Consider the following 283952-nt stretch of genomic DNA (forward strand, 5'->3'; position numbering starts at 1 on the left):
CACCCCACCCCAGATGGCTCCTGCCTTGCCCCCCACCAGGTGGAGCCCCTCCCAGGTGGATCTCACCCACCCAGGTGGCTCCTGCCTCCCCCCACCGGTGGGGCCCCTCCCAGGTGGATCTCACCCACCCAGGTGGCTCCTGCCTCCCCCTCCACCAGGTGGAGCCCCCTCCCAGGTGGATCTCACCCCCCCAGGTGGATCCTGCCTCCCCCTCCACCAGGTGGAACCCCTCCCAGGCAGATCCTGCCTCCCCCTCCACTAGGTGGAGGCCCTCCCAGGTGGATCTCACCCCCCCAGGTGGCCCCTGCCTCGCCCCCCACCAGGTGGAGCCCCTCCCAGGTGGATCTCACCCACCAGGTGGCTCCTGCCTCCCCCCACCAGGTGGGGCCCCTCCCAGGTGGCTCTTGCCTCCCCCTCCACCAGGTGGAGCCCCTCCCAGGTGGATCTCACCCCCCCAGGTGGCCCCTGCCTCGCCCCCCCACCAGGTGGAGCCCCTCCCAGGTGGCTCCTGCCTCCTGCCCCCACCAGGTGGAGCCCCCCCACCCCAGGTGGATCTCACACCCCCTGGTCATCCTTGAAGTCTTGTGGCACAAACACATCTTTTAATAGTTAAAATTTTAGATGTTTATCATAAAAGAAAATGGCACACGAATGCTGAGTCCACAGATACTTTTTTTATAAGAAGAATCTAACCTCTTATTGTAAATTTACAGCCGTTTCAAACCTAATAGGATGGTCTCAAGGAGTGTGGGTTCTAGGACCGCCGTAATACTACAGACGTGTTGCCTTATGACCAAGAAACCCAGGTGTGGGCAGGGCCTCGCTCGTCCAGTCCCATAGGGGAGTCCTCTGGCCTCTGCAGCGTCCGGTGCTCCGGGGCTGGGAGGGACGCCACCTGACCCCACCCATGTCTGTCAGGGCCCCACCTGCACTCTCCCAGACCGGCTGTCCAGGGAGCCCATCTCTGGGCTTCTCCTTGCCGAGTCCCGCGTCTCTTCCCAGGTGGCACTGGTGTCTCCGTGGCATGCCTGGCTGACGGGCGCCCCACGCAGGAGGGAGGGCGGGGCAGCCAGAAGCCTCCACGTGGCCCACCCTCCCTGGAAGATTTCCTCTGGACAGAAAGAAGTGTCTGTGCTTCCAGGCTCCGTGTTTTGGGGTCACAGCTGTTTGGGCTGTACAGTGGTGGACTCGAGAGGGACAGCACCCCCGGTGAGTATCAGCTCGCAAGACTGCACCCCAGTCAGACAGACAAACCAGGAGCCCTGTGAATGAAACTTGAGAGTCAAGGAAATTTCCTCCCTGGACGCATCTTCTTCCAACTGAACAGCAAGAGAGCGGCCCCGAGACTCAGTGAATCTGCAGTGGCCCGACGCGAACCTGTTTCCGGTACTGGCTGGAGGCTGCTGTCCCGTTAAGCCCACTTTCCCCAATGGACGCTTGGCACCAACTGGCCTGGAGGTGACCCTCCCCCGGGTGTCACCCAACCACCAGGACGTGGCCCTCTGCTGTCCCCACCACTCCCACCGCATCCTGGCCAAAGTGCTGCCTTCAAAACCACGAGTCCCCAGGGTCTGGGACGCGCCGGCATCTGGCATTCACTTCAGGCAGCCAGTGCTCAGCCCACCATCGCCGCAGGCATCCCGGAAGCAGGTGTGAGCAGGGACCGCGGACACCGGAGTGACCATCACATGATCAGGGCAAGGGGACCGGCCAGAACCATGTGCATCACTGGGGTCTGCTGTCATTGTGTGAAGATTCACCCCGATGTTTGCTCCAAAGTAACATGGAGTGAAAATTCTCTCAGCTGGTGGAAAAATAGATGTATTTTTATTATTATAGGGACAATAACTAACGATCGTTAACTCTTCGCTGTATGCGCTCAAAAAGCATTGGGCACTTGCTCCACGCAGGCATGAAGACGTCATACTTAGCATGTACACGAAGAGACAGGGCGTTACTACGCATTTGTCGAAAAGTTACGCCTCTCCTGAACCAGTAACGGTTCTAGGAACTGCATCCCATGTTTAGTTATTTCATCCCATTTAGGCGTGGATCCCTTTCAGAAAAAGTCCTACATGTGAATTTTTTTTATCTCGCAAAGAGGAAATAAAGGTGGTTACCAGCTTTGCACCTTGAACGTGGCTGGAGAGGAAGGGAAGCCCACGTCCCAGAGACTCAGACTCGGCTGCTCAGAGTGGCCCCCGCCGCACTCACGAGGGGTCTGCAGTCCCTGGGCCCCTGAAGCAAGGGTGGGGGAGCAGGGCAACACCCCGTCCCTCATCGTGGCCGGCACCGCACGGCGCATCTGAGGAACCCCCTTGGCAAACGGCAGCGTGGGGAAGGGTCAGGACCCTTCAAACCCCACATACAGTCCCTACCGTTCACTCTGGCGTGGCTTCTTTGTTAATTCGTCATGAGATTAAAGACTAATGTGCAAACAAAGCCACTGCTGAAGCAGTTGCCGTGGAGATGGTTACACAACGGGGGGTCTACGGGATCCCATGTCAGGCGTAAGCTCAGACCCTGAAGCATGCACCAGATAAACGTTCACGTTCACTTCGAGTCTGTCAGACCTGACGCTCACGACGTCTCCAGCGAGGACCTGCCCGGCCATACCCACGGGTGCCAGGCTTGTTTCTACGGGAGGGCGTACCAGAGGGACGCCTGTCCAACCTCACCCGGTAGGACTCTCAGCACGAGGGGGCTCCATGCAGAGCTGCGGAACACAGGCCCCCTGGTCCAGGCTGACGCACGTCCCTGGGCTGCACACCTGTCAACCAGAAACTAGCTTCCGGGCCCTGGAACCTTACCAGGTCACCCCGAGGAAGAAACCCTTCACAACCAGGAAGTCTTCATTTTCCTGCAAGAGTTTAGACTCTTTTATTGAGTGGCAGAGTTTTGGAGGTGTTTACACCGTGCAGAAATGAGGGGAGACCCAGGGATTAAGGGGGACAGGCACCATGAGGCCCCCTCAAACGACAAGAGAGGAGAAAACCAGAAGAGCCATGACCATCAGAGAGCTCACTCATCAAGAAGCCACGAGCGCGGTCCCACCAGAGGCAGGCATGCGGGACCTGGGCGTCTCATGTCCCTCTGGCCGCCACGCATTTCCAAGGGTGGGGGACGGGCACAGCGTCACAAGGCCGGGGCCACGGGTGGGGGACGGGCACAGCGCCACAGCGAGGCTGGGGCCCACGGGCTACTTGAGGAGCTTCGCCACGTTCAGACTGGGGACCACGATCTCCTTGAAGATGGGCACGTAGTTCGGGTTTGCCTGCGTCGGGCCCTGCTCCAGCGTCTCGATGATGGTCTGCTTCATGTCCCGGCTGGTGTCCCCCCGCATGGCCAGCAGTGCACCGATGTGGTCATCCCTGTGGATGTGGGGACACCAGGGCTGCGTCAGGGGTGCACACACAGCCACTGGCCCCCAGGCCCGACTCAAACTCCCCCAGTGCTCTCCCCACGCCTGGCTCAGCCAACTCCAAGGCCCCAGAGGGGGCTGGACAGCTGCAGACCACTCGTAACAACAGCAGAGAAACCAGAGTTCTCCTCTCACTGTGGCCTTTTCTTCAAGCTACAAGCACAAAGCTTTCTAGACTCTGTTCTCCTAAATTTTTAATGGACTGCCTGCTTAGAGCAGGAGGACCCTGGGGAGAACAGGACCACCAGGCCCTCCTGCTTGAAGCCCAGAACACTGGCAGAAAGGGAAGACACTGGCTGAGTGTCTTGGTCGAGTGTGGCACGTGTCCCCTCTTCTCTGAACCCCGGAGCACAAGAGGAGCTTCCTGAAGCCATCTTGCTGTGCACCTTCCCCAGCAAACAGCGTGACCGACGCCCCACCTGTTCACTGGTGCTGACCCCAGGAGACGCGTCCCATGTTGGGGGCCTGTGGAGGGCCAGGGGAGGCACAGAGACATTGCTGTTCTCTGCAGTCCACTCTACTCCTGGCGGTCGCCCCCCCAGTCTGTCCCCACAGGAGCCCAGACTCCCCTCCCTGCCCCCCCAGTGGCGCTCACACCTGACAGCCAGGCTCTCCCATCTTCCCAGTGACCCTAGGAATGAGCCTGCTGCTCTGTGCCATGAATTCTAGCTGGAACAGGAAGGCACACTGGCCCTTACCTGATGTCTGGGTATTTGCTGACCAGCGTGGAGACTTCCAGATAGAGAAGAGACGGGTCTGTCAGCTTAATAACTTCTGCGACGGCAGTGATGGTGTCACAGTACCCATCTGCATCCTCCCCAAAACCCTGGAAGACAGGGCGCCAGCGGCTGAGGGCCACAAAGGGGGACCCCGACAGGTCTCTGTCAAGCCCTCACTTTGGCTGGCTCCCCACCTCCTACGTAGGTGGCTCTGGATCCAGCTCAGGATCCACAGTGGAGCCCTCACCAAGCACTCAATGGCGGTGCTACCGGCAGGAGGGCGGGGACAGTCGACAGGGAGTGAGCCCAGGACTGCCCATGAGGGTCAGACTAGCGTCTGGCTAGCGCTGCCCCCCAAGGGTCTAGAAGCCACGCCCCAGTGCACGAAGCCTCAGCCACAGGGTCCACCAGACCTTCCCGTTCACACAAGGGAGACCGACAGGTCACCCGGTCCCCGACCAACTGGCCTATGGCCCTGGGGGTGGGGACGATGAGAAAGCCTCGGGGCCCAGGCGGCACTCACGGAGGCCAGCTTCCGGAACAGGTGGCGGAGCTGCGCGGCCTCCCGGACCATCCTCTCTGCGCCCTCCTTGCGCTCCTCTGCGCTGCGGAAGGAGATGCGCTTCTGCATGACGGCCCGCAGGTACTCCAGCACCACGCGCCGCTGCGCCTCTGCCGTCATCCTCTGCGGGCAGACACAGGGTCAGCGAGGTCCCTGCGGAGGTCCACCCTCTGTGGAGACCCGGGCGGGCGAGCCCTCGCCAGTCGCCGGCAGAACCCTCCAGCAGGTGCACATCTGAGGTTTCCACTGCATCACCTCGCTGAACCACAACCCCATTCGCTATGGTGCTTTCCACTAAGTGGTGAAAGGAAACTGGAAACAAGGTTCTCTCCTGAGACGCGCCCGCGAGCCGCCCGAGAGAAGCCATCCAGACAAGACCCGTCTACCATCCGGAGGCCTGCACACAGCACTTGCCAGACACCGGCATTCGATCGACACAACAGATGTTTACGGAAGTAAACAGTGGAACCAAAAACTGTGCAAGCAATGGACGAGAGGGCTGCACGCCGACCTCTGACCGGCCAGAGGCTTCCTGGCAGGCGAGGGGACCGGTCAGTCGGGGGTTCCAACCACCGGGCCTCCCTACAGGTATCACTTTTAGTGGCTGAGTCACGAGAATTCCCTATAAAATTAGTCCTTAGACAAGGGCTATACTGGGTCCCAGCCAACGCAGCAGGACAGGAAGACACGAAAGGTGTGAGGACCAGAAACGAAAACAGTGTCTCTGTTAAAATGACACAACCACGTACGTACAGGTCTGAAAGGGTCCAGAGACAAATCCTAGAAACACTCACAAAGTTTTACAATATCTGAACGTGAGGTCAGTGTATTTAAACCACTTCCATAAGCCAGAAGCAAACTTCTTAAAATATATCACTTTTTACGGTACACAAGCACGGCCCAACGCCCTGGCAGGACACGCGAGGAGGGAGTGAGGAGAGATGCCCGGGCCCTGCAGGAGGACTTCATGCAGACGGCCGAGGGACACGGGGGCTCGGGCACACGGCTCCTTCCTTCGCCCATCTGCAGCAGGGTTCCCAGGTCCTCGCAGGGCCTGGCCGCACAGGGAAGAACCCTTGGGCCTCTGCCGGAGTGGAAACACAGCCAGGCTGCCTGTGCCCGGGATGGGGATCCGGAGAGGGAACGGCTGCTTCACCCTGGTCCACAGCCACTGCCTCCACCCTCCCTGCCAGGGGTCCCCATCACGAGCACTGCCTGCGTGTGTGGCCTTGTGCCAAAGACGGTTTGGTGGGGTGCCAGGAGGCAGTAAGGCTAAAGGAACAACAGAAACCCCTTTAGACGCTGATGTGTCCTCCCTGCCTCAGGTTACTGAAACCACCTGTGAACACCCAGTCACAGAAGAACTGGACACTGAGTTCCACACGAGATGCCATGTGGGCTCCAACATGCAGGTGAGCACATGCCAACACCAAGTGGCTGTGCCCGCGCCCTTACCTTTTTATACGGCTTTTTAATTTTGGCAAAGTCATTGAAATAGTCTTCCACGGTAACACAAATGGTGTCCACGGCGTTGGACCCCAACAGCCACTTCCTCGTCATCAGCTCACTGAGATGTTGCTGAAAAGTGAAGGACAGAGAAAAACGTCACTTGGACGCTGTCCCCAAGTCACGTGTATCGGGAGGAAGGTGCTGCAGAGCCTTGGTGCCGTTCTGTGACAGCAGACCCACTCACAGGAAACCCCACTGGCCCGCGATCCGCAAACGCGTACCTTAGCTGCAGGAGGTGGACGCCGCACGTGACCGTCGTGCTGGGCTGCGTCCTCTACGCACGCCTGCAGTACACGTGCTGCCTTTAACATTCACGAGCATTTATTGCTTGATACTCTGCAACTCATTTACCCCAGCCTGACGGACACTTACAGTTTTTCACACTTGGCAATTACAAAGAAGGCTGCGACGAATTTGTGTTTCTGCAGGTGAAACCCCAAGAGCGTAACTCAGTCCACAAGTGTGCAAAGTGAAGCGTCAGCAGCCCTCCAGAAATTGCTGTCTGCACGTCTGTCCCCAGGCCGGCGACAACACGGACAGGTACTGCCGTGTTTAACCCTTGCTGTCCCGCTAAGCAACAGATACCACTTGGCTTGAATTTGCATATCCTGAAGGTCAGGGAGATAGGCAATTTTGTTTTGTATTTAGGACACTTGTAAAAACCCTTTTCTGTGAAACTTGGTCACCCTTTACTTTTCTCTTAGAGTTGTTACTTTATTTTGAAATGATTTCAAATGTATACATTTCATCTGTTTTCTACGCCATTTTCAAGAAAGTTACAGACCTCACAATACGATCCCACCAATCACCCCAAAAGCTCCTTTCCAGCTACCAGCAGGACCTGAGATTGATCACAGCAGGACCTGAGATTGATCACAGTTTTAGTTTGTTCAATATATTCTGGTTTCTGCGAACATATCTAGATAATGCTAAGCCATCTAACCTGACTTGCTGTTCTCGGTGTATTATCCCTCAGGTGTGATGCGAAACGCACTTTGTTAATGGCTTGTTTTATGTTTTCACTCAAAGCTGAGACTGGTCTATGTGATGCGTGTGCAGTGTGCACATATTCTCAATTTGGTTCTGGTTTCGAGAACTCGCTAATGAACGTAATCCATCTGCACACTTGCCCCCACTGAGTCTCCTCACAGTTCACGGGGTCTCTGCTCAGCTGTACATTGGAAGGGCCCCAAACCTGGGCCTCTGTCGTACAGGCGTACGTCACAGAGACGGAAAAAGCCCTTTGACAGTGAGAGAGGTGAAGTCGAGTGTCAGCTGGGTGCGTGTCCCCAAAGGCACACAGGACGGTAGCCCCGTTTTCAGCCTAGAAACGAAACGGCAAAGAAGCGGCTCCCACCTCCAGGTCCAGGAAGACCTCCTCCAGCAGGCTGCCACAGCCTTCCTTCGCAATGGCGTCCAGAATCCCATCCATGCTTGGCTGGCTCAGAGACACGCCTGCTTCCGCGTCACTTTTCAAGTACTTCCTCTTTAAACTGACTATGGATTCTCTACGAGGCAACAGTTACGGCTCCGTGAAGTGGCCGAGCGCCCTTACCCGCTCCTCTGTTGTTTCTGGGCCGCCCTGTCCACGGTCACTTACTTAAAGGTCTGGCAGTTGTTGATGATGGCGATCACATACTGCACGTAGCAGTGCGGGTGCTGCCGGTCCCTCAGGTGTTGTTCTTTGTACGACTGGGTTTCGTCCTTGTATCTGGAACACACAGCCCCAGTAAACATCAGTCGAGGGGCAGGTGGGTGTGCCGGGCGCCACGCTGACATCACACCTCATAAATACATCTGGCACCGCTGACACCTGAGCAGGCGAGTCTTTACGAATAAGGTGAGTTTTGGGATGATCTGTAAGACCAGGGAAGCTGATCACTTTAAACGGACTCTTGAAGATAAATCTTCTATCGGGCTTTAAAATATGGTTCAGGATTCTCATTACACAAATATTTAGAAATATTTCTGAGTAGATGGGAAATTATTATTTCATTGGACATACAACTTGCCTAGAAATGCATACAATGGTGTTGAGAACATTATCAAATATTAGATAAAATTTCACTTTCTGAAGAAGAACCAATAAATTACTCAAAAATAAATAACTCATCTGAGGTCAAGAAAACAAGCAAGTGAGATCACTACACACTTTATTTTTGGATTTGTTAGATTCCCAAACGTGTACAGGAGTTCGTGTTCTACAGGAGTAGAACAGCACAACGTACCGTATGTATGTTTAAAAGACCTTAAGAAAGAAGCAAACTGAAAACTGCCAATTACAGAGAAATAATTAAGCATTTATTCTGCCTTTCTGTCCGACATGTGGTTCAGGTAGTCAAGCTTCTGAGGCTGATGAGGAAAGTCTCCTCTTTCTGCTAACAAAAGGACTAAACAAGGCCATGATGTGCAGGTGGGTGACTGACGGGGACTCCCAGTGAGGGGCCCAGCTGTCGGCACCTGAGCCAGCAGAGGACACAGGGACGTGCATCTCCTCGTGTACACACTACCTGTGCGGGCTTCTTGCCAAAGGGCAAGGTGATAAAGATGAAACCCACAGCCTTTAGAGCCAACACGTGGTTGGCAGGTGGATGGCAGTCAGGGTTAGGCACTGTGAGATAATCTGACACGTGTCCACAGGCCAGTGGCTGAAAGAGGGGCAAGGCTGCACTCGAGGACCCGAGACCTCGCAATGCAGACCCTGCCGCTACCCCGTCTGAATATGTAACTTGAAAGAGGTTTTCCTGGATCAACAGGGGGACGGGGGGACCCAAATACAAATTTGGTGTCAGATGATCCCAAGAAAGGATGCTCATGTGTACGTGGGTTGATGGCCCTACAGTGAGATAAGAACGCAGGAAATGAGGTGCCTGGATGTCTGGGATTTGCTTTAAAGTCCTCGGGGTGTACAGATGAGGTGAAGGGGGCTTTAAAGGGACAGCTTTTGAAGACGGATGACGGGTTGAGGTTTTTACACCTTTCTACTTCTGTAGAGGTTTGAAAATCTCCTTTGTGAACAATGCAGAGGGAGGGAGGGGTCCTGGAAACACACCCCGAGACGCCCTGGAGGGCCGACTCCCAGTGATGGAATGTGGAGCCACCACCGAAGAAGTCTCCCCCTCCTGGGCCAGGGGCAGTTCAGACAACAGGAAGGACGCGTCTGGAGGAGACTCTAATGATGGCGGCCCTGACCTCACTGCCCAGGAGACCTCACTGCCCAGCGGACCCGTCCAGACTCTCAGGAAAATGGCACGGTCCATTCCAAAGGAAGACAGTTAAGAAAAGGCTTGTTTCAAAATAACGAAGGTCACTATAGCAAATCCGGGCTTCAAGCATTTTTTAACACCAGGCGTATCGGGATCAAAATTTTGCTTTTAAGTTTTGAAAACATACACTTTCTAAATCAGCACGCTGGCAAAAATACATACCTGCTCAGGAAAGAATTCATTTGCTGAAGACACAGAACTAGTACCTTTGTTTTCAGGTCTTCACTTATCTGAGCAGCAACTTGGAGATTCTGTTCAAACATCTAAAAATCGGAGAACTTATCAATTGTCATATAAACTCACGAGAGTTTCCCATTACATAAAACCCCTATCTGCCAATTGGTAGTTACAGTCCACATTCAGGAAAAAAAAAAAATGAAACCGCTTGAAAAATAACAAAGTTAGTCAAACAACTTTCTCACTAGATAGAAAAAAACCAAGTGAATCACTTCCTAATTACCTGCAAACAGGCTGGTCTCCACAAAGAGGGAAATGTATATGCTCCCCAGACAGGGAGGCTGGGTGTGGCTGGGGTCACATGGGTGCCGGGGGTTGGGCTATGATTTGCCACGGGGATTCCTTACGAAGAGTTAGGAGGGCATACACTGGACTGAGGGGAGGCAGATGTACAGAGACAGAGAAAGGCCAGACGGCCAAGCCAACTCCAGGCCCGTGGCACATGAGGCCTGTCAGGACACCAGTTTCCAAAATGAGGGAAAGGGTGGGGCCCCATCGGATGCTGACGGTGTCACCCAGAGACAGACGCCCGCATCGCTTACTTGTGCCCAGCTGGTGCCCAAGCACATGCCGCTGATACGGTCCCACACAAGTATCAGAACATGGCTCAGCCCCCCTCCTGCCAGAAAGCTTCCTCCAGGAAGAAAAGCCGACAGGAAAGAAGCTGGAGGGCGCCAGCAAGTGCCAGGCGTCAAAAAGTAATCATAAGAAGGCATGATTATGGCCAAAACATAAAGGACCCCTTCCCAAATCCATCAGGCGATGTTCAATCAGGTGGCATTTATGAAGACAAATCTTGGACATTTCCAACATGAGGAAACGTCAAAAAGCAAACTCCTATCTGAGCACCATACGCAAATAACACGTAATTAGGTTCTAGTTCAAATCCGAACACCTCACGGAAACTAAAGCAACGGTGGGCACAACTGCTTCAGACGGAGAAGGGCCTGAAGTACGAGGTGGGGCTCCCTCTGTCTTTACTACAGGGGCGGCTTCCTGCTGATCTGCAGCACCCACAGAGCCCACGGACAGCCGAGGAATGACCCTCGATGGTGCGACAGTACCTGGAAGACGATGGCAGGGAGTGTCGTCTGGTAGTACCCGTCTTGGTCGGCTTCGGGCTCCGTCTCTTTCAGCCAGTCTTTCTTGTCTGTTTCTAGTGCTTTCCGCAGCCAGGCAATTATGTTTGACTAAAAGAAGTCCAGCATCGCAGAGAAGGAAGAGAAGAACAGGTCCCTCTGAAGCAAGGCAATGTCCTCTCTTCAGGGGTGCAGCAGCAGAAACCAAACTCAGGGTCCCGGGAGTCCCCGTTCCCACACGAGCCGTGCCACAAGCTGCCACCATGGCAGGTGGGGCCTCCACAGACAACCTTCCGGGGCGAGAACCTCATTGCAGGCCAGGCCAGGCCGGTCAGAAGTACACAGAAGCACCAAGGCTGCCATGCTCCCAGTAGACCCGTCCACGAAGACCGCACACCAGCACTGTCGCTTCAGGACACAGACCCCACCCTGCTCAGCACCTCAGTCAGAATGCTATCTGCTACTCGGGCTCACCTTGTCCAAGGAAGCAGACCCTGACCTCCTCCTGTCACCACAGGCCACCTGGGGGTCTTGGGCGGCATCTGGTCCCCAACTGCCACCACCCTCCCACTCCTGGGCTCAGCTCTAAGAGGCTGGCTGGCACCACTGCCCATCAGCAGGACATCCAGGGGCCTCCCAAAGCCTCCAGGGGTAGGACAGGCTCACTCCTCACTCCAGCCGGAGGAGGTTCAAACACGTACCTCAACCTCCAGACCCAGCGGCCAGAGGACAAGCCGCCCTCCTCATCTAACTGGCCACGTGCACTTCAAGCCAATTTCTCAGAAACAGAGCCTGCACATCCTGAGGAAACCAACATCAAAACAGGTCTCTCCCCTGCCTTCTCTTGCCCACTGGCTTCGGTGACGGCAGCTTGACCCAGAGAGCCCACATCGTGGTCTACGTGAGGGACACAGCCTGGCTCAGGACCACACAGCACCTACTCACAGTGAGAGTCGACATGTATGTGTCAAGCAGCTCAGAGACCACATCTGGAGAAAGCAAAGGCTCCAGGGTGCTGACATCCACTTCTGGGGCCAGCTCCGCGTTCCCCATCATCTCTGCACTATGGCAAAACCAGGTACGAGAAAGAATAATTACTAGGAAGACAGAAAACACTCAGGTAAGTGCTCCTGGGTCTTGTCATACACAAAGGCCCCCCCCACCCCCCACAATGCCACGCCGGGGAGGGGAGACAGGGCTTGGGGAGAGTGCTGGGCGAGAAGGGGCCACATGAGGCGGCTCATTCCCTGGCCTCAGCCGGCTGCACCCACATCACTCAGGAAAGAAACCCTGTGAGAGGAAGAACTGTTTTTTCTACCCATAGCACCTCCCCATGGGGAAGGCCAGGGCCTGGCAAATACAAGGTGCTCAGTAGACAGGTTCTATCAAACAAGGGAGTAACACCCAAGTACAATAATTTAGAAACCAGACCCTGAAGTTAGTGTTGCTAATCTATGCGGTTCATAACCTAACGTGAGTCAGCAAAAAGTGTCAATACGTTCAGGCGACTGTGCTTAAGAAGACACGGATGGGAACTGAGTTCCAGAAAAAAGTTTCCATAAAGAAGTTAGTATCTACGTGTGGCTAGTCCTCAAAAGTCCGAGGTTTAAATGTTCAGAAAACTCACACACCTTATGCCGTGTTCCCTAAATGTGTATTTACAATGAAAACGCTGAGTACTAACAGCTAGTCCACTATGTGTAAGAAATACAAGGTCTGGGGCGCCTGGGTGGCTCAGTCGGTTAAGCGGCCGACTTCGGCTCAGGTCATGATCTCACAGCCCGTGAGTTCGAGCCCCGTGTCGGGCTCTGTGTGGACAGCTCAGAGCCTGGAGCCTGTTTCGGATTCTGTGTCTCCCTCTCTCTGACCCTTCCCCGTTCATGCTCTGTCTCTGTCTCAAAAATAAATAAATGTTAAAAGAAAAAAAAAAAGAAATAAAAAAAAAAGAAATACAAGGTCTTCCTCAGTGAACTTCAGAAAATTCTGTGACTATTAAAAGACTTTTCATCCTAGATTTACACCCAGGGAATCTTTTTCAAAAAAAAATTTTTTTTAACGTTTAATTTATTTTTGAGACGGAGAGACAGAGCACAAGTGGGGGAGGGGCAGAGAAAGAGGGAGACAGAATCCAAAGCAGGCTCCAGGCTCTGAGCTGTGAGCACAGAGCCAGATGCGGGGATCGAACTCACAAACCGTGAGATCATGATCTGAGCCGAAGTCAGAGGCTTAACCGACTGAGCCCCCAAGGCACCCCTCACCCGAGATTCTTAGATCAACCTCAAACCAATCAAGCACAAAATCGCTCATTCCTTTTGTGAAGTGATAAAACCACAAGGCTGGAATGCAAAGAGAACAGACTTTTCTCGGCTACTGGTGAGAGTAAACCAGACTGGGGCACCGGAAGCCAGGAGGACGGAGTGGTGCCTCCTTCCCAGCCATGTGACTATGCAGGTCCCGGGACCTCCTGTGCCCACGCGTCCCCACCTGTCCAACGGGGTGAAATCACACACTCGGGGCGCCACCGCAAGGAGGGAATGGGTTAGTGCACAGCGGGCTCAGTATCATAGAAAAGCGCAACACAGAGCCGCTCAATAGGGCCTGGGCATCAAGGGCACCACCTAAACACAAGGGTATTCACACAACCAGAGTCTGGGCCCTGACCTCAGGGGAAGCCCACAAACAGGCCAGAGAGGAGACTTTCGTCGGCAAGAAAACAAAGTCTGAGGGTGCCGAGCACACACCAGAGCAAAACAACTCAACTCTACGTGAATGAAATGCAAGAGTGAACCTGGAGTTACCTTGTGTAGGTGTTCAAGACCCAAGTCAACAGGCTCACGATCTCATTGGCTTCCAGGTCTTCGGACGCGAGCTCCTGCATCCGCGTGCTCAGGGCCTGGTGGTACATGCTCAGGAGGTTTCTGAAGATTTCATAATGCGGGGGGAAACACTGAACCATCAGGTTTTTGGCAACAATGAGGTCATCTAGCACGTACTTCCGTATAATTTCCAGGTGGCGGACGAGCCACATCTTGTCCGACTCCCTGGTGTCTGCCTGTGTGCCCTCAATTCTCGTGGTCACAGTTCTGTCCAAGATGGCAAACATTTTCTCCTTCCAGTTCTTGGGCCTCCCGGGAGGAACAAAACCAGTTTGCTTTTTTCGGTCGAGTATGCGCCTGTCAATTTTTTCTTCCCTTTCGATGATTCTAACAACTGAGACCAGCAAGGTGGGGTCACGGCGAACAGTGACCAGTGACCTCTGCAGCACCATCCACAGCTGCTTGGCCAGCTCGTCCGAAAGCCCCTGTGTGCTCCCGAAGTAGCCGTGGATGAGGGTCATGTCACGAGTGTTCCCACTGTCCATGCGGTACTGCTCATACATCAGCCCGTCCCGGGAGCACTCCAGGTCCATCAGCTTCCGGTGGGCCTGCAGGAGTGCCCCCTGTTCTATGAGGTCCTGGGTCTCCCTCACGATCTCGGGCACTAGGGAAAAAGGCACAAGATGGCACTGTGAAAACCACACAAAAGGCTGTGCGGGACGCTGGGAAGGAGGCAGAGGATGGGGACCTGTCTGTGAGGGATGCTGGGAAGGAGGAGCACGGGCACCTGTCTGTGTGGGAGGCTGGGAAGGACACAGAGGACACAGCATGGGGACCTGTCTTGCCACCCAGACAACTGCACTGGCAGAAGCTGGGTAACTACTTGGACTGTGGAGTCTGCGGAAGGCCAGCAACTTCCCAAAGAAGGCTTGGTGGTAAACTAAGATTAATTTCGGTCCGTCGCAGCTCTGAGCACAGGAGCAGCTCCCCAGGCCCGGCCCAGCCCACCACATGCTCTTGAAGCAGCTCGCACACAGCCCGAGAGAACCTGGGTGAGCAGAAAGGACCACGTCCTCCAATACTAAGGATCTGTGTCCCCAATGCTAGCTGATCAGGGAGATGCGGACACGGAGGTGGAGCCCACTGTTACTACAGGCCCACCACCAATGTTGTAACCCTTCTCTCTTCCACCAGGTGACTTCTGGGGGATTTAAAGAGCCAGTGCCTCTTTCCCCCTCTGTTTTTATCCCCTTCTCCCTCCAGACATAGGTCCAGGCTCAGCAGACCTGAGAAGACCTTCAATACTTCTTGGTCTGATCTGCAGCACAGGGACAGCCTCCAATAACCAAAACACAAGTAATAAACAAAATCACCCCCTGGGGAAGAGGAGCACCTGATTTCAGAGTTCTCAGGTTACCAGATTCAAATGCCCAATGTCCAACGAAAAAAAAAAATCACAAGGCATCAAAAGATACAGGAAAGTATGGAGATTCAGGGGAAAAAATTACCCAACACAAACCATCTGTGAGAAACACTAGGTGGTTTGTCTACCAGACAAAGACTTTAAAGCAAGTCTTAAATGTGCTCCAGAGACTAAAGAAAGAGGTGCAGAAAGTCCAGAAAATGATACAGGAACAAAATGCAAACATCAACGAAGAGCCAGGAACCCTAAAAGGAAACCAAAAACCACCCTGAAAGTGAAAACATTTATCTCAAGTGTCCAAAGGCGGGTCTGATGGTCAGAAGGAAGACTGCGGACCAAAATGGGACAATGGACATTACCAGGTGAGAGGACCAGAAGGAAAAAGGACTAAAGGAGAGTGACCAGAGCCTCGGGGGTCTGTGGGCCACCATCAGGTGACCGGCACGCACACTGTGGGCATCCCAGAAGAGGGAAAGAGAGAAAAGGGGGCAGAGAAATGATCTGACTAGTGGTCAAACTTGCATTTAACTTGATCAAAGACAGGTCTATGAACATCTGAAAACTCACTAAACTCCAAGAAGAAAAAACTCAGAGGATCTAGAACAAGACATGTTACAAACACACTGCTGAAAACCAAAGACAAAGGGAGAACCTTGAAAGCCGTGAGGGGGAAGCAGCTGGCTGCCTATGAGGGAACCTCAGTAAGACAAGAAGGTTGTTCACCGTGGAGGCCTGACAGCAGGGGGCTGGGACAGTCGAAGACTGAAAGGAAGCCACTGTCACCTGAGTCCCATACCCAGCAAAACTATCCTTCAAAATGAAGGAGATATGAAGACACTGCCAGACACACACAAGCTGAGGGAGCTCGTGACCCCAAAACCTGCCCGGAGACCTCCTGGGAGCCCTGCAGGTGACAGGAAAGGATGCAGGACAGTAATGCAAAGCTGGGTCGAGAAGTACAGATTTCGGTAAGAGAAATATATGGGTAGCTGGAGAAGCCAGTGTTATTGTAACTTTGGTTTGTACCTTTACTTTTTGTTCTAAGTAATTTAAAAGACTAATACAGCTAGGAAAAAAATTACTTGTTCAAAGATAATATTACTATAACTGGTTTATAATTCCACATGATTTGAGACTAATACATAAAAAACAACAACCAGTGAGTCTGTTCTTGGACAACATATAAAGATGTAAGTTTGTGACATCGACAACTGAAAAGGGGTAAGGACGGCATCATGTAGGAGGAAGGTTTTCATCTGTTATTGAAGTTAAGCCAGGATAAATTCAGAGTATTTTAACTTTATTTTTTAAATGTGATCCCCATGGTAACCACAAAGAAAACAGCTATTGGATATATAAAAAAAGGAAAGGAGGAGTAATTTAAACATTTCACTACAAAAAAATCAACTAAACACAAAACAAGACAATAATGCAGAAACGGTAGACACAAAGGCTGTAAGGCACACAGAAATCAAATGGGGAAATGACGGAAGTAAGGCACCCACTATCAGGGATTACTCTACATGTAAGTGGATTAAACTCTCCAATCAGAAGACCAAGACCGCAAAATGGACAAAAACACAAGATGCAGCCACCTGGCATCTACAGGAGACTCACTTGAGATCCACAGATACAAAGCGTGTGAAATGAGAGGCCGGAGGGAACACTTCATGTGAACAGTGACCAGATTAGAGCAGGTGGCCCTACCAATATCAGGCAAAACAGACCCCAAATCAACAAGTTTACAAGACACAAAGAAGGCATTATATGTTAATAAGAAGCTCTTTACAGCCAGAAGATACAATTACAAACATTTACGCACTCAATGAGAGACCACCGAATTACACGAAGCAGAAATCCGCAAGACTGGGGAATAGACAGTCCTGTGATCATAGTTGGGAGACTTCGATGTCACTCACAGTAACGGACAGGACAAGCAGTCAAGAGAGAAGGACACAGAGGACCTGAACCACACAAGCACCGACCTCTAACAGACACCCAGGGGACACTCCACCCAGCAGTGGCACACCTGTTCCTCCAAGAGCACGTTTTCCAGGACAGACCATATCTTACACCACTAATTAAATCTCAGTAGATTTTAAAAGACAGATATTATACAAAATACCTTCTCCAACCATGATAGATGAAGTTAGAATATCTGTAACATTAGAAAAATGCACAAATCTGTGGACATTAAACATATTCAATCACTGGATCAAAGAAAAAAATCACAAAAGAAATTAGAAAATACCTATGAAAACACAGCACACCAAAACTCATGGGACCAAGGAAAGCAGTTTAAAGGAGAAGTGTATGAACTCTAAATGCTTACATCAAAGAAAAGGAAAAATGTCAAGTCAACAACTGAACTTTATAATTTAGGGAACCAGGAGGAGAGCAGGGTGACCCTAAGGTCAGCAGAAGGCAGGCAGTAAAGAGGAAAGCAGAGAGAAACAAAACAGACAACAGGAAAAGAACACAGAAAATCGACAAAACCAAAAGGTGGTTCTTTGAAAAGATCAACAGTTGACAAACGTTTGGCTAAATGGTCTTAAAAAGAGAGAGAAGACTCAAATACTAAAATCAGAAATGAAAGTGGGGACATGGCTGCCGATCCTGCAGAAATACGACCACAAGAGTCCTGGAAACTGTACAACGACCTAGACAAGGGGCACAAACCCACCCAGACTGACCCTGAAGAACAGGAAATCTTTTTTTTTTTTTTTTTAGTTTATTTATTTATCTTGAGAGCAAGTGTGAGCAGGCGAGGGCAGAGAGAGAGAGGGAGGGAGAGAATCCCAAGCACGCTCCCCGATGTCAGCGCAATCTCGTAATCGTGAGATCATGACCTGAGCCGAAACCAAGAGCGGGACCCTTAACCGACTCAGCCTCCCAGGCGCCCCTGAAGAAACGGAAAATCTAAACAGACCCATAACTAGTAAAGGGAGGGGAAGTGGGAGCTAACATTTAACGGGTGTAAAATTTGTTTTTTCTTTCAGTTTTACTAGCATGTGACGGGCACGCAACACTGTCCCATGCCTGTTTCACGAGAGGAGTCCGGGGGTGGGTGGTCATGACAGCTGCACAACAACGTGAAAGCACTTGACACCACAGAACTGTACACGCAAACAATCAGGCTGATAAACTTTCCACCCTGTGTATCTTACATTAAAATAAAGTGGGGGGTGGGGGGGAAGGCTGTGTGCACAGCACTCCTGAATTACAGGTAACGAGAAAAGCCTGAAGGCCGTCAAACCAGCACATCTTGGCTTCCCAGGGGACTTCTACCAGACATTTAAAGCAGAAATAATACCTATCCTTCTCAAGCTATTCCAAAAAATAGAAAAGGAAGGAAAACTTCCAGACTCATTCTATGAAGCCAGCATTACTTTGATTCCTAAACCAGACAGAGACCCAGTAAAAAAAGAGAACTACAGGCCAATAACCCTGATGAATATGGATGCAAAAATTCTCAGTAAGATACTAGCAAATTGAATTCAACAGCATATAAAAAGAATTATTCACCATGATCAAGTGGGATTCATTCCTGGGAGCAGGGCTGGTTCAACATCTGCAAATCAATCAACGTGATACATCGCATTAATAAAAAAAAGATAAGAACCATATGATCCTGTCCATCCATGCAGAAAAAGCATTTGACAAAATTCAGTATCCTTTCTTTTCTTTTTTTTTTTTTTTCAGTATCCTTTCTTAATAAAAACCCTCAAGAAAGTCAGGATAGAAGAAACATACTTAAACATAAAAGCCATTTATGAAAAGCCCACAGCTAATATCATCCTCAATGGGGAAAAACTGAGAGCTTTCTCCCTGAGATCAGGAACACGACAGGGATGTCCACTCTCACCGCTGTTGTTTAACATAGTGTTGGAAGTTCTAGCATCAGCAATCAGACAACAAAACGAAATCAAAGGCATCAAAATTGGCAAAGATGAAGTTAAGCTTTCACTTTTTGCAGATGACATATTATACACAGAAAATCCCATAGACTCCACCAAAAGCCTGTAGAACTGATACATGAATTCAGCCAAGTCACAGGATACAAAATCAATGTACAGAAATCAGCTGCATTCTTACACACTAATAACGAAGCAACAGAAAGACAAAGAAACAGATCCCATTCACAATTGCACCAAGAAGCATAAAATACCTAGGAATAAACCTAACCAAAGATGTAAAAGATCTGTATGCTGAAAACTATAGAAAGCTTATGAAGGAAATTGAAGAAGATATAAAGAAATGGAAAAACATTCTGTGCTCATGGATTGGAATAAATATTGTTAAAATGTCAATACTACCCAAAGCTATCTACACATTCAGTGCAATCCCAATCAAAACTGCACCAGCATTCTTCTCGAAGCTAGAACAAGCAATCCTAAAATTTGTATGGAACCACAAAAGACCCCGAATAGCCAAAGTAATATTGAAGAAGACCAGTGGGAGGCATCACAATCCCAGACTTTAGCCTCTACTACAAAGCTATAATCATCAAGACAGCATGGTATTGGCACAAAAACAGACACACAGACCAATGGAACAGAATAGAAACTCCAGAACTAGACCCACCAAAGTATGGCCAACTAATCTTTGACAAAGCAGGAAAGAATATCCAATGGAAAAAAGACAGTCTCTTTAACAAATGGTGCTGGGAGAACTGGACAGCAACATGCAGAAGGATGAAACTAGACCACTTTCTTACACCATTCACAAAAACAAACTCAAAATGGATAAAGGACCTGAATGTGAGACAGGAAACCATCAAAACCCTAAAGGAGAAAGCAGGAAAAAACCTCTCTGACCTCAGCCGCAGCAATTTCTTACTTGACACATCCCCAAGGGCAAGGTAATTAAAAGCAAAAATGAACTACTGAGACCTCATGAAGATAAAAAGCTTCTGCAGAGCAAAGGAAACAATCAACAAAACTAAAAGGCAACCAACAGAATGGGAAAAGATATTTGCAAATGACATATCGGACAAAGGGGTAGTATCCAAAATCTATGAAGAGCTCACCAAACTCCACACCCGAAAAACAAGTAATCCAGTGAAGAAATGGGCAGAAAACATGAATAGACACTTCTCTAAAGAAGACATCCAGATGGCCAACAGGCACATGAAAAGATGCTCAACGTCACTCCTCATCAGGGGAATACAAATCAAAACCACACTCAGATATCACCTCACGCCAGTCAGAGTGGCTAAAATGAACAAATCAGGAGGCTATAGATGCTGGAGAGGATGTGGAGAAACGGGAACCCTCTTGCAATGTTGGTGGGAATGCAAACTGGTGTAGCCTCTCTGGAAAACAGTGTGGAATTTCCTCAAAAAATTAAAAATAGATCTACCCTATGACCCAGCAATAGCACTGCTAGGAATTTACCCAAGGGATACAGGAGTGCTGATGCATAAGGGCACTTGTACCCCAATGTTTATAGCAGCACTCTCAACAATAGCCAAATTATGGAAAGAGCCTAAATGTCCATCAACTGACGAATGGATAAAGAAATTGTGGTTTATATACACAATGGGAATACTATGTGGCAATGAGAAAGAATGAAATATGGCCCTTTGTAGCAACACGGATGGAACTGGAGAGTGTTATGTTAAGTGAAATAAGTCATACAGAGAAAGACAGATACCATATGTTTTCACTCTTATGTGGATCCTGAGATACTTAACAGAAGTCCATGGGGAGGGGAAGAAAAAAAAAAAAAGAGGTTAGAGAGAGAGAGAGCCAAAGCATAAGAAACTCTTAAAAACTGAGAACTAAGGGTTGATGGGGGGGGGGTGGGAGGGAGAGGGGGGTGGGTGATGGGTATTGAGGAGGGCACCTTTTGGGATGAGCACTGGATGTTGTATGGAAACCAACTGGACAATAAATTTCATATTAAAAAAATTATAAAAAGAAAAACAAAAACAAAAACAAAACACCAGCACATCTTCCCAGTAAGATCTACTCCTAACAAAAATACATATGTATCACAGCCTCGTTCATTCCTCAAGGGAAGGAAATTATTTTCAACCCCTGTGGATGGACTGCTTCCAGTAAAGTCACGTTCTGGTCATCTGGCGTTAGTTTTACAAGACTGGAAGGAAATCATAAGGAGAGAGATTAACTAGCAAGGTGCCAGCTGGGTGTCACAAAGGAGAGTCGGGCGTGGGGACTCCATGCTAGTCCTGGGGACAGCCACCAAGAGGAGCTGCCTCCTTAGCACCCGCTGCAGGGCCGGCAACAGCTGTGCCGTTCGCGTAGCTATGTGGGAAGCAACTTGGAAGGTGGCCCAAGGTATCAGACCTTGGGAGGCTGAGTGCAGAGCGAGGGGTCAGACCAGGCGCGAGAGGGCCGAGGAGTCAGAGCCTGAGGACGCAAGCTGCCAAGGTGCTTTGCAGTTCCACAGTGGTGGGAGACACGCGGCCTCGTGACGTTCAGGGGTCAAGGAGAGTTTAGGGAAGGACACAAAGAATCCACGGACACCAGACATGGGATAAAGGAAGGTTCGGCATCAGACTATCCCAAGGCCTCTGGCTGGGATGCTGGTGACCCTGATAAAGGGGAGGGGATGAGGGTGGCGGGAGACAGACTCTGGACTGTGCAGAGTGGACAGAGAGCCCCGCCCAGGTGACTGACTGTTCCACAAGGCTGTGGAGTGTACTTCTTCTCAGTAATGAGGTGTCGGGACACGGCTCCGAAAGGGCCACTCCATACTCCCTTTCCCTGCGCCACTCCGCCAGCCCCCAGACCCCCACCAGGTCCCAAGGTCCCCAGTGCTGAGCTGCCTGATACCGCAGAGCAGTCCCTCCTCTGCCCTCCCCACCCTTGGCCTGTGAGCACTCTCTTCCACCTAGAAAACGCTACTCTCCTGCATCACCTCTCTCTGGGAACTGGACCCTCTGTCTTGTTCACCAGGATGCATCTTCTCCTTGGCCTGTCAGGGCCCCCTGGTCTAACAGCCATACTGTGGCCAGGGGAGCGAAGCTCCCATAGCGCTTATTTGACTAACCCGTTTCTGTGCCTCTGTCCTGGCAAACAGAACGACAAGCATTCTCCTGGTCTTTGCAACTGGTCCCTTCGTCCTTAGTCCAAACAAGTAGTCAACTGCTTAGGCGGGAATCAAACCCACTATCCGTGCAGAGGCAGGTCTACAAAACACCCTGCACGAAAGCTGGGTCCACCCCCGCATCACCCACAGAGCTGTGGGGAAGAGCACCGACAGCACGCTGCCCCTGACGCCCAAGGCACCCGCCCTCCTCAGCTGTCCCCCCAGCCACCTGAGAAGATGTTCTTGAGGTTTTCCACGGCGGCAGCAAGCTGGCTGTGCCGCACAACAGCGTCCTTCACATCCTTGAGACTCTCAACGGTGTTGATGCTCTGCCTCCAGTCTCTGCTGACATCGGCCAGGGACCGCTGGATGTCTGTGACGTCGTTCAGCGCGCTGTGGAGCTGGCTCAGGCCTGTACGCACACCATCCAACTGGGACTGGATCGCAGCCTAGGGGAGACACCCAGGGGAGATGCGTCGGGCTCTGCACCGGGCCTGGAGCCTAAGATATTCTCTCTCTCTCTCTCTCTCTCTCTCTCTCCCCCCTCCCACCCCCCGGCCCTCTCTCTGGCTCATGTCTCATGATGGACAGTGCCACTGTGCAGAACTGGTACATCTGAGATTCAGACTCCCTCCACCAGTGATGCCGAATGGCCACGAGCAAGCTGTACAGCCAGAAGGCAGGGGGCATGAAGGAATGGCAGCAGGTGGAGGGGACAGGGAAGGGAAAGACCAGGTGGCACAATCAAAGCCAGGAACACACCTGACCCAGGAGTCATAAACTGCAGGTAGAAATCATTACGACGATGGTACCAGACTGCACAAGGTTCCTAAGTCACCAGTGATAATCATCTGTTAATCCCACAAGTTTCTGGAACAGATAAAAATTCTGACTACAAATGTAGCGGGTCCAAACTATTTTTTAAAGGAAAGGAAAACTACCATTTTAAATAAGTCTAACCGGCCTTCAGATGCTTCATTTTGGGACAAATGAATGACCCTCACCTGTCTCATCAAGCCTGCCATTGCCCGGATGCTAAAAGCGTTTTCGGCTGAAGAGGTGACCTTGCAGCCTCATTCTCTTAAGGGTGTTCCTTTGGGACTTCCAATATCCCCACAATCTCCTTTGTAAATCTACTGCTTGGTAATACAGGGTTGGAAGGAATGTGTTAAGGAAAGGTGATGTTCCATTCTGCCTCTTTCCAGATCGTCACAAAATCCAATTTAATTTAGCAACACTACAATGAAGATGTTGTGCAGAAACCCAGAACTCAAAAGAAAGAGATCTGTCCTGATTGGGAGTAAAGCCGACGCCCATGGCCTCTCTGGTCTCGTACCTTCAATCTGGCCTCCACAGAGGCCTTTTTCCGGGCCTCTCTTCTGCGATACTGCTCGACTTTATCCAGCTGGTCCGGGCGCTGAAGCATCCCAGCAACCCTCTGGACCGCTGTCGCAACAGCCTCCCGGTCTGTTTCCTTCATGATTACAAAGCAGGTGGGATGTCGACACCTGTCATGCTAGAGGTGTCCTGTGAGGGTGGGGGGAGAGCGCGGGAGGAGGTCAGGGAAGGAAGAAATATCAGGTACAGAACTCATTCCCCTAACAGTCAGCTGTTCACAATGGAGCTGGAAAGACAGCATTTGAGATCATTAACCCATTAAACCCGAAAGCTGAACCGGGATTACGAGCTCCTTAATACGAAATGCAAACCTTCAGAACTCTGATACGAAGACAGTTCTACCCCTAAGTGGAGCAAAGGCACTCACAGGTATGAACTCTGATCTCTGAACAGAGAACGTGTCCGTGGGGACTTCAGAACCCTCATCCTATCAGATGTCGGTCTCCAAGGGACTTCTCCTCCCTAGACAAGGCCAATTTCTGGAGCCTTCACAGAACCCTTCGGCCACATCGGTGGGGCGGCTGTGCCCAGAGGCCTCGGTGAGGACGCGGAGGCACAGGGACAGCACACACCTCAACATGCCTCGCCCCTCCCCTGCTCAAGTCCCGGCCCACGCCCTAGGGTTCCCCTCAAAACTCACTGCCGTCTGTAATACCCAGCATTCTGCTGCCTGCACTGAACAGCCCAATAACCAAAGATGAGGGGGCAGAAGGCACCTGTGCTCAGGTACAACGTGCAGAGCACCGACGCTTGCCTGCCGGGCAAACCTACCTTCCAGCCCAGCTCCAGAGCTCTATTCCTGGCACCAACAGGGGCATCTGGTGAGGCCTGCCAAGTGAGAGGGTTTCATACACACGGGATCCCCTGACCTCAGCTATTAAACTCCTACTTCTGCGCATGTTTTCTGTATACAGCTTCTTAAAGCGGAAGGGCCATGCTCTCCCTTAATACTCTTAATACTTTACTCCTCATTCCCACAGCTTTCAGAAAAACCCAGAACTGCACGACTATCTCCGCCATGGGCTCTGTATCAGGTAATCACTGGGTGCAGGATGCGCCTTTCTGCTCCTCTTTCGAAAGGCACTACGCTGCAACCAGTCCTTCCCACCAATGCCGAGAATCTAACGGGACAGAAAAATGCGCAGGTGCCAAAGGCAACCAGCCTTAAATTCCACCATCCGAAGGCAGGCGTTTCCTCCTCAGCCGACACTCACTGCAGAGGTAACCCGCGCTTCCACCGGCCGCACACCTGCACGGTTTTCCGCACGGGGCGGGACGGTAACCGCAGAAGCGGGCCTCCAGCCGGTCGCAGGTGCGCACAGCAGGCCTCGGACGGCCCCCTGCGGCTGGCTCGGTGCCCCCCGAAAGCTCCCCAGCGAGCGGCGCTCTCGGAGTCGACAGGCCCCTACCCACCGGGGTGAGGGGCGACATCGCGGCCTCAACCAAGCCTTCCCGGCCACAGAGCGACCGGGCCGCGACAGTCGAGAGCCCGGCTGTGCTGCCCGTTTCCCCGCCCGACCCCTCCCATTCCCCCCTCCGTCCCCTCCGTCCTCGCACCGCGCCGACCACCGCCCAGGAGCTCGCGCTCCTCCGCCGCCGTCTACAACTCACCGCCTCCACCGCCGCCGCCCGGCTCTGGGCCCGGAAGTAAGCCGCCCAAGACACTTCCGCTTCCGGTCGCGCGCCGGAAAGGCGGGGCCTGAGCTGTCAGACCTGAGGGGTGGCTGTCTCCTCCCACCGGTCGAGGTAGCCTTCAGGACCGGGTCCCGGCCCGGGTCGCTCCCACGGGGGTGGAGTGAGGAGGGTCCCTTCCTCACTCAGCCCCTCTTATTCCAGCCCTTCCTGTCCTCTCCCCTCCGCGGCCCCAGGCCGGCTGTTCTGTGCACCTGCCAGTGCCTCTCCTTGGGCACCGTTCTCAGTACTCATCTTCACTATGGTCTCTTTCCCCGTGTGTCCTTTCTGTAACCCTCTGTGACCTCCTTCAGTGAGGGAGCCACTGTGCCCCTCCATCGCTCCGCCTCATCTTGAGTATTTTCCGCCCTGGTTTCCATTACTGGGGCTCTGTGTATTTATTTGTCCACATCTGTCTTTCCTGTTACAATGTGGCAGGGGTTTTGTGGCCTTCGCCATGCCCCAGCTCCTCCCCAGACCCGTGACTGGCATAGGGCAGACATTCAGTAAATTAATGAACAAGGTGGGTAACGGTTGGTAATCAGTCACATCTGACTGTCTAGATCAACACCCAGCTTGTTACTTCGCAGCTTCTTAGCTGTTGTTACACCTTGGAATCAAAAATGAGCCCAGCCCCTCAGGATCAGCACATCTCAAGATCACCCCTTGTAATGAGTACAAACAAAACAGAAGCCCACCTGGGAACAACCCACAGTAGGACTGGTTGTCACAAAATGCTAAGAGGGTGGAGGCCAAGCTGGGGGTTGGGGGGTGGGTCTTGGGGATGAGGAGTGTCACTGGGCAGAGGAGCAGGGGTGGGAGGTGGGGGGGCTGCACTAGCTGGAAAGAAGAGGAGGAAGCAGGTCCCTGAGTTACTGTGTGAGGAGAGGCCCACTGGCCAGAACTAACTTCCAGAATGAGCGAGAACATGTGTTAAGCCACTCAGATTTCAGGGTTTGCCTGTTGTGGTAAGAAGCGCTACTTGCCTTATACTGACGGAAAACAAATCCTTTCGCTACATTACAGTTACTAGACCGTACAGATGGGCACCTCCTGAAATCCTGCCAAGATCAGTCAAACGGGAAGGAGACCGGAACATGGCAGGCGTGGGAGCCAGCAGGGAGGAGAGTGGGGGCAGCGATGCAGGGGTGGGGCGCACAAGCGTGTGCACACACCTGGACACAAGGAGGGTGGGGGAGGGGGATGCGGGTGTGTGAGCCCCCCCCCCCCATTGCTGTGGTCGTACAAACCGCAACTTGCCATCAGCTGAACGTCTGAGGAGGGGCAGTACTGTGGCACTATACTAACTCCGAGAGTTGACCCCTTTGTGGTTTCATCTGTACCTAGTAATTTATGAAAATATAGTACTAAGTTGAACAATGGATGTACACAAAAAGTTGAAATTATGTTTGAAATTGTGAATGCAAAGGTACTTTGAAAGTAATGAATAAAAAATTTGCCAAATTTATCAAAGCTTTTAGGACTTATTTCAAATTCGGCAACATTTAACATACCACCTGGAGCTTTGTGCTGTGGACATCTGTGTTTGGAGATAGGGCTCCCTGATAACTTCCTCAGCCAAGATGGGTAGAAATGAGATGGTTGTTAAAGGGCTTTAAGCTTTTTCCTCCTTAAAACTAAGAAACCAAAATCTTGATTAAAATTTTTTTTGACTTCTCTTTTTGGCGGACCGAACAGCCTCCTGTAAAATGTTGGATGGAAATAGTGAGCCCCTTTGAAATGCACAGGTGAGCCCAAGCAAGCTCAGGAAAGCATGATGGGCGACTGCCCTAAGGCAAGGACAGGTGGGGGTGGGAGGGACCTGATGCCCAGGGTGGGCTTTCACATCCACGTGGGACAGGTGGGGTCTGGACAAAGGGTGCAGCCTCAGTGTAAGAGTGGATGGGGCAAACAACAAAGCCCCAGAACAGTGTCTCCCAGGTACTGGGAACCCTGAGTCAGGGAAGCTCCCCACCCAGGAGCTCATAGCTGCGGGCCTGCATTTCACTTGGGAGTGACCCCTCCTCATCCTGGAAGCTCTCACTGAACCCTTTTGGCAGAAGCAGCCCCAAGGATGCTTGTAGGAAAGACCCCGGCCTTGGCAGGAGTGCAGAGTGGGGTGCAGCAGCTGGTCCTTGTCTGTTCTGGGAGAACAGGGACCTTGATTCGCTCTAACTTACACCTCGTTAAGAGCACATGTCAGCGATAGCCACCGAAGCAGAGTTGTAACTTCCAGACAAATCGGGGGAAGGGACACAGGAAACACAGGCAATCCCCTAGGGACATAGGAAAGGCCAGAAATACCAGAGGGCCTGTGTAACTAGAGACACAAGAAGTAGAAACACATGCAAATATACCAATTATCAGAGCACAAGTAAATGGACTGTAAAACAGCCAAACATGGAAGGAACGGGATGGTCAGTGTGCAGGGGTTTGACGTGTAGTCAGGGCCATAGAAAGTTGATGGGGCAAGATAATATCAGACTAAGTAGGCTTTATGTCAGAGGCACTCAGTTATTTCTTAAGATGCTAAATGCATAAGCCATAAAGAAAAAGACATTTAAAATTTTAACCTCTTGTATGCTATTTTAGAGAATCTCTAAACGAAAAGACAAGCCACAGAGAAAATCTGTAACTGAGGAGACGCTGCTATCCTGACATAACGAGAACGTGCAGAGACCAACCAGATGGGCACACGAGTGCAGGAGAGACTGGAAGGGGCCCGAGCAGCACTCCCGGCTGGAGGCCAGACCAGTGGTGCCTCCCTGTATCCTTAGGAAGGCCTTGGGGCCCCCTCATGCCCTGCAGCCCGCATGAGCCTCAGACTGCAGCCCAGGGTGCTTCCCACATGGGCCCTGCTGTGTCCCCTCTCACCCAGGCCTCTGTGACCTTGTCCCACCCACTCCTTGCCCTCTGGCTCCCAGACTAGCCCCAGCCCTGCAGGCTGCTGTTCTTGTGACTCTCAGTGTGGCCTTGGTCACCTGGGCTACCCTGCCCCAGTCTGTGCAGTGCCCGTGTCCTTCTGCCTTGCAGAACTTGGTTCTGTGGTCACGTGTCAGCACCCTGTCCCTGTGCACACTCAGGGATGTCAGCTCTAGCACAACACCGACCTCTTTCTTTCCTTGCTGTGTCCCCGGCACTGTCACAGGCCTGGCACTCAGCAGAACCTCAACAGCACCGCTGGTGGACATAAAACAACTACCAACCAGGGCGCCTGGGTGGCTCAGCCAGTTAAGCATCCGACTTCGGCTCAGGTCATGACCTCACCGTTGACGAGTTCAAGCCCCACGTCGGGCTCTGTGCTGACAGCTCAGAGCCTGGAGCCTGCTTGGGATTCTGGGTCTCCCTCTTTCTCTGCTCCTCCCCTGTTCATGCTCTCTCTCTGTCTCAAAAATAAATACAAACATTTAAAAAAAAAAACCCACAAAAAACAACTACCTACCATGCTGCCCCCAGGTGGACAAAACCAGTGTGCCCAGTGATGCCAAGTGTCGCAGCGACAAGAGGCCTGGTGGGGGCTGGTGGGGGCTTGTGGACTGATGTCCCTCAGACTTCATACTCGAGACCTGCTCTGCTGGGCCATGGGGACGGGACCAGTGCCCCGAACAAAGAGGCCGCACAGAGCTCCCCAGCCCCTTTCTCCACGTGAGTGCAGTGACTTTATGGCCCTTCACCGGGCCTGCAGCACCCTAATCACAAACCTGCACACGCACACACATGCACACACTCACGGGGGCCAGGTGTCTGCTCCCTCAGGACAGGTCAAGTCTGGGGTACCCTAAAGGCACCTGGGAGGGTCCCCCACCCCTCAACGATGGGTAAGAGGGGATGGTGGGTGGAGGGAGGGAGCTCTGCTGAGGCCACAGCACGCGGGGCCAAGCGCTCAGCCTCCTGCCTGCATCTTTGGGCCCCAGCATTTTATTTTTGCCTTTTATCCAGCGGTAAAGGACTGTCTCAGAATGAAATGAATCAACACACCGAAGGAAATAGTTACTTCATCTGGAAAATCAAGTAGACATTTCTGTTTGTGGTAAACATGAACTAACGTGATTTATTTTATATCAATATTGCATATTGAATACAAACCATACTATCAGGAATATATTTGAAAGCTGTTTCTAAAGGCACTGAGAAAACAGTATAAAAAGTTACATTATAATATTTCCATTTTAAAAAATTCAGCAAGTCAGTCTAGATATTAAAAACTTTTCTCCTCCAGTAGAAACTATAAAAATATACAATTTGTGTTCATCTCCTCCTGTCCATCCATTCTCATGTTACATTTGATTTTCATATGTTTTCAGCTACATAAGCAAAAGCTACAAGACACAGAAAACCCTAACCCTGTAATTGGTACTGGTAATGACATTTAAAGAGGAAGTGACCACATCTGCACCTCCTACGTGCCATCATCTTCCCACATGACGTTTCAGGAAGGGTGTGGCTGTGAAATAACGAAAGTGCTGACTCAGGGTCGTTCTGCTGGTGTTGACCCAGGAGAGGAGGGGACCTGGGCCCAGAGCGTTCAAGGGCCCCGGGTGTATGAGGGGCATCTCGGGAGGGGACCTGGGCCCGTTGAGTTCAAGGCCCCGGGTGTAGGATGGGCGTCTCCAGAACACAAGACCTGCAGAGCTAACTTCCAGGGGCCAGACTCTCTGTCAACAAAGCAGGACCTGTCCACCTGCGAACTGACCGCTTGTGGGGAGGGGGTGGCGTGGGTGCCACGGCCCTCGGGGACAGGCGTGACTTGCTTCAGGGCGGCGTCTCGCCTGAGGCTCTCACCTGCCGCTCCTCTTTGGTTATGCTGGGGCCTGGCTACAATGTGCAAGCATGCCATGATGTCTCTGAATTCCACCTTTTCAGTCCTGTGTTTTCTGAGGTACCTGCTACATGTGTGTCTACTGCATCCTGACACGGGGGAGCCCTAGTGCATCGCAGGACATGGCCCCCGGCAGCCAGCCTGGGCCTGGGGTGTGGCCTCTCCATTGATGAAGTGAGAGGGCCAGTGACCTCACAGATGGGGACCCCAGACAGGTGCACAGTCACATCTGACAGAGGGCCAGGACCTGGGCTCTGGGTTTGACTAGGAAAGAAGGAAGAAGATTCTGCAACTCCACCCCAGGTCTCAGGGAGTAAGTCTCCAGACGCCCAGAGAGCACAGGCGTTTGTGCCCTGCAGCAGAACCGGGTGAGGAGGGCCTGGGGCCAGCCAGAGGTCCCCAGGTGTCCCTGGGTGGTTGTGCCACCATCGTGATGGTCAGGGGAGACTCTGGCAGCAGAAGTGAAGACAGCACAGCACCAGTGTCACCCTCTGCAAGGCCTCAGTGGGTGAGGAGAGGCTGCTGGGCTGGCCTTGTGTGTCCCAGAGGGCCACGCATTGACCACGCCACACCCTGGGCTCCAGTGGGTGGCCTCCCGTGTCAGCCCCAGGAAGAAGCCCTCAGCTCCCAGCATCCCGCATGGGGGACCCTCCACAAAGCTGGCAACAGGCGCGCCGGTGCCCCAGGGTGTGTCTAAGGGTCCTGCCAGCTAAACCCCGAGTTCTAACAAGGCTTCAGCATTAGCCCAGCTGAACATTGATACCCCAAAGCCCTAGGTGATGGAGAAGAAGGCCCCACACTGAAGGGTAGAATGTACCGATGGCGGAGCAGCAAGTCCCTGCCTGGAGGCTCCCGCCACCTCCTGAGGCTCCCAGATGGGGGTGACTTGGGGGTGACTTTAGGAACAGATGCCCTTGTCCCTGAGGAGCAGGTGTGCGTCCACCACGGTACAAGCGGGCTCGGTGGAGACCTTCATACCCTGATGGCACACCCCTCGCCGATGGCACCGGCGGGGAGCGGAGGGGGCCCATCTCTGGTGGTGACCATGGGGGAGCTGAGGGGGCCCATCTCTGGTGGTGACCATGGGGGAGCTGAGGGGGCCCATCTCTGGTGGTGACCGTGGGGTGACTGGGACTCCACTTTCTGATTCACAACGTTGTGTCTGGGGATCCTACAGTTGGGATGTGTGGGTGTACAGTTCTAGAAAACAATTTCTGTCTTGTCTCTAATGATTCTTCCTGAGGTGGTGGTTGGAATCCCCATTTGAAAACCTGTATACAGCCAGCAACACAGCCTCCATGGACAACTTGACTTTTTTTTTTTATCTCTTTTCTCTACGTTCTGTCCTTCTCTCTGCTTCCAAACCCAGAGTAAACTCGAAATTACACAATGTACTGGGGACAGATTAGCATAAACCATCTTCAGAGGCCCATTAAAAATTCCAGAGACTTCCAGAAGGAACAGGATATCATCCTGTCAGTTTCCACTCTGGGTGTGGCCTCAACCTCCACCGTGAGGTCGAGGAGCACGTGCTACGTGTAGTAGTGAGGGCAGGACCTGGTGCAGACAGGCTCTTTTGCCTGGAACCTTCCAGATTCCTTCCGTGAATGGGGGCATGGTCACCTGTGGCTCAAAAGATTATATCCCTAATTTGTACCCAGGGTGTGGCTGCTCTCTTCAGTCCACTCTGTGGAGGCGTCGACCCGCCTCCACGGTGCAGGCGGAGCTGGGAGGTGAGCATGGGGATCGCGGGAGACCACACCGCATGACTGGCCAGGTGCCCACTGCGTCCTGGAGAGAGGGGTGTGCCCTGCCAGGCTGACACGTCTCACTCTGGCCACTTTCTGGAAAATTGTGAACAGACTTAACACCACTTGGCATTGAAGGACTTGCGTGACATTTTACAAAGTACGCAATATGCTATTGCACACGCTGCCCACACCTAAGGAGGCCTGGACTCGTGCAGCTTTGCAGAATGGCTCCGACCCCCCACCTGCCATCGCAGCTGAGGGTAAGTCTGGGCGTGCGGAAGAGGCTAGCTCTTAGAAACACCCGCCCTACGGCAGGAAAGCACACTCGGGGGCTTTGGGGGGCATCAGTGTCGGCAAGGCACTTCTGGGGAACATGCCGGGCACCCCACCCTGGCTGTGGCTTGCCCATGGGGGTGAGTCCAGGGGCTCGCGCTTGACAACGGGTGTGGTGCCGGGAGCTCTGCAGTCACGGCCCAGTGTAGGGGGCTGGTGACCGTGTGCACGGAGGTGGCGGGGAGGATCTGGCTCGGGAAGGCCACGCACATGCTGCAGGCAGGCACAGCGTGCGGGGCGGGAGGGCGCCGGCTCCTCGCCGGGTCTGAGTGGAGCCCTGCCGCTCAGGTGAGCCCCCAGCATGCTGTGCCCCAGGTGCGGAGCATACAGGTGGGGTCTGGAGTCTGACTCCGTCTTCAGGTGTATCCTGGTAGGGAAAGTGACCAGCTGTCTCTTGGCCACACCACCGGCTCCCGGCCACACCTGGCCTGGGGACACGAGGTAGCCGTCTGCCGCGTCCTCAGACCCAGAGTCGTTCTCCAGCTTGACGGGCACATCAAGTGACAGCACGGGGTTGCACGGGGCTCCCGCGGGCAGCGGCCCCCCTCGAAACTTGGCGTCCTCGGTGGAATAGCCCCCCGCTGCGAGACGCTGCCCTCCAGGCGGAGGGAGCCCATTGTCCAGGCTCCCCTGGGGAAAGGGGCAGCTGGGCAGAGGGGGCCCCTTGCAGCTGTCCTGCAAGGCTCTGCTCGTGGGGCTGGCATAGGCACTGGGAGAGGGGCTTCCTGGGTGACAGCCGGGTGAATTCCGGAAAGCAGTAACCCCACTGCTATGGACAGTGCCCTGAACACCGGGGCAGGACACGCAGGAGCCACGGGACACGGTGTGTGTGGAGAACGGGTCACTCTTACTGGGTCCCAGCTTCACGTTGGTGCCACCATCTGGACCATGTTTCCCTGTCATCCAGTTCAGGTGCCTCACGGGTCCAGGCGCCTCAAAGCAGCAACTATACGCAGGTCTTTCCCTCCGCCCCCGGGCTCCGGGAGTGCTGCCAGGCACCCCCCCGTGCTCCTCTCCTCCCCTGTCCCTGCAGAGAGGAGAGGACCCATCAGAGCAGGAATGAGGATCATCGCACCGACTTGGGTGGGGTCTCCAAGGGAAGGCACTGGATTGGCATGATCCTGGCTGAACCTGCGAGGGCTGCAGCGTGCGGGGGCCCAGCCACAGCCCTGCTTTCGGCCCACCCAGCAGCCCTATGACCCTGGCACCGGCATCCTCCCGTAATGAGCCTCCCCTGGCCTCTTGGATGACCTGGGGTGCCGGGCAGGAGCAGGGAGGGCGTGTGCCACTCACCCCGCCCTAGGGAGGCACCTCGATGAGGCGTATGCCTTGTGTCAAGGGTCAGACACACCCAGCCCAGACGCAGAGGGCCCCGTCGAACTGTAAGGCAGACAGATGCCCTCTCTCCAGCGGCTTCTGTGAGCCAGACCCTGCTGCTGGCACGCAGGCCTCCACCTCACCACGCCTTGCAGTGTCAGGGCCGGCACCTGCTGTGACAGGGCAGATGGTGCCCCAGAGGAGCAGGTGGAGCCCTGCAGCCACACAGCCAGGCCAGTCCTCCAAGAGGAGACCCCCTGGTCGGGGTGGGGGCTGGGGCGGGGGCCCATGGGAGGAGGGAGTGAAGAGGGTTTCTGAGTGAAGGTGAGGGCAGAGGACAGGGTGGTCACCCACGGTCCCGGCTTCAGGTTGAGGGTGAGTGCACAGGTCGTGACAGCCCCGGCTGAAGCACCTGCTGTCCCCTGCCACACCTCAGACATGTGAGGACAGCTCCCAGGTGTGCCCCTGTGCGCCGCACTCCCTCGCGGCGAGGCTCACCTGTCATGAACAAAGCCACCAGACCAGCAGACGGCGGCTCTTTGCTCCCTTCACGCACAGCTGGGCCACAGCACCACTTACCCGGCGGCCCCCTCGGGGTCAGAAACGAGGTCCGGGCTGCTCCTGAGGCAGGGACATGGGGCTCTGGCTGGAACCCGGGCCCAGCAGCCTGCATCCGCTTGTGCCTTGAGCGCTGAAATGTTTTCTCCAATGCCCCTCCCTGTCAGGGTTTAGACGGGGGAACGGCAGTCACCATGAGTGGCTCAGCACAGACACCCACACCCTCCGGGGCGTCTCCCGGGAATGCACCCCAGCATCAGGAGGCGGCAAGAGCCCCCGAGGGGCACAGACACATTTCACCCGTTTAAACCAGTGACACGGTGCGTTCGTGAAAGTACCTGCCAGGCAGTGGGGTTTTCCATGCGATGCTGGGTCACACAGACTCGAGGCGGCTTTTGCTCTGCGAAGAACAGATAATAGCAACATACGTGGAGATGGCGTTTTTGCTGCCGGAAGGAACTAACACCGTGCCCGGTGCTGCTGTCACACCTGGGAGGGGGCGCAGTCATAACTCACACTTTCCGGTTCTTTCTAGACTGTGAAGTCTCTCCGTGGCTACAGATTCCAATTCACATCACTCATCAAGCCAATAAAGGGCTAAAGAAATTGCTTCAGAAAATAGACTTACACATAAAATGCACTTTTGTTTTTCTCCGCAGGACAAGAATGAAAATACAGTCAATTTTTGTGATTTCCACTAATTGTGTTCCATTAACTCACCACGCATGCTCAGTGACTATGGAACCGTCTTTCCTAGGGCAGTGAGCACACACTCACTCACACAAATCACAGAGCTCCTCGTCTTAGATTCTAAGCAAACTCAGCCTCATAGACACTATTTCATTATTTTCAAAAGACCAAAACAAGCCTCAGAAGTGTAAAGTGACTTCCTTGAGGCCACCTCTCTAGCAGATGTCAGCCTTGGACTCAAGTCCAGGCCAATGGGCCTCAGAACCACAGATCCCTATCCTATATGCTGGTCCCTCTCCATCCTCTGGCCATAGCTGTAAGGACCAGAGACAGGGCAGCAGAGGGGGGAGCAGAGATGAGGGAACCAGAAATGGGGGAGCAGACACCGGGGAGCACAGAGGGGGGAGCAGAGATGAGGGAGCAGAGACAGGGGAAACAGAGACAGGGGAGCAGAGACAGGGGAACCAGAGACAGGGAGCAGAGACTGGGGAGCAGAGATGAGGGAACCAGAGACAGGGGAGCAGAGATGGGGGAACAGAGATGAGGGAGCAGAGATAGAGGAAACAAAGACAGGGGGGCAGAGACTGGGGAGCAGAGACAGGGGAGCAGAGACGGAGGGACAAGAGACGGGAGCAGAGATGAGGGAACCAGAGACAGGGGAGCAGAGACAGGGGAGCAGAGATGGGGGGCGGGGAACCAGGGACAGAGGAGCAGAGACAGGGGAGCAGAGACGGGGACTACACTGTCATCCTCATCTGCAAACAAGAGCATCTGGTGACATATTCTTTGGCACACTGCATGTTCACAAATGAGTGCTAAATCCCTTGAACAGGACTTTGGAGGACAAATACTTTAGTGGGTTCGTGAATTGATGCCAGCTGCGGGAGCGCTGGGTGACTTGTGAGCCACAGGCTCCTCCCCTCCCCGCCGCAGGGGCTCTGGCGTAATCAGCCTGCACTTTCCGGCGCAGGCGCCAGGGGGCAGTAGGAGTCCTCCTTGCATGCCCCCAGGAGCGAAAAGCCAAGGGAGGGTAAGATTTCCGTCTACTTGGTTTCAGGGCTGGAAAAATGGGAAAGAGGAAGCTCAGTGTGGGTTTCAATTATGACAAGCCAAAAAAACCCACAGAAAAACCAAAAAAAGGTCAAAAACAGAAAGCTCTGGGACAGTAAATGAAGGTGGGAGTATTTCAGAGTGAGGGGCTGGCAGGGGAGGGGAGGGACAGGGAGAAAGCAGGTGTGGAGACCGGTGGCCTCTGCTTGCGGGCCCGGGTCGTCTCAGGCGGCACCCTCTGGGGTTTGGCACCTTGGAGAGTCAGCTTGCTTCCTCCCTCGCCTGCTTTTAGTCTTCTCCCTCGGGTAGGGCATGTTTAGGACACGGTGCATCTTTCAGAGGGCATATATGTTTATTTTTAAACGTTCCAGTAATTTCCGTCTCAGCATGCTGGCATGGCCACTGCTCAGGGTGGCTCTGTTCCTGGAAGCCACCCCTGGCCCTGCACCTGAGACCAGCAGCAGGGAGGTGGGGGCTCGTGACCTGCAGGCCAAGGCAGACCATGCCACACAGGCAGAAGGGAGAGCCTTCTGAGCCCCCCTCCCCGGAATGGGGGCCCTCCTTCCACTGCAGCTGCTGTCAGATTTTCTCACCATCTAAAGGTCAACTGGAATTAGTCAAAGGTTATTTGTGGACATTGAAGAGGGACGGACCCTCACACCCACAAGAGGGACAGTCACAAAGAGAAGACCCCTGGGCACTACCTGCCATCCTGGTGCTGCGTGGGCAGGCAAGCAGGAATCCCCTAGACGGGCCACAGAGCCCTGGGACTCTTCTGGAGGGGACCCGGTTGTGGGGGAGACGCTTGGCCAAAGACTCTTCATCCGGACGTCAGCAGACGTGTAAGTAGGACCACAGGACTCAGGGCTAAGAAGGGGATCCTGGTGGAGGCAGTGTTCCCACCGGTGATGTGGCTTCCAGGACAGAGGCACACACACCGCACCCAAAGTGACCCACAGAGGGAGGCAAGCAAACGTGTCAGATGCTGCTGTCACAGAACTAAACCTCATCGGCCATCACAGACCTGAGAGCTGAGGGGTTTGGACCAGCCCCCTTCTGCACTCAGGCCCATCCCCATCAGGCAGTGGTTTAAGGGACCGATACCTTCCCTGGGGAGGCACCAGGACCTAGGAAGCCAGACACTCTTGGGCAAGGGAGGGGAGAAGACGTAGGCTGTGCACCTACCTCCTAAAAGGGCCTAACGGGGTTAAGGGGCAGGATCTGAGGCTGAGGCTCTCCCTGTTGGTGGGAGACAGGTGGGGGGACAGGGGCTTCCTGGAGGAGGAGATGAGGTCTGGCCAGTACGCACAGCGTCACAGGCAGGATGCAAAACACACAGTGACAGCATGCTGGCGAGGAGGGTGCTGAGCAAGCCCCCCTCCTGGGGTGAGTGCCCTGTGGCCCTGGCAGAGGGGTCTTTGCAGCTGGAAAGCTATACTACTTTGATGTAACTCAACCTGAGAGCCCAGCCCTCCTCCAAGCGATTGGGTCTAAGCCCTGGTGGGTCTTAGTCGATGCAGCCCTGCAGCGGGGAGCTGCTGGCTTGGCTGAGCCCCACTCTAGGGACAGCCACTGAGGGATAAAGAAGTGGGTTGGGGACTCAGAGGTCTGACATATTGCATCTGTAGCAGGTACAGTCAGATCTCAGACACCCTGCCTCCCCACCCCCCTCCCTTGGTCTTACTCATACTGTGTGGAAAACACAATTCACAGATGCACATTTTGAATCACTCTCAGGACACTGACCCACAAAACACAGGCCTAGTCTGTTCCACAAAGTTTAGGTGTGAATCGCCTAGAAAACTCGATGTGGAGTGTTTTCTAGCACTGAAAAGCCGAGAAAACTCGGCTGGGCAGAAGCGGCAGCCGTGTTCCCACTGCCTGGGCACCGGTGCCTCCTGCATCGGTCCCTGCACTAAGCCCTGTGCGTGGACGGAGGGACCGCACAGAGGAAAGAAGGCTGCGGCCCCCCACCTCCCACCCCATGATGACCAGCGCTCAGGGCACCTGCTTCGAGGCCGTAACTGGGGGATCAGGGACACAGTGGTGCAGGCGCTATGTGGTACCACCACTCGCAAATATTAGTGTGAAAGCACTTCCTCTGCACATTCTTTCCTACATAACGTACTAGCTTTAAAACCACCAAACTTCTTAAGTTATTGCTCGCTGGAAATGAAGAAAGAATAGAAGATTCTAAGTGCCAAGGCTCTTGTTTTAACCGCCAGCAGCAGTGAGCGTGGCTGTGTTTTAAGGGACTTTCACTCACTTTGTGTCCACTGAGCCTGAGACGTCCACCCTGTGCTTCACTCTCAGAAACGCACTCTTCATTTTCATCTCCGCCACGGAAGGAAGGAGGACGGGCACCACGATGCAGAACAGTGACAGCCGAGGGGGCAGGACTGTCCCTGATGGAGTCTTCCTCTTCTGTCCAAACAGGAATTTTAGTTTTCCTTGAAACTGCATTGTCTGGTGTGTTAAAGACAGAAACGGAGGTGTGGTCACAGAGCACATTAGCAACACCATCAGAGAATGCAGAACTTACATTCTCAGGAATAGAAATGTGGAAAAAAATCTTATCCTGAGCCACTTAGGAGACACAAACCAACAGTTCTTCCACACTTGGCCTCCTGGGGATGTGGACTATCCCCAGGCCTCCAGGACAAGTCACAGTTTCTCTGGAGTCTCCATAATCCCCTTTAACTGAAAAGCATGTTCTCGTGTGCACATTTATGTGTATGTGGGGGTGTGGGTGTGGGAGCTGAGCCTCACACTCTGGGCGCTCGTGTGCATCAGCGTGAGATGTCACTGGCCCATCGCAGAGCCGTCAGCCACCCCTGGCAGGATTTGCTGGAGGAGATAGTCTCTGAGGGCTGTTCCAGATTTGACTCTCCATTTCAGAATTGTCATTCCTTCACTCATGATGGTAAAGCTTGGGGACAAGTTCATTTTATCCAGAGTATATGACGTGAGTTAAACAGCCAACAAGTAATTTAGGAGTTTGTGATAAAAGAAAATAAAAGATCCTTCTACAGTGGAAAGGCTAATCTAAATTACTAAGTGACTTCAGGGCATTCCTGATGGAATGACCCCACAGGGCACGTGGGTGGCTCAGTCCATTGGTTGAGTGTCCAACTGTTGATTTAGGCTCAGGTCATGATCTCAGTTTGTGAGATCGAGCCCTGGGTCAGGCTCTGTGTAGAGTGTGGAGCCTGTTTGGGATTCTCTCTCTTTCCTTCTACCTCTGTCCCTCCCCTGATCATTCTCTCTCTCTTTCAAAGTAAATAAACATTAAAACAACCCCACAATGTGTCCTTTTCTCCCCTGTCCTTCCACCCTCTCCTCATCCCTCCCCTCATCCACCCCCTCATCCATCCATCCATCCATCCATCATCCACCATCCATCCATCTGCCATCCATTCATCCATCCACCATCCACCCATCCATCCATCCATCCATCCATCCACCATCCATCCCTGCATCCCTCCATCCATCCATCCATCTACCATCAATTCATCCATCCATCCATCTGCCATCCATTCATCCATCCACCATCCATTCATCCATCCGTCCATCATCCACCATCCATTCATCCATCCATCCACCCCTCTATCCCTCCATCAATCCATTTTCACCATCCATCCCCCCATCTTCCCATCTTCCATCCATCTATGGATTCACTAAATGAACAAACATTTGCAAAGCACCCACTGCTTGCTAGTCATGTGCTTGGTCTGGAGGATTCAAGGCAGTTGTGTTCAACATCCAGCTCACCAGAGGGGAAAAAAAAGCCCTGATATGTTATGTTTGCCAATTTCTTTGGTAGAAATATTCCCATCACGGCTGATTTCAAGCTACCAACTAAATATCAACTAGACCTCCAAATTCCTGATGTTGTAACACTGGGTTCTCACGGGCAGCCTTAGCCAGTGGAAACAGAGTGGCTTCCAGAGAGTCACAAGGGAGTGCCGGGAAGAGCCCTAAGTCATGCCCGCTCCCCTGTTCTCAGTGCATTCCTTGTAAATGCCTGAGGCATTTCCAGTGTGTGCAGAAATGAGTTTCACAAATTAATATAATGGAACTTTTTTCAGATAAGTGTCTTTGGGTTATTTCCTCTATTCAGTGCATCGTTTTACAGTTTCATTTTAACCTATATTTTATTTTATTAAAAAAATTTTTTTGATGTTTATTTATTTTTGAAGGAGAGAGAGACAGACCGTGGAGGAGGAGGGGCAGAGAGAGAGGGAGACACAGAATCTGAAGCAGGCTACAGGCTCTGAGCTGTCAGCACAGAGCCTGATGCAGGGCTTTAACCCATAAACCACGAGATCATGACCTAAGCCGAAGTCAAAGGCTTAACTGACTGAGCCACCCAGGCGCCCTCTTTTTTAATCTATATTTTAATTTATGCATGATTGTCTAGTAAAATACCTCCAGTTTTATGTCATCTGGAAATAAGAATTTCCAATTTACTAGGAATTGGTTATCCAATTTTAAAAAGTGAACATTCCTTATCAGCCAATAGATAGAACAAAATATTATCAAAATAAAAGACTTCATGCTCAACCAATCACCTAAATAAAAGATAAGCAATTATGTGTACGCCTGGTAGCAGCAGACTTGGGACCATGTTGCAAATAAAAAGCTGCTTCTCTTGTGAAGGTCCCGGTGGGGTGAAAAGGCCTGCAGAAATGTGCAGTCGTGTGGGATGCATCTGCCGTAGGGCTGGGCCTGTCCTGGGCCCTCAGAGCTGGTTCCAGAAACATTCCCACTGTCACCCACCAGCAACCTTCTTCACTATCCCCTTGGATCAGGGAAATAAGCCCAGGGAGCGTGAAGCCGCCATCGCAGTAGCGGATGACTGAGGCCAAAATATTGCCACAAATGACACATGGCCACTGGGAGGCAGCCTGGATGGAGTGATTACCTCAGCTGTCATCCCTCTGGGTAAATGCACAGCCACCTGGCAGAGTGGGTTCCCAGAATGGGTGATGTGGGACCCTGGGAGGGCAGCATCTTGGGTGAGGCCTCCAAACTGGAGAGGGGTCAGCCAGGCGAGGCTCCCGGAGAAGCACATGTGAAGGCAGAGGGGGTCCTGAGTCTTGGGGAGAGTCCCCAAGACCACCCCAAGTTCAACTCACTCTCGCTGGTCAGGGCGGAGCAGAAAGTTGGGGAGGCTGGGCAAGAAGAGCTTCAGGAAGGACATTACTGGGGTGCTGACATCTGGGAAGGGGCCTGGGTGTGCAAGGGAGGGACATTTTTATTTCTTCTGCTCTTCTGAAATGATTAAATCTGTGTCATGTACGAGCAATGTTTTTATTTAAAAAAACATTGTTAATGCATAAAGACCAGCCAAGAGGAGAGGGTTAATGGAAAATACTGTCTCCCCCGCTGAGCCTAGCCTGTGGTGGGGCTATGCAGTCAGTGGGTCTCTGATCTCAGGAGTCTGCTCCTCAGCCCGGCACCCGCAGACCACTCAGATGTAGAACAGCTAGGGCGTGCATCTCCCGGGGGCCCCTCAGAAAGCAGCGAGGAACCTCAGGGGCTCGCGGTCTGCACGGTGGTGCACACGGCCGGTGTGAACACAATGGAGAGGAGCCCACACAAGGTGGGACAAGCCAGCAGGCAGGACACCCAAGAGCTGCTGTTGACTGCTGACGGCCGGTGTGGGCTCCTGCTGGTCTGTGGGTGCCTTTCCAGGGCTCCCCCTTTTCAGAGCCATTTGGCTCCTCCTCCTCAATCCGGAGGAACGCCCACTGTCCTCTGCTCGCCTTGCCTCCAATACAGGCTGAGCCCCTCTGGAAACCCCCAGCCCAGCCCTGCGGAGCACTGGAGGCGCATCTCTCCTGGGGACCACGGCCCAGGTGGGGAGATAGAACCCCGAGGGGCCCACAGTCCGAGGGTGGAGGCTGGGAGGAGGGCACGCCGTCACGCGGGTGGGGGCAGCTCCGCACACATCCGAGGGCCCTGCCCAGGGTGCTGATGGCCGAAGGACACGGGAGTGGGGGGAGCTGGAGGGGGAGGGGGTCCTGGGGTCAGAGGTCATGGTGTTGATGGAGCTGCTGCAGAGGGTGGGACGCTGGGACTGCGGGGAGCCGAACCCCAGGAGGCTGCGTAGAGCCGGCTGGGAGGTGCAGCAGCGGGGGCGGGGTGGGCAGAGGTCTGGGTGGGCGAGGGTCCGCTGTGCCAGCCCCAAGGAGGACGTCCGCGGCCCCCCTCTCAGCCCTTGGCCGAGGAGCCCGAAGAGCAACGGAAACGGACACCCCAAGCCTCTACTTGAAAGAGAAGAGGTGAAAACGGCAAGCCCGGGCCGAAGTGGGGGCTCGCGCCAGGTTGCGGGGTGTGCTGACGACACGCTGCCAAGGGGGTTTCAGGGAAGGCGCGACCACGCCAGTAAAGCCCAGAGCGGAGTCTGGAGGCTTCCTCCCGGCCGCCCGTCCCGCCCCCGGGCCCGCGTGCGCCGCTCGCCACCCCCCTCCCCCAGGGTCCGCATGCACCCCCCGCCGCCCCCACCCCCGGACCCGCGTGCCCACCCGCCCCCTCCGCTTCCTCCACCCGGCACGTGCGCCGCGGGGCGCCAGGGGGCGCGACTCACCAGGAAGCCCGAGGTGCTGTCCAGCAGGCAGCGCACGCGGCACACGAAGCAGCGCGTCAGGAAGGCCGAGAAGTCCGCCTCCTGCGCCCGGAGCAGCCGCCCCAGCACCGCGTCCTCTGCGCGGGCACCGGTGCGGGGGTGAGGGGTGGGGGGAGGAGGAGAGAGACCGAGAGACCGTAAACACAGACTGACAGCACCGCGGTGTGCACACGCGCTCCCCCCTGCACGCGCACACACACACGCCTGCCCACCTTGCCGTGTGCGCGCGCACACACCCTGCTTCACACTCACAGCTCACTTTACACACCCACAGCCTGCCTCCTACACCCACACCCGGGCTCACACATCTCGCCACACATACACTCACACACACATCCCGCCACGCATCCCCACACGCCCACCCCATCCACACAAATGCCCACCTCTACACACACCGCCCCACCCCCCACCCCCTTGCAAGCACACACAGGTGCGCGGGTGCTCCCCTGAGCACCACTGGCATCCCGCTGTCTCCCCACCCTCGTCCTCACAGACACAGCCACTCTGACCGAGCTGGTCTTCCTTGTCCTTTGTCCCTAGAAACATCCCTTCAGTATAACTGCAGGGGTGACTGGGGGTCAGCTGTCGTGGGTCAGCTGTCGTGTGTTTTGAGCTTTATAAAATGATACTGTGTTGGCACCTGGGTTTTTTTGTTTTCACTCAGCTTTGTGGGGTAAATCTTGCTGTTGCCTGAGGTTGTGGTGGAAGCTTTTCTTGAGTCGTTTACAACTTCTGGGGGAGTGTGTGAAAGAGCGGCGACCCCCGTGGACGCCGCCCCTTCCCTTGGCCTCCTGTCTGCTCCACGACCTCTAGGGGAGCTGGCCTGGTCTTGGGTCAGGGGCCACAGTCAGGAGGAAACACTTGCCCACAAGGGGCAGTGTCTCTTAACAGGATTTTTTACAGGTAAATCAGACTTGGGCCTAGGATTTCCAGAGGGGAGCTTGCCAGGTGACAGACAAGCACTGCCTCATTTCCTCAGGTGTGGAGGATGCGGGAGGGGTGGCCCTGGAGAAGGGAGGAGGGTGCGGTGGGGGGGGGGGGGGCTGGAGAGGGGAGGAGGGTTCGGGATGGGGGGCTGGTCAGAGGATGATGATGCAGGGGGGGCCTGCAGAGGGGAGGAGAGTGCAGGAGGGGGGCTGGAGAGGGGAGGAGGGTGCAGGAAGGGGGACTGGAGGGGGGAGGAGGGTGCGGGGTGGCCTGGAGGGGAGAGGAGGGTGCGGGAGGGGGCCTGGAGAGGGGAGGAGGGTGCTGGAGGGGGAGCTGGAGAGGGGAGGAGGGTGCGGGAGGGGGTGCGGAGAGAGGAGGAGGGTGCTGGGTGGCCTGGAGAGGGGAGGAGGGTGCGGGAGGGGGGGCTGGAGGGGGGAGGAGGGTGCGGGGTGGCCTGGAGGGGAGAGGAGGGTGCTGGAGGGGGAGCTGGAGAGGGGAGGAGGGTGCAGGAAGGGGGACTGGAGGGGGGAGGAGGGTGCGGGGTGGCCTGGAGGGGAGAGGAGGGTGCGGGAGGGGGCCTGGAGAGGGGAGGAGGGTGCTGGAGGGGGAGCTGGAGAGGGGAGGAGGGTGCGGGAGGGGGTGCGGAGAGAGGAGGAGGGTGCTGGGTGGCCTGGAGAGGGGAGGAGGGTGCGGGAGGGGGGGCTGGAGGGGGGAGGAGGGTGCGGGGTGGCCTGGAGGGGAGAGGAGGGTGCTGGAGGGGGAGCTGGAGAGGGGAGGAGGGTGCGGGAGGGGGTGCGGAGAGAGGAGGAGGGTGCTGGGTGGCCTGGAGAGGGGAGGAGGGTGCCGGGGGGGGGGGCTGGAGAGGGGAGGAGGATTCGGAGTTGGGGGGTCTCCCAAGGAAGGCGAAGCAGGACGAGAACAGATGGTGGTCAGTTCTCCGGAGGCGCCCACGCCTTTCCAGGAACGGCCCCAAGTCTCAGGCTCACTGGGGACCCGAAGACCCACCTGTGTCTGAGTGCAGGGGCTGCCCAAACACCGCCTGGGGAGGGTCCATGGCCCAGTGCAGCTGCCGGCAGAAGTCCTGGCGGTCGTCCACGTGGATATAGTCATAGATGTTCTGGTGCATCACGTCCGTCTGCAATATTGCAACAACTGTTCCAACCTGCTTTATTCCCGTGATTAGTCATTGAAGAGCTGTCTCAGCCACAGCTGTGAAGAGAAGTCTCACAGGAAAGGCAGGCCTTTGGCTGGAGGACACTTCCTCCCTGGGAGGACACAGGTGTCCAGCCTGGAATGCCAGGCCCCCCACCTGCCCGCAGCCCCCCACTCATCCACCAGGCAGTGCCCTTGAGGGCAGAGCAGGAGGCTCAGAGATCAAACACCTGGGCCCAGGGTAGCCACTCTTCTCCAGGACTGGAGAACTCATCAAGCTGTGTGTCTATCATGGGGACACTTTGTGTCATATCCCAAAAGTTTATTAGGAAAGTGTCCTTAAGAAGTGAGGTGGGAACCGCCAGGTGAGACCAGAGCCATAAGGTGAGACAGTAGCTGCCAGGTGAACTGGGGGCCATCAGAGCACACGAGAGCCCGGCCGGGCCTCCTGGCCAGGGACTTCCTTCATCCTGGCTCCTCTGTGCCTGGCCGCTGCTCCCATCCATGGTACCTCGAGGACCTGCAGGTCCCTAGCCCTCTTTCTGCTCCTCTGTCCTCCCACCTACCTGAGCCCTGAACACAGAGGCTAGCCCTTGAAGGCACCGGGTCCACACCTGGAAGCTGCATTTCAGGGCACAGCGGCCACAACTGTGGGCTACGAAGACTGGCTTCCCAGGAACGTGACTATTTTGACCGTTAGCAGACGTATTCAGAGTGTGTTGATAAATGATGAAGGCCATGCACATCTCCCCGCGACCTTCCCTTAACCTTCCCTCGCTCATTATCCGCACGGAGAGCCTGGCCCAACAACACCTGAATAACCTGGCAGGTGCCCTTGGCCTCTTTGGAAAGAGCCATTTCTAAGTTTGCATCATTTCTCAACAGGATCATTACGAAAACTAGACGGAGGGAAAGTCCCTGAAGAATCAAGTCCAGAAACGAGGCTGCTTTTTCAGAAAGTAACCAGTGTACTCACCCAGATGGATGAGACCCGCTGTCTGTTCAAGGGGCCCTACTCTTGCCCATAGCTGCATGGCTAAGGCTCACTGGGATCCCTACAGGTCAAACAACCTCAGGAAAGCGGAAAAGGAACACGACCGTAACTCGAAGGCTGCACTACAATTACCTGCGCACTCCTTCGTCCAAAGAGACGTCTTCAGACAAACAAGTGCTCACAGGCCAGAATGCTTGCTGTCCCTGGTCACGGTTGTCCACGTCAGAGGCTCTGGGTGTGAACGTCAGGCCAACAGGCAGAGACCAACTCCTGGTGGAGGCGAGGGCACCAGGCTTTCCCTCCAGCTCAAGACCTGATGGCTTCCACTCACCTGCCAGCTCCCACCTCATCTGGTGGCCCTGTGATCGCGCGTGCCCTTCCCATAGGATGCTTTCCTAATAAAGTGTGATTCAGCATAACACTTGGCTGAAAAGTGCCCACATCATATGCATACAGTGGATGCGTGAGTTCCCAGATCAGGAAACAGGACACAACAGCTTCCCAGAGCCCCTTCCCTCCACCCCCCGGGGCGGTCATGGCACAGGCTGCCCACACCGTAGGCCGGTTATGTTTGTAAACGGAATGCTGTTCTTAGTGTCCGTCCTCTGTGGTTGCACATCACAGTTGTAACGTTCTCCCACCCGCGTGTGTGGCGCCAGTTTCTCGCGTCCGTGGGGTGAGTGTCTCCACCTGATTCCACACGCCGCTGCTGTGTCTGAGCGAGTCACGCCCAGGGGTGGGGTTCCTGGGTCAGGGGTGGCAGAGGGCCAGCATTAGCGGATGGCGCCAAGCGCCCTTCCAGAGTGAGGGCGCAGATCCACACGCCCCTGTGGCGGTGCGTGCCAGCGCAGTCGCTTGACATTGTGGCCGACGCGAGGCGTCCCCAGCCCTCTTCATCCGAGCCGCTGTGGCGGCTGCCACGGTTCCGCACCGTGGTCTTCACCCGTGCGTCGTGAGCCGATGAAATTGTGCATCTTCTCATGTTTTTGGTCTTGAGGTGTGCGTGTGAGCACATGTACGCATGTCATGTGGGAGTGTGCGTGTCGCCTGTTTGTGTCCTTCTCTCAAATTTCCATTGAGCTGTTTTGCTGATTTGTGGGTTCCTCATCTGCTCTGGACATGGGTCCTCTACTGTGTGGGCTGTGATGCCAGAGCCACTACTCCCTGGCCTGCCTTTCTGCTCTCTTAGTGGACCTCACACGGCCAGTTCATCTGTCTGTCTCCTCATGGGTGGGGTCTTGCCCTCATCATCCTCACCCATCTCCTAACTGGGTCCTGAAGCTTCTAGAAACTTCTGCCATTTATTTATTGTGCATGCTATGAGGTAAGAGATAGGATCAAGCTCTCTTTAAGTTTTTTAAAATGCATTTATGAGAGAGAGAGAGAGAGAGAGAGAGAGCAAGCACAAGCAGAGGAGGGGCAGAGAGAGAGAGAGAGAGAGAGAGAACCCCAACCAGTCTCCATGCTGACAGCACAGAGCCCAATGTGGGGCTCAAATTCATGAACCGTGAGATCATGACCTGGGCCAAAATCAAGAGTCAAATGCTTAACTGGCTGGACCCCCCAAACGCCCCCAGGATTCATTTCTTTCCCGTGTAAATCCAGTTTACCCAGCTCTGTTTGTTGGCAAGATGGCTATTTCCCCACCACGGGACAGCGCCCCCTTCATTGTAAATCCCACACCGGTGCACACGTGCCTGCTGTGAGCTTCCAGTTCTGTCTTGGGGTCTGTTCATCTAGCAACTGGGTCCTACAGGAAGTCTTGTGTCCGGTGTGTAAGTCCCAGTAATCACTACTCCTGCCCCCTGGCCCTGGAGACTCCCAACTTTCTGCATTCCCAAAAGCTCCTCTATCTCTACCTAGAAGAGCTACTTAGTTTTCATGATAATGTCATTACCTCTGTAACGTGATCTGACATCTTTATAATGATAATTGGAGTCCTCTGATTCACGGATATGGCATGTCGTTCTGTTTATCTGGTTCTTTAATTTCTGTAAATAATGTTTTATATTTTCTGTATGAGGTACTAAATACCATTTCGTTGACTCATTACTGCAAATTCTGTATTCTTCCTCCTGCTGCAAATGGATGGCAGCTTCCCCTCTACAGTCTGATGAATGGAAAAGACTGCTGACCTCCGAGCACTGGGCAGTCGTAGTTCCCATGGGAAGTTTGTAACAGGCACTGTCTTTCGGTCATTCTCTCGCGAGCTTTGGTGGGTGACCCCACGCTTTGTAGAATCCCAGAAGGTTGCGTCCTTGGACGCCCTGCCCTGTTCATGTCTCCCCACACCTGAGTTAATTAATGGAAAGGATGTGTGGGATTAACATGTAAGAGGGGCTCTGTGGCTTAACGAAAACAAGAGATAGACCTATGGCGAGGGCATGATAAAACCGGAAAAGACGTTTCTGACTCAGGCAAATTGAAAGACACAGCCAATGTGGACACTTTCTAGGTTGGGCAACAAAGGTATAATAACTACTGTGACATATCTGACTGGTCTTGGTCTCCCTTAATCTCCCGGAGTCTGCTCCCTACAAAGCGGGGTCAGTGACAAGTGGTGGAGAGATCAGTAGAATAAGTATTCAAATAATGTATAAACAGGGACGCCTGGGTGGCTCAGTCGGTTAAGCGTCTGACTCTTGATTTTGGCTCAGGTCACGATCTTGTGGTTCTTGAGTTCAAGCCCCACATCGGGCTCTACACTGACAGTGCGGAGCTTGCCTGGGATTCTCTCTCTGCCCCGCTGCCCCCCCCCCCCCCCCCGCACATGCATGCATGGGCTTCTGCACATGCTCTCTCTCTCTCTCTCTCTCTCAAAAAAAAAAAATGTGGAAAAACAGACACAGCTTTGGTCAACTAAAGCCAGCCTTATTTTAGCTCTAAACTACCGTTTCTGCAGTTAGGAATAAAGTCATGACCAGTTTTTACAGCCCCATCCCCGCAGCCCTCATCCTTTTATGCAAATTGCACACGCACCTGTTACCTAGCCTGTGGGATTCCCAACTGCGCCCATGCCCTTGCCCTGGTTCAAACGGGGACAGCTCTCCCCCAGCTGCCAGCCTTGGGGAGAATGGACCCCTTCTTGAATCAATAAATGTCAACGGCAACTAAAACATGCATCTAAAACCTAGCTGTTCATCAAAATGACTGCTGAACCTGAAGATACTGAAATAATTGGTTCCTGACTTCTGTTAAGTATTTTGCACAAGGAGCTCACGACAGCACAAAACTGTTCTGATATTTTCTGAACATGTTTTACATAAATAGAGGCAATGCCTGATTTAATGGCATTTGGAAACAATTTCTTTATAATAGAAGGCAAAATTTTATTTTACATCCAGCACTTGCAGAATAACCAAGCTCGAAAAAACAGACTCTAGTGAGCACGTTCAGACCTGGGACCAAAGCCTCGCCTCAGCACACTTGCACATCACCAAAGCCACCTCCCGGATTACGGCTAGAGGTAGGCAGTTCTGGGTGTGTCTGGAGAATTTGCAGGGCAACTCAGCAGACAGTGATAGGGACTGAAGTTGAGTTCTGAGCATGGAAAAGGCAGCCCAGACCACGTTTTTCTAGACTCAGACCCCGCGCACGCAATCGAGGAGACAGAGTTTGCCATTTGGGGGCTGGAATCACGTCGTGTCCGCAGCCTGGTGCTGGCCATCTGTGGGTCCCTGAGCTCCAAGCTGCGCGAGGGGGCCCCGAGGCCAGAGAGCTGTGCGAGCACAGCAACCTTGAGAGCACACGTGGGAGGGCTAAAGAGGGGAGGAAGGGCCTCAGCTGGCCATCCAGGTGCTCATGTGTCTGGGGCGGGTGATGCATTCCCCCCACTTCACATCCCCCAACACCTGCCCCGCATGTCTTCAGGAGGTGGAGGTGGACACAAGGACACAGTTGTGGAGCCCAGTTGGCACCCACTGCCAGGAGCAGCCAGTGGGAGAAGAACCACGGGCCACCTCCCTGAGGCGTGGCTGGTGGTGGGGACGCCTCCCCACCGCCGAGTGTCACAAGGTGCCAATGCCCCGTGCCCTGCACATGGAAGAAGAAAAGGAGGCTCAGAGAGAGCGGAGCCAAGGCTTGTCCCCGTGGTGTGCAGGGCAGCCCTGGAAGCACCTCCTGGAGATCACACCCATGGCATTTTGTCCACTTGCCACGCGGTGGCCCTGTGTGTGGGGTCCTTGCCGGAGCCACACCTCCACGTGCTGCAGGGGCCAGTCCAGGCCACAGGGTCGGCTGTCACCAGCGGCTGCCCTGTGGAAGAGTGGGTGTGTGCACGTTGTCTGTCCAAAGATTGTCCCGGGGCCAGCGGCAGGGAGAGGCCTGGTCAGTGGCAGCCATCGGTCCCAGGTTCAGGTGGTAGGAAAGCAGATGTAGAGGCGTGTGTAAGACGAGACACTTCTCGGGTCATCTGTGCAGTGACAGACACTTCAGTTTTGGCAATGATTCAAAGGGACAGTCTTCAGGGAAATTGCGTCAAATGCTCCGAGCAGCCTCAGGGGCCTCAGGCAGACTTGAATCTTCATGTGTCAGGGACCCCCATTCTCAGATCTTGGCTTCCACCGCCCTTTGCTTCTGGGCATCCCCTTGCTTTTCCGCCCGTCCTGTGGGATCTTTGTTTCTAATTCCATGTACTGCCTCTCAGCTCCTTTCATCACTTGGCTCTGATCCCGGATCCTGCACACATTTCCCCTCCGCTGGTGAAGGTGCTCTGGGCACTGCAGGAGGGAGGTTGGGTCCTTTGAGACCACACCCAGGCCAGGTCCGCCTGCAGGTAGCCTCCCCCAGAGTCTGGCCAGCATCCCAGTGGGCATTTCCTGCTGGCTAGCCCTGGCCTGGGGCACCTCGGTGACCTCTCCACCACCCAGGAGCCATGGCCTCACCCTCACCCACGAGGGTGTCTCCAGAATGTGCTCCTTGCTGGAGTGCCCAGCCTCCTGTGGGCCCTGTGGCCCCTCCGCTCGCTGTGTCTCTGTCTACGGCTGTACCCCCTTAGGATCCTGTGTTAATGATTCTTTATACGAAACTCACATTAATTCTTTATATTAAGCCAGTCAGATCACTTCACAGTTTCTGTCTCCAGGTAGGACCCTGACAGACAGATACACTGTATACCTCACTTTTCAAAGTTCTATTTTGTTCTTTCTCCAATCTGCCTGTTTGTATATTGCATGGAGTGTGTTTATAATTTTGCACGAAGAAGCCCTCTTCAGAGGGGACATCTTTTGGGGGACGGCTGTGGCCCTGCAGCTAAGGTCATGTTTCTGCTTCCTGGTGCCCCACGTTCTCATCTGTCCACCACTGGCTCTGACCTGGGGCTCTGAGCTACACAAGAGTGTAAATTTCGGGGCGCCTGGGTGGCTCCATTGGTTGAGCGTCTGACTTTCCCCCAGGTCATGATGTCACGGTTTGTGAGTTCTGGCCCCGCATCGGGCTCTGTGCTGACAGCTCACAGCCTGGAGCCAGCTTTGGATTCTGCCCCTCCCCTGCTCATGCTCTGTTGTCTGTCTGTCTGTCTCTCTCAAATATAAATAAGCATTAAATTTTTTTTTTTAAGTATGAATTTCGATTTGGACTTGAAGCTCAAACTTTGGATTTCTCATGAGCGACCTCCTTTCCTTCCCAGAGGCCAGGCCCTGAAGTTTCCTTTTCCCTCCCTGGGTCATGGGTGGGTTTTTTTTTTTTTTTTTTTTTATTGTACCTTTTCTTGGAGGAGGATCCAGCGTTTGGTGGGTCTCAACCCCAGAGCCTTGCCCCAATGTCTGGAATCATTCAGCCTGGGCAGGCCTGTGGCAACAGACCAAATGAATTACCTGGACATCAATAAGGGCATTTCCAGAACACGTTATTTCCTGAATGTGCCCCATCTCTGGGGTTTCAGACAGTGATGCTGTGGCAAGGTCGCGGCCAGCAGAGGTCAGTGCCCAATACAGTTGTGACACCCTGGACACCTCTCTTGTGACCTTGAGCCCTAGACCAAGCTGGGATGTGGAAATCCTTACCTGATAAAACCTGCGTGATAAGAAAAGCCTGGTTTTACAGGTGTGTGAGGCTGGAAGACAGTAAGCGTGTGCAAACAGTGGGACCCACCACGCCGCAGGCTGAAGAGCTGTGTTTACCTGGTGGAAGCCCAGATAGTCCACGATTGTTGCTGACGCGTAAAATATCATGCCTTCCGCACTCACGACCAGGGCAAAGCCATCGAGAGACTAGAAGAAACAAGAACTTGAGTTGGCTCCTGCCCACATTCTCAGAACCTTCACAATGAGAAAGCGCAAGCATTGTCTCTGCTGCATTTTCGACCATTTCTCCTGTTCCGTAGTCTGTATTTATAACCTCCAGAAACACCCACTGTTGATTTATTTATTTGTTTATTTATGGCCATTTTGCAATAGGTCCCAAGTGTGCAGATGACAGGGGAACTTCATCATGGTTTATAAGCCTCAACACTGTGTTCTTCTTTTTCTAATGATTATAAAACTCATCTTGTACAAAATACAAATATCATCATGGAGAGATGAGGCTCCCAGCAGTACCTGAAACAAAACAGGAGCCTCACTTCACTATATGGACTGTCCCTGTTCACGCACTTTCTTCCAGACTATGTTCTGGTTTTCCTAAGAGTTTTTATCATGAATAAATATCGAACTCCATCAAGTGCTATTTCTACATCTACTGAAACAATAATATAACATTTCTTTAGTCTATTGATGTGGAGAATTTCCTGATAGGTCCCTGATGATGAATCATTCTTGCATATTACAGGATAAGCCTTATTGTCACTTCTAATGTGCTCTTGGAAGTAACTCACTTTGCTGCGGAGATGCTCATCCGTATTTAAGGAAAAGCTGGCCCACGAGCGTCCCTCCTGATTTTGGTGTCAGGATCACTAGATACGAGTCAGGCCCCTCTCCCTCTTTTCCATTTCCTGGACCTACTTATTGAAGGCAAGGATAACGTGCACCTTGAAAGTTTGGTTTCACTTCCAAGAGCATTCAGCTTGGGGATGATGGGAGACAGCAAGTGAAAAGGGGAGGGTTTTAGCACCATGTCGGTTTATGTAATGGTTGTTAGTGTATCCAGGTTTTTAATTTTTTCTTTATCAATTAGAGCATCTTAAAATATTTTCCTCTTCATTTTAAATTTGTTAGTGTCTGCTATTCACAATATTTTTATGATTATTAAATCAGTTATATCCATAATTATTTGGTGTGCGTGCATGTATGTAGAAAAGTGCAGCATGTGGCTACGCTGTGCCTGACTTCAAATCTTTATTCAAAAAGCAAGCTTTGTAGCTCCGCCCTGCAGTGAGTTCCCAGAATCACCAGTAGTGAAGATGCACAAAAGAACACAGCCACCGATTTACATGATCAATGAGCATTTCATCTATCCTCTATCTATCTGTCTATCTTCTTCCTGCTCACCATCATCATCATTACGATAAAGAAAATGATAGCTGGGGGCACCTGGGTGGCTCAGTCGGTTAAGTGTCCGACTGGCTCAGGTCATGATCTCATGGTTCCTGAGTTCGAGCCCTGCATCAGGCTCTGTGCTGACAGCTCAGAGCCTGGAGCCTGCTTCGGATTCTGTGTCTCCCTCTCTCTCTGCCCCTCCCCGGCTCGCACTCTGTCTCTGTCTCTCTCTCAAAAGGAAATAAACATTAAAAAAATTTAAAAAAAGAAAATGATAGCTCACACGGTGCACGTGAGTATTGGGTACCCTACATGGAATGTCTCATTCAATTCTACATCACCTCCATGCAGCAGGAGGTTGCAACTCTACTCGGCCAGTGCAGAAGCTGGAGGTGAGGGAGGGCATCCGGGCAGTGGAGTTCATAAATATTTCAATTTGTATCTTTAAAATACAGACATTTAGAGACTTTAACTTCTATGAAGTTTGTAGTTATTGGCAGTATCTCACAATACTCATTTCCCTTAATTCTTGATCATGTAGGATACTTTTTTCTTTTTAAATTTTTGCTAATTTGTTAAGTGATAAATTATTGTACTATTTACTATAATTTTCATTTCTTTGATTATTAATGGGATTGATATTGATGAGATTCCACACCCTCACTGTTAGCCTGTAGTTCTTGCTTGGCAAACTGCTCATGCATATCATTGGCTAATTTTTCTATCAGGGTTTATAAATATCAATTCCCAAGAGCTTTTAAACTGCTAATATTGAAGATCTCTAGGCATCCTAGGACAGCAGCAGCCACCTAACCCCAAATACCCTCGCTTATAAATGATGGAAAACAACAAGAAAAGTGACACTACACAAATCCACGCCCTTGTCCTGATGAGACCACAGGGAGCTGGTAACTTGCAGAGACATTAGCAGAAAAGAGAGTACTAAATCCTAGTGAGCTATGAAAGGAAGAGAGTGTAGTTTCTCCTTAGGAAACTAGAGTAAAAGAGCCAATTAAATCCAACGTAAATGGAAGAAAGAAAATAACAAGAGTGAAAAAGTCAATGATATTGTTTAAAATTGTCAAATAATGAACATCATCAACAAAGTCAAATTTGGTTCTTCGAAAAGATTGATAAAAGATCAATAAAAGATCAATAAATTTGATACACCCTTAGCAAATTTTATCAAGAAAAATACAAGTTACTGACACCAGGGATTTACAATCATGACACAGCCAGGCACCTGAGTGGCTCAGTCAGTTAAGCATCCTACTCTTGATCTCGACTCAGGTCTTTTTTTTTTTGTAACAAATTCAAATTTCTTTCTTTCTTTCTTTCTTTTTTTTTTTAATGTTTATTCACTTTTGAGAGGGAGGAGGGGTGGAGAGAGAGGGGGACAGAGGATTTGAAGTGGGCTCTGCACTGAGAGTAGAGAGCCTGACGCAGGGCTTGAACTCACAAACCACGAGATCATGACCTGAGCCTAGGTTGGATACTAACTGACTGATCCACCATGCGTCCATCAGCTCAGGTCTTGATCTCAAGGTTGTGAGTTTGAGCCCCTCATTGGGCTCCACACTGGACATGGAGCCTACTTAAAAACAACAACAACAACAAACCTTCCCACAAAGAAAACTCCAGACCTAGATTAAAAAAACAAACAAACAAACAAACAGAACATGGGGCATCTGGGTGGCTCAGTCGGTTAAGCGTCCAACTTCGGCTCAGGTCATGATCTAGTGGTTTGTGGGTTCAAGCCCCGCGTTGGGCTCTGTGCTAACAGTTCAGAGCCTGGAGCCTGTTTCGGATTCTGTGTCTCCTCCACTCTCTGCCCCTCCCCTGCTCATGCTCTGTCTCTCTCTGTCTCTCAATAATAAATAAACATTAAAAAATTTTTTTTAAACCAAAAAAACCATAAAATGCCTAGGAATAAATCTAATAAAAGATGTACAAGACCTGAATAATCCAGGAGATATGCCATGCTCCTGCACTGGAAGATTCCACATGGTTTAGAGAGACCAGTCTCTAAAATCGGTCTATGGTGTGATGTGATCCCAATCACAATCTCAGGAGGGTTTTCTTCCCTTTGCAGAAATTGTCAAGCTGATTCTAAATTCTATATGTGCAAAGGGCCCATATTTGCCAAAGCAACTATGTTAAAGAAAAACAAAATTTCAGAACTTACACTGACTTCATGACTTAGCATAGAGCTGTGGTAGCCAGGACAATATGGCATTAATGTGTCTGGGACAGCTGGTTGTCCGTATGGAAAAAATGAACACGGACTCCTATCTAATTCCACAGAAATTAATTCAAGACATAGCTTAGGCCTAAAGATAAAACCTCATAATCATAAGATTTCTAGAAGAAAACAAAATGCCTTCATGAGTCTGGAATAGGCAGATTTGGATAGGACACAAAAACACTAGCCCTTCATGGAAAAACTTGATAAACTGGACTTTATTAAAAGACACAATTTAAAAATGTAGAGACAAGCCACAGGGCACGAAAACAGTATTTGCAGCACATTGACCAAGGACCTCATTCAGAATATATAAAATTCATAAATTGATAGTAAAAAGATGAACGACCCAATTTTTTTAAATGTGCAAAAGACTTGAACAGGTACTTTCCTAGGGAGATGGAAGAAAGGCCTGTCTATGATGAAAATGTGTCAACATCATTAGTCATCAGGGAAATGCAGATAAACATCACATTAAGATACCATTTCACAAACACTGGGATGGCTACAGTCAAAAAAACGGACAACACAAAATGTTGGTGAGGATATGAACCATCACCAGTAAGAACGTAAAATGTGACAATCACGTTGGGAAACGGTTTTGAGGTTCCTCATAAACATGAACATGCATTCTCCCCATGACCAGAAATTCCACTCAGTGCTTACCCAAGTGAGATGGGTGTGCTCACAAAAACACCCTAACAAGAATGTTCATAGCGGCCTCCTTCCCAACAGTCACACTCTGGAAATAACCCAGCAGCTACCAGCCCCACATGAGGGCTATCACACAGAGAAAAAGAGCACCCTGCTGACCATGGGGCCTGTGCATCTATTTATAGGGAGCCCAGGGGCAGCCCAAACAAAGCAATGGGATAAACACCAGAAAGCAGTTCCCTGGTGGTGGCAGAGGGAACCACATTAAACGAAAGTAGGAGAAAGTCACAAATAAATTTGAAACCCTAAATAAGTGTGTTTCCCTAGGAAAATACGATGTATCCATTAGAGACAGAAACCTTACCTGACTGATTTCTCTAGAAGACACAGAGGAAGTTACCAAGGATCCAGCCCACAGATGGTTTTAACATGTAACCACCAAGTCTTAAAGATCTGATTGCATCAATGCCCCATAAATTGTCCCAGAGCATAGAAAGTCAAGGAATTTTTCCACTTATTTTCAGAAGTGTAACACTGACACTTAACTCTGATCAAAGAAAAGTACAATAAAAATAAAATTACAGACCTTTAGTTATTGATGAGAATGTACAAATAAAATATTAGCAAACAGATTCCAATTTCACATTAAGGAAACACAATACACATGACCAAGTGAACTTATTCTAGGAATGCAAGGTTGACTCAACATTAGGAAACCCATTAGCTTAATACACATTTATAGATCTACGGGGGATAGTCTTATAATTATCTCCATAGATGGTAAAAAAGCTTTCCACAAAATTCAACATTTATTCTCTATAAAAACTCTTAAGAAAATAGGAATTATAGGCACATTCTTAACATGATAGTGTTTATGTGGGTGCATGTTATTTCTAAGTCACCAACTTACTTAGTGGGGAAATAGTCTAGGTGTTTCCAGTAATACCAGGATGCAACACAAAGATATCCATGATCTCCCATTCCAGTGTGTGCAAACTACAGTCCCAATTATGGCCTGGCACTTGGTTTTGGGAATAAAATTTTACTGGAACACAGACACACTCATTCATTACTTATTGTTTGTGGCCACTCTTGCACTGTAACAGTGGAGCCGAGTGGGTGCAACTGTATGACCCACAAAGCTGAAAATATTTAGCATCTGGCATTTTAAGAAAATGTTGGCTGACTCCTATCCTACAGTGACCACCATCAGATGGAGGTGTTAGCTGTTATAGTGAGATGAGAAACCAACAGGAGGCATAAGAACTGGGCAAAGTAAAATGGACTCTGTCTACAGATGCTATCACTGGATATCTGGAAACTCCTAGAAAGCCAATGATAAAATAACTTAAAAAAAAAAAAAAGATGGGCAAAAGACATGAATAGACACTTCTCCAAAGAAGACATCCAGATGGCCAACTGACACATGAAAAAATGCTCAACATCACTCAACATCAGGGAAATACAAATCAAAACCACAATGAGATACCACCTCACACCTGTCAGAATGGCTCACGTTAACAACTCAGGCAACAACAGATGTTGGCGAGGATGCGGAGAGAGAGGATCTCTTTTGCATTGTTGGTGGGAATGCAAGCTGGTGCAGCCACTCTGGAAAACAGTATGGAGGTTCCTCCAAAAACTAAAAATAGAACTACCCTACGACCCAGCAATGGCACTACTAGGCATTTATCCATGGGATATAGGTGTGGTGTTTCGAAGGGACACATGCACATGTTTATAGGAGCACTATCAACAATAGCCAAAGTATGGAAAGAGCTCAAATGTCCATCGATGGATGAACGGATAAAGAAGATGTGGCATATATACAATGGAATATTACTCGGCAATCAAAAAGAATGAAATCTTGCCATTTGCAACTACGTGGATGGAACTGGAGGGTATTAGGCTAAGTGAAATTAGTCAGAGAAAGACAAAAATCATATGACTTCACTCATATGAGGGATTTAAGAGACAAAACAGATGGACATAAGAGAAGGGAAACAAAAATAATATAAAAACAGGGAGGGGGACAAAACAGAAGAGACTCATAAATATGGAGAACAAACAGGGTTACGGGAAGGGTTGTGGGAGGGGGGTTGGGCTAAATGGGCAAGGGGCACTAAGGAATCTCCTCCTGAAATCACTGTTGCCCTATATGCTAACTAAATTGGATGTAAATTTAAGAAAATTAAAAAATAAAACAAGTTAAAAAATAAAAAAAATTAGGGGCGCCTGGGTGGCGCAGTCGGTTAAGCGTCCGACTTCAGCCAGGTCACGATCTCGCGGTCTGCGAGTTTGAGCCCCGCGTCGGGCTCTGGGCTGATGGCTCAGAGCCTGGAGCCTGTTTCCGATTCTGTGTCTCCCTCTCTCTCTATCCCTCCCCCGTTCATGCTCTGTCTCTCTCTGTCCCAAAAATAAATAAAAAACGTTGAAAAAAAATTAAAAAAATTCAGTAAGGAAGCAGTATATAAAATTAGATACCATATTCAATAATCTTTACATACTAGAAAAATAACCAAATTAGAGGGTCTGATGATAGATAAAACCCCATTTACAAACACATTAAAGAAGATCCATTACTTGATAAATAAACTTAACAAGAAAGTGTAAAACACAGGGGCAGAAAGCTTTAAAACTTCTCAAGACACAAAATTATATTTGAACAGATGGAAAGACATCCTTTGTTCCTGGACAAGGCAATTCAGCATTGCAAAAATGCCCGTTCTGCCTAAGTGAACCCCCCAACAGACTGTCACTCTGTTTTGGGAGCAGGCGAGTCGATGCTACGTGCAGGCAGGAAACGTGCAGTCATAGCTACAAAAGACAGGAAAAGTGAGGAGGGAGGGCTGTCTCATTCACACACCGAATTGTGGGGCCGACCTCTGTAGTCACGACGGCTGGTGCTGGTGTCAGTGACTGGTCAGTGGACTGCGTGGTGAGTCCAGAAACAGGCCCCAGCTTAGACGGAAATGTGGCATAGGAAGCAGGTGTCACCGGAACCACTGGGACAGAACGAGCTTTTCAATAAATGGTGCATTGTGAAGCTTTTGTTATCGCGCTTTGTGTTTGTCCGTCTGTCCGTCAGGGCTGGAGAATCATCTTCAAGGTGGTGTTTGCCCCTTCAGGGTTACCAGGTTGATGAGCTCACAGTGGCTCCCGACATGGAGAGTCACCTTATTCCCATGGCCACCATGGCTCGCTCCTGTTGCAGACAGAGTCAACTCGCTGTTGCTTTATTTAGAGTTCTTTCATGTAGTGTCTCGAGGAGATGAGTTGGTTTCTCCTTTGTGCCCTCCATCAGGCTTCAGTGCACGGTTTTCTGACCTCACAGAATTAGCCGCGACCCTCTCCCCATCCGTTCCGTGCTCTGGAACTTGGTTTTCTGTATTCAGGTTCGCTAAAACTTGCTCGTAGAAACGAGTGGATCAGACACCCCCACCCCTAGCTCCGTTCCCTCTCACCAGTGTGACTGACTCTGTTCAGAGTAACATCACATGTACCCACGAACAGCTCCCTCCCAGCTGCCACAGGGCAGAAGCTGGGTTCTGGGGAGCCTCCCTGCTCCCCGCTCCTGCTCCTGCAGGAACGTAGCTATTGCATGGCAGAGGATGGAACCAGCCAGAGTCCCCCAACATCATGATCCTCCATGGCGCTGCAGTCAGACCTCCGTCTCGTGGAGCCACGCAGAACCTGTCCACAGAGTGTGTCTTCTTCTGGGTGATGCCTTGTCTTTTTGTTTGCTCCCTACTTTGTTTTCAGATAACACCGTTGCAGGTTTTCTGCCTACTTCATTCAAGGTACAATGTGACTCTTGCCTCAGATGTGTGTTTTCCGTGTTGGGGGTAGAGGTGTAGGAAAAGTGCACCTGCCAACCAGAGCTAGTGTGTTCTGCCGTGTTCTGGTGATGGGACGATGTCACATGAAGGTCCCAGGAAAACCCTCAGGGCAAAGGACCAAGCCTTCCAGCTTCACACAGAGCCTACTCCACTACAAAGCCACACATCCAGCCGCCAAAGTATTTCAAAAAGGGAAGTGACAGCACTCACGAAAATGTAAAACACACTTGTCAGAGCTCTTCGAGAGAGATGCGGTAAAACGTCAAAACCAGCCCTAAATGCGCCCGAGAAGCTAGGTGCCCACAGGCAGTCAGGATAGGATTTCTGCTGCGAAATGACCCCCTCCAGACAACCCTGGAGTGGCCTGGCTCCTCTGTGACTTGGAAGTTTCAAAGTTTTGGACAATTTTCTGACGCAGAGGCACACACACTGGAGCGATGACTCTGCAAAGGACTCAGCTTTTGTGCTGAATTTTCTGGGCAAGAAATCCCCATCTCACGTAGCCCTGCAGCCGTGGCCACGGACTTAAATGGTCCTTGCAAAGCCCCCCACCCCTGAACCCCAACGTACTTCTGAGGAACAGGAAATTGACCTCATACAACATAGGTGTCCACCAAAACACCTCTGAGAATCAAACTGTGTTACTTGTCATTTGAATAAATGTCCAGCTCCAGACAGAAATGTGTGGTCCCACATATCCTAACACCTTTGAGTGGTGAATGGAAAGTCCAGTATCTGCCTGGCTCTCATCCTAGGGGGCTATTTGAGAGTTTGTAAATACGCTTAAATCAGGCGCCTGGGGGGCTCAGTCAGTTGAGTGTCTAACTCTTGATTTTGGCTCAGGTCATGATCCCAGGGTTGTGGGATTGAGCCCCATGTCCAAGCTCCGCACTGAATGTGGGGCCTGCTTAAGATCTCTCTCTCTTTCTCTCTCCCTGTGCCCCTCCCCACAACCTCCATCCATGCTTTCTCTCTCTCTAAAAAATTTTTAAAAAATTTATATATATATATATATATACACACACATATATGCGCCTGCCTAATGCCGTGCCCCAATGCCTCTGTTCTTGGACACACAGTGTTTTGGGGGAGGCACCTATGAACATTTGGAATTTGTCTGTTTACATCATTTATCAAAAGACCTGCATTCACTGCCTGAGACAAAAGAAGTGTGGAGGCACGTGACGACATTAAACACACTGCCAGCCTATGGGGTGGGGACCTGGCTAAGAGGAGTGAGGGCACCCGGCACCTGGCACTCACCACCAAAGAGCTGGGCCCCTTTCTGCCTGGACGTGACCTGGCCTCCCTCCTGCCCCACGCTTAGCCGAGGCCCTGGGGGCTGGCGCCCACGGGGGCTGGTGGGTTTCAGGGTGGTGGGGCAGGGAGAACGGGCTGGTACCACCCACTTCCCGTGCAGTGACGGGGACACTTGGGTAAGTCAGGGCGCTGCCGCTACAGCGGATCGCACCCACTCGTGCTGGCGCAGCCTCCCAGGATGGGAGCAGCCAACCACGAAGCCCCTGCCGTCCTACCCCTGGGACTCGGACGGAGGTAGGTGGGGCCACACTGGGGTCCACGGACGGCTGGTTGGAAGACCATCGATCGTGCTAATAGACTATCAGAGTGACTATTTGCTGTTGCCACTACCCTGAGGTCGGGTGACGTGCTCAACGGGTGGGCAGTCAGACCAACTGCCATGTGGCGCTGGCAGCGGTGACCTCAGAGGGGTCTGGCGGTGGGGGGTGCGTGGCCCTCGGCCCCAGCCCCTCCTGGAGCGCCCGCTGCTCGGCCATCTCCCTGAACGGCTCCCCCGAGGGGAGGCTGCTGCACACTGAGCCTGTCATGCTAGCAACGGTTCAAAGACGGAACGATGTCTCAAGGCTCGAGTATATAAAACGCCTTCTTAAAAAAGATTTTATAAGATTAGTCACAACCAAAAAACAACCTTAATTTTAACTCACAAGGCAGAAATTTTTTAAAAAAAGAAAAAGGACCATAAAATGCCGTTTGCCGAGTCATATGGATTCAATATCGGATTGACGTTCTGGTCCAGAAGCATCATGCCAAATACTTTTACACATGTGGGACCATCTTTCAAATATGCATCGCCAACGTTTGTTTTCTCCCGGTCTCTTTTTAATCCTACAAGAGTTTTGTGTTTTCTCAAACATGGTACATGGAAAATGAGGTCACTTTTCCAAGTGGAAAAAAGGATTTGGTCCCAAACTTAAGACTGAACTTTTTTTAAGGGGCAAAAAAGTCACATCTCTATTCAATTACTGAAAGTCACGAACGTGCACCTGCAACTTAGGGGGCAGCAGGGGTCACGGCAGGTGAGGGCCCCAGGTACCCGCGCCTCCCACGCTGCTGGCCCTGCCGCCCACAGCCCCTCTGTGGGGATAAAGGCAAAAACGTGCGAAAAGCCCGGGACTTCCCTTGGCAAACCCGTTGCATATCCTGATCTCGTCCAGTCCCGCGGCAGAAAAAACAGCCAGCAAGTACTTCAAAGATCGTTCTGTCAAGGTCACGGCAGAGGAACACAACGAGGGAAAATGGAACAATTCTAACGGCCCCTCATCGCTCCTCCCTAGAATAAAGGGACGTGGGGAGCCAAGCACTCCCCTGAGAGCCGCGGCCATGGCTACGGGGCAACAACACAAGGCCCAGCCCGCGCCAGTCACGCGAGCGAGCGGGCACCAGGCAGCTGCCTGGCCTTGCTGGAGGCAGATCACTCGCGGCCTCTCCATGGGGCCCGCGTGCGTGCGAGGGAGCGGAATGACTGGCTGTTTATAGATCCCACAAACAGTAAACTCAGCCTTGAATTTCTGCCACGAAGCAGCAACGGTGCTTGAAAACAGTTCTTGAAAGACGCAGTTGGCTGACCCCTCGTTCCCTCGCTCTAACCCGGGCCCGGCTCTGGGTAACCCGCTGCCCTGGGCTCCCCGGGGCCTTCCTTTCCACGGGAACCACAGAAACCGGGGAGGGGGGGGGAGGAGGTGCCGGGACAGGGCTCTCAGCAAGAACCACCGCTCTGCAGCCGTCCCGGCCTCCCCGTGCCCAGCGGGGGTGGAGCCCAGAACTAGGTGCCGGCTGCCATGTCCAGCATCCACTGTCTTCCCTTCTCTGGGACCATGCTGCCTCTTCACGGACCCTTCAACCTTGTGCTGCCTTTTCAGCTGTGCAACCTTGGCCAAGTTAATTAACCTCTCTGGGCCTCAGTCTCCTCCTCTGAAAAATGTGAATGACAGCAGTGACCACCTATGAGGGTTAAATGAGCCCTGCCCAGCATAGAGTGAGCAAAGAATCCATATTGTACTAGAATCCATAGAATCTGTACTATAATTAGAGTGCAGGACATGTGATTTGATACCAGAAGTGTTGAAATCATTTCCTAAAGTGAGAACAAAGCCTATACTTTAAAACTGGGATCTACTTCCTGAGTACAAACATCTTAACGTGAAGTTTGGTTGATTAAAAGCCAGCCCAGTTAGGGACAATCAATAAATAAATGCTATTGATGAGTCTGAGGGTCCATCTGGAGGAAGCAGGCCTGTCCTTGCAGGCGTCCTGATGGCTGGAGGGTTGCACTCACTGACCCTGAAATCTCTGACCTCACTCTCTGAGTATGTTCTAGACCACCAGCCTCGGCCTGGCTACCATGGGTCACTCCAGACCTTCTGGGTCAGAGCCTGCCTTGGACAAGTTCCAGACCTTTCCTTCACACGTGGGCAGCTCTACACCCAGGAGAGCCTGATCCAGCTTTGCCCCACTTTGCCCCCCCACCACTTCCGAACAGCAGGAAGGAGGGGTGGTGCTGGGGCCTGAGGTGGCTTGGTGATAAAGCCCTCCAGGCAGAACACCACCAGCAGGAGGGAGAGCTACAGGGTAACCTGTAGACCCGCAGGGCGCTGGCAGCCTCCTCATGAGGGAGGAGTCAGGTGTGAGCCTGAGCCGGCAGTGGGCCATCCCCCAGCATGCCTGGGGAGGGATGCTCTGAGACAAAACAGGCACTCCAGCATCCAGGTGACAGGAAGGTTCTCAGGTTCCCAGAGGTTCAGCTGCTGCCCCATGAACCCAGGATGACACAGAGCTGCCTAGAAGGTCCTCACAAATGCTGGCTCCTTCCATAGTAATTAAAACTTCACATGATGGCTCAGGGCTGCAATTCCTCAGTGTTCCACAGATTCAAACATTGAAATGGTAATGTGAACAAGAGTTAAAACATGTGGCATCTTAAGTAAGCATGGCCCATGCTCCTTCCATGGGGCTTCCCTACCAGAGGCTGGCCCAGTCTCCTCACCTTGTGCTGAAATCACCTGCTGGAGACCCACTCAATTACTCAGAGTTCAGTGGGGGCAGGACCTGGGACACATGTGTCTAAGCCTAGGAGACCCTACAACCAAGCAGGACCAGAGTAAGCACAATGGTCACTAAGTGAGAGGGACCCAGTGAGCCCAACTCAGTGGCTGAGGATAGTCAGAGGTTCATTAGGATGGTCAGGGGTTCCTGGTGGATGGTCAGAGATTCATGGTGGACGGTCAGGATTTATGGTGGACAGTCAGGGGTTCATGGTGGATGGTCAGGGGTTCATGGTGGACGGTCAGGGGTTCATGGTGGACGGTCAGGGGTTCATGGTGGACGGTCAGGGGTTCATGGTGGACGGTCAGGGGTTCATGGTGGATGGTCAGAGGTTCATGGTGCATGGTCAGGGGTTCATGGTGGATGGTCAGGGGTTCATGGTGGATGGTCAGAGGTTCATGGTGCATGGTCAGAGGTTCATGGTGGATGGTCAGAAGTTCATGGTGGATAGTCAGGGGTTCATGGTGGATGGTCAGGATTTATGGTGATTTATGGTGGATGGTCAGGGGTTCATGGTGGATGCTTGGGGGTTCAGGGTGGTCAGTCAGGACTTCATGATAGACAGTTGGAGATTTATGGTAGACAGTTGAGCGTCCATGGTAGATGGCCAGGGGTTCATGGTGGACAGTTGGGGATTCATGGTGGAAAGTCAGAGAACAAATGGTGGATGGTCACAGGCTAATAGATGGTGGGGGGGGGATGGTTCACAGTGGAGAATCCTGATGACCTAAAAGCCACAAAAAGGCCAGGCCCAGTCAAGTCCCAGCCACCCAATCCATCCTAAGAGATGGGACCAGGATCCATGCACTGACCCCACAGGAAGGCCACTGGATGGGCAGAAGGCACAACCTCATGGGCCAGGGCAGGACAAGGTTGAGAAGTGACACAAGCTTGTGGGCAGGGTCCTCAGGTCAGCCTGGGACACCCCATGCATATCGTCAGGCTGGCAGTGGGGCACGGGCCCACAGAAAGTAAGGAAGGTAAGGTGGAGGGCTGTACTAGAGGGGCAGGGAGCCAAGCTTGCCCTCCTGGCATGAGGCCTCTGCTTTCCATGCTTATTCATGTCTGGTGAGCCCCTGAAAGAAACTGAAAGGGACTTCAGAAGAGTGGGTTCAGCAGCCACAACAGAAGATAATCAAAGGCAGATTCCTTGGAGGAGAAAGACCAAAGGAACACCCAGGAGGCATAGCCGCTGGTGCTGCAGACTGCTCCGCAGGGAGACAGAAACAGGTGAGGCTCTCTCGAGGGCCGGGTAGCCTGCACTCCATCACCTGCCATGGGCCCCCAGAATCACGCCAGCTCCTGCCCTGGTAACCCCACTTACACCCTTCAAAAGTCAGAGACAGACTCGCCCCTCTTAAGCCTATCGGCTTGAGGGAGCCAGGCCTGAGCAGGTGGGAGGTGGCCAAGGAGTCAGGCCCCAATCCCAGGGCCCCTCTGTCTGTGTCCCAGTCCCTCTTGGTGGGCCGGGGCTGGGACCCCCAGCTACTGTGCTCTCCCCCCATGCCTGAAGGCCCTGTCCTGTCCTCCCAGCCAACTCCTACTGTGCCCCTCTTTCTGCACCAGGCAACCCCAAGTCCTGGCCATGAGTTTGCTGGGGTTTTGTGCCTGCTCTTCCCAGCCTGTGTGTCTGGGGACTAGTCTCTAGGCCAGCAGAGTAGAAGAGCCACGGAGGGAGATAGGCTCCCGTGTCTCTTGAGGTCCGATGTGGGGGACAGTGAGTTTCTAGGTCTTTCTTTAGAAGAGCCACGACCTGGAGGTGGGAAGTCCCTGTGCCATGCCAGCACTCCCTGTAGCTCCTGCCAGGCCCCCAGACGGTACCCCGCATGAGTCACCATCCCGAGGCCCGGGAACTGCTGGGACCCCTCCCCTGAGGACATGCTGCAGCCCGCAGTTCCGTACCCTAAACACAACCCCTCTCATCCACATCCCCACATGCAGTTGGTTCAATAAAGCATGGACACAGGGCTTCCTGACTCCTCCTCCCCAAAATCAGGCCCAGGAGGAGAAAAGGAGTAGCCCCAGAAAGGCCATCTGGGGCTGGGATGAGGAGGTGAGGAGGCGACTGGGGCTGCAGCCCGGGCAGGGGCTTGGGGGCAGTCAGAGAAAGGTGGAAGGAAGAGATCTTGTTCTGCTGTGGTCCCTCCCCGCACTGCCCAGGGACTGCCTCCCCTGGTGGGGCAGGCAGGGGTGAGAGGGAGAGGGCCAGGTGGAGGAAGCAGCCCAGGTGGGGGCTCCCTCCCAAGGCGGGCCGGCATCCCCTCCCCTCCTTGAGCCTTGCCTGCCCCAGCACACAGCTCCCCGGCAGAGCAGGGACAAGGCATGCAGGGCAACACAGGGGGCTCAGGATAGAGAGGAGAGTGAATTTAAAAAGTACATTTCGGGAAATAAGAAAAGACACAAGCAGAATAAAACAAGAAGCATTACAAACAAATCAAATGGAAATAGTAGGCATGAAACTGGAACCAGAGAAATAAACCAGTCCGGGATCTGGTGTGATGGACAGCACCCGGCAGTCGGCCGGGAGGAGCCCCCTCTCCTGAAGGGCAGCGGGCGGGAGGGGGGCGGGGGGGGGTGGAGACCAAACAGAACGTGGAAGAAAAACCAGCAGATGGGAGGGTGGCTGTGGAAGTACCAACATCTGGATAAGAGCAGCTCTAGAAGATGAAAGCAATAGGGGAGAAGAGCTTTATCCGACATGAAGACAGAAATAAAACGTCCAGACTGAGGACCACAGACCTCAGATGGAAGGAGCCAGCACAGCCAGACCCACAGTGGCGCAGGGACATGTCACAGCACGACCCACAGTGGGCACAGGCTCACGTCACAGCCAGACCCACAGTGGACGCAGGGACATGTCACAGCCGGACCCACAGTGGACGCAGGGACACGTCACAGCCAGGCCCACAGTGGGTGCAGGGTCACGTCACAGCCAGGCCCACAGTGGACGCAGGGACACGTCACAGCCAGGCCCACAGTGGGTGCAGGGTCACGTCACAGCCAGGCCCACAGTGGACGCAGGGACATGTCACAGCCGGACCCACAGTGGACGCAGGGACATGTCACAGCCGGACCCACAGTGGACGCAGGGACACGTCACAGCCAGGCCCACAGTGGGTGCAGGGTCACGTCACAGCCAGGCCCACAGTGGACGCAGGGACATGTCACAGCACGACCCACAGTGGACGCAGGGACATGTCCCAGCACGACCCACAGTGGACACAGGGACATGTCACAGCCAGACCCACAGTGGACTCAGGGACATGTCACAGCCAGGCCCACAGTGGGCGCAGGGACATGTCACAGCCAGACCCACAGTGGACACAGGGACATGTCACAGCCAGACCCACAGTGGACGCAGGGACATGTCACAGCCGGACCCACAGTGGACGCAGGGACATGTCACAGCACGACCCACAGTGGACACAGGGTCATGTCACAGCCAGGCCCACAGTGGATGCAGGGACATGTCACAGCCAGGCCCCACAGCCAGACCCACAGTAGACGCAGGGACATGTCACAGCGAGGCCCACAGTAGACACAGGGTCATGTCACAGCCAGGCCCACAGTGGACGCAGGGACATGTCACAGCCAGACCCACAGGGGACGCAGGGACATGTCACAGCCAGACCCACGGGGGACTCAGGGACATGTCACAGCCAGACCCACAGTGGACGCAGGGACATGTCACAGCCAGACCCACAGTGGCGCAGGGACATGTCACAGCACGACCCACAGTGGGCACAGGGTCACGTCACAGCCAGACCCACAGTGGACGCAGGGACATGTCACAGCCAGACCCACAGCGGGCGCAGGGTCACGTCACAGCCAGACCCACAGTGGACGCAGGGACATGTCACAGCCAGACCCACAGTGGCGCAGGGACATGTCACAGCCGGACCCACAGTGGACGCAGGGACATGTCACAGCCAGACCCACAGTGGACGCAGGGACATGTCACAGCCAGACCCACAGTGGACACAGGGTCATGTCACAGCCAGACCCACAGTGGATGCAGGGACATGTCACAGCCAGGCCCCACACCCAGACCCACAGTAGACGCAGGGACATGTCACAGCGAGGCCCACAGTAGACACAGGGTCATGTCACAGCCAGGCCCACAGTGGATGCAGGGACATGTCACAGCACAACCCACAGTGGATGCAGGGATATGTCACAGCCAGGCCCACAGTGGACGTAGGGACATGTCACAGCCAGACCCACAGTGGACTCAGGGACATGTCACAGCACGACCCACAGTGGACGCAGGGACATGTCACAGCCAGACCCACAGTGGATGCAGGGACACGTCACAGCCAGACCCACAGTGGACGCAGGGACACGTCACAGTGAGGCCCACAGTGGACGCAGGGACATGTCACAGCCAGACCCACAGTGGACGCAGGGACATGTCACAGCATGACCCACAGTGGATGCAGGGATATGTCACGGCTGGACCCACAGTGGACACAGGGACATGTCACAGCCGGACCCACAGTGGACGCAGGGACATGTCACAGCACGACCCACAGTGGACACAGGGACATGTCACAGCCAGACCCACAGTGGACGCAGGGACACGTCACAGCCAGACCCACAGTGGATGCAGGTTCACATCACAGCCAGACCCACAGTGGACGCAGGGACATGTCATAGCCAGACCCACAGTGGACACACTGCAGGGGAAGCACTCCAGAGAGAAACACACCCAGGCCACAAGGATCAAAGACAACGACCCGTGCCGGGCAGGATTCAACTTCAAGACAAGAGTTGACGTGCAGTGTCCAGGAGACCAGAGGCCTGAGAGCATGCCATGAGCCCAAGAATCAGAGAAAACCAACTTGAACAGGTCTTTTCTAAGGGCAATCCCCATAAAGACAGGGCAGAATGTGTAACTTTTAAACTAGCACAAGAAAGCTCATGGAAGCCTGGAGAGAAAGGGAGGAGGGAGCCACAGCCCTGAGTGTGAAAGACAAAATATGACGTCACAGAGCAGCCCCAAATAAGGGTGACTGCAGTACCCAGAGGCTAAACACACCCACGACAGGACACAGTGTGGGGAAAGGACCCCCACACACGTCTGCAGGAGGCACGTTTAAAACGAGACCAGAGGGTGGTGAAGATCCACCCAGCAGCAAGGATCCACAAGGAAGCCAGGAGCAGGTTTATTTCTGATGCAACAGAATTTGGTGGGACGAAGGATAGAAGTCGAGTGGGCAAGATTTAAGAGCCTGTGTCAGAACTGGCCCGCCAGGCCCACACCAGAGCAGCCGCTCCGGTGTCCTTGCGTGGCCATGTCCCAACTGTGCATAAACCCATGAGCTGAGCCAGGCGGCTGTGCGCCCCCACACTGACTCATGTACCCAGCTCTGTCTCGCGCAGAGGCCTTTCTGTCCGGTCTCCTCTCTTCCCCTGCTGATGGTGGGGCCTTGGGCTCCAGGCTCCACGCCTGTGTTTCCACACTGCCCTGGTTCCAGTAGGAGACCCTCCTCCTGAGAAGCCACTCTCCAGGCCCAGCCCGTCTGAGGCTGCTCTTCTCCGCCTCACCCTCCAAACCCGGCAGGTGGCAGGCCCGTGGGGCCTAGCAGGACATCACCTTGCTCCTGCCTCTGCACACACTTCCGCAAGGCCTTCCAGCTCCAGCGCTCCTGGTGAGGCCTGACTCCTGAGGCTCAGTGCTTTTCTTGGTACCTGCTCCTTTTCTCTGGGAGCATTTGGGGTTTTCTTGTGCTGGGGTGTGGAATCTCAGAAAGGCGGAACACGCTGGTCCTTTCCACCCACTGTGCTGGCCACGCAGGGGGACCTTCAGGCCGGAAACCCAGCCCGTGGTTCTGGGAAACCCTCCTTGACAGCTTCCTCCCCCGATCTTTCTGGAACTGGAGCCTATGGGGCCCTCGGGGACTACAGTCTCCACCTAGTTTCCTCTCACTCTTGGAGACACTGAAGTGACCCTTCAGCCTCAACTCTCCATCTTCGTACAGCTCCTACGTTTGCTCTCATACTTGTAATTCTTGAGCTCTTTCCCAAACTTCAGAATATTCCCTTTGTTGGCACCTGTTTCCATCTCACGGACACTGTGTCTTTGCTCTTCTCCCCAAGGAGCCCGACATCAGCTGGTTTATTTCCCTGGGTCACCCGAGCTGCCTTTCCTGCTGGATCCTGAGCGAGCCTCTTGTCTCAAGGGTCTGTGGCCCTCATGTGCTGGAGTTTACAAGCAGGTGTGGGACAGCCACCAGGACGTCCACACACACGACAGAGTTCTAGTGGGGAAGCCCCAACATCGGTGTCTTCGGGTCCTTCCTCTAGGCTGTTGGGCTCCACAGAGGGGCTGCGCCAGGGTCAGTGCCCCGTGTGCAGCCCCACCACCCATCTCTCCACACTTGGAGACCCCGACCCTCTTGTGCAGCGTGGGAAGGCTGCAGGCCACGTGCCTGCACCGAGTCTCTTTGACCAGAGGGGCCAGCGTGCTGGTTGTGTCCTGCCTTTAACTGTAGAATCCTCTTGAGGACATGGGTCCAGGGTCCCGTGCCTGGTCACCACTGTCCACACGACTTCCACAGCTATCTCTCTCATTTAGTTGTCAAGGACTTTGCAAAATTACAAAGGAGGTACTGCCTCCCTGGTTCACAACTTTTCCTTTTAAATTCACCCAGTTAGGCCCGTTTGCTGTCAATTCCCATTTCTCCCCCAAGCAGCCGCTCACGCTGCCTCTCAGCCTACACTGCCTTCTGGCTGTCCTGTGTCCCCACACCTAGGCTTCACCAGGACCCGTGCGCACATCACCTCTGACCTCACATAAGGGCTGGTTTCCCGGAGAAGCCCCTCGGTGCACTGTGAGGCTGGGTGCACGCCCGGCTGTGGTTCGGCCCGGCCAGCCTTCCCTTTGACGCGTCAGATGCTTGGGGTCCTTTGCCGTTTGGTTTCTGTGTGAAACGCTTGGAGGAAACCCTGCGCAGGAGGGTAACCTGCAGGAGGAAACCCATCGCAGGAGGAAACCTGCGATGCTGGTTTTGCCCGTGAGAACCAGTGTCATCAGGCACCCAGCCCCACGGGCCATGGCACGCTCCTGCCACGTTCCTGTTTTGGTCTGGCCGGTGGGAACGGAAGGCCTCGGTGACTGTGCCCCTGAGCCTGACGCACACCACTCTGTCTAGCCATCCCCAAAGGCTCTGAGGCCTGAAACTAAAGCCCTGAAAGTGCTCTGCAGGTGACAGCAAGACAGGCCTCTGGCTCTGACACCAGCCCCTCACCTGCCAGGGCCACAGGACCACCTGGATAGGACCCTGGCTCAGACGGAGTCCCTCAAGGGGACGCAGTGGGGGCCAGTCCCGGCTCTGTCCTTGCTAGTGTTGGGACACTGGGCAACTTACAGAACTACTCCGTTTCCCCATCTGTAAAGGGAGGCAATGACAGCATCTGTCTCGTATGCCTGTCAAGGATCAAGTAAGTCCTCAGGGCTCCAAGCGGCCCTGGCGTGTTGGAGCTGAGCCCTGGCTCAGGGCTGGGGTCTTGGAGTCAGGAGAGGCCTGAGTTTCTGCCCCAATCTGTGCTCTCACCTGAAGCACGTCCCCTGCAAAACGGACGGTTGTACGGGCTGAATAACGGCTCCCAAAGACACGGGCACACAGGGACTGCAAAGCAACCTCATTTGGAAATGGAATCTTCGCAGCTGTAATAAATTAAGGTGAGGTCACTCTGGGTTAGGGTGGCCCCAAATCCAATATGACTGGTGTGTCCTTATAAGAGGACACAGAGACACAGGGAAGACTGACTGTCAGCAGAGGCATGGGACACACTCTCCCCTAGAGCATCTGAAAGAACTCGCCCACCACACCTTGCTTTCAGCCCAATGACACTGATTTTGGACTCCCAGCCTCCACAACTATGAAGAGTACATTTCTGTTGTCTGAGCCGCATTCAGTCATGAACTTGAACTGCCATCACCACCACACACTGCTCGGGCCACTGTTGTCCTCAGGAGCTGGAGGAGAGGTGCCCCAGCCCCACGTGGAGGCCAGTGCCCCAGCCCTGTGCCCTCTGGGAGGACAGACCTCACTCCTCAGACCAACAAGCCCAAAAGGCAGGTGAGCATGCCTGTGTGCATGCAAGTGCCCGAGGGAAATCTGCCACCGGGGAGGAACAGGGGCCTGGTCCTCGGTACCCCATTTTCTCTCCCTTCTCTGCCCTGACCATGTGCTCATGCATAGAATCACCACCGGACAGTGGCAGCTAAGCTCTAAGAGAAACACAGGAGTTCTAGTCAGAGGACCAGGAAGAGGGTCCCAGGAGGAAGCAGGTGTGGAGGAAATCCTGCAGAGGAGACGGTGGGGAAGGGACCCGGGCTCACCTCTGTGTGTGAGCTGACGCAGTCCCGGCTCAGTCCAAGGGGTACGTGTGTGGAGCACATCCGGAGAGGCAGACCAGCAGAGCCTGCGCAGAGAGCCAAGCTGGCATGGGCAGCGTGCTTTCAAGGAGCGGGCCTGCTGGCCAAACCTGCCCCCTGCACGGCCGCTGCCAACACAGGACCGAAGACAAGCACCCACCTTGAGGCTGTGACAGCCAAGGCTCCCAACACATGTGGAATGTCCAGGGCTCAATCTGAATTAGTTCCTTTTGCTGCTGAAGCAAATCACTACAGACCTAGTGGCTGAAAACCACACACTTTAAATATATCAATATAAACTAGTTAAAAGGAAAGGAGGGAACAAGATATGCCAGGCAAACATTAATCAAAAGAAGGATTGGGGCGCCTGGGTGGCTCAGTCAGTTAAGTGTCTGGCTCTTGATTTCGACTCGGGTCATGATCTTACAGTTCGTGAGTTCAAGCCCTGTGTTGGGCTCTGTGCTGATAGCGTGGAGCCTGCTTGGGAGCCTCCCCCTCCCTCTCTCTCTGCCCTTCTCCCTGCTCATGTGTGCAAGTGCGTGTGCGTGTGCTCTCTCTCTCTCTCTCTCAAAATAAGTAAATAAATAAACTTCAAAGAAAAAAGAAGGCTGAGGTGGCTATATTAGTATCAAACAAAGTAGACTTCAGAGCAAGGAAAATCAGGAATAAAGAGGCATGTCATATAATGGTAATGATAGAAGGGTCAATTCATAAAAAAACGTAATGATCCTAAATGTGTATGCACCCCTCAACAGAACTCCCAAACTCATAGAGCAAAAACTGAAAGAACTGAAAGGAGAAACACAAAAGTCCACAGTTAAATTAGAAGATGCTAACACTGTCTCTCGGGTTGAGACCAGACAGAAAATCAGTGTGGATATAAAAGACTTAAACACTGTCAACCAAGCTGATGTAACTGATGCTTGTAGAACACCTCACCCAGTGACAGCAGTCAAGTGCGGGCCAACTTCCTGGTTCACGGATGGCTTTTTGCTATAACTGCACAGGGCAGAAGGCACAAGGGTGCTCTCTCGGGCCCCTTTTATAAGGCATAAATCCCATGCATGAGGCTCCACCCTCATGACCTAAGCACCTCCCAAAGGCTCTGACCCCTAACACCTTCACATTGGGTTTCCGCCCTAATATGAATTTGAATTATATTAATTGGGGGGAGGACACAAATATTCAGTCCAGAGCAATAATCAACGAAGCCAATAGCTGTGTCTTTGAAAAAAATCAATAAAATGAATAAGCTTCTAGCCCAACTGACTAAGAAAAAAATGGAAGTCACAAATTACCAATGAAAACAGAAAGGATATATAGCTACAGAACCTCTCATAGCCACTAAAAGGACAACATGGGGAAACCTTGAACAGTTCTGTACCCACAAATTCAATGAAGTAGAGGAAACAGGCCAATTCCTTGAAAGATGCAAACTACTAAAATTCACACTAGAATAGATAACTGAGTAGTCCTCTGTTGGTTAAAAAAATTGAATTCATAATTTAAAATCTAACAAAGAAAACCAGACCAGTTATATTCATTGGTGAAGTCTAACAAACATTTTTTAGGAGAAAATAGCACCCATTCTATACAGTCTCTTCCAGAAAACAAGAGAGAAGGAAGCACTCTCAACTAATTTAATGTAGCCTGCATCAGCATGACACCAAAAATAAAGACATTACAAGAAAGCTACAAAAATATTTCTCATGAACATAAAAACAAAAGCCCCCACAAAATATAACCAAATTTAATCCAGTAATGTATAAGTAAGATTTATTCAAACTAGCAAGTTTGGACCAACAGTTGAAAATGAATCAAGGTAATTCATAGTATTCACAGACTGAAGAAAAAAAGCCATGATCATATCTCAGTAGACGCAGACAAAGCACTTGACAAAACTTAATACCCATTTGTAATAAGAACTCCCAGAAAATAAGGAATAGAGAAAATTTTCTTAATCTGATATAAAGCATCTACCAAAAACAAACAAACAAACAAACAAAAAGCGGAAAATAACTCCAAGCTAATTACATACGTAACCTTGAAAGACTACAGTGTTCCCCTGGAGACCAGGAACAAGACAGAGATGTCCCCCTCTTCCTCTATGTTGCTCAGGAAGCCTCAGAAGGGCAATACGGCAAGAAAAAAAAAGTGTATACACTGAAAAAGTAGATAAAAACGGTCTCTATTCTCAGACAACATGATTATCTATGTAAAATTCGCACAGAAATCTACAAAAAAGGCTCCAAGAATTACTAATGAATTCAGTAAGTTCACAGATACAAAGTCAACCCAGAACAATAAACTGTATTTCTATACAGTAGTAGAAAGTGAAATGAAACTGCCGTTCTGTTTACAATAACGACAATATGAAATACTTGGTATAAATCTATCAATACACACAGGATCTCCCTGCCACGAACTACAACTATGGATGAGAGCAGGAAAAGAGCTAATACATGGAGAGAGATGGTGTGCTCGTGCATTAGGGGTCAGTACTTGTAGGTCTCAGTTCTCCCAGGCTGACTTACTGATGTAACACAACCCAACCCAAATTCCAGCAGGAAGTTTTGTAGATAGCGACAAGCGAATTCTAAAATATATTCGGGAAGACAGAGAACCTAGAATAGCCAAAACAATTTTGAAAAGGAACAAAGATTGGAAGAGTCATACTCTCCGATTTCAAGACTTGTTGTAAAGCTGCAGACACTGAAACCGGCTGGTGCTTGTTCTCAATGGCAGAACACAGTCCAGAAACAGACTCACAAACATAGGGCCACAAGCTTTTTTTTACAAGGTATAAAGGCAATTCAGTGGAGAAGGGGCACATAATCCTGAGACACCAGGATCTTAACGTGCAGAACGAGGCTATCTCGGCCCATACCCTCGCCTGTAGCAAAGTCAACTAAAAATGAACCATAAACCTGAATGTAAAACACAAAACGATAAAACTTTGGAGCAAGCATAAAATAAAAATCTTTGCAACCCAGGTGAGGTAAAGAGTTCTCAAATGGGACGCGAATCATGACCTATTTAAAAACTGATAAACTGGGCTTTGTCCAAATTAAGTACTTTCATTCTCTGCAAGACTCTGAAGAGAATGGAGAGAAGCCAGACTAGAGGCAGATGCTTACAAACCACACACAGAACAAAGATCATGTGTCCAGAACACATAAAGAGCTCCAAAGTCAAAAGCGAGGTAGGAAACAACCTGTTTTCATGGGCAAACGTTTGAGCAGGCTGCTCGCAAGGGGCTCCTTCGATGAACAACCGCGACCTGACAAGAGGCTCTGTGTCATTGGTCATGAAGGAAGCGCAATCCGAAACCGTGATGAGATTCTCTTAAAACAGCTTTGAGGAGGGGGAACACAGGACAACAGCAAGCGCACGGACATGGGCACCCCTGTTCTCCGCCACTGGGGACACCGCACAGCCACCTGGAGAAACAGCACGCCAGGTCCCCACGACACCAAAAACACTCTTGTCGCACAACCCAGCAACCACACACGTGGGTATCACCCAAAGAGAACCAGAGCCGATGCTCCCAGAGAACCTGCACGTGGCTGCTTGTAGCTTTATCCACATACACAAACCCTGGAAACTCAAACGTCCTTTAGTGGTCGGGTGGACAAGCACACCGAGATGCCCTCGCACCACAGAAGGACAAAACCAACTGTGCTCCAGGCAGCCGCGTGTCTGGGTCTGGTGTGTGTTGCTGGCACCCAAGCTCCCCGCTGTAGGAGCCCACCTATAGGCACCCTGAGAACAGCGGTCGGAGAAGGCCGCAGGGGCGGGAGAACGTGGCTCTGGTGGCCGGGCCCCACACACGGGCAGCACCAGGGGAATTCAGGCATGATGGTTTTGCTGTCTTCTTCACAATGGTGGCCACACCACACTGCCAATAAGAACACGTTTTAGCATGCGTGAACTGAAAAATAAGTGTGAGAAAATGTACCCACGGCACGCCAGAACTCTAGTCAGGGTCAGGTGGCCCGTAGCCCGGCCCCTCCTAGGCCCGAGTCCACAGTTCCTGCTAGCCAGCTGCCCTGTCCACACCAAACACTACAGACCACCTTAAAAGTGGGAATAGAAGCCCAGGATGCTGCTAACTGTGATCTAATGTGTGTGTTTCCAGAACCTACCTGTCCCATGCCTAGCGCCTGTGCCAAGGTGCTCACCTGGCGGCCCCTCTGGCCATCCACCCTGGCTTCTTGAGGCAGGCAGGGGCCCAAGAGCACTAACCACCGATAAAGAAACGCCAGGCCCAGCCCCAACACCAACAGGGATCCTGGACCCCCAACCGCTCCAAATCTTGGTTTCTTCATCTTAAAATAGTGGACGTTAGACCACAGGCCCTTTAAAGTCTGTGCCAGCACTACATTTTTATGAATTTATGATGCCTGTCATAAACCTCTCATTTTTTCCAGTTTCTCTTTAACAGACTGAAGATTAGAAATAAAAGCTGGATTTTCTTGTTATTGCTGCTTGATTTGTTTATTTTGCTGTTAGGGAATATTTTTAAACTTCAAAAAGAGTCTCTAATCACAAAGTTTGAGAACTGCCACACTAGAAATGTGGTGAGGAGAACCCTCACCATACAATCTAGACTGCTTCCAATCTAAGGGAACTTCCAGAAACTTCTGTGGTCACAGAGAACGTGTTACAAGGGGTGGCAGAAGGAAGCTTCAGGAGCTGTTGGCCCTGTCTTCAAGATGGAGTGGGGCAAGGGGACGGCCGTACAGCCCCCTGTGCTGCGGCAAACTGACCAGTAGCCTCGAGTCCCACCCCAGAGGGTAGTTCTCTGAACGCACACACTGGGCCAACAGGAGGTATGGGGCTGGGTGTCGCCCTCCGGCCCCCAGGGAGCTGGTCAGCTCTTGAAGGTCAGGCTGGGCCACTTCCTAGTCTCCAGCTGTGCTGGGACTACCGTGCTGCGTCCATGTCCTGAGGTCCCCAGGTCCTCGGGCGAAACCTGGTCCTGCTCGGAGAGCAGAGAGCAGGACGGCCGCCGAGGGCCAGCAGAGGGGCTGGAGGGCAGTGGTGTGGACATGTGTGGAACAGGCCCCCGGGCTCCCACAGGAGATGGGGGTGTGCACATGCTTCTGTATTTATAGTCGGAACACAGTTTAACAAAGATTTCATGTTTAAGATTTTATTATCTTAATTTTTAACATGAATTATAAAAAGAGTCATGCCAGTTATATTTTGCCAAGAATAAAACTCAAGCTGGCACAATGTTTTCCAGCCCCAAGCTCACCAGCTTGGAAAAATCCAACTTTAAAGGAAAAATTAATATTTAAGAATTCACTTCCGAAAAACATGGTAAATAGTGAGGTATGGAAATATTTCCTCTCCTGAAACCACAGTATTTCTAAAAGCTACTCTGCTGTTAGGACCCCTGCTCTGCTCCAGACGGGACGGAAGGATACAGGGGCTCTAAGAACAGGGTCCCCAGGTGCCCGCCATACAGAATTTTCATGGAAATCCAACAGTAACCCAGCAAACTTCAAGTATATGGTTGCTTGTATTTTTGTTTTTTAAAAAGGAAGTGATTTATAAATTCTGTGATCTTCATGAGAACCATCGCCTCAGCAGGCGTGAAGGCCTTGGAGGGCAGTGGAAGGTATATGGGACTGTAGGTGTCCCTGTGAGGATCATGGGTGCATAGAGGGGTCATGGGGTCTGTGGGGAATCAGGGGGCCTATGGGGTCATGGGGCTCCTATGGGGATTGTAGAAGTCCTGGGGGATCATGGGGGACTGCAGGGAGTCATGAGGCCACGGGGTCATGGGGGGTTCCCTTGGGGACCACTGGGGGTCATGGGGATCATGGGGAACCATGGCGAGTTGTGGAAAGTCATGGGTTTGTGAGGGTCCCTGGGGGGCCATGGGGGGTCATGGGAGGCCACTGGAGATCAGGGGGTCATGGGGATCCCTGTGGGGACCATGGGAGGCCATGGAGTCACGGGGGACTGTAGGAAGTCATGGGGGATCATGGGGTCATGGGGGTCCCTGTGGGGACCGTAGGGGGCATGGGGGTCATGTGGGGGCCATGGGGGGTCAGGGGTCATGGTGGCAGATAGGAACCCCCAGATCCGAGGCAGGAGCATCTCTGGCTCCCCTCCAACCAGCCCAGATGCTTTCCATCTGCCCACCTGTCAGTCAGCAGATGGTAGAACCCCACCCTCCACCTACCCTTTAGGTGAGGCACTGTGGGGACATCTTGGCTGAGGTGCCCTAGGGGCACATCCCCACCACCAAAGCCCACATGCCAAACAGCTGAGCACCCAGGAATTCACACGCAGACAGCTGGAAGCCACCCAGAGGGCCAGGGAAAGCACCTGGGGGGGAAGCAGACTGAAGGGTGGGAAGCGAGACTCAGGCAGGGGTGAACCAGGCAGAAGATCCCTGTCCTCTGTCCTCCATGAGGGGCGCCGGCTCGCAAACAAACCTCTGAGCTCATTCCTGCGGTGAAGGCACCAGGGCAGCAGCTGGGCCATCTGGCAGCGCACGGGCCGGCCAGTGGGCGAGGACCCGGGGCTGCCCTTCAGGACCCGCCTGGGACAGGCCGCTCTGGCTGCCGCAGGGCAGCTGGGGTGCAAACAGAACACTGAGCGAGACTGCTGGGGGCCCCCGAGAAGGGGCCGATGGGCTCCAAGCAGACTCAATTTCATCAGCATAAAAGGAGCCAACGTGCCACCATGTCTACCTTTAGCGCGTCAGCCCAACAGACAGGCGAGTGTGTGCAGCTGAGGACACTTCACTTTGGGGGGACGGGACTGCCACCGAGCAGGGCTGAGCGCTGGGAACCCAGTGTTGGGGTCCCAAAGGGGACACGCAGGGGGACACATGGGGCCCGGCCCCTCTGGGATTGCCAGGGGAAGCACGGCCTCGGGGGCACCTCAGCGGCTGGTTACAGGCCCCTCCTGAGGTGGGGAAAACCAGGGTCTCTCAGCCACCGGTGGAGGCAGCGACCCCCTTGCTCTGTACACAGTGACTCAACCCAGCCCGGAAAGCTCCACCTCGCTGTCCTATCTTGCTTGAGGAACTGAGCCACGCATGCCCCTGCCCCTCGAGAAGCGGGCCACGGGAGAGGGTCAGGAAGGGCATGGCGCCTCAGAGTCACCAGGGGTGAGAGGCCCTGGCTCGGGGAAAAGGCTGACCCAGACCCCAGATGCCGTGCGTGTAATATGGACAGCTGGGCCAGCCTGCACCTGCCACACCCTGCAAAACTCGTGCGATTCTCTGTCATTAATAATAACAATAATTCTGAAAAACCCTGCTGAATTGACTGACAAGTAAAACCAGAGAATGCAGAATGAGAAATGGTTTTTACACTTGAGGTGTATGGGCCAAGGCCACCTCTGGTTCCCTGTCCCAACCTGCTGGGCCTCACCTGGGCATCTGTGTCTGACCCCCTGCTGCTCCCAGGGCCACATTTCCAGTAAATTGTTAGCGGTCCAACCTGACGACCAGCGGGCAGACAGACCCCGCACAGCGTGACAGGCATGTGATGGGAGGACGAGGGGACTCACCTCCAGCAGCAGCCTTCCCTCCAGCACGGTGGACCCTCCGTTCAGACCACTGTCTTCTGGTGAGGGGGTACCAGCCGCCGGCTGCCGTGGGCACTTCTGCACGGCTGTCAGAGAAGAACGAAGCAAGTCTGTCAGCACCCTTCCTGGGCCCCAGACCTGCTTACCTTCTTCTGTTTCCCAAGTTCTTGGCCGCCACCCTCCCAAGCCGCATTCCCAAGCTGACCTGGGGTCTCCTCCGTGGGACGCATGGGGGCAGCACAGCTGGAACTGGACCCGGGCCGACCAGGGCAGCCAGGTGGGAGCACCAAGTGTGATATTCAGGAGATCAGGCCATCGGGGCTGGGCCTCACCTCGAGGACCCCACCCCTACTCTGCTCTGCAGAAACTGCTCTCTGCCCCCTCCTATAAACCCCTCAGAATCCCGCCCAGCCTCAGGGACACCGCCCAGGGGTCCCCAAGGTCCTCTCTGGAGACCCAAGCTCCAGTAGGTGCCCTAACTCGGCACTGCTGGTCTCCATAACTCAGACCACCCTGGAAGTGCCCACGCGACCTCATCATGCCCCCAGCTCCCCCAACCGCTCCCCAACCCCCAACCTGGTGTGGAGCGGCCCACACTGCACGGAAGGCCCCCCTGGCATGACTCAGGTGCCCCCCAAGGGTGGCAGCTTCCTGGCCCTCCCCCAGCCCCAACCCCAGTGTGGCCCCATCTCCGTTTTGGGGTGAAAGCTCAGACATACAGACATGCCGTCCACATCCCCGTTTACTGGCACCTGTTGTGGACCCCCAGTTGCATGCCCAGGGTCCCCATCCACATGGAGAATTATGGGAGGACCCCTGGGGTACGGAAAGGGGGCCACCCGGAGCCTCCTTGGAGGGCTGGGCAGACCAGGAAGGGCCTCCCAGTTGCCCCTCAGGTCGGTTTCCAAACTGAAGCTGCAGGTGATGTCAGTGCAACTGGGGGTCAAAGGGCCCTGCCTGGGGCAGGCAGAACCCTTGCATTTGTCCAGGTCTTGGAAGAAAATACAAACACGGGCCTTAAATCTCCTGCATTTTCTCTTCCAAAACCACCAAGCTGTGCTGAACTCCTCCAGGGCACGTGGGTCGTAGTGATTGTGCTACCCAGGTAGTTTTTACTTCATCAGCACCTTCACACCCCCCTGAGCCGCACTCAGAGCCAGGGTCTGCCCCACATCCACTGTACCTTCCCCCCCATATCAGCGAGCTATGGGCAGCAGCTGCTCCGCCACGGAGTTTGATAGAAATTCAGGCCCCCAGGTCCCCAGAGCCCAGGGACTGCAGGGCCCCAATGTTTGCACTCCAAGTGAGACGCTCTGTCCACACCTCTTGTCAGGCACGGACTGACCTCCCTGGTGGGACCCTCACCCCACACCAGCTGCACTGCCGGACTGGCAGCTTCCTGCCTCCCACCAGAGGCCACGCTGGGCCCCTTCACTCAAGCCCTCTGGTGCCAGGTGCAGGGAAACTGTTGAGCCGAGTGTCCACAGAGGCAAAGGGTTGGATGCAGGGAGGTGGCCCTCAGGAGAGCCCCACAGACAGTGGTCACGTTGGGGCCTTTGGTCTCTGTCTGCCCCCCCCCCCCCCCCGCCTCGTCCTTCCCTCTCCCAGAGGGCTTTGCTCTATCAACCTCTCTCCCACAGCTAAGAAGAACTGGAACTCTGTTCTCTGCTCTAAATACTCCCAGAAATGAACGCATTTCCTTGGCCAGAAAGCAGGAAACAAGAACAGTCACACCTGGGGGTTGCCGGGCAAAGGTACAGGGGCGGTCGGTGCTGCAGACTGCCCAGGCCCCTCTCCCAACCGAAAACCTCACCAGCAATCAAGGCTCCACTGCTCACTAAGCTTTGAGATGTGTCGAAAGCCAGGGACATTTAGAGGTGCCTATTTTTACTCCCTTTGGGAACACAACCCTGTCGTTCAGAAAGCTGAAAGGTCTGAATTCACTAAACTCACACAGCTCCCCACCCCCAGCACACAGAAGCAGAAAACAGACCCTGGTGAAGTGAATGCCATGTCCCCTGAGGGAACCTTCTGGTCTCAGAACACCCCGAAGGCTGAGGTGGGCCTCTGCCAGGGGTCACACAGGACCCCATGCTCTCAGAGGCCCAGAAAGATAAAGGAGGAAAAACACTGGCATGTGAGTCCCTGTCCCACCCCTCCCCTCCCCCGCCAGAGGGTCTTATCCTGCTGCCACAGCAGGGAGGCCACAGCTCTCCATCAGGGTATGGGCAGGGCCTGTGCAGCACCTGTGGTGAATTTGGGGCTCAATGAAGGCCAGGAGTGCCGTTGGCTGGGCAGAGACAGGACCCCCCACCACCTCAGTGCATCCTGGGCCGCCTGCCCATACACCCAGGCCACCAAGGCCCTCCACAAAGCAAACTCCATTGTGGAGGGGTCATTCCCACCCCCACCCCAGCTCAAGCCAGCTCCCTGCCCCCAGCCTTCTCCAACACACCCCTCAAACTGAGGGCAGGGGAAGGCAGGGATTGGACTGCCCCTGCCTGCCTGTTCTCTTGCCCCTGCAGACCCTGTTGGGGGCAATGACTTCCACAGCTGTGAAGCTGGGGTGGGGGAAAATCCCAGCATGGTGACATCACTGCCCTGTGGGGTGTTCACTGCCCCCCAACTTGATGGGCTACATCCCATCCTGTACCCTCTAGAGGCAGAAGTGGGGGATACCCTCTCTAAGTTCTCTCCCCACCCACGGGGACACCGTGGGACACCGGCCCCCGAGCATCGCGTGTCCCCCCCCCCCCCAGCTAGGCACCCCCACTTCCCCTCCTCTGCAGCCACATCCCGGCGGGGCACGCCCAGCGGGGCCTCCTTTGGGCTCCTGTCACGCGATGGGGCCATCAGCGCTGCAGTGACAGCCACCTGGACCCAAGCCAGGACCTCGCGTGCGAGCACAGCCGCAGACGCGCCCCACCCCCAGGCCTGTGGCAAGACAGAAAGAAACCGAATGCAGGAGCCGGGGGTGGGGGCCAGCTTTCCCGGAAATCCATGTGAGCTGACAGTGCCTGCCGCTCACTTCCCAGGTCCCCCACTTCAGGGGCCCTCAGGGAGTCGAAACAGAGCAGCAGACTCGGGTGGGGTGTGGGGGGGTCGCAGCCAGGGTCCCACTGTGCCTCCCACGGGCAGGTGGCCAGGCAGGGCAGAGCAGCAGGGTCCCGGGGAGGGGGGCAACCGGTAAGGAGGGCAGGAGGCAGCTGGTAAGCTGCGCCCCCTCCTCAGCCCTCCTGGCTCAACTCTGCCCTGGATCCGCTCCCCCACCTCAGGGTTTCTCTCCTGTCCTGCGTTCTCTGTCCCCCCTGAATGCAGGTCTCACCTGAGGGCCTGAGCTGGGAGTGCAACAGGGACTGGGGCTGTGGGCAAGGCCACCAGGGCCCTGGAAACCTCTGCAGACAGACCTCAGCCCCACTGCTGGGTCTGCCCTGGGGGGTCCCCCTTCTCCTCCTCCACGACAAGGGACGAGCCCACCACCTGGCCCCTGTCACCGCCCCCTCTGCACCTGACTGCCCATGGTAACAGGTCAGGGAGAAAGGCTCTTGGGGAATAGGTGGGGTGCAGGGTGTCCTTCTGGGGAGCAGGTGAGAGTGTGGGGAGAGTCTGCCGGGGGCCCTCCGAAGGCCCGGCTTGTCAATAAGGCCACGAAGAGGAAGTTCCAGGCATGAGAGCCCCCACAGACCAGCAGGGGCTCAAGAGGCCCATCCACGCACAAGTGGTCCAGACACCTCGTGAGCCGCTGGCACTGCCCTGCCCACAGAAAGGAGGCCGGGCTGAGGGCGCTGGCTCCCACCAGGACCACATCCCATAGGCCCCGCCCTGTGGGCAGCTAGTCCTCCTGCCCTGCCTGGACTCTGAGGGGCAACTGGGGGCCTCTGAGAGCCCTGGGGGCTGGCCTGAAGCCAGCTTTCCGCACCCGGTCTGTCACACAGAGCTCGGGGCCATGTGGCAGACAGAGGAGGCATGAGCGAGGCTGCCCACTCCCAGAAACACACGGACTCCCTTGGGCTCACGGCTCAGCCTGAACCCTGAAGAAGCCAGCTCCTCCCCAACTCTGAGTCACCCAACGACCCCAGAGCACCAGCCACAATGAGACTCTCCAACAACTGGTGCTTCTCACTTCATTGGCTTCTTACACCCTCGAGAAGGTTCATTTGGGACACAGAGAATCCGAAAAACCATGGAGACAGTGGCCATCCCTGTCTCCACGCAAGCCGGGGCGGGGGGACGCTTCAGAAGGGAGGGGACACTTCCCCACTTCCCCACTTCCCTTGAGGCTGACTGGGACTGCCTGCACCCTGCCAGCTCCTACCCTGCACCCCAACCTCTCCACTATGAGACCTCTATTTCCCTCACACAGGGGAGACTCAGCAAGGTGCCACCCTGGGCCAAACCACATGTCACTGGGTCCTGTTGTCCCACCACAGTAGCTGCTTAGAGTTCGTGTGGCTGGGTCTGGCCAATGACAGGTGCCAAGTGTTTTTGGCAGAGGAGAAGCTAGAAGACTCCCCTATCTCTGCCTCTGGATGGTGCTGTGATGCTCAGAAAGTGGCAGCCACTTTGTTCCCTGCTCAGGTGAAGCCAACTCCTTTCAGTGCAGACAGGACAGGTAAGCAGGACAGCTGGGTCCAGGTGCAGGGTGCACTGAATGTGAGAGCCGTCTAGAGGTTGGGTAGGACTCCGGCCACCCAGAGCATTAAAAGCCAGGGGCCCCACTGGAGGCTGGACTGAAACCCCGATTCTGGCCATTTGCAGGTCCTGGAGTGGATGGGCCTATGTCCATTGGCCGGCTGAATCAAACACCTGCCTGGTAAAACGTGGCTTCATTTCGGAGTTGAGCCCTGGGGCCCTGCACAGTGTGTCCCAACTTTCACGCTCTGGGTAGCACCCATGGCACGTCTCCTCCTCCTCTTCCTCCTCCTCCTCCTCCTCCTCCAGCCCCAGTCTAGCAGGCCTTCCCGCTAGAGGCCTGCCCCACGCCTTCACAGGTCAGAGCTGATCTCCACACTTCCCTACATGTCCCTATGGAGGCAGATGACGTGACCACGGCTCTGCTCTGCTCTTCCTCGTGCTACACCCAGAGGTCAGGGGTAGAGGGGAAACAGGTGAGCTTGAAGCACCCTGGGGACCCCCGAGGAGCAAGAGTGCCCTCCTATCTCTGCCCAATTCTCATCAGAAGCTAACCTCTGTCCCAGAGCCCCTCGGAGACATGCTTAGCAGAGGAGAGCATACAGCTTAGAGCAGGGAGTTCTGGGAGCCTCACCCTCCTATAAGACAGGCCCAACAACATCGACAGGCTTCATGAGCACACCAGGAAGGTGCTCTTGGCACGCCACCTGGGGGCCTGGGCTGCCCACCTGGAGACTGACAGGTGTAGGATGTGGAGGGCCAGCCACGAGGGAAGGTTGGCTGTGTTGACTTGGTTCCATCCACCGCCAGGGCCCCTTCTACAGGGCCAGCATGAGGTTTCTGGGCCCACGTGTGTTTGGGAGTGGATGGGTGCCCCCGGGAGCCCTGGCTCACCTCTCCCCACACCCGGTCTCTCCAACCAGACCAAGGCCATGGCAGAGAGCTAGGCAGGTGCTTCCCAGGAGCAGGGGGGAGATGGTGGGTGGGGAGCTGCACCCATGGGAGGGCACAGGCTCCCCAACAGGGTCTACAGACCTGCAGTTCTACATCAGTTTCTACATCAAATTAATGGGCCATCGCCTCACAGTTGTCGAGCTTTCAAACCATCCCTCCCTTTACTTTTCAAGGACAAAAAGATTAACTCCTTGTTTTGCTTCTGACGGAGGGAAATGGAGTGTACACGCTGGGAGGGAGGGTTTGCAGTGATTCTTGACAGCCTCAGGCTATTCACAGAGGTCGCTCCTGGCCTTGCCCTTACCTTCTAAACAGGCTGCTCTCCATACCCAGATGCAGAGGTCTGCCCGGCTCCTGCACAGGGAAGGGCAAAGGGAAACACCACCCTTAGGTTCTCTGGACAGGAGGCTGTTGACAAACACAGCCTCATCTAACCACCAAAGGGTGGGGGGGGGGGGCGGTCCTGACGACAAGTGGGGAGTGCCCAGGTGGGTGGCAGGCTGAGAGGGAAGAGGGCCCAGTGGCACAGGGTGGCTCTGGGAAGGCCCTTGGCAGCTAAGAGCAGCAAGCTGTGTGCAAAGCATGTGTGGGAAGAGGTGTCTGGGAAGGGGCCAAGACGATGAGGGTCTGGAGAAGCCCCAGTCCTCGCAGAAAACAGGTGGTACCAACTGAGAGGGGCAAAGCGCTGGCCAGGCTGCTCCTGTGGCTGGGGGCTCTGCCCTTCCTGGGGCATCCACAGAGACCCATCTGTCCTGCACCCCAGAGTGAGGACGAGCTGGCCCCATCCCTGGGAGGGCAGGCCTCTCAAGCCTGGGGCATGTGCAGACAAGAATCTCTTAAGGTTCCCATGAAAAGATGTGCTGCCTCAACCTGCACGTTCCCTCTGCAGCCCTGCAGGGACCTCGCCCACTCCAAAGGGCACTTGTCCATGACCTGCTCCAACTCTGCAGGCAGATGGGGGTTTCTGGAGGGATGTTCACCGTGGCCCCTCTCTGTGACACTCCACCTCACCCAGGCTGCAGGCCTGGCCGGAGGAGATCCCCTGAGGGGCAGCATGGGGGCGGGGTGAGGGCAAGCCTGCTGGCCTTCCCTTCTCGGGTGATCCATTCATTCGTTTGAGGCTGGATGTCTCCCCCATGCTGGTGGGGGGTGCACCCAGCCACGTCCCCACGGTCTTCCCAGGCAGTGCCCCCTCCTATGAATCACAAAATGATTTCATGATTACACATGGGGCCCCCCCACAGGCAGGGCACATGGGGACTGAAATTTACATCTCTTATTCCCTGCATTGTGCCAACCAACCAGGTGGGCCCAGCAGGTAAGAGAACAGGCCCGGAGGGGCAGATGGAGCAGAAGTAACCAAGGGTGTGTGTACACACGGCATGTCCTGTGCGAGGGTGTATATGCTCTATGTTGGGGCCTAGACAACGAGGGGGGGCAGGAGAAACATTGCTTTTGACACATGGCGTGGGCACATTTTAACAGGAGGCGAAGATGTCTGTGGCCCGTGGAGAGGGGAGGAGAACCAGCAGCCAGGGCAAGGGTCCCAGCAGGTGCAGACTGGCAGGTGCGAGTCCTTGCAGGACCCTTGCAGTGGCAGCCAGTGAGGGGGAAGGGTTAAAGCTGCCATTCAAAGCCTCAAGGTCCCTAGGCAAGAAAAAACATCACGAGTATAAAGAAACACGCTTGTTTCTTGCAAGCTCTGCATTTAGGGAGTAAGAGCACATTCCAAGATGTACGTTGCATCAAGTTGTCGATTTTCTGTAAAAACTTTCCGTATTTTCCAAAATGTACCAGGCATGCTTTAGAGATTTCACACTTTAGTACGGCTGAAAAGGCACCACAGGAAAATGCATTTCCTCAGAGCCAGTGATGAGAGAGAGGCAGTGGCCACCCCATCCACTTTCTCTGGTGAAAAGAACACATTTCCAACCACTTCTGCGTAAGTTGGGTCACATGTCCTGCAGAGAAAGTGCACTCTTTCCTTAAATCCCCAAAGCAAGATACAACCAAAAACAGCTCTTTGGGAAGAAAAAGAGAGGGGAACTTACACACACTGGGGATCCATATCCTTTTCATGGTGTGAAACATCCGGGACAAGCCCACTTGTTAGGCGTTTTTGTCAAGTTTCAACGCATCACGAGAGAAGTACACCAGCGTCAAGCCAAGAGTTCAAGCAACATTTTGTGAAACACGACAAAACATAACCCACACAGCATGCTGGCGCTTTGAGAAAGTCCAATACTTACTCGACAAATAACTGCGTGGTGTGCAGGTATATGAAGCAGCCCACGAGCCAGTGTGCATGACCCATGGTCACACCCACAGTCAGCGAGCCCTGGCCTACCCTTGGGTGCTCTGAGCCACCACGCTGGGGGACTCTTTGCTAGCAAAGAGTCTGGGGCTGTACCTACTGGTCAAGTGTCCTGAGCTCTGGAGAAGCAAAGCTACCAGAGAACGTCTGATTCATGTATAAAGAATGAACTTATAATACATTTGTAAAGAAGCCTCCAGTTACGTAACCTCAAATTTGCAAACAACCTGACAAGGTGGTTGTGTGAATCGTCACCACACGTCACTGTGAAGGAAGCGCTTCCTACCATGCTTCCCTCGTGGTGGATGCTACAGGCTGAAGGGATGTGGAGGCCTCGGTGCCCAGAGCTGTCCAGGTGCACAGGCCTCTGCGGGATGTGGTCATTCCCTTGCTCAAGCGGGCACCCCTTTCTTCAGCGTCTGCAATGCCAGCCCATCCTGGGGGTGTACCTCCTGGGGAGGCTGTCTGGGGTTGACACGAGAAACAACCTGGAGGAGCGGAGGTGCCGCGGGGGCCTGGCTGCAAGAAAATGAGCCCAGCAGGTGCGCAGAGCTACCAAGGGAGTGTCCCCCAAGTGAGACACGGGGCGACCCCTCTGCTCGCTCTGTGGCACCCTGCTCCCCCAGTGTTTCCCAGTCCCCACAGCTGCCCACTGGCCTGCTCCCCCTGACCAGCCAGCACTGCTCAGACCCCGCCTGCAAAACGGCTGATGCTAACGGTGGCTGCGGAAAGTGCTAGCAATTCTCTTGCTTTTTACCAAGGACTGGGTGCCCAAAGAGCCAAGTGGTTCGGGAAGGTTCCGACGGGACTTGTCTGACAAACACATGGGTGTGCCACGCCCTCCCGGGCCCCACCAGCTCCCCCAGGCACGTGCTCTTCACTGGCTCCGGAGCCACCCGGGTCCACACCCCAGAAGCACTCCTCGGGCCTCCTCCCTCTTCTCACGGCAGCGGGAAGAACAGCACCACGTGCACCGAAGGCTTTGCCCAGACTCCACCGAGTGTCCCCCAAACACCCTTCAGCTGAGTCGGTCCTACCTCTCCTTGCAGACAGCCTCCTTGTCCTCCTTGACTTCAATGACCCTGAAGATCATTGCCAGCAACTCTGCAAACTGCCCCTCAGCTGGGGGTTGTCCAGTGTTTCCTCAGCTTAGACCACGGTCTGCTCACCCTCTCAGGAACATCACCCAAGAGGACATGTTCTCTGCCTCCTGTTGCCCAGCATGTGAGGGGTCAGATTTGGTGGCCTAAGGCAGGTGGTGGGTTTCTCCATTCTAAGTTTTTCCCTTAGGTGTGAACTCATACTTGTTGGGAGGCGGTTCAAGACTATAAAAATTCCACTTCTGAGCCCACTTTCGCCCACTAATTTTAGTACAGAAATTTCTTGCCTGAGTTATTGCTACAACAGTGAATGACTGATGACTTTGTAAGTCACATCTGTCTCCAGTCACCTTTCCACAGCCCGGGCTTCTTCATCAGCACTCTGCCCTAGGGAGAATTTTGTCTTTTTTTTTAATGTTTATTTTTGAGAGAGAGAGAGAGACAGAGACAGAGAGAGACAGAGAGAGCACACACAGGAGCAGGGGAGGGTCAGAGACACAGGGAGACACAGAATCCAAAGCAGGCTCCAAGCTCTCAGCTGTCAGCACAGAGCCTGACACAGGGCTCAAACCCACGAGCATGAGATCATGACAAGAACCAAAGTCACACATTTAAAACAACTGAGCCACCCAGGTGCCCCAGGAAAACTTTGTCTTATCATTCATTCATTCATTCATTCATTCATTCATTCGTCTATGCATACATATCAGTGTGGGCTTATGGAATCCTATTTTATTCACTGGGTTATGATCTATTACTATTCTTTTTCATTTTAATGCTGAAATGGTCCAGATTTGGCCAGTGAGAGCCCCCTTGGGATGGCTGTGTCCTGTGGGATGTCTCCATTCCTCTCTGAGCACTGCCTCACTTTCTGGCTTGAGATGCTCTAAGCTTTCCTTGCTCCAACTCTGGAAGGAGGCCTGAGTTCCTTTTGATGGTGAACAGTATCTAGAAACCAAGATCTGAGTGTGAGCTATGCTCCCAGCAACCTTAGACCTTGCCAGTGGGCAGAACACACACCTATACACACGTATTTATGTCTATAGCTATCTTTGTATTTTGAAAATGATGAGCTCACACCAGTACCTCCAATTCCAATCCAACATCACAGGATTCAGTACAGAGTGGAATTATTTTTCCTTTAATATTAATTCCTTTAATATTTGGTAGAGATTGCTTTAAAACCCTCTGGGTCTACATTTTAACTACTGATTCGACTTTTCAAAATAGTCATATGACTATTTAGGGTTTCCATTTCTTCTTGAGTCATTTCTAATGAGCTATATTTCTAGTAATGTATTCATTTGTTTTCCAATTTATTGACATAAATTTGTTCATAATAGCCTTCAGTTACCTTTCAAATATGTGCAGCGCCTAGAATCATGTTCCCTTTAGGTCCCTAATAGTATTTACTTTTTTTTCCTCATTCAGTTTCACTAGATATTTACAAATTTTATCATTTTAGAGGAACTCTATTGTATGTTTCTTTTCTGTTTCACCAATATCTTCTCTTTTATTATTTGCTTTCTTGGACTCTTTTTGTTTATTTTGCTTTGCTTTATCAGAACTACTGAACCTAATGCTTAGTTCATTAATTTTCCACCTTTCTTCTTTCATATATAAACACATAGGGTTATTTATTTCTGAGGATTACTTTAGCTGCATGCCCCACATTTTGATTTGTAAATATTTTCTAAGTTTCATGATGTTTTCTTCTTTCATCTATGAGTTATTTACCAGTGTGTTTATTTCCAAATATAAGGGTTTTGAAGTCATCTTTTATTACTGATTTCCAGCTCAAGTGCATTGAGGTCTTATAACATGCATTTGTCATGATTTTGTCTTTTGAAATTTATTGAGACTTGCTTTCATTGGCCAATATGTTTTCAGTATATTTATAAATTCCACGTGGGCTTGAAAAGATGTGAATTCTATAGTTTCAGAGTAGTGTTTTATGTGTGTCCTTTAGACTAACCCTTTTTGCATTGTGAAATCTCCTAGAATCTTTACTGATTTTTATTTATTTGATCTATTAAACACTGAGAAAATAACTTAAAATCTTTCATGGGGATGAATTCATCTGTTTTTCTGTATAGTTCTGTCAATATTTGTTATATATTTTCAAGGTTATGTTACTGGAAGCACATAAATGTAAAATCATTTCAGTGCTGGGTGGCTCAGTTGGTTAAGCATCCAGCTCTTGATTTCAGCTCAGGTCATGATTTCACAGTTCATGAGTTTGAGCCCCAGGTCAAAGCTTGGGATTCTCTTTCCCTCTCTCTGCCCTTCCCCTGCTTGTTCTCTCTCTCTCTCAAATAAATCAACTTTACATAAATAAATAAATAAAACCATTTTAGTGCTTGACAAAATGTTTTCAATTTAAAAATTTTTAATTGATATAAATTTTTAAAATCATTATGTAGTGACTCTCTCACGATCCCCAGTCATGTTTTTTAACCAAAAACTAAATTTTTTTACATTAAAATGGCTTCATGAGATTTCTTTCAGTTAGCATTTTTCCATCCTTTTTCTTTCAACCTTTCCATGCCATTTGTAAACAGACATAGTAATCCACCCTAATAATCCTTATCTTTCAGTTGTCATGTTTAGTCTATTCACATTTACTGTAATTCATGACATATTTGGGATTTTGTGGTTTCTACTCCCCCTTCCACATCTCTGTTTTCTTCTTTCTTGTCCAAGAATATTGATTACATCTACTTATTCTACTTTGTCTCTCCACTAGTTTTAAGGGAAACCCCATTTCTTTCACCCTGATGATTATTATGGACAGTTTATGATGAATTAATTAGCCAGCTTCCATAGGACATTAACACAAGAACCACCAAAGTCTGTGCCTCAAGTCTCCCTCTCCACTTTTACGGTTAGGAATTTATTCTCTCTCTCTTGTTCTTCCAACATGGTAGTACTACTGTTTTATACTCTCAGTGTTTGCGTCAGTCTGCCCACACGGTCACCACCCTCCTGCTCTTCCATTCGTCTCCACTCCAGGTCTCCCACCTGGAATGCCCTTCCTTCTGCATGAAGTACATCCTTCAATATTTCCTTTAGTAGAAGTGCCGGGTGGCTCAGTTGGTTAAGCATCCAACTCTTGATTTTGGCTCAGGTCATGATCTCATGGTTTGTGGAATCGAGCCCTACATCAGGCTCTGTGCTGACAGCATGGAACCCGCATGGGATTCTCTCTCCCTCTCTCTCTCTCCCCCTCCCTCACTTGTGTACATGCACTTTCTCAAAAATAAATAAATAAACATTTAAAATTTCCTTTAATAAAACTCTCTTTGGGTTCTCAGCTTCATTTTGTTTTTGGTCTCTGAGTATTCCTTAATCTCCTGCTTGCCCACTGATATATTTTGACAGGTTTCAGATATTTTATCTTGCATTTTTGGCTGTTAGCAGCAAGATGACCGATTAGTTACTGGCCTGTTGTATTGTTGGAAATGGAAGAAGGCGTATATTTGGTAGCAGAATTCTCCCACTAGACTCTAAACGCCCGGGGATGGGGACCATGGTGGATCTTCTGTTTTCTTGCCTTATAACAGGTTGTTAATATGGAACTCTTTCTGTCTGAAAGAGTTGAGGCCCCAAGACAACAAAGTGCCAACTATACCCAAGTCCCAAAGTGAGATTCCAGGTGACCTGGGCAGGGTTACAAAGGAGGTGTCAGAAACAAGAGATGCTCAAGGATGGGAGGAGGGTCTCCTTGGAGGGTCTGTGTTGTGAGTTGCATGCCCCCACCTGTACCCTGAAGACTGGCATCTCTCTACACTCAAGAAATCCAAAGGACAAAGGTGGGGCCTAAGGCTCCTGGTAGGCACCTGAGCTGCATCCATGTGGGAAGTGCCATCTACCAACCTAGTGGGTCTAAGATGAGTGTTTCCTGGGGAGCAGGTAGGGTCATAATGCCCAACCACTGGCCTGGGATGTCTCAAGTCCTCCAAGAGGGTGCCTGGAGACATGAGCAGAGACTGCAACAGAAGAGGCTAGAGGTACCTTCTGACACCTGAGGCTAAGAAAGGAGGTGCCAGGGACCAGCTGGAGAGGACAGAGTGCCAGTGTTACCAACCGCAGTAGAAGACCCCTCTGGGTCCCCCACTGAGCCTTGCCGGCCAGCTCACGGCAATGCCAGTCATGTAGGACCTCAGTGAACCCTCGCCTCTCCTCCCTGCTGCTGCTCTGAACCAGAAGGGCAGGAAACCACAGCTACCAGTGGGGCAGGACCAAGAGGAGAAGCAGCCAGCCTGAGCCCCCGCCCTTCTGCCTGCTGGAGCTCCAGGTGAGGGCTGGGAGAAGGCTCACACTTGAAAGACAGGTCATACTAATACCAAGCTCAGCCTGCATAGGAAGCCAACATTATGGAGTGAAGGGGTGGGGAGGGGACACTGAATTCCCTGGAAGGGACCAGAAACATCCATAGCTGCCCTGGTTCTTCCATGGGTAGTGGAGGAACTAACCAGAAAGGAGATTTGCTGGGACGGGGAGAGAAAAAAAAAATCAAAGCTGTTTTGTGTTGACCCTGAGTTCTGAGCAGGTCTGAGCAGATGCAGGTACCAGAAGGGAGGGAGTAAATCGGTGCACAGACCAAAGAGTGCTTGCTCCTCTTCCTGGAAGTAGCTAAGATATGGTAAGGTAAGTAAAACAGTGCATAGAAGAATCAAGAGTGATCTGAGGAGTGCTGGGGGCCCTTCCTGCGGGGTCAGAAGCTGGTGGCCACAGACAGTAGGACAGGACAGGCACTCTATCCTGAATGACCCAACGCTAGCGTGTCTTTGCTGGAAACGCCCCAGGGAACCAATTCTGGAAGGTGCCAGTGTTGGGAAGGAAGGGGTAAGGAAGGTGGTTCCAGCAGCAGATGAGGTGAGAGGCAGCAGTGACCCGTATCCATGTGCCTGGGGGACAAAGCCCCTGGACACTCCACATGAGAGGAGAGGGGGCAGGTCCCAACCCTCTTGCCCCCAGAAGGCCCATCTCAGTCAGCCTGGGTCCCTGTAACAAGACACAACGCACGGGCGTGTAAACGGCAGATAAGTATTCTTCACAGCTCTAGAGGCTGAGGCCTGAGATCAGGGCACCAGCAGATTCAGTTTCTGGTGAAATCTTTCCTGGCTTCCTCAGACCAACACTAATCTTGTGGGGTCAGGTCCTCCGCAGGGCCTCATTTAACCTTAATACTCCTTAGAGGCACCATCTCCAAACACAGCCACACCGGGGTGCGGGCCTTGGTGTGTGCATTTGGAGGGATGCACAGGGCTCATCGAGAGAAGGATAACTCTAGTGACAGCTGAAAACTGGTACCACTCAGCTAGCTGTACACGCCTCCGTTGCTGGTCCTAAGACCATCAAGGCAAACTGCCCTCCTGACATGCTGCACGCGGGCAAGGCCTCTCGGGAAGGTTCTGGGGCACACCCTCCTGACATGTGGGCTTCTGGACCCGCCCACCAGGTGAGCAGGGGCCAGGACTCACCCCTGCAGGGCTCCATTTAGCATGTGCAGAATCGAGCCCCACGGGCTGAGCGGAGAAAACGCAAAGGGACGGGAGGCCCAGACACGACCCGTGGGCAGCACTGACCCAGGGTCGGAATCTCGACGTTCCCACAGACAGCCGAAACTGCTTTTCCACCTCCCCCTTCTCGCTTCATCCTGCTTATCGCCCCTGTTGCCCTCTCTGACACTTCTCTCCACAGAGTCAGGAGCCCTGGCTGATGCTCCCATCACAAGACTCACGGGACGGACACACCGTGTGGACCTTGGGTCCGTTACCTGTGAGTGGTGGTTCTCCACCACCTGAGCTTTGCTCCTCTGGCCAGCAAGTGTCCCAGACGAGCCCACACTGCAGAGCTAATGCCTGGGAGGGTGGCCGTAACCAACTACCAGGCTTAAGTGAGGAGGTGCTGGGGCTTCTCAGGCCCCACATCCTGGGGGAGCCCACCTCGAGGGTCCTGTTTGTCCTGACTTCCCCCTTTTTCTCAGCCCCCAATTTCCTATCGTGTGAACGATGAAATCCACAAGACTGGAAAATCCCAGTCTTGCATTTGAGCAGAGGGGTTGATAACGTAGAAGCACTGACTGGCCCCTTGCCTGTGCAAAAACCAGATAAAAAAAAATTAAAAATCTGCTGCCTTTCAAAAATCCACAAAAGCCAGCACTAAAGTAAACATCACAGGCAAGTTTTCTTATTACCATCTGAAGCTGAAATTTTCCAGGTCACATCCTTCCCAAAGGTGACATTTTATGGAAGCTTTAATGAAATTAACTCATCTATTTCTGAGTCAGGAAGTGCAGATTAAGATCCGATTTTTTGCAGCCTGACTTTTTTCTAACTCCACAGTGAAAATGAATTCGGGAAACTTTCTACAATTTCCTCTAAACTGTGCAGCTTCAAGGGGATCCCACACTTCAGAACCCTTGACAGAAACGGTGCTGTGGAGAAACCAAGTTTTGTTCTGACACCTGACTGTGACAGTGGCCAGGCAGCTGTGAGCTTTGGGCTGGCCCACCTGCTGCAGGACCTGGAGTCAGCCCTCGCTGCTCAGACAGACTTGAAGGGCGTCCGCGTGCACCAGCGGGAGGCGTGGGGTGGCAGGTCAGGAACATCACCGACCGCTAGTTAAGAGAGGTGAGGCGTTCAGGCAGGTACTTGAACAGCTGCCTGAACCCCTGGAAACAGCAGACAGGAGCCTTTCAGAGACCACCAACCCTGGCCTGGCTGGGAACAGCTGGACCCATCCAGAGAAGTGACCTGGTTCCCTCCCAACCACCCAGCCAGGAGGTCAGGTCTGCAAGGGTGTGTCAACAGGAGGTGAACCACCAACCCCACCCAGGGCAGCCCCAAACCTGCCCGAGCTGCCTAAGGAGGCCACCGTGGAAGCTGAGGTGGCCGTCCATAACAGAGGGGCTTCACAAAGGCAAGTCTGGGGACCGCGCCCTTGGTGTGGACACCTGGCTCTCCGGCACATTTTGTATGACTTTGTCGACTTACTCATCACATCACAAACCTCCTAGAAAAGCACTCTTGTCCTGCACAACACGAAAATGTTCCAGGTCACCTCAGTGAACTGATCTTGTCACCATCGGGGCTCAGAGTGCCCACCAGATAGCCACAGGCATGAGGAGGCAGGCCCCCAGCATGGGGATAGAACCCCTGGGGCCTGGGGATGTGCCCCAGGGCAAAGCGATGGGCCCTGGGCATGGGGATAGAACCCCTGGGGCATGGGGCTGGGGGCCCCTGGGGCTCTCAGCTTCTACTCAGAGCACAGATGCTCGGAAGAGCACCCCCGGTTACACCGGTCTTCCCATCTGCGGGCCTTTCTTGGCCCCTCACCTGAGGTCCCAGAGCCACCAAGAACCTGAAATCTAAGATTCCAGCACTTCAAGGAGAGAGGGCCTGAGCCAGACATGTGGACACTGGGAAGGAGAATCCAGACAATAGACATGGCTTTGAATGTGGCCAGTGAGAAAACACAGCAGCTGCAGCTATGGAGGTTGGGGGACAGGACTGCACCGCATACAGCTGGTCCTGTCACCCGAGGGCCTGGGGATACCCCAGTGCAGCTGGGGAAGGAACACAAAACCCCTCTGTTCCATGGGGAAGGGGCCCAGACCATAGCAGGGAGAATACAGTGACTAGCAGCCCCCGCCCCTGCCCCGTCCCGAGATGTAGGACCTTGGCAGCAAGGGGCCAGAGCCTTGGACAGACTGGGGTGAGGGGCTGCCTCAGCGCAGCCTGCAGACAGCGCCTGCCCCTTGCCTCCTGTGGGAAGCCCACCAGCCCACAAGACCCTCCTGGTGACCTCCACTGAGTGCCACGCACCATTCTCTGTCACCCTACAGAATACTTCAGCGGGAGTGTTTTGTGAGCTTGGGCTCCAGCCATGGAAGTCTGGGTGACGGACACCCAGGTGGCACCCTTTTAACCCAAAGGAAGAGTGCGAGGTTTAGTGAGGAAGACCGACCTGGGCTGAGCGCTGGGTGAGCTCCAGCCCCGGCTGCGAATCCCACGGGGCCACGTCAGGGATGGAAGAGGCAGCACGGGGATGCACAGGGGAACAGGGGAGCAGGGATGCCCCAGAGGGGTCCTGGGCATGGCCAATGTGGCAGCCACCAGCCCTCAGGACCAAGCCTGGCTCAGCAGGCCACATGGCCATCCAGCCCAGTGCACTCGGCCTCCCCATGACGACAGGTGGCCTTTCCATGATGGGACATCTCGGTGTGGCTCAGGACCAGCCCAGACTACCCACTGGGCTCCACACCCCAGAGCAGAGAGGGCACACACATGGGTGAGCCCCCAGGGTTCTGGGGTGTCAGACGGAGGTTGGGAGGGAGCTCCATGCAGAGCTCTCACACACAGAGCAGGCTCTCCGAGCCCAGTAGTGGTCAGAGGATCTGGGATTCCTGCTCCATGACAGAAAATGGAGGCCAACGTGCGGGGGGCCCTTTGGAGGGGTCAGTCGGCAAGGTGCCCAGGTGGAGTATGCACTGGGCAGAGCTGCCTGCAGGCCCCTAATGTTTCCTCATGGTGGGGTCTCTGGAGGAAGTTGGGATTGAAGGTAGGCTAAGTCCTCAAGAAAACCGCCCTCCCTCTCCTGGGGGGCTGCAGAAGGCCAGCAATGCACAGTGGCCGAGTCGCACCTCAGACATGTCTGATTAAGGTGCGTTCAGGCCTTGCCATAATCGTCTCAGGACAAATTGTCCCCACAGGTGTGGGAGCTGGGACAGACCTGGGTTCACATCACCCGAGGACCTCAGCCCTGGCCAGCGTCCTCACTGCAGCCCAGGGTGTTTTGTGCAGCAAAATGAGGATGTGCAAAAACCGACCTCCAAAGCCTTTGGGTAGAGAGTATAGACTCTGCTGTTGGCCACAGCCCCCACCACTCCCTGGTGCCCAGACCTGCCCCTTTACACATTTGTCTTACCCACTCCCAAAGACATGTAGTAAGCTGCGATTTGGTAAGAAGTTCAGACTTAATTCGGGACGATGACGGCAGTCATGGGCCCTGAAACGGGGTGGTGACAGCCACATTTCTTTACCAGGAACTGAGCCAAGACACGTGGAGAATGAGGCCTGGTTGGGAGCATCAGATATAGGAGAGCACCCATCCCCAGCTACTGCAAGGGACTGACACACCAGGGACCCCTTGCGCAGAGGGGCTGGTGCCTGGCTGGGATCACAGCATCCCCGGGACAGACAAAGCAACAACACGGAAGGATGGCCACCCAATAGTAACACGGGCTAATGGGGGAACACGGCCTCCTGAGCTCAGCCCTGGTCCTGCTTCCCCACAGAGAGGATCTGCCTGGTCCTCTGAAGCCCTGAGGCTGTGGGGAAGCTGAGCAGGGGGAGGGCCAGCCCCTGAGCCTTGCACAGGGCTGCCCTGGGTCATCAGCACTCAGTGCCCGCTCCTCTAAATGATTACCCAAGACAGGGTGCAAACTGGTCCATCCCAGTAAAGTGGGGTGGGCCCGGGTGAGACCGAAGCGAGCCCAGGTGACACCCAGCTGAGCACAGATGGACAGAAGAGAGTCCTACCTTCAAAGAAGCTCTTCACCCTGAGGTAGCTGACGCTGAGACGCAGGACGGAAAGCTTGTCCAGCTTAGACACGATGTCAGGAGGAAGCGGAAGCAGGCTGGCCAGGTGGTCCAGCTCGGCGTTGAGGCGGTCCCGGTGCCGCTTGGACGGGTTTGACTTCTCAGCCCCCGTGGCCGGCCTCCTGCAGGGAAGCAAGCGCCATCAGACTCGGGGTTTCCCGCCAGGGGCTGTCACCCCATGGAGCACACACCTGTCCCCAGAAGTGACCTTATGGCATGGATCAGCTTCTAAGTGAGAAAAGGTGCTGAAAAGGACAAAAGGCTCCTGATACTGTGCATACGAGGAAGCTGGGATCCATGATCAGGAAGGGCGCTCAGAGACAGAGAGCAGGTCTCCTTGGACACAGCTGCAGGCAAGCTGTGTGGCTCCAGCACATTTCTTGACCTCTCTGTGCTAACTTTTCCCCAAGTGTGAGGAGGATCCCTGGCCCCAGGCTGCATGTGCTCAGCCTCTTCCAGGCTTTTCTTAAACGCAGGACCTTTTCAGGACCTGCAGTCCAGGTGTGACTGATGCTTCTGGGCCTCAGTTTCTCCTCTACACAGCAGGGCTGAACGGGTCCGAGGAGGGGGTAACAGAGGACCCTTGGGCACCTGGGCGCTGTCCCACCCGCCCTTCTGAAGCCCTGACGTCATGGGCTGTGCCTCTGTGAGGTGGCTGGTGGCCTGGGTTCCATTTCCCTTTGCCCCACAACAGATCTGCTCTCCCCCACAAGGGGGATCCCCCTGCCCAGGGCTTCCCTGTCCACCATCCTGGTAGAGGGCAGAGCTGGCCTCCCTCATCTGACCCTCTTACCACCCCCCCCCCCCCCCCGCCGGATGACAGTCCCTCTCCTCTAACCCTAACCGCCCTCACAGAAACAGCTCTATACAGGCCCTTCCTAAACATCACCCACATCAAAGCATCTGAACCTAAAGTGGCAGCCAGAGTTGGGTGGAGAGGCGGCAGGGGGAGGGGCTGTTGGCGCTGGACCCAGGTTGCCTGGCTCCCAGGGCCAACCCTCCCTGGGGTCATGGCACCTGGGAGGCTGGAGGGCTCCTGCTTTTAGGGGCTGAGGTCTCTTTTGTCTAGGAGTTCCTATTTGTCCCTGTGTGTTCACTTACAAGTGTGGTGAGACCCAGCAATCCGTCTGTCAGGAGGGGCCCGCAGCACAAACCTACTTTGCAGAGTCTGAGGGCCCCTGGCCACAAAAGCACAGAGAAGCCTGATGCCCCGATCCCAGAGACCACTTCTTTGTTTGCTTTGAGGTACAATTCACACAACACTAGCTTTTCAAAATGTACATTCACCTCTATCAAGTCCCAAACATCTCACGGCTCCAGATGAAACCCTGTACCCATTCAGTAGTTTCTCCCGGTCTCCCTCCAGCACCCCTGGCAACCACAAGCTGCCTTCTGTCTCCACGGCTCTGCCTGTTCTAGACATTTCACACACGTGCAGCCACACAGTGTGAGACTTTTCACGTCTGGCTTCTTCCACCTGGCATCATGTCTTCAAGTAACTGTGGTGCAGCGTTTATCAGGACCCCATTCCTTCTTCTGGGTGAATAACACTCCGTCGTGTGGATGGACCACATTTGCTCACCTGTTCACAACTCGACGGAAGTCTGGCCAGCTTTCACTCGACGGACATCGTACCCAATGCCTTATGACCCTAAGACCCTGCTCACACCTAATTTTCAGTTCTCTCAGTGCACGCCCCGGAGTGGACAGCCGGGTCGGTGTGGTCACTCCATTTCACCTTCTGAGGAGCTGCCAGACTAGCGGCTGCACCCAAAGACATCACCACCAGCACCGGGTGAGGGTTCGGCGCTTCACACCCTCATGGACACATCAGTTTCCTTTTTCTGTAGAACAGCCATTTTCGCAGGCGTGAAGGGGTGTCTCGCTGCGGTTTGACTGGTATTTTCCTTAACGGCCAGTAATGGTCACCCTTTCACATGCTTGCTGGGCGTCTGTGTGTCTTCTTTGGAGAAATGTCTCCCCAAGTCCTTTGCCCATTTTTCAACTGGGTTGTCTTTTTAATGTTGAGTTGTAGGAGTTCTTTATATTCTTGACAGAAGCCCTTTATCAGATACATGATTTACAAACATTCCTCCTATATCTTTGCTTTTCTCACTTTCTGCTGTTTTTCTTCCTTAATGAGGCATATGCCCCCAAATCACTCATGTTGCTGGGCAAAATTTAAACCGGCAGGAGGCCTGGAGATAAACTGAGCAGCTCCAGTGTGGGCTGGCACCTGCTGGCTAGAGCAGAGCCCCCCACCCCCACCCCAGTCAGTGAAAGACACCCGAGGCCTCCCCAGAGACACAGGAGCACTCAGGGCAGGTGTGAGGGTCAGAGAAGGGGAGACAGTGGGAGACCGGCAGGTGGCCCCTGCTGAAACCTCACCTCTGTGCAGGGCTGGGAGGGGGGAGCTGCTCCCCTGTCTCCCCAGACAGCCTGTGCCTGAAGATGAGCTGGGCCATGATATTTCTCCTACCCCTGCCCTCTTGGGGCACCTGCGGGAGGGACACTAGCCTGCTGGAGAAATGGGCATTGGAAGAGCCCCTTCAAAGTTTCTCACAATACTGGCTGTCCCGTGATGCATCTCCGCCACCCCATTCCCCAGTCCCATGGGCCAGAGCAGGAACCACCCCACCCCACGCCCACGGGCATGAGAGGGGATGGGGGTTGAGGGGCTTCAGGCTCAGGCCCAGGGGCATGTGGAGTAAGTTCCAAGTCCCCGGGCAGAGACTCAGCAGGTGATAGGGGACAAGGACCAGTGCCATTAGCACAGGGATAGTTCAGGCTCAGATGGAAGAGAGCCCTGGCACCAAAAATATAGAATACCTGGCGTACATCTGGCAATGCTCCCCTGAACTGATGTGTAGATTCAATGTAATCAAATTAAAATTCCAACAATGCTTTTTATAGGAACTAACACACTGATTCTAAAATTTACATGGAAACGCAAAGGACCAAGAATAACCAATGAAATAGCAAAATCGGGGGACCTATCCTTTTGACTTTAAGCCTGTCATAAATCTACAATGTTCCAGATGGCTTGGTATTACAGAAAAGATAGAAATATAGAACAAGGGAACAGAGTAAGGAGTCTAGAAATAAACCCACAGATTTTGGACAATTCATTTGATGAAGATACTACGGTAGTTCAAGGGAAAGAAAGTCCTTCCAATAACGGGGCTGGTCAACTGGAAACCCATGAAAACAGGTGAACACCAACTGTCACCACACATAATCCCCCCAAATTAACTCAAAGTGGGTCACAGACCTAAATCTATAGCCTATTATAAAACTTTACAAGAAAATACATAAGATCTTTGAGACCTTGGGATAGCCACAGGACTCTTAGAATACACACATACACTCAAACTCATAAAAGAAAAAAATGGGTAAGTTGATCTTCATCAATATCTTTTAAATGTCTTTTGAAGATCACCATTAAGAAAATGAAAGTGGGGAGCCTGGGTGGCTCAGTCAGTGGTGCGTGCGACTCTTGATCTCAGGGTCATGAGCTCGAGCCCCATGTTGGGCATAGAGATTAGTTTTTATTTATTTATTTATTTATTTATTTATTTATTTATTTATGAAATTTATTGTCAAATTGGTTTCCATACAACACCCAGTGCTCATCCCAACAGGTGCCCTCCTCAATACCCATTACCCACCCACCCCTCCCTCCCACCCCCGATAAACCCTCAGTTTATTCTCAGTTTTTAGGAGTCTCTTACGTTTTGGCTCCCTCCCTCTCTAACTTTTTTTTTTCCTTCCCCTCCCCCATGGTCTTCTGTTGAGTTTCTCAGGATCCACATAAGACTGAAAACATATGGTATCTGTCTTTCCCTGTATGACTTATTTCACTTAGCATAACACTCTCCAGTTCCATCCACGTTGCTACAAAAGGCCATATTTCATGCTTTCTCACTGCCACGTAGTATTCCATTGTGTATATAAACCTCAATTTCTTTAATGTTTATTCACTCTTGAGAGAAAGAGTGTGAGTGGGGCAGGGGCAGAGAAAGAGGGAGGCACAGAATCTGAAGCAGGCTCCACACTCCGAGCTGTCAGCACAGAGCCCAACGTGGGGCTCGAACTCATGAACCATGAGATTATGGCCTGAGCTGAAGTCTGACGCTCAACTGACTGAGCCACCCAGGCGCCTCTAGAGATTACTTTTTTAAAAAAGAAAATGAAATGAAAAGGTAAGCCATAGATTGGGGGAAAACGTCCACAAGAACTTGTATCCAGAATATGTAAAGCAGTTTTAAAACTCAGTAAGAAGACAGCAGAGAAGATATGTGGATGGCACACAAGCACATGAACAGACGCCCAGCGCCCGTGGGGAACGAGGCAGATCAAGCCGTGTTGAGGCGGCACCACCGCCCATCGGGGACCTGGGTAGAAGGCAGAGGACCGAGAGCCCCTGCGCGCTGCTGGGAAGCAAGACGGTGCAGCTGCTTTGGAAAACAGCTTGGTGGTTCCCTAAAAGTGAACACACATCTGCTGAGTCAAAATCCTACTCCTAGGTATTTACCCAAGAGAAATGAAAACATACATCCACACAAAGACTTGTGTGTAAACATTCGTGGCAGCTCTGCCTGCAACGGCCCAAACCTGGGAAGCACCTGAATGTCCATCTGCAGGTGAGTAAACGAAGCGGTGCATCCAGACCCTGGATCACTACTCGGCAGCAAACAGGAGCACGCTCCGTACACACAAAGTGTGGATGGGCCTCAAGATCAGGCTGAAGGAAAGAAGCCCAACAAAATGGTATCTGATTCCACTTACAGAAGATTCCAGAGATGCATAGCAGGCTACGGCACAGAGCACATCAGGGTTGCCTGGATGGAGGTGGAGGCAGGGACCGCAAGCACACAGGACACTCTGGGTACGATCCGAGTGTCGGTGACCTTGATTTTGGTGGTGTTCCATGGTGCATACAGCTGTCAACCCGACCAGACTGCACATTTAACCACGTGCAGTGCCACAGCCTTCAGTTACAGCCCAATAAGGAAAAAGATGCAAGTGACCAACACCTCCAGGGGCCGTGGTGCCGTTCCTTACTCAACGTGACTGTGTGCTCACCAGAATGAACCCTGTCTAGCACACACAAGCAGGACTCAGCCCCACCACTGCCCCGCCCCGGACCCAGTCGTGGAAACACTCAGCCGCCTCCTGCCTCACCCTCCACTTGTAGAGCCCAGGAGGCCCGCGGTGGCCACACAACCAACTCAGGTGACAAACTCACTTTCCGAAGCCCCGCCCCTCAAGCCTTTGTTGCCTATCCTTGGGTGGGGGCCTCTCCCAGAACCCTGCAGCCACCAGGGCCCAGAAGGGCAGCCTGGGTCACAGAAACACAGGCCCAAACACAGAGCCTTATATACACATGCTCACACTGACTCAAACAGAGCTATATTACACACACACACACACACACACACACACACACACACACACACCAGAAACCCAGCCAACAGTGCACACACTGCAGGACCCCCTTGGAGGAGCCAGAGGCAGCCCCTGGGCTCTGGGAACCACACCTGCTGGCCTCACAGCAGGGCAGTCCCAAACCCCTGCCGCAAAATTCATACCTTGTTGTCCTGAACACCTTTGGGCTGCTGGCGGGACTGTGAACACTGGTGTTGTGTCCAGGAGGTGAGGGTCACAGATTCCTTTCTCTACTCTGTAAACCTCCTGGAGGCCCACAGGCAGGGGGACAAGCCCCACAGTGTCCTTCATGTGTGGCAACGCTCGCAGGGGCCGTGGGTGTGTCCTTGCGAGGACAGGTTTCACCAGGGCAGGGAGGAGATCTGGTGCTCACCAACCATGGTGACATCTCAGCCCCCCATGTTGACTTCTAGCTGAAAGGTGTCACTCAGCTTTGCCTTGTCTTGCCTTGCCATCAAAGTTAGGAAAGCAGCCCAAAGTCGCTAAGAAAGGCAGCAGTGGGTTTCCAGCTGCGCAGAGAACCCACAACACACCGCCAGCCCCAGGCACTGGGTCTCATGCTGTTTCTGCAAGCCCCTCTACCCATCAGAAAGACTCAGCAAAACCTCTCCCTCATTCACTTTATTCCTAAAATTCACTCCTTTCAATGAAAATGCAAATACTTTCCCCCTTCATCAGGAACAATCAGCAAAAACAGAAGATGTGATACTTTACTGTTTCTGAATGGGTTTCCTTCTTTTCCTTCCAGCATACATGCACTCCCCTGGTGGAATCATCATTTCTGGCCCTAAAAAAAGGGGGGGGGGAGCATAAAGTTTGTTATGTTGAAGAGAGCCCAGTGCCCGTATGACTCCCCAAACCACCAAAGGCAGCAGCATCGGCCAAGGTCGGCTGTGTCTCTAATCAAGGAGTCAACACCGAGCCCACGCTGGGGGTCCCACTCCTCCTTGCCAACTGGACAAGACCCAAGGTGATTCTGGCACAAAGCCTGCCCACGTGAACCACTTACACCCCCTCTCACTCAGCAGGAAGGTGTTCAAGGGCCACGTGAGGACACACAGCCCTGACCATAACATCTCCCCTTGACCGGCAGCGTCATGGTCCCCCAGCCTGACCTGAGGATCTGAGTCACTACACTCACACAGAGAATAGCCCTCCACTCTTGCACCTGGCTCAGAAAGCTTACACTCTTGCACCTGGCTCAGAAAGTTAAATATCCTGAGCTTGTCCTCAGAAAACAGAAGCTGTTCCACAGGCATCCAGGAGCAGGAGACACAGCCAGGGTCCTAAGGAACAGTTTGCTGTGTCAGGGCTCTCATGGGGCTGTTTCCCTGGCAGGAGCCGCATGCACCCTCTCTTGGTGGAGTTTGTGGTGGGTCTTCTTCCTCTTTCCATCCCTCCCCTTTGTGGCCTTGCACTTCTGAGCCAACAGCCTTCCTCTTTTGTATGTAAAGTCTCGCACTCAGCTCCATAGCCCTGGACTCCACTTTAGCCACTAACTCACGGCTGCAGCCCAGCTGAACACACCCACCAGCCTCCACCAGCAGTGCTGGACATGGCGCCTGTATCTGAGAGTAGGTCCTTAAGGAGTAGCCCAAGACCTGTGTCCTAAGGCTGGTCAGTTCACCCATCACCTCAAGAAGGGCATCAGAATCTTGATTCTTCCATGCAGTGGGCTATCTGAACCCTCATAAACATCCTGTGCAGTGACCACTCATTGCTAGGCACTGGGCGAACAGAGTCGGAGAGTGGGTTAAGAGCCCTTGCCTGGCCTCAAGAAGAGGTAGGCCCAACACACAGTGTTCACCCTGTGTGTGAAGTGCCATGAGAACATTGGAAATGTGTAACAAATGTGCTTGAAATATAAGAAACACACTTTGAATATAAAGATATAGGCAGGCAAAGTAAGTGGAGAGGAAAAGATATGCCACGCAAACAGGAATCAGAAGAATCTGGGATAGTTATGTGAGTAAGACAAGATGTAACCAGGGACAAGGACGGATATCGCATGAAGACATAGCAATCCTACACGTGTATGCATCTATAAAGTATGTGGAGCAAAAATGAATAAAACTGAACAGATAATTCGTCAGAGACGTCAACACTCTTGTCTCAGTAATCAATACAATAAGTAAACCGAAAATCAGGAAGGATTTAGAATACCCAAACAGTAACAGACTTGAACTGCAGAACTCTCCACCCAACGACAGCAGAGTGTGTATTCTGTGTACATGGAGCATTCATCAACATAGACCAAATGCCAGGACTTAGAACAATCCTGAACAAATTTAAAAGTATAGAAATCATACAAAGTATGTTCTGTGATAATAATGAGATTAAACTAGAAAGATACATGGAAAATTCCTAGATATTTTGAAAGCAACATGCTTCTAAATAACTATGGGTCAAAGAGAAGGTGTCAAAGAAATTTAAAGTATTTTGAACTTAATTAAAATGAAAACACAACATACAAGATTTTGTGGGACACGGCTGAGCAATACTTTAATGGAAACTGACAGTATTAAGTTTATATTAGAAAAAAATAAAAGATCTCAAATATTTTGAGCTTCCAATTTAGTAACTAGAAAAAGAGCAAATAAACCCAAATCAAGCAGAAGGACAGAAATAATAAAGAAGAAAAATCAATGAAACTTAAATAGAAGAAGAGAAAAATTGATGAAATCAAAAGTTGGTTCCTTGAAAAGATCAACAACATTGATACACCTCTAGCCAGATGGGTCAAGAAATAGAGAAGACACAAATGACCAAAATCAGGATGAAAGAGGGGTCATCACTACAGATCCCACAGGCATTAGAAAGAAAATTAGAGTATATGACTAGGAACTTACTTGTGTCCCCCCAATTCCATATGTTGGGGCCTTAATCCTGCATTGGAAGGGGTGCCTTTAAGGAAGTGATTAAGGTTAAATGAGGTCTTAAAAGTGGAGACCTGACCTGTTAGAACTGTTGCCCTTATAAGAAGAGGAAGAGACACCAGGGGTCTCTCTTCACTATCTGTACAGAGTCATTGCAAACCAAGAAGAGAGCTCTCACTGGAAACCAAATCTGAAGCTTTGGGAAGGTCATGGAGAAGACATGACTGCCAGCTGAACTGTGAGCTGGACCCAGGTACTAGGAAGGTACTCATCCCCTCCCCTGTCCTTGGATGTGGGTTCCACTCAACTTTCCTGCTCCCAGAGGCCGGTCCAAGGACACAGCCTTGAGTCGGGGATGTTCTGTTGAGAACACATGCAAAGTATACATGGCTGAGCCCAGTTACGACCTCTTTATGAGCTTTTAAGATATAGCCAGTGAGTATGGGATCTACTCATCTTTCTGCCATCTGAGACAAGCTTTCATATGTAAGTTCTCTTTGCTTATTAAAACTGCCACCTACCGACCTGGGAGTGGCTGCCTCTTTCTTGGTCTCTCCCTGCCCTCCATAAACAGGGGCTAGTTTCAGAATACACCTAGGAAGTTCCTGAGGAGTTTGCAAAACCACCAAGCAGGCACCTGGATCTTGGACTCCCAGCATCCAGAACTGTGAGAAATAAATGTCTGTGGTTTAAGTCACCCAATCTGTGTATTTTGTTACGCAGCCCAAGCAGACTAAGACAAATGCTATCTCCACAAATCCAACAATTTAGATAAAACAGACCAGCTCCTTGAAAAAAAAACACAATCTACCAAAACTCACTCAAGAAAAAAACTGTTTGCTCTGGTCCTACATCTATTCCAACAAACAAACAAACAAACAAACAAACAACAATAACAACCAAAAAACACCTAGGCCCAGATGGTTTCACTCGTAAATTCTACCAGTTAAAGAAAAGAGTAATAATACCAATTCTCTGCAAACTTTGGAAGAATATTGAAATGAAAATTGAAAATTGAAAACTCATTTATAAGTTCAACATTACTCTGATACAAAAACCAAAGACATCTCAAGAAAACTATAGACTGATATCTCCCATGAACACAGACACAAAAATCCTCAATCAGATATTAGCAAATGGAATCCAGCAAAACAAACAGGGCAAAACATCACCACAAGTGAGGGTTATCCAAGAATTCAAGGCTGCTTCAACATCCAAAAATTGATCACTGTAATTCACTACATTAATAAACTAAAGAAAAAATACATATGACCATCTTACACATGCAAAAAAGGTATTTAACAAAATCCAAACCCATTCATAACAATGAAAAACTCTCATCAAGCTAGGAATAGAAGAAAACTTAATTACTCTAATAAAGGGCATCTACAGAAATGCCTACACCAGCGTTACAACCCACAGCGGGAAACTGAGCTTGTCCTCTGAGTTCACAGGCACGGCCCTTCATTTCCCTTCCTACTCTGTGCCACATGTGTGTCCTAGTCAGGGCAATAAGGTGAGAAAAAGCAATGCCGGAACATTGGGAAAGGGAGAGACAGAACTCTATTCCCAGACAACACAACTATACATACAGAAAATTCCAAAAAGTTTACTAAGGTAAATGTCTTATAATAATTGAGTTCAGCAAAGTCAAAGGGTAAAAGGACAAGATACAAAAGTCAAGTGTGTTTCTGTAGAGTAGCAATGAACAATCAGAACACAGATTTTTAAAAAGCAGTACCATTTATAATAGCACCAAAATAAAAATGAAATACTTAGGTATTTCAAGAAGTTCACTATGTGTATAACTGGGCTCTAAAGAGTAGGAGGTTATAGAAGGCAAGAGAAAGAAATTTAATAAATAGTAAAAATTTGTCCAAACATAATATAAACTTACAGATTTAAGAAGGTCATTAAGTTCCAAGCACAAAAACATTTAAAAAAATTACAGCAAGGCCAGTCATAATCAAATTGCTCATAACCAGTGATATATAGAACAATGTTAACAGCCACCAGAGAAAATGGCCATCGGGTACAGAGAAACAAAGGTAAGAATGAAAGTGGGTGCCTCATCAGAAAAGTGTAGAGACTACGTCTTTAAAGCACGGAGAGAAAACCCCTGAAACTTAGAATTCCACACCGTTTGAACATAGCTTTCAAAACTGAAGGCTAGAGACTTTTTCAGACATACACAAGCTGAAAGAATGCACTGCCAGCTGACCCACACTATAAGAAATGTGAAAGGGTGTCTTCAGGCCAAAGGAGAATGATACCAGATGGTAACATGGGTCTACAAAATGGAACAGGAGGCACAGAAAACAGGAACTGCTGGGTACAAAACCAAGGTTTGTTCTTACTATTTAAATGTCTTCAAAAGGTAACTGTTTAAACAGCAATGATAACAAGGTATCGTGGGGTTTATAACATATGTAGCTGTCAGGGCAACTGTAGCAACTATAGCGCCTGGGCCAGGAGGGGAAGATTGAAGGACCCTGGGGCAGGCTCCTATGCTGTTGTTCCCTAGGAGGTACACTCGTCCTCAAAAGTTGTGCAGGTATCCATGTATTGCCTCCAGGCTCCAAATCCACCCCTCCTTGCTCGTTCTGCATGCACGGCAGACCCTTCAAGCATTTCTTCTTTATATAGCACAGTATGGCCCCTGCCAGCAGAGGCCCCGGAGGGACTTTGCAGGAATAAGGGGCTTCTCGTCCCAGGGTTTTAGATTTTCCTTTGCTCCGGTTCACCACCACCAGAGGTGGAGAAACTCAGTGACCTTCTCCACCATCCACGGGGCTGAACTATACCCTCTGCAGGCCCGAGGGACCATGTCCAAGGGCATGCTTTCAGCATGCTCTCTCTGCCAGCCCTGGAGCACCCTCAGAGTCGTCTTGTCACCCTTACAGCCACTCCACCGTTGTAGACATTTCTTCCTCAAAGTCTCTCAGTTCAAACAAGAAGTTAAGTTAAAAATACAAAAAGCTGATTTTTAAAAGTTACATACTAAAAACATGACTTGTCAGGGATTTGTTCCTATGTAATCAGGGAGTCCAAGTGAGACTGGATGATTCGACGTTGATAGCTGCCCATCTGTGCTGGTTGATGAATAAGCCGGGCTCATCATAAAATTCCCTCCCTTTTCGTCAAAGATTTGAAATTCTCCATAAGAAAAGGTTTTTAAAAAGCATTAAAAAGAAGCAAAACGTGGCCTAAGAGCAGACAATCTGCGGTGCCAAGGCCGTTCAACGGGGAAAGAAGAGTGTCTTCAGCAAAGGGGTACACCGAGTGCCCACATGCAAGAGGATGAAGTTGCTTCCTGCCTGACACCATATGAAAAACCAGCAAAATTAAAGACCTAAGTGTAAGAGCTCAAATTATAAAATCCTCAAGGATAACATGGGGCTCTAGCTTCATGACTTTAAATTTGGCAACAGATTCTTAGATATGTCACCAAAGGCACAGATAAAAAAGTTAAAAAAAATACATGGGACTCCATCAAAATTAAAAACCTGCGCTTCAGAGGACACAGTGAAAAGACAACCCACAGAATGGAAGAAAGCGTTTGCAAATTATGCATCTGATAAGTCTACCATTCAGGACATATAGAGAATTCTTACAACTCAACAACAACAAAAAGACAAACAGTACAATTAAAAACGGGCAAAGGACTTGAACAGGCATTTCTCCAAAGAAAATATACAAATGGCAACAAACACATGAAAAGATGCTCCACATCATTAGTCACTAGGGAAATGTCATCAGAGCCACAAGGAGACAGCATTTCAGTCCCCACTAGGATGGCTACCAACAAAACAAAGGGAAAATGGCAGGTGTTGGGGAGGACGCTGAGCGACGGGGACACTGTGGCTGCTTCTGCCAATGGAAAATGGTACAGCTGCTGTGGGAACTCGTGCGCAGTTCCCCGAAGAGTCAGCGTTACCACACACCCCAGCCAGCTCCACTCCTAGGTATAGGTTCAAGAGAATTGAAAACACACATTTAAACAAAATCTGGCACACAGACGCTCATAGCTTCGTTCTTCACAAATAGCCAAAAAGTGTAAAGCGCCCAAAGCCCACCAACTGATGAACAGGTAGACGAAGTGTGGTCTACGCACACAGCCACATAAAGGGATGGGGTTCTGATGCGCACCGCCACACAAATGAGCCACGGAGATACACGAGAGAAGACAGACACAAACGGTCACGTATTGGTTCCACATGTAAGGAATGTCCACAACAGGCAAACCCATAGACAGAAAGTAGGGCAGTGGTTGCCAGGGCTGGGAGGAAGGAATGGGGAATGACTGTTTAATGGGTACAGAGTTTAACTTGGGGTGAAGAAAACGTTTTGGAAGTAGACAGAGGTGGTAGGTGCCCAACTTCGGCGATATGCTAAATAAATGCACTGAACAATACATTTTTAAATGGTTACTTTTAGGTTATGCGAGTTTTAACAAAAAGCACAACACAAATCTACATGCAAATACAGGTGGCGTTTTCAGAGTGGAGGAGGGGATAGAGCACACTGGAAATGTCTGAGGGTGTTCTGCACAGAGGGAGCGGACAACGGGTGGGAGCTGCAGGGCCCTGGGGGACAGATGTACATTTCTGGGCTGCCAGGGATGAAGTGGGCAAGCACAGGAGCGCTCTGGAGCGCGTGCAGGGATGTGGCCTGGCGGCTGCAGGCTTCAACACAAACGGATGGACGGATGCTTTGGCCTTCTCAGCCTCACCCTGTGCCATGGCCACCATGCACGCACTTCTCTGGGAAGCCAGGTCGGGCCGTCAGTGGCTGGAGGCCAGAGTGCAAGGTCATCATCCCAGGCCTGGCCCCAGCTTAGGGGGACAAAAGGCCAGGGATGTTTCCTTGCACCCCGAGAGGGGCCAAGCACTCAACAGCCCACACAGCCACCCGTGAAGCCAAAGGTGAAGGAGAACTGGGGCGCCTGGGTGGCTCAGTCGGGTGAGTGTCTGACTTCAGCTCAGATCACGATCTCACACTCCGTGAGTTTGAGCCCCGCGTTGGGCTCTGTGCTGACAGCTCAGAGCCTGGAGCCTGCTTCCGGTTCTGTGTCTCCCTCTCTCTCTGCCCCTCCCCTGCTCATGCTCTGTCTCCCTCTGTCTCAAAAAAATAAATCAAAACATTAAAAAAAAATTTTTTTAAAAAGGTGAAGGAGACCCCATCCCCAGCATCACCATTCCTCAAATGAGCCCCAAGCCAGGAGCAGGGATGGTGTGGGGGGTGGAGGAGATGACAGAAGATGAGGAGGGGGCCAGGGACACTCCTATGGGGGGTGGCACTGACCCCCTAGTTATCCTTCACCCACAGCCCTCTTTCCCCAAAGCAGAAGCTGGGACAGGATCCAGGCCCCGTCTTGCACACTGCCTGCCTGCCCCACAAAGCCACATTCTCCCTCCATGTCTCCACCTCAGCATTCAGAATGACCCCCAAAACACAGGTTACGGCAAAAAGCAACAACCAAGGGCAGATAAAAGTCTCCAGGCACCACCCCCATTGGGGTTTGTGTGGAAGAAATTAAAGGAGTCGGCCCAATGACACCATGCCCCACAGAACTCGCTGGAAAAACCACAGTTTGGGGTTCCATCTGTGCTGAGGTTTCTGCCCTAGGAACCCAACATATAGGAAGTGGATAGTATGGCCGTAGGTTGCTCCATTTTACTAAATACGTGCCCTCTCCTCAAAAAGATGAAGCCTGCTTGGGATAGGACCAAACTCCTTGAAGAAATGCCCCTCTGAGGCAAGACACGGGTCTCTCTGCCTCAGATGCAGGTGACAGACGCCTTGTCAGTAAGCAGGGGAGGGGGAAGGCAGGAGACCCTCCACACTGGGCTCCTTGTGGCCTGCGGTTGGCCTGGACCAGGGTCTTTTCTGCAACCATGGTCATTGCTGGGGTGGGAGGTGGCCAGAAGCCTGGGCACCACAGGGGAACCCACCGGTGGGAGCTGGGCCCAACACGGTGGTTTGTGGACCTTCCATCGCTGCTAAGCTCTGAGCTGACTGTGGGTTTCTTTGGAGAAGCCTGAGCTTTTATGAGAATTCTTCTCTTATGGTAAAAGCAATGGCTGTCCCAAAATTAAAACCCCTCCCCATGCAGTGGTGCCCCATCACCCCTGTCTGGGTGTGTGTCCCCAGCCATCTTTCCACAGGCACGCAGTGCTGCTGAACTGCACCAGGAGGTCTGAGTCCAAACTCCAGCAGTTACCAGCAAAGTCCTCATCATAAAGGAGGTGAGTGCCAGCCACAGGCCGCTGCAGGGCCGCTGGTGACGACACAGCCTCCCATGCCGGGCTGCTCTGCCTGCTAGCCCCCCACCAGGAGTGGAGACAGCCTGCACATCAGCACAGGGTCTCCTCTTAGTGGTGGGTGCTAAGAGCGCCACCATGACAGGGCTCCCATCCGGGAGCCTGCAGAAGCCAGACATGATCCCTAATGGCGGATGTTGGGTGGAGGCTGTCCAGGCTTAGGGGCCGGCCTCTACCAGAGGCTGTCTGAAGACTGCCCTCAGTGAGTCAGGCTGCTGACCAGGCCAAGAAAAGGCCGGGTACACAACTGTCAAGGATCCAGAGCTTGGGGACAGATGTCCCAGGCACGCACTTAAGCACCCCCTTTTGCATCAAGCCCCTCAAGGACTAGCTAGCTGGTCAAACAGAGGCCACGTGTAAGTAGGGGCTTCCCCCCACCCCCCATGAGATACCTGGGGCAGCCAAAGCTGAAGGCCCACTGGGCAATTCCAAAGGGGGAAGATGCCTCCAGCCCCAGCCCCTGGACACAGAGGAGGGAGGACCCAAGAACAGAGCTGCCCAAGGCCTCTGACCTCCGACCCTGACCCGTCACCTGCCCCTGAGGGTGGCCCCTTGCCCAACTGGAGTCACAGTGGGAACAACAGGGTCGGGAGGTCCCTGATGGTCTGTGCTGGGCCCACAGTCCGGGATTTTTGACCACTCGAATTACGACTTTTGGGGAAAAAACCTTTCTTGGTGCCGCTAACCGAAACCGAGCGAATTCCTGGAACACGGGCCCTTCCGCTCTTCCCAAGTGTGAGCACCAAGGCTGGTGCTCCCGCCCGGAAGGAGGGCGTCAAGCTGCGCCGCCCCAGCTCCAAGGACCCCCACCTCCGGCCTCCTCCACTCGCGGCCTTGGGGAGGGTTGGGGGGGGGGCAGGTCGCCGCCCTGGGGAGGGCGGGGGGGGGGGGGCGGCAGGGCGAAGCCCCCTGCCAGCATCTGCCCAAAAGAGCTACTGAAAGAAACTGGACCGAGAGCAAAGGGCAATTAGCCCCCCACCCGGCCCCAAGGCGGTGGGTCACAGGCAGGAGCTTCGATCCAAAGCTTGCGGGGGCGGGGGGACCGAGGGGCCACGAGCAGGGGCAGAGGGTCGGCTTCCCTCAAACGTCCCGTTTCCATTTTCGGTTAAGAAGTGGCCGGTCGGACCCCACGGCCCACGGCGGCGAGGATGGGGCGGCAGGAGGGCAGAGCGGGGCCAGCGGGGCCAGCGGGGCGCGCCCCTGCGCACTTACCCGGGCCGGGAGCTCTGGTGGCGCGGCTGCCGGCGCTCGCATCTCGGGGACCCGCAGCGGCCGCGGCTGCGGAAGGACTGCCCCACCCCGGCACGCGAGCCGCCCCGCCCCGCCCCGCGGCCCAGCCGACCCGGGAGGCGGTAGGGGGCGCGCGCGCGCATCGCGTCCCCGAGGTCTGTCCAGGACTCCGTCCGCTCAGGGGTGCCCTGTGCCCTTCGAGGCCCCTGTGCTCCCCGCGGGAGCCCCAGACTCTACTCACCGCCCCCAGTCACGCGTCCCCACCCACCTGCTCCCTCGGAGGCAGAGCCGGCACCTGCGCTGCAAAGAAGGGGGGCCCAGGCTCCCCTCCCCTGTCCCCCCCCCCCTCTCCTGCGGCCTCGGTCCTGCGGTAATGGCGAAGAATCAAAAGGACTAAAAAGTTTTATGAACTGTAGGGGCGCCTGGGCGGCTCGGTGGGGCAAGTGTGGGACTCCGGATTTCAGCTCAGGTCACCATCCCAAAGCTGGGGCGTTTGAGCCGGGCATGGACTCCACGCTGATTGGATTCTCTCCCTCTCTCTCTCGCTCTTAAAATCAATAAGCATTTTTTTTAAGTTTTACAAACTATAAAATATTAACATAATACGTTCGCCCTGAACTTTCCAGGAACGAACGGCCAGGTAGTTTGCGGTTGTCCCAGTCCAGAACCCACCAGGCTGGGGCCCTGCTCAGCTCACCCGCACTCTGCAGGCGCGTATCCCCCCTCCCCCTCCTCCCTGGGCCAAGGCGGCGGGCGGCTCCTTTTCCACCCTGAAGGTCTGTGGCCCCCTCCCCTGCTCCACCAGGCGTCCTGACTTTGCACCACCCCCACACCCCCCAGGAGCCCGGCCTCACATCCTGTGGTCTCTGCCCAGCGTCTGAGGGGACACCAGAGACCCCAGCGCGCTCCAACGCCACTGTCCTCACCTGGCCCCATCCCAAGTCTAGTCCCTGGGTGGTCTCCAGGACCCACCCCTCACCCCAGCCCCACCGGGCTTCGCCACACCTAGTCCAGCCCCACAGCTGCAGCCAAAGGTATTTCTCTAGGCCCCACCAGGCTCTGAGCAAAATCCCAACTCCCCACAGGCTCCCAAAGTCCTTCCCTTTGTAGACTCACTGCTGTGCTCTGAATGTGAGCCTCAGAACCCGTGCCTTCGCTGTCCCCTCGCAGAAATGCTCTTCTCCAGATACCCGCAGGGGAGCAGCCTGTTCCTGTGCCCTCAGAAGACCCACTCCATACCAAGGCCACCACTGTCCGTCTGCTCTCCCCGCTTCTTTCCTGGTGCACACCTGAAATTACCGCGGGTGACAGGTAAACTTGCAGCTCTATTGCGATATATGGTATTTCTAAGTAGCTAAACGCAGTAGTTGCACTTTGATCCAACATTTGTAACGTGCATTGTGCACAGAGAAAAACTGAGGTTACAGGTGAACTGTAATTTTCTTTTAATTTCTACGATTCCTGAACATTTTTGCAGGAAGCATGTAGTACTTTTTTTTTTTTTTTTTTTTTGGTTGTTGTTCAATAAGTACGCATGTGTATGATTTCCGGGGAGGGGGAAGGGCACATCTTGGCAGAAGTCAGGTGGGTCCAGGCTAATTGCGGGACCCTCTCCAGTTTGGACCTTTGTAGTAAGAGCTGGCACTCCCCCACCTGGGAAGACAGCAGCTCCACACCCCCGGGGCTCCCTTTTAGCCTCGCTGTTCCCACACCATGAGGAACACCTCACTGCCACTTCCCAGGACGGGACCAGCACTGGTGATGCTGCACAGCCCCCGGTGCAGAGGAAAACCAGTGTCCAGCTCCCCCTCCTCCCCGGAGACTGCCCTTGGTGGGCATAAGCCACCCACTCCCAAGCAGTCCACACTTGTGAAGAGCCCACAGCAAAGACCATTCAGGCTCTGCCAATCACCTGGCCTGCATCATCGGCCTTCCGCCATCGGCCTTCACAGGTGCTATTCCCTCTGCTGCGAGGCTCTTCCCAGCTCGTCCTGGCCTGGCCTCACTTCCCTCAGTGCCAAGTTACCTCTAGAGGCAGAAGCCACCCCTGTGTCCCTCACCACCTGGCATTGGGATTTGGGGGAAGGTGCAGGAACTCTCATCCACCTTGTACCTGGCTGCAGCCCCAGAGCTGAGAACCACCCACTATGGGGACAGAAAAGAGGACGGGGGAGGGGAGAAGAGGGCCAATTTACCACAGTTTATGTCCTGACATATTTACTGTAATTTATTTCCTTTCTTGTACAGCCTCTCCCCACTCCCAACCCCCCCAGCCCTAACTGAACATGACTCATTTGCTTGGTTTTCTTTGAAGCAACTGTCCCCCACATCCTTCAGCAGCTCTGAAAATGCGCCTTCCGCAGAGTCCGCGAGTCGGATCACACTCCACGTGGGCAGCTCCGCCATCACCCCTCATCCTGGCTCCCTTCGACTTGTCCTCATGCCAGTTATTTCCCAAACTCCAGCCCTTCCTCTTGGTCTGTTCACTCAGCTTCCTGGAACGTGTCTTCTAGGAGTGTCCTAGTTAAAGGAACGTGGGAGGAAAAGGTCTTGAAAACTTTGTCTTTATAGCAAGTAGCAGAATTCAAAGTGGACACAACCTTCCCTTGTGCTATCCCTGCCGCGCGGCCAGTCCCTTCAAGTCTCAGGGTCACCTGTCCTCCTCTGAGACAGTAAGGGTCTCCTTTTCCCTGGGCTCTGATGCTCTTAAGCATGGCCTTGTCCATCTGGAGTGTCCTTCCAAAGTAGCCCTACCTCTTTAAGTTCTGGAAAATGGACCCATTTTTGTTTTGAAATTTTCTTCCCTGGTTGTTTTTTTTTTTTTCCTGTTCTTCAGCCTTTTCCCTTCCAGATAGTCTATTTTTAACCTCTAAGATTTCTCATTTTGTTTTCTTTCTTATAGAATTTCAGTAAAACCTTGGATTGCAAGTAACTTATTCTGTAAGTGTTCTGCAAGAAGGACAAACATATCTAGTAAGTTTTAACTTGATAAACGAACAAGTCTTCAGATACGAGTAGTACGTGACACCGAACGTCACATCACAGCCAATTGTTCCCTCTCTTTCTCAACGGGATTGAGGATGCCTGTCTCCCATGTGCAGTCTCAGGCCGCAGTGTTCGGCAGAAATCAGTGATTTTTCAGAAAATTGGAAGGTGCCCACAACCGGCACTGGTGTATTTTTGTCACTTCAAAGCACCCGTGGACAGTCCTTTGCTTTTCCAGACAAGAGTGAGCCTAGGGATGCTTTGCTTCATTCTAGGTCAGGCCGCCTGCAGACATGGACCCTCTCCTCTGCTGCCTCATTGCCAGTTCCATTACATGCAGTCTATGACAGGAGGTTATTAATGCTGTAGTCAACATCTGTGTGAACGTACACAGTGGCCCCAAGCAGGGAAAGGCTGAAAAGAAAGGTGGTGGGAGATGATTACAGTGGAAGAAGGAAATCGAGACGTACGAACGAGGTATGTGATTGGCTGAAACTGCAAGATTTTATAAGAAGTCTACAGTGACCATTTGCACGACACTAAAGAAGAAAGAACAAATAAGGGAGCCAAATGCAGCAAAAGGAGTTACGAGAACATCGAAGCCACGGCCACATGTTCTGGAAGATGTAGAAAAGTTGCTTCTGGTTTGGGTAAATGAGAAGCGACCAGCAGGTGACACTGTGAACGAGAACTTTATCTGCGAGAAGGCAAAGGCCTTGTACACCGACCTCGTAAGTAAACTGCCAGGTACGTCAACAGAAAACGAAGGCAGCTTCAAAGCAAGCAGGGGATGGTTTGATAACTTTAAGAGAAGTGGCATCCATAGTGTTGTGGGGCACAGAGAGGTTACGAGTTCAGATGCTAAGGCAGCGGAGGTGTTTGCTACCGAGTTCCAGAAGCTCATGGCTTCTGAGTGTTACCTGCCGGAGCAAGTTTTTAACTGTGATGCGACGGGGCTGTTTTGGAAAGAGATACCAAAGAGGTATTACAGAAGAAGACAATGCAGTGCCCGGTCACAGGCCCGTGAAAGACCGTCTCACCCTCTTGTTTTGTGCTAGTGCAAGTGGGGATTTCAAAGTCAAGCCCCGCTCGTGTATCATTCCGAGAATCTACGAGCCTTCAGGAAATGCAAGGTGCAGAAGAGCCAGTTAAATGTCATGTGTGGGTCCAACAGCAAGGCTTGGGACACACGTATCTTGCTCACTGAGTGGATCAACGAGGTCTTTGGTCCGGCAGTGAAGAAATACCTTTTAGAAAAGAATCTACCTGGGAATGCAAGCTGGTACAGCCACTCTGGAAAACAGTAAGTATGGAGGTCCCTCAAAAAACTAAAAATAGAACTACCCTATGACCCAGCAATTGCACTACTAGGCATTTATGCACGGGATACAGGTGTGCTGTTTTGAAGGGACACATGCACCCCTGTGTTTATAGCAGCACTATCGACAATAGCCAAAGTATGGAAAGAGCCCAAATGTCCATCGATGGATGAATGGATAAAGAAGATGTGGTATATATACACAGTGGAGTACTGCTTGGCAATCAAAAAGAATGAAATCTTGGGGCGCCTGGGTGGCTCAGTCGGTTGAGCGTCCGACTTTGGCTCAGGTCATGACCTTGCAGTTCGTGAGTTCGAGCCCCACATTGGGCTCTGTGCTGACAGCTCAGAGCCTGGAGCCTGCTTCGGATTCTGTGCCTCCCTCTCTCACTACCCCTCCCCCACTCTCTCTTGCTCTCTTTCAAAAATAAATAAACGTTAAAAAATTAAAAAAAAAAAGAATGAATCTTGCCATTTGCAACCACGTGGATGGAACTGGAGGGTATTAGGCTAAGTGAAATTAATCAGAGAAAGACAAAAATCATATGACTTCCCTCATATGAGGACTTTAAGAGAAAAAACAGATGAACATAAGAGAAGGGAAACAAAAATAATATAAAAACAGGGAGGGGGACAAAACATAAAAGACTCTAAATATGGAGAACAAACAGGGTTACTGGAGGGGTCGTGGGGGGGGATGGTGTAAATGGGTAAGGGGCACTAAGGAATCTACTCCTCAAATCATTGTTGCACTATATGCTAACTAATTTGGATGTAAATTTTAAAAAATAAAAAATAAAATTAAAAAAAAAAAGAAAAGAATCGATCACCCAAAGCCTTGCTGGTTATGGGTAATGCCGCAGCTTAGCCTCCAGGCTTTGAGGACAACTTACTGGAGGAATTTGAGTTCATTAAGGTCAAATTCCTTCCTCCCAACACCACTCCAGTCCTCCAGCCCATGGATCAGCAAGTCATTTCAAACTTTAAAAGGCTTTACACCAAAGCACTATTCAGCGATGCTTCATGTGACTGAAGGAACAAACCTCACTGTCCGAGAGTTTTGGAAAAACCATTTCCACACTGTGAACTGCCTCGAGATCATCAATAAAGCCTGGGATGGGGGCACTGAGAGAACCCTCAGTTCTGCTTGGAGAAACCCGTGGCCTGGGTGCATTCTTGGACCTGACTTAGAGGGGCTTGCTCATGAACAGCAGCCGCCAGTTGTCGATGAAACTGTGTCCTTGGGGAAGACCAGGGGACTGGAGGTGAATGAGGACGACATTCAGGAACTGGCGGAGGCGCATGGCCAGGAGCCGACCACCAACGAACTGATGAATCTGCATCGCGAGCAAGAGCGAGAGGTTATGGGGGAGATCTCGTATGCAGGGGAGGAGGAGAAAAAGGTCGAGGAATCCCTCGCTTCAAATGAGACCAAGGAGATGTGTAAAATGCGGGAAACAGTGCAAAATTTTGTAGAAAAGCACCACGCGAACAAGGCTGTAGCAGTGCGAGCAATGAATGTTTAACCACAATGCAATGTCACATTTCCGCGAAATCCTCAAAAGGAGGCAGAAGCAAGTGTCATTGGATAGGTTCCTTGTTAAAGGTGCACAAAAAGAAAAGGATTCCACTGAGCCAACAGATAGGGATTCCATTAGTGAGAGTGGAAGTAGTCCTCCCAATAACCCTCCTCTCTCGTTTCCTTCACACCAGCCATGAAGATTTTCAAAGGTAAGTGTTAGTTTACTTTTCTATTTTGTATTTTTTTTTATTATTTTGTATATTACAGTATTGTGATCATTTTTATATGAATGCTTTGGGGTTGTGGAGCAAATCATCTGAGTTTCCATTATTTCTCACGAGGAAATTTGCTTTGATATACAAGTGTTTTGGATTACAAGCATGTTTCCAGAACGAGTTATGTTTGCAAACCAAGCTTATAGTTCTTTTTTAAATGGATGCAGTATCTTTGGTCTTCTCTCAGATACTGGCTGTAAATTGGGTTCTAAGATGTTTCTTCTGATTCCTGAGTTGCTTCTTTTACAAATGTCAAGTGAACTTTCTTTGCTTCCTACAAGAGTGAGGCTCTGCCCTAATTAGACATGTTCTCAAGTGGTGAGTTTCTCTGACTTCCTGCCCTGGGACAGAGGGGCTTGCCCTGCAGGAAGCCTTCCCTTGTCCCCCTGCCTACGCCCCACTCCCCTTCACTGGCACTGCCCTCCTGTACCATCCTGCACTCTGTAGGAACGAGGAGCTTCTCCCTGGAACGTGGGGCCAGGAGTCTCCTGCACCATCAGACCCTGAAGCTTTGTTTCCCTCTCTGGCTCTTTGTATTGTTTGAAGGCAATTTCAAGAGGAACTTTGCTATCTCAAAACCCTCTGAATTGTGAGCAGAAATGATCCTTTTTTAAACAAGGTGAAGCCCAGTCTGGCTGGCCTATAGTGTCATCTGGTGGGAAGGATGGACAGGGTCAGATGTGCCCTCCGCACTCCCCATGTCCATGCATGAAAGAGCATGGTCTAGGGTGCCCTCTGTCCAAACTGAAGCCTAACCACCACTTATCATGTGACCTTGGCCAAATTATGGGCCCCCTCTGTCTCCAATTTTTATCAATGAAGAGATAAATATAGACAAATGGAAGAATAGAGTACAGAGAAATTAACCCTCATATACATGGTCAATGAGGTTTGACAAGGGTGCAAAGACCATTAAATGGGGAAGGACAGTCTTGCCAGCAAATGGTGGTAAGGAAAATGGATAGGCACATGCAAAAAAAAAAAAAAAAAAAAAAGACCCTTACCTAACTCCATACATCTATTTCAAAATCAATCTAAGATTTGAAATAAGCGAGAAAACATTTAGAAGAAAACAGGAGAAAAGCCTCATGACACTGACATTTCTCCAAAGACAAATGAACAGCCAATAGCACATGAAAAGATGCTCCACATCACTGATCACTAGGGAAATGAAAGTGGAAACCAAGAGGGGATGTCACCTCACACCCATTAGGGTGACTATTAGCAAAAATTAACAACTCTTGGCGAGGACGTGGAGAAATGAGAACCTTGTGCACTACTGGGAAGAATGTGAAAACGGGTAGCTGCTATAAAAAATGGTATGGAATTTCCTCAGACAAGTCCACACAGAATTACCATGTAATCTACCATTCTGGGTACATAACCAGACGTCTGATGAAGAACTGAAAGCAGTGACCTTAAGAGAGAGTTGTGTACCAATGTTCATAATTCAACCACCAAAACGTGGAAACAAGCCTGTCCATCAACACATGAATGGGTGCGCAAAATGTGGGGTTTCCATTCCATTTCCATTAATAACACTAGAATATTATTCAGCCTAGAAAGGGAATTCTGACACCTATGATGTGGATGACCCTCGGAGTTATGATGCTCAGTTAAACAAGCCAAGCACAAAAAGCCAAATACTGCCACTGAGATGAGGTCCCAAGAGGAGTCAAATCCATAGATGTGGAGTAACATGGTGGGTGCCAGGGCTGGGAGTTAGGGTTTAATGGGGACAAAGTTTCAGTTTGGAAAGAGGAGAAGTTCTGGAGACGGATGGGAGTGATGGCTGCACAGCACTGTGAATGTACTTAATGCCACTGAACTGTACTCTTAAAACTGTAAAAATGTAAGTTTTGTTGCTATAAATATCTTAACACATATACACACAAGAGGGAAGAATCCCCAGCTTTACCCATTTACCCACCAGGTACGTATGGTCCAGCTTTAGAGGCAGACACCTGGAGCCTCTACTCTAGTGGGCGTCAGACACTGGCCAATCACATACACGCACTTACACACACCTACTCACATGTGCAACCGTGAGTAATGCTATGGAGAAGCTGTGAACCCCAGGTTACTCCTGGGCCCACCTGTCGGGTGATGTGAGGGTGAGGGATGAGGGGGGCCCACGCTACCCAGCAGGACAGACCCCCTGCCTGGGGGACCTGAGGGGTTCAGGTGACAGGAGGATCCACGGGGACTGCTCAGCAACACAGGAGGGAGGGCGCATCTGCTCGCCTGCAGCCCCTCCCCTCCCCAGGAGGGGCCTCAATCCTCACCCACCCTGCGGAGGCCCTCCTCTGTCCCCAGACCCCCACCTGCTTTCCTCCTCGACCAGGCTCCTCTGGACTGACACAAGTGGCTCTCCCAGTTGGCTAGGTTAACTTTAGTGTGACCATAGCCATGGCCACAAGTCAGGCCTTTCTGACCATTCCGGGATTATTTTCTTCACAAAGAGCCCAAGGCTAAAGCTGGCTGAGAATCCGGTGTCTCCAGCAGGTTCTTCGTCTTCCTGTAAGTCAAGTCAAGAGCTGGGTCATCAACACACCATTCAAATGGCAAGAGAGGGAGTATGTGAGAGTAGGTGATCAAGGGCCCAGGGAAGGGGGAACGGGGGAGTGCAGGCTGGGGACAGGGAATAAGGGATGGGAGGTGAGGGAGGAGGGCACATGGGGACAGAGGACAAGTGATCAGGTATTGCGGGCGGCTGTGACAGCTGACCTGGCCTCACGGAGGCCGTCTGCCCCAGGGGAGCTCTGCCTGCCCATCCCAAACACCCATATCTAAGTGGACCCAGGGCACAGCTTAAGCAAAGTAGTAAGTGAAAAGCTGCCTAAGTCTTTGTTCACAACTTTCCAGGACAGGTGTTGCTGCCCTCAGACCTTAAGCCCCACTCACTCCAGTTTCTCTGCTGCTTCTGTTAATTCTGTGCTGGCGTGTCCTTGGGCACGCGATGGGTCATGCTGTGGACGAGGCATCCAGGGCAGGCGTCTCTGCCTGGCGTGACTGCACTGCCCCCGTGTGGCCGAATGACGGCTCTCGGAGCTGGGTTTGGCTCCCGGCGCAGGGAACCATGTGGATGCAGCGCATCGAAGGGAGTTTCCGCACACCCTGATGGGGCGGCCTGGGCAGGGCTGGGGCCCTCAGGACCATCTGCTCCCTTCAAGTAGCCTGGACTCCCCAGCAGACCCTCCGGCCCCTTAAGCCCCACTGCCTCTAGGCCTTCTGGAAACACAGCCACATACCCACCACCACCCCCAACGCACCAAAGCCTTGACTGGCCACCCAAGGCCCCGGTGACCACCACCTCCCAAACTGCCCACTCCTCAATGTGCCTCCGCTGACCAAACCCTTGCCTCCCACTGGGAGGGCTGGGGCCACATCTGTTTCTGTACCACACACCTGACTGAGTCCATCGGGCCAAACACCCGAGAGCATCTATAGCACACACCTGAGAGCGTCTGTACCGCAGACGAGTGCTTCTGTACCACGCACCTGAATTTACCTGTATCGCACCTGAGTACACCTGCGCCAAACGCGATATCCGCACCATACCTGAGTAGCACACACCTGTGCATCTGTACCATGCACTGTTTGTCTTCCCCACACTATTTGCATCAGCGCAACAGCCCTTCCTTGCACCGATGGAAGAGGAGACTCTTACCCATCCTCAATGAGACCTTTTCTTTGTAAAATTCTGCAATTTTTCTTTGTACAATTTCTTTCCCTTCCCTGAATCGGGGGTACAGAACTCATGACACATTTACAGTTCCCTCTGTGGCTGAGAACAGAGTGAGAGAACAGGCCTCTCGGGGTCTGCTGTCTGGCCTCTGTGAAGCTTAAATACCACCTGTGTACTGGGGGCAGGTGCCTCACCAAGGCCAGATCGAGGGGGGTCCAGGTGCAGGGAAGGGGGTGACGTGGGTGGACGGGCAAAGCTAACATGTGGAGCACAGGGGCTCCCATGTGCACAGGACAGAGCACAGTGAGGCTGAGAGACAGCCACACAGGCCGCCCTCACTCCAAGCCTGGGGTCTTTGAAGGCCTGGGGCAAGGAAGAAATAAGGCACGTCTTGGGACCATGGTGTGGGGAGGGGAGGCAGGCAGGCAGGCAGCAGAGGTTACCCCGTGGCTGGGGAGTGAGGGCATAGGGTTTATTAGCTGGGAGACACGGAGTCCAAGATGTCTACGAGAACCCAGAGAGAGAACACCTGGATGTGTGGGCCATGGGTCTGAAAGCCTCTTGGAGTCAGGAGTTTAGGGTCAGAGGACTGAGCTGACTGAAACAGAACCTGGGGTCGTGTGCTGGTGCTGCACCATGAGCATGTTGATGTCCGGAGAGGCACCCAACATGGAAAGTGGTAGAAATCCCAAAGACCCTGCTACCCACCCTGAGCTCACAAGGCCAGTCTATGAGCCCCAGAGATTCTTTAGCCCAACCCCACATATTGTGGTCAGTGGTGTTCTGACCTCTGCAATCTGGTGCCACAGAAAAACCCAAAGAGGGCCCCCTCTCAACCAACACGAGCCCCCAACATACCCCTGTGGGACACCAACTTCTGATGTCCCAGACCCATTTATAAATCACTACTGCCCATCTGAATGTCTTCACAACCCCCACCCCAAATTCTGGCTTGGGGCAGCACACTTAGAGGGAAGGGGCAGAAAGCAGGCTCCGAGGACTCTGAAAGGCGCAGGATGAGGGCCCCCCCGGGAATGGCCGTGTGCCGACAGCCGGTGACGTGGGCGACCATCCCAGCTGTCTGCACCCCGCTTTCATGTTCAAAAACCCCAGTTAACAGATCCTCGCAGGGCAGGACTGAATCACTGTAAGTTGACAGAAACCCACACGCTTCCAGACCAAATTTGGATTTCTATGTCCAAAGAAGTTTTATGAAATTTAAACTAACTCCTGTCACCGAGGACAGTGGTCTCCTTGGATTCCGTTAGCAGAGTCAGGTGGACGCCCCAGAAAGGGTCCTGGACCTCTGGGAGCTCCCACGTGAGTATATCTGAGCCGTCTGGGACCGGGTGTGCATTTGCTTTATTGCTTATGTTGCATATTCAAACAAATACAATAAACCCTGTTTTAAAAATGTAAGGCACATAAAAGCCTCTGTGCAAGTTCTCTATTATTTTTAAATTCTTATTGGCTAATAAAAGTATTTCCACTATAGAACTGGAGCTATCTAGAAATGCACATGATGAATTTTTTGCATGCAAGACACTTGAAACATTATTATATCTTACCTCATGGCACAATTGAACAGTCTCAAATCAAATGTTTGTATGTGAGTTATAACTATTGTTACATCTGCAAAAATCTTAATCAGCTTATCCACATATGTACAGTCAGGTCCCCAAATGTTAATTATATAAAATCTAAAGAAAGAACAGTATCTAGCTGCATTTGTGTTCCGTTTCTTTAAAGGGTGATTTGGCATTTTTAGTCTTCCTTCCGTAAGTCATGCTGTTATTTGCACAGGCCAGAGTCATACGATGCTGAAGACCATGGACAGATACTGTTCATATGACACCTGAATCCAGCCATCCTGATCCGTATCGTAACGCCTGAATATATCTGTCAACCTCTGGGGAAGAAACAACAGTCATTTAGATCTTGATATTTTTTTAACAGAAGAAACAAAATGTTATTTGGTAAAAAACAAAACAAAACAAAAAATTTAGGAACCCAAATTAATCCATGTCTCCAGACGACCCCAACTCTGACGGAGACCAGGGCAGCGAGACATGGGTGGGTAACCCTGACCACCCTCTCAGGCCTGTCCACCATGGGGGATGCCGAGGTCAGGTGGGAGGGTGGATACAGGAAGGTGGTTAAGAGATCAAGGGGTGGGTTGCAGGCTATACACAACAGCCCTGGGTCCAGGCCTTGGTTCCCCAAGTGGGCCAGTGGTAAACCTGGGTCCTCCCCCCCGCTCTATGACCAACCTCGTGGGGGTTACTCAAATGTTTACCTCGGCTCTGGTCACTTGCCATTCAGGACACAGGGAAACCGGCCCTGACTTGAGCCCCTCGCTTACAACCTGCTCCCAACAGATGAAGGAAGCCTCAGCCACAGAGCACAGAAGGCAGGTCTCCCTGTACCAGCCTGAGGGTCCCTCGCGCACACCCCACCCAGAAGGCTCCACCTTAGTCTGTGCACAAACCTGACTCCCCCACAGCAGGTCAGGAGCAGAGGGGAGACCCCTGCCCCCCAAAGCAGAGACAATTAGAGCAGTGCTGTTCCAGATGACAGCTGGACAACCACAAAAGGCCTAAGGAATTGTAAATGACAAAAGGAAGCAGGCATAGTACAATTCCTCAGGACGAGAAAAGGAAACAACACACGGGTTCGTCACGAGAGCAGGCTGGAGCCCGGCCCTCGGGTGCTGCGGCAGATTAAATGGCTGACAATAACAGGGGCTCCTGACACAGTTGACTGTCCACTCGGGTGGTGGCCAGGAGCATCTGAACACGCATGAGATGCTAACGTGAAACCAACTCCAATAACACCAGCAGCAGTTAATCCCGGCCTGAAGAACAATTGGAAATCTTTCTTTATACTTTAATTGTATTTTCCCAAGATTTCTACAAATTTTCATGTTCTTTTGTAAAACTAATTTTCTAAAAGCCTTTTTCTTTCTGGAAAAAGGCAGATGGAAGACATTTTTCAGGACTTTTTTCTTGTAGCTTGCCCACCTCTGCCCCATGTTTGAGGTCATGTGGGAAGTGTGGGTGGGAGCAGAAGTCCAGGTCCGCATGGGGCCCAGAGGCAGGGGCTGCAGGAGAGCCCGGCTGGCCTGTCCTCAGCCCACAGGTGTATGGAGGCGCTGGGCGAGCTCCCTGTGGGACTCAGATCACATTACCCCAGCTACTGAAACCCTACACGAAATGACCTTTGCTCAAGAAGAAATATAAGGATCAGATGTTTATTTATGGGACAGAACCTCAAATGAAAAGTCTAACCCTAGAGCAATTCAGATGCAGAGAATAAGGAGATTTTTACATTACACCTTTTTAAGTGTCCAGACAACACTGCAAAAGAAGTGTAACCCAGCCTCACCAAACCCTGAGGCAGAGATGGGGTAAGGCTCTCCCCATTTCAGAGAGCCACAGCTCAAATGTCAGCAGACCCAGCTCTCCAACAAGGCCCTGAACAGGGATGGGGCTTTTCCCTGCCTCATCGGCAAGGAAGTCACGGAGTGCTGCACTTAGCATGCCACAGAAACTTCACTTTTACTGATCTAGAATTCTAATGGGAAAAAAAACCCAGAGAATGTTTCCCAAAATTCCAAATTATATTTAAAAACCTCACAGCGTTGACATTTCTCAGCGGCCTCTAGAGCTGATATGACATAACCCGACCGGAATTCAAACTACAAGGATCAGGGGTGCATGGGTGGCTCAGTCGGTTAAGCGTCAGACTTTGGCTCAGGTCATGATCTCACGGTTCGCGGGTTGGAGCCCAGCGTCCAGTTCTGTGCTGACAGCTCAGAGCCTGGATCCTGCTTTGGATTCCTTGTCTCTCTCTCTCTCTCTCTCTGCCCCTCCCCTGATGGCGCTCTGTCTTGTCTCTCAAAAATAAATAAGAATGTTAAAATTAAAAAAAAAATTTATAAGCTACCAGGACTCATTGTCTAGTTGCAAGTCCTACTGAAATATGTACAGATAAAACAGTTGCTTTCCATGGCCCAAATCTGCTTCAGAGTAAGGGGTGGGGGGAGTGTTACAGTTATGCAGGTATGACATCAAGCTGTCCATCAGCTGCTAACTGTTGAGTCTGAGTGAGGGGCACATGGGTTCATCACACTGTTGTCTCTGTTACTTTTTTTTCATTTGTCACAATAAAAACTTTAAAAGCTATCTATGGGTTTATCAGTTCACTGAAGTTTTTTAAAAAAATTTAATGTTTGTTTGTTTATTTTGAGAGAGAGAAAAAGAGCACACGCACAAGTGAGCAAGGGGCAGAGAGGGAGGGAGAGAAGCAGGGCTCACGTGAAGCCGGACTGGAACCCATGAACTGTGAGATCATGACCTGAGCCGGAGTCAGATGCTTAACCGACTGAGCCACCCAGGTGCCCCTAATGTTTGCTTATTTTTGTGAGAAAGAGGGAGACAGAGGATCTGAAGTGGGCTCTGTGTTGACAGCAGAGAGCCCAATGCGAGGCTCGAATTCACGAGCCGTGAGATCATGACCTGAGCCGGAGTCAGATGCTTCCCGACTGAGCCAGCCAGGCATCCCTGGTCCACTGCATTTCTAAGCCTCAATCTACGTAACCTGGATCCTCACCTAGAGACAGGAGCAGCGGGGACTGTGTGGGCACAGCAGGGCAGACTCGGGCACTCCTGCCCTCGGTCTCTGGAAAGGGTCCTCAACCTCCACACCAGTTTCTCTCCCAGCTCAAGAAGCAAGGCCACAGGAGGGAAACACCAAGCACGGGGTGAGTGGGTTCCACGGGCTCCACCAGATGCTGGCTGGCAGTGGCCGCAACATGGGAACAAGGCCCGTGTGCTCAGGAGCTGGCTCTTGCCCCTGCAGCTGACCTCACTCAAAAAGGGAGGGCACAGTAAAGATCAAAATGGAAAATTTATCCTCTTCCTCAGAATGAAAACACAACAAAAGTACCAGAGAACACGTAAATAACCCACTGGATTTGGAAGACATGACCTCATCCGAATGGACTGCTAATACAGCTGAGCCCCCCCAAAAAAATATGGGGGTTGGGGGCAACAGGCCCTGGAGCAGTCGAAATCCACATGGAACTCTGATGCCCCAAAACGTTAACTACCAATAGCCTGCTGCTGACCAGACGCCTTACCAATAACAGCCAATTCACACATACCTTGCGTACGTATTGTGTAAACTAAGCTAGGAAAAGAAAAAGTGATTAGGAAAACCATAAGGAAAATACATTTACAGCCCTACACCGTATTTATCAAAAACAGTCTGCAAACGAATGGACCTGCACAGGGTCTCCACAGGGACACTGCACTACTGGGCCATACCGCCACCTAACAGAATAACTGCTTCTCCACAGACAAGACAAACTTTTATAAGCTCCAGAAACTGATCTTACTCCATTAAACTGCAAATTCCAGGGGCGCCTGGGTGGCTCAGTCGGTTGAGCACCGATTTCGGCTCAGGTCATGATCTCGCGGTCCGTGAGTTCGAGCCCCGCATCGGGCCCCTGTGCTGACAGCTCAGAGCCCGGAGCCTGTTTCAGATTCTGTGTCTCCCTCTCTCTGACCCTCCCCCGTTCATGCTCTGTCTCTCTCTGTCTCAAAAATAAATAAACGTTAAAAAAAAAAAAAAAAAAAATTAAACTGCAAATTCCAGAATGCAGGTACTTCCCTTTTCCTCTGCTTTCACAGACACTCCCGTCCTGCTCCACAGCTCAGCTCACTGTGAGCCTCCACGGAGCCCCAATTACCTGCAAGACGATGCAGCCCTGGATGAAGTCATCAAACGCGATCTGCCCCCGCCCTTGTCTGTCAAACTTGCGAATGAGGATGTCGTGAAACTGGTCAGAGAGCCGGTACCCTTGAAGAGAAAACAGAGAGTGAAGAGAGGGCCAGGAGAGCAGACATTCCCGTCAACACCCACATTCTCCTTCCAAAAGGCCCCACAGCCTCTTACAGCAGCTGATAACAAATGGCCGAGGCTGGGGGTGGAAACACAAGGCGCAAATGCATTCACATGCACTCTAGGAACGAAGCCATCATTCTGCGGTCCCTCCCACGACTCCCCATCTGCAGTCCTGTGAGTGGCTGACCTGAGGACCACCGCTTCTTCCTGGAAGGGTGAGCGTAACCCGGAGGCCAGAGCTGTCAGGCACAGCAGGTCATTTACGTGCGCTCACTAGTTCCCATCAAGTATACTCACCCTACTGTGCTGCACCCCAAAAATCACCCTGCAGGGCGGCCAAAGCTTCATTCCCTGAATACAGTGAAGTTATCATTTTACAAACGGTAAGTTTCATTTTAGATTTGAAAGATAAAACATCACTGAAAGCTTCCAAATAAACAAAATGTAAACTTAGGGAAGCAGCAGATTAACTGACAGGTACTCCTATTCATCAAGTAGCACAGACATTAGGCAGTAAAAGATTATATGGAGTAAGGCAGCCTCACAAGGTTCATAACAACTTGAGGGCCATCAGATGTTATGACGAAGAGTCACTGATTCCACCTCCAATTTACTGAATAGGTCTTGAAGAGGTCACCAGCAGGGAGGTGGTTTTAAAGACAGAGAGACACAACGGCCATGTGCCTGTGGGATACCCCTCGGGGCCGCTCTAAATGAAGACATCTACTTCCTTCCCTACTAATCCCACTACCTGTGTGCCTCTGGTGTCCTTACTTATTCAGGAGAGAAGATCCAGGGGCCAAAATACTTTTACTGGTTTCGGTCCTGTTGGAATCTTTGCGAGGATATATATACACCTATTATCTGAGTGAATTTCACAGTTAATTACCTGCAAAAGCACTTACTTTTCTCAAAATAATTCAAACATGCACACACATGACAGCACCCTTCCAGAGTGGTCAGCATACTCTATGCGTCTGTGACTTAAATCCAGGGCCCCCCTTCCCTGCCAGTTGATTAGAAAACAGGACCCATGACTTAGAAAACAGAGACAGCAGGTACTGAATGGGAACCACTCCCCTGACCCCTACGAGTCTCCTCTCTTCACACTTGGCACCTGTGCCTTTGGGCAATAAGAGGTCCAAGCTAGTGAGGGTTGAGCTCATCCAGGGTGTGGACAGCAGACGGCGGCCACTGCGGTGCCGCTCTCCGGCCTAGTCACAAACATACAAGCTGGATCTCCACAATCTGTACAGAAAATGGAAGCAACTTCTATCATCCCTGGGACTAACTTCCAATTTCCCTGCTCTTCAATAGTATTGCAGTGAGAACAAAACCAAAGGAAGTCAGACCAGAAAAACGGATGATGAACAAACAAACTATAAAAAGGATGTTTCTATAAGAGGCAAAATTTGGGAGCAGACTGTTCCCGAAGAATTTCCTTCAGTGAAAACCCACACAGTGATAACCCCACCCTCATAAATTAAGAGGAGGTGCCCTGTGGAAATGCAAATCAGAACAATGAGATGACCTCACACCTGTTAGAATGGCTGGTATCAAAAAGACTGGAAACAAGAGGTGTTGGCAAGGATGTGGAGAAAGGGGAACCCTCCTGCACCTGTCGCTGGGAATGCAAACTGGTGCGGCTGCTCTAGAAGACAGTATGGAGGTTCCTCACAAAGTGAAAAACAGAACTATCCTATGATTCAACCATTCCACTACTGGGTATCTACCCAAAGGAAATGAAAACACTAATTCAAAAATATATAAACGTGCCTGTGTTTATTACAGCATTATTTACAATAGCCAGGATATGGAAGTAGCCTGTGGTCATCGAAAGATGGATAAAGATGTGGTGTGTGCACACGTGCGTGCGCGTGCACACACACACACACACACACACACAAATATTATGCGGCCATGAAAAAGGATGGGACCTTGCCATGTGTCACAGTATGGATGGACCTAGAGGGTATCACGCTCAGAGAAATAAGGCAGAGAAAAACAAATACCAAACGATTTCACTTATATGTGGAATCTAAAAATAAAACAAATGAACAAACAAAACAGAAACAGACTCATAACTACAGAGAACTGGTAGTGGCCAAAGAGGAGGAGGTGAGGGTGGGTGGGTGACATAGGTGAAGGGGATTAAAAAGCACAAACTTCAGATTATAAAATAAGTGAGTCAGGAAATGAAAAGTATAACATAGGGAACATAGTCAATTGTACTGTCAGAACACTGCATGGTGACTCAGATCGTGTAATGTACAGTATTGTCGAATCTCTATGTTGTACACGTGAAACTAACATGACATTGTCAACTATACTTAAATAAAATGAAAAAAAAAAAAGGGTGCTCTCCATGTGCAGCCCCAGCCTGTGACCCTGGTCAGGACTGGGCCCTTTCAGACCTGACACACTGACCACAGGGCCACACCCTGACCTTAAGAGAATGAAGTTCTCTCCTTAGAACTAACAGGCACAGGAGGGGTGAGACATCAGAGCTACCCTGAAGACCCCACATCACCTATTCTCAGCAACCTGGCATGACAGCATACCTTCAGTAACTACTCTCCAGGGGACAGAGACTGCAGCAAGGGACAGACCCATGTTTACAACCAGCCAATGGCATGAAAAAGGGGTGGGGGCTGCCTGTGGACCTGCTGGGACCCTAACTCACACAAATGGATGGTTAACCTCTAAGGTGGGTCAATGGTGCGGATTTCGTGGACGTAGTGCACACGCCCCAGGGAAACACTGCTGAATGAAGTGTGCTGGGACCACGGTGCACAGGCCCCGTCAGCCTTGGCACACAACAGGGGACAGAGCAAATGCAGCATGAAAATGGTAGCGGCTGGGATGGGTGACGACTGAATGGAGGGTCCTGACACTTGATAACTTTCATAACCTTTTCACCAAAAAACGCTGGGCGGAGGGAGAAGAAGCAGCCCCGTGCCCGCTGCCCTGCCCACAGGGGAGGGCCGCCCTGCACGTGAGCAGACTCCCACTGTGGAGCGGTCAGCTCCCCGCTAGCAGGAGTGTGAGGGCCATGCCCCACACACCTCTTTATTTCCAGGTCTCTGTACCTGGCGCATAGCACATACTAGAAATGGGTTTACAAAAGGGATGTGTGAGCCATCATACCCAGCGTGGGTCCTGTGAGGGTGACCCAGTGCCACCAGGACCAGCCTGAGACATCAAGTGGAGCTGACAGAGGTCGGAGGACGCTGTGGGGCTTGCCCCCCACCCCCAGACTCCCTCACACACATGCAGAGCTGAAATGCAGCCCCCCTGTTTGAGCAGGGCAAGAGAGCTGTCCTTAGGAGTCAAAACTGAACAGACTTTGCTTCAGTTACTACAGAAAATCTTCCAAAGTGATGACTATGTGAAAAGGAGAACAATGTTCCTTTTCATAGAAGGCATGGATCCAGAGCAGGCTCTCAGAAATCAAGAACCAACTACAGGGAGAAGCTTTTAGAATAACTACAATGCACCACAGAATACTTTTCTCCAGAAAGCGCTCAGAAGTCAGGAAGGAGCCTGGCCCTGCCCAGACCAAGAGGGCCTGCTGGCTCCTTACCACAAGGAAGTGCCACATGACCTCTGTGACCATGCAGCCATGGCTGCAGATGCCAGGGCCTGACGGGCACTTGGAGGTCAGAGAGGCCAGTGGCACGGCCCACCCTAGCATTCCCACTGTGAGCTCCAAGGACCCATTGGACACCGGCACTGAGTAAAAAGAGGGCTCTGGGCCTGACAACTTTAGAAAATGCCATGTTCCCTGACACCTAAGGTCACTTGTCTGGAAGTAATTAACAGGATGCAGGTTCCTCCCAAGCTGTCCTCAGCCCAGCCGGGCCTCCAGCTACCTGCAGCCCCAGGACCACCATCTGTGGACAGTTGACAGCCACCCCTCCCAGATCTTCCATTCGGCCTGACCTTTTCCCCAACCTATAGGTAGAGCAAAGTCAGAAGCATTCCCAGTCCCAATGCAGAGAACCTGAGGTCAAGTCCTGCCCTAACCCTGACCCACACCCAGTGAGCTGAGAACACAAACGTGCTATGGATTCCCAGGGCCTCTAACTGAATACCACCAGAATTCATAAGGCAACAAACTAAGAGAAAGAGAAAGACAGCCATGAAGTATGTGCCCAAAGGAAAAATGGGGGAAGGACAGAAGTTAATAACACATTAACATAAGAACTAAAAATGTCCTTTGTATTATTAAAACTCAAAATACCTAGAAGTACGTTATACATCATGACAGTATATTATTATAACTTTAACTTAAAAATTTTTTTTTAACATTTATTTATTTTTGAGAGACAGAGAGAGGCAGAGCATGGGGGGGGAGGGAGGGAGGGAGGGGGAGAGAGAGAGAGAGAGAGAAAGAGACAAAATCTGAAGCAGGCTCCAGGCTCTGAGCTGTTAGCACAGAGCCCGACGCTGGGCTCGAACCCACGAACCGCGAGACCATGACCTGAGCTGAAGTTGGACACTCAACCGACTGAGCCACCCAGGCAACCCATAACAGTATATTATTAAAAAAAAAAAAAAAAAAAAGTACATTATAAACAAACTTGCCTTATTTTTTTTCTAGCTGGCATTTATAAGCAGACTTTTAAGCAAAATATAGAAGGGGTTTTGTAATAGGGGCCCAGTGAACACAGGGCTGAGTGAGACCATCCCAAACACACCAGACTCTGGGTGAGACTCCCACAAGCCCCGGACCAATACCCCATGTCTGCATAGCCCACACACCAGAAATCCCACCTTCCTCTCAGACCCACAACCCCGCATCAGAGGGCCCACTGACCCACTCTGGAAGGCCGTGTGAACACTCCCAGCAGCACAGCACACTTGAGCCTGCACGCACTTGAGAACGGGCACTTGCATGCCTGCCGACACTGTGTCTGCAGCTTACAGAATCATCTCTGACGAGTGTCTGGATCATCCTGCCACGTGTTGTGATATATCAAGAAATATGAGCTGCTCGACATTTTCTTTTCACTTATTCACGTTAAACTGTTTCCAAAGCTGCCTCATTCTCAATGTGAGTGAGACATCACTACATTTCACAAGTGAGAAATGATTGCATAGCCCTTATCTCATTTTGGATGCGAAAAAAACCCACATGAAAGTCTTCAGGTCAAATATAAGCCTTCATGATATAAAAAGTATCAAAGTATAAATCTGTATGCCAAAAAAAGTCATAGTTAAAAAAATCAGTAAAATGAACCAAGTAAAAAAACATTAATGGCACCTAGGTTCCAAAATGAAACATGCTATACAATCAAGATAAGTGAATTACCAAAACCTGAGAGGGCTTGCTTGAGCTCGTTCTTGTCAATCATCCCAGAGTTGTCCCTGTCATAGGTGCGGAAGACGTTCTGCCAGTCTGTGATGTACTTCCAGACGCCAGTGAACTCGCTGAAGTTCACGCCAGCCTTGTTCTCTCGGTCGAACATAGCTGAGACAGAAAGGAACGTCAGTGGTGTGCAGCAGCTGGCATCTCGTCGGTCATCAGCAAGCAGCTCGACCACAGCACAGCCACAGCCACAGCCACACCCGCCTCGGGGTCAGGCCGGTGCTCGGCCAGCAGGTGCCCACGGTCAAGAAATGCTCACTCGTTGACTGGGAGGGCCAGACCACCTCTACCGGCTGGCTCTCCAGCCACAGCCCCTAAGCCACGTTAGACAGACGTGAGGCACACGGTAAAGAGGGAAGGGCAAGAAAACATGGGCAGAGCCACAGCAGAAATAACGCTTCACAGCAAAGCAGGCTACAAAGACACGGCGCCTGGTGGATACTCTCACTTTGCCAGGAAGAAAGCAAAGTGCAGACTGAAGGAGCCCCTCCACTCTCTCAGTTCTCAGAACTGGGCCCAACTCCGGGCACCGCCACTTCCATTCTCCCAGAGGACCTACGCCCACCAGCGCAGGCCCACCCCAGTGACAAGACGACTCTATCGGCTTTAGGTGTTTTCTCTTAGGAAGACTTGCTTTTCATTAAAAAAAACAAAAAAAAACCCAGCCTAATTCCGGGTCCAAATATGAAAGAACCTACAACTACATCTCCATGTAATTGCAAAATGGCTAAAAACATATATATGAACTCAGTCTGAACTACTGCTGAGAAAATGACAAATCATTTGGTTTCTTTTCAGGAAGGGACGCTAATGGAAGATTGAAACATGAGTGCTCTTGGCTGCTCAGAAGTACACTATAATTCAGTGAAAGCGCACAGAATGAAAAATCAGGTCAAAAACTGAGTATCGGGTGTTTCCGCCAGTCAACAATCGTGCCAGATACGGACGGTGTGTGAAGCGCGCCGGTCCTGTGGGTACTTGAACTCTTCAGAACCGGGATGTGAAAGGACACGTCAGACAATGAGCTCAGTGCTCAGCCGGGAGGGCAGGGTGAAGCAGGACAGGTGCCTGCCTGCACAGGCGGGACAACAGCACCTTTACTTACATATGATTGACCTGACAGTCACTGGATTAAATGGAGTCCATGTGCCTGAAAATAAGCGACAGGAATGACAGTCAGACACCAGCAAGCTCTAGGTTTCGAATCTGTACTATCTGAACCTAACAAAAGTAACTTGGGGGTCACGGGAAGACCCTGGCACCACACTTCTCGGCAGGGACACTGCCCCCAGGGGACATTTCTGGTTGCCATGACCACGGGGGGCTGTAAGCACGTCATGGTTGGGGTCCCATCCCACACTGTGCAGGAGTCCCTTGGCCCCAACAGACGCACATTCCAAGCTGTTTATAATGACGTGAAGCTGGGTACTTTACTGTGTAAACAAGATACGGCTTTAGAGTATTTTAATATACGCTCAGTTTTCCAGGCGTTCAGCCACCAGGTAAGTTGAGAGGTATACTGAAAAACATACCATACAACCATGCCTTAAAGTCTTCTCCTAAGATTGCACGTTATTTTCCTTGCGAGTGTGAAAAAGCAGACTATGGCATCCTAGGATCCACTTCCGTATAGTAATGGGGATATTACCAAACATTTGTCATAGAGAGACTGCTGAATCTGACAGAACCGTTTATCAACCGATAATGAAATGTTCACTAGATACCTTTACGCCCCAAAATCTGTTTTCAGAGTGGTTTATACCATTACCAATTTTTACACTAACTAAAAACAAGGAAAAAAAGTGTTTTTAATGTGGAGGGAAAGCAGGGCCTCTCCCCACACCCCACTTGTATGGAAACACCTCATATTTCCCTCTCTGTATAAAACTCCGTGTTTCTCACAGAGACCCACCCCCTGACCTCACATCGTGACCTTTCGCTCGGAACTATGGTTCCAAAGGGAACCGTCCTCCACGCTGGGCTTTCCCGCTGCGGCGCCCAAAGGCTGTGCCTGCCCACCTCAGGGCTCACGCACGCGCCTCTCCAGACCCGGGGTGTGCCTCCCAACACACGCACATCCTTCACCTTCACCTCTCCTTTAAGCCACAGGAAAAACGCGTCCTCAGGAAAGCCCTCCCTGAGCGCCCCACGTCCCCCCAGCCCCTAAGCTAAATCTGTCAGCTCTATCAGCGTAGGTTCGAGCTTCCCCTTTGGGACGAGCGCCACCGTAACTACTCGGTGAAGGCTGCTCTTCCCCTGAAGGCAGGGGCACACCTGTCCCTGTGCCTGGCACATCGGGGTTGGATAAGCATCTTCTGCAGGCTTCACAGACGTTCGTGGGGTGGGCAGAGCGGGCAGAAGACTGTATACGAAGCTATTAGGGCACGTTATTGAAAACCCGTATGATAAAACTATGTTACAGAGAACGCAACAGAAAAGAAAGTTCTAAAGACAGAGAGTGTCACTTCCTCACCTCATTTGCTTTTCCCTCCCTCCCAGCTAGCTGCTGCAGGCAGCGACCTGCTGTTTCCACAGGAGACAGCCCACCACGGACTAGAAGCCCAGGGAACCTAATGTACCTACTGAAGCCTTTTCCTGATTCACTTTTCCTTTGTCTTCCCTTCACCTCTGCTACAGGCTGATGCGCTCTCAATCTGTGAAGGTGACGGCAGCCCCCGCAGGCCATCCTGACTGTGAGCGGAAGCCTCACGAGCCATCTCGCAAATGACTCGGCCAAACAAGTTTGAAACAAAAGCAACACAAGTGCGACAGTTGAGTCGTGTGCAAACGTGAGCACCTGTTGTGGTGAAAGCCAGGTGCCACCTGGAAAGGCACACGTGGGGTGCCCAGGGAAGGCGCATCCCTGAGGTGGCCCATGGGGACTGGCAGCCATGCTGGAGGATTCTGCGGACGGCACGGGTCCCAGGCTCCGGAGAGCAACAGGTCACCATGCGCTGAGTCGAGGACGGAGACTCACAGGTTTCCTGCGGGGCTATCGCGCAAGGGGAAGGCGGAAGAGGCAACCTCTTGGTACCCCTGCTCATCCTTCTTCTTACTCAAACGGGGCCCGACTCTGCACAGAATCCAAGGGGTAATGACAGCCAACAGGTCTTGCGGCCTGGTTCTCGGACTAAACATAAAAAGCTCAGTAACCCACAATGAAGCTGCAACACTGCAACATGCACACATTTAATATCTCAGCTGTGTTAAGCACTAAATGCACCTGAGCGTCAGCCTGAAACTCTTAAGTGGTTTCTAAAACAGTTTTCTGTAAGAAAATACAACGCAAATAATCAATTTAACACACTCACTAAAAACAGGGGGTACATTATAAAGGTAGACTTTTTTCACAAGCCCTACAACTCCATAACCCTCCAGCCCAGGTTTCAGGGCCACCTACAATTTCAAACACTCCCATCTGCTTCTCCCAGACAGCAGCATGTTTGAACGTTAGAACCGGTCATCTTGCAAAAGCTTGCCTGTCAGATTTTTACCTAGACTTCTAGGTGTCCTGCCTCAATTTCAAATTTCAATTTAGTTCTTTAAAGAACTAAAGAATACAGAAATGTGATTTCCCACGTAAATTTAATACACTTTTGTCACCTATAATTTGGGAGCAGGGCTGAAGCCTTAAGAAGCCACCCTAAGCAAATGACAATGGCCCAAAGAACCATCCATGGTTGTAGAGATAGCCCCCATCAGAACGCCTTACCATTTCTCCACTTAACTCCCAAGCACACAAATTCTGTCAAGAACCTGCATCTGCCTCCATTCTCCAAGGGGGAAAAAACCCATTCTGCTCTGGTAATATATTGTCTTTTCACTCTCTCCAAAGAGTTTTCTTTATTGAAATTATGTCCTGTTAACCACAAGCTTAAACTTTGGCTTTAGTGAGTGGTTGGGTTTAGGAGTTCACAACATCCAGCATTTGCACAATCGAGACATTTAACTACTTGAAATCTCTAGAGGCAACAACAGCAGCAGAATGAGACTTTCCTACATCATCACTGGTGATCTCTTTCCACTTTACTGCATCAGACCTAGAACTCCCAGCCTTCCTGGCCTTTTCTGCCAGAGAGGAGCTACAGATGAGGAGGTATAAGCAAATCCTGCAGGGACGGGCACACAGCACAGGCACCCAATGCACACAATCAGCAGAACTTCGGTGTCTCTTCAGGTTCAGCAAAATCCCAGACTTCGCCAGTGCTGGAATGACAACTTCAAATAGCACAGTCAGAAACATGACCTTTCTGAAATACTGATCAACAGCACTGATCTGATAAATGCCACAGCTGGAAACTGGTTCTATGAAAGTCTGGGTCAAATTACTACAGCATTTACATTAATGAAAATTAAAAACAATCTAAGTGACTACTAGTGAAACACTGTAAACTCAGTCCCAGAAGACACATGGTCTCCCAGTTCTATACCAGACAGATGCAGGATCTGGTGCAGAGGGGCTTGGCTCCAGGGGGAAAAGGATCTAAACTTCCAGTCATCCTATTTTTACATCCGAAGAAACTGGGGCCAGAAGTGCAATGTGCTCAAGGTCACGGAGAAACTTGTCGGAAAAGCCAGGTCCATCGAATCCCAACTTTATTTTGTTTCTATCTGCAACTTTGGCGGGGTGCATCTCTGGGAAGAGCAGACACGACAGGCTGTACTGGAGTTGCCAAGACCACCCTCAGGCTCCATGACTCACTAGGACTCCAACACTCAGGCAGTTCGTTACAATGAAAGGCCAGAGTAAAATCAGCAGAGCAGAGAAAGGCACTGGGAGAATTCCGGTGGAGACCCGTGCAGCGCCCAGAGGGACCCCTCATGGAGCCACACAGGACGTCCTCACTCCTCCAGCTAGGAGTCTTGAGGACAGAGGCAAAGTACTGTCAACTAGGGAACTCCCCAGTCTACAACCCAGGGTTTCTCTTGGGGAGGCAGGCATGGACGCTCCAGAGACCCAGAGGGAAAGCAGGTGTTTGCCATAAATCGTACTGTTGGGATCAACTATATAGGCCAACAGGTACCACACAGCTCAGGGCCCTCAGTGGGCCAAACACCCTTCTCAGTCAGAATATCCCAGGAGGCAGCCGGCCATGAAAATCCTTCCTGGGAAGGAGCAGGCTCAGAGCAACCCAACTCAGCAACTGCGGAGTCAGCCCTTCTCCGCACACAGGCAGACGGAAGCTGAGGGTAAACCTCTAAGTGTCCCTGCTGCATTACCAGCAGCAAATACCCTTACCCACCAAACTGGGACTGTCAGGGCAGGAGCAGTGATGGGACCAGAAGCACTGGTGTGCAGGGAACAGTCTGCTTATATGGTCTGATTTCTCTCATTTCTTCCATTTTTTTTTTTTTTTTTTTTTTAGTATTTAGTTTTGAGAGAGAGAGAGAGGGAGAGGGAGAGAGGAAGACACAGAATCCAAAGCAGGCTCCAGGCTCTGAGATGTCAGCTCAGAGCCCGATACAGGGCTCGAACTCACGGATTGTGAGACCATGACCTGAGCCAAAGTCGGATGCTTAACTGACTGAGCCAGTCAGGTGCCCCTCTTCTTTATTTTTTTTTAAGTTTATTTATTTGAGAAAGAGAGAGAGAGAGACAGTGCGTATGAGAGAGAGAGAGAGAGAGAGAGAGAGAGAGAGAAAGACAGGGGGCGGGGAGAATCCCAAGTAGATGCCACAGTGTCAGCCCAGAGCCCGATGTGGGGCTCAAACTCACAAACTGTGGGATCATGACCTGAGCTGAAATCAAGAGTTGGTCATTCAACCAAGTGAGCCACCCAGGTGCCCCTCTCATTTCTTCTTAATATGGGATCCTCAAGAAAGCCAGAACTCTATTTTGATTAAAAAAAAAAAGAATATATGAATTATTATTTTTTTAAAGTGCAGCTAAAAAAGTCTCCACAAAATACCTACCTAGGTTATGTTAAGACAAACCTGCAGAACTACAAAAAAGAGGCTTGAGCAAAATAAAACTCCCATAATTCCAAGAAATAATGTAAAAATTAGGGGAAAAAAAGGTACTAAACTCAAGATGGTTTATGATATGTTATTTCAAAACAAAGGCAAGAGAACAGTCTTCTTCTGTCTTTCTTCATACCTGTTAACCACAAACCTTCCTGAGAGCAGCCAATTTTAGAAACTTTCCTATGGAAACAAGTCTTATAAAGGAGTCAGTGTATGGGACCCACAAGTACTTCTTCAGGATGGTTTCAACTGGATATTAGCAGAGAGCACACAGGCACAGATTTAATTAAAGTGAGAAATCATACAAGTTTGTATCTTCAGTTTTCTAACCAGTAATAGACCAAGTAAACCAACTTCCTGAAATAGCCTAATATTCCAGTTCTAATATGAAAACAGAACCCCAATACTGGGAGAGCAATCAGAAGTCAAATTTCAACCGCATCAGCTCCAGGAAGTCGGGGGGCGGTCGGGGGGAACAGGATGGACACAGGCCCGTCCAGTGAGCAGTGCCTGGGCACACAGAGCAGCTGCACAGAGGAGCTCAGTCTGGCCTTCCTTCGAGAAGTGGACAGTCTAGTGGCCAGAGACAGCTACGACAATGATCGTGTAGAATACAGAGAATGGAGAGCAGGGAGTGTCCAAGAAAAAGCGGCGATGCTGAGGGGGCTCAAAGGCAGGAGAGGGCACACCCCTCCAGGCAGACAGGGATCTGAAACACAGGATGCACACAGCCTCCCCTCATGCTGACGAAGAGCAGGTGCTCTAGGCAGGAGTACAGGACCCACGGCAAGCGGTGGACACTCTCCTGGAGACAAATGGGAAGATACCAGGGCTCACGGTGCTGTGATACCTAGCTGTGAAGTACACCCACAGCACACCATGAGCACGGGCACCGAGGGGTGCCAGCAACACACATCTGGGTTTAAATCCTGTGCTACAACTCAAAAGCCACAACGGGTAACTCCGCAAGCGATATGATACCACCTACTCTGTGAATGTGCATCATACATAACCTGCCTTACTGCAGAAAGAACTTATATGTACGCAGATATCCACAGTAGAGCAGAATGAAGTAAATTTTAATCATACTGGATGGGAGGAGAAAGTAGGAGGATAAGAAAGGGTTCTAAGACTAGATCAGTAAAATCCCCCTCTTAAAATTCTACATTCATCCTACTGACCAGCCACCAATTTAAACTTTTTCACAGCTAATTTGAAGAGGCAGATCTAACTGGTTAGAAGATTCAGGGTTAATAAAATGCAAACAAAACAAGACAGAACAGCCACCAAAGGTGCTTGGAACACCAGAGGCACCGTCCCCGCTAGGGAGAAGGGAGCCGGCCATTTGCCTGGCAGTCACCCCACAGAGGGCATGCCTCTGTCAAGGTGAACAGGGAGGCCAGTTTTTACATGTCTTGAACAAGAGCTGAGGCAATCCCACAGGGCAACTCAATAAAAGGGCCTCCAGAGGGCCACCGAGACAGTCCCGACAGATACTAGGTGAGAGCAGGTATTGATTTCAAAGGGTCTCAGCAATGGTGAACCTAACATCCTCTAGACAACTGTGAAAATTCATTCTCTTTTAAACAGCCTCCTGGTAGATATTTAGTAGGACCTGAGTTCAAGATTATGCTCTAACAGAGTAAAGACCCATATTCTTTAACAACCAGATGAACTAGAACTAGGAGCATTACTGACACCCTCTAGTGAAAATACAGAAGCCTAACCCTATAGGTCAGATTAGGTCCCACCACCATGCCCCGGGGGCTCAAACAACAATGCTCATGTGAAATCAGGTTTGTTAAATGCTGGCACAGTGCCTACAAACAGTGGCTGCCCCTCATGTGGCACCTGAGCTGGCTGCCTGGCCTGGCTGGTGACAATACCCCTCCTCCACTCAGCCAACAACACAGTCCCCCTGCTATGTGTCAGGCACTGCACCAAGCACTCTGCGTGCACTTCCTCTACCGACCCTCCCAGCAGGGTCAAGTCCTTGCCCAAAGTCGTATTCCTAGAACCGAGAGAGCCAGGATCTGAACTCAGACAGGAGCCCCCAGGTGGACACTGTCATGATAACGAGGTCAGAGTGTGACCATCACTCTTGAGGGGCAGGTTTCACAGAGATCCCAAACCTGGGCAGCACCCTCAAAACTTCAAGCAAATGGACAAAGAGAGTTGGTCCTCACTTACTGGAAAAGAACTCAGAAGGAATGCCTCTGAAGCATGACCTCTGAGGGTGCTTTCACTGGAGTGGCCACCCTCTGGAACCTCTGATCACATTTAACAGAATGTGAAGACATACGTTTTGGTGAACACTTAGAAAGTTTTAAGCCAGATTTGCCAGGTCATAGCCTGCTGGACTGCAGCTGTTTCTGACATGTTCTAGTAACCTTACCTTCTACTCCTCCAAGTGTAACCAAGTACTGGAGACACAAAAATTGAAAAGAGATTAGTAATGATAAGCGAGGAATCAAGAAGGCACAATTGTCAAATGAGAGTAACGAAATTTTTTTTTTTTATGTCCATTTTTATTTTTGAGAGAGAGAGAAAGAAAGAGCAGGGGAGGGACAGAGAGAGAGGGAGACACAGAATCTGAAGCAAGCTCCAGGCTCCCAGGTGTCAGCACAGACCCCAACATGAGGCTCGAACCCATGAAACGTGAGATCATGACCTGAGCCAAAGTGGGACACTCAACCGACTGAGCCACCCGGGCGCCCCATAAAGAAATTTCTTAATTTTGTAAACACAACTATATAGTATTTTAAGAGACAAAACAGATGAACATAAGGGAAGGGAAACAAAAATAATATCAAAACAGAGAGGGGGACAAAACAGAAGAGACTCATAAATATGGAGAACAAACTGAGGGTTACTAGAGGGGTTGTGGGAGGGGGGGATGGGCTAAATGGGTAAGGGGCACTAAGGAATCTCCTCCTGAAATCACTGTTGCACTATATGCTAACTATTTTGGATGTAAATTTAAAAAAAATTAAAAATAAAATTTAAGAAAAATTTCGTAAACTCAACAACATAAATACGTGTGAAGTTATACACCAATATCTGTGGCCCACATATGTTAAATACTGGGGGAAAAAAGTCAGTGGTATGTACCGTTCTTTAAACGTATTAATCTGTAAATACAAACCCTGCACTTCATGTAAATCACGAGGCAATAAACCACACTAAGTGCCTGGTATGTGCCCACAATGAGGGCACGTATTCTCCTTTAGCCCGATATCCAGCACTGTGAGGTGGTGGCGGCATCCTTACTTTTTCTAGAACATCAAACTGGTTCCTACTAATAAAAATGAATCTTGGGGCACCTGGGTGGCTCAGTTGGTTAAGCACCGACTTGATTTCAGCTAGGTCATGATCTCACAGTTCGTGGGTTCGGGCCCCTAATTGGGCTCTATGCTGACAGTGTGGCGCCTACTTGGGATTCTGTCTCTCTGACTCTCCCCCACTCTCTCACACGCATGCACGTGTGCTCTCTCTCTCTCAAAATAAACTTAAAAAAAAAAAAAAAAAAGAGTCTTCCAACATCTTAGAATCGATCCCTTTCTACCTTAAATGGCACACCTCTGGAAAGACAAGCTACAAATCTAAGAATCAGAAAAGTCAGTGGCATCTGAGGGATTTTTTAAAAGGCAAAAGAGCCAGGTAGTTAATAAAATAAAAGGTCTCAAACAGTACTTCTGTGGATTAATCAGGCTGAAACTGGCAAGAAGAGAACTCCATGGAGAGCCCCCAACACACTGCCATGTAACAGCTATGGTCCTTTATCCCTGTCTGAATGCCTAGTATTCTCCCACTGATAAGACCATCTTCCCACAGTCCACCTGCCAGAGCCACATCCCCAACATCCCAGTCACTTCCCCATGGTGCCCTTGGCACCTTGATGATCCTCTCCCAAGAGGTCACAGAGATACAGTCACGAAAGGAATCAGTGATCTTCAATGTACCTGAAGCATATTAGCCCTACAAAGCTAAACTTCCTATCCTTCCCTAAAACCTACGCCCTAACCTCCACTTCTCAAGTGCTTCCCTGCGCCTGTCCATGCAGGGGCTGGAACAGCTCGGCAAGGCCCTTGGCGCAGGATACCCACTGGCAAAATAAATCAGAAGCACCTCCACCACATGCCAGTAACAGTAATTAGGCCTTCATAACTCCTCTGTACTTGGGAAAAGAAGTTATTTACTACAGGTGGGTCAGGCTCAAAGTTCAGCAGAAGTCCTGACGACTAGGTCCCACTCACCGTTGGAGAGTGCTTGCTGAAGCTCGTTGTCCGATATCACCCCGCTCCTGTCTTTATCAACCCTACAAAATCAAGACCAGTTAAGCTGGTGAATAAAAGAGCAGGACAAGCAAAACATGTCAAGCATAAACACTTCATTCCTCTGCCGAGCCTACGTCAACTCTGGAGGCAGCTAGGACTCTCACTCTCGCATCCGCATGGGAACAAGGTTCTCCCAAAGAGATGGCTCCTTTTGCCTTGTCAAGCCTTTCTCCTTTTCTTTCCCTTGGACAGTCTGAATTCTCTCCTTTTCATAAACAGCAAAAAGACTGCCTCAGACACGTCCTTCCGTGACCATTGGTCACTCATTCACTCTGAAGGGCAACCCGGGGACAGAATATGCTGCAGTGCCGGTCTCCAGCTTCTTTCCCAGCTGCTGGACTGTAACAGCGCTGGAGCAGTCTGTGTTTCTGTTTACCTTAAACAAGCATCCCGAAGACCCTCCCGGAGCAGCAATCCCCTGGGCTGTAGGCTCAGGGGTGGGGGCCGCGATCCCCTGGACACCTGCAGCGGGCTCGCACCTCGACAGGGGCCTGGGGGAAGGGGGGGTTTCCGGCACGAGGTCGGGGCCAGACCTAAGGGAGCCAGGAAGGAGGAGGCCAGAGGCCGAAGGGAAGCAGGAAGGAGGCCAAGGGGGAGGCCGGAGGGAGCCAGGAAGGGAGTCAGGGTGACGGGAGACCAAAGGGAAGCAGGAGGGAGGCCGAGGGGAAGACCAGAGGGAGCCAGTAAAGAGGCTGGGGAGAGGCGTGGGGGGGGGGCTGGGGAGTGGGAGGCCGGAAGGAGCCAGGAAGAGCCGGGGGGGGGGGGGGGAGGCCGGAAGGAGCCAGGAAAAGGCGTGGGGGGGGGAGGCCGGAAGGAGCCAGGAAGAGGCATTGGGGGGGGGGGGGCAGGAAGGAGGCCGGGAGGTGGGTGGCCGAGGAGAACGTAGGGGAGACCGGTGGAGCCTCGTGAGTGCCTGGGTGGCGCCGGGCCTCACCTCTGGAAAACGTTCCACAGGAAGCTCTGGTCTGGCAGCGCCGCGCCTCCAGCAGGGCCGGCCCCGGGGCCCGGGCGGTACGGGTAGGCGGCCATGGGCCCAGACGCACTGCCGGGCCGAGGCTGCAGGCGGGGGCTGGGGTCTGGGGGCTGGAGGCTGGAGGCCGCTCCACTTCCGCCTCTCCTGAGGCGGGGCCTACCGCTTACGCCACTTCCGGGAACGCTGGAAGGAGGCGTGTCCCCGCTGGCAGCTGGAGCGCGGCCTAGGCCTGGCGGCCCCGTTGCTAAGCGACACCGACGCCCTGGCGCGCGGGGGGAGCGGATCCCGCGCTACGCGTGCGCGCTGCCAGGGCCACGGACCCGGCGCAGGTACCGCTTACACCCGCAAGGCGACAGCGGTTTCCCCCCAGCGTGTTTAAGTTTTGCATCAAAAGGTCATCAAAGGAATGCGAGGGACTCTTGCTTTCGGCTCAGGTCGTGATCTCACAGGTTCGAGCCCGGGGTGGAGTTAGGGTTAGGGGTTAGTCCTGCTTGGGACTCTCTCTCTCTCTCTCTCTCCCCCCCCTCCCCTGATCCCGTGCTCTCTCTCAAAATCAATAAGCTTTTTAAAAAGTCATCAAAGTGAGCGTGGCCGGGGGAAGAACGCGTCTTTCTGGAATGTGTCAGATTTCCCACGTGTCCTCCTGTCGTGTCACCTCGCCCCGGCGCGGCCTGCACCTCACTGGCGGTTCTGCTGCTGGACACCGCCGCAGGGGAGCCCTCCCCGTGGGGACCGCAGCGCGCTGCAGGAGGCTTCCCGAAGACCCCGGAAATTGTTCCCTCTGCTACAGAGCCTGTTCCAGCCCCTGGGATTTTAAGTGCTGTTTGGTCCTCATGGCTGGGTTTCTTGAGGCGAGACCCTCCCACGGTGCTTCCCAGTCCCCGAAGGACCGAGAGTCCAGGAGCTGGCCTCCAGCCCGGAGTCCCCCTTCTCTGAGGACGCCGATACATCATCCAGGCCCTTGGCCCGGCCACAGATGTGACCAGGGATCACTCTCTGCCCGCTTTCCTGCATCCTAACCACCACACGATGTGAAGGGTTCTTGCAGGTTCTTCAAGGAAATTAAAATATTCTGACTTTGGCATTCACCTACAGTGCTAATCTACAAAACTCTTAACGTGTGGTTTTCCCATGACTTAGTGAATTCAAAAAGTTTCTAATTTTCTCATAAAGTATTCATTCACATCAGTTATTGAATAATGTTTTCTAGAATTTTCCACAGGTCTTTGATCTGTGGCTTCTGAAATCCATCTTTAGTCCCATCTCTGCTTCCTTTTCTGTTCTAACTCCACAAAATTAATAACTGATTTTGCAACACGATTTGTAGGGAAACTTCAGCAAGAACCGTCTCCGCAACTGCAGCAGGCCCTGGCCTCCCTCTCCTGACAGTGTCACTCTCCACCAACCTGTGGCCAAGTCCCCAACCTGGATGGCCACAGCCACCAGCACCATCTGCAGGGCCTAGAAGTGTTCTGTTCTGCCTTCTGTTCGTTCCAGGTGTGCAAAATGAACCATCCAAAGGAAGGAGCACTTCCTGAATGCTCACAAGGAGTGAGACTCTACCCTAGTGTGTCAGTGTTCCTTTGAGTAACCCTCACACCAGCGCCTCAGGGCAAGCCACCAGGGTCTGCGTTTTACTGATGAGAAAACCATGGCTGGCCTAAGGTCAAACAGGCAAGGAGATTTTAGGCCAGGCCTAGCTCTGCTTTCCTAGCTCTGCATCATCTGTCAGGGCAAGGCTGACTTTTTTTTTTTTTTTTTAAACATTTATTTATTTTTGAGACAGAAAGAGAGCACGAACGGGGGAGGGGCAGAGAGAGAGGGAGACACAGAATCTGAAACAGGCTCCAGGCTCTGAGCTGTCAGCACAGACCCCGACGCGGGGCTCGAACTCACAGACAGAGAGATCATGACCTGAGCTGAAGTCGGCCGCTTAACCGACTGAGCCACCCAGGTGCCCCAAGGCTGACTCTTAAAAGAGAGATTAATGACTAGAAAATGAAGGTTTAGGGAAAATTCTCCCCCTCCTCCCACCAACATATACTCAAATGTACAGATCAATCTAGAAGGCTTCAGCAGAGACTGGCCTGGTGCATCCCTCCCTTCACCATGGCCCTTATTTCTAATGAACGTCTCTGGCTCTGAGAGGCTGGATAGAGCACGGCAGGTGGGTCACAGCCCATGCTGTACTGGGAGGGCAGGACCAAGCCTCTGAGTCCTCCAGCTGCCATTGATGGGAGTGTTGCCTGGAGTCCTGTTGCCTCCTTACGAAAATACTGCGCAGCCACAGGGGAGATCTTCTGCCAACAGAAAAGAGGCAGATCATCCCCTGCCTAGTCCTGCTGACTCAATCACTTAAAGTATTGATGTACTTGCCCTATCCCCTCACCGATCTTGGGATTCAATTCCCTCCTAACCAGGTCTGTTCTAAGCTTTCCATGTAGGTGGTGCTCCTGGATGGGAAAGTAGAGAAGTAAACTGAAAGACAGCACTGCTCTCTTCCTCCCATTAACATTAGCACATCACGTGTCTAATGTTGGGCCAGTCTTTCCTTTGGTGTAATATCTCTGAGCTAATTGAAAAATGCCTCTATTACTATCCTTAGAGTTTTTCTAAATGTTGGCTCTTTCTGGGTGCTAGGATTCCTCACACTTCACAGTCTACCCTCTTGTTATCTTATGTCTTTGGCATATACTAAGCCCTCAATAGACAGTGAACAAATGGATGACCAAATAAGTTTCGTGCCCATTTGTTTTTGCGCGTGAATGTGCACACACACACATATTTTGTATTTATCCACCCTTACAGCTTTCCCTCTGAAGCCACTTTGATTCATTATTTATGCCTCATTTCACATCAGTAATGGCTTACACTGTGACATTTACATGGAGACCTGTGGGGGCAGCTGACTGCCCAGCCCTCTACATCCTATCCATTCAATATTCTTTACAGAATTAGTATTGCTAGAGAATGACCTACCACTTTTTAACTCAGGTTTCTGAGCAGTGGTCAATTTATCAAATATACGCTGTTTAATGTAAGATAATAATAAATGTCTATATTGGTGTTGGCCAATTGAACTTTCTGCAATGATGGGATTGTTTTGTTGTCTAGTGTGGAAGTCACTTGCTACATATAGCTACTAGTTGAAATGAATCAAGGTGACTTGGGAATTTAATTTTAAATTTTATATAAATCTAGCAAACAACAGCTATGTGGCTATGGCTAATGCTATGGACAGTATTTAAGTCTGAGTATTGTACTGTATCTTAATTTTGTTGCTTCTTTTTATCCAGATTAGAAATGATTCACATCTCTCTGGGCAGTACTCTAGTTTTTTACTTTGATGCATTTTTTTTAATATCTTTGGTCTGTCAATTCCTTCAACGTGTGAATTCTCCTAGAAACCTTGAATACACAATGTATAAAACATTTCCAGTATGAAATATTCTGTCCCATAGAAATGTGCATTTCCAGACCAGCCACTCCCCAGCGGTTTTCTTGGTCTCACAATGTTGAGAAGTAGCAGACAGACATAAAGAGGCTGCCACCCTCAGTTACTTCTTTGGAACCAATCAGCACTTTTGTTGTCTTATCATGCTTCACATACATGCCTTTGCTACCTTTTCATTCATTGTCTTAACACTTAAATGATGCTGAGGTGCCTATATTTATACTCCCACTTCTGCAAAATGCTTTGGCTATACCTTGTTCCATCTGCTGGTTGGGATGGAGGTCTGACGTCAGTAGTCTTTGCACCTGTTGTTTTCTCCTGAAAATCACCCCCTTCATGTTTGTTGAACCACATGATCCTGTGCAGGTGGTTTTCAAAGTGTGGTCCCTGGACATATTAAAAATGCAAATTCTCAGGCCCAACCCCAGGACCTACGGAACCAGAAGTCCTGTGGTGGGGTAAGGAATTATTCAACAATCCTTCCAGGTGACTCTGATTCACAGGCAAGTTCCAGAACCACATTAGCGATTGCAAAAAGGGGGTCTTTAAATTCTATCAGTCCTTACTCATTTATCTGAAGGAATTCCTCTGTAAAATACATTCCTAATTAACTAGGTTACCCTGAATGGCAATGTGTGGATAAAAGGCAGGATAATCATGATTTTCCTTTAATTGCCCATTTTCAGTGTTAGTAGTTAGTGCCTAACTTGCTTAATTGTGTGTTTGTTTGTTCAGTTTTGGCTGAGTTTTTACACTGTCATTATAAATCAACAGCATGTTTTTAATATAGTCACTCAGTCTCAATCAATGCAGCCACCATTGTTTGCTGGCTCCAATGCCTCTTCTGGCCCCAGTGCTCCCTGACGGTTTCCAGCTCAGACACCTTTTTAGGCTCATCTTAAACATTTCCTCCCCCAGCCCAGGAATCAGCAACTCTTACTTGCCATCATACTTTCTTGGCACAGCTGTGGGAAACAGCAACTCTCCTCCATCACAGCCCCTACAGAAGAGAATTTGGGAACGTCTAACAAAACAATATGTGCATTTACCCTTGGACCCAGCAATTCTACTTCTAGGACTCCACCTCAAAGAAACTGGCGAAGAAAATGACTTCAAGCACACAGTTACTCATTGTGGCATCTGTAATACTGGAAATAACACAAATGCCCATCACCGGAGGGTAAGGTACACTCATGCAGCCAAAGGAAGGAACAAAGACTCACTGATAAGGAGCGACCTCCGGATATGCAGACAAGGAATGCACAATGGTCTATACATCATAATGCAAATACAGATTTTCTTTCTTCTTCTCTTTAAACATTTAGCTAAGAAGATAACTAAAGTGGTTGCTATGAGGGAGAGAAGGGAGAGAATGCAGGAACAATTAAGGAGGTTAGCTCCAAATATAAGGGACTCTGAAAGAACATAAATGTTTTACATATTTGCAAACTAAGTTTGTAAAGACCATCCTTAAAATTGAAAAGCAGACAGTAATATCAATGATCCTACCTGCTCTGGACTGGAGTCTACAGAAGCCAGCCCTGAGACAATTACTAGGAAGGAGACCCCAAGTAGCAGCTGAAAGCAAGTGGGGAAAGAAGAAATCCATCTGTTTCCTTTAGTATCTGGTTATTTAAATACTTTAGGACACATGTTCACATATTAAACCATTTGCTTACTAAGAACAAGGAGAGTATGTTTATTTCTTTCATGTGCTGTCAGCATCGAAATTCATTTTTACTTAATTATATACTACAACAAAATTTCTGGATTTCGATATTTCAGGTCAACAAACAGGCCTCAAGTCAAACAGTATAAGCTCATAAATGGACTTGGAATAGAAACAGGTTTGTAATTTATGTTTATTTAAGAATCATGCCCAGTTTTATTAGTTCACAAGAATGAAGCCTCACACTTCCTGGCTGTTGATTACTGGCAAGCTTCTGGCCACCAGGTAGATGATACCTATTCGAATGGTGACCCTTGTTCCCTTGAGGACAGGGTATCAATAGGACAGTTATGATATAAAAGCACACATGAGCTATTATTATACATGGGTACAAAGTCGGTCACCTCTGGCCCAATCAGTAGGAGCGAATGGCTGGAGGGACTGTGGCACAGTCTGCCTCATTCAAAGTTCTGTCAATGACGGGTCTGTACTCCAAGGAGACCTTAAAAAGAAAAATTGATAGACAAAATTTGTAGAAAACCACACAAACAGCATTCTCTTATGCTCTTTTGAAAAATTAACTATAAAACTTATTTGTAGGGGCACCTGGGCGGCTTACTCGGTTAAGCACCCAACTCTTGATTTCGGCTCAGGTCATGATCTCACGGTTCAGTTCGTGAGTTCGAACCCTGAATGGGGCTCTGTACTGACAGTGCACAGAGCCTGCTTGGGAGTCTCCTTCTCTGTCCCTCCCCTGTTCTCTTTCTCTCAAACTAAATTTAAAAAAAAAAAAAAAAATTGGCAAATTTCAGGAACTTAAAACCACAAATATGTACTAGAGTATTTTTCACTAACAAACTCAAAAAGGATCTAAAAGCACAACAGGGCTATGTAAATTATGGTAAATCCATGTAGTGAAATACAGCAATTAAAATAACAATGTACAAAATTCTTGATGCTTTACACAAATGCTTAAGAAGTAGGTGAAACCCTGTATATACTGTCATCCTTTAATTACATTTAAACTATATATTTTTCTACTCATATTTAAGGAAAGTGTATAAACATACATATAAGGAAAAGTGTATAAACATACATGCAAAACCTGAAGGAAAATATTTCAAAATGATAATGAAATAAAATTTCAAAATAAATTTTCAAAATAAACTTCAAAATTTCACAAATAAAAATTTCAAAATAATAATAAGGGGTATCTGTGATTGGTGATCTTACAAATGTTAATTTCCTTTATCTTGCACTTTCTATACTTTAAAATGAGCACTTACTTCTTATATAATTGTAAAAAGTCTTGAACATTACCAAAAATAGGATTGTACTGAGACAGAAGTCTGATCCCTTTCTAAATAATTTTTTTGATGTTTGTTTATTTTTGAGAGAAAGCATGCACGATTGCGAGAGTGGGGGAGGGGCACAGAGAGAGAGAGACAGAGAGAGAGAGAGAGAGAGAGAGAGAAAGAAAGCGCGAGACATAGACAGAATCCCAAGCAGGCTCTGTGCTGTCAGTGAAGAGCCCAATGCGGGGCTTGACCCCACAAACTGTGAGATCAGGACCTTAACTGAAATCAACAGTCAGACACTTAACTGACTGAGCCACCCAGGTGGCCCCAGTCTGATATCTTTCTCCATGCACTGTCAGAAAATAGCCTTCATGCAAAATTATGAAAATCACTGCCTGCCTGAAATAGCAGACACTAGGCACTCTGTATGAAGTGATGACAACAAAGCACAATGCAATTTCTGCAAACTGAGACAAATGATTGAGATGATCCCTTACAAGCCTGAAAAGCTTAAGGGTACACACTTTGTATCTTATTTCGGACTCTTAATGCCCAGGAGAAAAGTCAAATGGGTGAATTACCCTTCGGTGGAGTAAGACTGTGAGCCTTTATTGTACTTGTAGCTAGTTGTTCCCAGCACCCTCACCCCCTCCCCTGCTTGCTGTGCCCAGGCCAATGCCAAGGGCTGCACAGCATACCCTGGGTTCCCTGAGGCTGCACCCTGAGGTGGTCCGACCAATGGGAAGAAAGGAGTGTTTTCCCGTCCCACCCCCACCCCCGATCTTGCTCTCTATGGGCTCCAGAATCCTCATCCCCTCCCCTACTATCCAGGCTTGGGTGCTCACTCCTTGCCCAGTGCTAAGCTGTGGAAGACCAGCCCTTCTGAACCACCTGCCCATGCTGAATTCTGCCTCCAGACAGAAGCTGACTGACTAGGTCTTTTCCAGTGGTATCTCAAATCTGTCAATGGTCGACTTAAATCCATGCTGCTTCTCCCAGTCCGTCATATGCTGAACTCTAGAACATGTGGGACAGCGTATTTGTCAGCGCTATGTGAACAGAACATGCCCCCATATACCTTCCCAGTCTTGATGTCGACATAGGAAAGGGTGTGCTTCCTCCAGTGTTCCTCAAATGGCTTCTTCTGCTGCCCCTGGATGGGCTTGGAGTAATCATACTCGTCAATCCGCTCCTGAGGCCAGAGAAAGTAAGTGTATTTCAGAAAATACCACTAACAATCACACTTCAAGTTTCTTACTTCTCTAACAGCAATTTAACCGGAAAATATGGCAAACTCATTGAAATGATACATGAGAGACCAGTCTGTTATGAATCCCCCTAGATCCCACCCAACAAGGAGGTATCCACTGACCCAACCAGACCTTGTTCTGAGCTGGGACATTCCTAGTCCATTTTTCAACCCATGCCCCTTCCTTCTACAATCCTTAATGAAAAACCATTTTGTGTAGATCTGATCTAAAACAACACACAATGTGAAAAACAGTGCAACTGAGTCCCAAATGCAGGTGGGATGGAGAGATGAGACATGTGATCCATCTGCCAGTGGTCAGTCCTCCAGAGGACCTGTCCACCCTGGGGCTCCCAGACAGGCCGTTCCTCACTCCAGGGCCTCCACGGCGCAGGTCCCAACAAGGGTAGAATCCACCGAGGCCACAGAGCTAGCAGTGGGTCTGCAGCACCATGAGCTCAGAGCTCCATTTCTACAACCAGTGTGTGGTTGGGTGTGGAAATCAGATCTTTTATGCACTTAAAAGTTTATCAAATACTTTGTATTTCTGCTCTGTACTCTGGGAACTTTCATCTTCTTTCAGCTTTTATTGAAATGTTTCAGTTCTAGCAATTATATTAAAATTTTGTTCAAAAACTCTCAAAGAGAAGCTGAACACTATTAAGGAATACATGGCACATAGTAATGAATAAGAATGGACAAGAGCCTCTTAAAATGAAAACCAGGGGCACCTGGCTGGCTCAGTCGGTGGAGCACGCAATTTTTGATCTCAGGGTTAAGCGTTTGAGCCCCATGTTGGGTGTAGAGACAAATTACTTAAAAATAAAATTAATTAATTAAATAAAATAAAAACACTTTGCTTCTGTTTCTGCTGAGTGAGGTGAGTGTGGTGGTGGGGAAAGGCAAGCAAGTGGGGCTAGCACCTTCTTTCCCTTTTTATTTTATAAGAGAAAGGAGCATGAGCGGGGGAGAGGGGTGGAGCGACAGAGGAGAGAGAATCCCGACACAAGGTTTGATCTCACAAATGGGGAGATCATGACCTGAGACAAAATCAAAAGTCAGATGCTTAACTGACTGAGCACCGCGCCCCCCCCCTCCCCGCCCCGGGTGCCCCACCTTCCCTTATTTCTGAACACATACCTACAGGTGAGCTCTCTCAGGGGAAGCAGCTTCCACCTGCTTATCTGCTAACACTGAATGAAAACTCATTCATCTCATCACACAAACTGCCAACCAACAGCCTAGAGAAGCTTCCAGTTCTCAGTACATGTGACAAACGTGCTTAATTAATATTAATCTAATCCAGCTCCAGTCAGTGGAAGGTAAATTAACAAAGTTTCACAGCTGACTGGTGAGCCTGCTACCAGGAACACTAATACTGTCCCAGACCAAAGCCTGTCTGTCTGGAAAGTGGCTCGGGTCCTGCCGATATTCCATCCTAAATTCGTGTTTGTTCCTGAATGCCCATTTCCTTGATGTTTTGCTGTCATATGCTGAGTGCTCTGTTCTGGAAAAATCTGACAACTGTACTCTGCATAAAAATCAGGTCATTTAAAAAAGTAGTGACCCAATGGGGCGCCTGGGTGACTCAGTCAGTTGAGCATCCAATGTCGGCTCAGGTCATGATCTCTTGGTTCATGAGTTCGAGCCCCGTGTCAGGCTCTGCACTGACAGCTCAGAGCCTGGAGCCTGCTTCAGATTCTGTGTCTCCCTCTCTCTGTCCCTCCCCAACTTGTGCTCTGTCTCTCTCTCAAAAATAAACATTAAAAAAACCAAACATTAAAAATTTTTTAAAAAGTGACCCAAGATGAGATCAGGTCTCAAATGATGATTTCCTCATCATTTTAAGTCAGTAAGTTAGCATTTTCTGGCAATAATACTCGGACTGCACAGTAACCTTTGACCAAGTAAAGTTCAGGTGTGTTTTGCTCAGGGTGCTACTGGCAGCAGCAGATACTGATCCAAACCAAGAAAAAGGTCACACTGGTAGTAAACACAGTGATACCAAAGTGTAAAAGTTATCAGGGGGGGGGAAAAAGGGCATACTTTTTAAAATTTACTTTTGGGAAAATTGAGTGAAATGCAGAGAAAGTACAGGGTTAGGGACTAAGCAAGGCCAGGTGAGAGAAGGCATGATGTGCAAATAGGGTATGTTGTGAAGGTGCACCTTATAATCTTCCCTGGCATGAGCACCACGTGACTCCTTCCGAGCCTCCGCTCCATAAATGGTCTGAAGTGCACAAAGCATCAGGTTCTGCAGCTCTAGGGTCTCCACCAGGTCGGTGTTCCAGACCATTCCTGAGGACACACAAGGCACCCATGAGAGACAGGATCCAGTCAGATGGGTACTCCAGGCTGTAGCTATGGGCTTGCCAGCATCCACACAAATAGCAAGGACGGGTAAGTCAGCACTAAGTGGGATGGACAGGACCCTGAGGCAGCCTCCCTTGCAAATGCCCAGCACCCCAATTGTGTGCAGGGGCCCACAGAAATGCTCACCTCGGTCAAATGTCTTCAGATGTTTTAGGTCTCCATAGAGCTGGCTGATTTTCTCACAACCTTCCTGTAACACACTTCCCACACGGAACACTGCGGCATGATTTTGCATCGACTGTAACACAAAATACCATTTGTAAATCTTCAATTCATATGAAAAGCCATGCCAAGAACCATTAAACCCTTTAGATTTTTTCTTATGCATTTCACCTTTTTAAAAAAGATTTTATTTTATTAAAAAAAAATTTTTTTTTTTAAACGTTTATTTATGAGACAGAGAGAGACAGAGCATGAACGGGGGAGGGTCAGAGAGAGAGGGAGACACAGAATCTGAAACAGGCTTCAGGCTGAGCTGTCAGCACAGAACCCGACGCGGGGCTCGAACTCACGGACCGCGAGATCATGACCTGAGCCGAAGTTGACCGCTCAACCGACTGAGCCACCCAGGCGCCCCAAAAAAGATTTTATTTTTAACACAAGGCTCGAACTCACAAGCCCAAGACCAGGAGTTGCACGCTCCACTGACTAAGCCAGCCAGCCATGGCTCATTGTGGTTCTGATCTGCATTTCCCTGATGATGAGTGACATTGAGCATCTTTTCATGTATCTGTTGGCCATCCCATAGGTCTTCTTTGGAGAAACATCCATTCAGCCCTTCTGTCCATTTCTTAGGCTGTTTTTGCACTACTGAGTTGTAGGAGTTCTTTATATATTTTGGGATATTAGCCCCTTATCAGACATATAATTTGCAAATATTTTCTCCCATTCTATACGAGAAAACTGTTTTACTGTTTTCAGTGTACTGATTTTTCTCCTCCTTGGTTAAATTTATTATTCCCAGGTATTTTATTCTTTCTGATACAATTGTAAATGGGATTATGTTCTTAATTTCTCTTTCAGAAGATTTATTCTTTGTATACAGAAACAACAGATTTTTATGTATTGATTTTGCATATTTCAACACTACTGAACTCACTTACCAGGTCTAAGTTTTTTTGGTGGAGTCTGTGTCAAATATGATCTGATACATCTATAAATAGTGACTTTTACTTCTTCCTTTCCAATTTGGACACCTCTTATTTCTCTTTCCTGCCTGACTGCTCTAGCTAGGACTTCTAGTATTGTGTTGAACGAAGTGGTAAGAGTGAACATTGTTGCTCCTCCTATGTTAAGACGAAAAGCTTTTAGCTTTTCACCACTGAGTGTGACAGTAGCTGTGGGCTTGTCACATATGGCCCTGATTACACTGAGGTACATTCCCTCTATACCTGCCTTGTTGAGAGTTTTATCATAAATAGATGTTAAATGAAGTTCTGATTAATGCTTTTTTATTATTTTATTAATTTTTTTAACGTTTATTCATTTCTGAGACACAGTGAGCAGGGAAGGGGCAGAGAGAGAAGGAGACACGGGATCTGAAGCAGGCTCTAGGCTGAACTGTCAGCACAGATCCCGACGTGGGGCCTGAACCCACGAACTGCGAGACCATGACCTAAGCCGAAGTCAGACGCTCAATTGACTGAGCCACCCAGGCACCCCAATGCTTTTTAAATTTTTTTAATGTTTATTTTTTAAGAGATAGAGTGTGAATGGGGAAGGGGTAGAGAGAGACAGAGGGAGATACAGAATCCGAAGCAGGATCCAGGCTCTGAGCTGTCAGCACAGAGCCTGATGCAGGGCTTGAACCCACGAGCAGTGAGATCATGACCTGAGCCGAAGTCAGTCACTCAATTGACTGAGCCACCCAGGTGCCCCTGATAAATGCTTTTAAAACATGATTCTATGTTCCTATTAAGTACATGTCTTAAATCCATGTCCATTATTTAAAATGGAACATTGTGCATTTAGGGAAGGCAGTTTGTGGAACTTGGCCAAGATCTGTGATTCCAAGCAGACTTACTTCTGAGGCATAATGTACTAAGTGGTGGCAGAAAGGTGTAAGGGTTCCACCTTTGAATTCCCAAGGAGACAGCAGTTCCTAGACTTGCTCCACCCTCGAGATCTGGTGGTAAATGTTCTAGGAGCAGCAGGTGGCTCCTTGCTGACACAAACTAAGAAGTGCTAAGATTATGAGGTGGTCTGCAGTGAGCCTGGAGTGGATGGTCATAAAGTAGAGGGAGAAGTGAGAAGCCTGGGAGCATTCCCTGGTGGACTTCTGGTTAAATACTGTAAAAACTCCTCATGTGTCAAATTCCTGTATGGTTTTCTTGTTTATGCTCATAAGAAATGGGACATGAAATAAAACTGAAATTTATTTTAGGATCTACCTTTGTTTCCTATCACTCACCGAATGACCTTTCATCACGCTTGAAAAACCCCTTTATCCCGTGCTTAATCACAGCGTGTGCCTGGGCCTACTTCTGGACTCTATGCAACTGATCTAGATGTCTCCTTCTCTATCACAGACTAACACAGCTTGTTGACTTAGTTCTATTTAACAGATACCTCATCTATTTCTTCAGAATGATACATAATTTAAAAATTATAAAGCATACCATCAAACGTCTTGGCTTTTCAGCAAAAGCAAAGGGAAAAAGCTATCTCAGAATCTAGTAAATGTTAATTAAAACATTCTTTTATGTTCTTCAGCACTCATGTTGTCATACTCTTTAGGGTTAGGTTTATTCAAGGTATTTTAAACTTTTTGGCTGCACTGTGAAGATCATTTTCAAATGGATTACTGCAGGTATACTGGAAAGCCACTCATTTTTATATATGAATCTTTTATCCAGATGCTTTACTTCATTCTTGTTTTTATTAGTTTTCCACTTACCATCTTGGAATTTTTAATTGTATCAGTAAGCAATAATTTTGTCTACTCCTTTTCAATACATTCGTCATTTCTTTTCTCTTTCTTACTGTATTTACTGGAATCAGCAAAATGATTACTCCGTCCCCCAACTCAAATGTACATTCCACGAGGGCAGGATTTTTTGTTTTCTTTGGATGACTCGGGCATCTAGAATACTGCCTGGCACACAGCAGATACCAATTCAGATGGTCCCTAACCTATGAGGGTTTGAGCAATGATTTTTCAACTTTACAAGGAAACAAAAGGGATCTGCATTCAGAGAAACCGTACCGGGAACTGTCACCTTTTCCCAGGCTAGCAGTGTGCATTAGGGCGCACTCTCATGACTCTGGGTGGTGGTAGCAGCTGCAGCTCCCACTGAGCCCCATGATCCTGAGGCTCAATAACCATCTCCACTCACACAACCACTGTTTTTCACTTCCAGTACAGTATTCAATAAATTACGTGAGACAGACCACACCCTGTTATAAAATAGGCTTCATGTCAGATGAACTTTCCCTACTGCAAGCTAACCTAGGTGCTCTGAGCACATTTAAGGCCAGCTAGGCGAATGTTCAGTAAGACAGGTGTGTTAAATGCATTTTTTCAGGACATAACCCCATTGTAAGTCAAAGATCTGTACGTGCCTTATTTAGTGGGAATACCTCTAAGGTTTCCTATTTCAAAATCTCTCATGGATTCACCATTTCCATATCCAAACGGAAGTTCCTACTATCCAGTGCAATGATTACATCTGTCCTAGCTGGCCTCCCAACTCCTGGTATCAGTACCCCACAAAAGTCCTGCACAGATCACTTGACTGGTTTCCTTAAACATACCTTTGTCCTTCACACATGCTATTTGCCTTACCTTTCCAGGAAGCCTCCCTGAAGCTCAGTCTCACCTGAACACAGAACCACACAGTCCTATAAAAGCTGCATGGTGCAACTTTTGGTGGTGAGCATTTGTGCCACTGGACTCCTTATCAGAATGTGACTAAAGCAAAGGGTGGCTTCTTTTTGGAAAATGCCTCCACAAATTCTTACAAATAATTTCAAGTGGATAGAGATCTTACTTATGGACCAAGGATCTCTGTAGTCGAAGAACCTGATGGATCCCTAGCTGTTTTACATACTACTTTTATTGATCTAACCCTGCGTTATCCAATGCAGTAACCATGTGTAGCGATTTATATTAAATTGAAACTGAATAAAACTCAGTTCTTTAGTCACACTAGCCACATTTCACATGCTGCACAGTCACATGTGGTCAAAGACACATGTTCCCATCCTCAGAGAACATCCCATCAGACATGCTGATCTAGAAGATAAATACTGTGACGACAACTAGTGCACAGATTACCATTTCCTCCCAAAACCCACACTCTCCACTCTTCCTGACTTTATTTAGGGGATACAATGGCCCCAGTTTAAAGACATTTCCCAGAGTTGCTAGAAGCTGGGTGTGATGATAGGATTAACTTCTTGGCAATGAGATGTGCTGGGCTTTCAGGAAGCCTGGTATAAGGAAGTTCCCAGCCGGGACCTTCTTGGACCTTCCACTCTCTCTCCCCCTTCAGGCTGTGACATACACACAACAGAAGAGAGGGTCTGAGGAGCCACATACAAGCACGGTGGGATGTAGAAGTTGTAGTTTCCACCCTGGGCTGCTACCTGCGGCCTTCTGTGTGCAATGTGTCCTCTTGCTACTCAACCCGGGCCTGGCACAGGACTGTGGACACAATGGCCTGCTCACTTCAGAGCACAGGTGCTTACCTTCTGCATGTTGAGTCGTAGTTCTGATGTTCTTAGGGTTCCATCAGCAAACCTCAACTTATCAAGATTCATGACAGACTCTTCTCCAGCATTTGGTTTAATTGGAGGAACTTTATCTCCTTAAAAAATATACAAACAAAAAGCTAGAATTTAATGGCTTTTGGAAAATGTACCCGTAACCTGAGCCAATGTTCCACCCAAGCCACCCTTTAACTGAAGCACCACATATTGACTTGGGGCCGTAAACATATAAAGACAAAATTTCTGGCAAAGAGGAGGTATCCAGTAAGAAATCTTTGAACAAAACAGAAACTATTCTTAAGCTTAAAAATTAGATTTATGCAAAGACACCTTGCAGTATTACTCTGCAGAAGGGAGAACTGGCACCTTCAGGTAGTGAGCAGTTTCCAACAGTTCTGCCACCACCACCCACCCCCACCACCACGTGGTCCTCATTCAAAGACGAGGGAGGACCTGGTCTGGCACGTTTAAAAGTCTCTTGCTGATTCAGACCCTTATATCTGCTTACCCAAACCTCAAGATTTGCTCTTCTTGCTTTTCTAAAAAATAAAGATGAATGTTTTAAAGATTTTTTAAAGGTTTTTTTTTGGGGGGGGGTAACATGTTTTGAAATGTATTTTTTTCAAGAGGTAAAAGGGGCAGAAGGTATGAAAAACAGGAAACAAAGGTTTGCAGGTAAAGTTGGGCTGCTCACAGCTGCTCTATGCAAGGGGCCAGGGCACTGGTCTCTCATGTGACATGCCCCAATTTTAGGCTGGTTACAGTTTCTTCTTTTTCTTCTTCTTCTTCTTTTTTTTATAATGTTTATTCATTTTTGAGAGACACAGAGTACAAGCGGAGTGGGGCGGGGGAGACACAGAATCCGAAGCAGGCTCAGGCTCTGGGCTGTCAGCACAGAGCCTGACACGGGGCTCGAACCCACAAACTGTTATATCATGACCTGAGCCGAAGTCAGACACAACTGACTGACCCACCCAGGTGCCCCTGGTTGTGGTTTCTTCTGCTTTTGTTTTTAACGTTTTTAAAAAGTGATCATTTACCAAAATTATTTTTCTTTAGGTGCATAGTTCTACAAATGTTGACACATGGTATGGATTCCTGTAGCCATCATAATAGGATCCAGATTAGGGTTTAAACATTTTAATGTTTAAACATTTTAATGTTTAAAATATTCGTATTTGGGAAAATATAGTGATGCTTTTCCTTTTCTTTTTGTTTTTAAAAGTTAAAGTATAATTATCATTTTTGGTGTAGAGTTTTGCACATTTTGCCTCACAGAATCACACAAGCTCCACCGTGAGCAGGAAGGCAACCACCAAGCCGTGTTATTCCCTAGTTCTGTCTCCTCCAAGATGTTATGTAAATAAAGTTAGATGTATGTATATAGCCTTTTAAGCTTGGGTCATACAACCTAATATGTTTTGAAATGCATTTGTGTTGTTGCATGTAGGAGTAATTTGTTCCTTTTTACTGCTAAGTTTATAAAACTTTTTAAAACTGTATACTGATCCTTCAGATATAAAAGTACAAGATACTCATTTTTTCTAACAATATTAAAAAAAATTTTTTTTTTTTTTTTTTTGAGAGTGAGAGAGTGAGAAAGAGAGAGAGAGAATGAGTGCGTGCGTGAGCAAAGGAGCAGAGGGAGAGAATCCTGAGCAGGTTCCAAGCCCCTGATGTGGGGCTCAATCCCATGACCCTGGGATCAGAGTCAGATGCCCCGAAAGTAAAGATATTCTTACAAAACTTCCTTTTTCTCTTTTTCAAAGAAAAGAAACCTCAAATTTTCTGCTTTCCTCTGAGATCTGATTTTAGGCTTCACTGCTATAGTGAAATGAGCATTAGATTTGGTATCAGACCAGGTGGGTTCAACTCCTGCCTCTGCAGCAAACACTGGGACAGGGCCCCACATCTGCCCTTCACAGCCTGGACTTGTAGTCCGAGCAAGGGGGAGGGTGTCTGAAAATACAACTGTCCTTCTCCTTACATGTATCTGCTAACTGCAGACGTAAAGGAGAGCACGGCATGGTATACTAAGGGCTGTGTTTAACTAATGGGATAGTAAGATTTTCACCAACTTAAAGTCCATACGAAAAGCTTTTGTGCAATAAAAATAGCACAACTGATACTAAATAGTCACCGTCAATGAAGCGTAACGAGAAGAGCAGAGGCCTGGGGATCCCACGACACTCCCCTTGGGAACAGTGACTTCCCCTCACATGTTGTTCTGAGCAAATGGGCCAACACAATCTACATGAAGACCCTCTGAATGTCAAAGTGACAGTAAGTGTCCTGTTCACAGTGGGACTCACCCTTCTAGCACATGGCATTTTTTCCTCAGCAGATTATTTTAACAGAAGAACGCAATCACTGACTTGAATCCACTGTATCAATGCAGGGACGGATATGACCCAATCCTCTGTTTTGTGTACATTATGTCCTCCCTTTCTGCTTTAATAGGGTATTTATATTTTGTTTTTAGAATCTAAATTACTTTTCCATAAGTACTGAAAACTACTCTATCGTCATACCTGTTTAAAATATTTCACTACAAATAAGTAATTTATACTGAGCAAGCAACTATGTGATAAACCTCCCCTTAAAATAACTCCCCAACAATGACTTTTCTAAGCAGAACACAAGGACTATAGGACAGAACCTGACCAAAACCAGGTTACCTTCTTAATTGTTAAGACCCTCACCCAACCTGTGTCTAGTCTCAAGTCTATCACCATATAAATCTCTGATTGCCCTGTTCCTCACGTATAGGGGGTAAAAAGAGACTACCCCCTCCATGATCACTAAACAAATTTCCAATTACAAATCAAGACATGGCAACCTCTTGCCTCCTGGAACAGCCTGGAGAAACACATACCGGGTCTGCAGGACTCCGCGATACTCAGGGCACACGCCCGACCAAAGACAACCAGATCCAAGAGTGAGTTTGCCCCAAGACGGTTGGCACCATGCACGGAGGCGCAGGCAGCCTCCCCACAGGCATACAGGCCGGGCACGATCTGATCCTGGCCATTCACATGCCTCAGAACCTGTGGAAGGAAGACTGAAGACTTAGGAGCAAAGTCTGCACAGGACTGCTTCCTGCGGTGGGGTGTCTGCATGCAGGGGCAGAGGGAGGAGGGCAGGTGAAGGCCAGATCTGCTCTCACCTACAGGGAACTCTCTGTGTCAGTCCAGTCTCCGCCCTCTGCACCCAGACACTCAGCCACCCCAGGCCAAGAGAGATCAAAGGATCCCATGTGGCAGCACCTGTGATTTTAATCCCACACCTACTGCTCACGAGAAACCTCACTCACCACCTCTGATCCCCTACTCCCTCACTCTGACTCTGGATTCGAATGAAGGGAAGGGAGTAGGGCAGACTTGAGTTGTAACTCAGATGCTTCCAGCCTATTACTCATCTATGAACGTAATCTCCAGTCACCTCGCCTAAGGACAGGCCAAAAAAGTCAAGAACCAAAAAGCTCTGGGTGAACTACAAACCCTCGAAGGTACTTGTTGTAAAGAGAATACAATCTACAAGGCTGCAGTAAAAGTAACAAGAGATCATACGGTAAAATAAATTATAAGCTGGGAAAAACAATGATATTACATCTATGACTGTCTACTATGAAGGGATCAGTAAGTTATCAGTAACTACTCATCACTATGGAGTGAAAAGTGAAAGCTGAAAGGTGGCCGAGCCCCCTGCCCTCTGGCAGCATCTACTCAAGGGAAGTGCAGCCTGTACAACAACACAGTGCCTTCTGAGGAAAACGTCAGTCTTCTCTGAGCTCGCGAGGGCACTGTATCATTCCCGCCCTCTTTCCCACTGTGGAAGGGTCTTGGTTTGGTCACCTGCCCCTTGTAGTTGGTGGGAATGCCGCCCATGTTATAATGCACGGTGGGAAGGACGGGGATGGGCTCCTTGGTGACATCTACACCTGCGAAGATCATGGCCGTCTCTGAAATGCCAGGCAGCCGTATGGCCAGCTGCTCTGGGGGTAGGTGGTGCAACTGCAGGTAGACGTGATCTTTTTCAGGGCCACAGCCTCTGGTGGAAAAGGACATCACGGTGTGAGGCAAAAACCGGCAATTATAGAAAATGTGAGACTACGAGTTTCACATTTTTTTATGCTGTACAAAATTTCCCTTCACTTGTGGCCATCCGTTCTTCACATCTCCTCTGAGCACCTGCTCTGTGACCGGGTAGACTGAATGTGGTAGGACACAGCCAGAACATGGACAGACTTCCAGCCCTCACTGAGCTCATACTCTAGTCTTAGGAAGTCACAATTAGCTGTTTTCCTTGGTAAATGCATTAGAAAGTCCTTTTAATGCAAACACTCCAAATATAAAATCTCTAGAAGTTATAACATCAAAGATACAAGAAAGATCACCATCGTAAGGCAGCACTGGCACTCAAGAGCCTGCACAGTGAAGGTCTCGAACGCATGTGGGTCCCCAAACAGCATCGAAGGCCCATATGCTAACTTAGGTTGTGGGCATGTGTGTCTTGCTCCCCCACACAGAGTGTCTGTCTCTATCATAACACTCATAGTGTCTTGCTCCCCCACACAGAGTGTCTGTCTCATTATCATAACACTCATACACACAATTGATGTTCCACAGATTTGAGAGAGACTGAAGTCAAACCAGCTTAACTTCCCAAAATGTAGGTTTTTAGAGGGATATCATAAATTGACAAACAACCATCAGAGGGGAGGAGAGGCAGCCTACGCAGAGTTGGGTGGGGTAGGTGAGTTGCTAAAACTCACACAGAAGCCACACCAGCCCATGTGCACATGTAGACATGAATAGCAACCACCCAAGAGAAAGGAGGGTGTGCATGTGTGTGTGTGCACTCAGACACCTTTGGATAGAATGACACAGACCTTCCTTCACGTATTTCCAGAGTCATGGACCGAGACACGACGTCTCTGGATGCCAGGTCCTTTGCAACCGGGGCATATCGCTCCATGAATCTTTCGCCTTGACTGTTAATGAGAATGCCTCCCTCTCCACGGCACCCTTCTGTAATGAGACAACCGGCACCATATATACCTGCAAAGAACCCAGTTAATTAGATGATTATAACCTAACAATTGCTAGGTCAATATTTCAAATGCAAATTTTTTTCCAATACATTTCTGGGGGTGGAAAGGAAAAGGGTATGCAAGGGGCATGATGCTCACAACAGAATAAGACAAAGGACAGGTTAAGTAAGGAATAGTAGGAAGTTTTGACAACAAAAAGCACCAATGAAGCAGCAGTGAGGAGAAAGGGCAGCTAATGTAGTAACAACACAGCTTGGCTGAATATTCCAATTCCAACAGCTTTTCAGCTTTCAGCACAACCAAGCATGAGTTAAATATCTCAGGTTTTAATTGTAGAATGTTCTTTTGTAGCATGAAATTGTGACTAGGTAAGAAAAACCAGCTTGGAAAATTCATATCTAAAAATTGGTTAATGGGGCGCCTGGGTGGCTTAGTCGGTTGAGTGTCCGACTTTGGCTCAGGTCATTATCTCACGGTCTATGCGTTCGAGCCCCGCATTGGGCTCTGTGCCAACAGCTCAGAGCCTGGAGCCTGCTTTGGATTCTGTGTCTCCCTCTCTCTGCCCCTCCCCCACGCATGCTCTGTCTCTCTCTGTCTCTTGAAAATAAATAAAAATAAAAACTTAAAAAAAAATAAAAAAATAAAAACTGGTTAACAACAGCAATAATTACCACCATTCATACTTATACTGTACTTGCTGTATACAACTCTAAGTTTTGTAACAACCCCAGGAAATATCCCTATTTTCAGAGAGAGCAATGATAGCTTAGGAACTTGTCAGTGTTCTGCAGCTGGGAAGGCAGAGCCAAATGCACACCTGGCAACTAGGCAGGTCTGTGCCCTTAATCTCACTGTCCCTTCAATAAGGAATGCCAAGCACCTGAATTTTAACAAGGAGACAAACACCTATGTCAATGTCACCTGAAAGTTAAAACTGTCATTACCACACCAGAAGAGTTTTCTTGCTTTAAGAACAAGAAAGCAGAGGCACATGAGTGGCTCAGTTGGTTAAGCATCTGACTTCAGTTCAGGTCATGACCTCACGGTTGGTGAGGTCGAGCCCCAGTCAGGCTCTGTGCTGACAGCTCAGGGTCTGGAGCCTGCTTCGGATTCTGTGTCTCTCTCTGTGCCCCTCCCCTGCTCACACTGTCTCTTTCTCTCAAAAATAAACAAACTTAAAAAAAAAAAAAAAAAAAAAAAAAAAAGAACAAGAATTTCCTGGAGCACCTGGGTGGCTCAGTTGATTGTGTTTTGACTCTTGATTTTGGCTCAGGTCATGATCTCACAGTTTGGGAGACAGAGCCCCAAGTCAGGTTCCATGCTGACAGGACGGAGCCTGCTTGGGATTCTCTCTCTCCTGGTCTCTCTGTTCCTCTCCCGCTCACATGTTCTCTCTCAAAATAAATAAGTAAACTTTAAAACAAAACAAAAACCCCCAAAACCAGTATTAAAAAACTACCTAAAACATTTTTTACTTTTTATCCCTGCCAGGGATCAGAAACAATATACTGACAGAGCAAAGAGAAAACCCAGGTCTGGTTCTTTAGCATGGTGGGAGGCTACTTCCACAAAGTGTGGTGTCCCCTCAGTTGACAGGTCAGAAAAGCAACTAGAAACAAAGTCCAGATTGAGACTTGCCTGTCCCAAGAGGCAGATGTCTCTCTCCAATTCATATCTGAATAACGAACTCTCTCAATTCTGCACCTGCAGCCTAGACCTCCCGTCTGAACTCCACATTTGCACACTCAACTGTCTGAGGACGCAAGATGAGCTCAATGTGCCCACAACTGGCACCATGGTCATTAACATCTCAGGGGGCCGCATCTGCCATAGCTCGTCCCGACTTTATACTCTACTGGACAGCCTGATGTTTTCCCTGGAACACTGGAATCTGCCCATGCCACAACTCTGATCAACAGCTCTCGGGACATTCACTCAGGAAACATTGATGAGGTCCTACTATGTGCCAGGCACTGTGAACTGCAGCACCTGTCCCCACCTCTGGGAGCTGACAATCGAGTTGGGGAGAGGGACACTGAACAGTCTTTACATAAAGCTCCAGCTTTACGACTGGAGCAGGTATCGCCAAGGCAAGGTGGTGGCCTAAACTGCCTCAGGAGAAATGGAAAAAACTTCCTTGAGCAAATGACAAGCTGGGCTCTGAGAATGTGCTAGTGTGTGGGGCTACAGAGGGGCATCGAGAGGTATGAGAGTCCTGACCCATGAAAGTGGTCCCGTCCTACCTGTGGGGTGAAACTGAACGAACTCCAAGTCCTGGCAGGGAAGACCTGCCCTGGTGACCATGGCGGTGCCGTCACCGGTGCTGGTGTGGGCAGATGTGCAGCTGAAGTAGGTGCGCCCGTAGCCTCTGGAAAACAGACGGGCCAGCAGAGAGAAAGCAGTGACATATGGTGTCCCGTCAGGATCGCCTTTCTAGTGGCACCAGAGTGGACAGAGCAGCCCGCAGCACCGTGACAGGTGCTGTCTGCACGCGCTACCCTGGGCAACTGGGGCGGGAGCCTGGGAGACGGAGGAGGCACTCTCGTTTATACTTCAAGGCACTATCATGCTATCTGAACGACCTCCCTGAGAAGCGTGTGCTGCTTTAATGCTGAAATTTTTGCTTTTTACAGACTCACTCTTGTAAAGGGTTAAAATAACGGACTGACAAGGTAAGAAATATAATTTAGTTTCATCATGTGAACAAACAGCACTTATCTACACCAGAAATCAGTATAAACACAGTGTCCACTAAAGCAAAAGACAGGTTAAGCCAGGAAGTGTCACGTGATTCTCCAGACCCGTTTCCTCAAGGGTCCTCTCAGGTGCAAACTGAAGACAGATACTTCCTCACCCACATGAGGCAGCTGCTATGATTGTCCCCTTTGGAGACATGGAACTGAGACTGGCAAAGCTTATTATGCTCCTGGGTTAGGTCACTGCCTCCATTTTTTTTTTTTTTTAAAGAAACTCGGAGACCCAACTTTCCTACAGAAAAACTAAATACAAGTTAGACTCCTACCCAGTAGCTACAACAGTGTTCTTTGCTCTTATGCGATGGATGGACCCGTCTTCTATGCACAGCGCAATAACACCACGACATTCTCCATTTTCCATCAGGAGATCCAAGGCAAAATACTCTACAAAATAGCTGGTATCATATCGCAGAGACTAAAAAACATGAAAGGAAAAAGAATCCCACAGTTTCAATTGCATTAGGGTGTTAAACTAACATTTCAGCAACACTGCTCATATGAACAAGTCAAGGGCTCTGATGTGGTGTGTAACAAATGGACAGGGTAAACCCTGGGCTGCAAAAGAAGCCACAGACTTTACTTGCATCAACCACAGTGCTGATGCTGTTGTGGATCAACACAAAAGGTATCCTGTTCTCAGCTGTATGATCAGAGAAGATGCTGCAGCTGCTCAGTAAACACGAAGGGCTCTCACAAAACCACCAGCTCCCCAACATGACACAGTATGCTGCAGGATGGGCAGATCCTGTCACACGTGTGTCAATGCACTCAGCCGAAGCTGCCACCAGGGTCCTAACATTTGCAAATCAAGAATCTGTCCCCATTTGAGAGCAAGAATTCAGAATACTGATTATTATGAATCAGAGTTATTCCAAATATTGATTACTTGGCTATGCCAAAGTAGGCCCTGATTATCCAGTGACTACTGTCCCCCAAACCTTAGTCCAGTTTAAACACTTAAGTATTAAATCAATTAGTTCAGGAACTCAGAGGTGCTGAGTCCTAAAATACTTGCTCTGTTTTTATACTTTCGGTATGGCAGATCAATTTAATTTTCTAAAATAGACAGTTTCAAATTAACAATTAACAAATATACATCCTGCCATGTTAGTCTGCTGTTTATTAAGCAACCCCAGGGCTGACATGCTGACCTTCTGACCTGTCCCAGAGTGGCCTGTTTCCAGCTCATCACCACATGCCTGGCCTGACCAGACCATGTCCTGTCACCCCATGCACCCAGGGTGGCCTCACCCTTCCATACAACGTGTGCAGCAGCGAGTGGCCAGTGCGGTCAGCCACACAGCAGCACCGATGGGCCTGCCCGCCTTTCCCAAACTTGAGGCTCTGTCCACCAAAAGCGCGCTGGTAGATCCTCCCATCTTCAGTTCTGCTGAATGGCATGCCATAATTCTCCAGCTGTGAAATATGAAAACAAACACCTAGGACCTTGAAGGAATCGGGATATTCATCGCTAATTTACACTAAACAATTTCAACATAAACCTGTAAACCCAAACCAATACGTTCTATGAAAATTTCAACACTTCAGGAAAAGAGAAAAACTTTGTTATTAAATGAACTGAATGGTTAATGATAGGAAAGATTTCCCTTGTTACATCAACTCGTTACCATTCCTTGGGCCGACCACATTTGCCTCGACCTCTCTTTTCTACCAGAAACAGACCATGCAAGGACAGTACCTCTACCACGGAAGCAGGGGCCTGCTCTGTCATGTAGTGGATGGCATCCTGGTCCCCCAGCCAGTCGGAGCCTTTCACAGTGTCGTAGAAGTGCCACCTCCAGTTGTCCTCCTCCATGTTCCCCAGAGCAGCATTGATCCCTCCCTGTAAACACAGGGCAGACTTACAAGCTACGAAAGGGAACCCTGGACCTTCCAGGCCCATCCCCCTTCCACCCACTGCCCAAAACTGGATTCAGAGAAAGCCAACTAATTTTGACAACAACGGCATGTGAGGGACCTGACTGCAGTCCGATTGGTTACAGGACCGTCCTGAGCAGGGAGAGGCATGACAGATGCCAAATCCTACCTCCCTCAGCCTCAGTGCCCTTACCCATGAAGGGACATGAAGCTGAACTCGAGAGCCATCTGGAGGGTTAAGTGAGGTTTTATGTGCAATGCTCGTCACCTCCAAACCTGGCACATAAAAGGTACTGAGCAAATCTATCTGGGATAATTTTATGACAAAATGTTCCCAGTGGCATTTATGGACATGTGTTAAAGAAGTACTTACTTTCAAGGAATAAACTCTAAACTCAGAGTCACATTCTCTACCGTGTCTGTCTCTCAGAGTCACAGAAAATGGCAGTACAGGGACAAATGTAACACTCACACTTTTCCTCCCCAACTTAAAACCAGATTACTCATCTCTTTTTGAGAAGAAAAGGCACATTTTCTGACTTCCCTCTTTTTTGCAAATGTTCCTCAATCAAGCTTCTGAGTCAAGCAGACCCATGCAGGAATTCTTTCCCCCCTTGGTGCTGCTGTGCCTCAGTTTCCCATTATGTTTCAGTTATCAAGAAAAGAGTCACCAGCACAAAGCCAGGAACCCTAACAAGACAAGCAGCAAAAGTCACAAGTTATTTCCTCCTCCTTCTCCGACCCCACCAATTGTAAACCCAAACACAGTCCTAGTAAAAATGTTAAGTACCAGAGTAGTAGCAGAAGAGAGAAACCTAGTTTAAAATAACACTAAATACTTGGCCCAGTGCACATGTCCATGCTATTATTTTATTGCTACTATTAGTAAGAATCAGGGCCACAGACAGCTGGTCTTCCAGGAGTCCCAAGAAATACAATTTTGTTTTTCTAAAGTAATCTCAGGGCGCCTCAGTGGCTCAGTCGGTTGAGTGTCCAACTTGATCTCAGCTCAGGTCTTGATCTCAGGGTCGAGAGTTCAAGCCCCATGCTGGGCTTCATGCTGGGCACAGAGCCTACTCAAAGAAAAATAAAAAGCAATCTCTATACCCAACCCAGGGCTCTAATTCACGACTCTGAGATCAAGAGTTGCACGCTCTACTGACTGACCCAGCCATGTGCCCCCCCCCAGGAGTACACTTTAGACTTGCCCAGTCCCCACCTGTCTTATCCCCCCAATTAAACCTTACTTTCTCCAACCAGCATTCAAGTTAAGCTATCCATTTCTAACTTTTTATTGTTTTAATACTGCACTATCTGAATATACTATTATTTCTCATTATTTAGACTTATGTTTACATCCATTTTTCCTTTTAGACACAATGTAATCTTCAAAAGTATGTATTATTTATTTTTCAGTTTATAACACATAGTTTTAGAACAAAGTATCCGTGTAGCAAAGTGCCTGAAGAATGTTGCTGCATGCTGAATACAGGCTACAACAGTAATTAGGGTGGCGTTTACTGGTTCCTGGAAAGTTACCCCACACTCTGCTATCTCTATGAGGAAATATGTTCCAAATACTGGAAAAAAGTTCAATTCATTCCAGTTTTGGAATACTACCTGTATACAACCCGCGTACCACCTACGGTGTGCCAGGAAAGAAAACAAAATTATAAAATCACTGTGTACTTTTTCATCTTACTTTTATCCTCTTCCCTAAATTTTGAGCATTTAAAGGCCAATGTTCTTCTGTCCTGCACATTCATGCCACCAGCAAAGCTCATCATCATCGTACTTAACGAGGCCCACGCCAAGGATGCAGCAGGGCCAAGAGAATCAGTCCAGAGACAGGCTCATTTTAGATTGGGAAAGTACAGTGAAGACAAACTATGATGGGGGCCAGAGGATTAGGTGGGTGCTCAGAGAAGACCTGAGTGTCACTGGAGCAGCAGAGCGATAAGAGGCCCTAGGAGTGACTCCGGCAGTGGGGGTGGAGGCAGTGTGGGAACACACTCCCAAGGCGAGTAAGCCAGGTGGGTGCAAGGAGCAGAAAGAGACAGGAACATGGCTGGCGTGCAGTGAGAAGGCCTGTGGCAGAAGACTGAGCACTGCTGTGCAGGCGCCAAAACCATTAAGGGGGCCCCTTTCTCTTACCTGGGCTGCAACGGTGTGTGATCTCGTAGGAAAGAGCTTTGTGACGCAGGCCGTGTTAAACCCTGCCTCGGAAAGGCCAAACGCAGCTCGCAAGCCTGCCCCTCCAGCGCCTACCACCACCGCGTCAAATTCATGGTCCACTACCGGGTATTGCGTAGAAATCTGGAAAGGAACAATTCACCTGTCAACCACCCATTTACCTATGCCACACATTGGGACGGTGGGTGCAGTGCAAGAGCTCAGACAAAATGGAAGAAGCGATGAAAGAGCAACCACAGCAGAGGGGCCTCCACCCTGTGCTAGGACCCAGAGTGTGTGGCTGGCACACCCCACACCGACAGGACCGAAACACAGACCCGACGAAGAGGGAGCACGCATCCTAGCACCTGGGACACCCACCATGAAGTGAAATGTTGAAAACAAGAGGTACAGCCTCAAAGCAGGGAACCGTGGAAGCAAAGGAAAGCAACGACACAAATCAAAATATTAGTTCTAAATATGGCTTTCCTACTCCATTATCCTTTCTGTTCATCTTTTTCTGCTGACAGCCATATATTCATACACATGCTTGTGTGAATCTAAGCTCATAATGCAGTATATAGATCATGATTCTCCACCTGTGGTCAGCAAGTTTCTCAAGAAAAGGTTAATTTTTTTTTTAATGTTTATTTATTTCTTGAAGGAGAGAGAGACAGAGTGCAAGCAGGGGAGGGACAGAGAGAGAGAGGGAGACACAGAATCGAAAGCTGTCAGCACAGAGCCTGATGCGGGGCTCCAACTCCCAAACCGCGAGATCATGAACTGAGCTGAAGTCGGATGCTTAACCGACTGAGCCGCCCAGGTGCCCCAGTATGTTGTTTTAATTAGGTAGGCACATTCCGATTCATCTGGGCAACTGCCTCAGCACTGAGGACCACCCCCCGGTTTCAGGACCATGTTTGTGTTGGACTGAGAAGGTGCCAACTAGTATTCAGTAACTATTGTGAGCTTGTGAGAAAAGAATTTGTAAACAAATTTTAGTGCCTTCAGCAGAGGACAGAACAGACCCAGTAAACACCAAGAGCCTACACACAAGTGGCTTCAGGGTCCTATGTCATCTGTCACAATGAATAATGTTCAGTGGTCACTGGTATTTTATTATTTTGCTGCTTTAAATTTTAATCTGGTTTATAGATACTTAAGAACCATAAGCAAAAAATGTTAGTAACTATGCTTACATTTGTACTACAGTTAAGTGCTATACACTAAAAATAATTAGAGTATTATTGGAACCAGAATGTTTTCCTTTAAATAAGACCTGTGTATTACTCCAATATATTGAAGACTGGCATAGATCATTATTCCTCTAAGACAAGCATATCATTTATAAGGGAACAAAAAGTTGTAAACTTACTGAATCTGAAACTTTAGCTGAAGACCTCTTATTCCCATCAATAGTGAAGTGAAAACCGCAGGTGCCTGCCTGCCATGTCGTGGGCCACTGCTGAGACAGAGATGGAGACATGGAGAGCACTTAAGTGTCTTAGAAGAATAACAAATCATCAAAATTTCCCAAGTCATTAACCTTTTTATGTATCCAGCTGCTCCTTCACCTAGACAGCTCACCTGGGGTCCTCTACTTAACCCTGAAGGGTAGAGGCGGACTAAGGACCCAGGGCAGGCCCAAGTGGCAAGGAGTTGGCACTCCGAGAAAAGCTCTTCTAGATGAAGCTTGTCTCCAAACAGGACACTCACAGACTCAGCAGGAAATGAAAAGGACACAATGTCACGTTCATTTCTTAATTTATGGTTTTTAGTGGACAATGGGAAACCCATCTATTTTGTGAAAGTGGTAGTTTACAATGAAGCACTTTTACTGGATCCATCACGACCCTCTTCACACTATAGCACCACACGTCTGCAAGGTTTTGTGGTTCACTGGAAAAGGCCTGGGACGGTGTATTGGGAGATCCATCTTCTACAAGAGGCTCTACTGCTTATCCTGACACTGGGTACCAGTGGGACCAACCCTTCACTGTGAATGTGAAGACTCCAGGCCTAGAGATGCTCCTGCTTCACCACTCTCCACACCTGCGCTGGGCTGTAGCCACATACCCTCTCCTCTGTCATACTCCAGGGTGCTGTTCCCTGTCTGAACACTTGTCCCTGGCCATTCCCTGGCTAATCTCTACAACTCTCCAAGTTTTGGCTTAAACGTTCCACCCTATGAACATTTACTCAAGAAAATTGGTATTAATGAAATCACAGCCCAGCCTGAGAGGCCATCTTCTTTATATGAAAACCAACTTATAAGGCATGTCTTTCTGTTCTATGACTGCATTTTAGAGGGCTACTGATAAAATGAAGTCTTAGCAATTTCATGAACAGTTTTAGGAATTAAGTATGTTTAACAATGACAAAGGGGATATGAGAGATGTCTTCGAGTATTCTGCAGTTTGGAAGAGATGCTATTTATTCTGTGGGGTAAAAAAATTATTCTGTAGGACAAACAAGTGGAGAATTCAGGGAGGAGAATTTGGCAAAATACAAAATGAACTCTGAGTGGTTTTGAACAGAAGGACTTTCTTTGAAGATTAATGGCCTCAGGCCAGGCTGGAGGGCTTGGCCGCTTGCAAATGGAGCAAATGGAGCAGGTGGCTCCAACCACTAGACTTTCTTTAGCATTTAGGGGCACCTGAGTGGCTCAGTCAGTTAAGCAACTGACTCTTGGTTTTGGCTCAGGTCATGATCTCACAGTTCATGAGTTCTAGGCCTGCATCTGGGCTCTGTGCTGACAGTGCAGAGCCTGCTTGGGATGCTCACTCTCTCCCTCTCTCTCTCTGCCCCTCCCCACCTCTCTCTCTCTCTCTCTCTCAAGAATAACTTAAAAATATTTTTTTAGACTTTCTTAAGCACTGAGACCAAATGATGCCTGCCACAAATAGTTGACTTTATGCTAACAGTTCCAATTACAAAGAAGTTTCTTGAATTTCTAAGTAGATCTGAACTGATAAATGCAATATTCTTGAATTCTCCAATTTCAACTTTAAGTATATATGTATTTTTTAATGTTTATTTATTTTTGAGAAAGAGAGAGCACAAGCCAGGGAGGGGCAGAGAGAGAGGGAGACACAGAATCTGAAGCAGACTCCAGGCTCTTAGCTGTCAGCACAGAACCCAACACAGGGCTCGAACTCATGGACCACAAGACCATGATGTGGGCTAAAGTCAGATGCTTAACTGACTAAGCCACCCAAGCGCCCCTAAGTACTTTTGTTTTTACTGACATAAGTCAACTTTTTGTCCAGTAAACGAATTTAAAAACTTAAAAAGAATATTCTTCTGCTTTACTATAATTTTTAAATGGTAAAAATCACATCTTAACAAAGAACCAAGTCAGCAAAATACAAATGTTCATGAAATTTTAATAAAGTACAAGATAAAGGTAATAGTTCCAAAAAAGAACAATACATTTTACAATACCAAATTGAAATCAAAATAGAAACAGAGAACCTGTCCCAGCCCCACCACCAACCAAGTGGGAAGGCAAGCCAAGAACACCATGCAACTGTCCCACCTCATCTCCCTCAGAGTGACCTACTGGCTCCACAGCACATCTCTGAGTAATGAAGAAAACTTGAAATTGTTTGGGAATTCCAACAATCCAAATGGCCACGTGCACAATTATAAAGTTGTGGTGACAGTACATGGAGAGATTGATCCTATTACAGGAATAGTTATGAAAGTGACTGACCTCAAAGAGTATATGGAGGAGGCAATTATGGAGCCCCTTGATCATAAGAATCTGCATTTGAACATTCCGTACTTTGCAGATGTTGTAAGCATGACAGAAAAAGTAGCTGTATATATTTGGGAAAACCTCCAGAAATTTCTTCCTCTGGGAGTTCTTTTTAAAAGTATATGGGGGTGTCTGGGTGGCTCAGTCAGATAAGCATCTGACTTCGGCTCAGGTCATGATATCACGGTTCATGGGTTCAAGCCCTGCATCAGGCTCTGTGCTGACAGCTCAGAGCCTGGAGCCTGCTTAGGACTCTGTGCCTCCCTCTCTCTCTGTCCCTCCCCCGTTCACACTGGATCTGTTTCTCAAAAATAAAACAAACATTAAAAATAAGATTAAAAAAAAAAGTATATTAAATTGACAATAATATTGTAGTCTATAAAGGAAGATAGCTTTTAGGGGTTCATACTGCAGAAAGATTAATTTCTTTCCATATTTGAAAAAAAGGTCTTTATCTCCCTGGACTGTTAAGAAGTCATCGCATAATTGTTACACCTCCAATTGTGCTCTGGAGTGCCTGATTTATTGAAATCATTGTGTGTAAGACCCATTGTGAATTCTAAACAATTTTAAAATCAAACTTGTAAAACAACCTAAGTACCATTTAGAGTCTTTTATCTATAGATTAAAAATCCCTTCATTTTCAGTAAAATGTTGTGATGTGGAATAGAAAGGTAAAACAAATGAATTTTTGTTTTTCCATTAGCTCGTATTTAGTATTCATCTTTTTTCTTGGTATAATACGAATGGTCAAAAATGTTTTTAAGACTTATAGTAGGTGAAACTGAAAAAAAAAAAAAAAAACAAAACCAAAAACAGGACCACACAATCCAGAAACACAGATGACAGACACTTCTTCCTTAATTACATCTTGGGTGTGCTAAAGGCACACGTTTATTCAGTGAAAGTGAGACACACAAATCCCCACAAGCGATTCGTTGTAGGTGGATGTACAAGGATTGATGGAAATAGTGCTTTGGTGCACGTGCAGTTTTGCATAACTTGTTAAAGTATGAAATGCTAATGAGGAACAGCATATTCATTGAACATTTGTTGGAATATGAGTAAACTATTTATTATGTATATTTGTCTATGTTTCCAGATTTTATGGCCACCTGAACAATTTTAATTCAGAAAACTGAAGAATAATCACATATTAAATCCTATAAAAATAATCAACATGAAAAGGACATATTATACTGTAAAGCGTCTTTTATATAGTTTTTCCTAATCGATCCCATTTTTGTTCTGATCATTAAACTTACCTGCTTAAGTTGAACTGTAAAAAAGTAAAATAGTAACAGTGAGATTCCCTAAGTATTTATTTCTTCTTTCTAGGATGTTCACGTTAAATAAAGATAGACACACACGGCCATCTCAAACACTGGCAGCTGTTAAAATGAAATCTTTAACAAATTATCATACTATCTCCCTGTGGAAAATAGAATACTAGCTTTTTATCTAAATCGGATTTGAGGAGCAATTTTAGAATCTGGAGAGCCCAAAATTAACCCAATTTGTCTATAAATAAAACTATTTAACATTTTTTGAAGTAAAACGATCAAACATTTTCCAACAGGGAAACGTAAGGAAGCGTGAGGAAATCTGCCTTGGAGGCAGAATTAAAAGAAACAGAGCTTTTAATGACATGAAAGCACAAGTGAATGACTTAAATGGTAAAAGGGAGAAAACTGAAGAGAAGGGCAGAGATATTGAAACCCTTAATCTAGCGAAGTACGGGTCCCCATCTGATAGCATTCACCTATGAATTGCAGACAAGAAACTATTTGTAAGTACAATCTGTACAATAAGAAAAGCAGCCCATAAAGGCTCTGAAAGTGCCTTGGAAGGCCATGGGAAGAACTGAGGATGGGGGAAGATGGTTTAAGCGAACTGAGTCCTCATTCAGAGCCACAAGTCAAAGTCCAAAATGGATGAACATAAGCCTGCACATTAGCTAGAGACATGGAGGTAAACACCAGCGGCCAATAACAGAAACAATTCAGAAGTGATTTCACTGGGGAACGGGTCTGAGGTTAGGAGAGGGTCTCAATCCTTTTCATTTATAAAGCCTCTGTATTCCTTGACTTTTTTTTTTATAACTATGTGTAATTATTTTCATTAGAAGTTTAAAGGTTTTTAAAACAGGGATGCTTAGAATACAATTCACAAGATTATCGAGCACAGGCTGTAGGTGTAGGTCCTGGCTAGAATGATCACCACACCAGGGCGTCACAGGCTACCTCCCAGAACGCTCATGAAAGAGAAATGGAGTCTATCCAGGGTCTGAACTCTGGTCTGCCTGGCTGGCACCAGATTCAGTACATTCCCCCTAGGTAAGGAGCCTTGGGAAAAATCTCTGGGACTCCAAAATAAGATGCATATCCAGGTTACATATCAAAACCAAGCCACAATTTTTCCAGTGAACCAGGAAAAACATCCCACAGAATGCAGAAATGAATACCACAGCGGTATAATTACCCCAAAAAGGAAAACAAAAAAGGTTACCACAATGGCCTAAATAATGTAATTCTAGATACATCATTAAACCAAATTCAAAACAATACATTCAAAGAAAAGAAACTGACTTACTCTAGAACAGTACTTTGGATATCCATGTTAAAGAATTTGAAAAATCTCATCTGAAGCAATTAACCAGCAACTATTTAAGGACCTTGCTTTTACTTTTCCTTTCAATACACCAGAACAGTCTGCAAATTATGTCAGTGCATTAAGATAACTAAAAATGAAACCAACGCAAAATAGGTTTGATGATTTTGCAACTTGAAAGCAGCTGTAAATATAAACTTCCTTGGAAACACCAGAGAATTGAACAAAATGAAATCAAGAAAAATTCTCTGTGGATTTTATTCAAATTACCCTCATCATCTACTCTCCGTGCACATTTCTCAGTTGGTGACCATACATTTCGTTGTTGTTGTTCTAAGTTGATGCTTTTGTTTTTGCCAATCTTAAATTCCACTACATATATTGCTTGGGGGCAGAATTAATTTCCACAGGAAAAGCTATCTTCATCAAGATAAAAAGAAGGGTAAATGCTGGCAGCTAATAGTTGATTCAACCAAGATAACTTCCAATCAAGCCAATACAAAAGTACAGGTTTACACACTCTGACCAGTGGTGCTCAGAATCTTATTCTCACTTGCAGCTAGGAGCTTAGAGCTAGAATTCTAGTCCAGTTTACATAAAGGACAACAAGGTCATAAACAAAGGGCAGGCAGGTGGTCAAGGGAGTTCCACAGACTGGAGGGGTCTTAGTCTGCACAAGAACGCTGGGGTGACCGAGGACACACGTTTAGCTCTTCTCCCAGCACCACCAGTTACTGGCCACTGCACTTAACAAGCAGGAGGCACTAAGAAGTCTGCTCACGTTTGCCGAAGAATACCCCACTGCCCATCCAGCTTGTGGACTTAGAGCCCAAGATGGGTGGGGCATGGAGAGTGGGGACCTCTGCTCAGGAAGCATCAACCACAGCAGCACGAGAAAGCATTGAAAACGTTCTCTGGCATTGGCAGGATGGCGGAGTTAACCTTCTCACATTTAACTTAATTTTTAGTATCTGTATTTCAAAATGGAGAAAATTGCAGGTATAATTACAGGCATAACTCCAGTCAATACTGTTGAATGCCTCGGTTCCCACTGGGATTTTCACTCTGTAATTACATTACTAAGTAGGTAGGCAGGCGGATCATATAAAAGAACTCAAACAACAACCCCTCCAAGTTTAGTGTGCTGAAATAAAACCTGAAAAGGTAGATCCTGAAGACGTAACTGTAAGGAGTACATGTGACACAATCCGGTAAGCAAGGGCTCCAGAAGGCACAACCCTGACGGTCATCCACGACTGACCGGAGTCCGGGCAGACAACGCACGGGAAATCAGACTTCCCGGCGCCGTCGCCCGAACGTGGTCTGCGGTCAGAGTGCTGACGTTCTTCGCCTGGTTTTCTAATGTGCGCAAAAGGCCACCATACAAAACCCAAAATGAAGGTGCAAAAGTTGCCAGATCCCGGTGTGAAACACGGGTCTTCGCTTTCCCCGAAGAAGCGCGGTTTTGCAAACAGTTGCCAGGCAAGCGCCAGCGCCGGTGTCAGACGTGCCTCCCACCTACCCTGCCTGGGGCGGGAGGGCCGAGCCCGGCCGGGTCCTCGGGGCTGCTGGCACCCGACGGACCGTCCCCAGGGCGATCGGCACAGCGCCCGGCCGGCGCGCGCCTGCGGTTGCCGGCCCGCCTCCGCCGGAGATCCAAGGGCGCTTTTGGATTCAGAGGCCCGGGGCACCCACGGGCCGCCACCTGTCAGGGTGACCTCGGGCAGACACGCCTCCCCACGCGCCGAAGGCTGGGGCGGGGGCGACCTTAGTACTCTGGGGAAGGGTCCCCGGGGACGGCAAGCGGGGTCATGACCTTCACCGGGACGCGACTCGCTGGCTTCAGAAGGAGTCCCGCGGCCCTCCGGGTCGGCCCCACCCCTTCGGGCGGCCTCCTCACCGCATCCTCCCCCGGACCCTCGCGACCCCGTCCCGGTCCGGCGCCGGGGGGACTCGGCGTCCGCTCCGCCCCGTGGGAAGTCCTGCCCCTCCTCGGCTCCCCGCGCCCTGCCCGCCCCACGGCGCCGACTCACCGCCCTAGTCAGTGCCAGGCGCCGGGCGCCCAGCAGCCGCGACACCACCCGGACCCCCGACATGTCTGCCTTACACGGTGCTGTCCCACCAACCCCCGCGCCAGACTGCGCCTGCGCACCTAGAAGCGCCCAGGCCCGGACGAGGGGACACCGCGCCTGCGCACCACGCCGCGACCCCGGGGCGTGAGGGGGTTTCGCGCCTGCGCACAGGATCTGACAGTGGCGCTAAACGGACCCGGGGCCCGGCGCTCCCCGCCCGGGGGTAGGTCGGAGGGCCTGGCCGTGATCGAAGCGGGACCAGGCCCTGGGCTGCATTTGGGAGAGGCTGGGTGAGGTAGGGGGTTCCGGGAGTAGGTTGCGGTTCCGGGGGTAGGCCGGGGGCCTGAGAGGAGGTCTGGGATTCCGGGGGTAGGCCGGGGGCCTGAGGGGAGTTCGGGGTTGCTGGGGTAGATTGAGGTTCCAGGATTAGGCCGGGGGCCTGAGGGGAGGTCAGGGGGGCCGGGAGTAGGTTGGGGATCAGGGGTGTCGGGTGTCCCGGAGGTAGCTCCGGAGGGTGGCCAGGGGTAGATTGCGGATCAGGGGTTCCGGGGGGCAGGTCAGGAGGGCGGGGGTGGCGCTGGGGTCGGAGTAAGTCAGGGCGCCAGGCTGTGTTCAGGGATTCCGGAGATAGTGTTCCCGGGCGCGGTCGACTCGGGGCGGGGGGCTCCAGCGGTGGAGAGGGCAGCTCCCGAGGTTTAAGTGTCTTCGCCAAGTCGCCTGATTTCGCTTCAGATTTAGGAAGTGTTTTTAATTTTCGTGTGTGTTTATGTAAGTTACGTGAAATCTTTTGTGGAAGGAAGTGGCATGGGAAATCAATAGTTTTAGTCGTTTAGTCGTTATCCTGCTTTTCGTTTTGTATTATGAGGATCTTTTTCGTGCACAATTTTGTGCAATATAATTTCGGATTATTTTACTGAGTAAGTTTACAATGATCCATTCCCATTTTATTGACACTTAGGTTGTTTCCAAGTCTTTGCTAGTACTAAATAAGACCATAAAGAATACAATTGTGTATAACCCTTTGTCTTTATTTAGGATTCGGCTGCTTTTACTAGGATTGTATGTTTCCTCAGGCCTATCCCCCCCCGCCCACCAAGTGGACTTTACTGGCTTGAAGGAAATGAACACTGTCCTTCCCAGCCCTACTTTGAGAGTTTTGCAGTTTAGTACTTTCAGATAACTCGTTTTTTGTTGTATAGTTACCACAAACTCCTTAACATAATTTTTTTGGCATTTCTTTATTGCCAGTTAGAATTCTTTATTTTTAGATGTTAAGTATTTATTGAAAACCCCATTAAAATCTTTCGAAATTGAATTAGATTCCTTTTTTCCTATGTTTGCTTTATTTCTTTTGTAATCAGTGTGTATTATTTGTGGCCATCACATAGAGATAAGCTGAAAGTCTCATTGCTCTATTTTGTGAAAATGCCCAACCTCCTGTGGATACTTAGTAAATTGGTACATTTCATACTAACATTCGACCCCAGGCTAGTTACTGAGACACAGCATGAGCTCTAAGCAGAAGCCTCTAATTGTGGTGTTTGTGGGGAGGCAGGAGAGACTTCCTAGCCTGTTCCCATTTCCCCAACACACCGCTGACTGGACCTCTCAATGTCATTCATTTCCTGAAGCAGCCAGTGTTTTCACACCTTCCTATTGATACGTCTTTGTGTACAACCGTACTCTAAAGCTTGTTTATGTTAGAGACCTTATCTCTTTCTCCTTCTACTTCACTTATTTGAGACGTGTCTTTGCCCCCACTATATCCTGGGGAGTTGCTATTGTCTGAGGCCTTGTTTTTTTTCTTCTTTTAATCCTGTAAGACTCAGTGCTATGTGGCTGGCTCATAGGTAGAATTGAGCCAAGAGGATGACACGATTGTGCCAGATGTATTTTATTCCTTTCATGTGATTAATGATTTTATTATTTACTTCAAGGTATATCTCCATGAATAATTTAAATGACCCTCCAAATTGGAATATCCGGCCTAATTCCAGGGCTGATGGGGGTGATGGAAGCAGATGGAATTATGCCTTGTTGGTTCCAATGCTGGGATTGGCTGCTTTTCGTAAGTCATGGTTTTCCTAACGTTTGCATTTTGGGGACTGAAAGTGTGGAGCCCAAAGACTTTGGCCTTTGGGCACGGACAGATGCCAGTGTACATTCTAGTGTTATCCATACAGTGAGTCTTAAGCAAATTACTTAACCCCCTGAGCCTTGGTTTCCCTATCCATTGAAGCTAGCTAATCATAATTACCTCGATGCGTTGTGAAGGCGAAATAAAACAAGATATTCAGAAGCATTGTGTGTGGGGTGAGTTTTAGTAACTGTTAGCTCCCATTTCAGACTTCACTGCTCTGAAGGGGGCTCTCTTGCTTCAGTTGCCCTCATAAGGACTGACAGGGAAGAATAAATAAAACAGGCATAAAAGAAAACCTTTTTGGTTGTCTTTAGAAAATCAGCCTTTGGGAGACTTTATCCAGTAAACCTCTGCTCAGCCTTGGCCAGATTCTTTCTACTTTGAACTGGCTTTGTACCACTTTGGGGAAATGACCAATTGCCAGTTATAAGTATTCCAGCCCTTAGCTTTTATTTTTCACTACAGTGATACATTTCCTGATGTTCAGGAATTGATTTTATATTTTGTCATATCCCACAGTTCTGGGTTGGCAGTTAAGAATATGAGAAACTGAGGGGCACCTGGGTGGCTCAGTTGGTTTAAGCATCTGACTTCGGCTCAGGTCATGATCTCACGACTCGTGAGTTCGAGCCCTGCATCCGGCTCTGTGCTGACAGCTCAGAGCCTGGAGCCTGCTTCAGATTCTGTGCCTCCCTCTCTCTCTGCCCCTCCCTTGCTTGCACTCTGTTTCTCTATCTCCCAAAAATAAATAAATATTTAAAAAAATTTTTTTAATTAAAAGAGAATATGAGAAACTGAATAATTGAATGGAAGAAAAGTCCAAGCTGCCCTCTATTAGCAGTGATACTTTTTATGGAGCGTCTTTTTATGTGCCTGGATTTCTCAGGTCGAAGGGCTTACCATAGAGGAAGTGAAGGGTGAGGAGAGTAGCATTTATCAGTTGTTCACTTATCACCTGTAATGTTGACTGTGCCAGGAGGCTAATTAACACCCATATTTCGCATTATAATTTCTAAACTATGTAATAATATGTTACTGGAGAATCTTTATAAGAATGCCAAGTTAAAAGTTTTCTCATATCATGTTACCTAAATAAGACAACCAAGAAGAAAAGGCACAGTATTCCATCAACCTTGTCAGGGACAAAAAGCAACATTTCAAAAGTCTGAGAAGGCAAGAACCTCAAAAGTAAAAGTTGTTATGAAAAACTATAAAAGCTAACGAGTCTGGAAAACAAAGGGAACATGAGAGTCCCTCCAGGGCCTGTCCCAGCCTCAAAACTAATTAATCGTAGTTAGTCAGTGTAAGGTTAAGCCTTCCAATTCACTCACCCTAGCCACAGGCAACAGGTAGCGTTCCTGAGGGTTGGGAGTGCTTTGCAAGATGGCAGGCTTCTAAGTGGCAACACCCTTAGGGCTGGGTTTGGGTCTGCCCAGGCTCTGACCTAGAAGCTGGCACTGTGCAGAACACTGAATCATAAAAAGCATTTGCTCTTGTCAGCCTCCCTGAGAATCAACGGTTAGTTTTTTTAGAAAATGCCAAAATGGGGGCGCGTGTCTGGCTCATTCGGTCGGGTGTCCAACTTCAGCCCAGGTCATGATCTCGCGGTTTGTGGGTTCGAGCCCTGCATCGGGCTGGTGTGGACAACTCAGAGCCTGCAGCCTGCTTTGGATTCTGTGTCCCTCTCTCTCTACCCCTCCGCCACTTGCATTCTGTCTCTCTGTCTCTCTCAAAAATAAGTAAACATTAAAAAACTTTTTTAATAAAAAAAAATGCCAAAATGTTTTCCCAAGTGGCTGTACCATTTTGCATCCTCAGCAGCAGTGTGTGAGTGATCCAGTTTCGTAGCATCCTCCACAGCATTTGGGGAGGTCACCGTTGTTTTTATTTTACGCCCATTGTGGCTTTAATTTGCATTTCCCTAATGGCTGATAACGTTGCCTCTTCCATGAAGTGTCTGTTCCAGTCTCACAGTGATTTTCTAGTTGTGTTGTGTTTTCGTGTTGAGTTTTGAGAGTTTTTACTATATTCTAGATTCTCCTACTTTGCTAGGTATCTGATTTGCCAGTATCTTCTTCCACTCTGTAACTTGTCTTTTCGTTCTTTTAACGGAGGCTTTCACAGAGCAAAAGTTTTAATTTTGATGGCGTCCAGTGTGTCACTTTTTCTTTCATGGGTCATGCTTTTCCTCCTGAGAGCTCTTCACCTATCCGTAGATCCTGAAGATTCTTGTTTCTTGATAGTTTAGTCTTAATGTTTTACGCGTAAATCCACGATCCATTTTGAGTTAATTTTTTTTATAAGGTATGAGACTTAATGTTTTCTTTCTTCCTTTCCAATCTGTCTTTTATTTCCTTTTCCTCTTTTTTCTTGCACTGGCTAACATTTACAGGCCTCCCTTGAGAAGTTCCTATCTTAGAGGAAGAGCGTCCAGTGTGTACCGTTAAGTGCAATGTTAGCTGTGGGTCTTCACAGGTGTTCCTTGTCAAGGCGAGGAAAGTCCTCTCTGTTTTTATGTTTCTTTCTGTGTTTTTATCATGAATGGTGTTCAGTTTCGTCAAATGTTTTTCTGTAGCAATTGACAGGATCATGTGATTTTCTTCATTAGGCTACTCATGTCGGATTACACTGATGGGTTTTTGAATATTGAAGCCTCTTACATTTTAGGAATGATCTCCACTTGGTCATGCCATGTAATCCTTCTCACACATTGTAGAATTACATTTGTTAGTATTTTATGTCTGTGTTCATCTGCATTTTATTATTTTAGCCATTTGTCGGGGTTCTCCCTTCTCCACACTTTTTTTCCTGTGTTTTTTTATTTCATTTATTGTGTTTTTCAGTTTTAAAATTTTCATTTGGGTTTTTTTTTTTTATATATCTTCTGTTTCTTTGCTTAGGCTGTATATTATCATGCCTGCTTTAAACTCTTTGTCAGGTAATCCTAACGTCTCTGTCATCTCGGTATTGGCATCTACCAATACTCTTTTTAAATTCAATTTGAGATATTTCCGATTTTGGGTATGGAGAGTGATTTTTTTTTTTGTTTTTAAACTCCTCAGTGGGGAAGAGGATGCTATTCTTTTTTTTTTTTTTTTTTAATGTTTATTTATTTATTTTGAGAGAGTGTGAGTGGAGGAGGGAGAGAGAATGCCAAGTAGGCTCTGCACTTACAACACAGAGCCTGACCTGGGGCTTAGTCTCACAAACCATGATATCATGACCTGAGGTGAACTCAAGAGTCGGACGCTTAACAGACTGAGCCACCCAAGCACCCCTGAAAAGTGATTTTCAATTGAAACCTGTGCATTTTGGCTGTTAGGAGCCTGACCCTTTATTTGGACATTTTGTGGCAGGCTTCTTGGACAGGCCTCTGGTAGGGGAAGGGTGGTGCTGCCGCCTCGCTCTCCGCTATGGATGCAAGTCCGGGCTCTCCACTCAGCCGCTGGTCCACAGACGCAGAAAGGAAGGATCCCCTCATTATCACTGGGCAGGAGGTACAGCTCCCCCAGGTCTCCACTGATGCTCCGTGGCTGGGAGAGGTGGGAGGGGCTTGTTACTCCCCATTCTCTGGGGACATGGAGCCTCTGACACCATCCCCCTGAGTGGGAGGGGTACCCATCAGCCTCCACTCCAGCGAGTGAGGTGGGGATGGAGCCACAGCGACTGTGCTGTTTGGTGCGAGTAGAGTGGTTACTGTCCAAGCTCTCTGTCTTGCTAGGCCACCTTCCTAGTCCTTTGGCCAGAGAGAGCAGACTTTTGCTGGGGCTTTTTAAAAGAACGTCTTCACCGTTGCCATTTCACCTCCCAAGTCTGGGATGTGTGAGGCAAATGAAACTCCGGGGACTCACCATCACGGTGTTCGTTGGGTGCCAAGGTCCCTGGCCAGTCTGCCTGCGGTTCTCTACCTTCAAGAGTCTTCTTGTGTTTGTTGTATGTACGATGGCCAGGGTTTCTTCTTTTTCTTTTCTTTTTTTTTTTTTAACAGAACTAAACTGAAATTTATTAATATTTCACTCTTAACATTTCTTATCAACAAACAAATGAAATTCATGAGCCAAAAACCCAAAATAAAACCAAAAAGAGAGAAAAGCATATAAAGCTAAATCTTGATCCCAGCATTAACAGTTGAACAGAGAATGTGATATTTAAATTCTTAGCAGATGATAGAGCCTGGGTGGCTCAGTTGGGAGTCCAACTTCAGCTCAGGTCATGATTTAGTGGTTCATGGGTTCGGGCCTCATGTCAGGCTCTGTGCTGACAGCTCAGAGCCTGGAGCCTGCTTTGGATTCTGTGTCTCCCTTGCTCTCTGCCCCTGCCCCACTCTTCTCCATCTCTTTCTCTCTCCCTCAAAAATGAATAAACATTAAAAAATAATAATGAATAAATTCTTAGCGGATGATAAAGTGTAGAAACTAAAGACTTACAAATTATTTGAAACCTAGAATCACTGACCAGACGTTACACAGTTGGATCACGGGAAAACAGCAGAGAGGGGTTACGAGTGAACCTACACTGTTCTAGCTGCACCCCATGCTCTTCTCAGAGGAAAGCCTGGCATTGATTAGATAGTGGGCCAGGCTAATAACTGGCAGCAGAACCAGTGATAGTAATCTGCTTAGCAGAAGAGCCTTCCACTGGATTGGCAATTTTGATCTGGGCCCCGGGCATCTGGCAGATCTCATTAATGCTGGCGCCTTGGCACCTGATTATGCAGCCAATTATTTGGAATGGTGAGTTCGTGGGCAGTTTGAATAGATGCATCCAAACTTGCCCAATAGCCTTTCACCTCTGGAGAGCTGGAGTGAATTCTGGCAAATCCAGTCCTGCCATGCATCATGGCAAAGTGAGACTATCGTCTTGCCACCTGGTTCGGCTTGGCCAGATCAAGCGGAGAAATGGCGTGTTGTCCTTGAGTTGAGTATGCATCTAGAGGTGGTCCCTCCAGGTTATGGGTGGCATGGGGGTAGCCCACAGACTCGCTGCACCGATCTTAGCTGTCCACACAGATGACTGGAGAGCCGGCTGGCATGGGCTGGTACAGAGTGGTGATGACCCTGCCTTGGACAGACGGGGAGAGTGTCTCCAGCATCACCAGGCACATCTACTTGACACACTTGGTGACAGGCTGCAGCACACCAGTGATGGTAATGGCACGCTCGGTGGTTTTGGGTAGCACACCCCTCGCCACCTGGACCTGGGGCCCCCAGGGTGTCTGTCTTATAGCTGCCTTTTCCAGTCAGGGAGCCACACTGGGTAGCTGGCACCACCAGCCTCAGGGTAACTGGGGGCCTACTGGCCACTATGCTGTTGGTCATGGAGCTGTTAACATCTTCTTTCAGCATGTCAATGATCATAGCAAAGGCCTTACAGATGACATTGGTGGGGCCGGGTGGAGTAATGATTCTGTCTGGACAATTCTCCCAGGTGTTGATCTGATGTTCATACGCCACTCTCCTCGTGGATCCTCTTAACCAACTCCCCTTTCTTCCCAACGATGCTTCCTATTTCCTTTCCACGCGTAGCAGCCAAATGGTGAGAGTCACATTTAGTTCACTTTTAATCACACTGGCGTCCAAGGGGAGCGGTGGGTGGTGTTCAGGGGAGTTCCCGGGTTTCTGGCAGTTTCAGGAGGAAGAATAGGAAAGAGTGCTTCTATTTCTTTAAGCAGGATCCCCAACTTTCTTCTCTGCCTTCTGAAACTGGGACTGCAAACAGTTTTGTCTAGCCAGAGTCCTAGGGCAGAGTTCTCCAAGATCAGACCCAGACTGAAGGTTTCTCGGACTTCCAGGGCGCCTGGGTGGCTCTGTTGGTTAACCATCCAACTCTGGTTTCAGTTCAGGTAATGATCTCACGGTTTGGGGGTTTGAGCCCCATATTGGGCCCTGGCTTACAGCATGGAGCCAGCTTGGGATTCTCTCTTTCCCCCTCTCTCTGCACCTTTCCTGCTCACTCACTCTCTCTAAATAAATATTTAAAAACAAAAACATTAAAAGAAAAAAGATTTCTCAGACTTCCATTCTGCCTCCACACTTTCCTCTGCACGCCTCCCTGGTAATCTTACCTATATGTGTCACATTCCTGTCCCATCTCTTCATGGAGGCCTTCGTGATTCATTGCCACCTACCCCAAACTTCCCAGTCATCAGCCTGCACCGTGTGGCCTGATGTTCAGTTCTGTGTGTTCTGTATCAGTCGCCACTTGTTCTGTGTTTCAGTTGTGGTACTTTTATTAGATCATACCTGGGTTAAGGCAGGAGTGGCTCCCTGACTCTGGTTCCCTCCTTGACCCTCTGCTCTCTCTTGCACCCCCAACTCTCCTACTTCTTATGAGCGTCTGTGAGGACTTCTGTTCAGCACCTGCTGACGTCCAGAGTCTGCTCCAGCTCCTCCTTGATGTAATCCCTGCAGCCCAGGCCTGTCGGCTCCTGGAAGCAGTCGGCTCAGAACACGTGGTGCCCGCTCCTGCTCCTGTTTGTTCTACCTACAGGGACCTTTCCTACCAGCTGCTCCTCATTCTTCCAGACTTGTGCCCTCCCTGACTGCACTCCACGCTGAAATAGTCCTTTCCTCCCCTCTTCACACATACCTCTCTGTGCTGATCAAATGGTATTGTAACTGTTGCTCTACTGGTCACTTCCCCTGCCTGTGAACTTGGGCCAAAGGAAGACGTAAAGATATGTGCTTTCAAGTGTCAGTTACCAAGTGAAATAGGACTAGAGGCTGTTTTTAGTTGAGGAAGGAATACGTTTGTTTCTATGCTTATAGAATTGGGGTGGCTGCAGGTGTCATAGACCAGTGAAGATTCCCAAGGGACCTGGGAGAAGGAGAACCAAATGGCGAGGACACCAGCTTGAGTGCTGGGGGATGGAAACCCCCAGAGAACCTCCCCGGGGCTGAAATTTGTCCACACAGCAGAGGGCAGAGGCCTGGCTGCCCCTCGGTCTGCCCCATGTTTGTGACGTTCGAGTTTCCGTGCTGGGGAAAGGGGGCCAGGCCTGTCTTGAGGTTGAACCTCTTACTCCACCTTATTTTTATGCACCCCTTGTCAGAATAGAAGCAAGCCTCTTGGACTTCAGCTGCTTACTAGTGATGACCAGGCAAGGCTGAGTGCACTTTGAAATTACTCAGTTCTGTAATCACCAGCCAACAATACATGAAGCATAGCTATATTAACTTTTATTTATTTATTTATAAGTTTGTTTATTTCTCTTGAGAGAGAGAGAGGGTGTGCACGTGCGTGGGGTAGAGTTAGAGAGAGAGGGAGACGGAGAGTCCCAAGCAGGCTCCATGCTGTCAGTGCAGAGCCTGACACGGGGCTCGAACTCACAAACCATGAGATCATGACCTGAGCTGAGATCAAGAGTCGGACACTTAACTGACAGAGCCACGCAGGTGCGCTGAACTTTTAAACCTTGCCAGTAGCGTATGCACTGTAGTCAGAGTGGGCAGTGGTGGTGGGTTTGAGAGCAAAAGAAAGCAGTGGTAGACTTTCTTTGCTGTAGGAGATGAGGCTGAAAAGGGAACTGTCAGCAGCCTTGTCACACTTGCCTTTTGGGAACCCCTGTCTGATTTTAAGCTGTGGACTTTGCTTGCTATGTGGTTTCGTTCCAAATGTTATCTGTATCTCTCAGGGCTTAAGATTTTATTGAAATGTTGTTCTTAGCTGCTTTATGCCTTTTTGTTTTCATGCTTTTTAAAAATAAAGCTTACAGAACTTCAACTCTGACTTTTCATTAAATGTCTCTTCGAATTTATTCCTGTCAGGTTGGATTTGGTCTAGGGAGTCCCAGAAAGAAATAGAAAAAGAGAGAGAAGCGTACCGTCAGAGAACGGCTGCTTTCCAGCGGGATCTTGAAGCAAAGTACCACGCCGTGATCTCAGAAAACCGGCGTGCGGTTGCTCACTTGTCTTTGGAACTTGAAAAAGAGCAAAACAGAACAACGAGTTACCGAGAAGCCCTTATCTCTCAGGGGCGCAAGTTGGTAGAAGAAAAGAAGCTTCTGGAACAGGAGCGGGCTCAGGTCATGCAAGAAAAGAGACAGCTGCAGCCCCTGAGAAGCACATACCTGAGCTTCCTGGAAAAGGAAGAAGACTGGCAGAGGAGGGCCAGGCTTGTGCTGAAAGAGTTTGAAGATGCTCTTACGGAAAGACAGAGCATCTACTGCAGCCTGCTCCTCCCGCGCAGCAGGCGGCTGGAGATAGAGAAGAGGTTGCTGGTCCGAGCATCCACTGACCCGGTTGCCGCCGACCTGCACATGGCAGCCGGCTTGACCGACATATTTAAGCACGACACGTACTGTGGCGATGTCTGGAATACCAACAGACGCCAGAATGGGAGACTCATGTGGTTGTATCTCAAATATTGGGAACTGATTGTTGAACTGAAGAAGTACAAGGCAGTCGAGAAAGCCATACTAGAGAAGTAGGGCAGGAGTGAGGCGTGCCGTCTTCACCACGCTGCGGCGTCTCGGCGTATCATTTTCTGGTTTCCTTCTGCCGCGTGCGCGTGTAGCACTGTCGACCGAGTGTTCTTCCACTCCCACTGCCCTCTGAGCGGGACACAGGGTCCCGCTTCCTTGATGCGTTTCAGCTCTTGAAGATGCAGTTTCTCAGGAGGATTCTTTTTCAAGCTGTAATATTTTATTAGGCTGAACAGTGTAACCTCATATCTGCGCTATAGGGTAAGATTGTTTTTAAGAAAGTCAAATGCAGTACTGATTCTCAGTAGTGTTCTGTCTGTTTTTATCACTCCGTAAATAATTGTTTTCTCCTCCAATTTTCTCTTTCCTAGAATTATAAATAAAAGTTGTCAGGTAACAGAACTGCCTAATGATGATGACAGAAAATAGTAATATTATTGAGGATTCATGCTATTGTGAGGGTCTCTCCCACCAAAGGGAAAGAAAGTGTTTCCTGTATTCAGTTGATAACCTTGGTATGTGTTTTGCATCTGGCTTGTGTCCATGTTCAGTTAGCACATGCTATGTATTTGCAATGACATCTAATAAAAACACTTGCCATATAAAAGCAACAATGCCACCTATGTGTGTAATTCTTCACTCTTTATAAAATGTTTTTGCATAGATTATCTCCCGTTTCGCCACAAACTAAAAAAAGGTAGGCACTCTTGGTCCATTTTTCACAAAGCTAATGTGAATCAGCCTTTCACACATCGCCCCCATAATCCCACCCCTAATCTTAGTACATGGGAAGGGTGTGTAGCAAATGCAGCAGAAGGAAAGGCACATGGGACCAAGGGAGGAGCTTATGCAGCTTCCAGAGTCATCTCCCAGGGGGGTCATGGGAGTGCTCCCCTGTCCCCCACACCGGCAAGGACTATGAACTGTCACCAACCTGGGACCCCAGAGACAGCCCAGGGTCTGTGTTGAGGGCTGGTCATGTGGGTACCCTCTGCCTGGCGTCCCAGATTGCAGACTCGCAGAAGGGAAGTCAGTGTTACCTCAAACTGCACAAAGTTGAGACACACTGGGCTGCTCTTACTGGTCGTGGCAGGGGGACCCTCCCCAAATCCAGGTTCCCTGTGCCAGCCAGGCGCCAGCCTTGCAGCAGTCCTTTGGAAGACCTGTGGCCTCCCGTACAGGCGAGGCAGCTGAGCTAGGGTCAGGGGAGGCTGCCCGGGCAGTGTGGCTCCAGAACTGCCGGTAGCTTACACCCAGTTGCTTGGTAGTGAGAGGCCCAGGAGCAGCTAGATTGAGGTCTGCTTTTGAACCCTGTTTCCACCCAGCCTGCCCGCCTGTCTGTGGTAGGGAGACAAACTTTTACAAATGCAAGCTGACAAAAAACGTTTAATAGCAGGGGAATATCACGAGCTGGATTCGGTCTAGGGACCAAGTTTTGCCGAGTACTTAGCGGCACTCTGGATCTGCATCATTTATGCTTGTGTGTGGTTTTTAATCACTGGGAGCATTTCAGACATGAGAAAGTGGCTCAGAGCTACGGTAAGTCCCCCCGAGTAGCCGGGGTCCTCCGCCCCAGGCTCTGCTCTTAGCTGCTGTGCTCTGCGCAGGACAGTCGCCTGCTTTTCTTCTCCAGCGACTCCTAATGTCACCTTTCTGCTCCATTGCCACTCCTCGATCCAAACAGAAATAACTTATTCAGGTAAACCTGACCTAAAAAAACTCTGGTTATTTGTATTTGCTGGTGCATTATATCCTTGCCTGGAGTGGTGTACGTTCAGTTTTACTCTGATTTTTCAGGTGTCCTTGCATAAACCACTTCTTTCCCCTTGGTTTTTTCTTTAAAATGAGGAAAGTTCAGCCAGCCATTCGGCAGGTAACTTTCAAGGTGAATTATTAACCCTCATCCTATTTTCTAATATCCAACGTGCTCTCAGCCTAGCCTCCGATAGCTCGATAACTATGTTCAGATAATTCAAGGCAGTTTAGACACTGGCTTGATACTGCAAAATCAGAAAGACAAACTTTCTACAGAAAGTTATGTTAGGCCAAGTTCGTGTCTTGTGGCACAGCTGCCTTCCATTAGCAAGTTTCATCGAGGGTTAATCTGATGCCATCCCTTTTTCACGCTGATTTTTTATTAGGCTCGAAATGTTTACACCATGTCATGCCTATGTGATGACTTCACAGATACAGCAAAATATGTGTGGACTAAGAGGCTGCAGTGGAACATTACTGAAAGAAAAGTGTTTAAAACAGAAAAAGGATCGGAGCCAGGAGCTGTTTGATACGTGTGCAAGATTTGTGGGGACTTGGGAGTCAAACATCATCGTTTGTCCAGGCTGCTTTCTGGAAATTCTCAGACTGACGCTCCTGTCCCTGGAGGGAGCCTGTCTCTGTGGCAGTCAAGAAGAGGGGTCATTTCACAGCCTGTGATTTTAATTGATTTGGGGACTCCAGGTTATTGTGGGTGGGGTTGCAGTGATTTCCACAGGAAGGGCTTGGACGGAGCAGGGGCGGGGCTGTGTTCAGCCTCTGCTTCCTGTGGAAGTGCCTACTTCAGTGTGCTTCACTTTGGAATAAAGTTGGAAGGCACAGGGTTTGACCTGAATGTCCCCAAAATGAAACAGTGCTATAGATTAATCCCACTCAATTTATGTTAAACATGCCTTTCCCCCCTTGTTAAAGTTCAAAGAGACAGATCAGAATTCTTCCACATATTTCTTTGTGTGTGTACGGTTGTGTCTGTCTATAACGTGTATACGGGCTGGCAGAGGAAGTTGTTGATTTCATGGTGACAAAGTAATTCTGCAAACGCACCAATGATGCGTAGTTATGACAGGGAAGTCTTCACCCAAGAACCTGTGTGTTTTTGAAAAGAGAAGTTATATTTAATTAAACTACGTAATGGAGTATTTCTGTGTGGGATTGTTCAAAGGTCTGATGGCCGAACAGTTTACCAAGATCATCTCTTTAAGGAGAGGGAGGAAAAGTTTGTCATTAGTTCCCCCGTTTTAGTGTCACTTCAGGAAAGCCGATCTGAAGCAGACACGCGGGCACTGGTAGAGACTCAGCCACGGCGTGTGCTCACTAGGCTATCTTGTGAGGGAGGAGGGGACCCCACCCAGCTCAGCCGGAGCTGGAAAGGCCAGAGAGATGTCACAGAGCTTGCCGGGAGGGCTGTGCGCAGCCAGAGCCGGGCCTCCGGATGTGCCCGGACCCGCCTAAGTGGGCTGTTGCTCACCGACATAAGGTGCTCCTCTCTTCCAGCAGTGACAAAAACAGCTGCTCCCTTTCTCTCCGGATTAGGACTCTGGCTGCAAGTAACAGATCAATCCAAGCTACGTGAGACAGTAACAAGGGGGTGGCTTACTTGAGGACATGACACAGAACCCTCAGGGCAGGAGTGGACAGTGCAGGCCAGTCCCTCAGAGAGGAGCCAGAAACGGCAGCACCTGTCAGCAGCCTTGGCTCAGTGGCTTCTCTGCTTCGCGTGTGCATGTTTGCTTCGGTCTTTCTCTTCCGGGGCCTCCTGAGCTTGCGTATTACCTGTTCTATTCCCGTGCGTGGCAGTTTGGGAACCGGGGGGGTTCTATGCTCCTACGGCATTCGAATGGAGAGGGTGCAGGGAAGTCAAGGTGTGTGGCCTTTGTTAACATCAGAGGAAGTCTTGACGAGAAAACGAGGCTTCGTGTGCCAACCATCGACTGCCTCTGCGGCAGCTCTGAGGGAAATCCACCTTCTGCAGACTCCCTGGCAAGTCAGGGTCTTGTCAGGGTGCAGACTGCGGGGAAGTATCGCGTCTGAGCCCCTCCCGCAGACCCCCTGCCCCCGCCACTGGCCAAGTCCCTGCTCCAGGGGGAAATGGCTGCACCTACGAGGACCTGGGCTTCACGGCGGGGGGGTGGGGGGGTGCGTCTAAGGGTGGGGCAGGGCACCCCGCTGTGGGGGACTCCCCTGTATCCCTGCGTATAATGTCCTTGCAAGGACACTGGCCGCTTGTGGGCAACCTGCGGCCAGTGGGGGATGAGTGCCAGGCTGCCCGGAGCCAGAAGCACAGAGGCTCATGGAGGTGTGGAGGGGGTGTCGAGAGGGTTTATCACATGAGGGCAGATGCTGCTGCCCCCACTGAGGTGCTGAGAAAAGGGCTCTGGCACCACTGAGTAGCTCGGCAGTGCCTGCTGCCCACAGGCCAGGGCTGCTGTTGTAAGTGAGGCCCACTGGCGGCGGTGATGTTGTGGGTGGGTTTGGGCCCCAGGCTGATGGCATTCAGGACTGGCAGGGGCAGGTGGGTGGAATCGCTGTGATGGGCATCAAGACCCAGAAGACAGCCTTCACCCATAGGGAGCTGCCGCGGTGGCCAATGATAGAGATGGAATCATAGGGTCTAGTGCGTGGCAACTGATCAGGGTGTTGCTCAAGCCACAAAATGAGAAGGAAAGAGACAGTGTCAGTGATACTAAGAGCCACAGGCTCACGTCTCCAGGTCTTCTGGCCACGTCCCCCGCACAGAGGGTTCCTTGGATCAGTCGATCTCTCCTCGTCTGGAGTGTACAACTGGAAAGAAGCATCTGGAACAAAAGCAGGGTAGGAAGGACCAAGTGGAAGCCCCTGAATCTGCATTCCCTCTTTGCCAGGATAGGCAACAGGAAGCAGCGCTGACTTCCTGGAGGATGTGCGATGATTAAGCCACCACAAAGGACTTGGGGGTAGCAAAGACCATGTCCCTGATGTCCTGGAAAGACGTTTCCCAGTGTCCATCATGGTCCTCACACTGTTCCTGATTAATTCAGGTGTCTGGCCCCTAGGAAGACCGGGTAGATTTGGGCAGTGATAGGCCCTTAAGCTTCACCAGGAGGAGAGACAGTCGAGCTGCCATGTGGCACCTTCGCAACCTCTTGACACCCGGCCCTCTGCCCCGCTCTCCACCTACATGATGGGTTTTCTTGTCCCCACAGTTTGCCTTTGGGTTGGAGCCGTGCCCTCCCCGGCATGAAAAGCACAGGGATGTGCCTGGGCCCTGGCAGGATTCCTGGGACCGACATCACATGGGCATCGTCAGAGCCTCTGATTCCCAGGCTGGGCAGGTGTGGCAAAAACCCATCGTGGCCAGAAATGGCACTTTCAGGGTTGGGGCCCAGCAGGTCCGTGGGAACAAGTGAACGACAGGCACCTCGATGGCACAGGAGGCATAGGTCCTGCTTGGCTGCTTCACATGCTTCAGAGTTGCTCTGACTGTGCCTCCCACCCCCACCATCCTCGTTGGCTTTCATGCGTTCGTTCTTCAGGGGCACCAGGAGCGGGAGCCGTCAGGAACATTCGCTACCAGCAGACGCCTGCATGCCTACCTCCTGCTTCAGTCACCACAGCACCCCTGGGCCCATCTCCGCCACAGCTGCCCATGTACATGCTGGGTCCTATCCTGCCAGCCACAGACACAAACGGTTTCAATTAATTCACTCCTTAGAGTTAGAATGAAATCACTGCAAAATTTTGCTCTGTGACTACCCTCTTTTCGAGACCTTCTTAAAATAACAAACTCCATGTGCCTGAAATAGGGTTCAGAGACTTTGCCAGCAGGATGGACCTGTGGAGATGGCCGAGGGTGAGCAGAGCAGTGAGGGTGGCGGCTCAGAAAGCAGATCTGAGGGGCAAGGGGAGTTAGACGTCACCTCTTCCCTCCTGCCCCCTGGTTGGATGTCCTCCTTTCCTGAAAGACCCGTGAGGAACCTTATTGCCTCCCTCAGTAAGCAGAATCCTGAGACAGCTGTCACTCGGGAGCCCCACATCTTAGGCAGCCCCACTTGGTTGTGGAGAGAAAGGCATGGGACATACCCGGACAGGGACTCACCCGGGGGGAGGAGGGACCTGCTGTTGGACACAAGACAGAGCCTGCTCACACAGTCATTCAAACCCCCATTGTGGAGAACTTGGTGGTTATGGTGTGAGGAGGCGTGGCCCCATCAAGCCCTAGCCTCTGTCTTGAGAAAACGTTTCATTTTCATATTCTTAGATACTTAAAAAAATACAAATTGCGTTGAAATTAAAGCCACGTCCGAATAAGTCACACTGCTGTTTTATTAGTATGTAATCATCCTAACACTCAGCCCTTCGTATGAGTCAGATCTTAACAGAAACCTAGCCCCGACATTGTAATTAAGCATTTATGCATCAGGACTCAATCACTCAAACCACCCAGACGTGGTACAGACAACCTGTTCTGTGACAGGTTCTGGTGTCTTCCTGGCCCTGGCCTGATGTCTGGGCTCCCTCTCCTTGCTCCCATCCTGCCCAGCACTGCTCCGCTGTTCACCACTACCACGGTGGCGGACAGCTCGTGGGTCCCCATGGAGCTCTGACACCAAAGTGGCCTTGAGTCACCTTTCCTGGAGCCAGAGTTTCCACTCCTCTAGTGCTTAATGGATGTCACACACGAGTTTCACTAAGAGATGCTTCAAATGGTGGTGGCCGGGGGAGCGGATGCCCAAGCCTGCTGACTCAGGATGCCCGGGGTGTCATGCAGCTGAACTACAAGGCCCCCTTTGGCCTGCTCAAGGGCCTACTACATTTGTTCCAACGCTCTAGAAAAGTTTTCTAGAGCAGTTTTGAAAGCTTGCAGCAAGAAAGCTCCAAGTTCATTGCTTGTTTCTTGGATATCTGGGTCAAAACTTCCAAAGAGGGGCGTGCAGACTTGGATGTCCCCCCGGCCAGCCCTAAGCAGCACAGCCCGGAGGTCCTCAGCAATCACATTGTATTTCTGCTGGTCAAATTTGGACATGGCCAGCTCATCCTGGGGGTAGGTGGTGCCCTCAGGGTAGCAGTCCTTGGGCACTGGGAACTCTACGCACCGAAGCTTCGGCAGCTCACAGAGAGCTGTGAAGAGGCGCCTCAGGGCCCGGGCCGACAGTGGGTTCCCCAGGAAGCGAAGCTCACAGAGCTCGTGGCAAGGGCTCAGGGCCAATATCAGCATGCTCATGTGGCTGTCTTCAATGCTGCACTCCTCCAGGGTGAGAATCCTCAGTGTCTGGGCAGCCCGGCCCAGCAGCCTGAAGAAGGTTGAGGGGAACAGGCTGAACAGGCTGTGCCCACTGAGGTCCAGCACCTCCAGACACATGCTGTGGGCACAGTCTGCCAAGAAGGCCATGTCCGCGTGGTTCAGGGAGCAGTTGGCCAGGTCCAGGACCCTCAGCGGTGTCCTCAGGGGGCTAGGGGCGGGGCGGAAAAGAGCACAGGTGAAAGGAGATCCCCGCAAGGAGCTCTGGGAGGAATAAAGGTGAATTCTATCTCATGGGTCAGCGGACCATGGCCCAAAGGCTGAATCCACTCCTGCCTTGTTTTATTCAGCCTAAGACTAAAATGGTTTTTATATCTGTAAACATTGGAACAAATCAAAAGAAGAAAGATACTCTGTGACATGTGAAAATAATATGAAATTCAGTTTTCAGTGTCCATAAATAAAGTGTTGTTAGAACTAGGGTAATTCATTTGCCTCCTGTCTGTGGACACTTTGGGGCTGTGATGGCAGAGCTGAGTCTTGAACCAGTGGTGTGACCAAGTGTAGAGAAGAATTAACTTAGCCCAAGACAGGTCTGGCCTTTGTCACCAGTTCCTAAAATGTTAAATCTGTTTTGTCAACCCCTCACCGTGTCTGCTCATGTACTTGCCGTGGGGCAGTGAGGTGCACGTGAGCTGGCACAAAACAGCTAGCTTCACTATGAACAAAGAGAGGAAGCCCTCACAACTTTAGGGCGGGGAAGAGCCATGGAGCCATCTAGTCCAGCCCTAGCCTTGCTGGGACCTAAAGACCCTCCCGTGTTCTAATGTGAGTGGGGTAGGTGGCCCGGCATCAGCAAATGCACAGCCGGGGTAAACCCTGCTCTGGTGGGCAGTTCTCAAAGTCAGGAAGGGCCCTTGCGCCCTGGGACTTGTGAAGAATGCACATCCTCAGCCCACCCTGCCCGGCTGATGCTGGGCCCGGGTCTGGTGCCATCAGGCTGAGCACTCGGTGCAGGAGAGTATATGGGGTCCTGTTCTCTGCCACCCCTCCTGCCCCCTGCCCCTGCACCTGTACTTCCTGGGTGCTGAGAGCCCACCATGCTTGTCCTTTTCCCGGCCCCTCCATCCAGGTCTATCGTGTGGGCCAAAGAAGCCCGAGAAGCCCTTGTGAATACGAACGCGACCACATCTTCTTCCTGCTCAGAACCTCCAAGGACTTTCTCTCTTCCTTTCCTCCCCTCCCCTACTCCCCTCTCTCACACTGCCCTGCCTACCAATCCCAACCTTCTCCCTGCTGATGCCTGATCCCTCCATATTACCAGCTTGGGCCCTTTGCGCCTCTGTCCAGGCCACCGCACAGTCTGCCTATTCAATGCTCTGGGTCTCTGCTCAAAGTCACGCCAGGGAGTGAGCCTTCCCCGACTACCACCACCACCAACGACCCCGCCCCCCCGCCCCCAGTCGCACACTTGTTTAGCCTGACACACGTCATGCTGGGACCTCCCTGGGGCCTCACCAGGCTGTTGACAATCAGCCAGACTGAAACACACGCGGGAGCACGTACTCTACCCGTGGAGGGTCAGAGTGTGGTGGGAGACGGGAAAGCATGTCAGGGGCTGAGCTAGCAAGATGGCCCTGCTGGGCCGGTGATGGGTCATCTGGCTTGTGGAACCAATTTCCCCCAGTAGCAAAGGCACATCCAGGCTGAGGACCTAGGCCAGAAATGCAGGACTGTCCTGAGGGTCTCAAAGAGCCAGCCACCATATATATGCCGGAGTTTATTCATACATGAGCTCAGAACCATCCTTTCTTATGTCAGGAGACTGGGGACAGGAGGAAAGGAGGAAGGGAGCCCTCATTTTTCTCTCTCTAGAAGACCTGGGACAGAAGACCAGGGATGGGGGGGTCTGGGGTAGGCAGGGTGAAGGAGGAGGGTTAGGAAAGAGAAGGAAAGGTGAGTGCAGCCCTTGGCCAGCAGCTTCTGGGGTTCCTTTGTATAGAAGAGAAACATCTGTAAGCCAAGGACTCCCTAAACTAGAAGCCACATCTTCACCCCCACTGGCTCAAGAAAGAAGTTTAATTTTCTATGTTCATGGCCAGTCACCAACCAGGTGGAACCCTGACCTTCCTGGTGCTCCCGCCCTTGTGTGGTGTCCTCCCCTCACGTGGATGGACCCGCCGACTAGCTCCAAACCAACAAGGTATGCAGAAGTGTGGACACATCGGTCTCAAGAGCTTCTAGCTGGGTGACCTCTGGTTCTCAGATCAGCCTCTCTGTCGTGAGGACTCCCAGCAGCCGAGGTGCAGAGGCCACCTGCCAACAGCCTCACACTGAACTTGGAAGTGGATGGCCTAACCCTCCCGGCCCACCAAGCCTTCAGAGGAGACCACAAGAGTAGACCCAAGTTGTGCTGGGCTCTGATGGAGCTTGTGGCCCACCATAGGCCAGTGTGGGGGTAATTTGTTATGAGACAGATAATTAATACAATATAACATAGTCACTTGTATGTTGTTCGTTTTGCTAATTTTCTCTTCTGCCCACTAACCAAAACCAGTCCTCCTTGAGTTCCCTGTGTTGCCAGGCTACACGCAACCTAACCCCCCTGGGTCACACGCCTCTGTCTGTGCCCTCTTGCCGCTCTGGGCCCTCACAGAGTAAAGATGGAGGGAGCCGGGAAACTTGTGCCCTTGTAAACTGCCAGGTCCCATCTGCAGGTCTCTTGTGCATCTTCCGCCTGGCCGCTGAGAGGGCCCCGTGTCACCCAGACCCACGCTGAGTAGCTGTGAACAGAGACACCGCTAACCCGGCCTGCCCTCCGTCCCTTCACCCCAGACTCACCCAAGCAGTTTCCGAATCTTCCCTGTCAGGGTGGAGAAGGCCACGCTCAGCTCTGTGAGCTGGGTCATCTGGCTGAGCTCCCAGGCGATGGAGGTGAGGAGGGGGTCCTCGCCGTCGGGGGTTGGGGTGCTGGTGGGGGGCGCGTCGAAGGCCTTGGCAGGCAGGGTGAGCGAGGCCAGCTGGGGGAAGCCCACCTGGGCCAGCAGCTGCTGCACGTGTCCCGCATGCAGCCGCACGTTGTGCACCACCTCGAGCCTGCGCAGCTCACCCGGCCCGGCCAGACGCAGCACGTGCAGCAGCTGGCTGGGGCCCAGGCTGTCAGCGCGGAAAGAAAGGCAGTGCACCCGCAGTGGGGCAGGGCCTGATGGCCCCAGGGCCTGCACCACCACCTTGAAGTTGCCCTCTGTGACAAAGAGGTCAGCAAGGACCTGGATGGGGCGCTGGGCCACCAGGGGCTCTGCCTGCAGCCGGCAGCAGGTCCTGGCCAGCAGCTCCGTGCGGCCCCACCTGCCCAGCGCCCTGCCACAGGGGCACTGCTGCACCTGCACGTCTCGGATGCCTGTGAGGTCTGCCACCCGCAGCCGCCTCGGGCCCCCGGCCCGGAGCACGTGGTCCGCGAGGCCCTGCACACAGGCCTCCAGGCAGGCCCGGCAGGCGCGGTCCCGCAAGTCCTCCGGGGGTTCCGAGCGCGGCCCGAGCAGCGCACTCAGCCAGAACTCCTCCAGCGGCCAGCGCTCCAGCAGGGTGCGGATCACCTCTGCCTGCTCCAGCAAGTAGCTGGCTTTGAACAGGAGTGGGTAGAGATTGTGGGCCACACCATCCAGGCTCTGCTTGGCCACCTGGGGGTGAGACACCAGGGCCTCAGCAGAAATGAAGCGTAGCGACCTCATTGTGCCTGCCTGTGGCGGCCAGAAGGCAGGACGGTGCTCTCCCGTTGCGATTCTCCCAAAGATGGGTGCCCTTCTCGCTTATTTTTAGCTGCAGCTGCTGTGAGCAGCCCGCCTTTGGGCCAAAGGTGGCGAGCGGGCCCTCTGGTCATCTGACAGCTATTTTGGTCGTGGGTGCTTATTTGCCTCTGGCCCTGGAGGCGTCTGCCAGTGGCCAGCCTGTCCTTGGAGCGCTCAGCTGGTGAAAGCAGAGCTGCCCGAGTGCTTGGCTAAGTAGCACCGGGCCCCTGAAGAGTGCCGCCCGTGCCCACCACAGGGGGGCCCGTGCTGGGGAGCTGCGGCGGGCAACGTGGCCCTGGGCGTGGACCAGGGAGACCCCAGACAAGGGTCCCGCTGCGCATGTCCCCGCAGAGTCATGGGAGCCAGGCTCCCTGGGTGACGCATGCTGGTGACGTCCCTGGGCACAACAGAACCAAGTAAGAGCAGCGTGACCGTGTCTTAGAAAAACAGGTCCCATTTATTTATGTTCCTGGAGTTCGGAACAAGTCAGCACTGAAACAAAGTAACAATGGAAACAGCTCAGAGCAGCTGGGAAACGCACAGTCGCAAAGTCCCTCTGGTGTGGACCCTGCCTGTCCACCCGCCCCTGTTCCAGGTGGCTGGTCTGGTGGTGCTGCCGCCTGGAGAATGGGGGTCTCGTGGGGAAGACACCTGCAGCAGGAAACTCACTGAAGTCTTCTGTCTACCTAGGCTTTCCCTGCTTATTATTATTCTGCTCCATTTGGAGAGGGGTGGTCCTCTTGGGGCGCTCTCTACACCCCAGACCTCAGGCCTAGCTGCTGTGCCCTCACCCCAACCTGGGACCCAGGCCCACAGGTGGTGACCGGCAGCCCCACTGTCTACACATGCCTTGTTAAAAAGGAAAGAGAACCAATATTCCAATTATACTCAGAGGCACCCTCTGTGTCTGGGACACATCTCACTGAGGGCTACTCCAGGGGACTGTCACCCATGGGCCTGTGTGGCCTGGAACTGCAGGAAACAGGGTTGCAGAGGGCCCACCTTGCTCTGAGACACCCCAAGCCTGCTTGGACCTCCCCAACGGAACCAGGGGTCCGTGTGTTTCCACCCCGACCTTGGCACAGCCCTCGGAGCACGGGGGAATTCAGAGCAGTGCGGGGGTGGAGATCTGGGCTGGCTAGCCCTCTGAGCCTGTGGACTGGGGTTGAGGAGCCCCAGAAGGAGTGGAGGGAGGCCAGGTGATGGCCAGGCAGGCAGGGCCCATGGCGTGCTGAGGGTGGGGGTGGCCAGCAGCTGCGGTAGGGGTGCATCAGGAGCTCCCAGCATGAGCACCTCATTCCCAGACCTCAGGCACAGATCTGAGCCGAGGGTCCTCTGCTCCCTCTGACGGGGATTCTCCCTGGGCTGAGTCTCATCCAAATACCTCACAGCTGTGGAAAGAATGGGGGTGGTTACTCATACCCCACAGGCCTCCCCCCAATCCAGCTGCTTGGTGCCCGAGGCGTGGACAGCACAGAGTCCTTGTCTGGGAGGTGCTGCGTGAGGCCTCATACCCTGCAAGGTGCTCTCAGACTCATGGACACACATCCATTTTTAAGAAGCCCTTGAGGGGCCCCTGGGTGGGCTTGGTCGGTTAAGCGACTGACTCTTGGTTCCGGCTCAGGGCGTGATCTCATGGTTCGTGAGTTCGAGCCCCACATCAGGCTCTGTGCTGACAGTGTGGAGCCTGCTTGAGATTCTCTCTCCCCTTCTCTCTGCCTCTCCCGATTGTGCTTTCTCTCTCTCAAAAAATAAATAAGTAAACATTAAAAAAAAAAAAAAAAAAAAAAAAGCACTTAGGGCCAGCACTGGCGAGGTCAGGGCAAGGCTGGGTACCCTTGTGGTGGATTCGTCCCTGGGTCTGGGTCCAGACAGAACCTATAGGGTGACCACCTCGGCTGGCATCACGATGTATTTGGAAGTCAAAACACTCTGACCCTGAAACGTGTCAGTTCTGTGTTTGCTGTTCTGATCCCAGAACGTGTGAGTGCACGTGCCTCAGAGCACCAACCCCTGGCAAGGCTCAGGGCACGGGCTATATGAGTGGGTGTTGGGGAGGTACCCAGTTCTCAGAAGGGCAGGGTGCCAGGTTCCCCAGCAGCTACTCCAAAGGGGTGTCCGGGGGTTGGGGCAGGTGGGAGTGGTCCCCATCGGCTTCTGTGGCCAGGCCTCTGGGCCTGGGTCTGCGGGCCCTTTCCTCTTGGAGGAATGCCTGAGCTCTCAGAAATAGCCCCACGCCACCCTCTTTGACATGTGGTTCCCAGGGGTACAGGCAGTGAGGTCCCAGGGAGGTTGGTCCAGGAACAGAGGTAACAGGGGAGCAGCCTTGTTGGCCAGGGTGCTCCTCCCGGGGGGCTGTTAATGTCCAGCCACGTGACTGTGTGTGGGAGCATATGGAACAAGGCGGAGACACCCAGGCTCCCTGGCTGGTGGTGGCGTGTCCAGCATCTTAAGGTGACAGTGGACGAGAGAACCCTCCCATTACTTCAGGGGAAGCCGGGACAGCCCCACACCTAGGGCCTGTTTTGTCTGCCAGTCAAACTACTGTCAGAAGGGGAGGCAATCACCGATGAGAGCCCAGGTCACTGGTCATCACCAGCAATCTAGGGTGCGTGGGCCAAGGGCCTGTCTTCCATACACTCTTGGCTCAGCATACCCTCAGACTTGGGGACGGCTCTCACAGAGTGGGGGAATGGGGGGGATGGGGGTGTCTCCCCAGAACTGGGGGATGGCTCTCACAGAGTGGGGGGATGGGGGGATGGGGGTGTCTCCCCAGAACTGGGGGACGGCTCTCACAGAGTGGGGGAATGGGGGTGTCTCCCCAGAACTGGGGGATGGCTCTCACAGAGTGGGGGAATGGAGGTGTCTCCCAAGAACTGGGGGATGGCTCTCACAGAGTGGGGGGATGGGGGGGTCTCCCCAGAACTCGGGGACGGTTCTCACAGAGTAGGGGGGATGGGGGTGTCTCCCCAGAACTGGGGGACGGTTCTCACAGAGTGGGGGAATGGGGGTGTCTCCCAAGAACTGGGGGATGGCTCTCACAGAGTGGGGGGATGGGGGGTCTCCCCAGAACTCGGGGACGGTTCTCACAGAGTAGGGGGGATGGGGGTGTCTCCCCAGAACTGGGGGACGGCTCTCACAGAGTGGGGGAATGGGGGTGTCTCCCAAGAACTGGGGGATGGCTCTCACAGAGTGGGGGGATGGGGGGTCTCCCCAGAACTCGGGGACGGTTCTCACAGAGTAGGGGGGATGGGGGTGTCTCCCCAGAACTGGGGGACGGTTCTCACAGAGTGGGGGAATGGGGGTGTCTCCCAAGAACTGGGGGACGGCTCCCATGAGTCGGGGGGGGAATGGGGGTTCTCCCAGAACCAGGATGGTGCTTCCTGCAGTGGATAGGTGTATGACCCGGGGCTGGGTGAAGGTTGGTTGAGAAGGGCTCTGTGTCTGAGTGGCGCCCCCATTTCTTGCCCTGGTCACCCTAGTCCCGCCCTCTCAGGGGCGATGTGCCTGTGTGTACATCCTGAGCGGCGTCTGGGCTCTCCTGTGCTGCCAACAATAGCCTGGCGCCCCTGCTGACTAGGACAAAGAGCGGCCACCCCTTGAGCAGGAAGCCCCACCAGCAGGGTCCCCAGGCAGGTCCTGAGCATGCCTGGCAGGCCTCTCACAGGGAGAGGGTACTCAGGTCTCAGGGGAGGGTACTCACGGTTGTGGTGAACTGGCTGTGGAGCTGCTGCTGCGAGCCCCTCCTGGGGACAGCCGGGCAGGCGCTCTGGGGGCCCTCCTCAGAGAACAGCCCTGGGAGCCTGAGGCCACCGGCCCCCAGCGACGTGCACTCAGCCACTGCAAAGAGGGGCTGGGTTAGGGGTGGCTGGCCCCCTTGCCTCTGCACGCAGCACTCAGGGCCCCCTGAAGCGTGTAAATAGAGAGTGAGGCATGTGTTATGCACGCAGAGTTATGACGGGACAACCGTGAGGCTGGGCCACAACAGATGGGACCGTGCTGCCGGAGCAAGCGGACACCCTTATGAGCAAGTGTCTCCTGACCCTGCTTTTCTGAAATCAGAGAAGACTGGGAGGGAGGTGCTCAGGTGACCTCTCCACCAGCGGGACGCCTCTGGCTCACATCAGTCAAAGGGGAAAAATAAAAAATGAGGCCCAAGAAGGGCCACACGGCTTAAATAAATAGGACAGGATGAGGGCTCGGCCCTAAAGGGCTGCTGGGGGCCCCAACTGTATCACCACAGGCGGAGCCACGGCCATGGCCCTGCTGCATAGGCACAACCTCCGTGTGGCCGGTGTGGGCTTTCCCACACACTTCTGCGTGGGGATCACAGGGCCATTTCTGCACAGAGCTGACGACGGCTGGGCAGAGCCCTCCCGCACAGACTCTTGCCTGAGTCTTACATCGAAGGAGAAGAGAGAGCCCCACCTCCAGACCTAGGCTTCACTGGGAGATGCACCAGCCCACGTGGGAGCTAGGGAGGGCGGCACCAGGAAACCGCAGTGGCTGTGGGCTGGCGACGTGGGCGTACCCCCAGCCACGCTCCCTGTGGGCCCGCCCAGAGCACAGGCCCGACGAAGGTGGCTGCTGCTGTTCGGAGCAGGTGCGGGGCACCTGGCACACCTGGGCACCCCCAGCAGACTTCAGGCACGATGCCTCCATCTGGGCAGACACGCCTTTGTGGTCAGCGGTGCCCTCGGAGGTGTTGTCATGGTGGCACAATGGGGGCTTGGGAGGACGTGTGTCCCAGGCAGTGTCGCCGAGGAAGGGCCTCACTGGGGCTGTGGGAAGGATTTCTGTGGAAAACCAGACACCTGTGACCCTCCACACCATGTGTGTGGTGATTCCCCACACACAGGAGACGAAAAACCAACCACCGTGGGCCCAGCCAACACACCCACCCCTCCACGTGGAGGCCGGCGCTCTTAGAATGCAGGCCTCTCCATGCGCCGTCGGACAAGGGGGGGACCCGTGTGGGTGGCTGTGAGGCCCGACAGCATGGACACGGTCTGCACAGCACACGTGTGTCAGTCACAGAAGGCTGCTTGTGCCCCATGCATACTCCTGTGGTCACGGGTATGCTGAGCCTCTGTCTCTTTTCTCGTTAGTCTTTCTGTTCTCCTTCTCCTCTGTCTACATTCTTTTGGATTGAGCTTTTCTTAGGGTTCCATTTTATTTCCGCTGTTGGTATATTAGCTGCAAATCTTTGCTTTGTTATATTAGGGGTCACTTGGGGTTATAATGCATACCTAACGACTCACAATCCGTCCCTGGTGGTATTACACACCTCAGCAATCATATAGAACCACACAGCTGAGAACCGCCACATCGCCATCCGTTCTATGTACACATACACCATGGCCTCGGCGTGTTAACCCCGTGTTCTCTTGACACTGTGCTGTTCAAACAGCCACTGTCTCTTACAGAGACTTAAATAGAAGAGCCCTCCTTTCTTCAGCCTTTGTCCCCCCCGTGTCACTGCCCTTCTCCTTGGAGTCTGCTGGTAAGGAACAGTTACAGCTTTTCATATGCACGAGCATGTTGTTTCGCTTTGTTTCACTATTCCTGAAAGACACATTTGTCACGTTGAACTCGATGGTTGTCAGACAATGCCAGCCCAACGTGTTGTCCGCCGTGAGAAGTCCCTCTGCACAGAACACGCCGGCTCCCTTGGCTGCTTTCAAGATGTCTGTCGTCACTGGGTTTCCACAGTTTACAACGCGCATTCTGTGTGCTTGGGGTTCAGGGGTCTTCTTGGGACCTTGGGTTTACACCCTTCATCAAGTCAGGGAAATATTCAGCCATTGTTCCCTCAGAGTTTTGTTGTCCCTCCACTTTGGGGACGCTGGTACGTGTTTGTCAGGCTGCTCGAAGTTGTCACACAGCTCACTGCTCTTTTTCCTTGATTCTCTGTGTCATTTTGGACAGTTTCTACTGCTACATCACTAACCTCTTCTTCTGCCAAGTCTTACTTTCTGGCAACCCCACCCAGTGACATGTTCACCTCGGGCGTTGTGGCCGTTTATCTTGCTAAGCTTAGTCCACCCTATCTTCCCTGTTGTGACTTAATGTGGTGGACAGCAGAGACACAGGATGACGGTGTGACCACCAGGATCGGTGATTCTAACGGTCACGTCAGTTCCAGCTGACGTTGCCCGATTGATTACTGCCCTTGTTACGGTCTATCTCCTACATCGTTGCAGGCCTGGTACGGGACAGTGTGAGTCTACCCTGCTGGCTGCTGGATGTTTCTGTGACCCTATAAACCTCCTTGAGGTTTGCTGTAGGATGCAGTGAGGTTACCGGCAAACGTCTTCCATCCGTGACGCGCTGGCAGCTCGGCAGCAGTGTCAGTCCAACACCCTCCCCTGAGCGAGCCCTTCCAAGGACCTGCAGCCGCCCCGGGATGGGGCTGTTGCTGTCTGTGCTGTGGGAGGCTCTTTAGTCCCCCAGAGGTTCAGGCCTGGGCGGCCTCCTCAGGTGCGGTGCTGACCAGCGCTCTGCTGGGCCCAGACCCTAGAGGGCTCACACTGCATGGGGCTCCCCTGGTCTGTCCTCCTCCACTGGGGGTCTGAGGCTCCCCTCACTGCACCCCTCTCAGGGCAGAAATCGGACCAATCACAGGAATGTGTGACATCACATTCCTGCCTCTCAGGTCACTACCTGTGGTGCTGGATGTCCTATGTCTCAAAATCTTGATTCACATCTTTTGTCTGTTTAGGTTTTGTTTCGTCTTGTTTTTGTCTGCTTGCTTGTTTTAGGTCTGTCCCCTATTACCTCATTTTGGGTGGAAGTAAAAGTTTTTGGCGTTTGTTTTTTTAACAAATTTTTCTTTATAAAGAAAAATCAGAATGCGTTTGAAAACTTTGGAAGTACATAGGAGCAAGGGAGATAAATGAGCCCGTGAACTGCCCCCCCCCCCCCCCCAGGACCGGCTGTCGGAGGCCGGGGCGTGCAGGCTCCAGTGCTAAGTACACTCACTCGTGGAAGGCTGGCTCCCAGTCTCCTGCTCCAGCTCATCCTCCTCCTCGAAGCAGGTGCGCATGTCGTACGGCCAGGGGCAGGAGGCGGAGCTCCGCAGGGCTGGGCTGGCAGTGGCATGCAGGCCCGGTGGCCCCAGGGCAGAGGAGGACTGGCTGCCAGAGGAGGAGGTGCTGCTGTCTGAGATGGTAGAGTGTGGCCTCTTAAAGGAGGTGGCGTGGTCACAGGGGGGCACGGCCATAGGTGCTCGCGTCCATGACTCTGGAAGGGGACAGAAAGCAGGTCGGTCTGGTTTTGGCTCCAAAAGCGTGGTCCAGACTCGAGAATGAAATGGCCATCTGAAAACTGACCAGGTCCCTCTCACTGCAGTCACGTCCAGCCCACTGTGCTGGCCCTTGGGGCCCACAGTGAGCGCCAGGACCTGAGTCTGAGTCGGCGGAACAGAGTGAGAGTGAGGGCTGAGGCCACATTACCTGCCCCCTTCTTGATGGCCCGATCACTTATGGCTGCATCGCTAGGCTGGATGTCCATGAACGGTTTGGTGCTCATCCCCATTGACACCATTTCCTGCATTCTGAGCTCTAAAACAGAAGCGGGTAGGACATTTTCCAAGCAGTGGCTTGGCTTTGATACCACACCTGTTGATGCTCTGCACCCAACACCATCAATCCAGACCAGGAGCATGTCGGGGCAGAAACCTAGGTGGGGTCCTGGCACATGGAGCATAGGGCCTTACAGAAGAGGTCCCTCGCCTTCAGGGAGACAACAGTGTCCTATGATCCAGGAGGGCATGGTGCTTTGTCATGACATCTCTGGAATTGCCGTGGTGTGGGGACAGGGTCTTGTTTATACATGAGTAAAGGGGAAATACGTGTTTGTGTGCTGATGGAAGGATCCAGCCACTTCCACATAAATGGTGCTGACGGAGGGGGCCTCCCAGGGGCCACCTGGGCCTAGGGCTCTCCAAGGGCCACCTGGCCCAAACTGGCCCCAAGCACCTACCCAGGTCCAACCCCCTAACCCCTGACCCCAACCACTGACTCCATGCCCCTGGCCTGAACTTAGCCCCTAACCCCTGGCCCCAAACCTCTACTCCAAGGCCAGGCCCCTAAACACAGAGCTGGCTCTCGATAGCCCTTTTTTGCCCACCTCTGTTCCGCAGAGCCTGCCGCCACAGGATCTGCCCTATCATGTGGGTCCAGGCTGTCTTGACCTCTGCAGAGCTGGCCTGGAGAATGTAGGTGTCCTGGGATTTCCGCCGTCTGCGGAACCAGATCTCAAACCTCAAGCCACTGTCTCCGACGTTCTCCGTCATCCCAATCTCGGCTGTCTGCACCACAAGCAGTGAGTGGCAGCCGCATCAGCACCCATTGATCCAACTGACCACTCCCTGGCTGACTGACCCCAGCACCTCAGTGTTGGGAGTCTCTTCACCCAGACATCAAATGGTAGGGATGAGGCAGGCCTGGGGCCCACTGGATGAACTGGGTTCCAATCATGTGCAATGGCTCCCTCTTGGGGCCTCAGTTCCCCCACTGGAGAAAGGAAGGCCGGCCTAGAAGGTTCTGTGGTTGCCACACCGGGTGGGACTACAGAACCCTCTCTGATATGCTCCTTGGCATGGGCAGGTAAGGCATTGTGGTTGTGGGACCCTCTCAGGAGCTCAGAAGCTCAGTCAGGTGAGGGCCACACCTATAGACATGCCAAAATCTGAAATGGAGTTACCGACCGAGGAGACTTTTTCCAGCCACTGAACCAGTACACGGAACTATAAAGGACAAGTGTCTCCTTGCAGTTTTGGAAGGTCTGAGGCTTTCGAAGCCCAGACACAGAATCACAGAAAACAACAGATAGCACATGTCCCTGCTCACACCCAGCAGACCAGGACCTGACACCCAGCGGCGTCCGGTGAGAGGCAGGCGTGTTACCTTGAAGGACTGTTTGTACATGTAGGTGTCGTAGCCTCCGTCCACCTTTTTGGTCTTGCTAAACAGGATGAGGTCTTCAAAGAGGAAGACGTGCCTCAGATACTTTTTCCTTCCACAGCAGACGATAAACTCGTCCTGGCATCTCAGCTGCCCCTGCTCCTTCAGATTTACCTGCAGATGGAACCAGCCTCCCTCAGGGACAGTGGGACCTGACCTGACCCCACCTCGGCCTCCGGAGAGGGGAGAGGGGCTAGAGGTGAAATTGATCACCAATGGCCAGTGACTCAATCAATGAGTCCTATAATGAGGCCTCCATACAACCCCAAAGGACAGGCTTTGAGAGCTTACTGCTTGGTGAAGAGGTGAGATGCTCAGAGGGGGCACAGAAGCTCTGCACCCGTTTCCATGCACCTGGCCCTGTGCCTCTCTTCCATCTGGCTGTTCCTGAGTCGTGCCCTTTACGGTACACTGGTGAGGTCATAAGTACACTGCTTCTCTGGGTTCTGACCTTTGCCACAGGAAGGGGAGCCCTTCACCTGTGGGGTCTCATGCTATGTCCAGGCAGATGGTGTCAGCATTGAGTTGAATTATAGGACATCCAGCTGGTATCTGAGAATTGCTCGGATGTGTGGGGGAAAAACCCACACATTGTAACTGGTGCCAAACCCTCAGGGTCGGGGCTCCTGCTAGTCTGCGTGGCTGAAGAGGCAGGGCAGGACGTGGGCACATCCCTAGCCAAGCCCACGCACAGGCCAGCTCACCTTGCAGGTGCCCAGTGTTGGCAGTGGGAGGACATCCATATGGGTGGGGGCCTGGGGGCTGTGCTGCATCATGGTGGCCAGAAGGGCCCGTGCTCAGATTACTGCTCATGAAACTCTTAGTGCTGTTTTTAAGCAGGGCACCCACATTTTCATTTTGTACTGGGAATTCTGAGGCTGTGCCTCTGAATGTCAGACATAAGGGGCTCTGCCAGAGAAAGGGGTCCTCTTCTGCCTATGCTGGTCCTACCATGCTACTGTGGTGGGGTGGGGCATGGATGCCGGCCCTCAGCACTCCAGCAGAGAGGTTGGCAGCATGGGACGCGCCAATGTTGGCTTGCCCCAAGCCCGATGGCCCACATTTTCATGCATCCAGTTGTCCTCAAGGAGCCCTAATAAACAGATGGCCTGCCATTCACACCCTGCAGCTGCTGCTCCAGTCACCTGGACGGGAAGCCGCTCTCTGCTCCCCTCACCTGCCAGCCCCTTGAGAGTTCTCAAGCTTCGGGAGACTTCCCCAAAGGAAAGTGTATGTGTTCTGATACCAGGCCACATCTTTCCTGAACTCGTGAGAGCCCATCAGGGCCTCAGGGCACTTACATCACAGCCTCGGACCGCATCCATCGCCAACAGGTCGTTGCCATGGCGCAGCTGGAAGCGGACCACACCCTCGGCAGCCCGGAGCTCGCCCAGCTCCTGCTCCCAGGCAGGGCAGCAGCTGGCTTCCCTGGCCAGGTCCTGGAGAAGCAATGCGTACTTGCCCATACGCTGCACGGGCTTCAGCAGGTACGAGGCCAAGTTCATCTTGTCTCCCAGCTCCCGCTGCTTGTCCTGCAAGGGCCAGGGTGAGAGGGTCAGCCCCTGGGCCGGGTGGGGGGCGGCGCGGCTCGCGGGGTGGGGGGGCGACCTTGAAGAAGGCGTTGCCGTGGCTGCAGAGCAGAGCATCTGACCGGGGCTTGTTCTTGCTGTAAAGCGCGTACATGCCAAACTGTTCCTCCTGCAAAAGGGGAGGGCACCATGCATCTGAGTCGGGGGCTGGGGTCAGAGTCTATGCCTCTCTCCTCACCCTCCGTGTTCAGTCCCCCTGTGGGCGTGACAGAAGGAGCCTCAGTGCTGCACTACAATCTTCTAGGCTTCCCAGCCTGCAGGGCCTGCTCGGCTCGGGGCCAGAGTTCTAGAATCGGTCTTTACCATATAGGGTTTGGGGGAAGAGGGAGAGGGAGTCCTCATGAGGCTGGCCTGGGAAGGGGCATGGAGAGCCTTTGTTCATTTAATGGTCAAGAACCAAAGTTGTGTTAACCGGTAAAATTCTCACCGTTGTCAATAATATAAAACGACACAGAGTTCACCTTACGGCTAAAAGCACCTTCTTAGAAATAGCTGAATTAAAAATAGAACTATCCTACGACCCAGCAATTACACTACTAGGTGTTTATCCGAAGGAAATGGGAGTGCGGGTGCGAAGGGGCACATGCACCCCAACGTTTATAGCACCATTATCAACAGTAGCCAAAGTTATGGAAAGAGCCCAAATGTCACCTGACTGATGAATGGACAAAGAAGATATGGTATATATACACAATGGAATGCTACTCAGCCATCAAAAAGAATGAAACCTTGCCATTTGCAACAACGTGGATGGAACTAGATGGTATTATGCTAAGTGAAATAGGTCAGTCACAGAAAGACAGATATATGATTTCACTCATATGTGGAATTTAAGAAACACACCGGATGAACATAGGGGAAGAGAAGGAAAAATAAGATAAAAAGAGAGGGAGGCAAACCATAAGAGGCTCTTAAATACAGAGAGGTATTTTGGAGGTAGGTGGGTGGGGGATGGGTTAGATGGGCGATGGGCATTAAGGAGGGAGCTTATTGGGATGAGCACGGGGTGTCGTATGTAAGTGACGGGTAAGCAGGGTTTATTCCTGAAGCCAAGACTACAAGGTATGCTAACTAACTTGAGCTTAAATTTTAAAACAAGACGCCACATGGGATTTCTTTCATCCTTGGACATTTCTGTTGTGGTAATTTACATAATAACGCTGAGGTCAGTGTCTCATCTGCCCACAACACAGATGCCACTAGGTCCCCAGTACCTAGAACACTACTTGGTAATTTGGTGAAAGCATTTTCTTTTCAGAGTGAATTAAGAATTCTATTAAAGACGCAGATAGGGAGACATCCCATATTCATTGCTGAGAAGACACTTATCAAGGAGAGAGAAGCCTTTCTCGAGTTAACGTGCACACTCCGTGAACCTCTGTCAAAGGTCCGACTGGACTGGCTCAGAGCTTCCTGCGCTGGCCCGGGCTCCACCTGCAGGGGGACCAGGTGGGCTCCTAAGTACAGGAAGCAAGCTGATTGGGGGAGGTGCTGTTGGCCAATTACCTTAAGTGAGAAGTGGGGCTTTCGACAGAATTAGGGGTGATGATGCAGGTGAAGCCCCCAGTGTCATAAGGTTTGGGGGAGCCAAGGGTGCCTTCAGGGGACACGGAGCAAAATATCCAGTATGATCAGACCCACAAGCGTCTTGTCTATTTTGGTCATCTGTTTATTGGCAGGTCTTACATACTATTAGTGACACATTTCCTATGTCTGGTCTGCAGACAGATCCAAACGATCCGAAACGTGGGCGTCACCAGACCCAGCCTCTCCAAGGGCGACCTGGGCTGATGGCACCTCGGTCTACCACACTGGTGTCAGCGTCCAGGAGGGAGGGACTCACGTGTCTCAGGAACCCGCGGCCCGCTGCCAAGGGGCAGGGCTGGCAGCGCTCCAGCTCTGCGAGGAAATGCTGGCGGTGGAAGTCATAGAGCTTCTCCAGGTTCCCAAAGATCATGCTGCGCTTCCCTCGAAGGTCCTGAGGCAGGTCTGTCCTTTCCATTTCTGGAAAATAGTTGTCGATGACATATCCTAAGGACCTGACATACTCCCTCTCTGTGGAAACCATCTCGGCCATTATGTGCTGCAGTCGGCTGCTGGAAGACAGAGAAGCAGGTGGCCACTCAGCTGTGCACGGGTCACAGCTTTACTCCAGGCCTCGAGAGACCCTTCGTCCGCGCTGTTGCTGCTTCACACAGAAACAGAATGCTCTGCAAACCCAGAGGAATAAACATGACTATTCGTGGGCAGGAGAACCTTTGTGATTAAGTTTTCTGTTCAGCAACGAGTGCTGTCAAGTGTGCTCTGTTCCCTGGAGCTGCTCCTTTGACGTGACGAATGAGATGAGAAAAACGGGCAGGGACGTGATTAGAAACAAACTGGTTGCACGAAACATTTCTGTATTATTGATCACGGCCTTTTGGGACAAAAGATCCTTTCGGAAAGTGAAAAGGAGAGATTCCCAGGCCCCCTAACTCCAACCCAGAGTTGTGAGGTTTCTCATTCACAGATGGCTTGATTCTGGCACCCTCTGCATGAAGAACTCTGGGAGTAGGGAGATCTGAACACTGCATAGAAGGCTGTGGTGAGGATTCACGAGAAGAGGGTTTCTGATGCACACGGACTGCTAACCTACCAGAAGGGATTTCTGAAAACTCAGCTTTATGCTGTAGAGACGTCTGACCCAGAGGCCGAGGAGAAGCTGCTGGAGTAGAAGATGCGGAGCAGGTGGGCCCAGGACGGAGCAAAGGAGGGCAGCAGTGGGGAGGCTGTCTCTTCCCTGCCATGCAGAGGGTTCCCTGGGCTCCTGCTGGTGTGGTCCAAGCAGGGGCCATGTCTCTGCTGCACACAGCACTTCTGGAGGCACCGAGAAGAGCTGGTGAACTGGGAGCCCCACCCTGCTAGTAATGAGGCACAAAAGTCTTACCCCTGTTTGACGGCATTCTGCCAGCAACCTCCCTACATTACTCAATCTCGATAATACTAATGGGGGCTGGTAGATCTTTTTTTGCCATTACTTGTATTTACTTGTTGTTTTTTTTAAATGGAAAACAATGAAAAGCAACCAATGATAGGAAAGACACCTGTGATCAGAAATGCTGCCGAATGCACCCCATTTGCAGCTGGCGTGCTTGTTCCTTATCACACTCACATAACAGATTTACAAATACCTATTGTTTCTCAGGGGCAGCACGTGCTGGCTGCTTGGGAGCATGCAGACCTCGTGGTACTGCTGGGACATGTGGCCTGGAGGTGCCCCCAGCCAACCCAAGGCCCCAGCACCCACAGCACACCACCTGTCAACATTTGCCCAGTATAAGCACCCTTAAATACTCAGAAACAAAACTAGGACGGTCTGGGGGTTTGGAACAAGTTAATTGGAAATTGACTCTCTAGGAAATAATGGTTAGAAAGATGTGGGGAAATGGACCAAGTGACAGGAACTGTGTCTGGACAACTGGCAGAAGGGCCAGGGTTTTCATGGGAGATAGGGTTAAATGTTCTCTCCTGCCCGAGGAGGAAGTGCTCCGTCTCTGGTGTGCCGTGGAATCTGCTACCGAACCTTGGGTTGGTGGGTCCGTGGATCATGTAAGGTGGAAGAGGGTACCTGTCCCCAGGGGCAAAGGCAGGATGGCTTCCCAAACCTGTTCCCTCCAGACCGAGGACGTCCACTGCAGGTGACCAGGGGGGCTCTCAGCGAGTGGAGGGCATTCTGTGCCTCTGAAAGCTTTCAGATGAGCTCAGGGGAGGTGGAGAGTGGTTCTTCCTGGAGCCTTCCCAGGGATTCCAACCCCCAGGGAAACCCACCTCATGTGCTCCCAAATGAAACCTTCCTGTTCCACCTAAGGTTCCTCCCTGAACTAGGTGCACTGTAACCACCTGGAGTCTGAAACATAGAGGTGTGTTTTAGGAGAGTGTTTGGTGATCGTCTCAGGTCAGAGGTGTTCTCTGTATGAGGAGGAAACACATCCACCAACCAAATGAGCAAGGAAGGCTAGGACAGCCCACCTGTGGCCCACCCTGCTCACTATAAAAATGGACTAAGAACCCAAGGGGCAGGCCGTGGTGCCAGGTGAGAGTCACTACCTGCCCTTAGCATGGGGCACAGTTCTTGCCCACTTTTTAATCCTACCGTGAATAACAAGTATGTTTTTACAAATATCTTCTTAAACATTTAACAAGTTAATACAGACATCTCCATTTGGGCAATGGATAAAAGCACACACATACTTCTAACCTCCACGCTGAAAGTCTTTTTTTTTTTTTTTAAAGTAATTCTTAAGGTAATTTCTTCATATTGTAGGTGTGATTTGCTTATTGTGATTTTCTATAATTGGCCTCAAATGATGAGAGCGGGTGGGCTACGAAATAGGAAGCAGTTTTCAATGACCGTTCTGAACACAGGAGGTAAAAAAACATCTTGCCTAAAATCGAACACAAGTGTGCTGCCTGGACAGGACAAGATGGGCCTGGAGAGATGTTTGTGGATTTACTATTTTGTGAAAGTGCATTTAGTGGCTTCAGCTCTCTGGCACCCCACTGACCGCGAGGCCCAAAGGCTGGAGGACGTTCACCTCACCTTCCTGCTTGCCTCCTCCTGTCCTCCTCGGATGGGTGGATCCTGGAGGGAGAGGACAGACTCCGGGTCCGAGTACCCAGGGGGCTCTCGGCACGTGGCCTCGGTGGGGGCTGCTTCTCTGAGGCCACAGTGCTGGTCACCTCCAGGCCCCTGATGAAAACCCCAGTGTGGCCTGGCCAGGGGGAGTCCCGGGGGCCACTGTCAAGCTGTGGAATCTCAAAGCTTTGTGTTTTCCTCATAATTTTCTTCAGGGGGTATTTCTTGGGGTGGGTTGTGGGTGTCTGGATGGGCTCGGAGGAGCAGGCAGGGCCGTTGTCTGGGGCCGGGTGCTCACCCTCCTGCCTGCAGAGAGTGGCTTGTTCAGGGAGGCCGGGCAGCAGCTGGGCACGCTCCCCAGTGTGGCCCTCCGGATCAATGTGGGGGATCCAAGAAGGCTCACAGTGCCTCCTCTCAGCCCCCTGGGGAAGCTCGTACTGCAGGGGGCTTGGGCTCAGAGGTGGGGCCCCAGGGTCGGGGGGAGCCCCAGAAAGGGCCCCTTGGAAGCAGAGTCGAGTCTGCTGGCTCTGCAGCCACAAGCTGTGCCATTGTGGCAGTGCCCGCCAGCTGCCCAGGCCTGCCTCCACCGTGCTCGCCCCGGGGAAACTCCACGCAGTCAGCTCTGTGGCCTCCTGGTGACAGCTCTTCGGATACTCAGTGACCGGCTTGGGACCCAGGTGTTCCAGACACTGCAGCATCCACCCATCCACCTACACGGCAAAGAGGGTGCTGGTCAGGGCAGTGGAGCACTGTCGGCCCCACCCAAACTCATGTAGCCGATGAGCAGCTCAAGTGAACCCAGGTCATGCTCCTTCTGCTCTCCAGGTTCTCCATATCAAGCACCGGGGAGAGCCAGATGGTCAGAAAAAGAGGAAGACCTCTCTGCCCACAGAGGCAGCTGCTAGCCAGACTTGGCCCAAGAGTAGGCAAGATGATTTTGTGCATGAGCTCAAAGGGGTCTGAATCCTCCACAGTCCCCAAGAGCAGCAGGTGGGGTTGTCCCAGGGCCCCGGGATGCCAGGGCTGGACAGACCATGAAATCAGCGATTCCACACTTCTGACGGGTGTGAGAGGCTGTGGCAGTGGGAGGGACAGAGTTCCTACCCCTGCCCTGGCCTTCCCTGACCACTTGGATCCCACTCAAGGAGCTGTGCTCCTGAGGGCTCTGGCCCCGGCAGCCCTAACAGCCAGGCAATTCTGGGGTGCTGGTGAATTTTCAGCCACGGGCTGTGTTGCAGCGACTGTTTGGGGGTCTCTGGCAATAAGTAGACTTTTATAGCTGAGCTGGTAAGTGGAGAAAAGTTCACATGTTCGTTCTGCCTCTCTGCCTGGTACAATAAATAAACTCCTCACATGGTGGCTGAGAGCCTGGGGTGCAGTGCTGGGGCATGCTGGCCAGCTGTCTCAGAGCTTGACCCACTCAGGCCTGCAGGGGACAGTGCTCACTAAATGTCCACAGCACATGCAGATTCCCTGGAGGTGATTCTGCTGGGCTTCTCACGGCCTCATAGAAGTCAGAGAGGTGGGCCCCCTGGCCAGCTCCCCCTCCGTCTGCTCAGCCCAGCTGGACACGGTGCGCAGCCACCTTCTCAAGTCCAGGGTCGCTTTCCCTGTGCCTTGGGAGCTGTTCTCTACCAGCTGCAATATTTCTGACAATACTGCAGTCGTCCAAGGAGCAAACTACCAGCATGAGCCTGGTGCTTACTCTGCTTTTGTGTGTGTGTCCTCTGTTGTGTGCATGCCATCAGCCTGTTGTGGAAGGTCTAGTACCCCCACTGCTGCTGCGTGTTCTCAAGACAGAGCAGCTCCACGAGGCCAGGAATTTCTCTCCTTTTTCAAACCACAATTTGATCTATGTAGGAAAAACAAGGCTTTATTTTTAATTATGTGAAGGAGTCCAGCTCTGTGATCGTGGGGACACCGGAAGCAGCAGATGCCACTCAGGCACTGGCTCACTTGGTTCCGACAGCCCACACACCCCATCCTGATGCACACAAGCGGTGCACCTTGAATAAATCGGAAGCAGCTGCATAGCAACGGAGGCCACGCCACAAGATCTGTGACCCCTGCTTTTACACACACGCTCCCTTCAGTCTGTGGATGGGAATCGACATGCTCTGGTTGAAGAGGGTTGACCACAAATCTCCATGGCTCAGATTTGTAACTTTTTCATGGTTTATAAATGGAAATTAAGATCCACTGAAAAATAGATCCAGGGGTGCCTGGGTGGCTCAGTCAGTTAAGCACCGTCTCAGGCGCAGGTCATGATCTCATGGTCTGTGCTGACAGCTCAGAGCCTGGAGCCTGCTTCCGATTCTATGTTTCCCTCCCTCTCTCTCTGCCCCTCCCCTGCTCATACTCTGTCTCTCTTTCTCTCTCAAAAATAAACATTAAAAAAAGAAAAAGGAAATGTTCTTTTAAAAAAAAAGAAAGAAAAAAAGATCCAGAACTTTCCATGTTTAAACTTGTTACTATGCAAAAAAAAAAGAAATCTTCTTTAAAAAGAAAGAAAGATGGGGCGCCTGGGTGGCGCAGTCGGTTAAGCGTCCGACTTCAGCCAGGTCACGATCTCGTGGTCCGTGAGTTCAAGCCCCGCGTCAGGCTCTGGGCTGATGGCTCAGAGCCTGGAGCCTGTTTCCGATTCTGTGTCTCCCTCTCTCTCTGCCCCTCCCCCATTCATGCTCTGTCTCTCTCTGTCCCAAAAATAAATAAACGTTGAAAAAAATAAAATAAAATAAAAAGAAAGAAAGAAAAAAGGATCCAGAACTTTCCGTTTTTAAACTTGTTACTATGCAAAAAAAAAAATCTTCTTTAAAAAAAAAAAAGAAAAAAGGATCCAGAACGTTCTGTTTTTAAACTTGTCACTATGCAAAAAACAGAAATCTTTTTTAAAAGAGAAAGAAAGATAAAAGGATCCAGAACTTTCCATTTTTAAACTTGTTACTATGCAAAAAAAAAAAAATCTTCTTTAAAAAAAAAGAAAGAAAGAAAAATGAATCCAGAACTTTCGGTTTTGAAACTTGTTACTATGCTAACCATACCCTAGAATCCTCTTCAGGCTGGTGGCAGTAGGACCCTGAGGGGCTGCCTGTGGGAGCCGGAGGGGCTGACGGTGGCCCTGCCTGCACCACACAGCATCCTGTGGCAAGATCACTCATGAACAGTGAACACGTTGGGGGTTAAGACTTTATTTTCATGCATGTTCTCATTAGATAGCAATGCCAAGGACACCTGGTTGTTAGGGGCCCAAGAAGAGGTTTTCACCAACGTGGTGATGGGCTGGATCCAAGGCCACATAACCGTACTTAGTGACACTGATGCACATGCAGAGAAGAGAGATCAGCACACACTCTTTGTGGACAGAGTCATATAGAAAAAATGTCCAATCTGGGTTTTTACAAACACAAGCAGCATGAGAGCCCCTGGGCAGAAGAGTGGGAAATGATCAATGGAGCGGAGGCCCCTCAGGGACGGGATCCCACCTCTAACCTCATGAAAAATATTCTGGTTGGATGGAAGATGTAATTGGGAAAATTCAAACCATGAAAGTCTTATGATGGACTATATTAGTCATTCTGTGACCTTAAGGTAGCAAAAGCCATTTCAATCACAAGCAAAGTTGAGGGACAATGACAAGCTGGGGAACACATCTGACACATAATTGGAGGCTCAGTGTGAGTAATATGCCTAGTAGTAAAACTTCTGACCTGCAGGAATTGGCCAGTGCAGGGAAAAGCCATTTGTTAGAGAATAAGTAAAAATAACAATAAACAGATGAAGAAAGAGTTCACCTCTAGCATAAAAATCCCAAACGCAAACAAGGAGGAGGTACTTCTTTTCACTTCAGTGAGGAAGGGGTGCTCCAGGCTGCTGCTGAGAATCTAAATTGGGCAGGCCGTTTGCAGGACCATTTGGCAAATGTGTACAAACCTCACACACTGTGGGCCCTGACCCAGCCGTCTCAAGCCTAGGAACCTGTCCACAGCAAACGATCACGAAGTGTGAGAATGCAGTCACTGATGTGTATAAGAGGAGAGCCGGAGCCACGGGAGGCCTCCACATGCCACTGTGCTTGCTGGGGGTTCAGCCTGGGGATGCCCTGCCAGTGGCCATCCCCCCAACCCTAACTGCCCCAAAGGGACACATGGGCCTCCAGCCATTCTTGGCCTTGCCTCACACTGACCGCTGGCTGTGCATGGGCTCCTGTGTCACATTCACTTACATGGAAAGAGCGGTTGACAAAAGCATAAGGATTTAAGCAAGAATGTGTGCAGGCTTCCGAAAAGCTTTTACATGCATATGTACACGGAGAAAAGTCCGGATTATAACACACTGCACGTTAACGTCGGTTATTTCAGGTGCAGGGTTTCAAAATATTTTTCTCTCTTGGTTCCTCTGACTGAAAGCACTTACCTGCCCTTGTCCCTCCTGGAGCACCCTCGCTTCCCGTAGCCTCTCCAGCTCCTGCAGACACCTGTTGGAGGCAAGGACCACCTTGTGGACCTCTTCGTCTACTTGATCGTACAGCCTGGAGGCAACCTCGATGGCATCCCTGGAAGAGAGAGTGTCAGAGAGCAACCCGCGACCACTAGTTGTTCACAGGCAATCACCCAGCGAACGTGCTGTTGGTAACAACCTACAGCTGTGCTGACAGCTCAGCGCCTGGAGCCTGCTTCAGAATCTGTGTCCTCCTCGCTCCCTGCCCCTCCTCCACTTGTGTTCTGTCTCTCTCTGTCTCTCAAAAATAAATAAACATTAAAAAAAAAGAAATCTAAAAAAAAAAAGAAAAATGGATCCAGAATTTTCAGTTTTGAAACTTGTTACTATGCTAAACATACCCCAAGTTAAAGAGTCACAACCGCCCTCTCTGCATCCCTCACATCTGACACAAACAGAATGCCCCAAGGAGGTCCACAGCCACAGCAGGAACAGGAACGAGCCCAGGAGCCACGAGTGCAGGTGCCTCCGAGGTGGTAGGGGTAGGGAAAAGTGAGCGAGTGGCACCCCAGGACGGAGTCAGAGAAGCATTCGGTCAGGACTTCTGACTGCTGAATCCCTGAATCCCATTATGACGAGTTTTGCCTTCCACTTGAGCATTCCAAGGAACCTGCTACTTTTTCCTTAGAGGATACAAGTGTAGACAGGCTCCCGTCCAAAGAGTGCCTGCCAGAAGGAAGGAAGTTTGAACAGCTGGGAGACGCTGCGTGTGGCAGAGACAGGCGTCACCCCTGGGACGCGCTGCCCCAGCATGACACTCACCGGCAGTCTTGGCCGGCACCGTGCTGCTCCCTCCTCAGCCGCGCCAGCACAGTGCCACCCTCCAAGCGGAGGGCGACCAGCAGTGCGTCTTCCAGCACACATTTCATTGTCTCCTTATGCTGGCCGATTAGGTCTGTGACTTCCTGCACGGGGTGGGAGAAGCATACATAGAACCGCCTCCTCCATGAGGAGCATTGGAGTGTGACCCGCACTCCCGTGTTTATCAGTCAAGCTGAAAGCAGGGCGGGCTGGCCGTGCCCACACTTGACACTGGCCCCAGCAGGAAGGCAGCGGAGTCCCAGATGCTCTCACCCACGGATGGGTGAAACTTGGGGCAGGAGAAAGGAGGGAAGCTTGAAACTTGGCAGCAGGAGAGCCTGACATTTGGACAGCGATGCACAGACCTCACCCACACACCCTGGAAACCCCAAGGCATCTCAGCCCCAGGTGTCTGGGCTGTTGAGGTCCTTCTGGACAGTCCACTTCTGTGTCCCAGTAGCACTCACTCAGGTCTCGGTGGCACACCAACAAATATAGTGGTGTTGTTTCTCTTCTGGGCATGGTGGGATTTTTTTGGTCACAATGGGGAGGAAGTGGGTTTTTTGGAAGTCTTTTGCTAAGTGAAAGGGATTTGCAAATCAAAAAGGGTTTGAAAATCTCTGCTAAGAGTGGTGGGTTTGGCTAAGCCTCTATGTTCCCACCTGCCTACCTGTGAAATAAAATAAAATAATAAAATAAAATAAAATAATAAAATAAAATAAAATAAAATAAAATAAAATAAAATAAAACAAAATACATGAGAACCTACCTGTGCTGTGCTTAGAGTCCTGTGGGTGTTTAGGGATCGGACTGAATTTTGCAGGAAAACAATGGCATCCTCACAGTTTGTGGTAAAGGGCTCCAGCTTCTACCGTGGCGGTAGAGGTAAGAGACGATAATACAGTTAGTGCCCACAGATGCACCGGGGTGCAGCACCCTCCCCACCCAGGGTTGGACTTCAGTGGCACTCCCAAGCCTGCCACAGTGTGGCTGTCCAACAGCCTGTGAATGGCAGCTGTGACAGGCGTGACACTCAGGGTGGGGACACCTGCTTCAGGTGTGAGTAAAAATATCTGCATGAGGAGAAGTCCTAGGACACTGGCAGGTACAGTGGCTGTAAGTTGCACCTTACCCTACGGAAGCAGATCCAGTCACTGTGGCTGTAGGGGAAAGAGCCATCGAGGTCTGCGGTCAGCTGGGAGCTGTCAACAAGTTTGTGCAAGGCCTTCAGGGAGCCCACCACCTCACACTGCCAAGGAGAAGTGTTTATTGGTTATGGCCACAGAGGCATCCATCGGAAAGACCACTGCGATGGCTCACTCCTGGGAGAACTACTACCAAGAGGGCTGAGAGGCAGGTTTAGGATCCAGTGACTCTACCTTGCTGGTGGCATTAATGGGCTAAATGTGGTTGGGCGTAGGAATGAAGGTGTGGAGAATGAAAGGAAACGGCAGAAAAGAGAGTGATAGAAAGCTTCCAACTAAGACCGAAAAATGGAAAAATCGAAAAGAAAGAGAGGGCAAGATAACAGGGGAGATGGGAATGGTCAAGAGGAGGAAGGGATGGTGAGGAATCAGAGATGCGTCACTCTGAGAGGGCAGAGTTGGCCCTTCCCAGATGACTCCAGACAAAGTATAAGAACCACTGGAAAGCTCCGGAGGGTGAACAAAGCCAGACTTAGTGAGCAAGGCAACTGAAACGTGGATGAAAGGATCAGTGTGGGGTGAGCTCCCTGTTTGCATGGCTCTGGCCTGAAGGTGGGATGCCAACACATTGAGACTGGATTGACTAAGGCTCTGATAAAAAACAGGCATCTTTCTGGCCTGAAGATCCAGAAAATAGAGCTAGGGAGGAATGTGGACATTGAGTCCCACAAGGTGGAAAGCCAGGGAAAGGGAGCTCCAGTCATATGTAAACCCTACCCAGGACTCTGGCTGACCCTGAACCAAGTATGCATGGGAAAGACTCTGGGCAGCTGAAGGCAAAAAGAAATGAGCTGGACCTACACAGGGGGCAGTTTTCAGTTCAAGTGCAACCAAGTTAACAGCATGCTAAAGGTTTGTAATAGAATCCAGATCAGTATATTGAATAATACTCAATAGAATATTCACATGTCCAGAATACAACACAAAATTACTGGACATATGAAGAAGCAGAAAAAATGTGACTTGTTCTCAAGGGCAATGACAATCAACAGAGGTCAACTCAGAAAAGACCTGGATGTTAGAATTATTAAAGAAGGACTTTAAAGTAGCAATTATGACTATGCTCAATGGTATAAAGGAAAAATGCTTGCAATTAATGAGAGGATAGGAAATCTTAGCAGAGACAGAGAAAATGTATTTTAAAACCTACCAGAAATTTTATAGTTGAAAAATACAATATCTGAACTAAAAATTCATTGGATGGGCTTAACAGCTGAATGGAGGTGAATAGAGTATGGAGTTAGTAACCTTGAAGACAGATCAACAGAAACAATCTGATCTGAAGAAGAGAGAGAAAAAAATTGGGGGAAAAAAAGATTCTCAAAAACTTATGGGGCAATATCAGTATGTGTACTTGAAATCCTAGAGCAAGAGGAGAGAATGAGGCAGAAAAAACATTTCAAGAAATAATGAATGAAAACTTCCTAAATTTGGTGATAGACATAAATTTAAAAATTCAAGTTTACCCAACCTAACAGGGTAAATATGAAGAAAACCATGCCTAATCACATTATAGTCAATTTTCTGAAAAGAAAGAGAAAATCTTGGAAGTAACCAAAGGAAAATGACACTCTATAGATGAACAATTATTTGAATTCCAACAAACTTTTCATCAGAAACTATGGAGGCCGGAAGACAACAGAACGACACCTGTAAAGTGCTGGAGAAACAAACAAAAAACTACTGTCAGGCCAGAATCCCATACCTAGCAAAAAACCCTTCAAGGCATAATAAAGAGTTTTTAGATAAAAGAGAAAGAAGCAAGAAGAAAGAAGAGAGAAAACAAATGAGGTGGATAAGAAAAATTAGATTTTCACAAGTTTTCTGAGATTTTGCTCTGTACAGCTCCTGCAAATAATGAGGGAATCACAGATGGGTTTTCAGGCTCTTATATGGATGCAGTCACAACTTACATGAAGCTTCCCATTTGTTTTATCTCATGTAGGTACTGTAATATTTACTTGTATGCATCACTCAGAGTCATATCTAATGCTGAGGGTCTGAAACTATTACCTGAATTATTCCATCCTTGTCAGGCCTAAATGCTGATTCTTTATTCATCAAGAACACAATACTATGAATTATGGGAGGAGCTGTGTTCTGAAATAAGAAAGAAATACTGATTAGCTTTGTAATTTTTTACTTCATTGAGTTTATAGAGTTGTCTAGGTTAGGTGGGTACTATTTCTTCCTTGGTACCTAGAATGCATAATATGTAATTGTGCCTTAAATGTAAGTTACTTGCTCTTATGAATTTTTAATGTAATCAAGTTTATTGGTTATAATTTACATAGAATAAAATTCACCCTTTTAATGTAGAGTTCTCTGAATTTCGATATAACTTGCAGTCATGTAACTACCACCACAGTCAAGATACACAACAGTTTAGCGTCCCCCAAATTACCTTATCTCCTTTGTTGAGCCCACCAACCTCTGGCAGCTACTGATCTGTTTTCTATCTCAGTAAGTTTGTCTTTTTAGGATATCAAATACGTAGATTCATATAGTATTGACTTCTTTTACTTACCACAATGCATCTGAGATGCATCCATGCTGTAGATGTCAGTAGTTCATTTCTTTCTACCATGTAGTAGTATTCCATAGCATGCATTCACCCATTCACCAGCTGGAGGACATGTGGGTTATTTCCAGTTTGTGGCAATCATAAATAAAGCTACTATAAACTCCATGTGAACGTGAGTTTTCATTCCTCTTGGTAAATATCTAGCAGTAGGATTTGTTGGGTCATATGATAAATGCATGTCTAACTTCTGAAGAAACCAGAGTGCCTGTGCCATTTTGCATTTCCATGAGCAATGCCAAGCCCTTGCTATTGCCAAGTTTTGTTGTGTGTGCGTGTGTGTGCGTGTGTGTGTGTGTGCGTGTGTGTGTGTGTTACCTCATTCTGGTTTTAAGTTGCATTTCTCCAATGACTGCTGATGTTGAACACATTTGTATGTGCTTATTTCCCATTCATATGTCTTCTTTGGTGAAGTGTGTTTAAATCTTTGCCCTTATTTCATTGGGTTGTTTGTCTTATTACTGGGTTTGGAGATTTTGTATATTCCAGATATATACAGATCAGAACTTTATCAGATCTGTTTTGCATTTTCTCCTGCCTCGCGGCTTGCATTTTCATTTTAGTAATGGTGACTTTTGAGGAAAAGTTTTCCATTTTGATGAAGTCCAACTTACCCTGTTTTTCTTTTAGGATCATGGTGTTGTCGTAGCTAAGAAATCTTTACCTGACCAAGGACACGAAGATTTTCTCCTGTTTCCTTCTGATGCTTTTGTAGTCTTAGATTGTACATGAAGATCTATGAGCCACGTGTAATTTTTTATATTGTATGAGGTATGTGTTGAGGATTTTTGCTTCTTTTGCATAGAGATGTCCAATTGTTCCAACCTTACTTGTTTGTTTTTTTTTTTTGATGTGTTTATGACTTTAAACAAACCTTTTCCGTTTCTGTTTGCTAGATTGTATTGAGGCCAGATTGTTCAGCAATGAAATTCTTTTATGTACATAGTGCTCCTTCACTCATATTCCCCAAAGCTTTACTTTTTAATAGTTTCTCATAGTGATAAACAGAGTTTACACTTTTTGTAATCTCCGATTTTGATCCGCTATTTTGACTGGATAGGCCTCAGAAATTACTGATATTTTTTATTTGTATCAAATTCATCTTATATATTTACATTTTTATGTGACTTCTTGTGGATGACATTCCATAAATATTTGTTGAGTGAATAAGCCATAGAAAAACCCATAGAAAAATATTCTTGCTTTTTTATTTCATGGTCATATTCTATTTCTCTCACGCAGTTTAGCTACAATTTTCAGTTATAAGGAATTAAAACTACAAACAGTTTTGCAAAGTGTTTTATATTTCTCATATATAACTCCTTGAGTGAATTTTTACTATTAGGGTTTGTCGCTATTGCCAAGAAGTGAGAACACAATTAGTGCCTTAGGACAATTGTCGGTATCAGTTTGCAGAAGTTGCGCTGTGGATGGGGTAGGAATCAGCAATTGTTAGCATTTTCTTCTACCAAGAAAAGAAGAAATCATTAGTTACTTTTTGAAATGGAAAGCTTCTGATGGTATTTGAACTTTAATAATTACAAAAAAGCTGAAGTATAGTTTATTGAGGTAGTTTCTGTGAGAAAATTTAACTACTTCTGTATATAACTCAGGAATGAAATTGAAAATGGAAGCATAACCCTCAAACTCGAGCTTATGTTCATGCCTCTCACTCGGAGAACAAACCCTGCTGTTGCTGAGCCAAAGCCAGGGGGCTGGGAGGCCGACACCTGCCACAACGGGAAGCCTCCAGGCCTCAGGGCAGTCCAAATGCCAGCATCCAGACAACGGAAGAGAAGTTGATTTCCTGAAGTTCCTTACAAGATTTGCTTCTGATAAAAAGTTACAGATGCAGCAGAAGTTTCTCCAGGTTCTGCTTGGGGAGAACTGTGGGTGGAGGGGGCCATCTTACTTGGGGCTCATTGTCCCGCTGTGGGACCCAAGTGGCACAGGACTTAAGGGAAGTCTGAACGAACAGAAACGTCGGGAAGGGGTGTGTTTACAAAGATAAAAGGTAAGCGGTTCTGGTCGACAGCTGAAGGGCTCTAGGCCTACACGTGGGCCCTGCCTGGGTCTCACGCACAGCAGAACAAGCAGACGCTGAGCCTGTGCATCGGCAAGGAGGGCTCAGCCATCTCTGTTTGAGACCAGACACTTACGTTGCAAGTTTTTATCGGGTGCCAAAGCAGCAGAACCGCCACAGTCCTGACTTCAGGAAATGCCCGCAGACGCTGCAGACTTGCGTCAGCATCTTCCTGGTCACGCAGCCCCGCTGTGCTCCAGGTCCCACACGCATCATGCATATGACACAGCACGGCGAGGCGGCTGCGTGTGCAGCGTTCTTCCTAGGACTCAAGTAACCCCTCACAAAGTCAGTGCCATGCTGGGCGCAGCACAGGGACATCCTGCGGGAGCGGAGATGGTGATACTGATCCCTCCGGACCAGCCCCACCCTGGGCACAGGGCCTCACTGTGCACCTGCCCGGGTGTGTGCCCACGATCCTGCCCTGGAATCTGTACCTCGTCTCTCAATACCGGTCCGGGAATGACAAGGCGCTATCAGAGTTCCCTGAGTCCCTTGCTGTGAAAGGTGCCCCAGCACAGCCCCCACCGGCCTCACAGGGCTCTGGCCACAGGGTTCAGACTCGCCCCGCACGTGCCCCCCCCGCCCCCCCCAGCCTCCCCGCCGGCGAAGAGCCAGAGGCTCCATCACCACCAGCTGGCCTGGGAGGGTGTTGTCCTGGGCCTGGCGGCAAGTTGCTGCTGGATTCCAGGCTTCCCTGAAAACAAGTTTCAAGCCCTCCTCATCAAAAGGCGCCTCCAGGCAGTAAGGACAAAAGTGACCCGGATGAGCGGGGCTGGAAAAGGTCCGAGGAGGAGGAGCCCGGGGACCCAGCATATGAGAAGCAGGACCCCTTCCCCTCGGCCACCCCTGGGGCTGAGGGTGGAGGACACTCTGAGGAGACAGCGCGGGCGGCAGGCAGGCGGAGGCCGAGAGACGCTCCCTCACGCTCCGGCTGGACTCTGCTGGCCGACTGGGCAGCCCCCACACCCCCTCATCAGGACGGCGAGCTGTTCCCACCAGCACAGGAAGCAGACAGACGCTTTCTAGGAATCCGGTCACAACTTCCGGTTGCGGCTTCAAACTCAGGTCAGCCACAGTGACATTTTAGCTTGGTTTTGAAGGCAAAACCAAAGAAAAGTTGTTTTTCTCCCCTGCTTTCACAAGTTGCAACGTATAGGGTGCTGAGGTGATTAACTGGTGTGAGGCATTCGCTCCTGAGGAGGGTGCGTCTCAGACACACATAAAGCACACCCTACTGTCCACTCTGGTTGCCATGCCCAGGCCTCCAGATTAACACCTTCTTTCTGCAAAATCACAGGACGCCTGGGAAACCCTGTAGTCACCAACACGGCTGTTCATCCTTTCAGCAGACCTTCCCTCAAAATGTTCGAAAAGCGGACATTCCCCTAACTTCCCAGAAGACTTCCAGCAACTTCTCAGTCTTTGTTGGTATACAAAATTGCACGTGGTTAAAAAAAAAACAAAACAGAACCTCAAAGGGATTTCAAAGCCTTGAGCAGAATATGAGCATCAAATTGGATTATATCCTGGATTCTGATTTTTGAGCCGAGCCGTTGGTTGAAAGCAGGGGAAATGAGCAACAGGGATTATGTGCTTCCAAAGTGCTTCGTGGAAACTGAATTTTAGCACGTCAAACCTGTCCCTCCGTGTTAGAGCTGCTGACTTGGGCTTTGAAGGTAGGCACTGTGCACCCTTCTGCTGAGAGCCCGCTTCTCCCACTGAAATGCAGTGAGCTCTGTTCTGAGAGCCAGCTCTTGCCCTGACCTGCACCTCTGGGTCGGCTGTTTCTTCCTCGGGAATATGCTACTTCACTCGTGCATGCGACAGGGGTTGCACCACCGCCAGCACCCTGACCAGGCACGTCCTCTGCTGCTAACCTTCCCCGCTGCCGCGCTCCCACCTAGGCCTGGCCTCTCCCAGCCCCTGCTCCACGCATAGTCGGCCTGCCTGCCCGGGGCTCTTCTCTCCTTTCCCCACACACTGCTCTCTAGCTGACCCCGTGCACTTCCAGATGTGCCCCATCCTCTACCATGGAGTCTTTCCCGGGAAGAACTTCCATTTGACGTCCCCAGACTCAGGAATCTGGATAGAGCGGTGACCCGAGTCTGGCAGCGTTAGCAGAGCCCCAACAGAGAGAACAGCTCTTAACTGAGGGAGAAGGTGGGACCCCAGACCCCAGCACAGTGCTTTGCACATGACGCCGGATAGGAGCTGCTGTGGAGGGAAGGGGTCATGCCTGCATGGGCCGGTCCTGGCTGGTCCTCTTTTAAGGTCTGCAGTGGTAACCCCAGGAGGTGGGCAGGAAACTCCTACCTGGTAACTGCCTGACCTCGAGGGAGCACACTGTTGATGGATACAGGAGTGGGCTCTTGGCTGCTTTCGGTGTCTACGCTCAGGACGCTCACCTCATCCTGAGATTCATTCTCAGCTGCTCCTGGGTCATGAAGGCGCCCCTTGTGGCCCACACAGCCTTGAGATGCTAAGTCCCCCAAGGACAGGAGTTGCCCTGACTCACCTGAAGTCCTGCCAGGGCCCGGGAGAGAGCAGGCGTGGCCGGACCCTTGCGAGCATCCACCAGAATGACCAGCCCCAGCTCCCGCACCTCCTTCCTGGAGACAGAAAGACTGTGTTAACCATTGCAGGTGAAATCTCTTCCAAAATGAGCTTCTTCATCTCTCAGGAAGATACATCCTTGCCTAGATGCCCCTGGCTCTACAAGTTCGAGATTCCTGACACATGTCTATACTTTCTGAGGAATCAAGATGCTTGCTGGGGGGAGAAAGGGCAGTGGAGCCCATTGTGGTGGGTCAGTCCTGTCCGATAGCCTCTCCAGGCAAGTGGAGCTGGCCGCACGTTTGCATCTCCTGGGGTTGCTTTCTCTCCCCACCACCCTCCCCCAGAGCTTTGATTGTTTGTTCAGGCTTTAATACGACATGGAATTCACTCTGATGGCGTGAACAAGGACCAGGCTGTTCTCAAGACCAGTCATTTGGCTCATCACATTTTCAGAGCTAAAGTGGGACAGCAGAACATCCTCTAAAGCTGAAAATACTGCCAGGTGCTTTTCACAACCCCACTTAAAAGCTCTGGGGTGCCTGGGAGGCTCAGTTGGTTGAGTGTCTGACTATTGACTTTGGTTAGGTCATTATCCCAAGGTTGTGGGATTGAGCCCCACATCGGGCTCAATGCTGAGCATGGAGCTTAAGATCCCCTCTGCCTCCCTTCTCACCCTGCTCGTACACTTTTTCTCTAAAACAAAACAAAAACAAAAAAGGGGACACCTGGGTGGCTCAGTTGGTTAAGTGTTGACTGCAACTCAGGTCATGATCTCCTGGTTTGTGGGTTGGAGCCCCACGTCGGGCTCTGTGCTGACAGCTCAGAGCCTGGGGCCTGCTTCGGATTCTTGTCTCTCTCTCTCTCTCTCTCTCTCTCTCTCTGCCCCTCCCCCACTTGTGCTCTGTCTCTCTCAAAAATAAACATTAAATTTTTTTTAAGTTTAAAAAAATGCTCTTTCCCCACTGTGATGATGGTAAGCTTTAGTTATTTTTTTAAAGTTTATTTATTTTGAGGGGGGGTGGGCAGAGAGAGAGGGAGAGAGAGAATCCCAAGAAGGCCATGCTGTCAGCACAGAGCCCGACACGGGGCTTGATCTCACAAGCCATGAGATCATGACCTGAGCTGAAATCAAGAGTTGGACGCTTAACTGACTGAGCCACCCAGGCGCCCCTAAACTTTAGATCTAAATAGGACAAAACAATAGGCTAGGGCGAGGCGATGTATCTATTCCCAAAGTTTCTGTTCCTTGGCAAGCTTCTCCAGCCCCACCTTCCAGGATCACTAATATTCTACCTCAGCCGTATGTGTGGGTGCTGGTCTGAGACAGCATGCTCACTCCGGCCCGCTCACACAAAGCTGGTCGAACTGCACATCACAGCAAAGCCATGTCCTAGCCAAAAGGGCGAGTGTGCCCCACAGTCAGGGTGTGTTCAATTTCGGCGTGGCTGCTAAAGAATACTTCTGGGGGCGCCTGGGTGGCGCAGTCGGTTAAGCGTCCGACTTCAGCTCAGGTCACGATCTCGCGGTGCGTGAGTTCGAGCCCCACGTCAGGCTCTGGGCTGATGGCTCAGAGCCTGGAGCCTGTTTCCGATTCTGTGTCTCCCTCTCTCTCTGCCCCTCCCCCGTTCATGCTCTGTCTCTCTCTCTCCCAAAAATAAATAAACGTTGAAAAAAAAAATTAAAAAAAAAAAAAAAAAAAAGAATACTTCTGAAGGGGGTGCTTCTCGGGGAAGCGAGTGTACTGAGGCCAGAGTAGAGAGTGGTGTTCCAGCATCAAAGCCGGATTCAGGAAAGACAAGCTGGGAGAACACCCCCATCTCAGCGCCCCCCTCAGCCTGCCAGCTTAGCGCCCAGGCCTCCTCTGCTGCAGAAACCACGTTGCCTCCTGGTGGCTGGAGCACTGGAGTCTAAGTCTCTGGGAGCGGTCCCGGCAGTGCTGTCAGGAGCCAGGCAGGACGCCCACTTCCACTTCCGGTGTCCCTCCTGGTCCCCAGTGGCCTCCCTCTTCTGACACCCCCACCCCGCTCTCTCTTCATCCCTGAAGTCTCCCCTGGTGCCTGCATCTGCGTCTCAAAGTCTGCTTCTGGCCTCAGAGGCAGGACCAGGTCTTGCCGCCATCACACAGGCTTGCTCAGCGTGGGAACTTACCCCTGCAGGCTCCAGACCACACGCTCTCCTCCACCCATCTCATCCACTTGGCAGCTTTGCTGAAGGGGAGGCCGCTGAGGGGACAAGCCAGCCCTTCCCTGGGGGCTGCTTCCTGGGTTCGAGGACTGCTGGGTCCTCCACTGGCTGGGAGGGATCCACTGACTCGTTCCCGTGTAAACACCAGTTCGGGATTAGAAGGGGGGGAATGCCCCCAGACCACCCAGCGTGAACCCCCACACAAAACTTGCTTCTCTCTCTGCCTGCCTCCTGTGGTAGATGGAGCTGGCTGGCTTAACTGCTCCGCCCCCTGCCTCACAGGCAGCCTGCAGCCGCCCCCAGCCTGGCTCCCCTGGGGCCCCTGGCAATGTGCAGACCTGCCCTAGACACCCTGGGTCTGCATTTCTGCGGACTGCGTTCCTGCGCCACCCTGGCCTCTCCATCTGCAGCAGGCTGGGTAAGTGTGGCCTTCATGCCAGGGGCACAGGCTGCCCACATGGAGTCTTCAGTCCCCACTCCTGCCTCCTGCTCAGAAAGTGACCAGCTGCTCTGGGGCTTTGTGTATGTTCTTCCTTCTGCTCAGAATGTCCTTCCCTTCTTGTCTGCAGACACTCGCCATGCTCAAGGACACAGACATGTCGGGAAGTCCCCACCCCCGGCTGAGGCTGCAGCTCCCTCCCAGCACTGTGGGCTTGTCTTATGTCGGGAGACACGACAGTTTGGGTTCGTTCACATGAGTGTCTCCTAGAGGGTAAGACCCATATCCTGTCCTCTTTTGTATTCCCAAGTAAGTGGTAGATGGATAGACGGATGGATGGATTCCTCCATTGCACAGGACGTTAGATGGATGACAGCCAAGATCCACTCTAATTTTAAGATTCTGTGTATCTAAGAGTTTGATGGAAGTCTATCCACAAGGCACGCTCACCCTATAACTCAGCTGCAGTAACAGTTGACCACACACTGCTGGGCACTCTTCCTAGTAATGAGTGCTGACACCTCGGGTACTTCATTCTGACCGCCGAAGTCTCGTGTCATATCCCACAAGGTGGATTTCAGCTCCTCAAGGTGCAATAGGCAATCAGGATGCTAACCAAGTTACAATGCTTGTGGAGAAACAATCAGCCAAGCCATGAGGCTCCAGCCTGAATTACGCTAAGTGCTTTAGATAATTTAGGTTTTCCTCGACGTAGGCTTTCCCCCGGAGCTTCACGAGCTGGTGAACATATCTGCTCTGGGAGGGGAGTGGAGTCATCTGAATTTTCTGTGGAAAAGTCACAGGGCTGCAGAACCAAGGTCAAGTCTTGGCCCTGCCAATCCCTACTGGTACCCTAGCCCCTATTGTTGGTGTTTCATTATAGAAGGGAGAGAACAGCACTCGGCCTTACAGGTAAACCAGGCTGAGCATACAGAATGGTACACACCCCAAAAAGTACAGGAGGCTTTCGTCCTTGTCAATCAGAATTGCTTTCCAGTGTGGCCCCAAGTCAATTCTTGACCCTCCCTTAAAGGAAAGCTTTTGGCAAATACAAAATGCCATTAACTTAGAGTTTTGGTGTTTACCTGAGGTTCACTAAGTATAAGCTAATGTGAGGGTGAATCTGTATTTTTTTTTTCAGGGTATTTTTTTTGTATTTTGAAATCTGTGCTGAAAGTTAAGTTTGAAATCCCAGGCTCATCTGAGGGCCCGTCATCAGATAACGGGGAACCTTGCTCTGGGAAAGGGGGGGTCAGGGAGCACACTTTCTTTTCCTGCCTAATTGTTCCCGCACTGATTCTACCTATGCTATTTCAGAAGAAATTTCAATATAAAGTTGAGGCAGCACAAAGAGCAAAGATCACATGTGATGAGGCTTCATGCAACATGTTTCCCACATGAGCTCACCTCATGTGATATGCATTCTGTCACTGGCACTTAGGGAGACTGCATCGTGGGATGGGTCACAAAAATGATGCTCTGGACTCTACGTACTTTACACAGATGATTTCTAATCCCTCTGTGCACCTTTGAGACAACTAGTACCATCCCCGGTTATGCGGAGGAAACAGGCTTATGGAGTTGCACCATCCACCCTAGCCAGTAAGGGCACAGCTGGGATTTGGAGCCGGGCTATCTGACCTTAGAACCAAGCTCGAGGGCTGGGCAATGCCGCCGCCTCCACAGGCTGCCTCCACCCAGCACCTAGGGGACTCTTGGTCTGGGCACCACAAGGGCCATCCAAACCATGCCTGCATCTGATGGGGTCAAGTACTACAAAAGAACACGCTTCAGCCACCCTTGACTCCCGCTCTCCCGTCTCTGTCCTTGGTCCGTAAGAGATCTGAAGCCATGCTCCAGAGAACTTCACCTATGCAGACCTGTTCCACACGTTGTTGTCACGCAGGATCCAGGAGGTGTGGTTTCCCAGAATTTTGTGCCAGGGAGGTCATGTCTGTCTCGAGGAGCTTGTACTTGCTTCCTGGCATGTGGCATTGCCAAGCTGAACATAAGGCTCACTTAGAATGCATCGGTCCTTCCTGCTTCTGGGAACCAGGTACTACTCATTGGTATGATTTCTTCACCTACTTATTCTAAATATTCTGTTTATATCAGTTCAGGTCTTTATCCCAAAAGACATGGAGTGTAAAACATAATGCTTAGAGCAAGTACTGAACACTGCAGAGCAACACAGAATTCAGGGCTCGAGTGTGTGTCAGAGCCTTGATTCAGTGGGGAGAGGTCAGGGTGAGCAGGAGGAGAGGAACACACGAGGGACAGCCGAGGACCTGGAAAAGAGGGGTGGGGGGACGGGAGGTGGGGCCAGTTGGCAGGAGCCCGAAGGGCAGGTGGGAGCTTGCTGCCCATGCCACGAGGGGCCCTCGAGATTGCAGACAGAGACCCCTGCATGAAGCTTGCACTGCATTACCCCAAAGGTCTGAAAGGGGGGGAACCTGCCTCAGTCCCACCTGGGGATGCCGTGGAGGTACCGCAACAGGCGGGTCAGCTCGGCGCTGGAGCTGTGTCTGCTGGACCAGAGCGGGCTCGTTGTGCAGACCTGTACCACTGCTCTCCCTTGGTGATCCCGGGTCCCTGCAGAGACAGAGGGCATCGTGAAAGGGGGAAGCTCAGTGGGGACATGCATGGCCTCAAGCTTGGGAAATACCACGCTAGAGCCTGCACACTGTTGACGTGTTGGCTTAGATGTGAGATCCGCCAGGAGAGGAGGTCACCTGCGCAGGTGGCAGCCGTGCTCACCTAAAAGGGAGGTGGGCATTGCTAAGGGCTGCATGTTTGTGTTCCCCCAAATCCTTACGGTGAAACCTAACCCCCGTGTGGCCTTTTGGAGTTGCTTACATTTTGAGAGTGGCGTCCCATGAATGGAATTTATGCCTTAAAAAAAGACCCCAGAGAGCTCCCTTGCCCCTTCCACGATGTGAGGACACAGTGAAAAAGGTGTTGAGTGTGAACCAGGAAGAGGGGCCCTCACTAGAACCTAACTGTGCTGGAATCTTGGACTATCAGCTTCCAGAATAGAGAAATAGAGGTCTGCTGTCTACAAGGTATCCAGTCTGTGGTGTTTTGTTATAGCTGCCCAAACAGAGTCAGGTGGCCATGCTTACCTGGGAGGACGACGACCCCGGACTGCAGGAGCTCCTGGCTGACCTCCAGCACATTCCTGGGTACCTGCTTGGGCAGGTCTCCTGTGCTGGGCGGCTGTCCTTCTCCCTCTGGGCACAACGGCTCAACAAGCACATCTGAAATCCAGCCAGGAGCACGAGCCCGGAAAGCGTTGCTGTTGGTGTTAACACTGGCTGGACAACAGAAAGACACCCAAAGACGAATTGTTTCTCTGGGTTGAAGGCAGCTGCTCAACTTGCCACAAACACAAGGAGGGAGTCACGTGTGAAAGTAGGGGGTCTAATGGGAACTTGTTCCATTTTTGGTGGGAGGGAAACGTCAGCATGCCATACCTTACAGGACAGGTGCATTCTAGAAAAGTAGGGCATGAACAGATATGTAAAAACTGATTATTCTAGTTGCATCAAGAGTGCTCAGTACCTAAACACACTTCAGGGGAATTTTTTTTAGGTTTATTTATCTATTTTGAGAGACAGAGAGAGAGAGAGAGAGAGAGAGAGAGAGAGAGAGAGAATCCAAAGCAGGTTCTGCACGGTCAGTGCAGAGTCCAATGTGGAGCCTGAACTCACAAACCATAAGAACATGACCTGAGCTGAAATCGAGGCCTGGATGCTTAACCAACTGAGCCACACAGGTACTCCAGGGAGAAAATTGTTATATTGAATAATGTCATCCTACTTTATTTTCTCATACAGATTTCCCAAAGAGTATCATCAAAATATATCCACAGAGGGTGACAGCACCCTGAGGGCAGGCATCATCATATTGGGGGTGCCTCCCCCTCCTGCATCACCCCAGAGAGGGGGGACCTGGCTCTCCTGTATCACCCTAGAGGGAAGGGCTCATGTTCGTACATCAGTCTGGAGGAGATGGCAGTGGCCATGGCTTTTGGGCTTGCTCCTCAGCCCTGTTTCCACACCGCACTTCACAGGAGATGAGCCATAACACAGACAAACAGATTCAATACCCCCGCCTTGCAATCCTCCAGGGTCTGTGTTGCCCCAGTGGGGGAAGGATGGTCTTGGCCAGAGCTGGTTGGCACCTAAGACCCTGTGGGGCACCCTGAACCAATCCAGGCTTTGCTTTCCTGTCCCTCAGCTTCTTCTGTAACTTCTTTCAGTGCTAGTGTCTCACAACTCTGTGAAGAGTTTTCTCATTACAGTTGGACCAGAAAAGTCGACAGCATTCTCTCCCTCTCCCTCTATATATTTAACACGCACACACAAATATATATATTTAAGACATATATATATATACATATATATATATGTATATATATATATTTGAAACAACTTTATTGAGGGGCGCCTGGGTGGCTCAGTCAGTTAAGCGTCCGAATTCAGCTCAGGTCATGATCTAGCAGTCTGGGAGTTCAGGCCCTGCGTCAGGCTCTGTGCTGACAGCTCGGAGCCTGGAACTTGCCTTGGATTCTGTGTCTTCCTCTCTCTCTGCCCCTCCCCCACTCACGCTCTGTCTCTGAAAAATGAATAAACCTTAAAAAAATTAAAAAAATAAAACAACTTTATTGAGCTATATTTTACATATACTAAAACTCACTCCTTTCAAGTATATAATTAAGATTTTTAGCAATTTTACCAAGTGGTGCAACCATCACCACAGGTCGGTTTTAGAACATTTCCATCCCTCCAGAAAGACCCCTCGTGCCCATGTATTGTGAATCCCTACTCCCACTCCTCACAGCCACCTGTCTACAGTCCTGACCATTTGTACAAATGGAATGAGACACTGCAGGGTGTCTTGTGTCTATCTTCTTTCACTCAGCACAACTACTTTTGCTGATGTCGCCTGTGTCACCCCTTCCATGGGTCTCATCCCATTGTGTGGTGGACCACATTTTGTCTGTCCCTTTACCAGTTGATTGATTACAGTATCCTTGAGACTGAATCTTTTCATGTATGTCCAAATATTTTCTAGAATACATCGCTACTTGTAAAATCTTTGGGTGCCCAAGTGTTTTAATGTTTTAATTCTGCACTGAGCCCAAGCTCTCTCACATGGATGGGGAAGCAGATAACACCTTCATGTGGCACTTTTCTTACTAGACAGCTTCCTAGTTGAGTAGGTCATTCATGTGGGCTTTTCTTGAATTCAGCTTGCAGACTGTGGGAGAGTGAGAGGAGGGGTCTGAGGTCCTGGGGCTACAATATTAAAATGGCCAGGAATAAAAGCAGTACCCTTATGTGGCTAATCAAGAAATAGCTCCCCCCACCTCACCTCACGAGAAATAGCTGCTCAGTTACCACTGGTTGAAGAGGAGAACCAGATAGAACAGGGGGAGCAGCTGGAACAGAGGAGGAACAGCTAGGACAGGAGGAGTAGCTGGAACAGAGGAGAACCAGATAGAAGAGAAGCAGCTGGAACTGAGGAAGAAACTGCCTGCACCGTGGAAGAATGAGTGTTCTGTCACTTGTTCAATTTACGTGCTAGCAGGCGGTTCTAGCTGAGGCATTTTCCTGAGTTGATGAAGACATGAGGCCTAGGACCACACCACCAACTGTGCATTCCAGGGACAAATGTGTGTCCAGGCAGCAAGGATGGAGGGGAACGGCTGGATCAACGAGCCACTGGCTGCTTGCTGGGTGACCGATTGTTGAGGCTCCTCTGCCTGGACCTCTGGTGTCACAGCCCAGTGCTTCCTGGGTGTAAGCAGCATCCTCTTACCACAGGGTCTTTCTTCTTCCTTCCCTGCACCATCAGCAAGAGGAGACAGGAGGAGGAAGAGGGGAAGAGTGATCTCCCAGGAAGTGAACGCCCAACTTCAGGCGAGGGAGACAAGACTTCTCTCCCCACCAGCCCTCAGTGCAAACTAGTGTATCATCTCTGGAGCTGAGGAGGCAAAGCCCCCTGGGGCCCAGGAGCAATGACCGCTTGGGAGCATCATGCCTCTGATGACGAGACTCATGTTTGCAGACGTGCTACTGGACACCCAGGGGGCCAGCAGGCTAAACCTGCTTCCACTCGGCAACACTGATTTGTGTGAACTAAACCCGCCACCTCCATGACCGCCAGCTATCCTGACTGCGGTCAAGCGTCTGTGCCCCATGTGCCCCTCTGTCCAAGACGCTGTGCCTGAATGTCCACAGTAGCATTTGCACAGCCAGAATTTCTGTGCGGAGGAACATTTACTTAATTACACTTTAGAGTGACTCGTGAGGACAGAGGCTATCCTCGCTGAGATGAGCTACAAACATGAGTTTTCACTGAGTCATCCAGCATGTGTGTGACTGTGCGTTTTCTACCCTATACCAACAAGAAAAGTTAGGCCCTGGAAACAATGTCCAGGGAGTTCTTGCTTTGTTGAAATTTTAATTGAACTGCAAGGAGGTGGAATGTTCTTTAAAAAGGCTACCCCTAAGCCAGCAGTTTTACTATAACATCTTTCGCAGTAAGTCTGTGTGTGCTCTATGCTGTGGGAATCCTGTCAGAATTTCAGGCATGAGCAGAAACCCTCAATTCAGAAGTGACAGGCCCACCCAGAGGCATGGGCAACTCCCTCCTTGGGCCAGGTGGGCAGGCCAGGGGTTGCCCAGGTGAGGAAGCCACAGTTTCTTCACTGTGTGGGATGCCGGGGCTAACCCTGATTTCTTCACTTCCTCCAAAGTTGTTGCTTTTGTCCTCACAGAACATTTCTTTGTTCGAAAAACGGGAAATAACTGACTTAAGAAATATGTCCTCATTTTTTTTTGTTGTTCTTGATGCCCTGCAAACACTCCTTTAAATAATGTCTTCCCTCCAGAGCATTATGGGAGACGATCCCAGTACTTAGGGTTGTACTTCAGCACATTTGCGGGCCTTTGAGGTGTGCGTAACTTAGGAGCTTGTACTATGAGCGTAGCACCCAACTTACCCACAGGAAAAGGGTATTAATGCACTGTGACAGGGTGAGCAGTGACCCCAAAAGGATGTGTCTACTCCCAGAACCTGTGAACGTCACCTTACTTGGAAAAGGTCTTTGTAGATATGAATAACTGAAGTGCTGGGTGGGCCCTGAATCCAAAGATAGGTGTCTTTTTAAGAGAAAGGAGGAGGTTTGAGGCACAGAGACATCGGGAGAAGATGGAGGGGTGGGGGAGCCCCCTATAGCTGGAAGGACCCTCCCCTAGAGCCTCTGGAGGGAGCACAGCCACGCCAATATCTTGATGTCAGACTTCTGGCCCCAGAACTGACAGGACAAATGTCCTCAGCCCCACTGTCTGTGTTCCTTGTAGCAGCCACAGGGACGGGGCACACACAAACATTGTTTTCAACAGTCGATATGGATGTGGACACAGGCTTCTCCTGTGTCACTGACCAGAGAAAAGTTACAGCATGGAGTGGGAGAAGGGAAGAGGGGAAGGGGGGAGGGATGTGGCAGGTGGGCTAGGGAGGAGCAGGAAGGGTCAGGGTTGGGGCCGTTACCTGGACTCTCCCCTGTGGTGCAGGAGGGGCCGCTGGAGCCTGCACGTCTGGTCCCCTCGGCTTGTCCTCCTAAAAGACCTCCAGGCCTGGTGCTGAGTGAGTGGTGGGAGGCCCGCCGGGCCTCACCTCGGGAGCTCCTGAAGGACCTGTCACAGGACCGAGACCGCCTGGGAAGGGTGCTCCTAGCGGCTCCTGGATCGCTTTCCTGACTTGAGATCTCCCCATGGTCTCCCCAGAGGCTGGGGGTTTCCTTCTGGGTTCGGCTGGCCGCTGCCCCAGCCGCTATGGTCTCGGAGCTGCAGGCCTCATCCCCAAGGGACTCTTCGGAACTGGAGCCCAGGGGCATGGGGTTCCGCAGGGCCTCCATATAGGACTTCCTAAACCAACGTCTGGCCTCCATGCAGGCTGGGTCCCTGGGTGACTGCCTTCTGGAACTTGGGCTGCCCATGTCCTCATGGACAGTGAGGGCCTGGGGACCATCTCTTTTGTCTGTGGGGTCCAGGCTCTCTCCTGGTCCTTCCCACAAGCCTGGCTCTGAGGGCCCCACCCCTACAAGGCCTCCGTCAGAGCTCCAGAACGTGCTTCTAGGGTTTTCCCACCCAGCCCTTCCTGCGGAAGGCTGGTGGATGGGCTGGTCACTGCCGGGTTGCCCACCACAGTGGGGCAGGGTGGGGGTGTCACTGGGAGGGGTACTCTCATGGGGACGAGTGCTGGCCATGACTGGTGCTGGGGCCAGAGCTTTGGAGGCACTTCTAGGTGGTGGCTGCTCAGGCCTGGGGCAGCTGCGGTGGGGCAGGGCGGTCCTGAATGTTGGGACAAAGATGGGGTCTGTGACACTGCTCCATGGGGTGCGGAAGACGGCGGAGCCTGAGGTCAGCAAGCAGTTTTGCAAGGGGACACCGTTCCGCTCCCCGTTCAGCTGTTCCAGGAACTCTCCTGTGAAGACGCAGCTGTACATGGCCTCAGGGACAGTAACTTCTTCTGAGCCCCGTCCAAGCTGAGAGAGGCATTTTAAAACCAGTCTGGCTGACTGCTTCCCCACCGATGTGACCTGTAGATAGAAGTCCCCAGGCCTGAGCCTAACTCCACGGAGGGATGCCAGCTGCACCACGATCTTCTCATGGATGCACAGTGGCCAGCCTTCATGGAAGAAGATGAGGCCTGTGTACCTGGCCTGGGATGAGAGAGGGAGGGAAGGAGGTTAGACCTTCGTGGTAGCTCCTCGTGGGAGGCTGGGGGGAGGCGGGCAATAGGACAGGAGGGAGGAAGCCACTGGAGGAGCCACCCAGGCAGTGCTACCACCGGCAGCCTGGGGACTCTGGGCCAAGTCTCTCCTAGGAGCCGTCTCCACCTGGGGAAGGGTCTGGGCCCTCACCAGCTCACCACACCAGCCCCTGGTCTAAGCTTCACAGCATTTCTGGCTCTCCTAGGTGCCCACAAGCAGCCCCCCGAGAGCAGGGCTACTTCTGGAATCACAGGGTCAGGGGCACAGTGAGGGGGTGCCAGGACCCACAGGGACACCAACAATATCGGCTGCAATCTCCCACCGAATACAGTGGGTCCTTCTACTTATTTGAAGGAGTCCATGAAGTTTACAACACAGCTGTAGACTATGCAGGTGAGTTCCCAAGCACATCTTTGGAAAGAACTTGCTGTAGAAAAGGTTTCGATGGCAGGACGGATAAGACACAGGCAAACACAGGCAGCGTCTGGCATGGGCAAGAGAGTGTTTGGCAGTTTGGGGAACAAGGGGTGGGACCCCCAATGTATCAGTAGCTGCAGCTCACACCCTAACAGGGGAGCACACTCTTTGGTACCGGTTGTTACAATACACTTTGCTTCTCCCCACTCCAGCACTGACGTATTGCACATACATTATTACAATAATCGAGAAGATGAAAAAGAAGTGATCTCATTCTGATATATCTTGAGGTTTTTTTACTTTTTTTTTTTTTTTCACCTTGTCCACGCAGGACACAACTTCTCTAGACTGCAGTAACAATGTACATATAACTTAATGTTCCAGTTTGTAGTCATCCTTAGCCAACATTTCTCCATGTTCCTCTTTCATAGTGGCCATGCTGGTGGTGACTTCCTGTTCTCTGTGGGAAATCTACAGGGCTTCTCTTCCTTCCTTATTTCTTTCCTTCCTTCCTTCCTTCCTTCCTTTCCTTCCTTTCCTTCCTTTCCTTCCTTCCTTTCCTCCGTGGGAAATCTACAGGGCTTTGCTTCTTTTCTTTCTTTCCTTTTCTCTTCTCTTCTCTTTTCTTTCTCTCTTTTTAGTAGGCTTCACACCCAGTGCAAAACCCAACACAGGGCCTGAACTCACAACTCTGAGATCAACACCTGAGCTGAGATCAAGAGTCAGACATTTAACCACCTGAGCCACCCAGGTGGTTATCTGTTTCTATCATAAATAAGAAATGCAAGCGACATTTCCATGATACCATTTCTTGTTCCTTTATTTTTTAATCTTTTTAAAATGTTTATTTATTTTTGAGAGAGAGACAGAGCGCAAGCAGGGGAGGGGGGGAATGAGTGTCTTTCATGATTCTTGGCAGTATGACCAATTTGTCATCAAAAGACACATTGTCAGCAGTGATAAGTCACTTTACCAAGATTCAGTAGGACAAGGCTTTTAAAAAAATTATTTTAATGTTTTTTATTTACTTTTGAGAGAGAGAGAGAGAGAGAGAGAATGAGCGGGGAAGGGGCAGAGAGAGGGAGACACAGAGTCCAAAGCAGGCTCCAGGCTCTAAGCTGTCAGCACAGAGTCCGACACGGCACCAAACTCCTGAACCACGAGATCATGACCCGAGCCAAAGTCAGATGCTTAACTGGCTGAGCCACCCAGGCTCCCCAGGACAAGCCTTTACATTGAGGAATCTTTTTCTAAACTAGTATACATACTGTGGAATATTGTTGTTTTAATTTGTACTTATGTGATAGTCAAGCCAACACTGTTTTCGATATTTGTTTTTTCTGTAAATTTTCTGTATGTCTTTTTGTTCCTTTTATGAATTGTGGCCTTGTTTTTGCCTTCTTAGTTGCTGTCAGGTTTGTAAAAAATTGACAATTTTTTTTCTACCCACCATTAGCAAATGTTTGTGTTATGTGTCTATTAGGCACTCATATTTGTCCCAGTTTACTTGCTTTATAGTTATGTTTCTTTCCTCCCTATAGAAGCTTAAATTTTATACAAGTTGAATTTCTTGACTTTTTTGTGGTATCTTTTGTCACCTTAAAACTTAGAGTTTGATGTCTTACTGAAGGTTGCCTTTCGCATTTATGTTAGTTTTCCTAAGAGTTGAGGTTTACAAAATACTTAATGTTTTCATACACCTGGAGTTGGAAATTGTACCTTAAATACACTGGTAGATTCTTTTTTTAGATTTTTAAAAAATGTTTAGTTATTTTTGAAAGAGAAAGCTTGAGCAGGGGAGGGGCAGAGAGAAAGGGAACCTGAGCTGACAGCACTGAGCCAGTTGTGGGGCTCAAACCCACAAACCGTGAGATCATGACCTAAGCCGGACGCTTGACCAACTGAGCCACTCAGGCTCCCCCCACACTGGTGTATTCCTAAGAGTGAAGGCCTCATTAAGCAGGTCCTTACCGTGTACTCACACTGGGTCGCCAAGAAGGGGGAGGCACTGTCCAACCTCCAGGAGCCACGGCCTGGGAGGAAGGTGAGGGTCTGGTGCAGACACAGCTAGTATTTACTGAGCACCTGCCAGGTACCCTCACACCTGTAGCCCCATTTAATTAAAAATTAAGATTTTTCAGGGGCGCCTGGGTGGCTCAGTTGGTTGAGCATCCGACTTCAGCTCAGGTCATGATCTCATGGTTTGTGAGTTCAAGCCCCGCGTCAGGCTCTGTGCTGCCAGCTCAGGGCCTGGAGCCTGCTTTGGATTCTGTGTCTCCCTCTTTCTCTGCTCCTCCCCTGTTGGCGCTCTGTCTCTCTCTCAAAAGTGAATAAAGATTAATTATTTTTTTAAATTAAGATTTTCAGATTGGAAAAATAATACTCGTGCATTGCAGAAACTGGAGGGTTCAGAAAAAACAAAACAACAATCCCAACACCAACCCCCAGAAGTCAGAATTGTTGACATTTATGTGTGTTTCATTTCATTATTTTTTCCTGTGTATTTTTTCAAATGTTAACAGAGAGAGAGAGAGAGCGCGCGTGCGTGTGAGAACAAACAGGAGCCGGGCAGAGATAGAGAGAGTGAGAGAGGGAGAATCCTAAGCAGGCTCCACGCTGCAAGCACAGAGCCCAACATGGGGCTCGAACCCATGAACCAGCTGACACAAAGAATCGAACACTTAACTGACTGAGCCACCCAGGTGCCCCTTTTCCCGTGTATGTTTAATGGCTGAGATCACATCACAAAAATACAGCAGTGCATGGTAATTTTATCACCTAATAGTATTTCATCAGCCTCTCCTGTGCTATGAGAAACTCTTCGCCCAGACCACTTCAATGCTGCATATTTATTTTCCCCCAATTTTGCTCTGACAAATTAAAATACCATGCCCATTGTTGGGCCTGGAGGCCCACCTGGGTGTCACATGCTTCTGTGGAATCTGAGGCCATGGAGCAGGTTGATGGGTGTGGCCATGGCATGGGGTGGAGCCAGTGCCCACCAATCTGGGTGGCCACAGGTGTGGCCAGTGTCCTTGCTATATGGTCAGCACCCACCTCACGCTGGACATGAAGATCCAGGACATCATCCAGCCCTGTGGTCAGCAGCAGTGAGATTCCCAAGGACCACTTTCTCCCAAGGAGAGAAGTCCAACCTGAGCTGTGGCCTAAAGGTATGCAGCTGGGGTCAGTGGTGTGAGCCCCAGGAATGAGCTTCATGACAGAAAGTTCTGGAAGCAGAGGGTCCAAGGCCAACCATCACTGGTAGGTGACCCCTTCCTGGGGGGCCTGAGCAGACTCAAGGTGGGGAGTATGGGAGGACTGTGCAGCCCTCACACCCCAGCCCTGTCACTCCCCCTCCTGGCATGAAAACAGCTCCACTGCCCAGACCCCAAAGGGCACTGCCAGGGAGAAACCGCTGAGGCTGGGGAGAGGCTGGCCCCTCTCCTCCTCTGCTCTTTCATGCCACTGCAGGCTGGATGCAGATGTGAAACAACAGCCCTGGCAGATGTGCTTCCCTCTGTCGGGTGGCTGGGCAGGGGATAAAATGTGCCAAGTATGTGTTGCTGGCATCTTCTGTCTCTGCAGTGGGATGTAGTACCTGTGGAATGGCCTTGAGCAGCTGTGATAGCAGTAGTCATCTTTAACCAACACTGAGTGAAGGCCAACAACACGCTAAGCACTTTGCATCCATGATGGCATTGAACCCTTACTTCACGAGAAGATATGCTGGTTGGGACTCATCAGCTGCAGGTGATAAGATGCCTGCTGAATCTTGGCTAAATGATGGAGAGGAGGAATTCTCTCACTGCAGAGTGTGAAGGACAAAAGCCCCATGGTTGGAGCAGAGGCTCACAGACACCGAGAACTGGGTGCTTTCTCTTTCACAGCCTTCCATGTACATGTGTTTCATTCTGATGCTGGTTACTGCATGGTCCTGGGATGACTTCCCCAGCCTAGTGGTCACACCCTTATACCCAATGTCTCAAGCAGGGAAAAGTAGCTTCCTGTGTATTGTCTTTCCTATGGGAGTACGTTCTCATAAATATTCCTGCCCCCAGCAGACTTCTCTTTATCTATCATAGGCCATAAAGGAGCCAGTGATTTCCCCCGGTTACAAGGAAGGCTTGGAAAGTGGATGTCTCTGTAGTGGGAGGCAGCAAAAGACAAGGGTTGGGAAAGACCATAAGCTAGACAGTCAAGTGTCTGCTCAGGCGGGTACTGTTACTACCTTGTCTATAGATGAACAGAATCAAAGACCAGAGAGATGAAAAGATGGCTTGCCTAGGTCTTTACAGAGTTTGTAGTGGCAGAACCCACATCATTCCTCTCACAGAGCCTGCGATCCTAACCCCTGTCCAGTACCACTTGGCAGGGACACCCAGGCAGCCATCCACAATTCAGGCTGATAAATGGTGAGCACCAAGTGCTGTGATGACACAGAGGACAGAGAATCTTCTTGGGCACGGCCATGGGGAGTGAGCTGGAGAGGAGAGCTGTGGTTGCACTGGCCTTTGAAAGGTAAGTAGAACTTCCACCAGGTGCAGGGGAAATGGCACGAGGGGGGCAGGCCCCAGGATGAATGAAAGTGGGTGATGGGACAGTGCATGCTGGGTGGATTAATCAAGACTCTTTGGGTTGTCAGATGAATTTGTCTTGTGTCACTGGGAAGCCTGGAGGAGAGGGGCTTCAGACCTAGTCCAAGTAGGGGGCTTAAACATGTCACTGGGGCTGTTTCTCTCCCTTGCCCCACTTGGCTTCACTGTGCAGACAGGCTGGGTCAAGATGCAAATCCTCCTGATACATAAACCCAGTGGAAAGAGGGTATCTTGTCTTCAATATCTTTATTCAAGTTCCAGGGAAGACTCCGACTGGGCGTCTCAGTCCTTCCAAGCTGCTCTAACAAAAATACTATAGATTGGGTAGCTTATAAACACAGAAATGTCTTTCTCACTATCCTGTAGCCTGGAAAGTCCAGGATCAAGGTATTGGCATTTTTGTTGTCTGGTCAGGACCAGCTGCCTGGTTCACAGATGACCAACTTTTTGCTGTGTCCTCACACATGTCAGAAGGGGCAAGGGCGTGCTCTCTAGGACATCCTTTATAATGGCATGGATGGGATGGACCAAATCGCTTCTTAATTCTATCTTAATTCTATCTATCCACTTCTTAATTCTATCACATATGGAAAACATACAAATTTTGTGGGGGACACAAACATTCAGTCTATAGCAGTAGGTCATGTGCCAATCCCTGAAGGTGGTGTCTGAAGGTGGGATAAAGGGTGAACACAGAGAGCCACAGCCTTTCCAGAATAGTGGAGCATCATGGCAGCATGGTGGAGAGGTACCTCCTAAATGATAAGGCAGAGATGCCGAGCATACAACATATATCCATTCGTACATCTGCAATCTGTGGTAGATGCCTTCAACTTCGGTACTTTAATTTCCTCATCTGAAAAACTGACTAATTTCTCCACCACCATTTGTTGAAAAAACTGTCCTTACCCTCTGAATGGTCTTGGCATCCTTGTCAAACATCATTTGACCATATACGTGATGATTTATTTCTGGGCTCTCTACTCTGTTCCATTGTTCTATATGTTTGTCTTATGGCAGTACCACATTATTTTAATTACTGTAGCTTTGTAATGAGTTTTAAAAATCAGGAAATGTGAGTCTTCCAACCTTGTTCTTCTTCAAGATTCCTTTGGCTACTTGGACTCCCTTGAGATTCCATAGGAATTTTAGGATGGATATTTCTATTACTGCAAAAAACATTGGTGTGGTTTTGATAGAGACCACATTGACTCTGCAGATCACTTTGGGTAATACTGCCATCTTCACAGTATTAAATCTTCCAGTCCGTGAACATGGATGTCTTTCCATATCTTAGGTCTTCTTTTCTTTCTCAAGCAACGTTTTGTAGTTTTCAATATGCAAGTCTTTCACCTCTTTATTACTACATATTTTATTCCTTTGGAAGCTATTGTAAATCTTCTTTTAGTTTACTCCTTTTTAGTTTACTTTTCAGATTGTTCATCATTAGTATGTAGAAACACACTGAATTGTGTGTACTTTTGTATCCTGCAACTTTGCAGAAGTTGTTTATTAGTTCCAACAATTTTGTTGTGTGGAATCTTTAGGGTTTTCTACATATAAGATCACATCATTTGTGAACAGAGATAGTTTTACTTCTTCCTTTCTGAATTGGATGTCTTTAATTTCTTTTTCTTGCCTGATTGCTCTGGCTAGAACTTCTAGGAAGTGGGCATCCTTGTCTTATTCCTGATCTTAGAGGAAACCCTTTTAGTCTTTCACCACCGAGTATGAATTAGCTGTGGGTTTTTCCATACATGGCCTTTCTTTTGTTGAGGCAGTTTCTTTCCATTCTTAGTTTAAGTGGTTTTATCATGAAACAATGTTGAATTTTGTCAAAATGGTCTTTTTTGTAATAACTGAAATGATGAAAAGAAGTTTCTTCAGGTTGAACTTGTGGGGGATTTGACTATAATTTCACAATAATGCATATGCCACGAACAAAGAAATTATGGCAATATTATTCCAAAGTAGAATGTATATCAAAGGTTTGAAAAAGAAACAAGGAACACCATTCTTCTTGGCCCCAACACAATCCATAATTCTGAGATTCTCCTTGGGCAAATCTACCAAGGTTTTGATTATAAATCTTTTGCAGCCAAATTAGATAGATGTTATAAATCTTCTAGTCATGTTCTGAATAGATCCAGTTCCAGGTTGCAAGGAGCAATTCTTTATCTCATTTCAACATCTTCTCTAAATGGTGTGCTCAGAACATTCACAGTGTGTCAAGAAAGAAGCATCAGAACCAAAGTGTTTTTTTTTTTTATTATTATTCAAAAGGAAGTCAGTGGGTTTCACTGTTTATGAGCTGCAGTTCAGCTGCTATAAAAACATAAGCAGGGTCCTTTTTTTTGTATTTATTTATTTTGAGAGAGAGAGAGAGGGAGGGGCAGAGAGAATCCCAAGGAGGCTCTGCACTGTCAGTACAGAGCTGGAATGTAAGGCTCAAACTCAAGAACTGTGACATCATGACCTGAGCTGAAATCAAGAGTCAGACGCTTAACCAACTGAGCCACTCAGGCGCTCTGGGTCCTTCTTTATAACAGGCTTTCAACAGCAGTCCAGGAACCTGAATTTCTCTAGATCAGTAGCAGGTTTTCAATTATAATAGATGTACCACAGCAGTTACTACAGTACTCCAAAAAGCTCAGCTTCACTCTCCGACTTGGAAAACTTAAAATAGAACAAAACTTCTATGGTCCTTTGGAAAAGCCAGAAGGAGAACTTGGTTGTAGATTAAATATGAGAAGTGAGGCTGAGCCTCCCTGGGTCTTTGATGACTCCCCAGCCCATTGTTTCATGGAGACTATGTACTGTCCACTTGTCCTGGGCCTGAATGGACACAGACGGATGAGCTTCCCTCTCTGTGTGTCCATGGAACCTTGTCCTCACTGTTTGCTGTCATGGCCCTGTACCCCTGGTCCTGTGGCTGACCCCAGGTGGTCCACACAGCAACCTACCATTAGGAACCAGAGACAGCTGAGAGTATTTGCAGACCAACTGCCTTCTCAAATGGTGAATGTGCAGTGGTCAGGCCACTAGATGGTCTTCAATATGCCCTCAGCCTTAACTCTGTGCACAGTCTGGCTGCCATATGCACCTCCATTTACCTCGGCCTTGTGGGTTTTAAAAAAATTTTTTTTAAATGTTTATTCATTTTTTTAATTTAAATGTTTTTATTTGTGTCTTCATATACTTAAAGTGTATTTATTTTTTTTAATTTTTAAATTTTATTTTTTTAAATTTACATCCAAATTAGTTATCATATAGTGTAACAATGATTTCAGGAGTCGATTCCTTAATGCCCTTACCCATTCAGCCCATCCCCCCTCCCACAACCCCTCCAGCAACCCTCTGTTTGTTCTCCATATTTAAGAGTCTTCATTTTTGAGAGAGACAGAGAGAGACAGAGAATGGGCGGGGGAGGGGCAGAGAGAGAGGGAAACACAGAATCTGAAGCAGGCTCCAGGCTCCAAGCTGTCAGCACAGAGCCTGATGTGGGACTCAAACCCACGAACCACGAGATCATGACCTGAGCCAAAGTTGGATGCTCAACCGCCTGAGCCATCCAGGCTCCCCAGTTTCATTTTTGATTTTAGTAATTAGGGGATATTTCTAAAATTAGGAAAGTAGAACATGCACAACTGGCCTTTTTCCGTACTCACAGGTCTACCACAGCACAGGCATGCTGACATCACCACATGTCCCCTTGTCATGGTTTTACAAGTACATGTTAAAAAACTGATGCAAGGGGTGCCTGGGTGGCTCAGTCGGTTGAGCGTCCGACTTTGGCTCAGGTCACGATCTCATGGCTCATGAGTTTGAGCCCCGCATCAGGCTCTGTGCTGATAGCTCGGAGCCTGGAACCTGCTTCGGATTCTGTGTCTCCCTCTCTCTTTGCCCCTCCCCCACACATGCTCTGTCTCTCTCTCTCTCTCTATCAAAAATAAATAAACATTCAAAAAAAAACTGATGTGAAACAAATATACACCACTTTTTGGCTTCATATTATAATAATTTCCTCATGTATTTTTTAAAAACTTCTTTCAAAACAATTTTAACCTGTGTATAACAGTCCATCATATTTATACACTATTAATTTAACCATTCCCCTAACATTTATTTCCATTTTTTAACTATTGTAAGTAATGTCACAACATGTACTGTTATGAATAAATCTGGTCCTGTATTTTAGATCCTTTGCTGTGGTCTAAGATGTCTGATTCTAACTGTGTGTGACACTATAGTGTCCACACATATTTCCACAAATATGACAAGAGTTTCAGATAGTCTATCGTACTGAATTCTCCCTGCTCTGAATATTAATCTATATTTTTATGCTTGTCAGTAAGCAAAAACCTGTCTTGTCGTGTACCTGGTGCCTCTCTGACCACCAAGAGGCTGGGTTTCCCCAGAGTTTCTGCGGGCAAGTAGTGCCTCTTCTGGACATTGCCTCTCCAAGGCTGACTTTTATACAGGACTTAGTATTTTACTTATGTCTATGAGTTCTCTGCAAACATGATGTAAGAAACAGCTTTTATTTGGCTGCTCATTGGCTTCTGAAACACAGATTTACTAGATGTTTCTGCCATCAATCTATCAGTTTCCTTTTTGCGACCTTGAGCCTGAGAAGTCAGTCCCCTCCCCTCTCTGTGTTTCACCCTAACTCATAGACAAAAGCCTCTGCTGGTGTTTTCCTAAGTGGCCTGCACAGTGCTAGGTGACCGCTCACCACACCCCTGAGACCTGCCCCCCTCCCTGCGACTCCCATGCTGACCGCATTGTTCACAGTCCCTCTGGCTCTGGGTAATCAGGACTGGTAGCTGGTCTGTCAGAGCAGTCCATCACTATAAAAGAATGGCCATACACACTCAGAATGTTTTATTTTTAATTTAAATATGTAAATGCACATTCCTGAACCTCCATCCCTTAGAGGTTTGTCCCTCCCAGTGCTCTCCCTCAGCCCCAGGTGAGCTCTCATGGCTCCTTTACGGTTAATCCCATGTTACTAGATGATAGTTCTCTACACTAAGCTCCCTGAGGTAGATTTCTGTGTGGGTCAGTCTCTTCATGGGACTCTAACAGGCACAGAGACCCATCTTTTCTCTGCTGACTTGGAGGCTCTACTGTCTCCCCTGGGTTGGCCACAGTCATGTTGCTGTGTCTCACAGCACCTCTCAAATGGAGCGAGAACATAAAGACAGTAGGCAAAGAATATGGATGGAGAACTCTTCCGGATTTCCCCCCAAATATCCCAGTCTCTCAGGTGTCTTGCTCATACCTAATGTGATGGCACCTTTTTGTAAGACTTTAGGGAGTCTCTGCTGAACATTCAACTCGTTTTCACAGAAAAAGCTATCCCTCTTTATTTCTGCATTCATATTTAATCAGTTTAGGGTTCAATTAAATTGGATTTAATTAGCTCTTCTTTTCCTACCTTAAGGTGGAAATTTAGGTAAGTGATATCAGACTTCCTCCACAAAACTACATATTAGTTTAAACTATATTATACATTAAGCATTGCTTTAGTTGTATGTAAACATTTCTGCACATTGTGTTTTCATTATGATTCAGTTCCAATAATTTTCCTTGTGATTTCTCTAAGTCATGGGTTCTTTCGAAATGTGTTATTTGATTTCCAAAAATTTGGGAGTTTCTACTTATTTGTTGTTATTTAATTCTGATGATAGCATTGTGGTTACAAAAAATACTTTATTTCTGCCATTTCAAATTTATGAAATTGTATTTTTTATAGACCTACAGCATGTTGTCTATCTTGAAAAAATTTCACGTGCACTGGAAAGAATGTGTGTTCTGCATTTGTTGGATGTAATGTTCTATAAATGTCAAATAGGTCAGTTTGTTAGGTGTTGTTTGGATCTTTTATATCCTTATTGATTTTTTTTACTTATCATTTTATCAATTTTTGACAGAAGTACATGAAAATTTCCATTTAGTGTTGCCAGTTGTTTGTCTTAATGTACTCAGAAGCTCTCTTACTAGGTACTCTGTTGATAAATGGAGGCTTTTATCACTATGAATTGTCCTGTCCCCATGTGTCTCCTGTGACTCTGTCAGAGACCTAACTTGTCTAACAGAAAGATCATCACCTCACCTACTCATACTTACTGGCATATCTTTTTCCATTCTTTTTCTTTCACCCTTTGTATGTGTTTATATTTTAAAGGGCATTCCTTATAACCAGCATTTAGTTGGTCTTGCCTTTTTCTCAGCCTGAGTCTGGCAGTATTTGCTTTCAGTTGGATTTTTTAGTTCATTTAAGTACGTTGAAAATAATTACAAATATGGTTGGATTAAATCTGTCATCTTCACATCTGTCATCTGTTCATCTATTTGCCTATCTGTTTCTTTGTTCTTCCTTTTATCCTCTCTTCTGTGTTTTGGATTCCATTTATCTCCTCTACTGATTTTTCGGTTATACCTTTTCGTGTTGCTTTCGGTAGTTGCTCTCAAGACTACAACATGCATCTTTATTCAAGTAACATTTTGTTACTTTAAAACAATGTAAGAACCTAGAGTAGTATAATTCAATTTACTCCCTCCCACATTTTGTGCTTTTGTCATATATTTTAAAAAATCTTATTTAAATTCCAGTTAGTTAACATACAGTGTAATATTAGTTTCAGGTGTACAATTTAGTGATTCAACACTCCCATACAATACCCAGGGTTCATCACAAGTGCACTCCTTCATCCCCATCACCTATTTGACTCCTCCCCTACTCACCTCTCCTCTGGTAGCCATCAGTGTGTTCTCTATAGTTAAGTGTGCTCTCTATAGTTCTTGGTTGGTCTCTCTTTCTTTCCTTTGCTCATTTGTTTAAATTCTGCATATGAGTGAGATCATATGGTATTTGTCTTTCTCTGACTTAGTTTGCTTAGCATTACACTGTCTAGCTCCTTCCATGTTGTTGCAAATTGTAAGATTTTATTATGGCTGAGTAATATTCCAGTGTGTGTGTGTGTGTGTGTGTGTGTGTCCCACATCTTCTTTACCCATTCATCTATCAGTGGACACTTGGGTTGCTTCCATAGTTTGGCTATTGTTAATAATGCTGCAATAAACATAGGGTGCACATATCCCTTTGAATTAATGTTTTCATATTCTTTGGGTAAACCACACAGTAGTGTGATTACTGGATCATAGGGTAGTTCCCTTTTTAACTTTTTGAGGAACCTCCATACTGTTTTCCAGAGTGGCTGCACCGGTTTGCATTCCCACCAACAGCGCATGAGGGTTTCCCTTTCTCCAAATCCTTGCCAGCACATGTTGTTTCTTGGGTTGTTGATTTTAGCCAATCTCACAGGTATGAGGTGATATCTCATTATAGTTATGATTTGCATTTCCCTGATGATCAGTGATGTTGAACATCTTTTCATGTACCTGTTAGCCATCTGTATGTCTTCTTTGAAGAAATGTCTGTTCATTAATTCTGACCACTTTTAATCAGAATATTTTTTGGTGTTGATTTATATAAATTATTTATATATTTTTGATATTAAACTCTTATTGGATACATAATTTGTAAAATATCTTCTCCCATTAGGTTGTCTTTTACTTTTGTTGATTGTTTCATATGCTGTGCATAAGCTTTTTATTTTGGTGTAGTCCCAATAGTTTTTTTTTTTTTTTTTGCTTTTGTTTGCCTTGCCTCAGGAGACATATCTAAAAAAATGTTGCTATGGCCAGTGTCAAGAGAAATTACTGCCTGTGCTTGCTTATAGGACTTTTAATGGTTTCAGGTCTCACATACAGGGTCAGGGCCAGACAGCTTCACAGGCAAATTCTACCAAACATGTAAAGAAGAGTTAATACCTATTTTTCTCCAATTATTCCCAAAAATAGAAGAGGAAGGAAAACTCCCAAATTCATTCTATGAGGCCAACATTACTGATTCCAAAACCAGATAGAGATACAATAGCAAAAAAAGAGAGCTAAAGGCCAATATCTCTAATGAACACAGATGCAAAACTCCTCAACAAAGTACTAGCAAACAAAATCCAACAATATGTTAAAAAAATCACTCATCATGATGTGGCAGGATTTATTCCTGGGTCGCAAGAATGGTTCAATATTCAGAAATCAATTGACATGATACGTCACATCAGTAAGAGAAAGGATAAAAACCATATGATCATTTCAGTAGATGCAGAGAAAGCATTTGACAAAGTACAACATCCATTCATGATAAAAACCCTCAACAAAGTAGGTGTAGAGGGAACAGACCTCAACATCATAAAGGTCACATATTACAAACCCATAGCTGACATCAATGGTAAAAAACTGACAGCTTTCCCCTAAGGTCAGGAACAAGACATGGATGTCTACTCTCACCACTTTTGTTCAACATAGTACTGGGAGTCCTTGCCACAGCAAGCAGACAACAAAAAGAAATAAAAGGCATCCATGGCACAAAAACAGACACTCAGATCAATGGAACAGAATAGAGAACCCAGAAATGGACCCACAAATGTATGGCCAACTAATCTTTGACAAGGCAGGAAAGAATATCCAATGGAATAGACAGTCTCTTCCGCAAGTGGTGCTGGGAAACTGGACAGCGATATGCAGAAGAATGAACCTGGACCACTTTCTTACACCACACACAAAAATAAACTCAAGATGGATGAAAGACCTAAATGTAAGACAGGAATCCATCAAAATCTTAGAGGAGAAAGCAGGCAAAAACCTCTTTGACCTTGGCCGCAGCAACTTCTTACTCAACACGTCTCCAGAGGCAAGGGAAACAAAAGCAAAAATGAACCACTGGGACCTCTTCAAGATAAAAAGCTTCTGCACAGCGAAGGAAACCATCAGCAAAACTAAAAGGGAACTGACAGAATAGGAAAAGATATTTGCAAATGACATATCAGATAAAGGGTTAGTATCCAAAATCTATAAAGAACTTATCAAACTCAACACCCTAAAACAAATACTCCAGTGAAGAAATGGGCAAAAGACATGAATAGACACTTCTCCAAAGAAGACATCCAGATGGCCAACCGACACATGAAAAAATGCTCAACATCAGGGAAATACAAATCAAAACCACAATGAGATACCACCTTACTCCTGTCAAAATGGCGAACATTAGCAACTCAGGCAACAACAGATGTTGGCAAGGATGCAGAGAAAGAGGATCTCTTTTGCATTGCTGGTGGGAATGCAAGCTGGTGCAGCCACTCTGGAAAATAGTATGGAGGTTCCTCAAAAAATTAAAAATAGAACTACCATATGACCCAGCAATTGCACTACTAGGTATTTATCCAAGGGATACAGGTGTGCTGTTTTGAAGGGACACATGCACCCCCATGTTTATAGCAGCACTATCGACAATAGCCAAAGTATGGAAAGAGCCCAAATGTCCATTGATGGATGAATGGATAAAGAAGATGTGGTATATGTATGTGTGTGTGTGTGTGTGTATGTGTGTGTGTATCTATACACACACACATACGCACACACACAGGAATATTACTCGGCAATCAAAAAGAATGAAATCTTGCCATTTGCAACTATGTGGATGGAACTAGAGGGTATTATGACAAGCAAAATTAGTCAGACAAAGACAAATATCATATGACTTCACTCATATGAGGACTTTAAGAGACAAAACAGATGAACATAAGGGAAGGGAAACAAAAATAAAAACAGGGAGGGGGACAAAACATAAGAGACTCATAAATAGGGAGAACAAATAGAGGGTTACTGGAGGGGTTGTGGGGGGGATGGGATAAATGGGTAAGGGACATTAAGGAATCTATTCTTGAAATCATTGTTGCACTATATGCTAACTTGGCTGTAAATTAAAAAAATAAAATAAAAAAAAATATAAAAGGCATCCAAATCCGTAAGGAAGAAGTAAAACTTCCACTATTTGCAGATGACATGACACTACATATAGAAAATCCTTCAGACTCCACCAAAAACTACTAGACCTGAGAAATCAATTCAGTAAGGTCACAGGATACAAAATCAATGTACAGAAATACATTGCAGTTGTATGCACTAATGATGAAGCAACAGAGAAATTAAGAAAAAAATCCCATTACAACTGTACCAAAAATAATAAAATACCTGGGAATAAACTTAACCAAAGAGGTGAAAGACCTGTACGCTGAAAACTATAAACTGCTGATGAAAGAAACTGAAGATGGTGTCTGGGTGGCTCAGTTGGTTAAGCGTCTAACTTTGGCTCAGGTCATGATCTTGTGGTTCGTGAATTCAAGCCTCTCATCAGGCTCTGTGCTGACAGCTCAAGAGCCTGGAGCCTGCTTCAGATTCTGTGTCTCCCTCTCTCACTGCCCCTCCCCTGTTCATGCTTTTTCTCTCAAAACTAAATAAACATTAAAAAAAAATTGAAGACAACACAAAGAAACGGAAAGAAATCCCATGCTCATGGATTGTAAGAAGAAATATTGTTAAAATGTCTATGCTACCCAAAGCAATCTAGAAATTTAACATAATCCCTATCGAAATACCAGCAGCATTTTTCACTAGAACAACAAACTAGAACTAGAACTAGAACAAACAATCTTAAAATTTGTATGGAACAACAAAAGACCCTGAAGAGCCAAAGTAACCTTGAAAAAGAAAAAAAAAAGCTGGAGGTAACATAATTCCAGGCTTCAAATTATATTACAAAGCTGTAGTAATCAAAATAGCATGGTACTGGCATAAAAATAGACACATAGCTCAATGGAAAAGAATGGAAAACACAGAGATAAACCCACAGTTATATGGTCAATTAGTCTTTGACAAAGCAGGAAAAAATATCCAATGAGAAAAAGACAGTCTCTTCAACAAATGGTGTTGAAAAAATCAGACACCTATATACAAAAGAAAGAAACTGGACCACTTTCTTTCACTCAAAATGGATTAAGGACCTAAATGTGAAACTAGCCCTGAGGTTTCTTAAAGTTCAATCTCTCCTCCTCTGAGCATAGATGGTCCTTCCCTGTCAGGTTGCTCTTCCACCCACCCTCTTTGCAGTTTGAGTCACTGGTCCCAGGTTTGAAAGTGTCTTCTGCTCTTGCTCACTTAGGAAGTCATTATCTCTCCATAATTTGGTTCTTTTAGATCTCTGTGTATCCACAGCTCTTGGATGGTTTTAAAGGAAAGTATAATTGTTTTGGTTTATGTAGGGCTTTCTTGTTGCTTGGCAGGAGTTAAAGTCTCTCTCACACTTCTAAACCATAACTAGAGAGAGGGCTCACCTGTTCATTGGCCCTAAATGTTTTGCCAATTTCTGCTGTTCTCTGACCCTTCACTTAGGAGTACATGTACAATTTCCCAAATGTAAAGGTGTTGTCATTATTGATTTGGAGTTTTATTGCACTGCAATCTTTAAAAAAAGTTTTTCTTAACGTTTATTTATTGTTGAGAGAGAGAAACAGAGCATGAGCACGGATGGAAAGAGAGAGAGGGAGATACAGAATCCAAAGCAGGCTCCAGGCTCTGAGCTGTCAGCACAGAACCCAATGTGGGACTCGAACTCACAAACAGCAAGATCATGACCTGAGCCAAAGTCAGACACTTAACCCACTGAGCTACCCAGGCGCCCCTGCACTGCAATCTTTAGATACTAATTCTTGGTATTTATTGCCACCTTATGATTAATTAGATACTAATTTGGTATTTATTTCCACCTTATGATTAATGGTCAATTCTGTTCAATTTCAATAAATGCATATGTACACTTAAGAAGAGTGTATGCTCTCTAATATTCTCAAGTTGTATACATTCTTGAAGTAAATGTATATCCTTTAATTGTAAAATTTTACCAGAATTTTATCAAATTTTGGTTAATTCTGGAAAATGTTGCATGTGTGCTTTGGGAAGGATGTGTATTTTAAAATTACTGGCTTCAGTACTCTACGCATGCCCATTAGTGAAAGAGAGAAATCAGGTGTTCAGACATATCCTAAGTAATATGGGGTCTGTTTATCTATTTGCTTTTCCCATTATGATTATGTTTACTCCTTCTAATTCCCTCAGTTTGTGCACCAAACATTTCAGGCTATGTTGTTAGGTGTTTACAGACTGTTGCATATTCCTGGTTGTTACCAGTATTATTACTCAATGATCTGCCTTAGCCTTGATAATGCATTCTGCCTTTTACTATATTTAATTTTTTATGATGATTGCTACACCAGTTATCTTTGGCTGGAATTTTGCTGGGCTACCATTTAAAAACTTTGTTTTCATCCAGTTATTATATATGTTGTGCTTTTTATTCCTGTGCCTTTGTTTTGTTTGTTCCCTCCTTTTCTGGCTTCCATTTGATTTCATCTTCTTTATTGGAATCCCCTGCTCCTGCTCCCCCCACCCCCATCAAGCAAACCATTCTATTTCTATATCTTTCTGATTGCCTTTAACTTCTGCAGATAGTTTTTGAGCCAAACTGTGATGAAAGAAAGTCATAAATAAGCTGATGAGTCACTTTGAACATTTCCTGTATCTACAGAGGGATGGAAGAATGGTGGTCATTGAAATCTTAGGAATACAACAAAAAATTAGTATGATTAGTAATGTTCTTCAAGTCACATACTTCGACCACAGCAGGTAAATAAAAACTGCATTGATCTATATTAACTACGATATGTTTATATGCATAGGTGTGGAGATAAGTTCATTTTCTCCTATGTCATACAGATGATCGAATTTTATTTTCTTTATTCAAAAGTAAAAAGCAATATAAAGATGCAAATAGCAAGGTTATCCCTAAATTTCATTTTGTGCTTATTAAATTGTATACTTGTAAATATGTATTGATACTAAAGAGTAGTAGTATTCACATGGCTTTTTCAGAAAATAAGCAATTTTGTAAATGGGAAGGCAGATGACTTATGATTAAAATGAAAGGAAAAGGAAACACAACAGAAGAAAGAAGGTGAAACATTAGGTCAAAATACCTTCTCAAAACACACCTTTGAAAGGGGACAGGCGTTTCTGTTCCCTGTGCTGCTGTTTACCCCTGTTTCTTATCAATCAATACCCTTTAAGTGTGCAAAAGATACACAATCACAAAGGAAAAAATCCTCTGTGTAGACGACTTCACCCAAAGAATCAAATGTAGGTAGTTTTTTTTAAAAGCCCTACTTCAATATCAATGGAATAATAAAAGGCACTGATTAATAAAGATCTTACTTTTTAAGATCTTTGTACTTTTTAATATCAAATGTACTTTTATATGATTGAGCCATGAATCTCTATAGCAGCTCACTGCAATATACCCACAAATTGTCTGCCATTAATTTTAAAATTGCCTCAAAAATAACCTACAATAAAATATCCCAAGACACTTCTCCCCTAAATTGATCTACAGATTTAAAGCAATCTTAATCAAAACTCCTAGTATGATTTTTATAAATTAACAGATTCTAAATTTTTTATAGATATGCAAAGACACTAGAATAACTAAACAATTTTGAAAAAGAAGAACAAAGTGGGAGGCCTTATGCCAGCTGATTTCAGGATTCGCTCTAAAGGTTCAGTAATCAAAACCATGTTACTGGAGGAAAGAGAGACAGATCAGGGGAACAAAACAGAGTCTAGGAACAGATTCACACTTGTACTGACAATTCACTTTCAACAATGTTGCCTGGGTGAGTCAATGAAAAGACGGTGGTCTTTTCAACAAATGGTGCTGGAACCATTGGATAGATAAGACATGCAAAGACAAACAAATTTGAAGCTTACCTCACACCATATACAGAAATTTAACTCAAAATGGATCTTAGGCATAAAACTGAAGTCATCAGGAGACAGAGGTTGGAAGTGGCCCAGCAATCACACTTCTAGCTATTTACCCAAGAAAACATAAGCCCACACAGATCTTGCATGCAGATGTTCGTGGTAACTTCATACATAATATTCTAAACTGGAAGCAACCTAAATGTCTATGAATCTATGAATGAGTAAACAAATTGCAGTGTATTCCATACAATAGAATACCACTCAGGAAAAAAAAAAGCACCTAAGAAATTTATTAACCTGGGCTTGAAGACTAGTCAAAGTTCACTGGGGATACCTGTGGACAGAATGGATACCTGTGGACAGAGTGGGCTCTACAGCTGGCAGGTCTGAGAGGCCTGTTTCTGGAACACAAAGCCCTAGTTCATTCATCATTTGTGACTATGGAGAAAAGGAGCCAGAAGTCAGAGGAAAGGAGCTGAGCCAGTAACCTTATGGACCCCAAACCTGGAGTGGACTGCGAAGATCTCTCCATTTTATGCGATTAAACTCTATGAAAAATGGCTGAGATTAATCTCGCAGCTTCCTTTCAGAAAGAAAACAACAAATGCTCACTTGAATTATTTCTGCTTTAATTACTAGTTTAATTCCATGTTTTCCTTTGCCTCCATCACTGGTATAATTCCCCAGATCTAGAATTTCATGTGCTCAGTTGAAATATTTTCCAGGTACCAAGTAACACTTTGCCTGTCTCTTCCATACAGTCAAGGACAGGGAGGCATTATCTGCAGGAGAGGGTCTCCCAGGTTTCCTTCTGCAGGGAAAACCATCACACAGGCCCTGTCCCCTGAGGGGAGGGTCTCACACAGGTTTTGGCCCCTGCAGGGCAGGTACTCACACAGGCTTCCTGCTGCAGGTATTGTAGGACCTTCTTGGCTGGAATGAGGAAGTCAGTGAGGCAGCGCAGCCCATCCCCACCGTGGAGCCTCTCAGCCACACTGAACAGCTGCCAGAGCACCGTGGCTGCCGTGGCCTCAAAAGGTGGGTAGAGGGAAGACAGTGTGTTCTGGATATAGGTGTCAAGGGATTCCAGATCCTGAAATGCAAGAGAGCATCGGGTAATTTAAGACATCAATGAAGACAGGTGCAGAGGAGAGTTTCACTGGCTGGTTATGTAAGGGTCCCCTTTACAGGCTCTGTCTTATGTCTGGGTATGTGGCTTGTCTTTGTGGGAAGGTGCAGGCAAACCCTCAGCATAGTGGGGAGTTCCTCTTGGAGCAGTCTGCTGGTCCTTCACATTGTCACACTGAGGAAGTGCCCATGGCTGCATTAGGTACACCTGACCCCTGAGCCTATGAGGGGAACCCTAACTAACACTTTAAGTGAGGTTGTTGCTGCTGTCATCGGAGGCACAATCAAGTTCCACCCCATTAAATTCTGAAATGTGCACCTGAAATGCTACATTTTAGGGTTATCTGTGGAGCGTCTGGAATTTCTCAGGGGGCCTTCCTTTTCCCTGGTACTCCTGGGTCTGAAGGGAAGGGGGGAGGCCCCTGTGACAAGGACAGAGCTGGTTCACATGTAATTTAATACTCAGAAAAGTTTACCTATAGTAAATACATTTTAACTGTACTGATAATGTTTAAAAGATTAAAAAAAAAACCATTATGGCATCCTTTATCAAAATCACAGAATTACACCCACTCAGTCATTCTGAAAACAGTATCATTGGTACCTGATTTCTTCTTCATATTTTGATAGAACAAGCTTTTATGTAAAGACAGAATACTTGTAGTTTAAAAGATGTTTAAAGTTATTTTTAGATGTAGCATTTCCTGAGGAAATACCACAAGGTTCATTTGTTTGGAAAAGAAATGCAAGGCTACAAATAACAGTTAAAAGTCAAAGAGGTTAAAATTGTGAAATCGATTTTAAAGGGACAACAGTTACATCTGACACTCCTCTGAACAGTTCATGCTACAGGAAACTGAAAATAAAATAGTGAATCCTCTGAGCCTAGAGTGGATAAGGACTCAGGCCATCTGTCCTGACTGAAAGGCCAAGTCTCACAGCGAGCAGGGAGGTGTGCGCTGCAGTGAGTTCAGCTTCTAGAAACTCCCACCACCATGTCGGTGTGGTGAGGCATTGATTAGATATCCTCTGGAGCTCCTACACTCACAGAGGCCTCCTCGTGTCTGTTTGTTCCCCTTCCTCCATATACCTGGCTCTTCCCACCAGACAGGGTCACTCACTCAGTAGGAATTATCTAAATACTAATTTCATCCAGAAAATACCAAGATGGTCAGTCTGATGTCTAAAAACTCAAATCATACCTGAGCTACCAGTGAATATCTAGCCCATAAGAAAAATGGAGGTGGTCTTGAGCCAGGGGCAGGACTCATGCTCTAGACGTCACGTACCTCACAGAGATCTGAAGCAAATGCTTAATTGTGATACAAGAAACTGGTAAAGGTGGAAGGGGCATGTCTTTAATGATCTATTTTGGAGGAAGTAAAATGCAAACTTTGGACCCTCCCAAGGAGAGATGTCCTCCTGCTGCCCAGATACCCAAGTCCAGGCCCACTTCTCCTCCAGACTCGCAGATGCATCCTCATTCTTGTGTCCAGCTGTGGTTAGTAGCCTCCCAGCAGGTCTCCTGGCCTCCACCCCACCTACTCATCCCTTGAGAACTGCCCAAAGTGAGGAGGAGGGGGGCGATACTTGCTGAGATCTCTGGGATCTCACAGCATCCCCGGCCCCTTCTCTGCCTTTTGATTCCTGTCATGACTGAGTCAAGCCCCAATACTTGGTCTAGAGGGCACTTCTTCCACCAGCTTCCACTCCCTGGGTGCCATCCCACCCAAATCCTGATCCAGGCAAGAGGTGCCCAAGAGAAGCTGTTTACCTGCCCAGAGGCCATCTCCCAGGTCGAGTAAGTTAAGGAAGTCTTGGGCAAGCCAGAGGGAACACATTCTCTAGCCTCTTCTTGGCTACTGTGTCCCGAATAACTGCCCATACAGCAGCTTCCTGGCTGTCATCTGCCTCTCTGGGTGCTTGATGACCAGGAACAACCAAAGCATGATGGTGCACACAGGGCCACTGTCTCATGAGCTCCCCAATCACTTTGCAGATGGTGCCTGATCTTGCTCTTGGGAAGAGAGGCTCTGATGAATAAGCAGACTATACGACCAGGGATAGACACAGCCTGAAGGGCCATCCCAGGCACAACACCGTGGCATGTGCACAGTACAAGCCAACCATTCCCACTTGCATACAATTCTCACAATTTAGTATTTTCAAGACCCACAAATTATAAGAGGGGGAGGCAGACATATATGACCTTGAGAGCAGAGGCAGAAATTATCACAACAGATGCAAATTACCTTAATATATTCAATTCAGCTTAAGAGAACATGTAACAATATAATATATCTTAGAAAGATTTCCATAAGAAATGTTTAAAGGGGACATTGTCTTTGGTATGTTAAAGGGTGAAGTTCAAACATCTGGAATATTTACTCTGCATAGTATTTTCTTCCATTATGTTTAGTGGAATGATATGTGTGTTACAGTTGAGTGTGTGTGTGAAGGAAAACGTGTGTGCAGAGATGGGTGTGTGTGTGAGGGAAAGTATGTGTGAGAGAGAAAGTTATGTGTGAGGGAAAGTGTGTCTGTGTGGGGGAAAGTGTGTGTGAGAGATAGTGTGTGAAGAGTGTGTGTGTGTGAGGGAAAGTGTTTATGAGAGGGAAAGTGTGTGTCAGGTAAAATGTGTGTGTGGGAAAGTATTTCTGTGTGTGGGAAAGTGTCTGTGAGTCAAAGTGCGTGAGGAAAAGTATGTGTGAGGAAGAGTGTATGTGAGAACGAAAGTGTGTGTGAGGCAGTAATGTGTGTGTGAGAGGGAAAGTGTATGTGAGGAGAAGTGTGTGTGAGAAAAAGTATGCGTGAGGGAAGTTGTGTGTGTGGGAAAGTGTATTTGTCAGGGAAAGTGTGTGTGAGAGAAAATTGTGTGTGAAGGAAAGTGCGTGTGAGAGGGAAAGTGTGTATGTGAGAGGGAAAGTGTGTGTGAGGGAAAGTGTAAGTGAGACAGAAAGTATGTGTGAGGAAAAGTCTGTGTGTGGGAAAGTGTATGTGTCAGGGAAAGTGTGTGTGAGAGAAAATTGTGTGTGAGAGAAAGTGTGTATGTGAGAAGGAAAGTGTGTGAGGGAAAGTTTATGTGAGAGAAAAAGTGTGCGTGAGAGAGGGAAAGTGTGTGAGAGGGGAAAGGTGTATGTGAGAGAGAACGTATGTGTGAAGGGAAGTGTGTGTGTGGGAAAGTGTATGTGTTGGGGAAAGTGTGTGTGAGAGAAAATTGTGTGTGAGGGAAAGTGTGTATGCGAGAGGGAAAGCACATGAGAGCAAATGTATGTGAGAAAGTGTGTATGAAAGGGAAAGCGTGTGAGGGAAAGTGTGTGTTGAGGGAAAGTGAATGTGAGAGGGAAATTGTGTATGTGAGGAAAAGTGTGTGAATGCCAGTGTGTGAAGGCATCTGAAGGTGCGTGTGGGGGTAGAGCCATAGTGAGCCAAGAGAAATATTGGGGGCAAATCCTTAGAACAGTTCCTCTGCCTCTGGGTGCCCAGGAAGAGAAGGGAGTAGCCTCAGGGTCAGGGAGAATGTCTATGCAGGCACCTGTCATCAGTTCGGCCTGTGCCCGCTCTCTCTGCAAGGTGTGACTCACCCATTCACCCACTCTGGCACGCCATCAGGATGTGCAGAAATAGGAGGGAAGAGAGCAGACAAAGGCAGATGTCATCACTTGGTTGATGGTTGATTTCTTCTCCTCATGTAGCTCAGGATTCCCGTTTCAGCCGAAGGCTAACTTCAAAACTAGGACCTTTGCCTGTGTACTTGATCCTAAACCTACCTGTGGCTTAGGATGTGATTTTCTGCAGATGTACGTTAGTGGATTGGTGACACAATACTAGTATAAAGCACTTAATTACCATTTTGCTGAACTATGAATCAGTGTGTTGTTATTTGCATTTTAACAAGAAATGTTCACGTCTGGAGAAATATTTTAGGGCTTTACTCTTCAGTGAAGGACTTTAGGTAAAACTTCATTGAAAGGAGGGTGAATTTTAAAATCTATACCCTTGTCTCTCACAATGCCTGCACATTCCATGACTAGGCATGTTCCTCCCGGCACCTAGTGCACAGGCCAGTGACCTGGCCTCAGCATACGGCCCCTCCCTGCAACTCTCCAGGCCTGACACGCGCTGAAGATGAGAAGACTGAAGCTGGGCATCCACAGGCCCATCTGTGCCCACCCTGTGCAGGGGGGGTGGGGCAGTCTCAGGGACACCGGCAAGACACCTGGCCGCTTGGTTCTGAAACACGAACCAGCTGGAAATGGCATGTTTCATCCGCCAGGGGGCAGGTAATGTGCTAAATGTCAAAGCCAAGGTATGTCTTCTCATTTCAAGGACTGTGCTGAGCTAAACAAGACCAGCTGATGAATAAGGCAAGGAAACAGCAGGGGCACCCCATCCAGGGCCTGGCAGGCCGGAGGGACTGGGCTGAGGCTGGCCTGACAAAGGCTGCCCATCAGTGCTCACATTTTCACTCAAATGTAACACCCCCAAAGATGACTGAAGGCACAGAGTTGTGGGGCAGTTGTTGGCAGGGTGGGTGGGCCTGGACATCAGGATCCTTTTACCTGCCCAGAGGGTCTGCAGGGGCTTACTGTGGGGACCACTCCTGTCTCTTAGGAAAGGGCACCCCAAGATGAGAGACTGCTAGGTAGCTAGGTTTCCGAGCAGCAGTGCATAAACTGTGCTCCCAGACCTCCACCCCACCCCTCCTGCACAGTCATAAGCTGGTGGCTGACCCCCCTCGTGTCCCAACAGGGATAGAAAGTACAAGAACATCAAAGACTTCAGCACAGCCACATCGGAGACACCTTCCTTGCAGCTACTCCCAATGACCAAAGGAACCTGCTGCCCAAATCTACATTTGGACCCCTGTATGCGGGGGACAGTAGGGCGTGTATAGGAGGACAGGATTGCAGGACACCTGGGATGAGGTCTCAGGTGGGGTTAGGAGAGGACTAAGCAGCTGCAGTAAGGCAATACCAGCCTCTCCACCGCCATTAGCCAGGCTGGGGGCTTCTCTGGGACTCCGTTATGCCGTCTCATTCTGAAAATTGCCAGGGCACGGATGTTGGTGCAAAGAGAACAAAGGCTGGGGGCATCATCCACGAGGCAAGGCTGGGTGTGTGGCTGGCGTGGGGGTAGTGCACACAAAAGCCCCTCATCTGGTGTGGGAGCTCATCTTATCCTGCAGCCCCATGACCAGCTCCTAGTGATACCCCAGATGCTGTAGCCCGGGGTAGGGGCATAGAGAGTGGGGTACAGAGGGTGCCACTCACCCAGGCACTTCTACCCAGAAGGTCAGGGCAGCCTTTAAATTTGCCACTATGGCCTCTGCCTCTAGTCGGATTTTGTAAACAAAAGTCAGGATGTACAAGTAGCAGCAGGCACCCACTATGGGACACCAGAGCTGTTCCTACAGCCCGCCTTCAAACAGGGGCCTAGGACAGGAGGGGCACCCGTGTCAGTCCTAGCCCTGCCCCACTTTCCATCAATAGCCACTTTCTCGGCCCTGTGGAGGCTGGGTGTGAAACCCACACTCCCCAGGAGGCTTGCTCTCAGTAGCCGACCTGGTTACAGTCTCTCAGACGCCCTTCCTGAAGGGCGCCGATGCTCATCTCTGTTTTCCTGTGTGTACAGACCCAGGAACCACTTTTGAGTCAAAGAAAACATGTCTAGAAAGCCTAGCCCCCTGTGCTGGCCTGATGTGCCAGCCTGCCTCCATCTGGTCTGTCTACACCTCCACGTGGGTCAGCATCTCAGGCTGACTCTCCACCCGGCCCCACTGCTGACTCCAGCCACCACCTGTGGGCCCTCCCTGGGCCCAGGCAGCTATGTCTGACACCTGAGGGCTAGGCCTTCTCTCCCTGACCAGCACACTCCCCAGGCTCTGACCCCTGGGCCACGGCAGTTCACTTCACAGCTTCCTCAGACATTCCTCCACCTTCCCAACTGAGGCGAGTCTTTCTCAAGCTCAGAGCTGCCTACTTAGCACTTAGCTGCCTTCTAGTTGTGCATCTCCAAAACCGGGGTCTGCTTCTGGGCTGCGCACCATGTGACCCTTTCCTCGCACATTCGTGGTGTTGGATTACATCGTGACATGTCTAGAGGATCTTTAGAAGGGAGAGGCAGGGAAATATTTGGCCCAATGTTCACCACAAATATGTCTGGGCTCTAAAATCCCGCTTCGTTTATGGAGGAAAGATCCCTCTGAGGAACACTGGGCCTCCATAATGCTGGACGGGGAAATGCCCGTCCGCATTTCAGTAAGGTACTGAACTGACAAAAAACAGAGCAATCTTTCTGTGGTGAGCTGTTTTTCACAGAATCCCTGCCTCCCTGGGGAGGATGGCATGTCCCTGTCCATCGGCATCAGGCGCGGCCACATGACAAAGAAACGTGGCAGCAGTGGCCGATGCGCGTTCTGACAGAGACTTTGTGAGGCAGCACGTGCTCTGATACACTACCTTTCCCTCTGCCACAAGATGGGTAACACCCCAGAGAAGCTGTTCCATGAGCCTGGACCCCAGAGTAAAACTGACGTGATGACCATGATGGGCACGTAGCATGAACCGGTCATCATGGTGCTGATGACTGAGATGTGGGGGGCATTGGTTATGTGGCATAACCTGCATATCGTGACTGACACTCCCTAGGACCTGGAACACAGACCCAGGGGACACCCCAACTCAGGGCCTTTACCTCCCCACGGCAGCCACAGCACACACCTTGGCATGGGTTACCACTTCTACCTAGGAGCCCTCTTGGATTGGTGTCCTGTAATGCACCTGGAGGGACTGAGCTGCCTGCAGACACGTCAGTGCGTCCTGAGAGGCTTCCCAGGGAGACCACGCCCCACAGGGTAGAATGAGGAGCAGGACCTCGGGACTCTGTCTCCACCCTGTTGGCATGGTGCCTCCAGCAGGGGAGGTGCATGTGGCATATCTCAATCTCAGCTGTATCTCCAGGAGTATTCCAAAAGCATCTCAAATCTGAGCATCATTATCCACAACCTCTGCTTTGTCTAGGTGTCAATATTTTCTAGTTTTCAGGGAGAAAAGAAAACCAAACCAAAAAAAGGAGAATGCCAAACAAAATCACTATTTCAGGGTTCAAGCTTCAGGGCTGCACCTTATGCAACTGGCCCAGGAGGTGAATCCAGAAAAGAGTAATTCCAAACACAACCCTGAAATGTCTTTTCTGAATTTACACACACCTTACCAAACAAACATGAAACACATAGTTGCCTGACTTCAGCAATTCTGAAGCTGGTGTTCACATTACAGTGGATTGTGGGTGCTGGGGATTGTTGACAATGGAAATCCGTCTACAGGGCTAAACAGCCGGATGGCGGCAGTCTCTGCCGGCCGGCATGTTGGGACGGCTCCCCTTTGTAATTCTATGCTCGGAACTATGCTCAGACGGCTGCCAGGCTGGCTGCAGTGCCCCTCCCTTTCTTTCCTCCCCTCAGATGCCCAGTCACCTGCAGCAAGAACCTTCCAGGTGGCTTCTGCTCCACCAACTTCTTTTTAAAACTGATTCTACGTTCTTCCTTCTCATCCCAGCTTCCCAGACTAACGCAGTGTAAGAACTTGCTGACATGGAATTGGCAGGTATCATCAGTAAAAGCCTGTTCTGAAAGAGGAAGCCTGGCAGATCCTCCCTCCCACCCCTGCCCACTGTGCCACCAACTGGGGCAGCTGTGCGTGCCTCTAGGTCCCTGCCTGTGTCAGATATGGGCCAGACCTGTGCTCCCTGCTTGCTTTCTACTTTGGGCCATGGTTTCCTCCTCAACTGTTAGCTGGGAGGAGCTCTCAGGTGGCTGAGGACCGAGGGCAGGGACCTCAGGAGAGGGCCTGGCCCATGACACCTGTGTGTTCAACAGAGCCTGCCAGGGGCTCTCTTCCTGAGGATGAGCCACAGGCAGCTGCGTCCTCCCCTGTTGACACATGCCCTTCAGCCCTCCAGCTGGAATGTGCGCAGCTCAGAAGCTAGAGTCCTGTTTTCAACATGATCCCTTTTCTGTTCCAGGAGGATCTCAGTCTCCATTTTAATCATGTTGCGAGGCACCTGCTTTCCTATCTAGGGCTTGACATTAAACAGTCACAAATAGAACCAATCCTATGTGAGAAAACAAATATATAAACATGACTTCTCAAATGTTTCTACAACCAATCCTCCCCAGATAGGACACTGAGTCAGCAGCAGGACAATGGAGGTGTCATGGCCCCCCAGCTGCTGGGCTATTGCCCCCTCGGGCCCTCTTCCACGAGTTGCCTCTGAACCAGGGCACAGGAGTGCTGAGCACCTTGGCTCCCAGGCACCTAGCAGGGCTTTGACACACCTGCTTGCTGTGTGGCTGCCAAACCTCCCCAGTGTAAAGCCAGAACTGGTAAACGAGACGGCACTTCACAGTTTACACCATGTTTGCACATGTGACTCCCATGATGGGCAGAGCCACCCAGTCCTGCAAGTCTATGTTAATTATGCACTTTTGTCACTAGGCATTCCATCCTACCTATGGGCGCCTGATGTCAGAATCTGCCTAGAACCGAGGAGGTTTTATCTTCCAGGGAATCTCACTCAACCAGATACACTCAGAATCTTCCACTGGGTGTTCTTTGGAAAAGCTGCCTCTTCATCCTCTAACCACCAGCTGGAGCATCCAGGATTTCACCTGGAGGTGTGGGGACATCCTGGCGCCACCCTAGCTCCTCTGTCCCTGCTGGTCTCTATGCAACACTCAGGGGTCAGCAAACCATGACCCCAGTGGTCGGAAAAAAAACCAAAAGAAGAATACTAATTCAGACATGTGGAAACTATATGACATTCACATGTCAGTGCCCATATTGGAAGTTTTATTGGAACACAGACACCCTCATTCCATGCATTGCCTATGGCTGCTTCTGTGCTACAAAGGCAGAGCTGAGAATGGTCCTTCAAAGCCTCTAGGCTTACTGTCTGGCCCTTCGTAGAAAGTTTGCTGACCCCACCCTTAAGGAAGGAAGTCCTGCAAGGCAGCCAAGGGGCATGAGTGGGTGGATGAAGGGGCAGCCCCCACCCTCCTTCTCTGTCTGCTGCCCCATGAGTTGCATGGACTCTGGCTCCAGAACAGCTACATTTCTCGATGAAGATGCTGGATGAGTGAGGGCTTGGTTGACACCTCCATTTCTGATTCAACACCCAAGTTCCAACTAATTGTCAGTAATTTCGTTCACGAACAGCTTTATTCCATGTGTGCTTTGAGAGCAGCAGTCAATGTGATTGACTGTGATTGAGGGTGGTACCCAGCGGCTCTGTCTCTAGGGGTGTTATTAATTTCTTCTCAACATCGAATGCATTAAAAAAGCAGTCATTTAAGGTCCTCATTATCCTTCTTTGCATTTAGTAGCCTAATATACAACGAGGACACTCCCAAACTAGGGAGCTGTGAAAGTCTTGGAATGCACCTTTCGTGCCAGCATCTATTAGGTGACTACGAGTGCACACGGGAAGCTCAAGCACTGTCCCTGCCACGGGTCACATGTTCACTTGGTCATTACCAGGACAGAGGCAACCACAAACACAAGGTCCCAGAGCAAGGCCTGCCCTGGCTTGTGAAGCCCATCACGCCAGCAGCAACCAGGGAGTGACCCTGCTCTGCTGCTCACCTGCTAGTCCTGCAGTAATTGCACAAACAGACACGGTCCTGCCTTCAGCATAGAGAGGAAGCAAACCTACCAGAGAAGCAGAAAGAAGGGTGGAGGGAGACAGGGCTGGCAGGATGAGAAACAGACCCCCGGAAGGGATGGAGGTGCCCCTGTGGACGTGCCGGTAAAGAGGAGCTGTCGCTGGCCAGGTGGTGAGCTGCATCCTGGGGCCCAAGGCAAGAGCAGGTTCAGGGGACACCACCTGTAAACATCACCCGGGGTTCTACACTGACTGTGGCATAGCACAAAGTCCCCAAGACTTCAGCATATCTGGTTTCTTCGTTTGTAAAACAGGAAGAATACCATGAATCTACTTCAATCATTCCACAAAGGTAAGAACATATTTCATCTTAAAAGAACATTGAAGCTTTTTACTTTTTAATACAGAATGCAAACTGACAACGAAGTGTTGGTTCTTGAGACATTTTGACTGAATTTAGCTCTTTGAAGGTGCCTGATAGAAAGTGTGCAAGAGCGACAATTACCTCAATCAATGCAGATTGGCTCCCTCATGCTGAAATGTGACTTCAGCTGCAAGAAAGAGTTTTGTTCACTCTAACTGTGGCAAGACCAGAAAAGATTATGCCAACCTGAAAATGTCCCTCAGTCCTAATTACTATACCAAACCTGACTTTCCCACATTGAGTCCTGCATCGAGCCCTTGATCCACAGCAGAGCTCGAGGGAGCTACGCACAACGCACATGCAGACAGGCCCGAACCCCTCTTTGCAGTTCTTTAGGGGAGTGACTGATCATGACCATTCTTTCCCACCTAACTTACCCAGAAAACCCTTTGGCAGGAAACCAAAGTGCACTTGAAATGTGTCAGCCCGACCAGATGTGTGGCTCTTCATGTATAAAGAGAAAAACAGATTTCTTCCCTCCAAGTTTTGTGTTGTCCTTTTGTTTTCACATTACTGTTAAGCTGCGTGAAAGAAACCACCTGCAAAACCACAGTAAGTTCCCTTTTGTCTGAGTCCAGCTGCTTTGCCAGCATCTGCCTGGCATCTGTCTTTAGGTAGCACACCTGGCCTCCCCACACCTTTCCACGCACATTTCCAACAGAGAAACAAGTACTCTTGAGGGAGGATTGAAGCTAATTTGTCTGAGTCGTACATGTGATAGCAGACTCCACCTCTATCACGAATTACGTGTGTTTCTTATACTTTCCGATTATATTCCAATACAAGTAAAGGATGAGCAGGCACAAACATGGTAGGTGGGAGTGTGACATTGTGTATTTGCACCAGTAGTTTAAAAATGCTACCCTAACATCTCCCCCAAAGCATCCTGTGAGCAGGGGCCCAGCCACAGCTGTGATGAAAGTTGGGCATCAGCCTGATTTGGGCTCTTCAAAACGGGAGCACAGGCATCCTAGAAAAGTCTCTCTCAGATGGTCAGTGTTTCTCAGCTTGATTATGACTTGAAGGTAGCTGGCACCCGGCTACTCAAAATCATTTCACTTTAACCATGAATGAGAAGGCTCTAATGTGGTGTTCATGGAAAACCACAGATATATTTTTAAGTTACAAATGATGCCTGTACTTTCCCTGAAGGACTTTGTGACGTAGACAATCTTTAGTCTGAGTGGGACAGGTGCTGACTGCTGACACCGGGCTGAGGTTGTTCGGGAATTGGTGCTGGGTCTGGGCTGAAGCACCTTTGCCTGTCCCAGAAGGAGAGTGGAACGAAGGCTTCAAGTTTGAAAGTTCTGGCTAGGAAGGTTTCATAGGGACATATGATGAGGCCATACTGATGTGCAGGAAGGTAAGGTAACTGGGAGTTTGGTTAAGTACAATTTAAGGATTTTTAGGGGAAAATGTGAATTCTGTATACATGATAAGAACAACAAAGAAGTCATTCTAATGAGAAACCTGTGATGGATGCACTTGGAGTACTAAATCACACTTCTCACTGTCTCCCTGACTCAGGAAGTCACCACTGAGCTGGCCCACAAAGCTCAGTGGCCCCAGGCAAAGTCATGTCTGGCAAGTATGGCTCTACATGACGTGAACAGGTCCCTGAGGTTTCCCACACGGGTGCCTGAGAGAGGGGTAGAGAAGGATACACTGGACAAGACAGTTGGGGATCTTGAGTCTAAGGATAAGGCTGGAGCCTGGAGCCTGGAGCCCAAAACCACACTCAGAATGGGCACAGCAGGTGGCTTACCAACGTCTGGAATCCCGAACAGAGGGAGCCCTTGGAGCATGAGCGATGAATGCAGGACAGAGGGAAGGAGGTGCTGGTGCACACTGGGAAACCACTGACAAGAGGCGTGACTCCCAGCGGTAGCCTGGCCCAGCACACAGGAGCCTGGACCTGGGAAGGCCACAATGAGTATGCAGGTACATGAGGACACGGTGCATCCACACCTGCCGGTGGGGCGCCGGTTGGCTCCACACGGCAGTTCTGCTAGTGGCTTCTGTAGCCAGCACGTCTGCACAGTCTGGCTCAGAGGTACTCACGGTGGGACTGAGGGCACCCAGTCTATGATCAACCCCCACCCACAGTGGGGACCTACCCCCGTTGTTCAGAATGCTGTTGCCAGAAGGCAGGAGCACCCAAGTTAGGCTAGCAACCCTATCCGGCATTTCCCAGATTTTTCACCTATGGTCCTGGCATTACGTTTCTTTTCCCCTCAAAGCGATCCAATTTGGATAATAAGTGATGTGGCCATTGGTCCTGATCAATCAACCCCTTGTTTCTGCTGTCTCTTCCCTCCTTGTCTGTCCTCTTTCTCTCCCTCCCTTTTTTTTTTTTTTTAGAGTTTATGCATTTATTTTGAGAGAGAGAGAGAGAGAGAGAGAGAGAGAGAGAGAGGGAGAGAGAGGTGCTCACAGAGGGTGTCTGGTTGGCTCACTCGGTGAAGCGTCCAACTCTTGGTTTCGGCTTAGGTCATGATCTCATGATTCATAAGTTTGAGCCTCAAGTTGGGCTCTGTGCTGCTGGTGCAAAGCCTGCTTGGGATTCTCTCTCTCTTCCTCTCTCTGCCCCTCCCCAATGCTCGCTCGTGCTCTCTTAAAAAAAAAAAGATGCTCACAGAGGCACCCACTGTCCTCTCCACACTGAACACCATAGTGCATTCATTGATTGCCTACCATGTGCTAAACACGGTGAAGGATGCAAAGATTTATGTCCTGGCTGACAGCCAGCAGGGGCTGTAAGACAAGAAAACTGTAATGTTAAGGGGGAAGCAAGCACTGTTTGCATGCCTGATTTTACACCCCACAATGGCAACATGATGGTTCTAGGGTCAGGCGCTACCGAAATGTTTTCCATGGATTAACCTCACATAGACCTTCTCCTATCGACTATTTTTCTCCAGTCAGTTACATTTTGAAGTCTTAAAAACTAGTTTCAAATTTCTGCAGATTTCCTACTCATTTCACATGTTTGCCTTTGACACAAACGTTTTTTCTTAAAAATATCATTTCTCATTTCAAAACTTACTTTCTTAAGATATATCCTCGTACAATATAATGACATTTAAAAGCATAGTTGTAGGGGCACCTGAATGGCTCGGTTGAGTGTCCGTCTTTGGTTTAGGTCATGATCTCGCAGTTCGTGAGTTAAAGCCTCACATTGGGCTTTCTGTCAGCACAGAACCTGCTTTGGATTCTCTGTCCCCCTCTCTCACTGCCCCTCCCTGGCTCACAGCGCATGAGCACTTTCTCTCAAAAATAAATAAACATTAAAAAAATAGAATATAAAAGCAGAGTTATAAAACTCATTCCAAATCTTACAACAAACCAACAAGCAAACAAACAAACCAGGAAACCAAATTTAGCAGCATTACTAAAAGTATTATTCACCATGACCAAGTGGAATTCATCCCAGGAATGCGAGTGTGGTTCAATAATCAATATAAAACATCACATCAATAAAACCAAGGAAAAAGTCTATGATCATCTTAAATGATACAGAAAAAGCAGTTTACAACATCCAACACCCTTTCATATCAAAATTTCCAGAAAACTAGGAGTAGAAAGGACCTTTCTCAACATGATAAAAGGCACTTATAAAAATCCACAGCTAACTTCAATGGTGAAATACTGAAAGCTTTTCCCTTAAGATCAAAATCAAGCCAAGGATGCCCACTTTCCCTGTTGGTATGTAACACTGTTCTGGAAGTTCTAGCCTGAGCACTTAGGCAAGAAAAAGAAATTAAAGGCATATAAATTAGAAATAAAGAAGTAGAATGATCTCTGTTTATAGATGACACAATCCTATATATAGCAAAACCCAAAGAATCCACAAAAAACCTACCTAGAACTGATAAATGGGTTCAGCAAAGTTGCAGGGTACAAGACTGACATGCAAAAATCAGTTGTGTTTCTATACATTAGCAATGAACAATCCAAAAATGAAACTAAGAAAATAATTCCAGTATATAATAGCATCCAAAAGGAATAAAATGCCTAAGATACTTTTTTTTTCATTTTATTATTTTTTATTTTTTGCATCATTGATAAGTATGCTCTTTAATCCCTATTCCCTACTTTCACTCCATCCACTTCCTGTCTGGTAACCATTAGTTTGTTCTCTATAGTTAAGAGTCTGTTTCTTGGTTTCTCTCTTTCTCTTTTTCCCCTTTGCTCATTTGTTTTGTTTCTTAAATTCCACATGAGTGAGATCATATGGTATTTGTCTTTCTCCGACTTATTTTGCTTAGCATTATTCTCCTCACTCCATGTCATTGCAAATGGCAAGATTTCATAATTTTTTTTAATGGCTAATATTCCATTGTATATATATACTGCATCTTCTTTATCCATTCATCAATTGATGGACACTTGGGCTGCTTCCATAGTTTGGCTATTGTAGACAATGCTGCACATATCCTTTGAATTAACGTTTCCATTTCTGGGGGGTAAACAGTAGTGCAACTGCTGGGTCATAGGGTAGTTCCATTTTTAATTTTTTGAGGAAGCTCCATACTGTTTCCAGTGGCTTGCACCAGTTTGCATTCCCACCAACAGCGCAAGAGGGTTCCCTTTTTGTCCACATCCTCACCCACTCTTGTTTTCTGTGTTGTTGGCTTGAGCCATTGACACGTGTAGGTGATATCTCACTGTGGTTTTGATCTACGTTTCCCTAAGTGATGTTGAACATCAGTGTGTTGGCCATCTGCTGCTTCATTGTTAGTGTATAGAAGTGCAACAGATTTCTGTACATTGATTTTGTATCCTGTGACCTTACTGAATTCATTTATCAGTTCTAGTAGTTTTTTGGTGGGGTCTTCAGGGTTTCTGTATATAGCATAGCAGTTCTTCTGCAAATAATGAGAACTTTACATCTTCCTTATCACTCTGGATGCCTTTTATTTCTTTATGTTGTCTGACTGTTGTGGCTAGGACTTCCAGTGCTGCGCTGAATAACAGTGGTGAGTGTTGCCTAAGACATTTAACCAGGGAGATGAAAGACTTGAACACTGGAAGCTACAAAACAGTGTTGCGAGGAATTAAAGAAATGGGAAAACATCCCAGGTTTATGGATTGGAAGACTTGATACTGGTAAAATGTTAATACTATTCAAATCAGTCTACAAACTCAATGCAATCTCTCTCAAAATTGCAATGACCTTTTCTCCCAGAAATGGAAAAGATAATCCTCAAATTCATATGGAATTTCACTGGGCCCTGAACAGCCAAAGCAATCCTGAACAAAGTTGGAGGACTCACACTTCCTGATTTCAAAACCCACTACAAAGCTACAGTTATCAAAACGGTGTGATTCTGGCATAAAGACAGACACACAGAACAACAGAAAAGGACTGAAGATCCAGAAATAAACCTGCACAATTACGGCCAGTTGAGTTCCAACCTAGGTTTCAAGACTATTTAAGAAGGAGAAAATAATTTCTTCAACAAATGGTGCTGGAAAAAGTGGATGTCCCCATACAAAAGAATGAAGTTGGACCCTTACCTCACACCAAATACAAAAATTAACTAAAATGGATCTATGACCTAAATATAAACACTAAAATCAGAAAACTGTTAAAACATAGACGTAAGATACGACACTAAAAGCCCAAGCAACAACAGAAAAAAATATATAAACTGGACCTCATTAAAAATAAAAACTTTGGGGTACCTGGGTGGCTCAGTCAGTTAAGTCTCTGACTTCTGCTCAGGTCATCATCTCATGGTTCATGGGTTTGAGCCCCACAATGGACTTTGTGCTGACAGCTCAGAGCCTGGAGTCTGCTTTGGACTCAGTGTCTCCTTCTCTCCCTCTGCCCCTCCCCTGCTCATTCTCTATCTCTCTTTCTCAAATAAGTAAACATCAAAAAAATTAAAAAAAAAAAACTTTGTGCATCAAAGGACACTATCAAGAAAGTAAAGGGACAACCAACAGATAGAACAAAATACTTGCAAACCATACACCTGATAAGAGTCTAATATCCAGAATATATAAAGAACTCTTAGAACACAATAACAAAAAGATAAAGAACCCAACTTAAAAATGGGCAAAGGACTTGAATAGGCTTTTTTTTTCAACAAGCATGTAAAAAGTTCTCAACATCAGTAGTCATTAGGGCAATGCAAACCAAAACTACAATGAAATATCACTTCACAGTCATTAGGATGACTATAATAATTAAAAAAAAAAGAAAGTAACAACTGTTGGTAAGGCTGTGGAGAAATTGGAACTCTCATACATTATTGGTAGATATGTAAAATGGTCCAGCTACTGTTGAAAACTGTTCAGTGGTTCATCAAAAAGTTAAACACAGAATTACCATATGACCCTGAAATATACTCAAAGAAATGAAAATATCTTACACACAAAAACTTGTAAACACATGTTCATAGCAGCACTATTTGCAAAAGCCAAAGGGTGGAAACAGTATAAATGTCTATCAACTGATGAATGGATAAGCAAATTGTGGTATATCCATGCAGCAGAATATTATTCAGTCTTAAAAAGGAAGCAAATTTTGACATATGCTACAATATGGATAAAATCTTGAGGATTTTATACTAAGCTAAATAAGCCAATCACAAAAAGACAAATACTATAGAAGGTCCTTAGAGTAGTTACAACCCTGAGGACAGAATGTAAAATGTCGGCAGGCAGGGGATGGGGGTGGTGGCAGAACGGGAGCCACTGTTTAACAGTAACAGAGTTTCAGATTCACAGGATGGAGGGGTTGTGAGGACTAACAGTCAGTACATATAAATTGTATGTGATATGTATTTGAGAATAAAAAAGACGCATACTATAGGATTCCACTTATACAAAATATTCAGAGTAGACAATTCCACAGAGAGAGAAATCAGACTAGTGGTTCCAGAGGATGGGAGAGGCTGGAACAGGGAGAAACTGTTACATGGGTGTGAGGTTTTACTTGGGGTATGGAGATGTTCTGGAACTAGGCAGAGGTAGTGGAATGCACAGCACTGGGAACGTACTAAATACCACTGAATTGTTTGCTCTGAAACAGTTTATGTGAATTTCACCTCAAAATAGTATTTAAAAAATTTAGTTCCAGAACTTTTCAGAATCAGTGCTAGTATCTGTTCTCATTTGTTGCTGTTGTTGCCCTACCCCACCAACTCTCCCATGTGCTTTCCTACTTAAATGTTGTACTTTAGGGAGAGATTACATTCTGCCTGCATCACTGGTCACCGAGATCCTCTGGGTTGTGGTCTCAGAAGGTCAGAGTCTCTGGACATGCAAATGTGTTCTCAGTTTGAGAACTAAATGCTCACTCTGTTACCCAGTGTGGTGTGCTAGGCTGAATAAATCCCAGTTACGTTTTCTTTAGTCTTTCTGAATAAGCCATAGGGAAGGCTCCAGGACCCTTGATTTCAAGTGGAGTTCATGGCCTATTGGTTTGTCACTTCCACAAGACGTTTCTTTAAAAAATAGACAATTATATTATTAAAATAATTATAATTGTAATTCCTCTTCTCGGTGATATCTTTGAGTGTCAACATACCTTGAAGATAACTTCATTGGATATTTTTCCTTAAGGGACTTCAAAAATAAAAGACAAACCTTGTTTTCATCTTTTATTTTTAGGAAAATCTCTCTCCATTTCTATCATAGGATCCCAGAATAATAGCCAACGTTTATTGAGCACTTACTATATATATCAGACACTGTTTTAAGCACATGATGATACTACTGTCATCCCTGTCCTAAAGATGGTAGGATGGAGGGGCCTGCCTGCCTGCCTGCTCACTCAGTGGGGAAACCAGGACTGGAGCTTGGCTGAACAGAATGCATCCCCAGTCACCGAGTCCTCTGCCGTGGTGGCACACTGCCCTATGTCCCATCCTGGCAGAACACAGAGCCGGAGAGATCCCAGAGTCATTCTGCCCTCTTCACTCTCCAGGTGAGAACACCGGCCTGCGGCTAGCTCTGGGTCAAAGCTGTCTACCAAACCGTGGTTCCTCTACTTGACAATGAAGGGGCGGGTCACCCTTCTCCTGGCTGTCCCTTCTGTTCATTTAAAGTTAACTCAGGCATTTCTTCTCTTCTGCTCCGTGCACCACTGTCCCCACCCCAAAACACACATGCAGAACACATTCATTACCTCGAATGGGGTCTTGTCAAGCCTTCCCTATAACTGTCTCGGACCTGCTTTGACCATTTGACACTTAGACAAGGTCTCCCAGACTCAACCGTAACCCAGCTGCTCCCTCTGAGGTGGTTGTTTTCATTCTCAAAAGTCCCAGGAAGTGATGTTAGCTTAGGTCAGGGGCGAAGCAGTAGACAGGAATCCCACAGGGTAGGCTCTGTATCTGTGTGGCCCACGGGAGGTTGGCGCTGGGCAGGGGAATCAAAATGGGCTTCAAAAGAGGGGGTGGGTAACCACCACGTGACAAACATTTGTAGAGCACCGACTTCAAGCCATGCACTATTATAAGCACCAGAGAAGCAAGTGAAATGAAGCAAAGTCGGTACTGCCTGGGGAGACAGGCGGTCAACAAAGGTGAGGCACAAGGTGAGGTTAGTTCAGACCCTCCCACGGAGGCCCTAGTACGGTGAAGCCAAGCAGGAAAGGCGCTGGGGGTGTGTGGCTGTGGAAGGGGTGCAGGCAGGATGACCAGGGGAGCTTTCTGAGGGTGACACCTACTGAGGCTGGGGGTCTCTGGGTCCAGGGCGACAGGCAGGTAACATTTCTGTGGGGCAGGTGCACATACTTGCCACCTCGCTGACTTGAACAACTCTAGTGCTGAATTTCAAATTAATTTATGTCCCAAACTGTTGTAGGCCTTAGATTTCATCCCTTTCTCGGGTTTAGAAACATCAGATGTTTTAAAGTCACGTAGAAGAAATTTACTGCAAAGTATCTTTTTTGTTGTTGTTTTTGTCTGGTTTTGGGGTTTGCTTGTTTTTGTGTTTTAAGTAGGCTTCACGCCCAGCATGGAGCCCAACACAGGGCTTGAACTCACAACCCTGAGCTGAGATCAAGAGTCAGACGCTCAACTAACTGAGCCACAATTTGATTTTATCAATTTTGGGGAAAATTCTGTAAGGTCAGATACTTGTCTAACAGTATCTGAAAGCTCTTCGAGAATTTGGGCCCAGGTGTGAACCGAGGCACCTAGAAACACCTGAAAATGTATCCCAGCTCTAAGGACAGAAGAAGCCTTCAACCTAGGAACATTCAGCTGAATGATGAGCTGGGTTACCTTTCAAGAAGCATCTGCATATTCATTTTTAAAGTAAACCGATATGGTGCTCTGAGGTAGGCAGGCTGTGATTATTCCTTTCAATGAACAGACTGAAGCTCAGAGAGGCCGAGCTACAAGGCCAAAGGGCAACAGCTAACAGAGGGCGGATGTGGGTGCACATCAAATCTCCAAGGTCCCGGGACTGCTCTCCAGGCACCAGGCCAGGGTCCAGAGTCTCTTTCCCACCCCATAGGCACCTGCCCTCCCTGGCCCCTTGTAGGGTAGATGGTCATTATGGATGCCTTCTGCTCAGGGGACCCCAGGTTCTCAAGGTGCCCCAGGATCAACACATGCAGGCCAGGATTTGCCACCTCTCAGCCCACCCCTCTGTACCCCCACCTCCTTCTCTTCATTCCCTGCCTCACTAGGTACACACCTACTGAGTGGCAGGCCCTGCCAGGGGTGCAGGGATACAGGAAAAGGAGCCCAGAGCTGACAAGGCAGGAGGGTAAATCCTGAGCAGGGGTGCACTGCTTCAGGGCACAGCTGTGTGGAGAGGAAAACCACACTGCTTCAGGGCTGCTTCTTGGTGTAGAATGGGTGACTAGCAGGTTCTGAGTGATTTTTATTTTTGTTCAAACACAGGGAGAACGCACATTAGCTCTGTTTGGAAGGAGGGAGGGAGGCAGGCGGTGGCGTGTGAACTGGGCTTGAATTATTCTCACAAAAAAACGCTGAGATCTGGGAATCTGGGGTTTCCTGTGTTTGGCTGGATGATACAACCAGTGAGCACACATCTCAGAGAGCCTGAGGGCAAATTCAGGGCCGACTTTATTTCCTTAGCCTGGCATTTTTGGGATGCTTTACAAGTAAGAAAGTACTCATGGGAGACCACCAAAGGATGACACAGACACAAGGGTCCACGTTTCACAGAGGCCATTTCAGACAAGGCCCGCATGAATGGGATGAAACGATGAGGCCTGCCCTGGGTGCCACCGGTTAGCCGTCCTCTCGAGGCCCACCTGGACCATCCACTTGTCCCCCAAAGCACAGTGAGACCAAGACGTGGTGTCGCATCAGGATCAGGAGTGGGTTTGTTACCTCAGTGTCGGATGTCCGGCACACAACACAGACACGAGTCCCTCAGGAAGGGACATGTGTTGCTGGTAACTATCTCAGAATTTGAGTGCATTTTTACTGAGAGCAGAAGGGACATCTGAAGTTCCTCCCAACCCAGAGATCCCGTGAATCTGAAGCAGGTTCGGGGAGACGGAAAGCAGAATCTCACTTTGTCCACTTTGAAATGGCTCCTGAAGCTGAGAAGCCCCCCCACCCCCAGCGCCCACAGCCGCCTAAAGCTCAGCCAGTTTAACACAGCAGATTCGTAAGCTATTAATTACGCACAGTTTCAACTGCATTTAACTTAA

At 49.8% G+C, this 283952-nt stretch overlaps 7 protein-coding genes and 2 long non-coding RNA genes across 30 annotated transcripts in view; 1 reads left to right on the forward strand and 8 right to left on the reverse strand.

Annotated features, from left to right (window-relative positions):
* Positions 1-2855: 2855 nt before the first annotated feature.
* EXOC3 (exocyst complex component 3) lies at positions 2856-25185 on the reverse strand. 6 transcript variants are annotated; one of them, XM_015087018.3, is made up of 14 exons: positions 25098-25139; positions 24258-24314; positions 23425-23615; positions 22318-22537; positions 13592-14273; positions 11739-11856; positions 10779-10904; positions 9640-9740; positions 7812-7922; positions 7569-7719; positions 6158-6280; positions 4664-4825; positions 4120-4247; positions 2856-3371 (listed from the first exon to the last, which is right to left on the reverse strand). In XM_015087018.3, the coding sequence occupies exons 3-14, from the start codon at positions 23566-23568 to the stop codon at positions 3200-3202; spliced, it is 2238 nt and encodes a 745-aa protein (XP_014942504.1). In that variant the 5' UTR covers positions 23569-23615; positions 24258-24314; positions 25098-25139; the 3' UTR covers positions 2856-3199. The 6 variants fall into 6 exon arrangements, with proteins under 6 accessions (XP_014942504.1, XP_014942502.1, XP_026929079.1 ...); XM_015087016.3 differs by lacking the exon at positions 24258-24314 and having other exon boundaries at positions 25098-25184; XM_027073278.2 differs by lacking the exons at positions 24258-24314; positions 25098-25139 and adding an exon at positions 24736-24989.
* A 1654-nt stretch (positions 25186-26839) lies between these two features.
* LOC128313733 (uncharacterized) lies at positions 26840-30077 on the reverse strand. Its single transcript, XR_008294786.1, has 3 exons — positions 29940-30077; positions 28425-28539; positions 26840-27433 (listed from the first exon to the last, which is right to left on the reverse strand). It is a non-coding gene; the product is annotated as an uncharacterized LOC128313733 (long non-coding RNA).
* A 1793-nt stretch (positions 30078-31870) lies between these two features.
* Positions 31871-124112, reverse strand: AHRR (aryl hydrocarbon receptor repressor). Of its 4 annotated transcripts, none has more exons than XM_053213912.1 (11): positions 122735-124112; positions 104596-104668; positions 98374-98555; positions 79808-79911; positions 51499-51588; positions 44239-44368; positions 42268-42383; positions 37942-38141; positions 34274-34335; positions 33957-34095; positions 31871-33087 (listed from the first exon to the last, which is right to left on the reverse strand). In XM_053213912.1, exons 2-11 carry the CDS (start codon positions 104658-104660, stop codon positions 32034-32036), a joined length of 2142 nt encoding a protein of 713 aa, XP_053069887.1. In that variant the 5' UTR covers positions 104661-104668; positions 122735-124112; the 3' UTR covers positions 31871-32033. The 4 variants fall into 4 exon arrangements, with proteins under 4 accessions (XP_053069887.1, XP_053069886.1, XP_053069885.1 ...); XM_053213911.1 differs by lacking the exon at positions 122735-124112 and adding an exon at positions 114293-114385; XM_053213910.1 differs by lacking the exons at positions 104596-104668; positions 122735-124112 and adding an exon at positions 114293-114453.
* A 1331-nt stretch (positions 124113-125443) lies between these two features.
* Positions 125444-146827, reverse strand: PDCD6 (programmed cell death 6). Of its 6 annotated transcripts, none has more exons than XM_027073268.2 (6): positions 146612-146826; positions 145597-145658; positions 136482-136526; positions 135326-135478; positions 129851-129960; positions 125444-126007 (listed from the first exon to the last, which is right to left on the reverse strand). In XM_027073268.2, the coding sequence occupies exons 1-6, from the start codon at positions 146704-146706 to the stop codon at positions 125909-125911; spliced, it is 564 nt and encodes a 187-aa protein (XP_026929069.1). In that variant the 5' UTR covers positions 146707-146826; the 3' UTR covers positions 125444-125908. The 6 variants fall into 6 exon arrangements, with proteins under 6 accessions (XP_026929069.1, XP_026929066.1, XP_014942501.1 ...); XM_027073265.2 differs by having other exon boundaries at positions 135320-135478; positions 146612-146823; XM_015087015.3 differs by lacking the exon at positions 146612-146826 and adding an exon at positions 146054-146373 and having other exon boundaries at positions 135320-135478.
* Positions 146828-151949: 5122 nt separating this feature from the next.
* On the reverse strand, positions 151950-181788 carry SDHA (succinate dehydrogenase complex flavoprotein subunit A). Of its 2 annotated transcripts, none has more exons than XM_027073260.2 (15): positions 181666-181788; positions 174638-174724; positions 173245-173406; positions 170912-171055; positions 170464-170628; positions 169479-169627; positions 168700-168824; positions 166295-166463; positions 165258-165453; positions 164279-164450; positions 161383-161501; positions 156820-156931; positions 156488-156618; positions 154150-154263; positions 151950-152275 (listed from the first exon to the last, which is right to left on the reverse strand). In XM_027073260.2, exons 1-15 carry the CDS (start codon positions 181726-181728, stop codon positions 152189-152191), a joined length of 1995 nt encoding a protein of 664 aa, XP_026929061.1. In that variant the 5' UTR covers positions 181729-181788; the 3' UTR covers positions 151950-152188. The 2 variants fall into 2 exon arrangements, with proteins under 2 accessions (XP_026929061.1, XP_026929060.1); XM_027073259.2 differs by having other exon boundaries at positions 174638-174727; positions 181666-181785.
* A 4-nt stretch (positions 181789-181792) lies between these two features.
* On the forward strand, positions 181793-192880 carry CCDC127 (coiled-coil domain containing 127). Of its 4 annotated transcripts, none has more exons than XM_027073262.2 (3): positions 181793-181927; positions 183642-183772; positions 191611-192880. In XM_027073262.2, the coding sequence occupies exons 2-3, from the start codon at positions 183652-183654 to the stop codon at positions 192270-192272; spliced, it is 783 nt and encodes a 260-aa protein (XP_026929063.1). In that variant the 5' UTR covers positions 181793-181927; positions 183642-183651; the 3' UTR covers positions 192273-192880. The 4 variants fall into 4 exon arrangements, with proteins under 4 accessions (XP_026929063.1, XP_026929065.1, XP_053069893.1 ...); XM_027073264.2 differs by having other exon boundaries at positions 181878-181994; XM_053213918.1 differs by lacking the exon at positions 181793-181927 and adding an exon at positions 181978-181999.
* A 5443-nt stretch (positions 192881-198323) lies between these two features.
* LRRC14B (leucine rich repeat containing 14B) lies at positions 198324-203335 on the reverse strand. Of its 2 annotated transcripts, none has more exons than XM_027073258.2 (2): positions 202099-203335; positions 198324-199309 (listed from the first exon to the last, which is right to left on the reverse strand). In XM_027073258.2, the coding sequence occupies exons 1-2, from the start codon at positions 202986-202988 to the stop codon at positions 198826-198828; spliced, it is 1374 nt and encodes a 457-aa protein (XP_026929059.1). In that variant the 5' UTR covers positions 202989-203335; the 3' UTR covers positions 198324-198825. The 2 variants fall into 2 exon arrangements, with proteins under 2 accessions (XP_026929059.1, XP_026929058.1); XM_027073257.2 differs by having other exon boundaries at positions 198324-199468.
* Positions 203336-203483: 148 nt separating this feature from the next.
* The window catches only part of PLEKHG4B (pleckstrin homology and RhoGEF domain containing G4B), an 81579-nt gene continuing 1110 nt past the window's right edge, over positions 203484-283952 (reverse strand). Inside the window, exons 3-22 of one of the 4 annotated variants that reach the window (XM_027073236.2) lie at positions 262982-263179; positions 242125-243298; positions 237687-237878; positions 237033-237156; positions 231901-231994; positions 226732-226818; positions 224646-224762; positions 224283-224381; positions 223475-223617; positions 222629-222767; positions 218180-218925; positions 215444-215696; positions 213620-213709; positions 213313-213543; positions 211955-212125; positions 211176-211356; positions 210500-210607; positions 210027-210287; positions 206749-206885; positions 203484-204436 (exon numbers count right to left, since the gene is read on the reverse strand). In XM_027073236.2, coding sequence (XP_026929037.2) covers positions 204431-204436; positions 206749-206885; positions 210027-210287; positions 210500-210607; positions 211176-211356; positions 211955-212125; positions 213313-213543; positions 213620-213709; positions 215444-215696; positions 218180-218925; positions 222629-222767; positions 223475-223617; positions 224283-224381; positions 224646-224762; positions 226732-226818; positions 231901-231994; positions 237033-237156; positions 237687-237878; positions 242125-243298; positions 262982-263179 — 4551 coding nt within the window. In that variant the 3' untranslated portion in view covers positions 203484-204430. The remainder of the gene's footprint in view (positions 204437-206748; positions 206886-210026; positions 210288-210499; positions 210608-211175; positions 211357-211954; positions 212126-213312; positions 213544-213619; positions 213710-215443; positions 215697-218179; positions 218926-222628; positions 222768-223474; positions 223618-224282; positions 224382-224645; positions 224763-226731; positions 226819-231900; positions 231995-237032; positions 237157-237686; positions 237879-242124; positions 243299-262981; positions 263180-283952) is intronic. The other 3 variants (XM_027073249.2, XM_027073243.2, XM_053213915.1) reach the window with 3 other exon arrangements.
* On the reverse strand, positions 259205-261461 carry LOC128313734 (uncharacterized). Its single transcript, XR_008294788.1, has 2 exons — positions 260037-261461; positions 259205-259996 (listed from the first exon to the last, which is right to left on the reverse strand). It is a non-coding gene; the product is annotated as an uncharacterized LOC128313734 (long non-coding RNA).

Source organism: Acinonyx jubatus, unplaced genomic scaffold (assembly GCF_027475565.1).
Source record: "Acinonyx jubatus isolate Ajub_Pintada_27869175 unplaced genomic scaffold, VMU_Ajub_asm_v1.0 scaffold_20, whole genome shotgun sequence".
Classification (NCBI taxonomy): domain Eukaryota; kingdom Metazoa; phylum Chordata; class Mammalia; order Carnivora; family Felidae; genus Acinonyx; species Acinonyx jubatus.

Excerpts from the sequence above, each read along its gene's own strand:
- EXOC3 (XM_015087016.3), bottom strand. The coding sequence starts at position 23,568 with ATGAAGGAAACAGACCGGGAGGCTGTTGCGACAGCGGTCCAGAGGGTT. Across the intron at positions 22,538-23,424 it reads CTGTGGAGGCCAGATTGAAG|GCTGCGATCCAGTCCCAGTT; the intron begins GTACGAGACCAG and ends TGTCTCCCCTAG. Across the intron at positions 6,281-7,568 it reads AGGTCTTCCTGGACCTGGAG|CAACATCTCAGTGAGCTGAT; the intron begins GTGGGAGCCGCT and ends TTCACTTTTCAG.
- LRRC14B (XM_027073257.2), bottom strand. The coding sequence starts at position 202,988 with ATGAGGTCGCTACGCTTCATTTCTGCTGAGGCCCTGGTGTCTCACCCC. Across the intron at positions 199,469-202,098 it reads AAGATTCGGAAACTGCTTGG|CCCCCTGAGGACACCGCTGA; the intron begins GTGAGTCTGGGG and ends CCCCGCCCCTAG.
- AHRR (XM_053213910.1), bottom strand. The coding sequence starts at position 114,453 with ATGCGCGCGCGCGCCCCCTACCGCCTCCCGGGTCGGCTGGGCCGCGGG. Across the intron at positions 51,589-79,807 it reads AGGGAAGGCTGCTGCTGGAG|TCTCTCGATGGCTTTGCCCT; the intron begins GTGAGTCCCCTC and ends TGTTTCTTCTAG. Across the intron at positions 33,088-33,956 it reads GACCCCGAGGGGGCCGCCGG|GGACAGGGGAGGAGAGGAGC; the intron begins GTAAGTGGTGCT and ends TCCTCTCTGCAG.
- CCDC127 (XM_053213916.1), top strand. The coding sequence starts at position 188,796 with ATGGGTGGCATGGGGGTAGCCCACAGACTCGCTGCACCGATCTTAGCT. Across the intron at positions 188,992-191,610 it reads GCTGCAGCACACCAGTGATG|GTTGGATTTGGTCTAGGGAG; the intron begins GTAATGGCACGC and ends TATTCCTGTCAG.
- PDCD6 (XM_053213914.1), bottom strand. The coding sequence starts at position 146,508 with ATGCCTCTTCCTGGCTCCTTCCGGCCTCCCCCCCCCACGCCTTTTCCT. Across the intron at positions 129,961-145,596 it reads TCAGCAAGCACTCTCCAACG|GGTACCGGCTCTCTGACCAG; the intron begins GTGAGTGGGACC and ends TTTCTCTTCAAG. Across the intron at positions 126,008-129,850 it reads AGGGCTGCATCGTCTTGCAG|AGGTTGACAGATATATTCAG; the intron begins GTAATTGGGGCT and ends TTTCTTCCCCAG.
- SDHA (XM_027073259.2), bottom strand. The coding sequence starts at position 181,728 with ATGTCGGGGGTCCGGGTGGTGTCGCGGCTGCTGGGCGCCCGGCGCCTG. Across the intron at positions 173,407-174,637 it reads CAGCTAAAGTTTCAGATTCA|ATTTCTACGCAATACCCGGT; the intron begins GTAAGTTTACAA and ends GTTCCTTTCCAG. Across the intron at positions 154,264-156,487 it reads ATGCCAGGGAAGATTATAAG|GAGCGGATTGACGAGTATGA; the intron begins GTGCACCTTCAC and ends CTCTGGCCTCAG.